Source organism: Dioscorea cayenensis, chromosome 15 (genome assembly GCF_009730915.1).
Source record: "Dioscorea cayenensis subsp. rotundata cultivar TDr96_F1 chromosome 15, TDr96_F1_v2_PseudoChromosome.rev07_lg8_w22 25.fasta, whole genome shotgun sequence".
In the NCBI taxonomy this organism is placed as follows: Eukaryota; Viridiplantae; Streptophyta; class Magnoliopsida; order Dioscoreales; family Dioscoreaceae; genus Dioscorea; species Dioscorea cayenensis.
The window spans coordinates 21,037,663-21,326,020 of record NC_052485.1 but is presented as its reverse complement, the minus strand read 5'-3'; the positions used below and the strand labels follow the sequence as shown (position 1 = coordinate 21,326,020).

General features: G+C 32.9%; 29 protein-coding genes, 1 long non-coding RNA gene, 1 other non-coding gene and 2 pseudogenes across 39 annotated transcripts; 20 read left to right on the top strand and 13 right to left on the bottom strand.

Moving 5' to 3' along the window:
- Positions 1-2,415: 2,415 nt before the first annotated feature.
- Positions 2,416-4,483, bottom strand: LOC120277787 (cytochrome P450 CYP82D47-like). The gene is made up of 2 exons (XM_039284627.1): positions 3,536-4,483; positions 2,416-3,036 (listed from the first exon to the last, which is right to left on the bottom strand). Exons 1-2 carry the CDS (start codon positions 4,481-4,483, stop codon positions 2,416-2,418), a joined length of 1,569 nt encoding a protein of 522 aa, XP_039140561.1.
- Positions 4,484-7,996: 3,513 nt separating this feature from the next.
- On the top strand, positions 7,997-9,310 carry LOC120277786 (annotated as a pseudogene).
- An 18,950-nt stretch (positions 9,311-28,260) lies between these two features.
- On the top strand, positions 28,261-30,923 carry LOC120278143 (probable transcription factor KAN4). The gene is made up of 6 exons (XM_039285064.1): positions 28,261-28,984; positions 29,098-29,174; positions 29,358-29,397; positions 29,523-29,661; positions 30,488-30,596; positions 30,728-30,923. The coding sequence occupies exons 1-6, from the start codon at positions 28,570-28,572 to the stop codon at positions 30,869-30,871; spliced, it is 924 nt and encodes a 307-aa protein (XP_039140998.1). The 5' UTR covers positions 28,261-28,569; the 3' UTR covers positions 30,872-30,923.
- A 1,062-nt stretch (positions 30,924-31,985) lies between these two features.
- Positions 31,986-39,567, bottom strand: LOC120278142 (extra-large guanine nucleotide-binding protein 1). Its single transcript, XM_039285063.1, has 8 exons — positions 38,482-39,567; positions 36,613-36,753; positions 36,435-36,539; positions 36,154-36,339; positions 35,087-35,261; positions 34,441-34,688; positions 33,230-33,387; positions 31,986-32,732 (listed from the first exon to the last, which is right to left on the bottom strand). The coding sequence occupies exons 1-8, from the start codon at positions 39,448-39,450 to the stop codon at positions 32,141-32,143; spliced, it is 2,574 nt and encodes an 857-aa protein (XP_039140997.1). The 5' UTR covers positions 39,451-39,567; the 3' UTR covers positions 31,986-32,140.
- Positions 39,568-48,005: 8,438 nt separating this feature from the next.
- Positions 48,006-49,675, top strand: LOC120276831 (protein JINGUBANG-like). The gene has a single exon (XM_039283547.1). The coding sequence runs from the start codon at positions 48,093-48,095 to the stop codon at positions 49,425-49,427; it is 1,335 nt and encodes a 444-aa protein (XP_039139481.1). The 5' UTR covers positions 48,006-48,092; the 3' UTR covers positions 49,428-49,675.
- A 1,153-nt stretch (positions 49,676-50,828) lies between these two features.
- LOC120277894 (proteasome assembly chaperone 2) lies at positions 50,829-55,672 on the top strand. Of its 2 annotated transcripts, XM_039284750.1 has the most exons (8): positions 50,829-50,949; positions 51,034-51,199; positions 53,267-53,325; positions 53,960-54,078; positions 54,176-54,413; positions 54,487-54,610; positions 54,809-54,917; positions 55,190-55,672. In XM_039284750.1, the coding sequence occupies exons 1-7, from the start codon at positions 50,887-50,889 to the stop codon at positions 54,886-54,888; spliced, it is 849 nt and encodes a 282-aa protein (XP_039140684.1). In that variant the 5' UTR covers positions 50,829-50,886; the 3' UTR covers positions 54,889-54,917; positions 55,190-55,672. The 2 variants fall into 2 exon arrangements, with proteins under 2 accessions (XP_039140684.1, XP_039140683.1); XM_039284749.1 differs by lacking the exon at positions 55,190-55,672 and having other exon boundaries at positions 54,809-55,144.
- Positions 55,673-56,123: 451 nt separating this feature from the next.
- On the bottom strand, positions 56,124-58,167 carry LOC120277918 (allene oxide synthase 1, chloroplastic). Its single transcript, XM_039284787.1, has one exon. The coding sequence runs from the start codon at positions 57,879-57,881 to the stop codon at positions 56,349-56,351; it is 1,533 nt and encodes a 510-aa protein (XP_039140721.1). The 5' UTR covers positions 57,882-58,167; the 3' UTR covers positions 56,124-56,348.
- An 11,132-nt stretch (positions 58,168-69,299) lies between these two features.
- Positions 69,300-71,755, top strand: LOC120276835. The gene is made up of 5 exons (XM_039283550.1): positions 69,300-69,431; positions 69,523-69,595; positions 69,704-70,063; positions 70,986-71,326; positions 71,441-71,755. The coding sequence occupies exons 1-5, from the start codon at positions 69,390-69,392 to the stop codon at positions 71,657-71,659; spliced, it is 1,035 nt and encodes a 344-aa protein (XP_039139484.1). The 5' UTR covers positions 69,300-69,389; the 3' UTR covers positions 71,660-71,755.
- Positions 71,756-72,234: 479 nt separating this feature from the next.
- LOC120277088 (thioredoxin-like protein HCF164, chloroplastic) lies at positions 72,235-74,565 on the bottom strand. Its single transcript, XM_039283833.1, has 4 exons — positions 74,352-74,565; positions 73,368-73,586; positions 72,738-72,841; positions 72,235-72,649 (listed from the first exon to the last, which is right to left on the bottom strand). Exons 1-4 carry the CDS (start codon positions 74,508-74,510, stop codon positions 72,367-72,369), a joined length of 765 nt encoding a protein of 254 aa, XP_039139767.1. The 5' UTR covers positions 74,511-74,565; the 3' UTR covers positions 72,235-72,366.
- Positions 74,566-77,644: 3,079 nt separating this feature from the next.
- Positions 77,645-78,688, bottom strand: LOC120277089. Its single transcript, XR_005541463.1, has 4 exons — positions 78,598-78,688; positions 78,348-78,509; positions 78,121-78,187; positions 77,645-78,019 (listed from the first exon to the last, which is right to left on the bottom strand). It is a non-coding gene; the product is annotated as an uncharacterized LOC120277089 (long non-coding RNA).
- On the top strand, positions 78,354-80,558 carry LOC120277086 (BTB/POZ domain-containing protein At5g66560-like). 2 transcript variants are annotated; one of them, XM_039283831.1, is made up of 3 exons: positions 78,354-78,491; positions 78,565-79,800; positions 79,998-80,558. In XM_039283831.1, the coding sequence occupies exons 1-3, from the start codon at positions 78,384-78,386 to the stop codon at positions 80,505-80,507; spliced, it is 1,854 nt and encodes a 617-aa protein (XP_039139765.1). In that variant the 5' UTR covers positions 78,354-78,383; the 3' UTR covers positions 80,508-80,558. The 2 variants fall into 2 exon arrangements, with proteins under 2 accessions (XP_039139765.1, XP_039139766.1); XM_039283832.1 differs by having other exon boundaries at positions 79,968-80,140.
- An 891-nt stretch (positions 80,559-81,449) lies between these two features.
- Positions 81,450-82,453, bottom strand: LOC120277962 (putative pentatricopeptide repeat-containing protein At3g23330). Its single transcript, XM_039284841.1, has one exon. It carries the CDS (start codon positions 82,364-82,366, stop codon positions 81,596-81,598), a length of 771 nt encoding a protein of 256 aa, XP_039140775.1. The 5' UTR covers positions 82,367-82,453; the 3' UTR covers positions 81,450-81,595.
- Positions 82,454-84,822: 2,369 nt separating this feature from the next.
- Positions 84,823-87,374, bottom strand: LOC120276850 (octanoyltransferase LIP2p, chloroplastic-like). 2 transcript variants are annotated; one of them, XM_039283577.1, is made up of 4 exons: positions 86,907-87,372; positions 85,955-86,219; positions 85,394-85,544; positions 84,823-85,290 (listed from the first exon to the last, which is right to left on the bottom strand). In XM_039283577.1, the coding sequence occupies exons 1-4, from the start codon at positions 87,005-87,007 to the stop codon at positions 84,977-84,979; spliced, it is 831 nt and encodes a 276-aa protein (XP_039139511.1). In that variant the 5' UTR covers positions 87,008-87,372; the 3' UTR covers positions 84,823-84,976. The 2 variants fall into 2 exon arrangements, with proteins under 2 accessions (XP_039139511.1, XP_039139512.1); XM_039283578.1 differs by having other exon boundaries at positions 85,144-85,290; positions 85,398-85,544; positions 86,907-87,374.
- Positions 87,375-101,116: 13,742 nt separating this feature from the next.
- Positions 101,117-108,143, top strand: LOC120277501 (cold-regulated 413 plasma membrane protein 2-like). The gene is made up of 4 exons (XM_039284365.1): positions 101,117-101,348; positions 102,279-102,386; positions 104,611-104,681; positions 107,741-108,143. Exons 1-4 carry the CDS (start codon positions 101,179-101,181, stop codon positions 107,992-107,994), a joined length of 603 nt encoding a protein of 200 aa, XP_039140299.1. The 5' UTR covers positions 101,117-101,178; the 3' UTR covers positions 107,995-108,143.
- Positions 108,144-118,361: 10,218 nt separating this feature from the next.
- Positions 118,362-120,833, top strand: LOC120278199 (RING-H2 finger protein ATL65). 3 transcript variants are annotated; one of them, XM_039285137.1, is made up of 2 exons: positions 118,362-120,019; positions 120,140-120,833. In XM_039285137.1, the coding sequence occupies exon 1, from the start codon at positions 118,777-118,779 to the stop codon at positions 119,902-119,904; it is 1,128 nt and encodes a 375-aa protein (XP_039141071.1). In that variant the 5' UTR covers positions 118,362-118,776; the 3' UTR covers positions 119,905-120,019; positions 120,140-120,833. The 3 variants fall into 3 exon arrangements, with proteins under 3 accessions (XP_039141071.1, XP_039141070.1, XP_039141069.1); XM_039285136.1 differs by having other exon boundaries at positions 118,362-120,030; XM_039285135.1 differs by having other exon boundaries at positions 118,362-120,045.
- A 10,667-nt stretch (positions 120,834-131,500) lies between these two features.
- On the top strand, positions 131,501-134,970 carry LOC120277883. The gene is made up of 6 exons (XM_039284732.1): positions 131,501-131,650; positions 131,878-132,688; positions 133,563-133,642; positions 133,967-134,231; positions 134,325-134,595; positions 134,694-134,970. Exons 2-5 carry the CDS (start codon positions 131,929-131,931, stop codon positions 134,582-134,584), a joined length of 1,365 nt encoding a protein of 454 aa, XP_039140666.1. The 5' UTR covers positions 131,501-131,650; positions 131,878-131,928; the 3' UTR covers positions 134,585-134,595; positions 134,694-134,970.
- Positions 134,971-139,748: 4,778 nt separating this feature from the next.
- LOC120276805 (exocyst complex component SEC3A-like) lies at positions 139,749-151,725 on the top strand. Its single transcript, XM_039283517.1, has 25 exons — positions 139,749-140,026; positions 140,883-140,959; positions 141,383-141,463; positions 141,613-141,680; positions 141,780-141,882; positions 142,490-142,635; positions 142,822-142,939; positions 143,379-143,483; positions 144,898-144,999; positions 145,098-145,235; positions 145,713-145,841; positions 145,926-146,006; positions 146,108-146,182; positions 146,482-146,655; positions 146,740-146,875; positions 146,965-147,029; positions 147,468-147,638; positions 147,729-147,808; positions 149,176-149,257; positions 149,447-149,544; positions 149,699-149,807; positions 149,936-150,004; positions 150,791-150,856; positions 150,932-151,021; positions 151,411-151,725. The coding sequence occupies exons 1-25, from the start codon at positions 139,849-139,851 to the stop codon at positions 151,519-151,521; spliced, it is 2,652 nt and encodes an 883-aa protein (XP_039139451.1). The 5' UTR covers positions 139,749-139,848; the 3' UTR covers positions 151,522-151,725.
- Positions 151,682-153,144, bottom strand: LOC120276806 (pentatricopeptide repeat-containing protein At2g15980). The gene has a single exon (XM_039283518.1). The coding sequence runs from the start codon at positions 153,121-153,123 to the stop codon at positions 151,696-151,698; it is 1,428 nt and encodes a 475-aa protein (XP_039139452.1). The 5' UTR covers positions 153,124-153,144; the 3' UTR covers positions 151,682-151,695.
- On the top strand, positions 153,007-157,033 carry LOC120276807. Of its 2 annotated transcripts, XM_039283520.1 has the most exons (3): positions 153,007-153,145; positions 155,314-155,720; positions 156,507-157,033. In XM_039283520.1, exons 2-3 carry the CDS (start codon positions 155,337-155,339, stop codon positions 156,867-156,869), a joined length of 747 nt encoding a protein of 248 aa, XP_039139454.1. In that variant the 5' UTR covers positions 153,007-153,145; positions 155,314-155,336; the 3' UTR covers positions 156,870-157,033. The 2 variants fall into 2 exon arrangements, with proteins under 2 accessions (XP_039139454.1, XP_039139453.1); XM_039283519.1 differs by lacking the exon at positions 153,007-153,145 and having other exon boundaries at positions 155,235-155,720.
- Positions 157,034-158,049: 1,016 nt separating this feature from the next.
- LOC120276859 (protein TIC 62, chloroplastic) lies at positions 158,050-162,014 on the top strand. Of its 2 annotated transcripts, XM_039283585.1 has the most exons (14): positions 158,051-158,296; positions 158,768-158,885; positions 158,987-159,059; positions 159,143-159,185; positions 159,290-159,466; positions 159,732-159,813; positions 160,108-160,180; positions 160,290-160,400; positions 160,746-160,877; positions 161,034-161,131; positions 161,211-161,333; positions 161,403-161,515; positions 161,681-161,747; positions 161,823-162,014. In XM_039283585.1, the coding sequence occupies exons 1-13, from the start codon at positions 158,122-158,124 to the stop codon at positions 161,692-161,694; spliced, it is 1,332 nt and encodes a 443-aa protein (XP_039139519.1). In that variant the 5' UTR covers positions 158,051-158,121; the 3' UTR covers positions 161,695-161,747; positions 161,823-162,014. The 2 variants fall into 2 exon arrangements, with proteins under 2 accessions (XP_039139520.1, XP_039139519.1); XM_039283586.1 differs by lacking the exon at positions 161,403-161,515 and having other exon boundaries at positions 158,050-158,296.
- On the top strand, positions 162,015-162,088 carry TRNAE-UUC. The gene has a single exon. It is a non-coding gene; the product is annotated as a tRNA-Glu (tRNA).
- Positions 162,089-162,778: 690 nt separating this feature from the next.
- LOC120276938 (probable E3 ubiquitin-protein ligase ARI1) lies at positions 162,779-166,374 on the top strand. Its single transcript, XM_039283680.1, has 6 exons — positions 162,779-162,965; positions 163,981-164,013; positions 164,093-164,384; positions 164,470-164,950; positions 165,487-166,035; positions 166,135-166,374. The coding sequence occupies exons 1-6, from the start codon at positions 162,825-162,827 to the stop codon at positions 166,226-166,228; spliced, it is 1,590 nt and encodes a 529-aa protein (XP_039139614.1). The 5' UTR covers positions 162,779-162,824; the 3' UTR covers positions 166,229-166,374.
- Positions 166,375-179,783: 13,409 nt separating this feature from the next.
- On the top strand, positions 179,784-181,441 carry LOC120277785 (annotated as a pseudogene).
- A 2,991-nt stretch (positions 181,442-184,432) lies between these two features.
- On the top strand, positions 184,433-188,405 carry LOC120276877. The gene is made up of 6 exons (XM_039283611.1): positions 184,433-184,770; positions 185,820-186,031; positions 186,250-186,426; positions 186,517-186,672; positions 187,556-187,832; positions 188,066-188,405. The coding sequence occupies exons 1-6, from the start codon at positions 184,440-184,442 to the stop codon at positions 188,305-188,307; spliced, it is 1,395 nt and encodes a 464-aa protein (XP_039139545.1). The 5' UTR covers positions 184,433-184,439; the 3' UTR covers positions 188,308-188,405.
- A 10,406-nt stretch (positions 188,406-198,811) lies between these two features.
- Positions 198,812-201,920, top strand: LOC120276733. The gene is made up of 12 exons (XM_039283412.1): positions 198,812-198,911; positions 198,995-199,048; positions 199,162-199,231; positions 199,398-199,481; positions 199,573-199,689; positions 199,786-200,121; positions 200,192-200,595; positions 200,731-200,830; positions 200,913-200,972; positions 201,052-201,138; positions 201,246-201,374; positions 201,455-201,920. Exons 2-12 carry the CDS (start codon positions 199,002-199,004, stop codon positions 201,764-201,766), a joined length of 1,746 nt encoding a protein of 581 aa, XP_039139346.1. The 5' UTR covers positions 198,812-198,911; positions 198,995-199,001; the 3' UTR covers positions 201,767-201,920.
- Positions 201,921-202,918: 998 nt separating this feature from the next.
- Positions 202,919-205,435, top strand: LOC120278166 (plastid division protein PDV2-like). The gene is made up of 2 exons (XM_039285089.1): positions 202,919-203,178; positions 204,618-205,435. The coding sequence occupies exons 1-2, from the start codon at positions 202,954-202,956 to the stop codon at positions 205,254-205,256; spliced, it is 864 nt and encodes a 287-aa protein (XP_039141023.1). The 5' UTR covers positions 202,919-202,953; the 3' UTR covers positions 205,257-205,435.
- A 12,975-nt stretch (positions 205,436-218,410) lies between these two features.
- LOC120278156 (protein DA1-related 1-like) lies at positions 218,411-222,505 on the top strand. Of its 2 annotated transcripts, none has more exons than XM_039285075.1 (12): positions 218,411-218,561; positions 219,048-219,174; positions 219,657-219,756; positions 220,019-220,151; positions 220,377-220,497; positions 220,597-220,680; positions 220,999-221,118; positions 221,213-221,425; positions 221,511-221,573; positions 221,668-221,786; positions 221,860-221,918; positions 221,984-222,505. In XM_039285075.1, exons 2-12 carry the CDS (start codon positions 219,064-219,066, stop codon positions 222,313-222,315), a joined length of 1,455 nt encoding a protein of 484 aa, XP_039141009.1. In that variant the 5' UTR covers positions 218,411-218,561; positions 219,048-219,063; the 3' UTR covers positions 222,316-222,505. The 2 variants fall into 2 exon arrangements, with proteins under 2 accessions (XP_039141009.1, XP_039141010.1); XM_039285076.1 differs by lacking the exon at positions 218,411-218,561 and adding an exon at positions 218,667-218,739.
- Positions 222,506-227,120: 4,615 nt separating this feature from the next.
- Positions 227,121-228,010, bottom strand: LOC120277488 (probable calcium-binding protein CML41). Its single transcript, XM_039284352.1, has one exon. The coding sequence runs from the start codon at positions 227,914-227,916 to the stop codon at positions 227,332-227,334; it is 585 nt and encodes a 194-aa protein (XP_039140286.1). The 5' UTR covers positions 227,917-228,010; the 3' UTR covers positions 227,121-227,331.
- A 17,191-nt stretch (positions 228,011-245,201) lies between these two features.
- Positions 245,202-246,927, bottom strand: LOC120276711 (E3 ubiquitin-protein ligase RNF5-like). Its single transcript, XM_039283390.1, has 2 exons — positions 246,775-246,927; positions 245,202-246,150 (listed from the first exon to the last, which is right to left on the bottom strand). Exon 2 carries the CDS (start codon positions 246,121-246,123, stop codon positions 245,443-245,445), a length of 681 nt encoding a protein of 226 aa, XP_039139324.1. The 5' UTR covers positions 246,124-246,150; positions 246,775-246,927; the 3' UTR covers positions 245,202-245,442.
- Positions 246,928-256,199: 9,272 nt separating this feature from the next.
- Positions 256,200-257,191, top strand: LOC120276890 (elongation of fatty acids protein 3-like). The gene has a single exon (XM_039283625.1). It carries the CDS (start codon positions 256,267-256,269, stop codon positions 257,170-257,172), a length of 906 nt encoding a protein of 301 aa, XP_039139559.1. The 5' UTR covers positions 256,200-256,266; the 3' UTR covers positions 257,173-257,191.
- A 1,374-nt stretch (positions 257,192-258,565) lies between these two features.
- On the bottom strand, positions 258,566-263,009 carry LOC120278125 (glycosyltransferase BC10-like). The gene is made up of 2 exons (XM_039285042.1): positions 262,367-263,009; positions 258,566-259,360 (listed from the first exon to the last, which is right to left on the bottom strand). Exons 1-2 carry the CDS (start codon positions 262,874-262,876, stop codon positions 258,695-258,697), a joined length of 1,176 nt encoding a protein of 391 aa, XP_039140976.1. The 5' UTR covers positions 262,877-263,009; the 3' UTR covers positions 258,566-258,694.
- Positions 263,010-276,517: 13,508 nt separating this feature from the next.
- LOC120277950 lies at positions 276,518-277,256 on the bottom strand. Its single transcript, XM_039284830.1, has one exon. It carries the CDS (start codon positions 277,037-277,039, stop codon positions 276,608-276,610), a length of 432 nt encoding a protein of 143 aa, XP_039140764.1. The 5' UTR covers positions 277,040-277,256; the 3' UTR covers positions 276,518-276,607.
- Positions 277,257-286,947: 9,691 nt separating this feature from the next.
- LOC120277784 lies at positions 286,948-287,571 on the bottom strand. The gene has a single exon (XM_039284625.1). The coding sequence runs from the start codon at positions 287,569-287,571 to the stop codon at positions 286,948-286,950; it is 624 nt and encodes a 207-aa protein (XP_039140559.1).
- Between the last annotated feature and the right edge of the window lie 787 nt (positions 287,572-288,358).

The window sequence follows — 288,358 nt, the reverse complement described above, 5'->3', positions numbered from 1 at the left end:
TTATCTTGGTTGAGCACTAACCTTTGGTCATATTTCAATTTGAGCACCAACATTCAAAACATATCAAAGTGAGCATTAACATTTAATTTGGTTAGATTGGTGAGACTATTGGGGTTTTCCAGCAAGAATTCAGTGACATGGACGTTGGACTCCACATCATCTTCACCCTCGGAGGCTGCCACATCAGTAATTTCTCCAAATCTATACTTCTCCTCCATATCAGCTGCCACATCAGCCTCTTCATCCTCTGTTCTGATCATCTTTTTCTCTTTTTTGACCCCACTTGTTGATGTGGCAGTATTCACGAGTGAAGATGAGGTAGAGTCCGGTGTCCACGAAACTGAATTCTCACCAGAAAACTAAAATAAACTCACCGGTGTAACCAAATTAAATATTAGTGCTTATTTTGATACGTTTTGAATGTTAGTGCTCAAATTGAAATATGACCAAAGGTTAGTGCTCAACCAAGAAAATTACCCTAAGGCTAGGTTTGTTACGAACTCGAGTCTTTGGCAGATTACAGCCCCAAACCTGTCCCATTTCATGTTAGGAAATGCTCTGCAGAATAGTAATTAACATGTTAATTTTTTATTGGTTGATGTTTAAATTTTATTGGCTTCTTCTATATTCATTGGAAAATATTTGTGTTGAGGGTAGGCACCAAAAAAAAAAAAAGTGAAAACAATCAATCAGTACTGGGAAGTTGTACCACTCGCTGCAGTGTTTGTGAATTGTGAACTTAGTACCGAACCCACATGCCTTAGCGTGTGACTTATCAATTATTTTGATTTGTCTGCCATAGTGCTTGTCTGCCATCAATTCTAATCATATTTTAGAATTTCCAAAATAAATTTAAGCGACACTGTTTAGGGTTGTCCATGATAGACCTGTCCATGGGCCGGGCCGGGCCGGGTTTGGGCTGGGCTTTATCCATATTATTAAAATTCAAGCTTGTCCAACACGGTTCTGCCTGAAAATTTGGGCCTTAACCCTTGCCAGTACCCGCCCAAATTTAATGACCTCTACCCAAAGCCCGCTCAAGCCGGCCCAAATAGGTTTTTCATTAAATAATATATAAATTATAAAAAAAATTTAACAATAATATTAATATGTGATTATGATCAAATATTATTCTACAAAACACTTAAAATTTAAAATACCAAATGCAAACCTTTATACAATTACAACAACTAAAATTCAAACCATTATAATCAATGACAATCAACAATAAATATATATTATATAAGTATATATAAAAGTAATTAATAAATAATCAATGGAAATTTAAACCATTATATATATAAGTATATACAAAACTAATTAATAAATATATTTTATATTCGGGCCGGGCCGGGCCGAGCTTTTAACAATGAAAACCAAACCCGGCCCATTTTTAAAATAGGCTTCTTTTTTTGTCCAAGGCCTGGACATCAGGCCTTATATATTATACCAAGCCCTCCCATTTTTCGGGTGGGCCTTCGGGCTTGGGCAAGTAGCCCAGCCCTTAATTAGACAGGTCTAGTCCATGGCCCCGGGCCTGAACAGAGAAAATTTTTAAGGGCCTGAGAATACTTTCCCTAGCCCCATCCCCGACTCAAAAATATTAAATTTTTAATTTAGATCATATATATATATATATATTATCAATATTTATGTAAAAATTAAACAAAACTCATATATTTATGTAATTAATAAATTATTAATAATTAAATAAACATCAGTATTGTGCAAATGAACCTTCGACATATATAATAATTATATATATATATATATATATATGATGATTGTATATATTTGTATTTGATGTTGGGTTTTTAACATGTTAACTACTTATATTTGTAAATGTGTTTCTCAATTTTCAGGTAGTTTTATGAGATTTTTAGCAAATATTTTTATAAATTTTATTTTAAATAATAATAATAATATTTTAATTTATAAAAAAAAAATTAGTCGGACTTGAGAATCCTTGCACCTGAATACTCTCTGCGGGGACGAGAACGGAAAAAAAATCCTCATACTGGGGTCCAAGACCGGGATCGAGATTAATAGATTTATAAATTTGGGTCCGGACCTGAAAAATGTATCCCGCCGTAAATCTCCGTGTCAGTTGATTGACATCGTTGAAGACTTGAAGGGGATCTCTTTCAATGATCCACGAGGACCACCACTTCTCACATGAGCAAACTCAATCAACTCAATCTAAAATTAGAAATAAATAAACATAATAGGAGAATGAATCAAGCACCTCCCAATCAATTACTAATAATTCATATGTAATAAAGTTATAATATTATATTAATAATAACATGGAAACATATATCTCCATATACATCTTAATTATCAAATTATGTATCCATAGCAAGTGGTTTTATTTATATTTATGTATATCATAAAAACTCAAGCATTTTGGGTTAATTAATAAAGCTCTGGTGTAAGACGAGGAATGAGCTCAACCATAAAAGGAGCCGAGTCCGAGGCCAAAGAGACCAAACCATCTTCCATCTCCACCGGAAAATCATTTAGTGTTCTAAGCTCAAAACCTTGAATAAGCCGAGCAAGTGTCAAGTACATGATTTGCAAAGCCATGGTAACTCCAGGACAAACTCTTCGCCCTGTCCCAAATGGAATAAGCTCATGATGTTGGCCCTTCACATCGATATCTTTATAACTAGATAAGAACCTCTCCGGCTGAAACTTCTCCGGCTCCGGCCACACTTGAGGATCATTATGCACCTTCCATGCATTTACTAAAACCTGTGTCCCTTTGGGAACATGATACCCTGCCAGAATGCAATCCTCTTGTGTGGCTCGTCTAATCAGAAATGGGTCCGGAGGAGTCATTCTGAATGACTCTTTGATGACCGCTTGTAAATAGACCAAGTTTTTTGTGTCTAACTCGTTCACTACTCGGCCTTTGCCAACCTGCTCATCCAGCTCTAATTGGACCTTTTTTAACACCTCTTTATGGTTTAGTAGATTTATCAACACTTTGGTTAGGGATGTGCTTGTTGTGTCAGTGCCTCCAAGTATCATGGTCTTCAACAATGAAAATTCTCAAGTTCAGTATAAATTCAAAATAAGGTATAATTATAAAGATTAATCAAGCATATATTAGTTCTAAATTTCTAATGCTTATGCATACACATCCTTGTTTTTATTTCCATGTTATTTTAAGTTGTTATATTTGTTTAGTGTTTGTTTACTAAAGTCATATTCATCATCCAAATCTAACTACATGAGAAAAAAAAAAAACCTTATATAAATACTGTTACCACTTCCTTTCTTAATATATATATATATATATAAGAGCTTACTATACTATACAAGAATCATGTTGATTTTGGTTGATATCTATTTTAATTTATTAATGATTTTATTTAAAATTTATTCCACTAATTTCAGAGTAATTCAAATATAATATAATATCATATCATAATCTGTCTTGTGCTCCTAAAGATTAGTTGTTTTAGTTCTCTAATAATAATAATAATAATAATAATTTTAGACTACAATTTTAGACCTTAAAGAAACTTACCAATGAGGTTGTCTTGATAACAGTCTTCCAATCAAACCCTTCAAGCTGTTTGCCTTCCAAGGATGAAATCATCAAGTCCATGAAGTCAGGACTATGGTTATGCTGATCATGATCACAATCATCCCTACAAGCCCTTCTCTTCCTATGCTCCTCCACCAATCTATCCATCTCATCATCCATCTCCTTGGAAGCCTTCTTCATGGCTTTAATATACCCTCCAATATCCATCCACCCAAGAAAAGGAAACATATCAGAAGGCACAAAAGATAGAATTAGATGAAAGAACTGAGTGGCTGCATCCCTAAACCTCCATGCCTCTTCAGACACACTCCCAGACCCAAAGTATCTCTTACTAGCTATCATCTGAACCACTATATTATAATTCAAGTTCCCAAACCACTTCTTCATGTCAACCCTAGCAACAATATGACTGTCACTTGTGCACATTGTGAAAAGTTCTTTCATGCAAGTGTTCACTTCAGCAGCTGGGACATGTTTAAGCATTTCAAGCCTGGCAGGAGAAAGAAGCTCAGTCAAAGTGATCTTCCTCACAGCACGCCAGTAGTTGCCGTATGGCGCAAAGCCAAACATGGCGTAGTTATGGCCGAGGTGTTCGGTGGCGGCATTCACCGGCCGGGCAGCGACAACTTTATCATTTGTGGTGAAGCAATCCTTGACGGCCTCCCAATTGCTTAGTATCAAAGTGCGGCAAGAGCCGAAACGGACAATGAAAGCCGGACCGTATTTGTCGGCCATGTCGCTTAGGACTTGGTAGAGTGGTTTAGGTCCACGGAACAAGTGAAGGTGACCGATCACCGGCAAGGCTCCGGTGGCTTCAGGTGGGTCATTGGTCTTGTTCTTCATGAGCTTTCCTATGCATTGATGGCAAAGGTAAGCAAAAGTTATGAGGGCAACAATGGAGCAGAACTCAAAGAGGGAGTACTCCATTGTTAGGGTTTGTTTGATACTTGATGGGATGATTATTAGGGTTTTTATAGACATGCATTGTGTGTCTAGAATATATATATATATATATATATCTGTGTGTGTGTAGACTTGAAGAGAAGAAATTAAGGTAAACTAGGACAGGTGGATATGTGGGTAGGTGGTGTTTGGTTTATAACAAAGACATGTTTGGCAACACCATATTTTAGAGGAAGGATGTCCTTCTATAACTATTCCCTTGAATGTGATGCATATATATATTTATTTAAGTTTTGAGAATTATAAAATTTAATTTTGATCTAAAACTTATGTGTAATTGCAGGGAAAGAGATTTCTGAATGATTGATTAACTAAATTAAGTTGGTCTTACATTTATTTTCCTTCTTTAGTAGTTAGTCTACATATATTTTTAAACTAATGATTATGACCTTCATGAAGAGAGAACTAGCTTTCAACAAAATCTCAACTAAATATATCTTGGATCAAGGACCCGCATGCAGATCTTGACTATCCTTACACCAGTCCAAGGACACTAATGATTTCTATATAAAAGGACATCTGGGAGAGTTGCCCTTGAAAATAATACATTATTTATTTATTTTTTATTTTTTAAAAAAAAATTTGCATACAAGTTCTCTATCTAATATGTTTTGAGTGGTCATTATTTTAAATACTACCTTATTATAAAAGTAGTCCTTACTCCTTACAAGTTACAATTGTACTAATATTTTTTTTTTATTCCTTTTACAATTCCATCCTTATTTTTATCGGTTCTCATTTATATATATATATATATATATATATATGATATAAATAATACATGATACGTTTCTTTAGCAGTATAATTTCCGTCTACATGTAGGCTATCTCTAAATATATATTATTGAGGTTGGAATTCAAGATAATATATAATACAAACCACTTAACACATTGGTACTAAAATGGAGAGACTTATCTTGGTCTATTAATTAAGAGACCAGGGCATGCTTGTTGTTTCCCTTAAAACTCAGAAGAAGAGTTTCTCAAAGAAGGTGACATCTTCATTTGGGTACATGAAGGAGAGTTGGTGGTAGATAAGGAAGTTTCAAGATGATAGGGGATAATCAACATTTGGGAGGGAAAATTCAAGATGGTTGGTTGATAGAATGACCTTAATTAGGATTAGTACTTTTCAAGATTGTTTTTAACAAAAACAGAAAAATAGAATTCATTGTAGAATTAAATGGAACATATATATATATATATATATATATATATATATATATATATATATATATATATATATACTATGTCAGCTTCGTGATTTTATCTCCAATGTAATGGTATATTTTTGTCTCAATATAATAATATTCTAAAATGGAAAGATTTTTCAAAAGGTTTGTTGGATATAGACTTTTATCTTTTTTTTTTTTGAATAAAAGGAGCTCGAAAGCTATTTTATTAGCAAAAGAAAGACAACAACAAGATACAGGACACTACCCAAATACAAATAAGTTACCGAACAGTTAAAAATCAAAACCATTATGTCTGAAACATTTCATAATCCAATAGGGAAGGTCACGGCCATGAAGAAATAGATTAAGACTATGCAGATTGACTCCATGAATTGCAAGCTTGAATGCAGGAAAGGCCCAGGATCTGGGAATAAGATAGACAGGAGGATTGCCAGCAGAGATAAGAAGAAGATGAACAGCCGACACATTCGCAGAAGGATGCATCTGAAGAAGTACAGCTTTATAGGCATCAACATTAGTAAGGAAAATATGTTTGATCAGAACTCCCCGTTGAATAGCACAGGCTATGGCAGCTTCAAGGGCTTTAAGCTCAACATCAGCAGCAGTCAAAGCAGTGATAGAACAGGAACCTGCAAATGAAATAAAAAAATGAGAGTTGGAGCAGGAAAAAACCGGCACCACTTACCTCATTAGCAGGAATCCAATGGCTAGATACGAAGAGGAAGGCTCCAAGATGATTAGAAAAATTATTAAGAAGAAGAAGCTTCCCCTCCATAGAACACTGAGAACAAGAGAACTCTAAGGGTCCGTTTGATATGTAAAATATTGAGGTACAGGACAACACAACTTCATTTGTTCCTCGTTTGATTTATAAAAAGATTGAGAATACAGCACAAGACAAAGTCTGGGTACAGCACAAGTAGTTAAATTTTTTTGTACCACCAAAACCTCGGTACAAAAAATTTATCGTGGTACAGCACAACTAAAAGACTAAATTGCCCTTAATAAAGATTAATAATTACAATCACGTATTCCACATCCCACGACGTTTAAGTCCCCGACCTCGACCTTGCACCTCCTTCTCTTCCTCCGCCGTCACCTTTCTCATTTTCATAGTCTACTTCTTCCATTTCCTCTCCCTTTTCCTCCTCTTTTCTTCTTATTTTCCTCTCTTCTTGTTTTTTTGCTTCCTCGTTTTTATAAAATTTTAGGATCTCATTGAAATTTTAGGGTTTCCAGGGACTCTCCCACAGAGAAAGATTGGTTAAGGATTCACGCTGAAAAAGGTACGCGGTGTTGAAATTAATAGGTTTTTTTAATCTATTTCATCCGATTTCTTAGTTAATAAATGATAGGATGAGGTTTTTTAAAAAAAAAAAAAATTAGGTTTTGTAAAAAATTAGGTTTTTTTAAAAATAGGATGATGCCTTTTAAATGAATGTTTGATTCATAAACATGAATATTGGATAAATGAAATTGAAAATTATCTTGATCAATATCTTAAAATTAAAATTTTAAATCATAAAAATTAGCATAATTTTTTTTTAATATTTTTATCCAAAAATTGAAATTTTAAATTGTATAAAAAGATAAATATATATCTCTTTATATCTATGTATGAATCATGGATATTATTTTCATAGATATCTCACATATTAGTGTACTCATATAAAAATTTTAAAAAGAATACCATACATCATGCACATACATCATGCACCGTTCATCATTTATATAAGTTTAGAGTTAATAATTTAATTTAAATTATATACCTGCAGGTTGTTTTTATTATTTAACTCTTCTAGAAAAAATGTAGGAATGCTTTTAGACCAATAAATAAATATATAAATAAAAAGTTAGAGAATAAAATGTATAAAAAAGTTGTCTTGCTAGTAATACTAATTATTCTCATATTAACTTATCAAACTCTTGCAGTACAAGGTTGATATGATTATGCAATATTTGTTAGTAGTTTGTATAGTGTGTGTGTGTGTGTGTGTGTGTGTGTGTGTGTGTGTATGCCCTATTATGCCCATGAAGATATGCAATTATTCATGAATCATGATATGTTTTTATGTATTCCCAGGTTTAACCAATCTTAACACAACTCAATTCAGATTACCTAAAGGTAGCCAATTTAGTTATTTATCACATTGTGTATTTATTTTATTTTCATTTGACATCTTAGTTATGTAATTTTTCTTTTCTTTTTAGTGGGTAGTTGGTGATGGACCATCAACACATTTTGTATTTTCTTCTTGCCTGGAGAATTTATGTGAATATGATGACTATATATGGGGTTGGCTTCTTTTATTTTACTTTTATTTTGAGAAGGGATAGTGAGAGAAGGGCTATAAGTGAAAGAACTTTTGCTAGATATGAGTCACGAAGAGATATAATAGATTCCCTTATTAAGTCAGGTGATAATAATTGTATATGGGAATTAAGAATGTGCACAAACACATTTACACATCTTTGTGAGGTCCTAAGGGTACGAGGAGGCTTGGTGCAACTTGGTAGAGTTACAATTGAGGAGCAAGTTATTGTTTTTGTAAATATACTAGCTCACCACACAAAGAACATGAGTATTCAAGTAAGGTTCTCTAGATCAGGTCAAACTATTAGTAGATATTGTTATAGGGTCTTAGCTGCTATTTTAAGGTTACAAGATGAATTATTTGTCAAGCCACAACCAATTCCAGAAAATAGCGGCGAAAAGCAAATGGAAATGGTTCAAGGTATACTTTATTTAAGCAATGTAAAATATAAATTACTTGTTTTTCCATTAGATGTAAATTAATAAAATTATACTTTTCTAATGAACATGTAGGGATGTTTAGGTGCCTTAGATGGTACTTATATAGCAGTAACACCAAATGCAGCCGATAGACCTAGGTATCGAACAAGGAAAGGTGGACTTGCAACAAATGTCTTAGGAGTTTGTACAAAAGATATGCTTTTTATCTACGTACTAGCTGGATGGGAAGGATCGGCTTCAGATTCTAGGGTACTACATGATGCAATAATCAGGCAAAATGGTTTGAAAGTCCCAGTTGGTATGTAAATAATTGATATTTATTATGTATAGTTTGTTATTAAACATTTTGAAAATCCTAATACTAAATCAATTTTAACCTTTTTAGGTTTATATTATCTTGTTGATGGTGGTTACACAAATGGGGAAGGTTTTCTTGCCCCGTATAGAAGTAGGCGGTACCATATTCAAGATTGGGCTACCTGCAGACGCCCGCCTCAAAATCGTGAAGAGTTATTTAATTATAAGCATGCTCAAGCAAGAAATGTCATAGAGAGATGTTTCGGGCTTTTGAAGAAACGATGGGGTATACTTAGGAGTCCTTCATTTTATCCCATAAGAACGCAAAGTCGAATGATTTTAGCATGTTGTTTACTACACAATTTTATTCGTATCAACATGGCAGTAGATCCTGAAGAATTCGCTCCACTTGCAGAGAATGAGATGCTAATAGGCGAAGAACCATTAGTCGGAACTGTTGAGCCAAGTAATGAGTGGACTGAAAAGAGAGATAACCTTGCACAAGAAATGTGGCATGATTTTAGGCGTAGGCGTGAACACTAGTGTTTGAATGAGTCAGTTAATAATTGTAACTTTTGTTGTGTGCTAACCTTCTAATGAATGTTGCTTAATTATTGTAGTCTCTATTTTATGTGTTTGAGCTACACTTTTGTTGGAAGCCATATTTAATTTTAAATTTGAAAGCCATGTTTTCACCTAGGGATTATTGTTTACTCTAAAAAATTTTAATGCATAAATTACAGGAAAAGGCTTGTTTTGGGTTATTCCAATGACTTTGCATTTTTTTGTTATTTTTTGAAACCATTCATCCATTTCCTCTCTGGGTTTTTCTTCCTCTCATACTTCTTAATAATAAGTTTGTTTCAATAGTTATATATATATATATATATATATATATATTATGGTATCACTTTAAATCCATTAAAAAGTTAATTAATTTTTCAGGATAGTTCAAAATGGAAAATGAAGGAACTGGAAACATTGAGATGAATAGCGCGTCAAAAAAATGCAGAAGAAATTGGACAGAGAATGAGGAGAATACCTTACTATCAACTTTGGAAGAATTAGTATTGGCTGGCTACAAGGGAGATAATGGCACATTTAAGACTGGCACACATGAGGAGGCTACAAAAAGAATGACAACTAGCATTCCTGGTATTATTATTACTGTCAAGCAAGTAGTTAACAAAATGAAAAGATGGTCTATAAAACTGAATGAAGTAGTGGACATGATGAACACAAGCGGGTTTGGTTGGGATGATGCAAGAAAGTGTGTCATAGTTGACAGTGAGCAAGTTTTGACTGAATATCTACAGGTACATATGTTGTTGTTAATATTATTCTTAAATTTATTGTGCATTTATTTTGTGATAGCTAATATATGTGTGTGTGTTTTCAACAAATAATCTATTTCACAATTTTTTAAAACTTGTAGAAACATCCAAAGGTGGGAAATCATGCAAATAAGGAGTTTAAAGAATTCGAAAGATTGCAAGGTATTTTTGGTAAAGATCGTGCTAATGGGCGAGGAGCTGAGACACCTGCACATGTTGTTGAAGGGTTGAATGATGACACAAATAATGTCATTGAGACTGATTTAGAGCTTGATGAGGAGCATACTTCGGCGGTACCTACAGAGAATCATATGTCTAATGGACCTAATATCTCTAGACCTCCACTAAAATGTCAAAAAATGTTGGATGTTGCTAACAAGTTTATTGAGAATATGGACAATTATATGTCTGCAGCAAGATCTGACATATTACTTATTGTGAAAAAAATGCCAGATCCTCCTATGGCAAGAAACTTAGGTGAAGAGGTAAAGAAGCTTGGTTTGAGCGAGGATGAGGAGGTTGATTTAATGATTAAGTTCTCTCATAAGCCTGAGTATGAGAAATATTTTTGGGAACTGAATGGTGTCCAAAGGATAAGTTTTGTGAAAAAAATTATGGGATTACCATAATCTTTGCATAGTATGAGAGGTGTGTGGCTTTGGTGAAGTTGATATTTTTATATTTATGGATGTATGTCTTTAAGTTGATGTAGCTACTCAAATCTTTCATTTCATGATGACTATTTATGGTTTTTTGTATAGTAGTTGACAAACTTTATAGGTTTCATTGCATCGTATTTTGTTGTAGTTGTTGACAACTATATATGTTGTAATTATATTTTATTAATGTTAGTTTGTTGCATATTCTATTTGTTGAATTTGGTTCATTCTTGATTTAACCACTGTTTGTGAAAAGCTTCAAAATTTCATGTAATAGAGTTGATATATATATATATATATATATATATATATATATATATACATGGAACTTGGTTTATGAGATCAGGACAAAGCTAGGGTAGGCCCAAGTTGGGGCTTTGGACGTGTATTTCCCCCAATAAGAACATATTTTACAGGTTAATGCACATTAGTCCTGTTATATATATATATATATATATTTGCAAGTTAATACACATTGATGCTCCTTTTATTTAAAAAAAAAAACAATACCCCTACTTTTTAAAACAAAAAAAAATTGATATATATATTAGGTACACATTGGTAAAAATATATGCACATTGCTCCAACTTTTCTTAAATAAAAAATATTATATATATTTTTTTCATGTTGATGCACATAATATATAACAATTATATTTTTAGTAAAAAATATTTATGAAAATTTCTTGTGTGGTTCCTTGATATCTTACAAATAAATTTTTATATATAAAGTCTATTGTTTGCAAATTGAATTTTTTTACAAATTAGTAAATATAATTTTAAAAATTTATAATTTTAGAAGATTATATTTACAAATTTTATTATTTAGCCTCTTGACATTTTGTAAATTTGTTTATATAGTAATAACAATGTGAAAATTAATTGTTTGAAAACTGATTTTTTTTTTTTAAATTAGTGTATATAATATATAGTATATTTAATAAGATTATATGGATTATAGATTATAGTATATTTAATAAGATTATAGAGTAACAAATTTTATTATTTAGTCGATTGACATATTAACCGAATTTATCATGTATTTTAGCAATAAAATATTTTTGCATATATTTTAAAAATTTTAAAAATATAATTATAATTTAATAAGTTAATTAATTATAAAAAAATTAATTAGGTTAGTTTTGAAATTGAGAAAAACCTTGAAATTTACTAATGAATTTGTTTATTGTAAAACAAATATATGACAGTACAAAGGGTATCAGAAGTAATTTTACAATATTTTGTCCAGTACTTATTGAAATCAAACGAAGAACAGCACAAAAAAATTTGTGATGTCCACAAGATATCAAACAAGGTACAGTACAAGCAGTTGTTTTGTACCATAACTACTTGTTCTGTTCTGTACTGCTTGTGTTGTACTTGGCTATGTATCAAACGGACCCTAAGGCATGTGACACAGCTCTGCAAGCAACCACATTGCAATTAGCATAATTGCTTCTGAAAATTTTATCACAACGGTTTTTCCAAATACACCAGGCGGTACTAGCAATAATAGATTTAATGAACAAAGAGTGCCCAGCATTAGTCCAAGAACCGGACCGAAATCCATCCAGAAAGCTAATAGATATATTAACCTTCTGACAAACCAAGGTCCAGACATCAATAGCACGAGGGCAATGAACAAATAAGTGTTCAATTATTTCCAAATCCAGTCCACAAAGAGCACAAGCATTACGGGGACCCAAACCAATGGAGTACAAGTATTCAGAAGTGAAAATTCTGCCTCTGAAGACAAGCCAAATAAAATATTTAACCCGAGGAGCTACATTTAACTCCCAAAGTTTTTTCCACCCCACCCAATCATCAGCCCAATAATGGCTATGATTAAGAAAATGATAAACAGAGGACGCAAGCTTAGAGCTACCAGACTTGGGGGACCAAACCCAATGATTGGAAGTTCAACAATCAATAACACCCAGCTTATTAGAAAAATAGAGGAAATTATCTCCAAAAAGCATGAGCAATTTATTCCGATCCCAACTATCATTGCAAATAAAGTTACACAAATTCATAGACTGCAAATCCAACTCAGAATTAATGAAGGTGGGATTAAATGCTAATGGAATATCAGAGCACCAAGGATGATAAAGTAAAGAAGTATGATTAGGATTCACAGTTTTAATCCAGAAACAGGATCTAAGTTTATGAGCCAACAGAAGCAAACCTCTAAAGAACCAAGAGCAATGGGCAGGAGGCACACCAACCCAAGTATTATTCCCAAAATATTTGACATGCAAGATATCCACCCAAATATAATCATCATAATTAAGATAGTGGAGAATGTTTTTGGTCATAAGGGAATGCTTTGCATGAATTAGATTACGGATAGCCAGACCCCCCTCAGTTTTATATCTAGTAATATCATCCCAAGCAACAACAGGAATACCGTTTCGATTGCTACCTTTATGCCAAAAGAACCTCCTAACAATTCTATTGATCTCATGGAGAGTACTGTCATAAACTGGGTAAACAGAAAGATAGTAAATAGGAATTGAAAGCAAAGAAGAATTGATAAGGACCACCTTAGCAGCAGGAGAAAGAAAGGACTGATTCCATCTAGAACACTATCTAGTGATTTTAACAACCATAGAATTAAAAACCTACTTAGCTAACCTCCTTGGAGAGACCAAAACACCAAGATAAGTAAAAGGGAAAAAAGCTTGTTTAAATTTAAGAATAGAACTTATACTTTTAGTCACCCTAGAGTTAAGCCAAGAGGGAAAAAAGACCGCAGATTTATTGGCATTAGGAAATTGACCAGAGATGTTAGAGTAGATAGAGAAACACGAATTAATATTTCTGGCAATCCTTCTAGAAGCATGAGTGATAAGAATAAGGTCATCTGCAAACATAAGATGGTTAAAGTTATATTTAAGAAGATTGCAGAAACCAGGAATCATACCAAGACTTTGAGCATGATTGAGAATAGACGTAAGGTTCTCAGAGACAATAATAAAAAGGAAGGATGACAAAGGATCACCCTGCCTAATTCCCCTATAAGATTTAAACCAAGGAGAAGGTTGACCATTAATAAGCAAAGAGAAAGAAGTAGATCTAAGACAAGCACTAATCCAAGAGACCCAAATAGAAGGGAAGTTCATTTTAGTCAAGGTAGCAAGAATTGCATTCCAACTGACAGTGTCATAAGCTTTCTCGATATCAATTTTAATTAACATCCTAGGGGGGTACTGGTAATCCTTATCAAGAGAATGCACAACCTCTTGCAAAGCAATGAAATTGTCAAAAGCACACCGACCAGCCACGAAACCAACTTGTTCCCGACCAATGAGTTTAGGAAGAACCAATTTTAATCTATTAGCAAGAATTTTGGAAATAACCTTGTAACAAACATTGCACAAAGATATCGGCCTATAATCAGAGACAGAGGAAGGATTATCCTTCTTAGGAATAAGAGCAATGAAGGTCTTACCCCAAGAAGACGGCATAATCGAATTAGCAAAGAAGTAATGAATCGCATCCGTTAATTGATCCCCAATCTCAGCCCAAAAGAATTTATAAAATTCAGCATTAAAACCATCGGGCCCAGGACTTTTACCTGAAGGAAGGTCTAAAACAGTCATGTAAATTTCCTCCCGAGAGATCTCCCTTGAAAGGAAATCACAATCAACTGAGAATAGACAAGGAAGGTCATCTGGGAGGGCAGCTAACACATCTGGAAAATTATCATTGGAAGACCTAGACCAAAGACAAGAATAAAATTGAAGAAAATATTGCTCAATACCTGACCGATCAGAGAAAGAAGCCCCATTGATATCTCGAATTTGAGAAATGGTGTTGAAATGCCTACGGGTACGATTAATAGTATGAAAAAATTTTGTATTCATGTCCCCATCGTGAATCCATTGCATTCTAGCACGTTGAGACCACTTTCTGGAATTCAAACGCTAGAGTGCAGTGAGCTTCGCATACATCTCCTCAAGCACAGGGAGATCATCTTCATTAAGGGAATCAGTAACTTCCAAAGAAGTAATGAAATTTTCAGTATTAATAATTTCAGCATCTAAGTTACTCAACCCAGAAGCACGCCAAGCGATTATATTACTACGAGAACGAGCCAAAAGGTGAGTAAACGCATGCATAGGATTACCATGAGGATGAAAATCCCAAGCAAAATGAACTGCATTATGGCAACCAATATAATCAAGCCAGTAATTCTCAAATTTAAAGGTACTTTTATGACTAAAGATATGCTTAAAACCGGAGAAAAGAAGTGGGGCATGGTCAGAATGCAGTCTCGGGAGATGCCGGAGAGAATAAGAACCAAACAAGGACGACCAAGCCAAATTAATCAAGCCACGGTCAAGCCTAGCCCATCTCCTAGCAGCTCCCGATTGATTATTACACCAAGTATATTTAGGACCTGAATACTGAAGATCAAGAAGATTATTGGCCTCAATAAAATTAAGAAAATTAAGAGCCTTACGGGAGTAATAAGCATACGGACCACCACGATGATCCTCTCTAGAAGTGATAGCATTAAAATCGCCAATAATAAACCAGGGGATATTAATAGCAGAGAGTTTAGAAAGCTCATACCAGAGATTGCGCTGAGACTGGATATTAGAGGCATTATAAATGACAGAAATAATACAATTAGAGAAAACATTATTAGAAATAACTAAATGCAGGGCTCTCCTAGAGGTAACAACAGGAGAAACAGAACCAATAGTTTTATTCCAAGCAACAATTATACCCTTAGAATAACCATCAGCAAGGATTGCGGCCCAATCCCAAGCTGCAGGGAGCTTTTGACAGAAACGATAAACCCGATTTCATTAGCTTTAGTCTCAACCAAGCAGACAATAAGAGGTTTAAACTTACGGATGAAGTTATAAGCTCTGTTGGAGGTATCCCCCGAAGAGATGCCCCTACAATTCCAGCACACAAGATTAAATCTGTTCATACTCATAAAACAGGAATAAAGAAGGGCAGAACCAAAAAAAACACAACTTTAGACATAACTTCCCTCAACGAGGATTCTTCCCTTTTTGGAAGAGCCTTCATCAACATGAGAGCCCTTCCTGATCAAGGCGTCCCTACGAACTTCGGATTGGTAATGAGATAGTGTCATCATATCGTCCGGGCCATCATCAACACCCATTTCCTCATCATCATCTTCAAATGACCCCTCCTCATCATCTTTTTCATCATCCTCTTCACAATTATCGTCTGAAGAGGGATCCTGAAGAGCTTTATTAACTTTATCAACTAACATGGAATGGTGGAAAGTCGATTCCTCTCCCAAAGCCGAATGAATTAAAGAGATGGAAGATCGAACATCAGGGGGCGGAGATTTCGAACGTTGAACATGGGTTTGCACAGTCTTCGAAGGAGCTTGGGAGAGAACAATATCTCTGAGAGGGGGTTAATCCCTTGAGTGGGTAGCACACCAGGGTGAGGGTCTCGAGAAACGCCAAAGATGGGGTCCGGAGGAGCTCTTAGTGCGTGACACTCTATCAGAGAGACAGAATTACTATTGGGGCCAGAATGTGAGATCACATCAACTTTATCTCGATCAGAACGTTGGGCGTGACTAGCGAGAAAGCCACCTCGGGCCCTTCCTCGCATGCCACCACGAATGCTTCTCGAATTGACCTGTCGAGGAACGGAAACGTCCGTTTGTCCCCCCATAGTGGATTGTTGCCCAGGGACTGCCCCGTTAGTGTCCGTGTGACTAGCGCGAATGCTGTCACGATGACCACCACCGCGGCCTCACCGACGAGCAACAATCAGCCATGGACCAAATTCCTTCTCGGACTGAGGACAATCAATATTCATTTGGAAATCCGACTGATCAGGTACTGAACCAGACCCCGACGTCAGAGCATCCGCTTCTTGGACTAAACAAGGATCGACCGCCTACTCCCGAGAAACCCGAGAGGGTGGAGGAACGCTTGTTCATCCAGTTGCAGCCGCTCGAGGACACGAGTTGGTTCCATGACCTACAAGCCCACAAGAATAGCAGAATGTGGGCAAACGCTCGTATTGAACCAGAACAAACACTCTGTTAAACGCATCACCAATCCAAAACCCACGAGATAAGGGTTTAGATAAATCAATCTCAAGACAAACCCTGGCATACTTGGACCTGGTGAGAGAGAAGGTAAGTTCATCCACTTTAAGAAGATCCCCAATATGAGCTGTAAGTGTTTCAAGAATATCCACCTCCCAGAAATCCACCGGTAAGTTATGTAACTGAACCCATATAGCAGCCGTATTGAGCTTGGCAAACGCAGGCTCAAAGAATGGCTTCCAGGGAGAGAGCTGCAGAATGATACCATTGATAGACCATGGTCCACCAGTGACCAAATTCTGCATAACTTCATGAGAACTACAGCGAATTAAGATAAAGCCATTTGGTAGATCAGAAATAGAAATCTCACCAAGTTTTTCCCATTTAACCAGAAGATACTGCTTAACCTGCTCAAAAGGAGGGGGTTTTCCAAAGAACTTTCCATATAGGGCATGTTGAAATCTCATTCGAGCTCGATTCAAGATATCTTCGTCAAGCATGATGAAATCTGAAGTGGAGTTTTTGATTTTATCAAGGAGCTAAGCATTTTGAAGTGGAGAGTTTTCCAGAGTGCGAGTTGATTGTGAGGCAATTTGAGCCCAAGTTTTTGGAGGCGGAGGATGTGGGGGAGAGGTATTCGCCCCCCACTTGCCATGGCAAGGGGGAAGAGAAACCAAGAAATGATCAGGAAGTGGAGTCAGGGAGAGTTGAACACTAGGAAGTTTTTATCTTTGTTTCAATATCCACAATGAATAATACCACATCACTCTTCATTTCTAACTCCTACCTTTTTTTCTTTTTTTTATCATGAAGAAGAGAAATAATTTCTTATTTTTTGTGTTTTTCTAAATATGACTTTCACATTAAAAGAAAATGGTCACTCTTTCCCTTAACATGTGAGAGATTAAGGGATCAACACCTTTGCACATTGGTTGAGTTGAGTGGCTTGTCCTCCTTAAAAATAAATAAAATAAAATAAGAAATATAAATCTTCAGTGCCTATCTCATCAAGCCAATCGATTGAATATTTATATTTACATTTGAGCAACTGGGTCTAGCCCACCTAAATTAATATGTTGGGCTGAAAAGTAGTTGACTCAACTTGGGCCTAGCCCATCCCAATGCATCATGCATAATAGATTGAATGGTCATTCAGTTGTGTTGATAATTAATACACCACATTAATTGAATTTTTTTGAAGTTGCCCAACTTTTTATGATGTAAATCAATTTGAGATTAATTCAAAAAAAAAAAATTAGTTTGAGTTAAATAGTTCAAAACAAATAAAAATAGAAATTAATACTAATTAATTACCTTGATAAGGATAAACTAGTCACTAAGTAGGACTTCCTAATCACCTGAACCATCAATGAGAAAAAAAAAAAAATTGAAAGGATTATTATGAACAAATAAACATTGACTAATTAAGATGATCAAATAGAAGATGATCAAATAGAAGAAATTGAATTTATGAATATATGTCTTAAATGTTTGTCTTGATTTTTTTTTTCTACTAAGTGGATAAATAAAATAATACGAGTAAAAATATAATCAAAACTCAAACAAAAACAAATTAAGAAGAAATATATATAGTTCATGAATAATATAACTACTATTTTAATTGATATTATATTTCTTCAATCCAAAATCGTCATTCATATTTTGTAAAATTCCATATGACCTTGCACGTGAAAAATAATTAAATAAATATATATATATATATATATGACAAATCATATTAAGTGGTACTTTTTAAAAAAAACATATGCAAATGAGACACAAACTATATATATATATATCAAGATACATAAGAAGAGGGACCAATTCAACATCAAAGTTCAACTCGATCTCTTCAAGAATCCACTGAAAAGAAAACTTAATATAATGAAATAATGAATAACTTAAACAAAAGTTAATCCTTGTTTGGCCTTCTTCTACTTGACTTATAGCCCTAATGGTTATCTTTTGAATGCATTGAAAAGTAAAACACTAAACTAAAGCAAAGGTTTTGGTGGTGTTTGGTATTTGCCCAAAACCCTAAAAACTCTCACAATCTTGGCAAATGGCTTCATTGCATTAAAACACATTCTCTCGTCTCTTAATGGCATGCAATATAAAGCTGCTAGATTCCAAGACTGTCTCTTCTATTCACCTCTTTATCACTTGTTCTAACTAGCATTATCCTAACTATTTATCCTTTTCTCCTTGATATCTTATGGTTTAACGTACCTTTTTAATCCCATTCATATATTAATATATGGTTTCCTTTTTCCACTCTCTTGCATGCCGTCTTGGAATTAAAGTCCACTCTTATTAAACTTTTCAATCAAAATATTTAGTACAACTTCAGTAGTTTATAATATGTTAGTTTAAGATAGATGAATTAATTAAGATGAGTTAATTAGGTCTTTGTATGTGATTGAAAAAGATAAAGAAAATTGTTTTCTTGCGTTTGGTTAATTATATGAATTTATCACTAAAATTTTCTCCTTTTGTTCACTCTCGCCTTTTTTTTGAGAATCAATAATAAATATTATCTTCTTGTCTTTCATTAATTTATAAGTTTTTAAATTAATATATACAAGAAAAAAAACTATTCTTCTCAAGGAATGCATAAGTTGTTGCAAGTTTTCAATTATCCAAAAAATCTTTATATTTTATAATTTTTTTTTTTTGGTTGAAAAGGTGGATAAACCACATTCATTGAAAAAACAAACCTTTTTTCCACTAGATGTAGAGCAACACCAAAGCACAACAAAACTGAAAGAACAACGGGTCTCCTCTTGACTTACAAAGAAATAAAAGCCTCTACCCCACAATATCATCCAGTGCCTCCTCCGTTGTAAGAGTAGTCTCTGCCCCCACAGACTGAGGTCCAATGAACTCTAAACTGTGCCGTATGGAGGAGATAGAATCATCAAGCGTCGATCTCAACCCATTCGGAGCTGCAGAGAACCATAATAAAATAAAGTGATCACTCTTCACAAAAACAGCAAGCGGGTTCACACATTTATCAGAAAAAATAACATCGTTTCTTGCAAGCCAAATAGACCATACAAAAGCTTTGACCACCTTGCCCCCAACCACACGGATGGCAGGACACATTTGAACAGCAAGCGAGTTCACACTCTAAAAGCTTTGACCACACAAGCGGGTTCACACATTTTATAAAATTCTTAAATAGTCTTTAGTTTTTTTTAAAAAAATAATTTTATGACTAAAATAAAATTATTTTTTAAAAAAAATTACTAATTTACGCCAATCATCTTCACTTTTGCTTCCCCTTCTTTTTTTTTCTTTCAAATTGAGTGCATCGGTCATGAGCTCTTCTAGATGTCTCTATACACGAGAAAAAAATAAATACTTAAATAAATAAAATAAAATAAAAAAGTAAATTTGAGATTTTTAACAACCACAGCCATAATTTTTTTAAAAAAGTTAATTTAATAAAAGTCAAAAAAATCATATAAACTACCATGTATATATGGTTAGGACTTAGGAGATAATTAAGTACTACTGGAACTACTTGGGATAACTTGCATCTTGGCACTTGGGTTAACTTGCAAATTTATTTTTATAAAAATTTAATATTCTAAATAAATATTTATAATAATTAATATTTTAAATTTATTATTATTATTTTAAAATTTTAAAATTTTAAAATATTTAATTTTTATTAAGTCAAACTTTTACAAATTAAAATTTTTTTTCCCAACCCAATATTTTAAAAGATTCAATTTTTTTTTTAATGGGCAAGTTACTCACATTAAGTATCGCTAGAGGGAGTTAGATCCCTAGACTTTTCACTGTGGAGGGAAAAGACTTATTTATCTTTTTATTGCAAAGTTGGTTTTGCTTCTAGTTTGAAACCTATTGAGGCTTAATGGCCATTTTTCATTTCTTTTTAATGCAAGGGCCTCATGAAATGATATGTCCCATGTTGATTGTAGGGTAAGCTAATTTGTCTAAAATGATCATCATATTCCATGTACTATTCAAAACTTTATATTTATGGACCTTTTCTTTTGTTTTGGAAACTGTATATATTCTTCTCTCAGTCTCTTCCAACAGTACCTCAACATACATATACTCCTTTTTTAATATTTATATATATATATATATAAATATATGTACGTAATACATCAATAAGAATCCTTCTATCTCAAAATTAATCAATGTTTAAAACTATCATACGTTCATATATATATATATATATATATATTTATATACACACATATATATAATACATCAATAAAAATTAATTTTTGCATCTCAAAATTAATCAATGTTTAAAACTCTCATACGTTCATATATATTTATATACACGCACATATATAATACATCAATAAAAATTAATTTTTGCATCTCAAAATTAATCAATGTTTAATCCAAACTCTCATACGTTCATATATATTTAATTATATACACACATATATAATACATCAATAAAAATTAATTTTTGTATCTCCAAAATTAATCAATGACTCAAACTCCCATCCATACACATGAACAGATAAAATTAGAATTCCATCAATTTCCCTACAAAAGATGAGAAAGGATATGCCTACAGATGGGAACATCCTAATGAGCTTTTTGATTGTCCATATCCTTTTTTTCTATTAAGAAAGGTGCATGACAGCATGTAAGGCCTTAAAAGACAAGGACAAAGGATATAGGAAAAGAGTCAAATGTAGTCATTAGAGTAGGGGCCCGCACATTCAATAACAATGCCATAAACCTGGCCCTAAAGTCCAATATCAAACCCATTTGGCTCCATCTATGTTTTACTAGATTTTTTTTTCCCTCTCTCTCTAAACATTGGAATTAAAATAATATATATGGTTTGATTAACTTTAGAGCAATCAAATGAAGAAGAGTTATGCAGAAGGATTATATATATATATATATTAGGATGATAATTAAGAGAAATTATAGTTTAAACCTTATTCTAAGCTACATAATATCAAAAGGTTGAACCTTGAGAATATTAAAGCTAAGAAAGACACTTGCCTTGCTTGTGAGGGGCCTAATTTTTCAATCACTTAACGTCAAGATCATTGTCATTATATTTAACCATAACAATGTCATAACAAGTAATTAATAAGTCAATATTCCAAGAGCTAAATAGCTTAGGTTCCTAATTATTTAAAGATAATAGCCTTGAAACTTATGCCCTTAGTCACACTTCTCTAGAAGTAATGAAAATTTTGAACATATAAAGTTCAAAACTTTTAGGTAACCTTAATTATATCAAGATGAATACAAGTTGACAATGGAATGCATGCCATTTAATTAATTAGCGATGAAATTTTTTTTATGTCTTATTATTAAATCAAGGTTTATCTAGTGGAAATATGTATATATATATATATATTCCTTAATTATCCGATCCTTACGCTCATGTCTTTAAGTGAAACTAGGGTTTCCACTCTGTTGTTTGAGCATCATATATATATATATATATATATATATATATATATATATAACACTCTTTTTGCATCTCATGGGTTGAATATTTATTAAGTTTTATCTGCTGGGTTATTACTATATATCTCACTAACACCAATAATCATCATACATAAGTGCAAATACTTCCATTTAACATACTAGCTCGAGAGACTATTAAGACTATTATAAGGTTATAATCATCTTCTTCGATATAATAAAGGTTATGTAAGATAAACAACCTTCAATAATTCTATAAACCTTAAAGAAAGTAGTAAAAGTTAGAAGGTCCCAAACAATGGACATATATATATATATATATATATATATATATTATAATGCAAAAGAGAACATGTCTCAAACATAGAGAGAACTTTCCAAGAATTCATGGGAGCTTTCTCTAGGGCATAGAGAACTCTTAAACCATGCAATATTATTCCACTAAAGAATATTGTAGTAAAGGCATGGGTCCTAGAGCCCTTTGTGATAGAGAGAGGGACTGAGAGTGATCAGAGAGTGAGCTTTTGAACTGATTACCCTACAAATGGTTAAAAAGGACTTGAAGGCAAGACGCAACACATTGGGTTAGGCCATATGTTTGTATAGCACACTGTTCATTGATAAGTGAGTCATAGAGAGTAGCATAGGCAGACAGAGAGGTGGCAGGCTTTGGATGGAGAGCTTGGTTTTAGTGCACTGAAGACTGTTCTTATGTTTGTAGTTTAAAAAGAGAGAGCGAGAGAGAGAATGAGATAAGTGGTGGTATCTTTCTTTGTATGAGAAAGAGAAGGAAGAAGAAGCTGTAAAGGAGAGAGGCTTTTTGAGCTCAATAATTGAATGTTGATGTGTTTGTGGGGTTTTGACTGGGAGTGTGTTTCAACTTTCAAGTCTGTGGACACAAGTCTCAGTGGTCCTTTTTTTTATTTATTTATTTATTTTATATATATATGGTGGTAGTAAGTAGAGAAGTGTATTATATTCTTGTGTGATATATATTTGAGGTGATGAAATTCCTAGGTGAGTGAGTTATTGGAGGGAGGGGGACAAGATATTCTCTTCATTTGTTTCCAAGGGAGTAAGGGGATGGAAGTGGTCAGACATGTCTATTTGCCCTGCTACAAGAACTCTTACTAACCCTAACCCTAACCCTAATTAGGTTTTGGTTGGATTGAGTTATACAAGCGAATCTATGGTAAAGTTATAACTTTTTTTTTTTTTTGGTAAGATTTATGGTTTTAAAAACTCAAACAAGAATTATTTCAAGAGAAAAAAAAAAAAATGTTTAGTGTTGATTGGATAGGGATATATTAACTTAACCCTAACCCTAATTAGGGCTTGCTTGTATTGAACTATAAGTGAATTAAACTATGATAAAATTATTTTGTTGATAAAAGTTTATTCTTTCAAGAGTTTTTTTAATTTTATGAATTGAATGAAGAATTATTTTCACGACAAAAAAAATAATTACTGTTGATTGAAGCAAAAGAAATTAAGATTGAGCTAAAACTAACCCTAACCCTAATTAGGTTTTGGTTGAATTTAAGGTGATTTTTATTTATTTATTTATTTATTTTTGCAAGGTTTATTCTTTTAAGAGATCTTATTGTTTTGAAAAACTCAAGCAAGAATTATTTGAAGAGAAAAAATAATACATTTACTGTTGATTGGAGTTGGGAAAGATTAACTTTATGATTTTGTCATTTGTTTATAAGATTCTTTGGTGTCGTCCTTTTTTTTTCTTTCCCCCATAAACACAAAAAAGAGTTACAAAGTCTAAGAAAAATAATAAAAATATTTTCAAATTAAATTAATAAAATTTTCAAATGACCTTTGTTAGTCTGACTAAGTTGACCTCTGTTATTTTTTGATGTACTTCATCTTCTCAGTTTAAGACTGGAGGTTTTCGTCCGTGCTTATTGCTTGTTGCTTGTTTGTTGTGCACTGTCACACCACTGGTGTAGCATTCTTTCTGTTTTTATTTGTGTTTTGTTATTTTGTCTTTTTGTTATTTATTTGTTTGTCGTTCGCGTTCTGATTTTTCCAATAAATTCATGGATTATCCACTTCATTAAAAAAAAAATCCAAGTGTTCTATTTGAGAAAACTTCTTCAATTTTTCTTCAAATAAGATACGTATAATATATATATATATAATGAGAAACAAAAAGAATGACTGTTACCACGATGGTCTTTTTGCACTAAGTTCTATAGTTTTCTATAGTTTTAATTTTCTTAGAGAACATTTTTCACAATTCTTTTAATTTGAATAATAATTAATTAACATTGTAATGCTTAGATTTTTATCCCAAACTCTTTTTATGTTAAGTTTATACAATTTTATTATCAATTGTGTTTTTATCTCATTTTTTATAGTTGAGGTCTTCACAATTCTTTTACTTTGAATAATAATTAATTATTGAATAACAATCATTTAATTTAACTTTGCATAATTCTTATAGCATGGTGAATAATGAATATAACTTAATTTGTACTAATAATCAATTAGCATGGTGAAAAGTAAAAGCAAAAGGGAATGAATAGCATGGCATGGCAATTGGCATGGCATATTGAAAGTGGATTCCCAATGCAAGCAGCGCAAGAAGCGCTGAACAAAAACTTGGGAATCCATTAACAAAACAACATGAGATCACTACTACTTGTCTTCACATCTACCAAAAAGTTCTCCCTTCTCTTTGTTTTCACTTCCCCCACCTCTCCACTTTTCCCCCCTGCCATTCCACCCATCATTATTCACATCTTTTTCTTTTCCTTTTTCTTTTTTCTTAATTACCATTCTCTTCTTCTCTCTTTCTCCTTTATTCATTTACTCTCTTATACTTAATACTTCAAAGCGTTTGAAAATAAGTTACATGCACTTGTAGATTATTTAATGGTGTAAATATGTTACATATATGTACTTTGAATATCTGTATTTGTCAAATTTATATACTTATATATACATTTATATAATTGAGAGAGATGGTAAGTTTAGCTTTCTTTTCTCATGATTTTTATTGTGTTTTTTTTAATTTTCTAATCATTTAATTCTTTGCTTTATTTATTAGATATGATGTAAAGGCTTAAAAGTCATTGAAAATAAGCAAAAGTAATCTTTTGCGAGGTTCTTTAACATGAAAACTAGTTTTGGTTTCAACTTTCTCTATCTTTTTCCTTTATGACCTTTAACTTTATTAGGTAATCAATCTAGAGACAAGCAAAGAGTCGCGTAGCATTTTTCTTTTTTTATAGATTCCAAGACAATTTTGTTGTTGTTTATTAAACTATAATTTATTTATAGGTGATATCCAAAACAAAAGCATCAAAATAAACACAAAACTAGTTTATAAAACTTTGAACTTTTATTATCAAGTAATTGCCTTCATTAAAGTGTGGACAAATTATTTTATGATCAACTCTCAAAAGGGGCTACCCACTACCCACTAAGCTAGTGTAGCTATTTATCGAAAATCACCAAAAAGAAAAAAAACTATAACTAAAATTTAAATTTAAATTTTTTTTAAAAAAAATCCATATATTGAAAATAAATGAAAATAATATAATTAATACCAAAATTAATCCACAAAATCTCATTATAACTCTAGAGTTACACGGGTTCCAACTAATCCTGAACATCCACTCCTGCTCGGCCACCTGTCTTAGAATCGCCAGTTTCTTATAAAGTTCATTTTGTGTCTCTGTATTTTTAAGTCTATTTTCACTCTAATCTTGTGGATCCATTCTCTTGTTTTGTTTTGTTGTTAGTAAATCTTATTTATTTATTTATTTTACAATTTTTTTGTTTTTTTTTCGTATTTTAATAAAATTATGATTTATCTATTTTATTTTTTAAAAAAAACTCTATAATCTAATGCTATGTGCTATATCACATGCATCATGGCATAAAAGGAATGAAATACACACATGCATTACTTAAAATACACAAAATTAAGAAACACATGCATGATGCAAACATGCATAAGTTTAATATTTTAAGAGATGACCGAAAATTAATACAGAAAACTAAAGAAACACAAAATAAGTGAGATGTGAGTAATATTTATAAAAAGTAAACTAAGGAATATATAGATCAAATTAAGTGATGGATATATGAGGGGCCGGAGAATGTAAGCACTTAGAAGAAAGACAAGCACTATGAGCCGAGCAAGCGCTGCAGCGCGCGTGGGGACAGCATGGCGCGTGGCTCGTAGTCCCGTTGTCGCCGGACATCACCACCCCAAGCCCCAACCCACCCTGCATGCTTGCCCACATTCACTGCATGCATGCATGTATGCCCATCATCATCATCATTAATCACTCATATGCATGTTATGCATATATATATATATATATATATATATATAGATACTAATAATAATACTAATAATATGGTGTGTGTATCTATATATGTATTTTATAGTTTGTGTAATCTTTTGTTGTTTTTCTTTGTGTCCATGTTGAATTTTTTGTTGTGTTTTGTTTAGCCTGTTCTAGGTCTAATGAAGTTATATTTGTATTCTTTCTAATGTATAATTGTCTTTTTCTCTAATATATAGTCATGGTTTATTCATTTAAAAAAATTCATAGTTTGAATGAACGACGGTTGATTAGTGTTTATATATACACACATATTATATTATTTATTTTGAATAATAAAAGAATAAAAATTAATATAATTTTATGAAATTTGTTAAGTTAATTTTCAACTGTGATTGTATATGAATAAATATAATTTTGTAAGAATATATTAATAATTATCTAGTTTTATACAATTTTTGTTCATATATATACATGTAGTGGAAATATTTAAATTTTTATTGTTGAGCAATATCAAAAGCATACAGAAATATATATATTTTTAAGTTTTGTATAGCCTAATTTCTAACATTCAAAATATTTTTTTTAATTCTCCTTTTTTTTGGTACATTGATCTAAATATGGCAAAAAAGTTAAGTAGATGCAAAACACCAAATCAATCATGCAAAAAAGGGGAGGAAGCCATGTTTTGTTTCATTCTTGAATGAATCTAATGAATTGAAGATGCAACCAAAGTATGATCATCTCTCTCTTTCAAAATCTTCTATTTGGAGGCTTGCAATTTTTAGGTGAACAAAGAGAGAGCATTTGGAAGGTAAGCAAAATGCATAAGAATTTAATTCATTTAGAATCAAGTTCCAAATTGTTCAATTAGGTGAATGAAATGAATAAATGCATTTGAGCATGTCACCAAGTTTTGAAACATTGGATCATTGTGGTTTTGACTGAAAACCATGTCTTAACAAATCAAATTTCCCACAAACAGAACAAAGATTATATTGACATTATTATTGTTATTGTTCTATTATACACTTTCATGTTTTGTAATAATTTTATGTTAAACATACCTTATATATAAATCATTACAAAATCAATCATTCTTTTTTATTTATAAATAAGTGCCAAAAGAAAATCCTATTTCCATAAATAGTTCATTTAACAAAGAAAAAAAAACTGGTTGTTTTTTTTGGTAAGTTTTCAGTTAAAATTAAAAAAAAAATCATATTTTAAAAAAATAAATATTTATTTTTTAATTTATTCATCTTGGAACAAGTATTGATAGTTTTCTTTCCCCTAAATAGTTTCCTATTCATAAAGCCCTTATTCTCCATGTATATATATATACACATTTAATACCTGCAACACCCTGCTATACTATTTCATGGAAAAGGAAAAATTCCTCACATTCTCTCTCTGGGCACATTATTCCTCAGTTTCCCTCAAATAAACTACTCTTTCTCTCTCTCTCTCTCTCTCTCTCTCTCTCTCTCTCTCTCTCTGTGTGTGTCTGTCTTTCTTCATATAAATATACACATAAACACATGTAAGATGCTTGTTTTTGGTGCACTAGAATATATATATATACTTTATGTCAAATATCACAAGCTTACCCATTTTAATACATTAATTTACCTATGTACAAACACTCTAAAAACTTTCCTATAAAAGAACAAAGCATTCCCTTCTCCCTCTCTCTCTCTCTCTCTCTCTCTCTCTCTCTTTCCCTATCTTTCTCTAGCCTTTACAAGCTCTAAACACAATACCATAGGAATCATAAGCCACTCATGACCTAATCACCATCTTTCTATTTATTCATCCTTCCTTCATCCTTTTTTCTTTCACTTTATTATCTCTCTCTGATCAATCTCTCTCTTTCTTTCCTCTTTTTTTTTTTAATTTATTTTATTTATGTTTGTTTGCATGACTTGATCATCATCATCATCATCATCTTGATCTTGTTCTTGTTCTCTGTTTGTTGCTCTTGTGAGCTTGAATTCATGGCCACTGCCACTTCCACCACCTTCCCTGATCTCTCACTGCAGATAAGCCCTCCTTCTGTCACCACCACCACCACCACCGGCGATGAACAAGCAGGGAGAGCCCTGATCGGAGACTATAATTCCATGACAGACTCCGGCAGCAGTGGAGGAAGTGAAGCAAGCCATGAGCAACCCATGTTTCACAGAGCAACAAGGTTGAGTTTAGGGTTTGATGCCAGTCAAGATAATCAAATACTAGACCAAAGACTTGTTCAACACTGTCATCATCCTCATCCTCAGATCTATGAGTTTAAGAGGAATTCCAAGCAGGGAAATGGTGGCAAGAGAAGCATCAGAGCTCCAAGGATGCGCTGGACCACCACTCTCCATGCTCACTTTGTTCACGCCGTTGAGCTCCTCGGTGGCCATGAAAGTCAGCTTTCTTTCCTTCTTTCTTTTTAATTCTCACTAAACTCATCTTTAAATATAAATATATATATATATATATATATATAATGATTCAATGTTCTTAATCCATGTCTGCAGGAGCAACTCCAAAATCAGTTCTGGAACTCATGAACGTGAAGGATCTAACACTGGCTCATGTGAAAAGCCACCTTCAGGTACCAGTACCACACCACTGCTCATTAGGGTTAGGGTTTCAGTAACAACAATATGCAAGCAAACAAGAAGCAAGGGACAAAATGGCATCAAAGCTAGTAATCTTAACATGTTGGACTAACTTCACCTTCTTTTGAATATATAATATAATATATATATATATATATGTGTGTGTGTATATGCAGATGTATAGAACAGTGAAGAGCACTGACAGAGGAGCAGCAGGTATATATTTGTCCATTATAAGGACTATATATATATATCTCTAGGATTTGTATGGCTTTTTCCTTTCATGCATTATGTGTTTGCAGGCCATTTTGTGTCTTAGTGGCTGGATTGGATGTTTGCAGGCCAACCAGCTCAGGTTGCAGCAGCTGCAGACATGGTGGTGTGTGTGGAGAAATCTGGGTTCATACCTTCCTACACTTCTCTCTGCTCACCAACCCCACCATCACAACCACTACCAAACTCCAACTCTAACTCTCCCAGGTCTGGTCTTCTGCATGCACTATCTCATACATTGCTTGTTAATTAACTGAGATATATATATATATTAATGCTTCTATTTTTAGGGTTGATAGTGTAGTATAGTTTGAGTTTATAATTTCCATTGTTTTTATATGTTTGGTTTTTATAGTTTGGATGGTGATGGACATTTTACCAATGCTTCTACTAGATGAATAGTTTAATTGTTGGGGGTTGTGGTCAGACTGATTTCTTGTCTCATATTATGTGTCTGCTTTAGTACTTGAAAGATGCATTTGTTTCACCATTTGAATTCTTTTTTTAACCTTTGCATTGAATACTGATTTTGTAGTTAATCATATTTTGTTTGTTTTATATATAAATTATACTATAACTTTGCAATGATCATATCATAATTCATAGCTCTTAATTAATTATCTCTTTCTGATTAAGTATATATATGAATGAACTGGTGTAGGAACACCAACTGTGAGAATTAAATTTGATGAAGGACATATATATATAAGCCTCATTTATTATTCAATTAAGACTCTCATATTGTCCTCTTCCCACTTGGATCTACAGCATTATATTATGTCCATGAATGACAAACATTGGGAAAAGAGTAGAATAAGTGAAACAAAACACTCACACCCATATATTAATTTGCCTCAAATTAATGCTGATTCTTTTATTCACTGTTACAAGTCTGAATATGCTTTCAAACTTTGAAGCTAACTTTGGAGGATTGCATTAAATAACTAATTAAGAACTTTGGAGCCATGCTTTCATATATTTTGAGCTCTTTGACAATTAGTATTCACTTAATATCTCTATTGTTGTTATGTAGAGGGTCATACTCATCACTTGAGGACAATAATTGGAATCCTTCAATAGCTCCTAAAGCTCCATCAAACCCTTATCTCACTCATGAAAACTTTCAAAGAGATGAAAACAAGGTAAGTAATATAAAGTAAACATCTTCTCAGTGATTATGTTATATACTTCATCACCTCTGCATGGTTGAACCCTAACCCTTAAGATTGCATATATTTATATGTATGTGTGTGTGTTCATCTACATTGGTTAGAACACGAGAGTCTCGCAATCGGAGAATATCGAGTCCGGCTCACCGAAGAAGCTGCCTAACCTAGACATCACATTAGGAAGACAAAGTTGGCAAATGGAACACACTGAATCCTCAAATGAATTGACACTCCTCAGGTGCTTATGATCAAGTTTCACATAAACTAATATGGCTTTCAGGCAAAAGGGACAAAAAAAAACAAAAAAAAAACAGAAGGCACATATATCTATCACCTCTGATCTCTATATATTTATCTCTCTTCTTCAAGCTGTGTCTACTGTTGTGAGGTTTGCTTTCAACATAAGAATGATGCCAACTTGTACTCTCATCCATTTGCATGCTAATTATTCTGTGAACAAAATTGATATTATCAGAAAGAGTTGACGTTACATTAAACATGGATGTTTTCTTTAGAAAAGTAGATTATTTAATCATAGTACTGTTTATTACATTATAAGTGGATGTACAAGCCAAATCAGCTAAGTAAAGATAGAGAATATAAAATGCAAGTGTACAATCAAAGTGCACTGTTAGAGATAAGATGAAGATGAGGTTAGCATACTCTGCTTTATCATCATCTTGCATAATGAAAAGAGGAAAGGATTTCCACTGTTTGGTATCTGACAAGGATATGGAGTTCAACTTCAAAGGTATCTCATTCATGTCTGGTAAGACCATTATAAGGCAGTAGTGGCCAGGTCAAGTTGCAGCTTTGTTTTCTCTCTGGAAATGACATTAAAATGTAGTAGCTAGTGCATGCCTATGCAAAGCAAAATTCAACAAAGCCCAGAGTCTGACACCTTTTATGTGCTTCAAGTAATGATGAATCTATGTAAAAAATAAAATCCTACCACCATGGTCCCCCTTTGTCAGCTTGCTCCATCACATTCTGCATGGTCAAACACACACCCAATCAAAATCATATTATTCCAATAAATGAGTTCTTCAACTTTCACTCATATTACCAAGGTATATTCAACAACAAAAAGGTTAAAATGAATTTACCTTAAATAGTTTCACATCACAGTTGCTCTGAGTTTATAATCAACACCACCAAAAGACCTGCTGACAAGTATTCAAGACTATATGAATTCACCTTTACCTGATAAATAAGGTAATGCAGTATATGAAATCACAGGAGAGTTATTATGGAAGACCTGCTGACAATTCTACAGTAAGTCCAGGTCAGGTGGTTAATGAGGATGAAGCAGGTAACTTTCAGTTGCTAGTAAATGTGCTTCAAAGTGAAGTGATATCAGTCTGCAGAAACCACAACATGTTTCTTTTCAAATATTTAAATTAACAACATACAGGAACTGTGAACCACACACTATAACTGTGAAAAACAGGGGGGTAAAAAATACGGGGGGAAAAAATACAAGCACGGATATATACAGCTGTGTTTTTCGTACATCATCATGGAGAATAGGAGCTCGGATCAGTGCTATAGACAGAATTAACAGAGTACTCAATTAACTCGGGCTTCTCTTCTTCCCACTTCAGAATCTCTCTTGCATATTTCAATGTGGCGTCAATTGAATCAGAGTCGAGACCATTGGCCGAAACAACGTAAAGCTTCCTCGCTGTAAGGCAAGCAAAAAGCCGCTTGAACATGACGGCTATGTAGTGGAAGGCCATCTGAGCTTTTGTAGCCCCATGGTTCTGGTTGCGGCTATGGTTGGGATGGTGACGACTTAAAACCGGGTTGAAGTCGGCAAACCAATCACATACAGTCAAGGATGTTGTGTCTATCTTCTGCTCAAGCAGATCAAATTTGTTTAGAACCAAGAGAAACTCCATCTGATCAAATGTTGGATGTGTCACAATGCTCTCGAATAGCCTCTTGCTCTCCATCATCTTGTTCAGGATTGCTCCACTTGAATCCTCATAGAATTCATCATAGTCACTCGCTGCAACACAGAAGATGACCAGTCGAACATCCTCAAACATGTCTAACCACTTGCAGTTCTCTCCTAAATTTTTTGTGTGCACTCTGATAAGCTGATACCTGAAATGAACGGAGGCAAAAATTAGGCATTTGAAAATTTTGAGTGGCAACAAAAGATATTGGTTAATCATGTGCAAAACAATATTGTGTTCAAGAGTATCTAAAAATAAATCATGTGGACTCTCTTGTCAATGCTACAGAAAGTGATATTTTCTGTCATTTTGCCTTGTCACAATGAGGTCACTTATCTATTATGACCACTGAGCAAAGAAAGACAATTGCATTTCAACATAAAAAAGTTAATTAACAGTATTCACTAAATATTTCTTCTGTATCATATTTCAGTGTTCTGTAGAAAAAATGATGATAGATAAGTTGATAACACTACAACCATGAGAAACACATTTTCTCTAAGCAATTGAAAAAAGCCTGTGGATTCCACCTTAAATAATAAATAAGGATTGTTTTCATTGCTAACTTTTTATATAAATACAAAGCAGGTCACTTTACAGCAACATATCAGAAAGTGATAAAGGCAAGAAGAAAGCATAGCCTACCTTAGTCGTGCCTCTTCCTGATCAGCACCATCAACATCACAAGCCGATGGAGGGAAAATGAAATCTGTGCTAGCTAATCCATTGGAAGATGTGATACCATCAGCATAGAGAATATCCAAATCAGAAGGTTCATATTCCTGTCTAGATATGTCAACAATCTGAAGATGCAATAGAGAGCTTTAAGTCAAACATGGAGTTTCTTAAAAGAGTAAAATAAATCCACAGATCAACATGGAGAATTCCAACAAATAAAATAACAGTACGATTAGCTTTTCACCGATATGGTTAACAGGATACAACAGGAAGAGTAGCATCACATATTCAAATCTAAATTAATGAACTCTCTATACTGAAATTTCAAGGGTTTTGATTATCTAACAGAACCAAAGGTTACAGCATAAAAAATGACATATACCAAAGGCATGATATAAAAATATGTTTAATATAAAATCTATGATCGATTTCCACTCAGTCAGCAATTAACTTCTCACTAATAATGTATCAATCAGAAAGTTTGCATAAACAGCATTAAGCAAATTCAATTGTTCTCCCCCTGCATTCTCCTTTTGAAAATACTTTATAACAAACATAAAAAAGGAAGTTCATGTAACAAATTTCTAATAGCAATATCTGGGAAAACTATGGCAGGTTTGAATATTTATTCTCCACTTGAAAGTAAAAAAATCAAGAACTAACAGTGAATGCCAATAAAACAGAAGCAAACAAGACTCCTGTCATCATATCTAAGATCTTCAAATGATGCCATGCAATCTCCACAAGTTGACCTAAAATTGATTATAATATGACAGAAATTGGTCAAAGAAAAATCAGTTGGAAACATCTTGAGATCATTCAACAATGTCTAGGACACTAGTTCTATGTTGACTAATAGTAATGTTCAAAGAAAAACCAAGGGAAGCATCAGTTTCTAGAACTCAACCCAATTCAATATGCATTTGAATCTGCCCCTTGTACCAAAAAGAGAATGCATCCAATTTTCTATTAGGATAATTAAATAAAGAAATGGAATGTAAGCTGTCCGCCTACTTTAGTAGACTAATTTTATTTCCCATTAAAATCAACAAGAATGAAAAATTACAAATATCAAATAATCAACTACGAAAAGCAGTAAGAAGTAGGGGCGTCTTAAAGATAGTATGAACCTAATTATCTATTAGGATAATTATAAAAAGAAATGGAAAGCAAGCTACCCGCTCTAAGAAATAGTTTGCCACACTGGGAAACAATTCCAGTTCATTTCTTCTTCTATATGTGGCCTGAATAGCACCATCATTCCACAATTCCTCAACCACAGGTGCATATTCACGGGTGGCAGCTGGAAAAACTGCTTCAAGTTTACCAGATGCCATTTCGTTGAGCAGCCAATCAGAAAATGATGTCAGCCGAACACCTAAGGAGTATTCAGTCACATTATCAAACTTGACTGACTCATGAATGCCTGCAACAAAAAAGATATTTTTATGAGTCCATTATATAAATAATCTGGAAGAAATATTTCATGCATGAAGTAGAAAATACTGCAGCTGTAAAGAAAACAGTTATTTCCATAAATGATTTCTGAAAACAGTATGTGTGTGTGTCTATATATATATATATATATATAAAGAGAGAGAGAGAGAGAGAGAGAGAGAGCAAGAGAGCCCAAGTAAATGACCACTCCAGACAATTGAAGCATGAACTTACAACAGATGTCAATTATCTTTCACACATACCCGGTGTTTCCATGAGTGAATCCATAGTTACCACAATTACATTTCTGAATTGAAATTGTGTAGCCTCATACTCAGCAAATTAAATATAATGAGATATCAACTGAAAAACAAAATGAAAGAATACCTGTACTTGAACAAGTTGACTGCCTTTCCCTTCTCTCTGCCAGACTCTCCTCTTCAAATCGTTTACGACCCTCAAGCAGTATTCCAAGATAACGGTAAATGTTGCTCTGAATCATTATCTTGATACTCTCCCGCTCATCCTCAGAAAAAGGATCAGTTCTATACAAAAACTTGGCCTGAAATATCATTTAAATTTACTCAGAAAAAAACAATGATAGAATACAAACAGTCAACTGCCATGGCAAATTCTTCCATGGCAACAAATGGGAAGTACTGAATGTCTCTCACCAAAGGACCAGTTAATGTTAATAATATGCTATGTGCGTGCAAAATGGTAGTAGATTTAAGTGAGTTAACTTTCACAAGCATAACATTTTATAAATGGAAATAAATACAATTTGATGTATCTTAGGGCTAAATCTCAGGTGAGATCCTATCCAAACAAGTTCAAAATGGTTCCCCACATCTGGCAGATTGAGGAGCATAGTTTATACCAAAAAGGATTCAGATTTTAATCCAGGTTTGTTTTTCCTTGATATATGTAGTCCTGGACAGACTGATTTCATTCAAATATACGCCTAATGTGCTCCTAGCGCACAAAAAGAAAAAGAAGAAAAAAAAATACCTATGATCTAAAACGTAGCAACAGCATAATAAATGCATAGCATCCAAGTTATTGCTTAACTACAATCATTTTTCAATAATATTTTCTTTTTCCTTGTTTTCTACAAATTTTGATAGAAACCCTTGTTTGGTTGAATTCAAAGACGGCCATGGTAAACTAAGGTAACTAATTTTTTCCAAGTCATATTTCCATACATCATAACAGCTAGTGCAATAATTGTGAGAATATTTAAAAAACAAAAAAAAATAGAAAACAAAGATCACCTGCACTGCTGAGCCAACAAACTATAATGATATGGCAACTACATGGTACATAAGCCATTAAACCATGAAGCATACAGATACAATCAAATATTAAAATAATGGAAATTGTACACAAATATGTACACAACCATTAACTTGGCAGAACCCATTATGCAATAAAGTTTACATCAGATGTAATACCTGTTTAAATATAGTACTTGTTCCCGATCCATGGTATCCAACCAAAAGAAGCTTTTGCAGAGCTCTTTGTTCAAGATAGTCTGGTACAGGTCTATCAAACATCTTATTTGCATCTCTACCAGAAGAATCAATTGGTTTACTGGGAATTGGTAATGATAGAAAAGAGCAGATCAGCTTCATTCCAGGCTGCCAATTCAGCAATCATTAGATAATGACTTCAACTCACTGCACAAAGATACACACACACACAAGTATAAAAGAAACAGAAACTATAAGACTACCTTGCCCCAAATTCGCCCTTTAATATTCTTTTGGCCCTCCTCCAGATATGTTCCATCAGCATTCACCCAAAAGTGAGGATTCCCAGCAATTTGAACCCCTGCCCACTGCAAGGCAGATATGTCTGTAGTGATGCACTTTATCAAGCATGAATAGAACAAGATGCAGGCAAACAAGAACCTTAAGCATTTGCCGCTCCACATTTGTTATCTCACGACCATTTATCAAAATATTAGTGTTTCCATTGCTTGCATTTCTCATGAGGGTTCCTCCCCCGACATTCAAATGTGGACTAATGATATTGTGAGGCTTGTGTCCTTCCTGTTAAAGTTCAACAGTCATAATCAGATTACAACTGACAGTAACAAAATAGAAGTGTAAGAGGAAAACAGACAATTTCAATATATTTGACAATTTTTCACCAGCCAACATATCTCCACCAAGAATTGAAAAGCAAAGCATGCTATTAAAGTTTATCCTAATTTACAAAAACTTGTATGCTACACTATTTGGTGACAAAAAACATACTAAAACAATTTTTTGAATCTGTTGAAATATATATTTTATATCAAATGTCATTTTTGTTTTCGTTTCCCACAACCTCCAATAAAAAACCAGCAGGTTCTCCTGCAAACTCCAACCATACACCCCAATGTTATCTCAAAGACTCAAACACCTCAATGTTATCTCACTAATTTTTTTTTTTTTTTTGCAAGACTTAGTTATTAAAATAAATATATTTACTAATTAAAATTTAATTATTATCAATATTAATAAACATTAAGAATAAATTTTTAATATAAAAACCTTTACTTTGAAGTCAACAATTGGTACTCCACATAAAAGTTTTCCCTCCAAAACAATTTAAAAAGATTCCCTTAACCCAACCTTCCATCCCTCAACCAAACACCAACATAAGGATAAATAAAAATTTACTTCCTTAAAATTTAGCCCATAACTTCAAGGGGAACAATATTCCATGCATCAAATCATGGGTCTTCCTTCGATCTATTTTCCAGAGAATTGGAAGATTTTTATTCAATAACATTAATTTAATTTCCATTAAGATTTAAATTTTCTGCACCATAAACTAATCAAATGCAACTTTTAAGTTTCATTTCCTCCAGTTATCATGCTTCAATGATAAACGCAGATTTCCTTGATCAAATTTCGTTTCCTTCTCATTTGAGCCTACTCCCACTACCAAGAGATCACCTAAAATTCTATAGGCAAAAACACTGTGTTTACAAGTTACAAGTCAGCTAAATTCAAAGGTTTTGAAGTGAGCAAAACTGCACTAGCATTAGTCGGTGCAATATCAAAAACTATATGCATTCTATGGAATCACAAGTATAGTAAAACTCTAAAATTTTTCTCTTATTTTTCACAAAAAGAAAAGATAATATCACAACATGCCATAAGCTTAAATTACCAGGGATAATGAATATGCACACAAAGATTAGCATTCATTAATGTATTTACCATGTCTTACATTTTTTATTCTATTAACAAGGTTTTATTGTTCTCATCATTTGAGGCAAAGCATTAAAATTGAGATCTAGCTATTAATTGAGAGTAATACAATTCATAGTAAGTAGGTGAGAGTTAATGAATAGAAGAAAATGCAGTATAATAATATATCATCTAATATTTCACATAGTATAAAAACCTTCCATGTCAAACATTAATTAGCTGGAATATCATCAATTTGGGGAAGCCAGATCATGTCAAGTGATTATAAGACACTATTTACAATTTTGGCAGCAGACTACCTTGTCCCAAGTTACATTAGGTAGAGATACAGCATCAATTTTAGAGATCTAAGGTTAACCCAGCAGTCATACAAGCTTATTTAGAGTTCTACATGCCCATTTTTTTCTTAAAAAGAAATAGGTCAGAGCAAAGTGCTGACAATCTACAATGGTAGTTTTGAAATAGATGATGAACTTATCAGCATTAAACAATTAAAAGAAGCTAGTAATTCAAACTCCAAAGAAATCAATCATTTGGTATGACTGTGATAAAAATTCCGAGGAATTATACGCTCACCTTCCCCCAAAATCCTGAGACCTTATCATACCAATATAATCCTGGTCTCAACTTAGTCGGTGGGCACGGACAGCTCTGCAATGTGACCATCTCGTCCATGGTAAGTCGCCTACCATTTACACAGACATCCTCAGGCTGCAGCTGGTTTGTCTCACAGAATCTCTCAGCTTTCATTATCTGCTCAACTTCTAAAGCACTCAGCAATTTCTTCAGCATCCGAGAGCACTTTCCCAGCCTCTCCCTCTTGGACTCTTCTATTTGAGACCCAATACAAGATATGCACTTCCTCCCTTCGGGCATCGATCCCATCGCTCTAAGCACACAAGCACTGCAATACTTAGCATCACACACCAAGCAAGACTCTTTCTCCAAGAACCGACTTCCTTTCAAGCATCTGTAGCAAGATCCCTTCTTTATCTTCTGTTCAGACTCTTGGCGAGTGCTGTCCTTTGCCGGAGACGCGGATCCACTAGGCTCGAAGGTCACATTCGTCGCACGCTTCTGGTGAGGTAAAGCCTCATCCTCATCTTCATCCGAGAATTCCGATGATTCAAAATCGGAGCTGAGCCCCGACTCATTCAGCGCTGTGTCATTCGAGAACTCCACAGGACCCGAACTATCAACGCCACCAACGGATGGCTCCAGCGTCACATCTGGGATCTCCCCGGAGGTCTCCCCATCGATGGCGGAACGGTTCTCCATGACGGAGGTTGGGGAGACCACGATGGGATCAGGGGCGAGGGTTCCATCAGGTTTCTTCGGTGAGGCGAGAGGCTGGATTACAGGGAGGTGGAGGTTCGGCGGAAGGGAAGAGGGAGCAGCAACCGAGGCAATGGGGATGCGCTCAATCTCTATGGGAATGGCGCAAGGGATCTCAAAGGGGATTGGCGGCCCCTGGTACTCTATAGCAATGGAGTAGTCGGCAGGGAATGCAGCCTCAGCCTCGAGGACGAGCTCCTCCATCTCCATGAAGCGCAGAACTAGGGTTTGGCAGCCATTGAAGGTGGAATTCAACCTCTCTACCAAACCCTAATTTCGCGGCACGCGCAGAGAGATAGAGTGAGAGAGATCGAGGAATGGTCGGTAACGGGTCGGATGCGTTCTCGCGGATCCTACTGACCACCCGCATCCGATAAGGATCCGCATTTAAATATGTCAGAAATTTTATTTTTTATTTATTTCCATTTTTTCCACTAGCTTATTATTTAAATATATTTGTCATGACTCAGTGTCAGTTTTATCAATTAAAATTTAATTTTAAAAATTAAACTTAAAATATTTTTATTTTATTCTTGCGTTAAAGTAATAAAGAGATTTTTTTCTTTTACGAAATGCGACAAGCACATATCTAAAACATCCACAAACATGGAACAAGTTTAACAAGCATCTATGTTCTCAACTAGCGTAATCAGTTCTCAACTTGCGTAGCCTTTAGAGTTAGATCATGGGTCCTCTCTTTAACTAACACCACTCCGAACAAAGGATCTAGTATCAATAGGCAAGATGTCATTGATAGAAAGAGTATTACATAGAGGTTAAGTCTTCTGTGAACGATTTGTAGATTTTAAATCTACAAACATTCTCAGATTGTCGTTGAATTTAATTTCAATGGATTTGATTTGGTTGCACAGTAATTTTTAAACAATGTTAGTGTTATTTGTGTTTATAAATGATAACACAATTAAAAGTGAGATATACAAAAAATAATTAAAAAAAAACAACATCCATAAACTACCCGTCTTTTGTTGTCTCTCTCTTAATTTGACACTGTTACTAACTATAAGAATGTTTGTAGTTTACGTATTCTAATATATATAGATAATTATTTTTTTTTGATAATTTGGTATGAATTTGATGAAAATATATATAAGATTTATATTACAATAAATCTAATAATACAAATTTTAAAAAAAAAAAAACATTAAATTTTCATTAAATAATGAATTAATTTAATATATAGTACGAATGCCAAGAGTAATTTTAAAAATAATTATACTTAGTTTTTTCCAAAAAAAAAAAAATTAACCTTTTTAGATACAGGTACACTATTGCGGATCGGGTTCTTCGAAAGCCCGGATCCGTTTGGGCAGTGGAGATCCGATATGGCGTGGTTTCTACGCGGAAGTGTAGACTTGGATGAGTGTTGACACGTGGGGCCCACGTGAGACTTCGTTGTATTTCACATGGGGCCCACTCCCGCGTTACTGACGTGTACTCCCGAGAAGCATTGATCACGTGAGACACATGACGAAGCTACGACATCATAATCAGGTCCTTGTACAACGTCATAATTACATATTCATCCCTCAAAAACTTATAACATGGGCTTCTGTGGGCCTTATTGGGCCTTGATGGGCTTCCAATGAAAATAGAACCTTTGTATGCAACAACCATGTTGTTATGTACTCCTAACCAAAACATTATCATGTTGTCAACGGCATTTTAAAATTTTATATTAAATATTTAAATTCTGGAAATGAACAAAAAGTCCCTTCAAAATTCAGGTATTCAAAAAAAAACCCCATGACTTTGAGTATTCCCAAAAGGTCTTTCCTTTTTCTGACAGGTTATTTTTCAGACCTTTCTACATAAAGGTAATGGATGTTAACTGGGTTGCCTCTCAGTTTTTAAGCGAAACTACCAAATTTCAAGTTGAAACCCATAATTTTAAGCGGAAAAGTCAAATTTTAAACGCAAATGTGCTATATGTTAAGTGAAAACTTATGTAGTTAAGCGGAAACACTAAATTTTAAGCGGAAAAATCAAATTTTAAATGCAAATATGCTATATGTTAAGTGAAAACTTATGTGGTTAAACAAAAACACGCAATGTTAAATGGAAACTATATATTTTTAAGCGAAAAATACATGTTGTAAAATAGAATAAACTAACGGAGTAAGTTGCATTAATTGAAAAGTACACTGTCAGAATTGAAAAGTAAGCTGTCAAAAAAAAGAGGGGCTGTCTGGCAAATTCAAATATCAGAGGGTCTGTCTGGGATGTTTTGAAACTTTCAGGGACTAAAAAATAATTTTCCCATTTAAATTTTATCTACCAAATATTCTCCTCCAAAATATATTAGAAAAGGTATGGTGATTTCATGTTATAAAAAACATTTTTCATTGTTTGTGTTCGATAGGAAGAGTTCGTTACATTACTTTTCAACGTTTTATTTTTATTCATTGATTTCCCTATATCGACTTGGTTTATTTTTTTCAATTTTAAGTTGTTGTTATTTTTTTTTTGTCTTATGGAATGTTTGGTTTGTAAAGATGGATTATTCTGATCATATTAAAAAAAATTATTATTGAATTTCAAAATACAAAATATAATAGTTATTCATCAACAAAAATCTCACATGGATTGATTCAAATAATGGATTTGGTTTGCTTAAGTGATAGAAAGTGGTTTACGAGAATTTTAATTTGAGAACCTTATATATAGGAAAGAAAAATCCCTTATTAGAAGAGGTTTGCTCTTTTATAAAGCTCTTAATACCTGAAACCAAGTGAGAAGAAATTAATAAAAAAAAAAATTTAAAGTTTTTTTTATAATGACTTATATATATAATATTTCTAGGAGCCGGTGGCTCATACGAAATCAATGGAGGAAAACTTAAAAATAAATTATTATTATTATTATTATTATTATTATTATTATTATTATTATTATAGTTCAAGCTCAAAAAATTAATGAATAAAAAAAAAAAAAAGAGGAAATCATGTTTTTAGTGATAATAACTTATGTGATGACTAGAATATACATATGGCTAGAGTTCCTTTTGTAGTCCGTTTTATATGTCTTCTTAAAAAAATTAAATAAATGTACATATACAAATACACACGCACACACAGTGACAAACACACACACACACACACATATTGATAAGAATGTCCCTTTCATATTTAACACAAGCACTAGGAAAATATGTTTTTTATGTTTCATTTCACACAATTAAATTAATTCTTCTTCTTCTTCTTTTTTTTACCTTAAGCTATTTTTTTTTCAACAATTATACTTTCAATCATTAGATCCAAATACGTCCACATTTAATTCACCAACAAATAACATCCCCACACCATTAAGTCAATACAGTGTCTTCTTTGCCCTAGTGTCAAGGGAATTGAGCAAGCAAGGTGGCTTTTGGCTCCATGATATTTTTCTCCAATTGTGTAGGTGCATGTGACACATAAGATGCCACACATATGGTCACATTCTTATATTATTATTATTATTTTTTTGTTGTGTTTGGGTGTCACACTTAGGTTTATTCATGGCATGCACAGTGTCCTTCAAAACTAGGGAACCATGATTACCTTCATTCACTTATTGTTGTTGCATTTTTAAGGATGGTTTCAAGAAAGCCAAGTGTATGGATGTTCAATGTGGAGAACTTTTTCTAGTATCAACAATAGGGACTTTGATAGCTTCACTCTTAGAAGCATCTAGAGGTGGCTTTTTTTCATTCTTATTAGCATATGTTGTGGTGTTGATGTTTTATTTTATTTGTGTTGATATTTAACAATAATAATGATGGTAATAGTAGTAGTAGGTGGTGTAAAGCGAATTTTATTTATTTTTATGGTTTATATTCATTTATGTTGATAAAATGGATTATTATTCATTTTTATTTATTGTGAGATAAAATTTTCAAAACTCAAGCTTTCTTATTTCATTCAATACAAAAAGATGAAAAAAAAGCCATTATTTTAAGAGTACAATACTTTCTTAATCATTGAATAGTTGTTTGATTAAAGCATTGCAATTAATCTTTGTTCACAAAATTTTTAATTAAGATTAATTAAGAAAGATACGAAAAATGGTGGAGATAAAGACTACAAAATACCAATTAAATCAAATTATATATGTTTTTGTATAATTTTTTTTCTTGTTAACTTTTTTTAATTGTTTATAAATAATCCTTTGCAATGATAATTAAGATAGATCATTCTTGACTTTTATTCTTTACAAGATTCAATTTTTAGACTTATGAATTCATATTCGTATTAAAGGATAATATATATATACACACAAGATTGATAGATATATGCAAAAAATATTTAGAGAGAGAGAGCTAGACATTGTTTTAAACTAGGAAGCATGCATAAAAGAAAATTAAGAAAAACTACAATTAGTCATTAAATGCTCATCGAGCTTTTAATCAAAATTGGTTTACAATGGTATGAAAAATACTTGAGATGAAGTCCGTACATAAACTTCAATTAAATGAAATTATTTTGCATGTTTTTTTTTTTTGGAAATTAGTTATAGAATGAAGTTGATTGAACATTTGGCACTAAAAAAGCTGAAATATAAAACCTCATAGATTGCTTCTAGCAATTTCTTGACACTTTCTCAAGTGCATCTTCTTTAAACAAAGCTAATTGGAGTAGTGGTCCTTGGTTTTACTTTTATTTTGGAAAATAAGTAAGCCATTAATGATCCCTATCTATAAGTTCATTGATTTTTTTTTCTTAGATAATCACTTACATGTGTTAAAATAAATCAAAGATTAATTTAAAAATAAATAATAATACAACAACAAAAGTTTGCATCTTTAGTCAAAATAGGATATGTTTGAACGATCATTTTTGAAGTGTCATATCTTTGTTGTAAAAATTCAAATTTTTACATCTAACTTTGACAATTTTTATCTACACATTTCAATTATCATTTAATGATGCACGAATAAAATTAGATTTGCAAATATATTTAAAATTTTCTTTCCATATATATATATGTAACAAAAGTGGAAATGTAATGTTCAGAGACAGTTGACTTCAACTCAAAAGCATACATGCAAAACTCTTACATTTGTGAGAATATGTACATATATTAACATTGACTTTACAAAGATACATATTAATCAAACATACTTGATATAAAATAAACCCTTATTTTAAACATGACAATTATGAGAAGAGTTGCAAAACATGAATCTCTAATGAATGAAGAATCAATGTCCATAAAAAGACCAAAGAAAAAAGGACAAGAAAGAAGGATTAATGGCAAACAGAAAGCCACACAAGACACCCTTATCCATTTGTGGTTTGATTGATGTTACATTCAAACAATGAAGATATGTCCATCCATTTGTAGATTTTTCCATAAATCTTGGTTTTAGACTTTTTTTCATGTCATTTTCTTTGTTTCACAATGTCAAGTGTAGTTGTTAAGCTCCTCATAAACTAAGCTAATTTGTTTTATAAATTATATATATATATATAGAAAAAGTGTACTTTTGATGATGTGTTGGAGATGCGAGTTATGAAGAAATTTTAAGAAACAAGAAATCTATTTATTTTAAAACTAAAAATTAATTAAAATTAAAGTCAATAAATATCAGTATATAATACAGATGTAATGGAAATATAACTAAAAAAACTCTGTTGATAATGATATTGAAATTTTTAGAGTAACTAGTATGGAGCAGATAGTAAAGTTGAATTTTATTGATTATAATTTTATTTATAATATTATTTTTTTAAAAGAGAAGTGTTTTTATAAATGTGAAAAATATTTAGTTCCCAAGTTTCTTTTCATTAAAGATTATATAGTCTTTGATATGCCGAAAACTCTAGATTCCTTAATGAAAGTGATTTAAAAGTTTTCATTTAACTATTTTCTTATAATATGCAAAGTTGAATTTATGGATTGTATATATATATATATATAAGTAGTGCAAAAGAATATGATTTTAGAGAGGATTTCTTTAATATACTAAGAAATTTGTCAAAGATGATTCTCACATGCTCAAACAATTTTTTTTTTTAAAAAAAACAATAATTTTCTAAGTGATAATATTTGCACCTTTCAATATAATTATTTTTATTTTTTTAAGAGTAATGACTTTGTGAATGGTAAGAAGATTATAAACTTAGATTTCCTTTACTTAGAATTAAGGGACTCTAGCTAGGGAAAAGAATAATGTGAGCTTGATGTCACAGTGAGACAAGTGGCTGATGAAGAATAGTCATCTATCTACCACCATGATAGGTGGCACTTAATAAGGGGCACCCTTTGAGTTTGAGCATGTTAATGGTGGGGGCTATTCATTGGAAAACTACATCATCTTTATTTCAATACATCATTGTTTTATTTGTTTGTTTATATTTAACATTTATTTATTTATTTATTTATTGCCTCCATGATAAACTTCCAAATTGCTTTCAATCAGCAGATGTTATTGGTGCAAATATTGACATGATATGCCAAATGGTGTGGGGCATGCATTGGTATCTCTAAATTCCAAAACTTAACTTTCATTATTTTTTTTTTCAGATTAATGAAAATTATTGTCCAATTATTCATGAAGAATGATTAGTAAATATTGTTATATAATAATCATAATGTCAATGACGTATTGTCGTTTTCTCATATAAATACTATTATTTTTTAACACAAATTAAAAGATAAGTAACATAATTAATTGACTAGTAAATATAAAATCTTAATCGAAACCTCAAAAATATTATTTGAGTTTATGATATGAATTCTATTTGATTCCATTGGAATAGTTATTAATGCAACTTATGTAATTTTTAAATTATGAAAAACTTTTAAAAATCTTTTATGTGAGGGGGATAAAGTAGAGGTTTCGCTCGAGAAGTATAGACATATTCCAAAATTTTAAATGATTACACCGCATTTGAAAAGAAATAAAATTAACCCAATTTTTAAACTAACACCTAGTTTGGAATATCGGTTCAATATCAACAAAACAACATTCTCCGATATGCTGAGTTCCAAAAATTCTTGTGCATTCCATTATAAAAAAAAAATTAGGTTTACTCAACTTGTAATTAAACTATGACATTTTTAAACATATCTTAGGTTTTTATTACAATAAAATAATTTTGACAAATATAACTACTACATTATATTCATTTTTTATATAATGAAATTATTTTTTACCCCTGTCCCTAGTATTTTTCTAATTTTGTGGTTTTCACATAAATTTGTGTGCTCTTATTTTATATTTCTTTTATTTATTATAATTTATTATTTCTTACAGGTATCATTCATAGAAACTAACAAATACCATTTATAATATACAAAACAACAAATTTTATTTTATATGACTAGTAAGATCTTGTTTTCTGTTTGCCATTTTATTATATAACACAATATGATTAAGAAAGAAACTCTTAATTATAAATCAAGATTTGCGGTGGAAAGCTAATAGATATGCAATCTTAATATTAAATAATATCATTGGACACATCATGAAAAATGATCACCTTAATTCAACTTAGCCTTAAAGTATTTTTCGATAAAACACACGTATTAACCTAAAACTTTTGTTTAATCGCCTACTTAATTATCTCATGACTAATCTTTGTAACATGATTAAGCAACATGTTAAACTTGTGCCGAACAAGTTTATGTCTAAGGAGACATAGGTATCTAAAACATTAACAAATAAATAAAAATTAATTGTTTTTTTAGGGTGATATCAGCCTACACTCTTTGTTTACCAAAAATAATATTAAAGGTTCATGCTTTTGATTATTTAAGGGATTAAAGTGGCAGGCCAAGAGATTTTTGTAACTTTTTTTTTAATTTAACCTACAGCGTCAAAGATCTTCATTGATATTTTGTATTAAAAATTTTTATTCTTATCATGATTTTCCTTATATAACTATACTTGAAGATATGGTGTACATACTTTAATTATTTTTTATTTATAAAATAATTTTCTTTAATAACATAGGACCATTTTACTTATTGGTATCAGATCCCTTATATAGAATATTCATCCAACTGAAGTAGATTTAAATTTGAGTTCATACAACTGGAGGACATAAATATTATAGAGTTTAGTTTTTCATATGCATCCATCCCTTGACACATCTCCGGACTCTCCGCAAGCGTGGGGGGTTTCATATTTATTAAAATTCCCCTCATCTTGTTTGTAGATCTTAACCCTAACCCTAATTTATATTACAATTCTAATAAGTACTTATGTACTCCCTGATGTGTCCATGCTTGTTTGTTGAAGGATAACGTAAGCAAAACGTCATAAAAACTCCCACGTGGCAATAAAAAGCAGTCGTGGGCCCCACAAAAGCGGGACCTTTTCATCATTAACTAAGATAACCAAAACACGAGCTAACCACCGTTACGTGGCGGCTTATAACCGTGTACGTATTCCTAACATTCACCTAACGGTTCACCCGTTCACGTATACGAACCCAAACCCGACCCGTTAACAAAGTGTGAACCCGATCCGTTAAAAAACCTTTCTCGGGTTTGACCTTCTACAAACTCAAACCCGAAATGTAAACCCAATCAATAGGTTGAAGTTTTTGACTTTTTGACTTCCTCCGCGTATCGGATCCTCAGCAATGATAACGTGGCCAAACTCCATTGGCCAACAAAGGATCCGATAACAATTACTTCGCGTGGACGTCAACAAGCTGACACGTGGCCCTTCTAGAAAAGAGTCGGACGGAGTCATCGTCCAACCCACCTCGTGCTTTATATATACGACCACCTTCTTCTTCTCTCTGAGCTTTAGAACAACAACTTTCGGCTTTCTTCTTCTCTGGTTTATCTCAATATTCTTTGATTCTTAGCTTTGATCTTCGTTCTTGAATCCATAAACAGCCATGAAAGACGGCGAAGGAGGAGGAGGAAGAGGCAGGGCTATGCTTTCCAAGCTCTTTCAAACGGAAAGATCATCGTTTGGCAGCGAGGAAGACGAGGTCTCACCGCGTGGTTCCGGCAGCCCTTGTTACCACTCCGACAAGAATCTAACAAGCGCCGACAGCTCTCCGACACCGTACGACATGTCTCCGTCTCCATTTCTCAAGTCGCCGTGGATTCTAGCTTCTCCGGCGTACCCTTTCCCGGAAGACCCAACGGCCGGGTTACTCGGCTCTCTTGTACGTGAAGAAGGACATGTGTACTCCCTTGCTGCCTCCGGCGAGCTTCTTTACACTGGGTCTGACTCTAAAAACATCAGGGTTTGGAAAGGGAGGAAAGAGTTCTCAGGGTTTAAATCAAATAGTGGATTGGTTAAAGCCATAGTGGTCGCCGGAGATCGGATATTCACCGGCCATCAAGATGGGAAGATACGTGTATGGAGAGTTTCAAGCAAAGACCCCACCGTACACAAGCGTGTGGGGACATTACCGAGTTTGAAAGACTGGTTGAAGAGTTCCATCAATCCGAACAGCTACGTGAGAGTTCGCCGGCACCGGAACACGCTCTGGTTGCGCCACTATGATGCCGTGTCTTGCTTGAGCTTGGATAAAGAAAACGGACTTCTTTACTCTGGTTCATGGGATAAGACATTCAAAGTTTGGAGATTGTCGGATTGTAAGTGTTTGGAGTCGGTGACGGCGCATGAGGATGCGATAAACGCGGTGGCGGTGGGTGGCGGTGGAGTGGTGTTTACGGGGTCGGCGGATGGGACGGTGAAGATGTGGAAGAGAGAGGAAGGGAGGCATAAGTTGGTGAGGGTGTTGATGAGGACGGAGTGGGCTGTGACGGCGTTGGTCGTCGGAGATGGGGTGGTGTACGCCGGGACGTCGGATGGGTTGGTGAACTTCTGGGAATGGAGGAGGAGAGGGTTGGAACATGGTGGAGTTCTTAGAGGGCATGCAATGGCAGTGCTTTGCATGGCCATGGCGGGGAGGTTGGTGATCAGTGGATCAGCGGATAAGACGGTGTGTGTTTGGCGGCGGGGAGATGACGGTGAGCATGTGAAGCTTGCGGTTTTGACGGCGCATGAAGGTCCGGTGAAGTGTTTGGCGGTGGAGAAGGAGGAGGAGGATGAGGAGGGTGGTGGTGGCGCCGGCGAGGTAGAGAAGAGATGGGTGGTTTATAGCGGCAGTTTGGATCGGTCGGTGAAGGTGTGGAGAGTGACGGAGAAGGTGGCGGAGAATGGTGGGGTCCACCGGACACCGTTGCACGTGCCGAGGAGCACGTACGTGTACTGAGATATGTGTGGGTTGACGTGTCGTGTTTTGGTTGGTTGGTTTATGAGAAAAAAAAGATCATGTTGGTCGGTGACTCCAAGATGTAAATAATAAATACCCAACTTAAGTTTTTTATTTTTTATTTTGTTTAAATGAGTTGTGGAGTGTGTGACTTGATATTTTATATATTTAGAGTAATTATGTAAAGTTATGTATATGATGAGGTGTTTTTATGTGAATATAAAAGAGAGAAATATTTATGTAGTTAATATTTATGTGTGGTGTTATTGCCTATTGGTGGCACACTAAGTCTAGACGTGCCAAAAATAAATCCTCTTTGATAGATGTACTAGAGTGTAATGATAGAGTAATTATGTAAAGTTATGTATATGATAGATGTATTGATTTCTTTCTTGAACTAGACCCTCCAATAATCTTGGTTTTTGTGCTGCTTGAGTAAATTATTTACTTGTTGTTAGAGGTTGTTATCACTAACTATGCTCATTGATTCAAAGAATGAGCAAGACTATAAAGTTTTAAACTAATATAAAATTTTAAATTTGTAAATTTTTAGTTTTACTTTTGGTCTTTTTGGACAAGAAAGGTCATTATTGCTAATATTTAATAATACAAAAATAATTCTTTTGATATTCTGATTTATTTTTGTCATCATATCATGACTTCTTAATATTTTAATAAAATGTTAAAAAATACTATTATCAGTAGCAGCAACACTTTAGTAACTCAAGCACACCGGTAAGGTGAAGAAGATATTGGCAAAATTTATAATTTTAATTTAAAAATAAAAAATTAAAATCAGTGATGTTTTGGAATTAATCTAATAAATCTCAGAAGTTTTAAAGAGAATTAAAAGAGTTGGCATATACATAAATAACGAATTTTTTTTTAAATATACACAAACCATGTTTAGTAAAAAGTAAAAAAGTATGAAAACAATTATAAATATGTAAGATTTTTATCTCAGAGGGTCCCAGATTAAGTATTAATGAGCTTACGAGTATGCTTAACATCGGCATTCGTCTTTAATTTAAATTTATTTGTGTTTGTCACTTGATATTAAAAAAAAATATTATATTAATAATAAATAAAAAAAATAAAACAAAACAAAACAGAACAAATTGTCCCAGGAAAGTACCTTATGAAATGATGAATCAGGAGCATGTACCGGCAGCGCGAGCTGAAAATATTTACTTTATAAAAATAAAATGTAATTTTAAAATTATAAAATGGTTTAAAAATATATAACAGCCAAAAAATGTAAGGAGAATTTTTTTAAAAAAAAATATTATAAAAAATAATAATTAAGTCAAAACTATTTGGTTTAAGTGGTTAGTGGCAATAATCGTTGTTTTTTTTAAATAATAATAATTATTATTTATTAAAAAAAGAAAAGGAGAAAAAGCGATGGCTGTGTGTCTTGGGCCGCAAGGAACACTGAGAGACTCGGTCTCGGTCGGCAATGGAATTCGCCGCCGTCGATGAAGGCGAACCCTTCTCTCCCGAATGCCCCACTCTTCTCCTGGTTCGCATCTCCTTCTCCTTTCCTCCATTTGGGTTTTGCTTTCCATGCTGATGCTTCAATGGATTGTGTTCTTTTGGATCGCAGCCGGCGCTTTCGATCGGGAACGTCGGGCAGCTTGCCATCGATCTATTGATCTCTTCCACTGGAGCTAGAAGAGTTGGGTATTTGGATGAGCCTTCAGTGCTTCCTTGCGCCGGGAACGATGCTTATGGGCCGGTCCCCGTTGGTGATCTTGCGTTGCCCCTTGAAGGTTTATGCTCCGTTTGTTCTTCTTCTTTGTTTTTTTTTTTTTCTGAATTATAAAAGTCATGCTTTCTATTTGATTGATTTGTTGTCTTTGTGAATTGCATTTCTGTGGAGTGATTGTTCGAGTTCTGTTCCATTCTGGAGGAAAAATGCTGTAAAAATCAAGTTTTTTTTTATTAATCAATGTATATGATTCTAGTTTATATATTTCTCTGTCTATCTGGCTTAAAAATCAGGGTGTAGTATTGTAAGGCTTGTAACTGTTATGATGGATTTCTCACACAATCTTTGGCTGACCCTAGAAGTTATTATTTTGGTTTTGGTTTTGGTAATTTTATCTTTAAGGTTTTGCACTAGTGGGAACATAAATCTGTGGGGGGACATACAATGGTGATCTTGGCTTTTGACATTTATTTCCACGGTTCTACCTAATGCTGCTAATTTCATTTCACATTATTTGAACCTTTAATTTATTAAACCTACACATTGTCAACCTTTGGTTGAGTGATAGAAGGTTGGCAGATATGGTTTAGTTGACCACCCGCTTGCACATGGAGGTCATATCATGCAAACTCAATGCGTGGGTAAATGGGTATTTTGGAAGTTTGTGTTTTTCTTCCCCTTTGTTTTGTTTGTGTTATATCTCGTTCATGCAATTTCATTTATTTAGTTCAGTTTTAAACCTTGAAAATTAACTAAGGAACTGCACTGACAGTCTTTCCTTTAGTTGGGCAGAATGTGACATTGTTTTGTGTTTTATAAATTGAAGTTTTAATTTGAACTTACTGAAAATTTTGAGGCTGGATGGGATTGCCAGCCAGTATTCTGGAATCCTAAAAACACATATTTCCCATAAGTTATCAAGTTCATACAACCACTAATTGTGAGGAGAAAACTGCAAATCTAGTATGACAAAGTAATTTGTTCACATAAGCGATCTCTGTGAATACATGTACACAGCATTGTTTATAGCTTTGGAAATGAGCTTTTTTGGCATCAATCCTGCTGTAAACTTCAATGTTTGACAATTCTTTAAAATGAGCTTTGCGTAATATGTTATATGCTGCATGACATTGGGTGTACCTGCAAACCAAACCGAAGCATTTGGTTTCTCAGAAACTGGAACAGAAACTGAACCACTTAGCCATTCTTATAAGTTTAGTTAATTGGTTTTTCAGTTTTTTTGTGACCTCATCAGCAAAGGTAACAAGAGAGATGTGGATTGAGTTTCTCGAGAAGGGACGGAGGGAAAGAAAGGGTCCATGGCGATAGAATGGTTTGCATGGAGGATTGGACAGTAGTGGATGAACCAAGTGGTGTTGGTGGTGGGTGTCAGGTCAAAGAGGAATGACGATTAGGGTTAGAAAAAATAAATCTGGCTGGAAATTGAGTCCTAGTGGATTCAAGTCATGCCCCAATCCAAGTACCTAATGATTTATTGGCCCACTGGACCCAATTCTAACTCAAACCCAAAGCCCATATATACCCAATATTTCAATGGCCCATATTTGTGTTGTGACATGGATTGGTTCCCAAACTAGAAAATAATAAAAAAATTGAATCTAAAAAAGAAAAACCAAATCAGTTTGTTGTTCGGTTTACCAATTGGTTTTCACCCCTAATGCCGTATGGTTTCGTAAGGAATTTTTATGGTTCTTTCATTCTTTGTTTTGTTGGTTTACTGTTGTTGTTGTTTTTAATTTAATTTTATTTTTTTTGTGCCTCTGTTTGGAGCATATCATTTCACCACCAGGAGCTATTCTGCAAAAATGTGAGACAAATATGATGTTTAAAATTGCAAATGATCTTCAGTAACCTATTAGAGATGATGGTATCTCTATTGCATTGCAGTGTGAATGTTATTGCTTTTATTATGCAGCTGCTAAAGGGTTGAATTTTTTTATAGGATAATCAGTAATGATAATTATTTGAGGAGATTAGTGTCATTTTTTTTAATAGGTTATCATCTTGTCTTTGTCCTCTAAAGTATGATATTTAAAAAAGTCATGTGTAATTCTTGTGGGAAATTATCTAACGTGTTAAATGCTGTTTGTATTGCTCACTTTCACAGCTTATGCTTCCTCCTCTCATGCTATTTCTCTCATCCAACAGAGGTCTCCTGTTGTGAAGGTAATGACATCAACCTCCACATTCCAATTTTTCTTTTCTGCATCACCTTCCATGGATCCTTTAGTAGTGTTTAGACTACAGATGAGTATATCATCAAGGAGTCATTTGCTCTGATCACGAGTTAATCGCCTGAATGTCAATACGTATACTTCTTTGATCTATCAGTCATAAGTTCATAACAAATGACTGCATTTTAGAGGATGCTTTGGTGCTTCTAGAAGTTGATGCACTTCCCATCCCGTGGACTTTTTGTTTCTGAGGCTCTGGATCACAGTAAAGTTCTGTGTTTTCATGAGTTGAACTTCTGCCATCATAATAGATAAAAGAGAAGCTGTATGTTGCTAACAACAACTTTATTCTCAGTTGTAGAAGCATGTTAAATCCTTCCATAGGTTTCCGATTTTCTTTAAAATTACGTGTAATATATTCCACCAATTAAAGAAGAAAGTCTGTCTTTTTCATTGTTTGCAGCTGCTTTTATCAGCACAAATAGCAGGACACCTTACTTGTGTTCTTTTGAGTCTGTGCTCTCTTGGTGAATATATGAGAAGAGTAATGCTGAGTTGATCTCGACTTTCATGATACTGTAGAAAGGATCTTAGTTAAATACAATACCTGGTATGGTCTTTTACAGGGAATGATGGTTGAGTTTGCGAAGAATCTAACAAATTTCATATCCATTTCTGGCAAGAAGCATGTTATTGTTCTTTCAAGTCTATCTTCCGGTAGAAAGAAACAAATCGATCCTCCAGGGTATCATTCTACACTTGGCGTGCGATTACATACTAGCATTTGGTTCTGATTACATGCATGTGATCGTTTGTTATTTAACAAATTGCTACTTTTTCAGTGATCTGCAGATCTATTATATATCGAGTTCCAATGCTGATGGAACTGATGCTGATTGTCAAAGGCTAGGCTTGAAAAAACTCGAGGAGTATGATCCCTGTCAAAGACGGTGGGTGCATCTAAAGCATCTAGCTGAAGGAAATCCAGTGAATGAAGAAATGCTCAGTTATGAAGATGAATTGTTCGATGACGATTATTACCCTGGTCTGCCTTTTGCTGCAATATTTTCTTGTTGCAAGGTAACACTTCAGTCGAATTGGTTACTATAATTTTTCACATGAGACTTGCTTGAATTGACCAATGCTTTTGCAGGCCAAAGGTTTGAAGGTCACATGTTTATTATGCTACTGTTCTGAAGGAGACAACATATCTGACTCTATCCAGCTTGCTGATGCTGCCTGCAAACTTCTGGGTGTAAACTCAAACAACTTTCATGGTGAGCCTTGAGTTAATAACTCATAAAACTTTCCTTTGATTTCTCATTTTACTATTGAATTCATAATATCTTTTTGCCTGGATTTCTGGATTAAATTTCAACTCATGTTGCACAAGAGCAGTCTCTAATGGCTGTGATGATGTTGTGGTATTATTCTTCATGTTTTTTTTCCTTGTTTTTGTGTTGGACCACCATTAGGAAATCAACAAGGTGGATGGGTGATGCCGCTTTCATGGAAAACAGTATACGGGCCACCAGCTGATATGACCCTTTTTTAACCTTTATTCATCAAAATAAAAGCCTTCAGGTACATGTTCTTCTCTGGTTTGTTTTCTCCAGTGATTGATAGCTTCTAAATAGTCTTAGAAGATTCCAGACACACATTGTGACATCTACCAGTGGCAGATCAAAATTAATTTATGTGTGTACTTTATTGTAGCACTCATGATATTTCTATCCCACAATGTTTGATTTCGCTGAAAAGAAATTCTCCATGACATTTGTGGCACAAATTATCTTAAACATCTTTTTTAATTGCATTTCAGTATGCCAATGTTGTTGTTGTTGTTGTTGTTGAAGCTGTTAGGGAAAATTATTAGAGATGGACAAATGGCCCTTGGAATAGTTCTTGAACCAATGACTAAACAATTCCTGGGCCCTGAAGGTTTTTGAGTAGTTTGTGAAAAAAGTTAGGGTTTGATGGTAATGGGGCTACTTGACAAAGGTGGAGTTATTATATTCATGGACTCAATAATTCATCCACTACCATTTTCAAAAGCTGGTGATGGAAACAGAATATAAAAAGTCCTGGTCAGGTATTCCACTTTGATCACATGCTAATTACTCTGCTATATTGGTATGCAAAACTATTTGCCTCTCTTTCTTTATTGTGCTTGTGCCCCACTTTGTATTTTGAGTGTGGTACCTGTGCCAATATATATATAGATATATATATTTTTGACAATTTATAGCATTTCTTTAATTTTGGATGGAGTCCAGAGAACATGTGTAGATTCCCCCAGATATTTTATATTATTATTTATAATTAATCTCATTTTAACAGTCTTCCATCCTCTAATCCAAATGCCTCTTTAGTGTTTTTCTTATTTGCTTCCCCTTTTAAATCATTTTTGTTTCTCATATTCGTACAAGTTAATTTTATTATTTTATATATAATTTTATATATATACACCCTCTTGACTAAAATAAATTAATTAAAAAAATTCATCAATTTTTTTTCTCGGGGAATATATTTAAATGTTAAACATAAATAATATTAAATTAATTTTCAATCATTAGATATTAGTGTTTTGGAAACAATGTATCCAAATTAAATCGCATCATAGCAAGCAATCTGCTACCCACCATATAAGGCTAAAAAAAAAAAAAAATCTCCTTTTAAAAATAATAACTATAATAAAACAAAAAATTTAAAGAGGAAAAAAAAGGCTTCACTGCCGACAAGGTAGAAAAAACACCTTGCCAAAAAAAGGAACAAAAAACACACACGAAATAGGAGAAAACAAGTTGTATTATTAAATCCACGATAAATGTATAAAAACCAATACTTCCCCTCTCTACAAACAAATTAAATACTCCAAAAATAAAGATTCAACCAACAACATCCCTTCGGACCCTTCACATGTTCCAATAATTACCTTGCCAACCTTTATTGACCATCATTTCCCCAATCTACCCTTCTCCATTTTATTTAAATAAATAAAAACAACAATTATATTTAAATAATTAAAAACCTCTTCAAAAAGCTGGCCTTTTTCAAAGACGTAATCTTGACCGACGAACCCAACGGCGAAGTCCCAACCTCAATATCAAACGAATCATACCTCAAAAACAACTCAACAACAAACAACCTCGCAACCAACACCACAAAATCCTTCCCAGCACACTGCTTATTCCCTACTGTCGGTGTTTCCGTCTCCGGTCCATTCGACCAAACCACATACTTTAACAACCCTTCACCTTTCTCCCCTACAAACCTCTCCGCCACAAACTCCTCCGGTCTCTCAAACACTCTCGGATCTTTCGTCGCAAATGGTTGATACCCAAATAACATCTCCCCTGCCTTAACTTCATAGGCCGCTTCATGGCTTTCCACTACCATGTCTCTCTTCGCTTTACCATACTGCACCGGCACCGGTGGATCCAATCTCAACGTTTCATACACAACTGATTTCACTAACTCCATCTCTTCAATCCCTTTCATCGTCACTTCCCCACCTCCTTTTCCGATCACTCTTCTCACCTCTTCTGCCAACTTCCCATGCACTTTCCCACCTGCTCTTCCGAGCAACTTCATCAACCCTGGGAACAAGATCTTCATCCCTCCGAACGCATTGAAGCAGATCGCGAATAACAAGTTATGCACTGCTTCATCTCTCGTTATCCCCATCTCCACCGCTTCGTCCAGCACTGTCCCTGCTGATTCCTTGAAGAACGCTGCTAATCTCTCGTAGTCCTTCTTAACCAACGCCGCCGGCAGACGGAACGAGTGGAGCAGTAGATCCTCGAGCACGCTCGGCAACCCGAGAGTTAACAACGGACCGAGTTGAACCAAAACCCACTTCATTATCAGCTTCGGACCGTCACTCCCCAAAGGCGTCTGCTTTGGATCCCGGTCGAACAACGCGCGGCCGAGGAAATCGAAGCAGGCGTTGTCGTTGACGTCGCCGAAGTCCGCCTTGCCGTCGGCGGCGAGGGTGGTTTCGAGGGTTTGAAAAAGGGAGGTGAAAGTTCGCCGGAACTCGGGGATGACGGCGTGGCGACGAGATGAGAGGAGGTTAAAAAGGAGTTTTTTAAGTGGTGCGTGGAGAGGTTCGGATGGGTCGAGGTAGGAGAGGATACGGTGGCCGCCGGTGAGGGTCGTCGACGGCATGAAAGTGCCGGTGAAGAGGTCGCGTTTCTCGACGAGAGAGGTGTCGAAGAGGGTGGGGAAGGAGGCGGCGTCGAGGAGGGTGATGACGCGGGGGTCGGAGGCGATGAACGGACCCGGTGGGACGTTGACTCTGAACACCGTTGACTTGTAAAGGTTGACTCTTGAACGGAAGAAGTCGTCCCGGCCTTGGGTGTAGAAGTAGGCGAAGCGGTCGCTGATTGGGCCGATGAACGGGAGGCCGTAGTCGCCGGGGATCTTTCTCATCGGAAGATGAGATGGAGAGGAGAAGGTGGGTGACGTGGCTGATCGTTCGGAGATGGAGGATTTGATCGGACGGTTAGGATGATGAGGAGAGAGAGATGAGACTGCCAGGGACATTTTGGGAAGGAAATTTTTGGCAGGGGAAAAAGGTTTGGGAAGTGAGAGTTGTTGCCTTGTTGGTGGGGGTTGGAAGTGGAGGAAGTGGTGATTTATAGAGGGAAGTGGGGGTTTTCAGGGATCACGTGAGGATTTGGGATTTTGGGATGGACACGTGTAGGGTTTTGGATGGAGGTTGAGAGAGTTTGGTGTTTGGTGGAGTATAGGGGGATTGGATGACCATGTCCAGGAGTATTTTGTGAATTAAGGAAAACAATATAATAATAATAATAATAGTGAGGTAATGTGTTGGATATTTCGTTTTTGTTTGTTTTTAACAAGACTTATATTTATCAAAATTGTGATTTTCATGAATTATTAGAAAAAAAAAGAGAGATAAGGAAATTAGTTAGCGCCAAAAAACTTTTGTCTCATGGACACTAATCTCACCTCTCACTCACTTGTTGTGAAATATTTGATTTATGCAAAATTAAATATCTAAATTTGAAATAATACTTAGACCTGACCGCGGTTAGATTCGAACTGTAGAACCAAACCGGAATCGCCACTATTGGAACTGAATTAGAACCGTAAAAAAGTTTCGGTTCCGGAACCTTTAAGTTCCAGTTAAGATTCTTATGAGTTGAAAAGCAGAACCTGAATCGAACCCGAACCGCCGGTTTCGATTCTATTTTTATTTTTTAAAATAAAAAATATATAATATAATTTTTTATATTTTTTAATTAATTGGAATTAAATTATTTAAAACCATTGGAACCGAACCGAGAACCGGAATCTTATGACTACGGTTCGTGGTCAGGTCTAATAATACTAAAGGTCTCTAACCATGAGAGTTGATTTGTAATGTGTGATCACAACCAGGAGTATTTTGGGCATAACAGAAAAAAATAATAAAAAAAATAATAGTGAGATAAGGTGTTCAATATTGTGTGGTCTTCTTTAGTTGGGTTAATGGATCATGTGGGAATATTATTTGTCTTTATTTTTCCTTAAACATTTATCCTTATGAAAACCGTGATTTTCATGAATAATTAAGAAAAGGAGAGATAGAGAAATTAGTTAGCAACGAAAAGCTTTTGGTTATAGAATATTAATCTCACTCCCTCATTGTGAAATGTTTGATTTATCAAAAATTAAATATCTAAATTTGAAATATGTTGGATGAAAGAAAATCAAATATCACGCAATGCTTTTGGGTCAATTGAGTATTGGGGCCTCTGACATGGGTGTTCATTTTCGGGGAAAGCCCGGATCAAACTTCATGCCCTCACGTGAGTGAGGACAGTGGGTCGGCGTTGAAACTTTGCTTCCCCACACGTATACGTCCTGGGGCTCAGTGCTATCGTCTTTCTCAAAAATCAAAGATCTCCGATTGTAAGAGTTGCTTTGCAACTTAATTATTATGTTGCCCATATAACACCGCACAAATGAAACCATAAAGTTATTTGTGTGGTCACAACCAAGAGTATTTTGATGTATTAAAGAAAAAAAAAATTATAGTAATAAAAATAATAGTGAGATAATGTGGTCAATATTTCATTGACTTCTTTCATTGGGCTAATGAACCATATGAGAATATTATTTGTCTTCTTTTTTTTTTACAATATTTATTCATATGAAAATCGTGATTTTTATGAATTGTTAGGAAAATGAGAGATTGAGAAATTAGTTTGCGGCAAAAAGGTTTTGTCCCAAGGTGCTAGTCTCATTCACACATTATGCAATGTTTGACATATGAAAAATTTAATTTCCAAGTTTGAAATACACTAAACATAATAATATCAAGGATCTCTAGGAGTTAATCTGTAACTTAATTCTTATACTGTCTGGCACTCCTCAAAAACAGAAAAATAAAAAATAAAAAATTAGCAGAGTAAAAAGAGGAGAAAAGAGGAGTTGGACGGCGGAGTTAGAAATGGAAGTGTGGAACTGAACTTACAAATGGTCGGAAAATGAGTTGCAGGTGGGAATTCACCGCATGGCTGTGACAAATTCATAAAAGAGAGAAATATTGATGGATGTGGACATACATTTTGGATGTCATATGAGACTTCCAATGGCAGCTTCATGGAAATTGTTCTTATTTGAAACAAAGATTCCCACATTTTTAATAGATCAGGATTTGATCTATAATACAAAACAAATCCATTTTTTAATGTATAAATAAATAATATTTTTTTATTTTAAAAAATAGTTTGTTATTATTTTTATATCCATCCAACATCACTCCATCCTAAGATAGACCTGACCACAGTTCAGTTTGGCTTCGGTTTCAATTCGAAATCGCCGGTTTTGATTTTATAAACTATAGAACTCGAACCGAACCACAATCTTAAGGTTCTAGTTGTAAATAATTTAGTTTTGATTAGTTCAAAAATCTAAAAAATTATATTATATATATTATTTAAAAAATAAAAATAGAACAACGGTTCGGTTTGGGTTCTGGTTTTCAGCTCATAAGAACCTTGACTGAAACCTTAAAGGATCGATTCCGGTTTGATTTTATGGTTCGAGCCGAATCGGGGTCAGGTCTAACCCTAGAGCAATGTACTGGAATGCATAATCTAATTGTGGGTTCATGACTTCCATTAGGATTGACCGGATAAAAAGCATGGATCACAAATCAAATTTTAATATTTTGAAAACTTCAATGGATTGTGGGTTCATGACTTCCATTAGGGGCAAGCCCCTAATGTTAATTACCCTGGATATTGTCATAGGAACTTCCGATTAAGAAAATAAGTGTGAAGAAAGAAACAGATTCTGACAAATAAATTTTATTCATGAATTCATAGACTTCATTGACTTTAGGAAGTTAGGAATTTAATCATCTTGACGCAACAATAATTATAGCCGTTTATCTTCTTCCGATTATTTCGCCGAAAATCGCGCTTTGACTTTTGCTGACTTTTGGTCTTCGTCAACGGTCGAAATATGCATCTTGAACATGACTTAAAAACTGGTGAAGTTGTGTCTTGGATATTTGATTTGGAACTTGATTTGAATTTTCATAAGCTTCGGCTTTCAGGCTTGTGAAACTTCTTTGCAACTTGTGAACTCTTCAACGCTTTATCCTTGAGTTTGTTGAGCTTATTTGTTGATTTGTTTGAAACTTGTAACTTGGACTTTTGAACTTGCATTCTTTCATTTGATTTGGGACTTATTTGACTTTTCATAAACTTCGGCTTTCAAGCTTGTGAAATTTTTTACAACTTGTGAACTCTTCAATGCTTTATACTTGAGGTTGTTGAGCTTATTTGTTGATTCATTTGAAACTTAGACATTTGATTTTTGCATCTTAGATTTGATTTGGATTTGAAGCTGTGGATTCTCTATGTTGATGAATCACAAACTTGGTTTGACTTTTCATGAGCTTCGGCTATCATGCTTGTGGAGCTTTTTTTGCAACTTGTGAACTCTTCAACGCCTTGGCTTTGAGGTTGTTGAGCTCATTTGTTGACTTGTTTGAAACTTGGAACTTGGAATTTTCAGTTTGCATCTTGAATTTGATTTAGAACCTGATTTGATTTTTTTATAAGGTTCGACCTTCAAGCTTGTGAGTCATTTTGCAACTTGTGAACTCTTCAATACTTTAACTCTGAGGTTGTTGAGCTCATTTGTTGATTTGTTTGAAACTTGGGACTTGGACTTTGAACTTGCATCTTGGATTTGATTTGAAACTTGATTTGATTTCTTTATAAGCTTTGGCCTTCAGGCTTGTGAGGGTTTTTGCAACTTGTGAACTCTTCAACACTTTAACTTTAAGGTTGTTGATCTCGTTTATCTTGGATATTTTGAGTTTTTCTTGAATTTGATCTGGACTTTAAGTTATAGATTCTCTGTATTGAGGAATCGCAAACATGGTTTGGATTTTCATGAACTTCGGCTTTTATGCCTGTGAAGCTTTTTACAACTTGTGAACTCTTCAACTCTTCATCCTTGAGGTTGTTGGGTTCATTTGTTGGATTTGCATTCTTTGATTTCATTTAGAACTTGTTTTGACTTTTCATAAGCTTCGGCCTTCAGGCTTGTGAAACTTTTTGCAATTTATGAACTCTTCGACACTGTAATCTTGAGATTGTTGATCTCATCTATTGATTCATTATTTTTTTGCCTTGATTTTGATTTGATTTTTTTTTTCCTCTCTATCTTTTTTGTTTTAGAATGCTTGGGTTTTGAAGATCTTGAAATTTTTCATCACTCTTAAGAGAGTCGATGGCTTCAAACAGGGTCCATGAGCTCAAAAAGAGTTTTATAGGTTTTGGAATTTTTTTGTCACTCGAAAGAGAGTCAATGGCCTCAAATAGGGTTCATGAGCTCAAAGAGAGTTTTAAGGGGTTTAAGAGAGTCAATGGCCTCAAACAGGGTCCATCAGCTCAAAGAGAGTTTTAAGGGGTTTTGGAATTTTTTATCACTCCTAAGAGAGTCAATGGCCTCAAACAGGGTCCATCAGCTCAAAGAGAGTTTTAAGGGTTTTAAAATTTTTCATCATTTCTAAGAGAGTCAATGGCCTCAAATAGGGTCCATGAGTTCAAAGAGAGTTTAAGGGGTTTTGAAATTTTTTATCACTCCTAAGAGAGTCAATGGCCTCAAATATGGTCCATGAGCTCAAAGAGAGTTTTATGGTTTTTTTTTTTTAGAGTTTTTCATCACTCGTAAGAGAGGCAATGAACTCAAATAGGGTCCATGAGCTCAAAAAGAGTTTTATAGGTTTTGGAATTTTTTTTCACTCGAACGAGAGTCAATGACCTCAAATAGGGTCCATGAGCTCAAAGAGAGTTTTATGGGTTTTGGAATTTTCGTCACTCGAAAGAGAGTTAATGGCCTCAAATAGGGTCCATGAGCTCAAAGAGAGTTTTAAGGGGTTTTGGAATTTTTTATCACTCCTAAGAGAGTCAATGGCCTCAAACAAGGTCCATGAGCTCAAAGAGAGTTTTAAGGGGTTTTGTAATTTTTTATCACTCCTAATAGAGTCAATGGTCTCAAACAGGGTCCATGAGCTCAAAGAGAGTTTTAAGGGTTTTAGAATTTTTCATAACTCTTAAGAGAGTCAATGATCTCAAATAGGGTTCATGAGCTCAAAGAGAGTTTTAAGAGGTTTTGGAATTTTTTATCACTCCTAAGAGAGTCAATGGCCTCAAATATGGTCCATGAGCTCAAAGAGAGTTTTATGGTTTTTTTTTTAGAATTTTTCATCACTCCTAACAGAGGCAATGAGCTCAAATAGGGTCCATGAGCTCAAAAAGAGTTTTATAGGTTTTGGAATTTTTCGTCACTCGAAAGAGAATCAATGACCTCAAATAGGGTCCATGAGCTCAAAGAGAGTTTTATGGGTTTTGGAATTTTTTGTCACTCGAAAGAGAGTTAATGGCCTCAAATAGGATCCATGAGCTCAAAGAGAGTTTTAAGGGGTTTTGGAATTTTTTATCACTCCTAAGAGAGTCAATGGCCTCAAACAAGGTCCATGAGCTCAAAGAGAGTTTTATAGGTTTTGGAATTTTTCGTCACTCGAAAGAGAGTCAATGAGCTCAAATAGGGTCCATGAGCTCAAAGAGAGTTTTAAGGGGTTTTGGAATTTTTTATCACTCCTAAGAGAGTCAATGGTCTCAAACAGGGTCTATCAGCTCAAAGAGAGTTTTAAGGGTTTTAGAATTTTTCATCACTCCAAAGAGAGTTAATGGCCTCAAACAGGGTCCATGAGCTGAAAGAGATTTGCCATCACTCCAAAGAGAGTCAATGACCTCAAACCGGGTCCATGAGCTCAAAGAGAGTTTTAAAAGAAACTTCAATAGCCCATCTGCTTCTGTGACTGTTAAGAGGCAATGAAGAGGTCCTCCAAAAGAGAGCAGTCGACATGCATTAGACATCACGGTAAGGTTAAGGGGGTCTTGTGAAATTACCAAAATACCCTCATCTTCACTAAAAATCCTTTTTTTCTTCTTTTCTTTTTTTTTCTCTTTTTTTTATTTAGATCCTCTAACTTTTCATTTTTTCACATTTTATCAAAATTTGCAAATAAACCCCCAAACTTTCACATTTTCATTTTTTCCATGGCTTTCGCCGTTAAACCCTCGAGCTTTCATATTTTAACACATTTTCACATTTTTGCATATATGTCCACAATTGTTTCATCATTTTTTTTTTCTCCATGGATTTTGCATAAAAGCCCAACTTTCTACAAATGTATTTTTTTTTTTACCATGGCAAAGCCCTTTTTTTTTCTTCTCTCTTTTTTTCAAATAACGAACAATTACATTTCTAAGCATGTTTGAACTCAGCATGTTAAAAGTTCAAAAAAAAACTAACTAGAGGAAAATCTACAAGCCAAGGCATGAGATGGAGATTTTGATTGAGAAAACATGCCACCATGGATACATAAAAGCATGTTGCCACATATACAATTCATTACTCACTTAATCAAGGAGTGCATGGTTAGTGAAAGCAATCCAAGTTATGGATCCTACCATGGCATGGATTGACATGGGAGTGAATGAAGATTTTTTGTTTTGTAAAATAAAATCCAGACATTTTTTCTTTATAGCATAGATGCAACCAGAACATGTATAAGTATATATATTTTGGATGGAACTCTATAAGAGCATCTACCTCTTTCAAGCTATAAGCACTTGACGAGCTTCTCAAGCATGCCTCGAGATTTGTGCTAGGGTTATGAACATCATCTTGCTTGCCGTGGTGGAGTAATTGATCATTTATTTCTTTATTTCTTTATTTTTTTAGGGAAACATCAAAATGCCAACAAGTCAATTTGATGAAGAACTTCATCGATTATCTTTTTTTTATGATTGAATGTTGTCTCTCGCCATTGATCTTCTCATTACCTCGGGATGGAGATTGAGATATGAGATTGGAGAAGAAAACAAGCAACGAGGCTTCTTAGGTTCTGCCAGGGTGGTGACGGCGGCAGAAGCCATATACATCGTCACCACCACCACTAAGCTGTCCTCTGTCTTCGTGGTAGTGTTTGGAGAAAGAAAGAGAGAGTGGGAGAGGAACTTATAGAGCCGAAGGACCATTGTCAGACTCCGACGATGTTTGGATTCTCAAGTTTCTCTTCACAAGAATCGGTCATTATTGATCTCCTCAATGCCTTAGAATGAAGATCGGAACCTGGAATCGGAGAAAAGAGATAAAGACGAGGAGGAGCAAGGTCTCCGATGACGCCACGACCATCACCACGCCAATTCTCTTCATCTTCTTCTCTTTCTTTCTCTTCTTCTTCCTTCCTTCTCCGTCTCTCCTTGTTCTCTTCTTTTTTCCTCCCTGTTCTCTCCGTTTTCCTTTTTTTCTTCTTTTTCCACAAATCCTCAACTTCCCCTAAAAATCCTCAACCCCCGAGAGATTTTTTTCTTTTTCTTTTTTTTTTTAATTTCAAATTTTTAGTTCAAAAATCCCTTCTAATCCATTTCTTTTTTTATTTCTTTTTTTTTATATATTCTCACTCAATTTTGATTTTAATTTATTTTATTATTTTATTATTTTTTCACATGACAATTTGTGGCACACGTTTTTTTTTAATTTTTTTTTCATTTTAGCCCTCATATATCTTTTTTTATTTGATTTTTTTCTATTTTTTTCTTCTATTTCTTTTTTTTTAAAGTCTATATAAACACTAATGTATATATTTATTTTATTTATGTGATATTAATCTATTAATAAATTTATATATTAAGGATCTTGATAATTGGCATATCAACTGCACCAAAAATAGAAGTGTACAAGAATTAATGTGACAGTTTTATAAAATTTGGTTCCTAAATAATTAATACAAATGAGTTGTTGAAAAATACACCTAAACAATTTCGTACTAATAATTTTCAAATCAAATCTTCATTTCAGCCGTCGAATTAGACTAAAAAGTCAAACAAGTGGGTCCTCCGTTCAAAACTTTGTAAAGACCTTCTAAAAAAAGCATTTTAAGGATAGATTAAAAGCCTTGTTTAAAAATCCCCATTATTAAATATGTATCCTTCAAAATTATTCACATCCTTAGGAAAAAAAGTATACATGCATTGATGCATATATATACACATGCTCAAAAATTCATCTAATTACTTGTATATTTCTTAAAATATATTATTACCTGTTAAATGAAAATGAAAAACATATATTATATGAGTAATGCTATACTTACATAACATCACATGACATATTTAATGAAGTCACCACTCTTATCTTTTTCTAGGTGGATGTCACATCACTCATGTAACGATCCGCTAGGCATGAACACCTTGCCATCCCAGCTTTAGTGTCAACCTCAATCTCTTTGTTGAGCGATCATAATACATCGACTAATCTCAATCTCAATTTCTATCAAATTGTCCCAATCATGTTTGTTGATTATTGTAATTGATCTCCTCACCGCCTCTTGGAAACATGACCCTATTACCACCCTCAAGCAGGTGTGCAATCTTTGTAGCATCTGCACAATTAGAAAGTCCGACATAGAGGGGTTCTACACTATGCTACTTTTGGCTCAACCATAAACATTCTAATATCAACTATCAACAATTGGATTGCTCAATGATATGATATCAAAATATAAAAGAGGAGATCCTGAATTTAAATTTTTTTCCTCTGCAGTATTATTTTTATACTGTTCATACACTATTTATCCGAGATTTTTATATTATTTTTATACTGTATATATACTGTACATCATGGTTCTAGTACTGTTCGATACTGTTTACATTCATAAAAAAGGTGTGTCGCTTATTATTAAAAAAAATATTGAAATTCTCCGCTATTCATCGATAAACCTAATATTCGAATTATTTTTGCGAGATTTTTGAAAAAAAGTGGATAAACCACCAATCAATTAAGAGATAAAAAAGAAACGAGCACAGACTGTCAACAGCAAACCCAAACAAACCACAAGAAGTGATCACAAAACAACAAGAGCAGACTCAAAACATAAACAGAAAACGAAAAATAGAGGAGACGCAGCCACCTCAAAAACAGACAAAGGCCACTACTCCTCGAACCGATCGTGCACCTCCTCCAAGATCGGAGCCTCGGGAGTCTCCCCGGCTCGGGGACCCAAAAACTCCAAACTGCGACGAATGCAAGACATGGAATCCTCCAGCTTCACCTGTCCACTATCCGAAACTGCAGAGAACCAGTGCAAAAGCATACGGTCAATCTTCAAAATCACAGTAAAACAGGGCAACACATTGGCATTAAAAATACAATCGTTTCTAATAAGCCAAATGGTCCACACAATAGCTTTCACCACCAAATCACACATCTCCCGTAGCTGGGAACATACAGTGAGACGCCATGAATCCCAAATTCTGGATATCTCCTCCGGGGGATCCAGAAACTGTAACAAGTTAGTAAAATATGCCCAAATAAGTTTGACAAAAAGGCATTAAAGGAATAAATGATCCGCAATCCCGATTCCAGCTTGACAGAGCATTTTTGCAGAGATTGACATCGAAAGCTCAAGGCAATAATGACTTTAGAAGTGGAACAAGCTTGCAATCCGTTATGTGGAGTGGCAGCTAGAGAGGATGATGTGGCATCCACTAGAAGAGAGATAGAGTGGGTGACATAGAGATTTATTGAGTTAGAATTTCTCATACTAAATTAAAATTTTTACATGTATACCATGGATTGGTTTCTAGCAATTAATATAGTATAGCTAGAGGCTGCCACTGAGGTGTACTCTTTTTTAATTGTTTCAGAAAGGGAAACATTTGTGTTTGCCATATAGATTTTAAGTAATATATATATATTGCATTTGGTTTTATTGAAAAGTATACACATAATTAGATGAATTTTCATAGAGTGTATCGACAAAATATATATTTTATAATATAAATTTCTTTTAAGGTAATTATAACAAAGAAGGGGAAATGTATATATCTATATAAAAATTTTAATATTTAAGGATGTATACATAACAGGCATATAGATTTTTCATCAATAATGGATGGTTATTAGGTAGTGTTTAGATGACATAATGATTCTCCCCTTCCCAAAGGAGGAATCATTACTTACACATTCCCATGCTTTTGTTTGGAATTTTTTTTGTGGGGGTTATCATTACCTAGGGGGTCACCATTACCCCCATAGGGTAAAAACATTAAATAATAATAAAATAAATATTTATGTTTTAATTATTTTATAATTAATAAATATATGAATAAATTTTACCATTACCCCCCATAGGGTAATGAAGTATCCCCTACAAAATAACTATTTTGCCCTTAAAAAATATTAAATAATAATAAAATAAATATTTATGTTTTAATTATTTTATAATTAATAAATATTTGAATAAATATCATCTGAAATTTAATTAAAATATACAAGGTACGGAATGAAATAATATTTTTTAAAATTAATTTCTAGTTAAACATCAATTATTAATAATAATAAAATAAAAATTTATGTAATAATTATTATATATATAATAATTATTTCAAATGAATTTAAAATTAATTAATAAATTTTAATTACAGAATTAAATTAATACTTATTTGAAATTAAAAATTTTGTATTAACATTAATTAATAATAATAAAATAAATATTTATGTCATACTTATTTATAAATAATAATTATTATAAATAACTATCATTTTTTATATAAGGGGTAAAAATGTAATTTTATCACAACTCCATTTTTTACTTTTCCAATTCCCAATGAATTACTCATCCAACCAAACACATTTTTCATTACTATCCCCTACCTATTTTTTCCCCCCTCCATCATTATTTCATTCTTCCTTATTTCATTAACACAACATATTCACATTATTCATCTATTTACAAGATTGACCATATATTTATTGCGTGGATAAATATAATGCTCAATTCTTCAAAAGCCAAATTGAAAGAAGTTTTTTTTGATAATTAAGAGAATTCTCAATTTTTTATGTTTCCGAACTATTAACTATTGATACCGAAGGAGCTAACATTTTCCAAAATGAATCAAGTAATGTTGCTGGCTGACAGTGTTGTGAGCTCTCTCCCGTCTTTTATATTATTTTTACTATCTTATCACTTGTCTCCATTTTTAGTGGATTTGTAATTTTTTCCTTGATAAAGTTATTGTATGTAGCTCTTCACTTGTTGTTTATTGTTGTTATCGTGTCATGTATTTTTTGTTTCTAATAAATCATAGTTCATAAATTTTAAAATAAAAATAAAAAAAAAAAAAATTCTTAACAGATTTTTTTTAATCCATTAAACTTCCAAGAATTTTCTCCTTCTCTTTTTACAAAAGAAAAAAAAAAAACTAATATTACTTAAAAAAACAATTTGAAAATCATACTTGACCTTTAACCTTTTCACCATAAATTCACAAATTAGTGAGGATCATTGTGAAAATTAATACAAATGCAATTAATTTTAAATTTTTTCCAGGAGTTAAACGCAAAAACCCATCTCAGGGATAACCCTCCTCTCCTCGGTGTCCAATCCCCACTCCGGAGGGTTTAGGGTTTTAGGGTTTTGAGCTTTCTCTCTGGGATTTCGTTGAATTGATGAAGCTTCAATCCGTTTCCACCTGCCATTCATGTCCTCCAGTGAGTTCTTCTCCCATTTATTTCCGATTTTTCTTGCTATTAATCCAGAAAATGGATTCAATTTCCACAATCATTCGTTCCTTGATGCCAGGTATCTCTCAGAAGTTTTGATCCGAGGAGGAATGGCGCTGTTCTGATTCTCAAATCCAGCAACTCCTCCATTCGTATCCACTTCTCTTCACGCTCTCAAAATCCAATTTTTCCTTCCATTTTTCTGGTTTTTCCCCACAAATTATTGGCTTTTTTTTTTTCTTCTTCTCAATTTCTCTTAGGTTTCTCCATCAAAGGAAGATTCAGAAAGGGGAGGGCTATGGCTTACCTTCCCAATTCCGATGCCTCAACGCCCATTCCCGACTTGAAGACCAGCAATGGCGTCCCCAGTCCTGAAGCATCCCCAAGGCCTGGAATGGTGGGTATAGAGCCACTTAGAGGGAAACCAGGGTATGTTTCATTCTCTGGATTGAGTTACCAGATGCTGGAAGAGAGTGAACTGGTTTCTTCTCCTTTTAAAGAGGATGCTCGATCTTTCGTTTGGGTTGTTGGTCCTGTTGCTTTGATTTCATCCTTGCTGCTACCACAGCTCTTTCTCGGCAATGCCATCGATGCTTTCTTGCAGGATCCGATCCTTGCAGGTACTAACTATACTTCATAGTATCGGTTTCTCTTCTTACTAGCATTAAACAATGAGTTAAAAAAGAGAACTTTTCCCTTGATGAGCTGTGTATGGTTTATGAATCTCGTGGTGAATTTATTAGTTGAACTGGTTTGCATCATTGGTTTGCTGAAGCTTGTCAGTAGACTTTGTTTGAGTAGCTGTTTTGATTTGGTAATGGAAATGATAGGAGTGAGGTATTGAGATGAATGAAATTTCAATCATGCAGTTGTTAGATGAACATTGACTTGCATTCTCACAATAATTCGAGCACAAGTTATTCTCAAGAAGTTTTAATTTGATTTTCACATTTCAGGAGTATGATGTAGATGCTGTTGTTTGGAAATAACTGTGAAGTATTTTAGTAAAGGGATTTGGACTGTATATTCTGATTGAGATCAAAGTTATAGTCTGAGGAAAAGATTTAAACTTTGTGATAATTTAGTTTTCAATATGTTTTGGTCAAAGAAAGTTTGTCGAGGAATATGATCTGATATCTTCTGTTAATATTATCTTTGTGTGTGTATTGTAGTGTATTGGCCTTACTAGTCAATGACGCATAATTTCTACCACTAATAAGTGACTGGTTTCTTTTTTCGTTTCTAATGTATCATGTCGTCTTTCATAAGATATCATTTCAATGTGACTTGCCAGGAAATGCATTATATTTGGATGTCATATTGGTCAAAATTTATATAAATCATGTAAAAAATTTTGAAAGTTTATACTTTTATTGAACGTGTCATGTTTAAAGCTGAAAATGGAGCTGGCTATATAAGATATTCATGAATTAATTTAACTAGACTATTATATATCAATTCCTCATCATCGAGAAAGGTTTTTTGATCTATAGGTTGAAGTTTTCTAATTCTGTAAGTTCTCTAATGACTTCAAATTTGCAGAAATTGTCACATTATTGTCCTCGGAAATCATATTCTATTTCGGGCTAGCCACATTTCTCTCGGTAACAAATCATGTCCAACAGCCATACCTAGAGTTTAGCTCAAAGCGATGGAGTCTTATTACAGGGCTAAGGGGATACTTAACATCAGCCTTCTTCACCATGGGTCTCAAGGTCTTGGCTCCTCTTTTCGCCGTCCTTTGTTTCTGGCCACCTCTCGGCCTGGCATCTGTGATCGCAGTGGCGCCATTTCTTCTTGGATGTGCCGTGCAGTGTGCATTTGAGATGTACCTCGAACAACACAGATCATCCTGTTGGCCACTTTTACCGATAATATTCGAGGTGCTATCAAAATGCCTACATTTTTCCATAAAAACTCTAATATCTGATTGCATACATAGACTTAAATGATCGGGGAATTTTTTTTTGTTTTTGTTTTTTTTTTCGGATTTGCAGGTGTATAGATTGTATCAATTAAACAGGGGAGCACATTTCCTCGAAAAGTTGTTGTTTTCAATGAGGAATGCTGCTGTGACTCCTGCAATGGTGGAGAGAAGTGGAGCTTTGCTTTCCATGGTGATGGTTTTCCAGCTTCTTGGTATTGTTTGTCTGTGGTCATTGACTACTTTTCTTTTAAGGCTTTTCCCTTCTAGACCTGTAGCTGAAAACTATTAATTGCAAACTTTATTCTCTTTACTCTTGTTCTTGCCTCCTTTTAAATACAATTTGTTACTAATATTTGGATGAGAATTAAGGGTGGATTTTTATTCAGATTGAAATTCCTGGGGCCTTCTATTTGGAGAAAGATTAATGGTATTTGTACAAATCAGTCTTTCCTCAAGTTCTTGTGGCACCAAATGAGACTGTCATAAGATCATATATGTAAAATTTCAATTTTCTAAAGTTTATGTATAGATAAATGAAATGAGAAATTTTTTGAAGATGCATTAGTAATTTCAGGTTCTTATAAGGTATGTATGTAAGGAATCTATATTAGAAAATTCTTGTCACCTTTATTAAGCCAGGTGTTTCCCATTGTGCCTGAGTGTAGATGCCTGACTGTAGATAGTTTACAAGTATAATCATAATCATAATAATAATTCAAAAAAATCCAAGAAAGCATATATATAATCAGTTGGTACTTGCTAAATGATTAAATTGGCATCTTTCATTAGTACAATAAATAAATAAGCAATAATAAAAAATAAAAAAAAACAAAGAAGAAAATTTGGCAGATTCAGACAGTGAAATTGTAGAACTGCAGAAAAATCATTTGCATCCAGAGTGTGGTACAATAAACATAAATGAAAAATTTGAGAAAAGATCAAGAACTTATATATGGAATCATGCTTGATGATAGAGCTTTAGAAACTGAACAGCACCTAACCATGACTTCTAGGATCAGCAACTTGATGCACCTTTCTGGCTTCGGTGCTCGAATACTGGCCTACAACACGGGCATGAGGAACTGACGGTGCTCCATTGGCGAGGGCTGCAACGTTTTCAAGTAAATATTGCCTTGGAAGCCGACCGACAACATTTCCTTCTTCATTACCATCTTTATCAAGGAAGGCAAAATGAGGGATGCCTTCCACACCGAACTCGTCGAGCTCCTGCTCCCACTTGGTGTTATCAACATTCAACATAACGAAATTCACTTTATTTCTGTTAACGAGATGAAACGACCAAAAAATAAACGATAAATGATGTGCACTAAATAGAATCTCAAAATACTAATGTCTTGAATATTTACTTGTATTGTTGTTCAATTTTATACACATCTGGAGCTAATTCTCGACAAACTTCACACCAATCTGCATAAAATTCAACTACAGTAGGCATTCCATTTGAAAGAGCCTGCAAACATATATAAGCATTTTATATAGACCATTTGAAATAAGGCACACTATACAAACTAACATTGATGCATTACAGCTTATTATAAATAACCTAAACAGTTCATCGAGAACAAGAGATGATGGTCAATGAATAGTAACATTAACAAGAGAAGGAAAGTTGTAGCTTGAGATAAAGCACATGTTTATGAGTAATACAACCAAAGACAGAAACAATATGGAATATAGCACCCCATTAACAAGTGGTTCTTGTTAAATGTTGCTTAGTTACCGCAAATTGATCATTGATTTCACCAGTATCTCTATGGCAGTTCCAAATTAATTATGGGCTAAATTGGTTACGAATCTCTGTGGCCATTGAGAAACTACTCACTCATGTGCAAAACAAATTTTCATTTCACCCTTAATCAAGTCTGTGTAATATCTTTGCATATGACATGTCTGGAATGTTATAATACACAGATTATTTACTTGGATTCAGTAATTGAAAAAACGACCAAGAGACAAAGAATTTATGTAGGACTAACCTGTTCATAAGGTATAGCATAAGCAGTAAGATCCTTCAATGAAACACCAAATTCTAGTCTTGTTGTCACAAATAATCCTACTGCTAAAACAGTTGATGCCAAAGCAATTCGTCGGTTAATATCTTTATTTGGAAATTCAGCAAAACCAGTACTTTGGGATACAGTCGCAGGTTCGCTTTTCTCTTCAGTGACAACATTGGGTTCTCCAACAGTTTCATCCTGATGCATTTCACAATATGTTTAAGCAGAACATCAAACAGTATAACAAACTAACAAAAATGGTGCATAATTGAAGCAATACACACATGTAATAAACTTTCTTGCAAAGCATAGTTGTACTACAAGTTCAGCACAAATAAATAAATTAACAAGTATAATAACTGAAAGATAGATATTATCCTCATATAACAACACAAGCTGAATTAGCAAGTGGAAATATTGTGAATAAAATAAGGCATAGCCAACAGCGGTTTTGCAGAGGAAGCAGGACCAGCAACTCCTTCAACTGATGATATATGCCTCTTGAGATTGTTTTTCAGCTTTGAACCAAAATTCAAGTTAATCTAACATCTAAACCAAAAATATTGAGCTAAATCATAGTTCTCAAACAAAATCAAGCTAAGAGAATAACAAATTTCTTGAAACAAATATTTTCTAATGGAAAAATTTGTAAAGGAAGGTTGTAGCAGCCAGCTAAAGGATCAAAATGGTTCAATGATATTGCAAAAAATCATCAGAAATCAAGGAAATTTAAAGGAAAAATAACATATCAACTACTAATAAAAATCAAGGAAGCAGTGAGTATAACAAGCCAAAGATTTAGTACACTTGAAACGAAACAAACAGTAATCGAACTCGCTTATCCAACTTCCACAAAAAGAAAAACACAAAGAATAGTTTCAATAGAGAAAAATGAGAGCATTCACAGTTGAAACATAGATATGATAGCAAGTAGAGAAGATGATGAAAGGTATAGAGAATGACCGAGGGATCGGCGCGGGTGATCAACCCACGGAGGCGGTGAGACGCCGGATGAAGTCGGAGAGGAGTGGAAAGGCGCCGGTGGGGAAGGACGGAGGAGGAGCAGAGCGCTACGGTGTGGGAGTGGGGAAGGCGAAGGGTGTTGGAGAAGACCCCCGCCATTGGAAAGCAATGAATCGAGAGGTTGGGGTTCGCTGAATGATACTAGACTTTCAGACGATTATTTTCAGTTAAACACCCATAAATCCTTAAAATTATTGTGTGCAGTAAAAAAATAAAGTGGATAAACCACAAAAGAAGAGGGATAAACACTTGAAAGAAAAAATAAAACACTGAAAAAAAACATACAAACTAAAATCTCTCACCAGAGATGAAGCACACACAGTAACAATAACCGAAGAAAAAAACAACTAGATCGACGAAAACTATCATTTGATAACACAAGCCCGCCTGCAAGAGAGAGTAGACTTCTCTTGTTAGTACTGTTACAAAAAATTATATATAATATAAGATAATATTGAAAATTTTATTAATTAATTACTATTAAAATATTTAGAAAACTAACTGGATATGTGTAGGAGGCTTACCTTTCCGGGATGGGCAGGAGGGTAGCGGTCCATGGTATGGCACTTGGGTTGGGCCATATGGCTGTTTTCAAACTTCAATAATAAAAGGTTTTTATAGTTTAAAAAAAAACCATTTTTTTTTTCTGCTATTTTACGAGAAATAAATGGTTAGCTTTTTATTGAATAAAAATAATTTATCAACAATTATGATTTATGCTAAAGGACCTTTAGTTCAGTAGCACTAGCCCCATTGTGTAAGGTCCCCGATTGCGAATACAGCTCAATCTCTATATCGACTAAGTAATATCGTATAAGTAGACTTTCATTGTCTCTTGTATGCATGGCCCTAACTATATATATATATATATATATATAAACCTTTGTTGCATTTATTAAAAACAATTATAATTTTTGTTTTACATATTTCAACAACTAAAAATAACTAGTTTTTATGGATATTAAGGGTATTAAAAATATATGAAAAATCTATAAATAAACCTTTACCTTTATCCGGTAAAAAAAAACACAAATTAAATAATTTACTTAATTTCTCAATTAAAATGTAATTGATATAATTTATAATTTTCTTTCTAAAATATTGTAGTGCACTATAACTACGTCCAAATAATTAGCTTTCAACGAGTCTTTATTAGCCCTAACTTGGCTTGTAATCATGGATTACAAGTTAATAACAATGTTTTATTTTTCTATTAATATGAATATTTAAATAATCGTATAAAAGCTAATAAACCAAACTAAATCACAAGTTTTTGAAGAACTCACAATTAAGTAAACAAAATCCAAAAGTGCTGAATGATGCAAAGAAAACAGACTGAAGGATATGAATGTGTACATTTGAAGAATAGTTCTATAATGGATAACTAACCAGAACTGTAACAATGAAGATGAATTAGCAATGGTTTCTAAGTAACCAATTATCCTAAAATTTTTCCCATTTGGACTAATCTAGTACTCAGTTTTGATGTGCTCCCAAAACGTCTTTCACAAAGATTAATCTCCCTTAAATTATTTTAAATAGAATATAGGATTATCCACCTTTAAAAGTTTAACTCAAACTTCATGATGGTATTTAAAGGTGATTTGAAAAAAAGCTATGTCTCCTATGGAGAAAATCTAGCAAAGAAAAGCATAAAAGCATATCCTTTTTGAAAGGATGAACTCATTACATCTGAATTATTGTAAAGCTATCACAGTAATTAACCAAGTATTGCCCAATGATTGATTAGATATTACTGTACCAAACTTTCTTATCCTAACAATCAAACAGACTAATGTTTCACAACATAAAAAGAATAACCAATGATAGTAATGCCAGACTAAACAGGACAATTATGGGGAGTTATTGATGTTTACTAACCAGCCTTTTGATTGTGTGACACCACACCAAGCAACCTACAATTAGTCACCTTTTACTTTAAAAAACACACACACACACTTACATTATTATTGCCCTTTATCTATTTTAATCAAGGAGAATTCATGTGATAAACAAATACAAAGGAGTTATAATTCATATGAAATGTTGAAGGACTCTAAGAGACGAAATATTTATAGGCTTAAAAATACCCCCACATAAGAGCAAACAAGACAACTTCACTTTGCATTGGAATTGATGCTATTCTTATAACCCAAACAACAGACTAATTTAAGTGACCTGATTTCAAAGCGAATGCCCAAAATGGACTTCAATAAATGGTTACAAAGCTTAAAGAATATCATAGAGAAAAGAGCTTTATTAAGGTTAAAATAAACACTGTCAGAGGGACAAAAGGAGAGGCCAAGAGGCCATGCTCCTTGTGCTGCATGCCTTGGTTCCATTGGAAAACAACAATTTGAAAAGCAAGTGATGAAAATTAAATTACTTGTACCCAATCTACCAATTGATTTATGTGGAAGCAAAATGGAGAAAAAGGAGATAAAAATAATAAGAAAAGAACAAAAATGTGAGAGCATTTGGAAGCTCTTGGTAGTCCAAAAGGAGAGAGAAGGGACCAAATTTAATCTGGTCCCCATGGCTTGATTCCACTGGTTGTTGGATGTGGACCAAGCCAGCATATGTTCATTAATCTGAAAAAACACCTTGTTGTTTCCTATCTGTAACTATCTTTCCAGTTCATTATTAACGTCCAGTGTCGTCTATAGAAACTATACAAATTCTAAGTCTAGAAGGGCTTATACCAAAATAAATAATAAAAAAAAAGAGCAACAACAAAAAAATATCCAACATCCTTACAAATAAGCTTAAGAATTTATCAAACAAATAGAAGTTTCAATGACTGCCAAAACCACAGATGGACATTGAATGAACTATAAATTGCATCAATACAGTACAAGGTAGTAACCTGGTAGAAATTAACACATTAATAAACTGAACAACAAGTTTGTGTTTTTCTATAATCAGGTAAGCAAGGCTGCCATATCAGTTTGCTTATGTTGTAAATTGATAACTTTTTTTTTTTTGAAAGGTGAATAAACCATATTTATTAGTGTAAAGGACAGTATAATAAAAAACAACATGGAAGCCCACTAACTGTGGATCACCAAAAACAAAATACAAAATGGAAACAAACCATCTCCACAAGACCACTAAAAATTAAGTATTTGAACAGAGACTTGGCTAAAACCAAGTAATAGAATTGACAATGGAGAGAAAAATGCTAAAAACACCGTCCAGTGACAACACAAGTTTTTTTATACAACTATAAAAACAAAATAAATTTTTTTTATATACAATAACTGTACTTAGAAACTGATTGTAAAAAGAAGATTGCAATCATTATCTATTATATACAAAATTACAAATCATCACTATACCTTCTATAATTATCAATAATAACACTCTAGCACAAATAAACCACAAAAGTATAAGCTACCACTATATATATAGGCCAGTAGCATCTCATATCCCTAGATATGAAAAAACAGCAAACATGCATCATTTAAGCCCTAAAGAAATGGACAGTGTAGCAGTCGATGAAGAAAGATACCACTGACCTTTTTCAAAGGTCCTGTTTGAACACTCCTTTCCTCCACTTTCAATGCACTTCATCATGGTAGATGGAAAATTTATGAGCTCTGAATGTCCTACAAAACCACCCCCATAACATGAAATACATCAATGTGTGAGAAATAGCAGAGAGATGCAAAATGATTGAAAAATAAATAAATGTTAAAAAAAAAACAACCTTTGTCTATCCACTCTTCCCGCAATGTCTGTGAGAGATGCTCTGGTAATTAAGTAAAGCTGAGAGCCTGCAACAACGAAGTAAACAATCAGTAATACATACAATATTAGTAGCAACAGTACCATTACTGCTTTTTAGGCTGGAACTTTTTTTAAACACTCTTATGTGCTCTTTTGGTTCTCCCCGGGCAAAGCATGAACTGCAGAGCTATAAACTTATTCACTCACATGAACTAGGGTTAGGGTTGAGAAGGAGAAGGGGCAATGGCGGACGAGAAGCTTGGTTCCAGAGGACAGGCTTGGTTTTGCACCACTGGGTTGCCAAGCGACGTCGTGATAGAGGTCGAACGCATGAGCTATCATCTCCACAAGGTCCAAAACAATCCCAATCTTTTGTTCATTTTGGGGAAAAAAGGAGTCAGTTTTGATGAATTCTTGTTTGCAGTTTCCATTGATGTCGAAGAGTAGAAAGCTTCACCTTCTGATAACCGAGCACGAGAAAGAAGAGGACGATGATGGAGAGATCGAAGAAGAGGAACTACACCACATCAAGCTCTCTGACTTCCCCGGAGGCGCTGAGACCTTCGAGGCCGCCGCGAAATTCAGCTACGGTGTCAAGATCGAGCTCACCGCCTGGACCGCCGCCCCGCTCCGCTGCGCCGCAGAGTACCTCGAGATGACGGAAGACTTCTCGGAGGACAACCTGATCTCCCGCACAGACCGATTCATCGCTCAATCAGTCCTCCGGAACATCAGGGACTCGATCAAAACCCTAAAATCCTGCGAAAATCTCATGCCACTAGCGGAGGACCTCGGCATTCCCCAGCACTGCGTGGATGCCATCGCAGCAAAAGCCTCCGCCTCCCCAGATCTCAACTCCCTCTTCGGCTGGCCAATCAGAGAACGCACAGATCCCAAGGCCATTCTCTGGAACGGGATCGAAGTCGGTGGCCGCCGGAAAAGCGAGATCCGGCAACCGGAACCATGGTTCGAGGACCTCACGATGCTAAGCCTCCCTATCTACAAACGCGTGATCGCCGCCATGAAAGCTCGGGATCTCAACCCCGAGGCGATCGAAGGATCACTGATCTCCTACGCAAAGAGCTCGATCCCAGGCCTCTCACGCTCCAGCCGTAAGCGCGCGGGTGCGGCGGCGACGCCGCCATTGTCGTCGGAGACGGAGCAACGAGAGCTCCTGGAAATCATAATTACGAATCTAACCTCCGAGAAGAGTTCGAGTCTGATCACCACCCAGTTCCTCTTCGGCCTTCTGAGAACCGCCAACATCCTCCGTTCACCGGCTGCCTCGAGATCCGCACTCGAGAAAAAGATCGGCGCGCAATTGGAAAACGCCACGCTGGACGATCTTTTGATGCCGAGTTACTCGTACCTCGTCGATATGTTGTATGACGTGGAGTGCGTGGATAGGATCGTGGGGTACTTCGTAGAGCGGCAAGAGGGGACATCGGCGATTATTCACGCCGAGGAGGTGGTCGGGTCACCGCACAGTGAGAATACCGCGATGATCGCGGTGGGGAAGTTGATGGACGGGTATCTGGCGGAGATCGCATCGGACGCGAATCTCAAAGCGGATAAGTTTTGTGATCTGGCGCTGTCGTTGCCAGACCACGCCCGTGTCTACGACGATGGGCTATATCGCGCCACTGATCTCTATCTCAAGGTACATCCAACGGCTCACATCACTCTGATAAGATTCTTTTGCGTTACTGCCCTCATAAGGTTATATATATATATATATTATATTACGAAGGTTTATTTAACAATTGATGAATTTTTAAGGGACTAGAAAGCAATTTGAATTTGATACTATGGTTTTATGCACGCGAGATGACTGATGAAATGCCGCAATGAGAGCAGGCGCATCCGGGGCTGAGAGAGGACGAGAGAGAGAAGGTGTGCGGCGTGGTGGACTGCCAAAAGCTAACACTAGAGGCATGCACACACGCGGCGCAGAACAATCGCCTCCCTCTTCGTGCAGTAGTGCAAGTGCTTTTCTTCGAGCAGCTTCAGCTCCGACGAGCCGTCGCCGGAACAATAATCGCTGCAGACGTGGCCAGCAGCGAGCCACAAGCGGCGAGGTCGGAGGATAGTGTTAGTGTAGTAGCGGAGGGGGAGACGTGGAGATCAGCAGTGAGAGAAAACCAGGTTTTGAAGCTGGATATGGACAGCATGCGAAGCCGAGTGCATGAGCTCGAGAGGGAGTGCACGAGAATGAGGCGCGCGCTGGAGAGGATGGGCTCTGGTGCGGGCGCTGCGCGCGCTGGAGCGCTCGGTGGGATTGCGCGCAGGCTCGGGTGTCGGTTTGCCACGCAAGTGTGTGACTCTCGTGAGCGTACGGTTGTTCAACCAAGAAAGACCAAGCAGTGAATGGTCAAGAAAATGTTTGGTTGTCCTTGGAATGGCATCATTGCTCTTGTATGACTCAGCTGTCCCCATTTTTAAATTATTGTCATTCGGTAATAATAGAGTAATTTACATCCTGGTCTATTAACAACGAATCTGTTAAAAAAAAATGTCTTGTTTTGGAGAGAATAGATTCGAATTTCAATCTACATAAATTAAGATATTGATATATTAAAATAATAACTCTGTGGTAGCACACTACTAATACATAACTCGTTCATATTATTAATAAAAAAAATTATCGAGTGATTTCAAGTTTAATAACTTGTTTGATTAAAAGTAAGGAAAGATGTAATGTGTATTTTATCAATTTATCCTTTTAAATAAGATTGATTATAATTTTTTTTTTATATATATTGAAGATTATTTTGTACAAACTTGGTTAATATTAATATTAGTAATAATATTATTTATATATTATTATTATTATACAAATGATGATAATATTATTAAACTAATATTATAATTACTCAAATTTTTTAATTTTTTTTATATTATTATTATAATTTTTACAAAAATATATATTATTATTAATCTTCAATTAATACATTAAAAAAATAAGAGAAAAAATAATATGAAAGTTGAAATTAAATTTTAAAAAAATATTATAGTAAATTCTCAAATTAATGAAGGATAATTTAAATTTTTCATTAAAGTCTAACGATTAAAATTTTTGAAAATTTTTCCTATGAGATGTAATAAGAGTTTCAGATTGGTGAAACACCCCTCCAAAATGTTTCACCCCTCTAAACTATATCTCTTTTACTTACTCCCCCAATCAAACAAATTTAATTCCTCCTACCTCATTTTCATCCCTCCAAAAAATACCCCAACAAAACAAAAGGTAAATCTTTGTATATGAGAAAAAACATGAATTGAGATTTATTCTTATACAAAGCTCTCATCACCTCATCCCAATCTGATACAAAACCTATAACTCTGAAAAACCAGGGGTTAAAAACAAAAAAAAATAAAAAAAATAAACTGATTTTAAAATTAAATATTAAAAAACACAAAAACATAGAACTAAACAAATTTTCAAAGTTCTTGTTTCACCAATAATCCCCACAAGAACAAACACCATGGTTGAAGTGATGAAACCTCTTGTTATCCCTCACAATGATCTCCCTGCCCACAATTTCGGAAATGATCTTAATGGCATTGTGACAATCTCCACATATCCTCAAGTTCTTCATCACCCTCAATGTAGTTCCCGGAGGAGTGTTCATCAACCCATAAACAATTGCTAGCCTCTCACTGTGATACATCAAAGCTCTCCGCTTTGCTTCTTCATCAATGTCATGCAACACGTACCGTGTGTCCGGCACATAACCAACTGCTCTCATTTGCTCATGTAACTCTCTAACCTTTGCAAAAACTTGTTTTTTATTCACTTTTTGTTTTGCAGGCATTTCATCAAGCACCTTCCGTGCATCCTCAATGCTACCAAGTTTACAGTAAACTTCTGCCAATTTATGAACCAAAGTTTTACTACATTTGCTTCTTGAGGATCTCACAATGCATTGATGAGCCTTTTTCACTGAGAGTAATGAGCGGGTTTCGGCACAAGCTTGGAGTAGTAGAACAAGGGTTGATGGTTTGGCTGCATGGCCTTGGATTTCCATTTGGTGAATGGTTTGGAAGGCTTCATTCAGCTTGCCTTGTTTGCAGAGGGATTCGAGAGTGGAACTCTGGTGGCCATGGTTGGATGAAGCGAAGGAGATGGCTGAAGAAGGCTTGGATGATCTCAAAGACAATGGAGATGAAAAGGAAATCTTATTTGAGAATGAAGATGTTGCTGAAGGACTTTGAATCATTTTCATTGCTATTTTTTAGGCAATGCAAGGATTTCATGGAGTTTTTATAATACACTTATAATATCTGATTTGGTTCCTCTGTTTTTCTCTCTCTTCTTTTGATCTCAGGACTCAGAAATACGCCCCACTAATTCCTCTATTCTTAAAAATTATTCTATTAATTTAGTCTCTTCTACTCTAAAATGGGACTAAATGGGAAGAGATTACAGATAAAGTGACTCAAGTTGGGTCATTTTCAATAGCAGAGGGATTAGTGGGACGCATTTTTAAATCGAAGGACAAAAAAAAAGAGAAAAAAAATAGAGAGACCAATTCGGGTATTATACTTTATAATATATTTTTTTCTTCCGCTTCTTTTTTACTTTTTCTTAATTTGATTATTTTTTATTTTTTATTTTTTTACTTGATTATTTAAAAAATTTATAAATCCTGTAAAAATAATCAGAAATAATACTAAGTAAAATTTTTTGTCCTGGGTTTTACAAGTCTAAAAGTTTTAAGAAAATATAATATATATATATATGAAAATAATAATAATAAATATAATTAAATAATTCTCACCAAAGAAAACTGTTCACTTATATTTTATGAATATTTATTATATAAATAAAATAAGTACACGAACTCTTTTATATATTTTTAAAAATATATACGTAGTGAAAGATTGCACTTGCACCAACTCTTTTAATTCTCTAAAACATCCTTCAATTTTATTAAATCCTCAAAACATCCTTGATTTTTAAAACTTTTACTTTTTAGACTTAGTTAACTTATACCCCTGAGCACAAAGGAATGAGCTTGCAGGTATTTTTATGGCCAGTGCAGCAGTGTCAGTGTTGAGGTATTTTGGTTTTCTATTAAAATATTGAGAGCATGGAGACTAAATAGAAAAAATAAAAATAAAAAATAAAAACTAAAAAGATAAATGAAAAAAATCTCAAAAAAGCTATATAATCAAAATGAATATATATGTAATATACTGTTCTGATTAAAGGGCCGTTAAGTCAGTTACATGGAGGGCACGTGAGTAGGGGAATGGAGGCTGCTGACTTGGACGAACCTTGTTCGTCAAGACAGAAAAATAAAAGAAAAAGGTGGAGGAGTTGTAGACTCGCGGGTTATATTACACCCAGTGAGGTGGCAAAGGAGAGGGCTGTGAATGGCCAGGCAAAGAAAGGGGTAGTTATGTTATCTGGCTCCTGATTGGGTTGAGAAGGGAGTTGGTTAAAGGAGCAAGTGAGTAGTATAAAAGGGGGAAAAGAAGGATGAGAAAGGTATCGAAGAAGACAGTGAAAACCTTGGGCCTTGGAGAGCTTTCCGGTGATCTTCTCCGGCGATCTCTACTAGGAGGGAAGTATTTCCCATTATCTACTATATTTCCTATATAGTTCTCTAGATCTATCATTCTATATAGCTAGTTATGACTGTAATGGATGCTATGTTGATGGTTTGTACTTGATTGGTTGTTGTGATGATCTGGATCTCTGAGGGAAATTACAGCTTACTGCTTGATTGATCTTTTAAATCAGTATAATATGATGATTAATTGATCCCTTGATCAGTATAGCATGATGATTGTTGTGGTGGTTGCCTGTTATTTTGGTGCTCTGTGAATCAAATTCAGTGATAATCCTTTGATTTGAAGTTCTTGTGAATTCATTCACAACATATACATAGAGTTTTCAATAATTTTATTGTACATACATTTTTAAAATATAAATTATTTTCTAAATGATTATGATCTAATTTTATATTTTTTAGTTGTTATTCAATGATAAATACAAATGTACCCAAAGGGAAGAATCTCAATTTACCATGAATATATATATATATATATATATATATATATATATATATATATATATATATATATATATATATATAGGGTAAAGATTGACAAAAGAGGGAAGGGAGATGAGAGAGACAGAGGACTTGAGAGAAAGTGCAATATCTATCACAATAATAATTGAAAAGGTTATATGGGGTGAGAATGGGTAAGAGGTGGTTAATATTAAAGTATTAAAGTATTTTACTTTTGACTATCTTATTAAAAATCGAGTTGGACGGTTTAAATAAATTAAATTACTGTTATGATCTAACAGTTCAAATTAAAATATTATGTATTTTATTTTTCACTATTTATAAATACAGTAATATTATTTATATAAATAATATGTTTGGACCTTTTTCTGTCTGTAGATGACTGTTGAATTGAAATCTAACACTTCAGCATGAAACATCTATAGATGACGTAACCCCATATATATATATATATATATATAGAAATTCATGAGGGTATAATTAAATTTCTTGATTTTAGAAGAGGTTTATGTAAAAAAAAATGAATAACTAAATAAAAACAACTTTGCAGTTTTTCACACTACCCAAACACTCTACCAAATATGACATGCAATAACAAACTTTGCAAAGAGCGAAGAAGAAATTGTGGTTTTGTGTAGGTATACATGCAAACTCCCAAAAGAATATATATATATATATCCCAAAAACCAAACATAAATTGGGCTAAAATCTGACATCATTGTTTCAATGGACAAGCTTTGAACTATATAAATATGAAAAATGGACAATTTTCTATTTTTGTTGTTGAGATTGAATTCATACAACCAAACTCAGAGACGACGCAGAAAAATCGAACTTGGAGATTGAAGCTTGTTGGAGAGAAAGCTGGAAAACTTCAGAGAATTCCTTCAACAGAGAACTGTAAGTAATGTCTAGCAAGATTGCATCTTCTGTAGCCGAAGCCGAATTTTCTTCCAACAATCCTCTGAGACTTCCGACTTGACGGTCCCGAATGCCGCAAGGGACTATGTGCTGGAAAGGTGTTAAGTTTGTAGTAACATTAAGCGCTAGCCCGTGATAAGTTATCCATCGAGAAGCTCGAATTCCTATTGCAGCAATCTTCTGATTTCCTGAAAAATTTCTTCAGAAATGAATTTAAACAATTACGAGAATAAAGAACATATGTTATATTTCATCACAGAAATGAATGTTTGGTCAGATAGAAGCATGTACCAACCCAAACTCCAGTTAAACCTTCAATCCTTGATGCCTTGATGGAGAAAGTCGATGAAAGGACTCGTATGATTACTTCTTCAAGTGACCGAAGGTACCAATTTAGATCCATTTTATGATACCTTAGATTGACAATGGGATACATAACAAGCTAACAAGATAATGGAATAACAAAAGAATGTTAGATACAGTCACAAGAAAAACTTTCGTATATGCCATTATAAAACAAAGAAAAACCATAATTCCTTTTTCAAGATGATAAGTAACTGATCATCAATAGAAATATGAACTAAAGTTATATATATATCTATATATATAATTTCATATTCATAACTATTTAGGAAACAAATCAAGATGTTCAAATCTGCAATTCTGAGATTTGTGACTATATGATTTTGAACTTGGTTAAACTTGGTTGCCATTCAACAAAAATCTTATTGTCCTAAGTTTGGCACCAAAAGTTGAAATTGTTCAAGTATTAAAATCAAATGAACAAATGCACCCACATCGATTAGCATGGCTAAAACTAATATGCAAGTGATCCATACATGAAAAACCTACTTGTCCAGGACCATGATAAGTAACTTCACCGCCACGTTCAGTCCGGTGAATTGCGTATGGAGGATTTTTCACATCAAAATTTAAATACTCCTCTGAACTACCCGTACCCAATGTAAAAACAGGTGGGTGTTGGAGAACAACCACCACATCAGAGTGATCTTCATCTTGACCCAATAAACTGTGTCTTGTTCTCACAATAGACTTTTGCCATGACCAAGCTTCTTGATAGGGAATAAGTTGCTTGTGGAGGTCATAGCATACACATCTGTTTATTAAATCATAATACTTTTAAAATATAAACAGGTATGGCATAATGGTTAGGCAATGATCAATCCATGGCACTACTACAATCCCTTTCTAAAAAGAAGAACAGTTTCAGCATAAAGTTCAGCAAATATGTTCAAAGGAACATAAGACATCGAAGATGCAATGGAACTTAACAAACTGAACTTGATCTACAGTTCAATTAGAGACAATTAGAGTATAAAAGCACAAGAGAAAGCAGTAACAAATAACACATAGTTTAAGAAGTAACAGATAATGCAGACTCAAAGAACTAAGTTGATAGAATGAAAGGAGCTCCATTGATACCATGAAATTGAAGTTAATAAAAGTAGTTTCACAAAAAACAGTATAAAAACACAAGAGAAAACAGATAGAAGTTCACTAATAACAAGAAATACAGATTCAAACGACTTTGATAGAATAAAAGAGCCTTTTTTGATGGAATGGGATTGCAATACGTGTTGAGTAAACACAATAACAAATAAGAACGAAAGAATATAAAAGCACAAGAGAAAACAGAAAACAAGTTTACAAGTAACAACAAATGCAGACTCAAACAATATAATATGATGAATTGAAGTAATATAAATGGAACAACAAACAGTGAACAAGAAAGAACAATACTGAAACTGATATCAAGCAATGATATAGAATACAAGTTACTGACCTCCTGAGAGCTTGATGGCTTGCTGAGATAGCTTTGGTTGGATTTGCTTTACGTGTATGCAATGGAGTTGGAAGCGTGAACAAAGTATTCAACAATATCATTCTTTAAGGATTAGAAACTAAAACAAGAGTGGAATCAAATCAAGATTTGATTTTTCATGGAATTCCGAACGAAAAACACAAATTGAACTAGATTTCAAATTAGAATTGGGACTTTATACTGATGATTGAAAAGAATGAACTTTGGTTTCTCCGCCAAATAGAACCAAATGCTGAAAAAGGGGGGCTGGGCGGAGAGAGGGGAGATCAAGAGATGGAGATAGATGGAGGTTTGGATTGAGAGTGAGAATGGAAAAGAGAGATGATTAACGGAGGAAGAGGCGGCCGGAGATGAGCAAGGCGCCGGGGACGGCGGCGGCCGGCGGTGTGGAAGAGCGATGGAAAGTGCGGGTTAAAAAACAAAGGTGAGAATGGCTTTTTTTCATACTTAACCCTGCAAAATGAGGATTTGTTTTTACACCACTTGAAGTATATGATATTTGCTTTTATACCCTATAAATTATTTTTATTTGGTTACTATCCCTTTAATTAAAATTAATTAAGAATTAGCATTTTATTTGTTGTCAAAGGTCCACAGCCAAATCTAACACCATTTTGATCTTTGGGCTAATAAGGGGTTAAATAATCCCTAATCAGATCCCTTGTTTTTAGATGTATACCCAAATATATTTATAAATAGTATCGGAGCAAAGAACCGTTAAAGGACCACTATAAATTAGTGGTAGATGAAAAAAACTTTATAAATATGTAAATTTATTTAAAAAAATAGATTCCACCAAATTAAAAGTTCCATCCATTTGTAAAATAAAAAAAAATGAATTAAATTGAAAAATTGTCATATAGAGTGATTTCAAAATGCCAAGCTTTAAAGAGCATTTGACTAATAAAATAAGCCATACTAAGCAAAAAAGAAAAATAATAAAAAAAAGAAAATATATGGGCCTTTCTCTATCTTTGATAAACCCTACTGAAAGAAAAAGATTCATTTATCCATTGGAGAATTCAAACATTTTGGGCCAAACCAAATATACAAAAGAAAGTACAAGCCTATGTATCTTCCAAACCATTCCATTCTAATCGACCAGACTTTATTGGATTGAAAATTTAATATCAAATTTATTCAAAAGAAATAAATCATGACCATGGTCAACAATTTTTTCTCCTATAATAACCAGAAAAATGTTTGGATACATCCAACCAATTTTATTTAGTTTGTTGTATTTCAAAGAATTTATCAAAAATAAGGTTAAAAAGTTTTTTCAACATAATTTTTTTTATATCTTAATAAAATTTAAAAAAACAACAATAAATAATTTTGTATTTTGTATCCAACAAGGTATCAGAGCTTGATTTGTTACATTCGTTTAGTTCATTCATAAAGTGAATAGTTAAAATAGATTAACATGTATTAAGGTGGCTTGTTAAAGTAATTCGTAGTCCTAGATCATATATTACCAATTCTAGATGAGAACCTAGTTCCTTAAGTTACAATTGATCAATTTCTCTCAAAATTAGTTGGATTTTAGCAATGTAGTGTTTAGAAAGTTATAGGCCAATACCAAGAGTTGATAATCAAAGAACTCTAGTTCGAAAATATTTGTGTTTATTGATTTATTTGGTTAAATCGAACCCACATAATATGCTTGGTTTACCATTTAACATAGTATCAGAGCTTCATTTGTTTGTAATGTAGTTAGTCAAAATCAATTTACATGTCGGCGCGTGTTAAAGTAACTAATAGCCCCATATTAATTAATTTGAAAAATACAGATTTAAATATATGAGCCTCTATTTCTCATCATATCAGTCTAAACTTTTGCTTGGGTTGCCCCTACAGTGACCTAGCCAACCCTTTTTTTAAAATTTTCTAAATTTTTTATTATAAAAACTAAATAAGGTATCGAACTCAATTTCCAAAGCGCAAACCAACTCAACTGCAAGTGGATGTTGCTTTCTTACTAGCAAATATTATTAAAAATAATCTCATCTTATTTTATACTTATTATTCAACTTGATGTTAATTTAAATGAATAATACTTAAACTAAATTATTTATAAAAAAAAATATTATTATACAAAACAATATAATTTCAATGTGCATATTAATTTAAAACCATAACCCTTTCTACAATTTTTTTTGTGTGTTTTTTAAGTGGAAATTCTAAAATCTTATGTATTTTTAACATATTACTAATTTAAAATTATAATATTCTCTGAAATTTTTATTAATAAATAATTAGCTTAAAATTTTATAAAATTGATAAGAAAGTTTTTACTCCAATATAATTTACAAAAAATTCTTTTAATTATAAATTTTTATTTATCTTCATTTAACAATTAAAAAAAAAATTAAACTAGGATAAAGATATTAATTAGGGGATAATTACAACAATTGTCTCATTATAAGGCCATCTCCAACTAAACTGCATTTTTGATGCAGATTGGTTGATTTGGCCCAGAATGGCCTCCATTGGATCGCCAAATTATGCGCCAAATCAGAAATTGGCTACAGTGGCGCGCTGGATATTGCGCGCCACTGTAGCAACGTTATTTTAATCCTGTTTTGATTTTTTTGATTTTTGTTTTTAAAAATTATTTTTTAGTTTTTTAGTTTTTTATTTTTATAAAATTTATATTTATAATTTTATATGTTAAATATATTAATAACATATGATTTAAGTTTATATTTTTTTATTTCTATTTTTTTTTGTTTCTTTTTTTTGTAATTATGTTTTTTATATTTTTTATAAAATTTATATTTATAATTTATATGTTAATTAAATTAATAACTTATAATATAAGTTTATATTTTTTCAATTAATAAGAAATAAAAATTGAAAGAAAACAATACACTAAATATAAATTCATTAAAATTACATGAACAATAAAATAAAAATATAGAAAACAATCCTACCATAAATTATCGATGAAGTAGATGGGTTAATAGTCAGATTTTATTTTATATTTAATAAATATTTATAATAAATATAAAAAATAAAACTATATTTTGAATAGTATGATATTTAAATTTAATGGTTAAAAGTGAAAAAATTTAAAGATGATTAAATTTGCTGATAGTATGAATATATAAATTGTGAAGTGAGAATATTCTTAGAATATTCTATTTTAGAGTTCAAAATAGAGTTGGTGGTTGGAGAAACTTTTACTGTAGAAGCTGTATTTTTGAGTACTGAAGCACAAAATATAGAGTGTTGGGTTGGAGATGGCCTAAAAAACTATTAATATTTTAAACTTGGACCTGTAAGCTTACTAATTTGCAGTTTTGGTCAGGCTATTTCAAGGCTGGACTAAAAGTCAGGCAGACGACCTTCGGGTCTATTAGTACACGGGTCACCGATAGAGCCTCTCACCGAGTGGTGAGAGTTTGATTCTCGTACAGAGGCATTTCAGGGAGTTCGAATAGTGATTGATGTACGAGGTGGTTTCAGCGCTACGTGGCTGGCCCTGTCACCCACTTGTTCCACGAGGGCTTGCTGCGCGTTCCCAGGGTCTCCGGGTGGGTTCGCCCTGCTCAAAAATCGGGCCGAGCTCCCCTCTAATCAACATCACAAGAAGCTCACATAATGAATATTATGTGGGCTTCTTGTGAGCTTACCTTGCCTCACCCCTCTCACGAGGACCAAGCCATGCTCTTCCCACTTCACCCCATTCTCCAAAGATAGGACAGGGCTCGCCTCTACCACCATTGGTAGGGCAAGCTCAGTTAGACCCAACGACCTCTCCAAAAATAGGAGATAGCTTAGCTAGTTCGTGGAGGATTGGCAAGAAAATGAATAAAAAAGAAAAAAATAAAATAAAGAATACAAGAATAATTTGAATTGATAAGGATATACTCCCTCCGTTCCTTTTTATCTGTCACAAACCCATGTTCATTTTTATCTATCATTTTCTAACATTTAAAAGGATTTATTATTATTATTATTATTTAAATTACCATTAATAGTCTATTCAGGGATTGTTTGGATGACATGCTTGGAGTGGGAGAGGAGTAAATCCAAACCTTTGTTTGGATGACCATGAGTGGGATTGAGAGAGAAGTATATGTGGATTGAGTTTTTGGGGGAATCATCCCCACTATTTATGGAGATATGACCAATTTAATCTTTTTTTTTTTAATAACTAAAAATAGTAATTTGATTTAAATAATAAATAAATAAAAATTTTAAAAATAATAATTTTAATTTAATTTAATTTCATAATTACATAGATAATTTTAATAATAATTAATAATTAAAATGAAATAATAGTAACTAATAATTAGAGTTAAATATTTATTTATAATAATTAATTAATTAATTATTTTAGTTAATTAATTAATAATTAATGATATTAAGAAAATATCATTAATTATTTATTTAAAATATCTTTAAACATGTAATTAGTTATTTATTTTAGTTAATTAATTACTAATTAATGATATTAAAAAAATTTTGAGATTTGGTGAGCTATTAAAGTTAAATATTTATTTATAACAATTAATTTATTTTTTTCAATTTATATAATATTCATTTGCATAAAGGGCATATGAGTTATTTTATCATATTTACTTTCTTTATTTTTTTTTCTTCGTAATAAATTACACTCTTCAATCCTATGCTTATTTACCAAGCACATTCTTCATCCTCACTCTTATTCCACTCCTACCCCAATCTCCTCTAGACAACCAAACACTCCCCAATTCTTTTTTTATAATTAAATATGAGAGAGAAATTTGAATATATTAATTATGGGTAATTTTAGAAAGATAACTAATTTTTTATAAAATTTTGTGAAATAATTAAATTTCTTAGTATGTGTGATTCGATTAACCACGACAGATAAAAAGAAATGGAGAAAGTATTAAATACTACTTCCAATCCAAATTATATGTGGTTGTAAGAATTTTATCTTTTGTCTCAAATTAGTTGTGGCTTTTAAGAATTTTACAAACATTAATTATGATATTTTTTTCAATTTTACATATCTTAATAAATGAAATTTATTTAAAAATAACTTGTATCAATGAGAGTAAACAATCTCAATATAAGGGTAAAAATGTCCTATCATAGTAGGTTTTTTTTTTCTCTCTTAATTTTAGTAGTTTTAAAATTTTCTTAATTTTTGTGTCAAATATGTGACAATGTGCCAGATAATTTAGACTAGAGTGAGCATATATTTAAAAAATGTACTTTGTCAAAAAAATAAAAAATAAAAATTATTGGGTGGTTTTAGAAGGGACATAGATTGAGGGTCTTTTCCAACTCTACAGAATCTAGTCATTTCCCGGAGAAAATTATGAAAGATGCCAATGAATGTTTGTTCTTCAATAATAACATCTGACATGAAATTCAGAGTAATTTAATTAATTAAATAAATCAAAAGAACAAAATCAACCCCACATGATTTTCTCCCTTGTTGCACAATATACAAATCATATATATCACTTGTATAGGACTAAATACCGTTATAAAATACATATTAAGGGTCATATGTTTAGATTTTAATTACTATTAAATATGAAACTAAATTTATTTTCACAAATATCATTTTATCATGAGATAAATACTTCCACCATCTCCATCCTATTATAAATATACATTTTAATCATTTTCACAAAATAATGAAAATAAATAAAATTAAAAATTTTATAAATATTAAATTTATTTTCTCGATTTTATTAATTTTTTTTGTCACTAAAAGTTGTGCATTTAAGATGATACCAGCGGAGAATAATATGTATTTAAAAATATTGATAAAATTAAATTTAAAAATTAATATTTAAATAAATATTTGAAATATGTTTTTTTATAAAATGAACTTCTATGATGAGAGAGAGAATAAATTAGCTAGCTTTTCCAAACAAACAACCATGAACCATGTAACGCCAAGCATACATCTCATATACAACTAATCACAAAGCTTATATTTCCTAAAAGCTATTTGAACATTGGCTCCACATCCACCTCATCTGATTCTCATTTGATGTTGATGCTTTACCGATCCAAAAATATATCATACTTGCATTTGTTTCTATGTGCTCTTGTTTTATTTATTCATTTATTTATTTATTTTTATTCTTTCAATTTTCTTTAAATAACTAAATATGGACATGAAGATGGTTTATGTGGTTCAGTGAGCTTCCAACATGAACGGCCAGTGTCTCTCCGCGTCACTATTTTTAATGTAACCACACCACATTGATTCTAGTTTGAAGCTTGATTTGAAACTCATTTTTGTCCGTATACCTTTGTCATTCTATTTTAAAAAAAAATGAGTTGAATTAAGATTGTGTTGTAAATACTATTAATAATTCATTTTACGTATAAACATATACTTCTTTCAGTTTTTTTTTATTTATTTATTTTAACTAAATCATATAAATTAAAAAAATTGGTTAAAATTAGTTGGTAATCTATAATTTATAAAAAATATACTAACCTTCCAAACTTATCATTATTTAAAAAATGCTTTAAAATATATGTAGTTGAATATAATTTACGGGAAGTACCAAAAAATCCCTCAATAGTTTCAATTACTCCTTTTAATCCCCCAAAAGATTGTGTTTCCACAGGGGTTACTCCTTTTTCTGTAATTTACTTTTTAGCCCAAAATCAGTTGACGAAGAAGACATGGCTGTGAAATGACGTCGCTGCCCCTGAGAGAAGTTGTGTGAGATGAATTAATTGGGTTTTAATTCAACCAGCTGAAATGACATTTTTAACCCCGCTTTTTCTTTGGGAACTGATGGCGAGGATGGTTGGGACTGTGAATCGTTGGGATTCGGGAACGAAACCCTATCTTCCACCAAAGGGCGCATCCTTTCGCCTTCTTCTTATCTCGGTGAAGGCCGTTGAAAACCTTTTGTTCCGCTCGTTTTCTTTCTTGCTAAACCTCGTTTTTGAGATCTCCGGTGACTTTCATTCCCGGTTTCCAGTTGTTCGGGAATTTCTTCGGCAAAGATCTCCGGTGACTTTTTGTGAAAGATTGGCGAGTTACCTCAAAGGAAAAAGGCAGCATAAAGGTGAGAAAACATATGTAATTGCCATGGAAAGAGGGTTATTTGAGTGGCTTTCCCTATTTTTTGTGTAATGTTGTGTGATTCCTTTATTAATATGGACATTCTTATGTAAATCTCATCGTTTTTCCTGTGTATACTTTGCGATTTGTTGTGTATAATATTATATTTATCTCTTAGTGATTGAGTTTGTGCTTGCATTTTTTATATGGATCAGAAGATGGCAACAATACTTGTCAAAGCTCGGTGTTATCTGGGCCCAGTTGTGGAAACCATTGCAGAGTTGAAAAAACAAATGAACATGCACCATTGGGAGATACTCTGCGGTACGCCGTTTGCCCATTTTATGGATGTCTCTCCCATGTTGCAAGAGAGAGGGGTTCTCGATGCGGAATTGCAGGTGTACGACGAGAACATCCAAATGTGTAAGGACAAAGCATGCTCTCGTTCAGATTAGAAGACGTCACTCTCAACCTATGCCTCAGTTGCCATGGAGATATTGTCTCTTACAAGCACGAGAGGGTCTAGTCAGAATTTAAGAAGAACTTTCTACATAAAATGCACAACTGTCACCGAGATGCAATCAAAAATAGCCTACTGAGAATTGTATGCAGCAAACATGGCGACGAGGAGACCTTTGTGAAGCTCCTGATAGTGAACTTCATGACGGTGATTCTGTTCCCCAACACTTGTCTAAATACGCCGGCATTCGTAGCAAGGTACGTCGACGATTTGGGGTTACTCGGGCGTTACGCATGGGCGCATGCTACTCACAAGAACATGATGGAAGACATCTCTTTGAGCCAGTGTCAAACTTTGTTGTAAAGGAAAGTGCCCTAGTGTAGGGTATTTGAGAGGTTACTCCATTGCACTGATTATTTGGTTTTATGTGGTGGCGGGCAGTGTCAAAAAACAAAGAATAAGCCAGGCACCATGTATAATGTACTATAGGGATTCCAGTTTCATCAAGTCGGCGTCTATCAAGCGTTACTGAACTCACTCAAAGGGAGAAAAGTAAGTTAATCCTATTGTTATCTAAAATGATTAGTAATTTGGACGAATGTGTTATCTCTCGTGTTTTACAATGTTGTACTGTGTATATTACTCGATTCATGTGTATAATATTGTGTTCCTGTGTATAATATCACATTTTTTGTGTATATTTTATTGTTTTTTGTGTATATTCTAGAATTACTGTGTATATTGTGCTAACGTTGCGGTGTTTCGTGTTTACTTAGCAGTTCTCTGAGATTCTGCCAGCTAACGACGAGGAGAATATGTTAGTTGGTAATATTAAACATGACAAGAAGTAGACTCCTGTCAGAACATCGGAATCGGGCTACTATACAAGGCAGTCCCGACAACAAACAAGTCCCCCGACCACTGGGAAAAGGCCAAGCGTTGAGCCAACAAAGAAGCGACGCCCGAATCAATCCTCTTCAACCACTCTGAAGAAATTAACTGTCGACAATCATCGGTAGAGAGGCTGGAGGAGGTTCCGCTAGGTGACGATGAAATGCGGCGGTTATTACAATAAGTCTTAACAGAGTTCTGTGACTTGCGAGCTTGTACAGACGAGCGTAATCGTGAAGATGCAAAGAGAAAAAGGGCTGAGTCACGGTCTCCCATGTGAAGGCAATAGATATCAGTCTCCCCTCTTCGTCAGGATCGTCCCCTACTCCTAGCATTAGGTTCAAAAGAGTAGCACGATCTTGGAAAAGCCGTTCTAGTCAGTACAGTACGAAGTATACATGTAATGCGGAAATCCCTGCATAGCATGACGAAGCTGCTTCCGAGGATGTTCACGCTCCACCAACAGCTACTGAAGAAGAAGAGCCAGAAGTTGCAGCATAGGTCCCCGCATCTAATCGCTCCGTCCGAAGTGATGAAATTCCAGTTCCTGAAGCTGGCATAGATGACATTTCATCTCTTGCTCCGCCTCCTCAGGTGGCCACGGATGAAATTTTGTCTCATGTCCGCCTCCTGAGGCCCCAATAGCCACCCAGATCCCGGTAAAGGATGAAGATGCTCCCCCAAACGTGTTACATAGCGCATGGTTGCGCAAGACACACATCAAAGCAGTCCATCTCCAAAAAGAGTTCCACCAAAATTTTGTTGTAAATACATTTTTGTTAATGACTCTAAATATCATATAATTGAGAGAAAATCATAACCAACATATATACCAAGCCTGCATTGTGGGCTCATTTTTGTACAATTTGGTAGTGGTACTGGCACATATACTGCACAATCAAATATTTTTATATGTGAAATATCAAACACTTTTTCCCATTACAAGTTGTTGTCGTGAATATGAATTACATGCAATGGAACGGATCCGAATTATATCTGTAATATGCAAAATAGCATGACCACACACATTTGTAAGAAATTTTATCCTTAAAAACATTGGATGAGTAATAACCTGGAGTCTTTTAATTAATGATTCCGCACCCATTTTTCGTATGTACATGAGCTACTAGATGCTCAACTTATCATAAAATGTGATGCATCCAAATATGTATTTTAGGTTATATTCATATCATTAGTAGGATTATCCTCAATGGAGTTAATTGTAGGGTTGCTGGTAAAATTTGTCTCAGGATATTTACCTTTCTTATCTTTCACTGATATTTGGCAAAGGCAAACAAAATGCTTAGAGTTTCTGCAAATTATGGACAATGGCCTTGCATTCCACGATGATAACAGGTATTCCTTTTTATTTCTACCTTCATGTTGTGGCTTTGTTGTTTTTGTTGATGTACTTCAATTTTTTTCACCGTGAGGCCCAAAATAATTCTGGCCTCCATCACGACTACACTGTCCTCAACCACTATGATATGCTTATCCACCATAGTTTTTATAACTGTTATTGTAACCACGCCATTTTCTTTGCTCATAATTAGTTTTAGGCAATGGTGCTGATCTAAATGGTCGAGATGGATGATTTTGCATCAACAACTCATTATTTTGCTCTGCCACAAGGAGACAAGAAATTAATTTAGAAAACTTTATAAAATTCTTTTTTATGTATTGTTGTTGTAATATAACATCTCAAGCAAGTAAATGTTTTCTCTAGCATCATGGTTTTTGTCATTGGTTCTCCACAGCCATGTACTTTTTCAAATAGCTCATAATTATATTGTTGCACACTTGCACACACTTCAAATCTTCAAACCTTGAGATTTGACAATCATTCCATGTTTTAGATAAATAGACCACTTTGATATATTCAAATCTCTTTTTCATGGAAACCCACAATTTTTGTGGATCCTCAATAGTCAAATACACATTTTTCAAGCCAAAATCAAGATGATGCCTTATATTAAGGTTTATGCTTTATTATCAATGAGCTCTTTATTATAAGCCTAAATAGTTTTGCTTAGATTCTTGACATTAGAATGGAGCTTGACATCGAAGTTTCATGATATATAATTAATCCTAGAGATATGAAGGACATCAAGTTTTGTTTTTACAATATTTGTCGTTAAATTTAAACACTAAAAAAATATAATACCTAATTAAAAGAAATTATTAAGTTAAAATATGAATGGTCAATATAAAGGTAAATTAAAGACAAATATAAGTGCAAAATAAAATTATGAGGATATTCGTGCCGATAACATGTTATAAATACTACTAATAATTCATTTATGATATAAACATATATCTAGATTTCCAAGAAAATAAAGACATATACCAAATACCCTTGTTAGTATTCCACCTTTTCTTTTTTCTTCTTCTTCTAAATCTCATTTACAAAAATGGGAAAGTATATTAAGGAATTGATGATTAAGAATACTTTGATCTAACAATAAAAAATAAAAGATAAAAAGTTTAATTACCTTATAGGTCCCTATAATTGTGTACTTATGCTCCTTTTAGTCCTTCTAATATTTTTAGGTATAATTAAATCCTCATATTTAGTCGAATTGGGTCATTCTAGTCCACAACAATATTTTTAAGTATAATTAAGTCCTTACAATTTATATTTGTCTATCTACACAGTGGACTAAAATGATCTAATTCAACTAAATATAAGGATTTAATTGTACCTAAAAATATTGCAAGGATTAAAAGAGCATAAAGTACACAATTACAGGGACATGTACAGTAATTAAACTAAGATAAAAATGTGGCCGGCTACTAGAGTATACATCCACAATTTCAGTACTAGAGTATACATCCACAATTTCAGTAGCATTCACAACATATTGAGACTTGTCAACGATTTGCACTAAAATACAAATATTAACAAATTATTTTGAGAGAGAGATTCAAATCTTCCTCATTTTATAATTTAGCATTATGATTTACTAATTTAGAATAAAATACAATATATCTTTGTGATGACATGTAAAATTGAATTTACTTGTATAACTTTAATTAATAATCTAAATTAAAAAGAAAAACAAACTTTTAAGTATAATAAAGATAAGTATGGACCTCGTGTAATCATTTCAAATAATGCAAAATAAAGAAAAAAGAAAAAAATAAGACAAATGCAACTAAAGGTGGCATGTCCCTAGTTTTTTTTTTAACAATTATTTATCATTTTTAAATTAATTAAAAAAAAACAAATAATGATGCATGCCAATAAGTAGACACAATTAAACAGTAAAGGACCAAAATATCCTTCACAAATTTCAAACAACACCTCTTAAATTCATGGATTTTTATCAATGCCCACTAATCCTTGGAATTCAAAAGGTATAATTACTATACAGGTTTCTGTAATTATATATTTTTTGCCTTTTTAATTTTTATAATACTTTTAGGTACATTTAAGTTATCATATTTGATCAAGTTAGGACTTTCTAGTCCTAGGCGTAGATGGCGTTATCTTCATCTTTTCTTTTGAGTTGGCATGGCTTTAAATATTCGTTGTTAGGTACAATTAAGTCCTCATATTTGGTCGAGTTGAGATTTTTTAGTCCCCCTATTTCGTAATAAAAAAAATCATATTCACCGTTAGGTACAATTAAGTCTTCATATTTGATCGATTTGGGACTTTTTAGGCCCCCAATTTTGTAATAAAAAAAAGTCACGTCGGCGCAAAAGAAACGGAAAATTAACGCCATCTATAGTGCTGACAAGAAAGTCCCAACTCAATCAAATATGAGGACTTAAATGTACCTAAAAGTATTACAAAGATTAAAAAGGTAGAAAGTACACAATTACAGTGTCCTGTACGGTAATTAAACCAATTAAAAATGACTCCCATTTAATTTTTTAGTCTCCGTTTCTTTTTATCTGTCATAAACTCATGTTCCTTTTTATCTGTCATTTTCTCACATCAAGAAGCATTTTTTTTTTTCAAAATTACCCTAACATTCTATTTAGTTCTCTTCTTGGAATTAAATATAAGAGAGAAATGTGAAGATATAAGTTAAGGGTAATTTGGAAAGATAACAAATTTTTTATAAAAGTTTGTGAAATAACTAAATTTATTGGTGTGTGAGATTCGGTTAACCATGACAGATAAAAAGAAACGGAGGAAGTAGTTTCTATTTTCACAGCATGTACAATAAAGGATTGATAATTTATTTTTCTCCCAAATGAGAAGTTGAGAATTTCTTTCACTACAATGAGTGAGGGCTATGATTTGTCCATATTTATTAATATACATATATTTATATTTTTACCATCACTAATGGAGCTTGCCTAAGCTAATGTCAAGGCCGAAGCTAGAGATAGTCTTTCGGCCTAAGTGATGACCTCATCCTAAGTGTCGATGAGCTCTCAAAATTAAGCCAAGATCAAAGCGTGTCCCTGGGATATAGACCTTGGAGCAACCTCAATTAACATGGTGAGCAAGAGCAAACTATGTTAAGACGGTGAGTTCACTGAAAAAATAATGACAAAAATGCACATCAAAGTAATTTTTTTAAAATAAAAATACTTAACATTTTATTTTTATTTAAAAAAACTTTGCCAAATACTAGTGAGCGCAATGCTAAGACATGTAAACTTGAGTGGGAAGGCAGAGCTTCTATCCTCCGCCTATAATAGCACTGTCAGTATTCTATAAATACTATAATAGTGGCGGCTCAAGATAACTAGAGGCCTAAAACAAAATTTTAGAATAAAATCTTTTATTTTATTTAATAAAAATTAATTTTAAATAAAATTTAATTTTAATAAATACCTATTTGAGATGTTTATTTATCTTTTTACATGTTACTAAACTTGTAATGAAGGGATATATTTAAAATTTATAAGCAAAAAACTCAACAGAGTGAAAATATAACCAAAAAAAAAAATTGCAACAATATAAAAATTACAAAAGCTCTTATTTATAATTAAAATAAATAAATATTATATTAATTTTGGAGGAAAAAAATGTATGAAAAAAATCAGAGGACCATAATAAAATTTTGAAAAATTAGTTACGAAAGATATGAGACTGATTAAGCATTAAAATAAAAATATTTAATATTTTATGATATTATTTAAAATTTTAAAAGTTAGCTAGGATTATAAAACATTAATTAAATATTAAATTAAAATATTTTTATATTACAATAATTATTTAGAGTCTTTCAAAAGTTTTAGTTGTTAAAATTATTGTTAAAAAAAAAAATCAAAATTAAAGATGAGATTTTAAAAAAAATTATTATGCAAGATCTATACTATAAAAATATTGTATAGTGCTATTATGTAAATCATCTTTAAAAAAAAGTTGTACTCTTTATTTTTTTATAATTGTAAGTTATAAATAATACTGATATATCATCTTGGACGTAGCTTATTAACTTATCTCATATATTTTATCAAAAAAAAAAAAAAACTTCTCTCATATAATAAATTTATTGAGAATTATTAAGGAATCATAAACAATATTCACTGTATCCACAAATTTATATGATAACCCCTTTGTAGCCTTGTAGGGCGGGGTTTATCATAAACACTTTTAAAATAATAAAAAAGTCTTACGACTGCAGTGAACTACAACCTAATCAGACCCCTCCAAGAAACTTTCACTAAAATTCCAAAAAACAGAGCCATTAAAACGGGTGGATCTTATCAAGAGCCAGCGTGGGATAAGTTTTTGGGTCCCACTCTTGATCATCCACCTGTCAGTCCATATGAGTCCAAATTCCAAGAAAGAAACGTCTCTTTAAATAGGGTTGGGTTGTTTAGCCTTCTTAGCTGCCCACTGAAGCTCCAAAACCAAGCTCATCATCCATTTGAGAACGATGGGGAAGTTCGCATACCTCGCCGTGGAGCCTAACGCCGATCTCATTGATTCCGATCTCAGGGAGGTCGCCGGCGCCACCAAGAAGCTCTTCAACCATGCCTTCATTCTCGCCGGTGGTATCAGCTTTGGAACCACATTTCTCAAATCTATCGCTTCCTTTGCTGCCATGTGAGCTTCCATATATCTTGCTTCTTGTCTGTGAAATCATTCTTTGTTTTTCCTCTTGATTTCATTCATAGATGCTTTTGAATTCACTATACTAACTTTTTTTTTTTTAATTTTTTTTTAACCTTATTTGTCCACATTGACATGTAATTTCCGGTCCATAACTGTGCCTATTTGCCCACATCCACATATATATATATATATATAAGAGGACTTATCGTTTATGTGTACAATATTTATATAAATAATAACGGTTGGATAATGATCCTGTAAACAAATACTCATAATTTATGTGTATAATATTTATATAAATAATAACCGTTGGATAATAATTAAACGGCGATAAATAAATATTCCTAATAAATAGTAATATATGTACTTACGTGTAGATGACTTAAATCTTATATATAACGATTAAGTCTGATGAGAGACGGGTTAAACATATTTTTATACCTCTTATTATTATTTTGATATTTTTTATCCATTAGTTTGATTTTTAAATTCTAATAACTTGATGATTAATTTTACTTTATTTTTATTTCAGGAATTTTTTAACATTGTTTATTTGCACCGCTTTTAAAAAATTAATAAAAAAATTAATAAATAAAAAAAGAGTGTTCTCATATTTTATCCAAAAGTTAAAAATTACATGGTTCATAGTTTGTTCTGTTAATAACTTGATGGTCAACTTTACTTTATTTTTATTTAAATAATTTATTAAAATTTGTTTTGTTAGGTTTAACAATTAATTATTAGATCCTTTGGAAACATAAGTTCATAGTTTTCAATTTAAACACAGCTAAGGAATATAACAAAATCTTACTTGGTAAAATTATTGACATTAATTTATTTTTCTTTATGTTTCTTATTTAATTTTCTTATCTAAGATATGATTAATTTGACTATATATATAAATTTTTTGTCTAATTGCAGATATTTGTTGATTTTAGATCGAACAAATTGGAGAACAAATATATCAACATTTCTATTAGTGCCTTATATTTTCTTCAGTCTTCCAACTTTACTCTTCTCTTTCCTGAGGTTAGCACCTTTATTTTTTTTCCTTTCAATTCCTTCATAATTTATTTTCATTAGTTACTTAAATTGTATTAGAAAATTTGCATGAAGTCTCAAGAAATTAAAGTGTTGAAAAATTGTAAAATTACTTGCCATAATTTTAGTTTACTAGTTGCATCTACTATTTCACCTTTTGATATATTAAATTAAGTTGATTATATATATATATATATATATATATTTAATTATATTATATCTCTTTTAGAACATATATCATTAGACAACATCTTTAGTATCAAAACTATATTTATCTCAAATTAAAATACTAAACATTATAAAGGTATGATAAGAAAAATAAAATTAAAAATTGTTTAGGTTTTTGGCTCCAAAATCTATTAAGACTTTAAGACTACATATGGCCCCCATTTTTTTTGTCCTGTCTTCTTGACCCTTCACTAATAATAAACATCTTTTTTCTTTCCTTTAATCAAACAAAACCAGCATTCACACATGCCTCATTTTTTGTCATTTAGATTTTAAGCTTTGGCAAGGTTCATCATCTTTTGTAATTAATATACCAACACTAGCATCCACTTGACTTTGATAGGGCCCCCCACCTTAAATTATTTGAGAATATTGCAAAGGCAATGGATTGTGGGACATGTTATTTGTTTACATAATTGCTTCAGTGATACCCATAAAAAATATAGTACTACACTCCTCAAAATTAGAGAAAAAAATAATAAAGGACAGGACATTCATTTCACATTGATTTTGATTGTTTCTGGGTTGATTTAAATCATGTTTTCTAAAACCTTCTCCAATTCAAAACTCTAAATTTGGCTTTTTCATACTTAAAATACAGCTTCTACAATTAAAATTTCTCCAACTCCATTTCTATTTTTAACTCTAAAATAAAATATTCTAAAAATATTCTTCTTATTTCATAATTTATATATATTCATACTATTAACAAATTTAATATCTTTAAATTTTTTTTCCACTTTTGACCATTGAATTTAAATATTATACTATTTAAAATATGATTTTTATTTTTATAATTATTATAAATATATATTAAATATAAAATAAAATCCAATTGGTAAAAAAAAAGTAATGATATTTTTACCGAATAGATTTCCCGAATAGGTTTCCTGCATGACGTGGATGTTAAGTTGGCATCCATGTCAGCATCCACGTCATTCTTTGCTTATTTTTTTTCTAAAAAAACATTTTAATTTCTCTTTATTATCTAAATCTTAAATTTAAATATTTAATCGTAAAAGATAAACATGTAAATGATAAACCGAAAACCCCTCCCTAAAATAGGACATAGGATTTAGAGTTTAGGGTGCATGGGGTTTAGGACATAGGATTTAGAGTCTAGGGTTTAGGGCTTAGGATTTAGGGTTTAGGGTTTAGTATTTATTATTTAGGGTTTAAAATTTTAGATTTTTAGTGTATAGATTTTGTAGTATTTGAGTTTATAATTTTAGATATAGTTTTATAATTTTTTTTAATTTTAAGTATTTAAGAATTTTTAAAGTTCAAATTTGAAATTTATATAAAACAAATAATGACGTAGATGAGGATGTGGATGACAAATTGGACATTCATGTCATTCGAAAACCTATTCGGTAAAAATAACATCGCTAAAAAAAAGTACAAATACAAAAACAACTGTTCCCTTCTGGATCTAATATGTTTAATGACATATTCGGCAATATTGGTGGAAGTGACGATAACATGCCAGACTATTAGCCCCATCTACTTAAAACTTTATTTTAAGTGTTGTGGTTTTTTTTTTCTTTTTGATATCGATGATAGTGTATGTTTTAAGATTATTTTCTATGTTTTTTATTTTATCGTTCATGTAATTTTTGTTAATTTAATGAATTTATACTTCGCAAATTATTTTCCTCAATTTAATATTTCTTATTAATTAAAAATATTAATTTAATTAAAATACAAAGTTATAAATATAAATTTTAAAAAATTAAAATTAAAATTAAAAAAGAGAATTAAAAAAAAAATTAAAAAACTAAAAATCAAAACTAATGCTGCTACAGGGGCGCGCAATATCCTGCGCGCCACTGTAGCAGAAGTTTGATTTGGCACAGAGAATTGCACCCGATTAAAGCATCATGCGTCAAATCAAAATGATTTGCGCCAAATTAAAGGTGCATTGGAGATGCCCTAATAACCTTATGATTAGAATTTGTGACAATACTTATTTAATGATATACAGAGGTGAGCTTGGGAAATGGCTTGCATTGGTAGCTGTTTTAGTGAGACTCTTCTTTCCAAAGCACTTCCCAGGTTTGCACTCTTGTTTCATATGAATTCATAGAGTCATATTTCTAGTCTCTTTGCATTATTTCTTATGAAGTTACTACCTTAGCTACCCTACAAATGTCCACCTTAACTGAAGAGTAAAAAAAAGTAGTTCAAATAAAAAAAAAATTATTAACATTTAATTTATCTTTTCCATTTTACTCATTTGTCTTTCTAATCATTAAAATTGTACATTTCAAGAGAAAAGTGAATTTAAATAGATTAATAAAATTAAATTTAAAATTTAGCACTTAAATTAGCTGTGCGAACTTATATTTTTTTTATTAAGATAAGAGCGTGATCTTATTTTATACTGTAAAAGCTTAGAATATAAAAATAAACAGGGAAAAATAATTAAAATTTAAGGCATGTATTAAATTTTAATATGCAAAACTTCAACACATGCTTAAGACAAAATAAGTCATCAAAAGTTTGACTCTTTATCACTGTATGATTCAGATTTAATAATAAAAATGTATTCGTTGGAAATGATTCATGTATATAGTCAAAAATAAAAAATAAAAATTTTTAAAAAAAGGACAAAATGGGAAAGTGGAAGTGGAGCCGAAGAGGGGCAATTGCTTATAAACATGTTATAAATAAGGATATAATCTTAAGGTTTGTGCTGCAACTGATGTCACCCTCAATAATAAATAATGTACTTTGTAGTCTGGTGCCAACTGCCAAGCCTATTGTTAACAATGTACTTGTGCCAAACTTGCCATGTCTGTTTTTTACTAAAAATTCACGTGAGATGAGGTGAAGAAAGATTTTGTAAAATAAAGTAGAGTCAGATAAAGCAAGTAATATAAAAAAAAAAAAATTAATTAAGTTATATCTTATTTAAATTAAAGGTAAAATAAATAAAAATTATTAACCTTTGTAGTGTTTGGATTGAGAGTATATAAGGTAAAGTTTTAGATAAAAATTACTACAATGTCCTTGAAGCTATAAATTGTATTTTATGCTAAGTTTATATATACAATATTATTTTTATTAATTAAATATTTTTATTTGAAAATTACTATTTATTTTATTTTTCACAAACATCAAATCTAATTTGTTATATGGGCCATGTATGTAATTATTTAATTTCAAGAGGAGTATTTTTGTCATGGAAAAAGTTCCAACCTTCCAAAATCCCTCAATTTAGAGGGTTGAAAAAAGGGGTTAAATAAAATTTTTTCAACCCTTTTAACCCCCAATTACCCTACTTTGCATACAATTTTGGATCCAAATAAGGGTTGGTCAACAACCTTCCCTTACAAAACCTTCATTTACCCCCCTCCCAAACAAGCCCTAATTAGTTGGCAAAACCCCTAAGGGTCATTCAAAGCAATAATATTAACAGATAAATATTATTAACTTACAAATATATATTTTAATCAATATTAATTAAAATAAAATTGCTCTAAACTTTCAAACCTCAAAGTGATTATTCTGGCCCCAGTCAAATGTATAGATTTTTTTTTTTATTAATATTATTTATTAATTAATATTAATATATTTGTTAAATTCTGGTTATCTATTTTAATAATTAAATTTTCCAAAAAAAATTTGAAGTTTCAATTGGAAAAGAGTTGCAGCAGTGGATGAAAATACTAAAAGCCTTGATTCCTAAATCTAAAATTTTTTTAATAGATAAACCATTCACCTCAACTAATTTTATTGTAAAAATTAACTCAATCTCCAGATTAGTAAAGACAAAATTATCATCCTTCTTTTAATATGAAAGTGGTAGCAAACAATTATATTGGGATAATGCTCATTGATTGATTAATCTAAAATATATATCCCATGAGATGGATTAGATTAAGTCACCAAAAACCTTTAATTCCTCGCCATGTTCCATTTATTATGATGCTTAGACCAAGAGAAGTAATATATTAATAGTGCTCCAGAGAAAGGAATGGGGTTGATTAAATTATGTTATTCTCACATGAACATATACATATATAGGGAAAAAAAGATTTTTATGATCATGAAATATCATTAACATTTTATTATTAAAAAATATAATTGATTATTACCATCAATGTTATTTTTATTATTAGTACTGTTATTATTACTATTTTAAGTATTAAGGTTGGTGGTGTTAAAATCATTATTGTCACACACACACAGGCATGCATGTATACACATAAATACATACACGTGCATATAAATACACAAATATATACCTAACATATTTAACTTAATATTAATATATGTACATTAGTACATTAGTAAATCATGTAAATTAAATTATGATAAATTGATAATTACTTGTTTAAACTTAATTAATTACTAATAAATGACAAACAATTAAAAAAAATATCAAGAAAATAACGTCAAAGGCTAACATAAGATTGGATTGTGATGCCCCTTAAAAACTAGGTAAGCTTTATCTAAACTTAAGTGCTTGGATAAAGCAAAGAATGAAGGTCAAAATATCAAAATAGTCCATCTATTTTGCGTTTTCCACCATTTTAATCCCTCTAATATAAAATCCGTCTTTTTGGTCCTCGTATTTTTCACATTTTTGTCTTTTTGGTCTCTCTAATTGACGGATTTGCCCTTTTGGTCCTTCCAATTGATGAATTAGAGGGACTAAAAAAATGAAAATGTGTAAATACGAGGACCAAAAGGACGGATTTTACAACTAAAGGACAAAAATATGCAAATACAAAGACCAAAATGGCGGATTTTATATTAAAGGGACTAAAATGACAAAAAACAAAAAATAGAGAGACCATTTTGATATTTATACCAAGAATGAAAGGTGCCTAGGAGAGTGATAAATGGAAAATTAGATAAAAGATATTTGTTATTTATGTTCGGCATTTTTAACATACTATTGGATTCAAGTCATGTATAGAAGGAAAAAAAATATATTATAAATTTATAATCATAAAGTATCATTAACATTTTATTACCATTGATGTTATTTTCATTATTAGCATTCCTATAGTTAAAGAATTATGACTGGTGGTAATTCTTAATAAAACCATCATAATGTACTATGCTTTTCGAGAGAGGATTGTTTACTTTAAGGTTTGGTGCAGACTGGCTGGAGTTGCCTGCATCATTGATCCTTCTTCTGGCCATTGCCCCAGACTTATTGGCTCATAGCATCAGGGACAGCATTCTCGGACCTTGCACATGCTTCTTTGTAAGCTGTTTCCTGGTACAAGAACACATACGAGCATCAGGTGGTTTCAAGAACTCATTTACAAAGAGTCGTGGACTTTCCAACTGCATCGGTCTTGTTCTTATTTTGATATATCCTACCTGGTCCATGATCTTGTATTTTATCTAGACTTCAAAGAATTCATCTCCTGCATATAGTTTTGCATTCCTTGTAGAAGCATCAATTTACTCCTTGTGCATTCATTTATTTGTAAGACTTTGAATTCGTTCTCTTCCTTGGTTACTTTGGAAATGCAGTTGAATGCCTGTTTATTCCCACATCATGTTTGAGCAATATCTTCATTCAAAGTCCTGTCAACACAGATTTAGGGATAACTATGCATAGCAAATTTAAGGTGTTTGTGGGAATTAACAAATGCATAGCAATAATAACTGCTTGTGAAAAATTTGGATTCCATTTTCAATCACTAGAAATGGCCACCTTGCAGGGAAAGCATGATATTGGTAATCATTAAACAAAATTTTTCATTAATTTAATGTAAGGAACTCACGGCTTGCTCCTTATCAGACATACCTTTCTATAGCAATAATAATCTTCATGCAGACATCCTGTTAGGAAATAATTTTCTACAATTATTTTGTGCCCTTGCACCGCTTCTTCAACATCCTCCATGTTAATAGCAAACTCCCAAACCTGTGACACAGCATATATGAAGATAAATAAAATAAATTTAAAAAAAAATCATAAAAGAGAATGCAACTAGTAGCAAAGTGTGGAAATAAACTTCTCTAACATAACAACAAGCAAAAAATTAAGCAATAATAAAATGTAGGATGAGTAATCGTCTAGACCTTGACTACAATTTCAAAGAATCTTTGGGCAATGTTATCAAAACAAATCAAATATTAATCAAGTTTATCAAGTCTATATATGTATATATGCCATTCGTCATCTGCGGACACGCGTAGAGCGTCCGCGGATCACCAATTTGCATAAGAAGGGATGTAAATAAAGGTGGACGAATGAAATTTATTTATTACTATTATAATGGAAGATCGGATGGATGAGATGAAAATATTGTTCATCATTTGTATGGGCTATACAATGTTCATCCCACTTAACATTGTTTGAAAAACACTATTCAAACAATGAATGATATTAATCGTAGATAAATTATCTACGGACGTTCTTAAACAACCTGCCCTCATATATACATATATATATATATATAATACACATAAACATAAAAAACAGTCTTAAAGGGGAAATTATAGCATTTGAATTAGATATTGGACAGTCACAAATAGATTTATGTATTAGTTAGGAGAGTTGCACCAACTACAAGTTCAAATGTGTCTACAGGACTTCCATTAAATAGCAAAGAATCATACTATGAACTTTACTTATAAAAATATTTATTTGTACATTACTAAAGAAAATTTATCCAATTAAATAAGGAAAGTGCAAGTGATGGACGAAAGCTCAACAACAAAACCTAATAAGAAAAAAATATGGTCATGTTATAAGAAATCTTAAAGAAAGATGACTGACCTGAGAGATCAATGTCAGAAAAATGGAATATCTCTTTTGAAGACGAAAGGACAAACTTAACTTCTTAAAAAAATTATCATTTATCCTACCTATACAAAGGATATTGGGGAATAAAGGAAGTCAGAAGATAGAGTTATATACCAAACGAATCACAAGAGATAGTTAAACTCTCTAAATAACAATTGTGTTTATTAAAATAAGGGATTGGGAATACAAAGTAAGTCAAAGTTCATAAAACCATAATTCTGTTTATATGCAAATTTAAGCTTCAAGATCTCAACAAACACGGTTCAAAGTAAACTCTCATGGCCCAAATGAATACAATAAAGCAAAAAAGTAACCCTAGAAAGAAAGACTCAATAGAATCAAAACAACCACCAGGGAATGCAATCAAGAGAGCTAGTCAAAAGAATCAAGGAAGGAATCAATGTATACCAGCATTGAATCAGGATCAATAGCTTGAAATTACTAGTATTAGCTTTGAATTCAAGCTCGAAGATCAGGTTGATATAAGCTAAAAAATTCTCATATCAAAAAGTTTAACGATAGAAACTAGTGATCCTAAAATTACAGTCTTAATTGTATCAAAACAGAGGATTCAAGAAAACACCTTAGGAGAACAAAGGAAGGGATCTCCAGATAGCAACAGTGGATCAGATACAACAACTTGAAATTCCAAAGTATTTGTCCAAGGTTCAAGATGGAAACCTTTCATAAACTGAAGAAAATCAGAACAAAGAAATTATATGAAAACACAGCCACCATTGAATCAAGATCAGTAGCTCGAAACTCCTAGTCCTTTGCTCTAGATTCAATCTCCAAGATCACAATAAATCAGTACAAAATAAGCTTGAAACCTCACATGACCTAAAATTTCAGTATCAATTGAATCAAAAGAAACCAAGCAACGAAAGCATTCAAAATAGCTCATCAAGAAAATCAAGCAGGGGATTTATGAGTACCAACATTGAATCAAGATCAATAGCTTAAAATTCCTAATCATTTGCTCAATGTTCAATTATCAAATCACAACAAATTAGCACAATATAAGCATAAAACCGATCATAACCTGAAGGAATTCAATCAAAAAGATAATAAAACCTATTGAATTCATTCAAGAAAGACCATAAGAAGAATCAAAGAGAAGATATATGAATAACAACATTGAAACAGGACCAGTAGATTTTCAAACTCAAGATCACAATAAAAGAGTACATCATAAGATAAAAATATCTGATAATCCAAAGGAATTCAATCAAGAAAATAACAAAAATAAAATCACAGTCTCAACTGCACCAACACAAAGAAATCAAAGAAATCATTAACAAAACAGGATCAATAGCTTCAAATTCTTAAGCGAGCAGCATCTCATACCCTAAAGAAATCCAAATCAACACAACAGCAAACCTAAAATTACAATCTAACTGAATCAAAATAAAGCAAACATCAAAAACATCCAAGAAAACTCATCCGTAGAATGAAGAAGGGGATTTATGAAAACCAGAATTAAATCAGGGCCAATCGCTTGAAATTCCTAATCATTTGCTCTAAAATCTCGCAATAGTTACAGAGAACGGGGGAGAAGACGAAGATTCAACCTTTTTGGAGCTTGAGCTCCAACTCTAGAATGGCAGAGATCCAGGCGGCCATGATCGCAAGGTGGTTCTGGGTCTTCTTCGACGCCTTCTCTTTGCTCGGCCAACGGAAGCGCTCTCAAGAGCTTAAAGCTTTCTTTCTCCCTCTCCTGCAAACTAGTACGGATCTCGGCCTTTTATAGACAATTGCGTTTTTACATTGAACCCCTCAGAATAATTTTAATTATGTTTACATTCTTGATTTTTACGTTTTAAAAAAATGGATGGGTTTGTCTATATGTATATATCCCCCTAAATATATTTTTATTTATTTTTTTAAATATAATATAAAGTTATTTCACAATTACATTTTTGGGAAAATTACTGTTCACCTCTCGTAATTTTCAAAACTTTCCAAGAACCCTCTCCAACTTTTACACACCCCGGACAGCCCTCCGTTATATTTTGCATTCCCTTTAACCCCCCGCCGGTAAGTTGAAGTAGGTTTATGATATGAAATTCTATTTTTGCCCTTACAAAAGGAGGGACAAATGACGCCCAATCATATCATGTCCAAAATTTATTCATAGTTTTGCAATTGTTTTTGCCTCCTGCTTGCTTTTTCTCAAACAAAGTTTAGAATGCTCATATCTTGTTGTTCTTGTCCTTGTTCTTGTTCTTGTTCTTCTTTTTCTTCTTCTCATTTGGTGTTTAAGCGTGCATTCTTTTCTTTCAGTGCGTGTATTGTGGGGTTCAAGAGGGCTTGCAATGCCGCTGTCGTTTGCGACCGCTTGTGACGACGGACAAAAATCGCAGACGAGAAGGCAACCTGGGCGTCCTAGACGAAAGAGGATCGAGTCGTAAACGTCCGAGGTCAGCGAGGTGCCTTGTAGCCATTGCCACGCTTCTAGTCACAATCACAGATCGTGCAATGAATCTGTTGCCGAGAAGTCATTGTGTATTGTGTATATACTTCTTATTATTGTTTAAATATTGAACTTTATATTTAAATATATCTATTACAGTTTAAATATTTTCTTCTCTGTTTAAAGTTTTAATTTATCGTGTAAAATACATTTGAATCTGCTTAAAATATACAACGCGACCGTGCCTTTGGTCCCCCAAGCGTAATTAATACACGCTCGGTTCCCCAAGCGTTTCCACTCCCGGCCTTCATTAAAATCGGAAGCCGGAGCGGCAGCAGGCTATTGGATTTCGCAATATAAATGGGAAGGAAGAACCATTTCGTTGAACATACAACCACTCTCCTTCCTCTTCTTCTTGTGTGATGGTCATCCTGTCGAGTCAAAAACTTGGTGTTCACAACATTCGCTCCATTCAAACCACATTTTTTAGATCAGAGACTTTTTACAGGATGTGTCATGATTGTTTTCCTCTACTACGTCATCCATAAACAACCTGTAGGTGAAAACTTGCTTTTTTTTGGCCAAGTCGAAATGCTCTACGGGTAAGCAATGACAGAAGTGCGTTTCAACTTTGTCAAGAAAAGAAGATTTCACTTACAAGTTGATTGTGGATGATTACCAGAAGAAGGCTCATCACATATCCTTTAAAAAGGACTTGATCTAGAAGAAAATGTGGTCTGACTGGAGCGAGTGTTCTGGACACCTTATTCGAAGGTGTACTTTGACGATTCCGAGGTCCGTGATGGTTACGTCGTGCGTTCAACGGAGAGTTTGAAGCTTAAACAGAGAATTTTTGTATTGCCTAACGTGAACATTCTATTTTTTTCAGAGATTTGTATATGCCATTGTAATTACGTTAATATTTACTAAGAAAATGAATGTTATATTATATCGTCTTATGTGAACATTTTATTTCTATCAGAGATTTGTATTTTAAGTATATTTCATTCTAATTACACTGATATTCAATAAGACAATTTTAAACAGAGAAAATGAAATTTAAACAGAGAGAAAGAAAGTTAAAGGGAGAAAGTGATAATTATACACTACAACTGAATGTTTAACATTAGCCGATAATGAAAATGAAAACGAAACAGAACCCTAGCCGATAATGAACTCTGCGGACTTCAATATCATCCAACAAGAACAGAACCTCAAAATGAAACATGATATTTACAATAAAACTGTCGCCGACTAGCCATTGTAAAACAGCTGATTTTTACAAAGAAACAAAGTTATTTGTGTGCCAACTTTTCATTTTTAAACAGAGAAAACATTATTGTTACAGTTAACACTTAAGTAGAGACGTTGTTAGTTTAAACGGTCAATGGTTATTTTCGCAAGTGACTAGTTCATCTTAAACTGTAACATAGATATTTAAACAATGACGTTGATAATTAAACAATGAAACTTATAATTAAACAATGAAAGTGCAAGTTAAACAATGAAACTGGATTGTTAAAGAAAGAGTCAAGTATATAAATATAGATACATGTAAATTTACATTGACAAAATTTATCATGTTCTTCGGAAAAAATGAATTGAATTTAAACTGGTTTACATTTGAAACTAAAGAACGTATACAATGACTATGAACCCGCTTGCGAACACTCCCCTTTGGCAGTGATGCCGGCTGCCCTCCCCTCCTTAAATATGCGGGAAACATACTTTAATCACAGATAAGGGACGTCCGTCTGCGGTAGCCGTAGCTTCTCATCGGCGAGTAACTGCTCGATAAACCGCATGACATAGACGCTGCAGTCGACACTTCCTTTCTTTTGTCGTGGGGGTTCAGTGTCGTGAACAAGCGGGAACTTTGCGGTCGCCGACTCGCCCAACTCCATGTCAATACAAAGGTCGAATAGGTTTCACTGTCGAGGTATACAAGTTGATATTAGAATGCCGATTATTTACCGAACACTATTACTCAAACACAAATTATTAAAGCACTTACCATTTCTGGCGCGTTTTTATCGTATTCCTCGCTTTGGCATGAAGAATAATGCCTGTATTCTTGTTTGTTATTGTCAAGGACGACGACATGGAAGTGGTCACTCATAATTATCGGGAGGATGACAATGTCAACTTCATGCACGTTGCGCGCGGCATCTCTGATCATAGCCATAGTGGATTCATATGCGTCGTCGCCCTGCTTTGACATGAATAGCGCCAGTGGTCGTGTGATGGAGGCGCGTTTCTTATAACGATATGGCACTACGCTCATCGACTTTTGCAATATACATACGAAAGCGTCCATCACATCGTCTGCAACCATCTCCTTCCCCTCAAGCAGGTCGAATAGACTGGACCGTGTGGTGCTGACAGAGTCATTCTTCCACACGACAGTGCTATGGTTGAACGGAACATAGATACGTAAACAATATTGTAAATATTTAACTGATATAACAAGATTTAAAATTCTATGTAAAATATTTAAATGTTAATGATATAAATTAAATGGTAACGTATAATAGTTAAAGGTTAACATCTATATATTTAAATGCTATATTAAATGTTTGAATGTTAACTGTAATACTTAAAGGTAACATGTAATAGTTTAAATGCTATTTGTGATGGTTAGATGTTAACGCTCTTACTTAAATGGTAACATATAATAGTTTAAACAATACCATAAAAACTTCAAACTTACTTGTCCATAGGACAGTTGAGGAAGATCTTTATCAACTCCTGCTGGTACTTGTTGAGGCGCGATTGGCCAACGTATTTTTTCTTCTTCGGAATGAAGAATTTCCGAACTTCTTCTAATTTTTTATTGGCATTGTTCTTCTCTCTCGTCTCCATTTCGGCGGCATTCCCTTCCTTCGATGGGGGCACGACGGCAGCATCAACGGGAGACACTTCCTTACATGCTTCTTGTTATTGTGGGATTGTGTCTGCCTTCGATGCGGCACGGTCAGCCGTTGGTTCCACCATGACTTCGAGTTCATTGAGGATAGAGTCAACGACCTTCTCAGCTGCAGTCACGGCAACAGCATCAATGGCAGACACAACGTTGGCTGGTTGTTGTTCTTCATGGATTGTGTCCATCTTTGATGCCGCACTGTCAGATGCCGGTTCCACCGGGTTCATGTTGTCGTTAACAACAGAGTCAACGATCTTATCCACCGTGGCAATCTCAGCGTCATCTGCGATCTCCTCCACTGTGACGGGCATGTCATCAACAGTAACACCATCAGCCGCCGATGGTGCTGCTATTGTTTCATCATCAGCCGGCGGTGGAGACGGAGGCATTATTGTTTTCCTCTTTTTTGCAAACCTCTTCAAATGAGGCCGCCTTCGAATGGCCACCCCGATGATGTCCTCGTTGTCGAATTCCGACGGCGCGTCCGTCCTGGGTGCTTCATTTGTTTGGAGGGAAAGCGCAGTCGATTGTGAGTATGATCGGCCTTCCAATGCCTTAACCCGAGCGACAAGCCGAGGGAACTCAGTCATCAAAATCTGGCAAGCCTGCAGTAGAGTTGCAGTGACATCCTCGCCTAGTGCCGGCGGGGGCTCTGCCACGGCCGGGGGGATGCCACGGTCGGGCGTGGTAGGCGAGGACTTCTCCGGCCTCAAGGAATGCGTGCGCGTTTTGGGCTGGAAGTAGGAGAACGGCATCGAGCGTGCACAGAAGAGGTTGTCATCTCATCTTGCCTTCGAGCAAGCGGTTCCGGAGCAATAGCATCCAACCGACGGTTGGCCCAAACAAATATTTCTTCATCAGCATTCATCGGAACTAGCTCAGGAAACTAGTATGCGTAAACCAAGCAATCTTAGCGAAATCATTCAGTTTAAACAATAAAAACTATATTTAAACATATAACTTATATATTTAAACGTTTTAGCGTATTAGGTTAAACAGAGAACAAAATATTTAAACATTAAAGAAACGGTTTAAACGGTAGATGAACAAAGTTAAACGGTAAATAATATTTTTAAACATTAACGCCTACGGTTAGACATATTGTTTTTGAATTATTACCTCTTTTCCTTCGAGAGATGACAAACTCGTTTCTATTGTCGCTTGCTTCCGGTAAGTATTTTCACCGTATCACAACATCCTTGGGATCTTGCAGAAACGAACTTTCTTTCCGGTTCCGGTCAGCTAGTAAAACCAGATGTTAAGCGCGACCGTGTAACCCTTAACATACCCGGTGTTGGTCTTCTTCCCCGTGCATCTAGATTGCACTCGAGCGGCAGCTTGTGGAATGTCCTCCATAAGCCACTTGTGTGTCGCCTGCGCCCATGCGTATCGCCCCGTGGCAGGTAGATCATCGACATAATCAACGATCCAGTTAGGAACCGAGCAGGACGTATTTGGGAAGAGGATTGTACCCAGGAGGTACACCATCAATAGTTTGACAAAATTTTCTTCTTCTCCCCTCTGACAAACAAGTTGCTGAAGAGTGCTCCTGATGGAGTCTCTGTGTCTCTCGTACGGTTTCGATAAATACCTCTCTTCGAAAGCTGAGCGTGTGTTCTTCTTCTGAAACATGACTGCGTCTCCATCGCAATGCAGACCAAGAACGAGGGCCACATCTTCAGGCCTGAAAGTCAGCATGCTTTCCCCGATTCTGAATTTATTGGTGCGGCTATTGTACCTTTGCAACAGAGAATCAAGAAGGGCCCGTTCTTGGATCATGTGAACTTTCAATTCAGCCACGATCTCCACTACCGGTGTCATGTAGCATCGTCCATTAACTAGATTGACCGCCATAATCACAAGCCTGCGACAATAACAGCACATTCAGACATCAGTATTCACAAATTGATAAGAGGAATTATAAGTTGTTAAACGGTAAACTCTCAATTCTTAAACATTGATATCATTTGTTAAACAGAGAACTATATTATTAAACAGAGATACAAATAGTTAAACGGAGACTACAAAACTTAAACGGTAAAAGCTCATTATTTAAACGTAGACCTCATTTTTACAACTTCAACCATATCAACTGAAAGGGTAAACGTAGATTATAAACATTACACAAATCACAACAATCGAAAAACCATTTCGATCGTGTACACAGACGAAAATGTAAAACAAAACAAAAACCCTAGCCGAGAGATCTCCCTACAGACTAACAAAACCCCAGCCGATTAATCCCCACGCAGGCTTCAATGTCTTCCAAGAAAAACAAAACCGAAAAATGTCTCTTCGTAACAGAATAATTAACAAAAAACTATAATCAATACTTTAGACTGCAAAGTGATGAAATGCCGAATACTTGCGTGGGACTTCTCCTTCGAGACGCCGGTGGAAAGGGAAGAGCTTGAGACGCGACTTAAGAGAAGATAAATGGCTGGAGACGCGAGTTGAGAGAAGACAAGCAGCTGTAGCCCTAAGAAAAACCCACCTACTTCCTCTCACACCGCCGAAATGGGTGCAGCCATGACTTCCCGTGCAAGGGCATTTTCGTCCATAAAATTTAAAAAACACTCCGTTTAATGCCGTTACGTACTTTGGGGGTTTGAAAATCATGGAGTATAAAAGGAAGGGGTTTTTGGGTATTGCAAAACTATGGGTTTTTTTTTGGCAATATGGCAAAGTTTGGGGATTTTTTTGGCAATTCTACCTACATTTTATTATTCATCATGGGAGGATATGTTTGTCATATAAGTTCTTTAATTACCTCGAAAAACTAAAGTAATTTTGATTTATTTTTAAATACATGTTGAGATTTTTTTTCATAATTTAATTTTTATTGAACCAACCAACTTATTTGATGAGGAGAGATGTATAAGCCAAAGTTTTAGAGGTTTTATATAAAAAATATAATATTTTAAAGATCAATAAATAATAAATAATTAAAATATTTTAGAAATGTCCAAAAAAATCTTATAAACATAATATTCAAATTTAGAAATGTCCCAAAAACTCAATATTTGTGTACATACCTACCAGGCAAAATTGACTGCTTTATTATTATTATTATTATTATCTTGAAAGTATAGTTTTACCAAAAAAATTTTATACCCATAAAATAATATAGTTTTAATATTATATTATAATAAAATTAAAATAAAAAAAATAAATTATAAGTTCTTCAAAATTTCAAACCATCCAAACATATACATGACATTTAAATTTGTCATATAGTTTTTTTTTTAACTAATAGTTTATTTTTCATTTTGTCAGTTTATTTTATCTTACATAATGTATTTCTCGTTTAAAATGTATAATCTTTCGTTTAATCATGTTTTTATATAATCATATAAGTTTTACATTATCGTTTAATATCGGATTTTTTTGTTTATAAAGTTGAAAGGTACTTTTGTCAATGTCAGCTATATTTTTGAGAAAGATAATTACATTGTAAGAAAAAAATAATTTCATAAGAATTCTGAAATTTGAAGGGACAAATTGTGAATAAGTGAAGCTGGGATGTATTTATAAAGCATTTCTAGTAAAATAAATAAACAAATATATTTATATGAAATAATAATTTTTTTTTTTAAAAAAATTAAATAAGCATTGGTTTCACAAAACAGAGCAACCATGGCAAGAGTGTGGAGTCAATACCAACTATAATTCCCGGCATTGAATGATCCTCATAAAGTGAGCCGGTGGATCCTCCATCTCTCGGATCTTATCTACAGAGCCCTTACCTCGAGATCACCAACGACAATCCATCATCATCAACCAACCCACATCAACGGTTCAAATCCCCTTAAGATTCACGTCACCATCAATGCTCCCTCGTGCCCCGCACGTGCCCTGCCCCAGTCCACGAAACCGCCTACGTATCCCGTCTTTATTATCCGGAACCGTTTAACTTCCACTCCTCCGCGAGACCATCATAAGCCCAAAACCTCGTCAGTTAATAACAAAACAAAACCCCCGACACCGAAGCCAGAGAGATCAAGAGCCCGACCTCCTCCTTTTCTCTTCGTCGTCGATGGAGGCGCCGGCGATGGCCCCCGGCTTCGCCTTCGGGTGGGGCCCAACGGCGATGATATCCGGCCACCATTCACCGGAGACTCGTGTGCCGCCGGAATTCAGCCCTCCGTTGATCGCGATGGTGGCCGTCGTCGGTGCGGCCCTTCTCATCGTCATCTACGCCCGTTTACTCTCCCGCCTCCTCCGCCCTCTCCTCCGCCGGTGGCGTCGCCGTCGCCGCCGCCTCCTCATCGCCAGCTCCTCACCGCCACCCCCGGCCTCGTCCTCCGACGACTACTACCTTCCTCTTTCCCCATTCGGCCTCGACGACGCCGCCATCAAATCCCTCCCTCTGTCCGTCTTCTCCAAATCGAAATCTAAATCCCTTCCGATCCGAGACTGCGCCGTGTGCTTGTTCGAATTCGAGGACGGCGACTCGCTCCGCACCCTCCCGGCCTGCTCCCACGCCTTCCACGTCGATTGCATCGACGTCTGGCTCCGATCCCACGCCAGCTGCCCTCTCTGCCGCGCCGGCATCTTCCGCCCTGACTCTCCCTTCATCCCCATGCGTGCAGCCCGGATCCGCCCCAGTCTCGATGATCTCATCTTCGATCAACCTCCCGATCTCGTCTCTCCAATCCCGGAATCCGACAACCCCGAGATCGCCCTAGCCACCGCCTCCCCAATCGCCACCGTCGCCGCCGCTCCCGCTCACGACTTCTTGCTGAAACGATCCTACTCGTTTGGGTTCGAGCGGAGCCTAGCGGCGGATCGGATGGTTCTCGAAGCTTCAACGGCATCGCCATGGCGGTACCGGCACCGGAGCTTTTGGAGCAAGCGATGGCCATCGCCATTCGGAGGTGGATCATCATCGGCATCTCGTGCTTCTAGAGTTTTCTCATTCCGATCATACCGCGGGGTATCATCGGTGAAGTCACCGTTCCTCCGGCGACGAGGGTTCTTCCCGCTGTCTTTGGAGTCCAGCGTGAGGTTCGCCGGCGCCGGTCCGTCGTCACGGCGGAGCCGATCGATGGCCAGCCCTTCGTCGATGTTGGCGAGGGCGCAAGGGTGGGGGTTCTCGTCCAGTCGGATGCGGTGTGGTGATCCCGAGGCATTGCTTTCGCCGGAACGGCTGAACCGGCGGTAGCCGGTCACTGCTCGGTAACTTTACCACCCCGGTAATCGGGAACTGGTGACCGGAAACAAGTCTTAATGGCGGTTCGCGTGCGGGAATTGAATGATTTGCCGGCCGATTTTAAATGGTAGCGATAGTGTGCGTGAAAAAAAGGTTTTTTTTTTATTTTTAACTAAAAATAATATTAATAAATATAGTTATTTATATATATTTTTTTAATAGTTATTATTTATTATTTTCATGATAGGTTGGTGGGAAGGTTTGATTGAGCCGGAGAAACGCGCTCTGGAATTCGTTGGATTGGATTATATATTGTGTGAGTGTATATTTTGTTTTTGTTTTTGTTTTTTTTTTTAATTTGAATAATAATTATTAGAGAATAATAAGATAGTGAAGAAGCTTTTTGTAGAAATTATTTTTCGGATATGAGAAACTTGAATTATTTGGGGGGAAAAAATTGGGTTCGCACCATTTGGTCTATTGGCATCTGGTTTTTGTAGAGGATGTTCACCCTCGAGTTTTGAACGTAGCTCCCCGAGTTCGATTCTTATCTTGCGCAAAATGTGGACACAGTTCGGTGGTGAGTGCTGCTTTCTCATGTGTTTGTCTTTGGGTTCTGGCGTTTATCAGGACACACAAATATGACACACTTACATGATAGAATTCACAACTTACACTGGCCTACAAAAGCAAAAGGTGATGGTTCTTAATTAGATGTCATGGATGAGGAAATGAAACTTAAGTGAATTGCATGTGCTAATGGACCACATACCTTCATGCTTTGTCCGGCCACACCAGATGATTCATGTCACTCATGTTCTATATTTGTTGCTTGGATTTCCCAACATTATTTTCCCCATTTTACAGTACTGATTATACGGAAAGTTATGCAATCTAAATTATATATGTGTTTGTTTGCGGTGACAAAGACAAATCATGAGTTGGATGTTTTTTTAAAATAAATTAATATCAAAATTTATCTTATGTTGCTTTTTGATTGTGGAAATGGCGTGTCATTGGTAAATTAAATTAATATCATCTTGTTGGAAAGAAAATTGGTTTTTTTTATTTTATTTTTCACTTATGTAGGATTTTTGACTGTTCAAGTTATAGGGTACTAGATTTGAATTGTATTACTTAATGGTATATATAGTGTAGACCAAGAAAATATAAATGTAAATAAGATATATTTTAAGATTGTTTAGTGGTCTACAGGTCACTTGAAATATGATATGGATAGGTTTTTAGTTTGTTATTTATTTGATTGTATCCTAATACAAGGAATACATCTGTAAATTTTCAGTTTTGACCTCTATAACATTGTTGAGTTCTTTTATTAATGATTATTAAAATCAAATCATATGATTCTTTTATATGAAAACCGTACAAGCACATCATTTGTGTTGTAAATGACGTGATATTCTTTCTAAAAAAAAGTCTTTTTTGTTGTATGTATTATTATGGAGTAAAACTTTAATATGTCTTACTTGAATCAGTGGGTGAATTTGATAACCAATAATTAAACCATCATGCTTTCTTAAATTGATTGTTTGGCAAACAAAATATTTACATGTAAAAAGAATGGTTGGTTACACAACTCTATGAAAATAAAAGAGAGACCAAAAGACTTAGATTTTTAATGTAACATTTATTGTTATATTAACATTTAAGAAAGTTTGATTATATTAACAATTATGGTTATGTTAAAATTTCATGTGTTGTTTACATTTTATGGTACTAAAAAATCTCTCTCTCTCTCTCTCTCTCTCTCTCTCTCTCTCTCTCTACACATGTGTAGATGTAAGCCATGTTAATTTTTTATTAAAAAAAAAATGAATTTTAAGATACTTAAAGCTATAAAAAGACCAATTGAAAAAAAAAATTGAATTTATTTTATAGAGAAATTGATATAAAATATTGGGCAATAGTATAACAATTTACATAAATCAAAATTATTGCTCTTTTAAATCAATAAAAATATCATGACAATTACATGTTTTTTTTTAATGATTTTTGGCTACTTGATTCTTATAATTTTTTACTTAACATAAGTTAAATTAAGAAATTGGTTGTTAAAATTGATTTATTTTAGTTTATAGTTAGTTATTTATACAAATTCTTAGTCAGAATTGATGTTATGCAACATTAGATGTTGAGAAAACCTAATTTTTTACTTTAATTTATGAATAGTTCATAAAACCACAAAATTATTATCACTACTAGATATTGTAATGGTAAAAGTGGGTTTTTAAGACAATACTTGTTTTATTGTCTTATTAAAAAATCAACAAAAAGACATCTAATTAAATAAAATATAAAAAAATTATACAATTAATTAAAATGTCTATCAATTAATGCAGGATATCTAAATTGTACCCCTAGAATTCTGATTTGCAATCCATCCTAAGCCATTGGTTCTGAACTTATGATTAGGATCAAACTGTACTTTTAAGATTTCAATTTTATTTCTCACTCCAAATTTATTTTGATTTTGGTTCGGATGTCCTTTATGCTATGTTTGGATTGAGGGCCCGCGAGGGAAAGTAAAGTAAAATGAGGGTTTTAGAGGGTCAGAGTCGGTCCTTCCCTTGTTTGGATTGGTATTTTTAATTTAACGAAGGGAAAGGAAGAGTTAACTCTGACCCTTCGAAACCCTCCGAAACCCCCCTTTTCCTGGCCCCCCGATTTGGGGTGCCGGGGGAGGGAGAACCTCGTAAAGATTTTAAAAAATTTTAAAAAACCTTATTACCCTTAATTTTTTTAAATTAATTACATAACACCATTTCATAAGTTTTTTCACTTTTTTCAATCTAATAAATGGTTGTATTTGAGAAGAGACAAAATTAAAGTATAAAAATAAAAAAAATAATAATAATTTTAATATTTATTAAAAAAATATACTTAAAGTGTGAATTTATTCGAGATATTCATAATGCAGTGTTTAAATAGAAATTAGTAATTTTTATTTAATAAGAAGGGTATAATTGTTAAATCATATTATTATATATCCTTTCCTTTCTTTTCTCTTCCGTAACCAAACAAAGTTTATTAAAGAACTCTCCTTTCCTTTCCCCCATAAAATTTGTCTATCCAAACGAGGGTTGAACACGTCCTTTCCTTTCCCTCACTTTCCCTCCCCTTCCCTCCCCTTACTTTCCCTTCGACTTTTGAATCCAAACACTATGTTAAGAAAAAAGTCAAGAAAAATAGACATTTTGTTATATGTATTATTATGGAGAAATTTTTTAAACATGTCTTACTAGTATTAGTGAGTGAATGAAAAAAAATAACCAATAATTAAACCATTATATTTTTTAATATTGATTGTTTGGCAAAATTATTTACTTGTAAAATGAATGGTTGGTTATAAAACGTTATTGCATTATCTCATCTTAATAGGGAAATAAAGAGAACTGAAAGGAATAATTTAAAAAAAATAAAGAGAAAATAATTTAAAAAAAAAAAACATTTCTTGAGTTGTTTACTCGTTTTCTAGTGCTAAAAAATAAAACTCCCACCCACTCTATATATACATATGTAGTTTTATAAGGCATGTTGTGTTTTTTTTTATATTAAAAAAAAAGAGTAACAAGAAATTCTAAAATATTTAAAGCTATAAAAAACTAAATTGGGATTAAAAAAAGACAAATTGAATTTAATTAATACGGAAATTGATATAAATCAGTATACTTAGATCATTGCATAGGGTAATATTGCATTAATTTATGTAAATCAAAATTAATGCTCTTTAAGTACAATAAAAATCTCATGACAATTACACATTTTGGGCATGATTTTTGGTCACTTGGTTCTTATAATTTTTTATTTAACATAAGTTGAATTAAGGAATTGATTTTTAAAATTGATTTATATTGAGTTATATTTTGTTATTTATACGAAGTCATTGTCAAAATTAATGTTATGTTTTTTTAGATGTTGGAGAAAAACACCTCCCTATGTTCCATTGAGCTCTCCCTTTCATAGGTGGAAGGAGAGGGCCATCAAGGGGTGCTATATATATATAATATCAGTAATTATAATTCATATACATATAGTTCTTTTTTATTTATTTATTTTTTTTAAATTCCACCCATGGTATTTAAAATAAATTAAATAAAAATATTATTATTATATTTGATAATTCTGTTATAATAATAATAATAATAATAATAATAATAATAATAAAACCTGTATCAATTTTAAATTTTAAATTTCAAATTTTTTCATTAAATTTAATAATTTATAATTATCAATTTGTTATTAATATTAATGTAAAAAACAATAGTGTAATAAATAAAATAAAAATTTAAAAAAATGCAACTACCACAGTGAAATTTAACTCTAGATTACTTGTTGGTTGGATTGATTGGTAAGTTTCTTCTCTTCACTTAATCTCTTCTAAATTTATGTTATATTTATGACTTATCTTGCTTTTTTTTTTATATATATATCTAAATTAATTTGTTTTATTGATTGTTTGATTATTATTTTTTTATGAAATTTTTTTTATATTTGTTATATATTTGTTTTGTTATTTGTACTGGAGAATTTTTATGCAAATTATTGTAAAAAATTATTAAATATTTGCTTGATTAATTGTTATGAAAATTTTGATTATTCATTATATTACTAATTGAATTAGATTATGAATTTGTACTAAATTAATTTTTAGGATCCTATTTTTTAATTACATTATTTGTTTGTCAGTTAAGTTAATTGTTAATTTTGTAAATATGATAGATTATTTACACTTAATCCAAAACTTTTAGATGTATGTATATTTTATACAATTTATGTTTATAATCTCAAATTTGAATTAATATAATTGTTTAAAAATCATTTTTTTTTAATTTAAATTCAACACCTTTTTGTTTTTAGTTCTGTCACTGCTTCCATTAATAAACTTCTATTGGTTGGGTTGCCAACTATCACCATCGCTATCATATTCTCTTGTCTGCCCATAGATTTGGCAGTTCGAAAGATTGATCTATTCAGGAATCTCTGAATCTATACTTATTTTCAACTCTTCGAAGCATTTGGTCGCTTGATACGGCCTTCCTTATCTTTGTTGTACGAAAATAAAGACCCATTCGTTGAGATCATCTCATGAAAATATATTCTCGTGGCCTCTTGGTGGCTCTCGCTAGACCTACGAGCGATATACTTTGAAAATGCATAACATAAATTTTGATTTATAGTTTGTTATTTATATGAAGTTATTGTCAAAATTAATATTATGCATTTTCAGATGTCGGAGAAAACCTTGAAATTTCATATGATGAATAGAAAATAAAATCACAAAATTATACAAATAAAATTATTATCAATATTAAATATTTTATGAATTAAATAGTGGACTTGGTGCAGAACTCACATCTACCTCCTAATAATAATAATTTTTAAGACACATCTAATTAAATAAAAATATAAATGTTAGAAATTAATTAGCTACGAGATCTAAGTATCTAAATATGTTGTATTATAAAACTAAAATAAGATAATTATTATGTCAAATTAATTAAACAATCAATAGATAGAGGAAGGAAGTAGGCCGGACAAAGAGATTAAGATATGCATTTGAAGAAATCAAAGGTTCTTCCAATATATCCCGTTCTCTCCCATCGATGAATTGGGTATTTTCAAGAACATTAGATAGAGATTTTTGGAAGAAGAGCGGGCGAACCCACTGTAGACCCCTACCCTGACACGCACAGCTCGGTGGAACAAGTGGGGACGGGGCCGGGCTCACATGGGCGCAAGAACCACCCAAGTGGGGACGAGGCCACGCTCACATGGGCGCAGGAACCACCCGTACACAATCATTATTCACAACTTCCAGAAATGTGCCCTCAGCCGAGAATTGAACTCTCACCACTCGGTGAGAGCTCTATCGGCGACACGTGTACCAATAGACCCGAAGGTCATTGGCTAGATCAGAGATTTGGTGTTCTATTATATATAATACTTACTATCAAAGGATTAACTCCACCTAAAAATTAAATTTAGATTATTATCCAAAGTGCCAAACTTAGGATTCTATTAGAAAAAGTCAATGTTCACTTTATTCAGTTTGAATTCAAATTGTATCTTTATGATTCTGATTTTATTTCTCACTAAAAAATGATTCGTCTTTTGATTTTGGTTCAAGACGTGATATCCTTCAAGAAAAAAAAGTCATTTTGTTGTATGTATTATTATGATGAAATTTTTTAACATATGTCCTACTAGAATTAGTGAGTGAATAAAATAACCAATAATTAAACCATCATACTTTCTTATATTGATTGTTTGGTAAAAAAAATTTACTTGTAAAGTGAATGGTTGCTTATACAACTCTATTGCATTATCATGTGAACTTAACTGGAAAACAAAAACAACAATAAATATATATATATATATATATATATATATTAAATATACCATTTATTGTTATATTAACATCTCTCGAGCTGTTTACTTGTTTTCTAGTGTTAGAAAATATGGTAAATTATTTAAATAGTCATTTAACTATTCACTCACTCCTATTTGAGTCATTGAACTATAAAAAAAATTTAATTAGTATTGTAACTTTAGATTCACGTTCAATTGGGTCAGGGCTAACTCCGTTAACAATATGTTAACGTGGCATGCCACATTATACCCTCTTGCCATATCAGTATGCCACATGGGCAAAATCAAAGTTGATAAGAGACATTGATTCAATCTATAAACTAAAAAAATTCGAAAATTCAAAAATCAATTTACTTTTTATTTATTTGACATGAAGGATTAGTTATATGAGTTGACAACTTTCAAAGTAAAGAGAGGTTTTATCCGCGTGGCATGCTGACGTGGCAAGCATGCATAATATGGCATACCACGTCAGCACACTTTTAACAGAGTTAGTTCAGGTAACCTAATTAAATAAAAATATAAAATTAGGGTACTCAATTGAAATTTGTTATAATTTGGTGACTCAAATAGAAATAACGGAATAGCCTTGTGACAATTTAAATAATTTGCCCTAAAAAATAAAACTCCCACCCACCCTATATATATATACATATGCAGACATAAGGCATGTTAAATTTTTTTTTATTTTTAAAAAAGTAACAAGAAATTCTAAAATGTTTAAAGCTATAAAAAAGCAAATTGGGGAAAAAAAAGGAACAAAATTAAATTTAGTCATGGGGAAATTGATATAAATCAGTATACTTAGAGCATCGTTAACGAGTATTTAATGGTTAAATGCCCCATAAAAAGCGTAGGGTGGTCGCCAAGCGTTTGGTGGCCACCACAAAATATTTTTATTAAGTAAAATTTTAATATATTAACTAATTATTTTTTTTTAAATAACAAAATATTTTTGAAATAAATATATTTATAACAATTATTTATTGTGAATAATTCAAATGACAAATAATATATAATTGTGGTCCCATGTTATATAATATAATTATTATGAAAAATAATCTGATTGATAAGAGTTTTTAATAGGTTGATTAGGTGGTATAAATATCAAACAATTAGATGATATAACCACTAAAGATGTTATAACGTAATTTTACACCAATATATGTAAATTAAAATTGATGTTGTTTTAAATCAATAAAAATCTCATGATGATTACATGTTTTCTGTATGATTTTTGGCTACTTGGTTCTTATAAATTTTTATTTAACATAAGTTGAATTAAGAAATTGGTTGTTAAAATTGATTTATATTAATTTATAGTTTGTTATTTATATGAAATCATTGTCAAAATTAATGCTATACATTTTCAGATGTTGGAGAAAACCTTAAAATTTCCTATAGTAATTGATGAATAGGTAATAAAATCAAAAAATTATACCAATAAAATTATTATCAATATTAAATATTTTATGAATTAAAGAGTGGACTTGGTGAAGAATCCACATGAACCTCCAATTAATAATAATTTTTAAGACAACACTCCATAAACTTTATTGGTTTATTAAAAAAATCAACAAAAGACATTTAATTAAATAAAATATAAACATTTATACATTATAATTTATATAACTAATTAAATGTATAAAAAATATAAATAGTTGGAATCTTCAATAATGCATGAAATCTAAACTTCAAGCTGCCCTACTTTTGGTTTGGTGTTTATCATGAATCAATTGTTAGAATTGGAACTAGATTGTACCTCTTTGAAGGTTACAATTCTAATTATGGTTTTGTGTTTGGTTTGTATTTTTTAAAATTAATTTTAGTTTTTTAGTTGAAAATTATATTTTAAAATTAAATTGAAGAAATTTAAACTAATGTTTGTATTAAAAAAAAATTATGTATATAATTTTTTATAATTATTTATCTACTTATTTTGTTTCATAATATAAAAATATTACAAAGATGATGGATTGTGATTTATATTCTATAAATAAAAAAATAAACATTACCTCTCCGTATAAAATCAAAACAAACAAATAAAGCTTCAAAATTAATTAAGTATTTACACTATTATTACAAAGTCATAATTGTAAAAAATTATCAAAAACAATTTCTATTAGATTGTATATTATATGATTTTTTATTTTAAAAATTAAAAATGGAATCGAAATTGGCAATTCATTTTCCACCTGTCATTTCTTCTTACTTGCAAGAATTTTAATCAAGACATCAAAGGTTTTTTTAATACGCAAGATTTCAAATGAAAGCACATGAACTTCTATTGTTATGTGTTTGATTTACGAATAGAGTCGGAGTACAGCATAATACATCACAACTTTTTTTTTTACGGTCAAAATTATGATATAAAAATTCTATTGAAGTACATTACAACTTAAAGATAAAATCATATTATTAAAAATTAAAAATTACATTATTATATCACAAAAGTGATTAGGGTGTTGTGATAGAATGATTTATTTATTTTATTTATATATTCATTTATCTATTTGTTTGTACATTTTTTAGGATTAAGATTTTAATGAAAATTTCTTAGTTGTGGATTGAAAGTTTTTAAAATTGTGTTTGAATCTAAAGCTCTTTAGTTGAATTTCTAACTTGTTGCTATGATTGGTGACCCTCATTTTTTATAGAATTTAATTAGATTTTCATAAAATATTATTGTAATTTTTTATTGCAAAACAAATATTGTTTAGTAAAAATGTATTATAGTAATTTTACTATTTCTGTTCAGGACTTGTGCAAATCCAACAACTAAATCATACATAATTTTGTACTGTATAATAAACATCAACATTAAACAATATAAGTACTTGTTTTGTACTTTAATAGTTTGTATTGCTTGTATTTTATTTATAAACTAATCAAACTGTTCAAAATAATAATTGTTTTTGTTTGACTTAGACAATTCATGGTGAGGTCTAATGAATTGCTAGTTCTTCAAACAAATATAACAACTCCATAAATATTATAAGAAAGTATTTTTTTTGTTATCTTAGAATTATTCAATTGATTTATAAAATAGAAATATCATAATAATTATATAAAATATATGTTTTAAAAAAAAATCCAATATTATTATTATTATTATTTTTAACTAAATAAACAAATTAATTGAGAAACCATGAAACATATCATGAAAGTTTACATACACTTGCGTACCAGTTTGCACTCAAAACTTTTTAGCAGTTTTTGCAATTATGTTAATAACAAAACAAATTATTATTAACTAGCCATTTTTCCAGGTTTCACATCGAAGATTTTATAATTTTGTGAGAAATTTTGAGGCAATATCATATATAAAATAATATAATTAAACAACTCCTACCACATAAACTATTTTATACCTTGTATTTCAAATGTCTTATGGACATTTATTAGATAAATAATTAGGTGTAATTAATGTTTTTCAATTATTAATTTTATAAGTAATATAAATGAAAATAAAACACTCTCAGAGTAGATTATACATCTACTTTAATAATATGTATAGATGAGGTCTTTTAATATTAGATTTATTTAATATTTTATGATACTTTATTTACAAATAGACAATAACCATCCTTCACTTAAAAAATATCAAACAACAGGCAGATATGAAAAGCTTAAATGACCTCTAAAGAGTTAATCCCATGCAATACAATTATGGAGAGAAAAATCACTGTTTTTTCCACGTAGACCCACCATGTATTGTATGAATTGAGAAACTCAAATTCAAATCTCTTTCAAACGTAAATTACTTGAAAACTAATCGGCTAAAAATTTAAATTTCATTTATTTTTTTACTGTAAAAATCAAAAATTTTATTTATCCTTTCTAAATTTTTTTTTATTAAAATTGAACATAAAATGGTCAATTTACCCTTTTTAAATATATTTTAAATACTTGTAAATGTAAAAATTACAAAAATTCAAGATAAAGTTCTTTCTATTCCTTTTTGTCACTACATAACTACCATATTTGGATATCTTATTTAGAGTTACCGTACTATGAATAAAATTACCACTATGGCCTCAACTTTTATTTTTAACATTTAACCCTGCAAAATCCCCCAATTTAAATTCAGTTATCCCTAAATTAAGATTCACTTGATACAGGATTTGACTACATTCACTACTATCTACAAATCCATTATCTTGAAATTTCTTTTTTTATTTCTTATTTATTATAATCAAATTAAACTGATTTATAAAATATATATATATATATATATATTTATTTAAAAAGATGGATAAACCACATTTATTAAACAACTAGGTATAAAAGCTTTTAAAAATCTCAGTGGAAAAAAACAAAAAAAAAGTACATCAAACCACTAGCAGCGGTATATCAAACTAATAAGAGTGGTACAACAAAAAATCAGAAAAATAAAAAACAAAATCAAAACGGAGAAAATTATGGAATTATATATCTTTTCCATAAAATTATGAAATTATACATTTATCCTCATAAAATTTATTTTTTTATATATAACTGTAAAAGAATTGATATTTTTATGTAAATACCCCCATAATTAACCATAATTATTACACAATAATATTTTACCCTCCATTCAATATACGAAAAACAGTCATATTAAATAGATGAATGCAAAATTTATACATAAGAGTTATTACATTATATTAAAAAATCACCGACTTTTGTAATTTATTAAAATTGTAAGTAATAATTTAATTTAGGATACATTAAATAAATAAAACTCTCATGACAATTACATGTTTTCTGTTTGATTTTTGGTTATTTGGTTTTTATAAATTTTTATTAAAAATAAGTTGAATTAACAAATTGGTTGTTATAATTGATTTATATTGGTTTATAATTTATTTTTTTAGAGGTAGAATACTCTATTTAATCTTTGTATTTTACACAATTTGCCCCTTTAGCCCTTATCTTTTAATTTGTCTTCAATAGGTCTCTATACTGTCAAAATAGAGTAAATTAGGTCTAGTCCCTTACGACCATTCTCCTATTTAGTCCTTTTAGTTTTGTCAATTTGGACTTAATTGGTCCAATTTTGACAATTTTGAGATCTATTGAGGACAAATAAAAAGATAACGACTACAAAGACAGATTAAGTAAAATACATGGACTAAATAGGGTATTTTATTTTTTTATAAAAATTTCTAGTCAAAAATCAAAATCAATGTTCCGCAATTTCAGATGTTGGGGAAAACCTTAGAAAATTTATGTTTAGTCCTTAAAAGTTTCCTCTCTCCATCCCCTGTTTTCGCCCACACGTTCTTGAATTCAAAGCGCAATTCCCTCTCTTCCTCTTTCTCTCAATCTCTCTCAATCTTCCAATTCTTTCAATCTCGCTCTTGAAGATTGTCATTGTTCTGAAAAGGTGCTTGATTTTCATAACTTTTATCATTTTTTTCAGTTTCAATTCATTGTGTTTAACTTTTTATTATTCTAGTTTTAGAATGATTGTTGTGGAAAACTGAAATCTTTTGAATTCTTGTTTTGCTCTAAATTTTTGATTTGAGATGTTTTAATCAATTGGAATGTAGCAATTTTGCTTGAGAGATTCACAAAACAGTGTCTTTTTTCTTGAATTTTTTGGGGTTGCAGATTCAAAATTTGGTTTTGGGATGTGGAAAGTTGCAAGCTTTTTCTGTTGAGATGGAGCTTGTTCCCATGGAGAGCAGAGCTGAAGGAGGAAAGTTCATGGATGGAGAACCCTCAGATGAAGCCCCATCTACAGCAAACCATCATCTTGATAGAAATCAATTCCCTAGTTCAGTGAGGCAGAAAGCATATAGATTTGATGCATTAGGGAATTACTTCACAAAAGCATGGGATCTTTCAGAGGGACATGGTTCAGAATTTTGTTGGTATCATGTAGAGGTTCCTAGAGGAAACCACAAGCTCTCATTGTCTGCTCAATATCTCATTGATGCACTTTGCCCTCCCCTCAAACTCCAAGACATTCTCTCCCTTGTTAGCAATGGACCTTTTTGTGGCTATGTCTCAGGTGCTTTGGTCTTTAGGGTCAATTCACCTGGCCCGGCTTCTAGCAGTTTCACTCTCAGGCTTGCTGCTAGGATAACTGAGAGCTTGGTTATTACTGTTTCTTTAGGACGGGTTCCGAGGTTGGGCTTCTCACCCACAGGGCAATCTTTGCTATTTGAGATTCCGACAGTGGAGAACCGGAATTTGGTTAAGGATGAGGAGTGTGGAGGAACAAGTGGCATTCTGATTAAGGAGCATGTTCTTGAGTTTTTGTTGACCATGAATCATTCTGAGGAGGCTGATAATCCTGTTCCTTGTACTGTTGCAAATCTCCTTGTGCATATTGTTGACACTCATGTAGATCAAGTTCAGGATATAGTGACCAAGCTTGAGATAGAGTTGGATTCAGTTGAGCTTGAGCTAGATAGAGGTAATTGTTACAATGAAGTGAACTGAGCTTGTATTGTTGTCTACTATTAAAAATTTTAATGTTTTGCTTGTTTATGCTCTATAGAAAAATCAATTAAATTGCATGATCCAAACTAACTATTTTTCTGGGGTGTATTGACTTGCTTTATAAAAATTCTAATGTTTTCCTAGCCTATAGTTGTTCTTGTGATATATATATATATATATATATAAGCAACATCACGTTTTTTATGTTAGAAAATTGTTGTGTAAAAGGCAGAGGTCAGAAAATGTAATTAGCAGCATAAATTAGGATCACAAGATTAGAAGCAATTTGCCAGACTTGTTTAAATTGAACAACAAGGAATGAATCCCCAGGGATACATTTTTCTTGAGTTTTTTTGTATGTCAGATTTATTTTGTGTCATTTAGGCCTTTAGCTTAATGATGACATGAAATTCCATGAGTAACATTTGAGTGATGAGATTTTGATAATAAATTGTGAAGTGCGATTGGAAAGTATGATATCAATTGCATATTATTTTTCAAAGTCTTGAAATTAATCCTACCATATTATGTTTATGGACAACTACCTAATGTCAATTTTTTATTTATGTATCGCAGAAACATGAATTAAGTTCATACATGTTAATTTTTATTTTGATTTTTCATGTCTCATTAGTCTGGTTTAACTTCATCAAGAGTGACCACGTATCCTTTAAGCTAATGATGCTTCTAATATCCAACTCCTCCAATTCTTAACATAAATCTCAAACATGCAAACCATATGGTATTAGACACTTGTAATTGATGTGACATTTGGTATCTGCATCATTTCTCTTGTAGCTCATATACTGAATAATTAACATAAAATTTATTGGCACCTTCAATTGCAGGTGGCTCAACAGTAAAGAAACAGATGTTGGATGATAGAAGATTTCCCAAAATGCATTTGAACTTGCAACGACTACTACAAGTAACTTATTTATGTTCTTGTTTTAAAGAAAATATAAAGTTTAAGACAAATAGAACAATTCTTAACTCCAAATATTTTAGCCTTTCCACAAACATGAGCTCTTCAGCTTACTAGTTTATTGATGTTAATGATGAATAGTAGCTACAAATGGAAACTTTCACGAGTTCAATTAAAACAATTGAAGAAGTCCACAAAATTCGAAAACTGAGGACTTCAAACTTGTCATAAATCTTGTTTTATTTGTTGTATGTGCCTTTTCTCAGCACAATGATCACCTTTTGTCGGAAAATGAATGTTATCATTTAAAATTTCCTTTTATTTCAGGTAGTTTCACATGGGGAACAAGTATACCCACGCGTCAAAGAGAAATGTGCAGCTAAAAATTGGTTTGCAACTGAAGACATAGTTGCTCTTGAAGAGCTTATAGGTCGTCTTAGGAGGCTTAAGGAGAACTTGGGATTTATAGTAAATCGAATTACAGCTGTTCAAGCCGGTCTTGATAGTTGGCAAGCAGAACAGATAAATCGAAAGCTTTACTACCTTTCTGTTCTCTCAATTGTTTTTCTGCCATTGTCCATTGTCACTGGAAGTGAGTTTCCTCCAGACAACTCATGGCATTTTCCATTGAGATTTCATATGTAGTTTGTGTAGCTAATTTCATGTGTCTTTATAAATGTCACAGTATTTGGAATGAACGTCGGTGGTGTACCATGGACAGGGCAAAAGGACCCTTCTCTACAAGATGGTTTTGTCAATGTCTTACTGCTCTGTGGTGCTGTATTAGTTTTGCTCATGATCTGCTTCACTTTTCCAGCTCTGTACACCCGCTTACATTCTTGTAAACAAACATTGCATCGAAACTGGTCTCTTAATAGAAAATCCTTTTTGAGAACTCTTTCTCGACGTGGATTCCAGGAAGGCGGAGGCTATACTCGCCTTTGAGAATTCTTCAGGTATTTATTTTTCTACAAGTAGTATCTTTGCTCCCTCACGCAAAGTTTGTTTTGGACTAAATCAATCATCTTATATGTGTTTTTTTATTTGTCTGCAGCCCTTCTGAAAGAGTTCTTACAAGTGATAATGCCGAAAAGTTTTTTCTTTGTTTGAATGCCTGATTGCAGGGCTAAAGTTTGTATATCAAGCTGAGTTGATTTACAGTGTCAAAAGAATGAAAATATCATTGTAGCATAAAGCATAGGCATGTCACACTTCCCTTTTTGTTTGTTTGTTTGTCACTTCCACTCTAGTTTTGTATCCTGAGCACCTTGAAGCTAATAATATTTAGCTCAAGTTGATACAAACCATTACATTTGTATGTATCTGTTGCAAATAATAATATATCATGGGCTAATCTTCAAGGAAAGTAAACTGATCTCATCTGATTTCACTTTGCCTTGAATTTTTTCTTACATTGAGAACACAATGGAGAGCATGTTTTGTTTTACTCACATGCAGAGATTTGTGTGCTTCATGGTCATGAAAGTGAAAGAAAAATACATTGCTGTGTACATATATTGATTTGTGTGATTTCAATTTAATGGTATGTTGCATCTTCTGTAAAAGTTTATGAGTTCTAAGTCAAAATTGGTCCTACTTGTTTCATGGTCATGAAAGTGAAAGAAAAATACATTGCTGTCAAATGGACAAAATGATACAATACTCACTTATGTGATTAAAGATAGCAATTTTCACCCCGATCCGTGGTTTTCGACCCGATATGTCCTGAATAGGGTAATTTTTTTTCTTTTTTGAAAATCAGGGCACAGGGCGGGGCAAGGTTTTTTTACCTTAATTTAACTTATTAATAAATATTATATAGTATAGTTGTAAATGAAAATTTTCTTTAAAATTTCAATAGATTCAGATTATTTCTATAAGTATATGTTTTATAAAAAATTCTATTTTATAAATATTTTTATGAATTGTACTTACTTATTTATAATTAGGGGCGGGGCGGGGTTGTTTTATGAATAAGAAAAAAGAAAAACGGGGCCGGGGCGGGGCGAGGGTGAGGTGGGGCATGAAGAAAAAAAAAGAGGGCAGGGCTAGCATTAAAATAATAATTTTGTTATGCATATATAATCAAAGCCTGGAATTTCTGCAACCTTATTAGTTATTATATATATATAAGTAATCTTCAAATATCTCTATTAACACAAATAATTTTCCATACTTCCTTGCTAGCCACACATTAAAACTGCTGAAAATTTTCTACTTTATTTGCAGAATCAGTTTGCAACCTCAATTGATGATCCCTAACAAACTTAGATTGTTAAAAGTAAGAAAGTTGCAGAAATTACTCTCATCCTCAATATTTAAACAACTTGATTACAAATATAGCAACAGTGATTGTCTAATCCAAGCACCATGTAATGCTCATTGAATCTATATTTTTTCACTAACAACAAACATTTTCTAAGGATTTCTTCATCACCATCATCAGTAGCCATGCCCAACAAGAATGTTTTACTCATTGTAACTTTTCTTTGCGCATTAACAATTCATGCAAATTACTGTTTTGCTGCAAGATATCTATCAGAGCCTCCGGCACAGATGAACATGACGGAATTTGCAACGTCTCTTCCTGCCGGAATTCCCGACATCTCGACATTACCGAAGTTGGATAATATGAAACTACCTGACTTCACATTTCCTCCAATGCCTTCACCAAAATTACCAAACTTCTACAACATTACAATCTTGGGTGTTCAGCTTCATATACCTTTCAAACTCTTATTTGGTAATAATACCTCTTGAGAGCATTGCACTTGGTAATTTATGCATATAATATCAAAACTCTACTTTTGTAAGGACTGATTGTTTATGAATCATTGAATTTTTTTTTAATTTATTCATGATAATAAAATGATCTTAAATGTTGCAACATGGCCCAATAAAATGCTTCTAAAACCCATTCCAATCCAAATATCCATAAAAAAGCTAGTTCACTATGTATGTTCGACGCAACTTCAATAATAAAACATCAAAAACACCAACTGCCAAGTGGTCTATTGATAGTTTGATCCTTATTAGAATCCTTTACAAATGGTGAGAGTTCAAATTATGGGTGATAGCATATTTCTGGGAGTATGAGTAGTAGTCGTGTGTGGGTGGTTCCAGCGTCTATATGTGCACAGGTCTGTCCCCACTTGCTTTGCCGAAATTTGTGCACGCTCTTGTCTTTCTTAGTGACCTAGCCGCTCATGTTAGGAAAAAAAAAAATCAACAACTAAAAACTTCATGACACAGAAAAATGACATCAACAACATGCTTGCTTCAAAGTGCACAGTTGATAATTATTGATTGATGCTGAAAAAATAAAATTTTTATTAGAGGTTTTAAAAAAAAAATTACCTAACATACATTAAGGGGCCGTTTGGTTCGCAGTAATGTAGAAATATTACCACGTGTTACGTGGTAATTTAAAAATATTACCACGTTTGACATTACACCGGTGGTAATTTGGATGGTAATATCACATTACTAATTTATAAATATTACTAAAAAAATTGGTAATCCTATTATCACCAAATTTGGTGTTTATCTTGGAGTACCGTGATAATTTTATAATTTTTTATATTTTAGTAAATTGATTACTATAACAACCAAACATGGCAATGAATTATTCCCGATAATAAGAGTTCTCAACCAAACATGATTATATCAAATTACCGTAATATTCCCAACCATATAACATTCTCACTTATATTACAATGGTAATCTTGTTATGATAATATGTTATTACCACAAACCATATGGCTCCTAAAGAACTTTATTGATAATAGTTGTTTTTTTGTTATTAATCAGTGATTAACATAATAGCAAAGACCACTAAAAAGTTTCTAAAGTGCAAACTGGTATAAAGTGCATGGAAGCTCTAGTGACATTGTTCCTGGTTTCTCAATTAAATTGTTAATTTCTTGATTTGAAAACAAGTAATATTATTGGATTTTTTAATATATATTTTATATAATTATCACACTGTTTCTATTTTATAAATCAATTGACTAATTGAATGATAACAAAAAGAAATATCTTGTAATATTTATGGAGTTGTTAATTCAGTTCATAAAATCACAATTTTATACAAGAATAAAATTATTATTAATTCTATGGATACAAAAACATTAACTTGGTGAAGAACTCACTTCACCTTAATTCTAAGGCATTATCAGATCTTATCTGATAATTTTATTTTTCTAATTGCTAGTGGCCTCCCTCATTGAAGGGCCTGTAAAGTGCAAAATTTAAAAATGAGGATAATTTTGCATTAATTATCCCTACAAAATCCTCTAATTTAATTATCTTGTAAAATTAAGGATCACTTGCACAAAATTTATAAATTAATTAACCTGATATTTTTTTTTACTCTTTATTCTTTTTTACTTGTTACATTTTAAATTTTTTTTTTCTGTTTTTTTTTACTACAAGTAATAAAAAATGAAGGGAGTATTTTTTATTAAGTGTTAAATAATTAAATAAATTTATAAAAATTTATTTATATATATATATCCCATAAAATTACAAAGTTACACATTTATTATTGTAAAGTTTAGTTTTTTTGGTATAAGAGTAAAAAAAAAATTGAGATTTTCGCATAAGCACTCACCATAATTAACTAGAGTTATCCAGTTATCGCACAACATAATTAATATTTTACCCATTCAAAAGACATAAAAAATAATCATATAAAATAGATGAATGCATAACTTATACTTGAGTTGTTACACTTTAGAGAGAGACATATATTATATACAAACATATATAGAAAATGCATAAAAAAAAAAAAAAATCAATTTTCATGATTTATTGAATAATAATAAGTAATTAACTAAATTTAATATATATTAAATAACCATGCATAACTTTTGTGTGTCATCCAAAACACATTTTCCATGTCAGTCCATCATATGGTATGTTATTAGCTTGAATTCTCGTTAAATATATAATTTATGTGAGGGTATATATGTAATTCAATTTTTTATAAAGGTGACAAGCGCCACCAAACATGAAAGTCAAATATGAAAGTGCACTATTTATTTTAGCTTGATGCCTTCTTCGAATAAATCATTTACTATATAATCTTGGAAGGAAGAATATACTATTCTTTGCATAGAGGACCCATATGAGGACTAATAACAAATAATATCGACAAACCACTAATTATGTGTAAGGCGGGATTTGAACATATGACTTCCCATATAAGTTATAAGATTCTCAAACCTTCATTGCTATGTTGAAGTAATACAAAAATTATAAAATACATTTTTTTTAAATCCTTTTAAGTAAATTTTAGTACATGTAAGTGTTTGGTTTGGAAGTAATCCAAAGAAGTTGTGGAAATCTTAAAGTGAAACTTCAACCACTCGGTGGAAGTGAAAGTTTCAATTGAAAGTCTTCAGTTTAGTGCGTATGATTGAAAGGAAAAGTGTCAAATTATCAACAACTTTTTAGTTTGATTAGTAAAAATAAAAATTTAAAAATAATGGAAGTGAAGTTCCACTCACCACTTTATAATGGGGTAAAATTATTTGTTTATTTAATATATTATTTTTTTAAAAATATTGTTTAATAATAAAAAAGATAAAAAAGGAAAATAAATAAATAAATGATGAAAAAATAAACTATAAAACATAATAAAACCATAAAAAATAATAAAGATAAAAAATGGAAAAAAAAAAATAAAGAAGAAAAGATTAAAAAAAATAAAAATAGGTAATTTTAATTTTTTTTAATTTTTATTTATTTATTTATTATTTTGAAAATATAGATAAACTACATTTATTAAAATAATATAACGGCACAAGTGATTTTAATGACCCACATGGCCGAAGTGTAATATCAAAATTTTACTTTAATTAAATTTTTTTTGAAGTTGGGGAATAAAAAATCTTCGTGCTTGATAGTGATAATTTACCTATTTCAACTTCTATTTTAATAAATCAAGCAAATAAAAATGTCGTATTCGCTCTCACTCGGCCTTTATTTCCGCAAACCAAACACATCTATAAAAGAGCTTAAACCGAGAAAATTTGGTTATATAAGGGTAAAAAGGTAACTTCACTCAAGCTATAAAATAACTAGATTTCTTCTCTACTTCGGACAGGAGTTCTCAAGGACCAATTTTCACTGTTGACGTTTCCCCGAGATCTCGCACCGCGTTTCTTTCCCGCGGAGCCCTAGATCGCCGGAGAACGCCGGCGGCCATGGCGAACCAGGGGACGGAGAACACCGGGATTATCAGGGCTTGTGAGGTGGCCATCGATGGCGGAGTGACCAAGGAGCGGGCCATGCTCTGCATCAAGGTCTCCAAGAGCCGAGGCATCTGGAACAAGGCTGGGCTCGGTTCTCGAATGGCCAAACCCCGGGTCCTCGCCCTCACAGGTTTGATCTTGATCTTTATCTTCTGATGAACTTAGTGTTGGGGCTTAGTGATCTTCATTATTGGTAGGAATTCTTTGTTTAGATTGAGTTGATTTGGCGTTATTGCTTGATCTTGAAGATCTGTGAGGTTTGTGCTTCCGCAGACAAGGAAGCACTGAGTTTGATTTTGTTGGTTTAGATGAGACATTAGCTAGCTCCTTTTGACGTCTTTGACACTGGAGATTGAGGTAGGGATCGCTGTATCCTGGTGTGAAAACACTACCTCGGCTCAAGGAGCATGATGCACTATTTCAGGTAGTTACTTGGGTTTGTTAGTCCAATGGTTGGAGTGTTTTCTCTTGAAAAGTGGGATCTTGGAGTCTTGGGTTTTAAATGGTCTGCTTCTAGTTTCTTGTGTATCACTGGAAGAAGTATATACAAAGGGAAATTAATGATTAATTTTGAATAATAGAATTCGTTTCACATGGAATGATAAATTTTTCTAACTTGGATTTAAATGCTGCTCCTATAAATTGCACTTTTATGCTGAAAAACATATCCATAGAAATATTGGGAAGAAACAGAGTGTTTTAATGTTATGTAGGAGACAGGGAGGTGGGATTTTTTTTTTTTTCATTACCTCAGCCTAAATCATTCAAGTCTACCCTTGTGAATCATCATGTAATTTGAAATCCTTCTGAGATTTTATCAGAAAATTAGTTCACTCACAAGTATCTTTATTTTCACATGTTGAGGTTCTGTACAAGTTGTCTACATAGTGCTGAGTTCTTGTATTTTGCTTTATGATATCTGTGAGTGTAATTACTTCCCTTATGGTTGAAATGTGGCACATGCTTAATTCCTGCAATTTTTGCAGTGAAACGTTCATCACAAGGTCCAAAGCCTAAAGCTTTTCTGCGTATTTTGAAGTATTCTGCTGGTGGTGTTCTTGAGGTGATTTTATTTCCTGCAAAGAGTCATATCTATAGATAAATTCTGCTGTCGTTAGATCTTTCAGCTTTGTTGTGTTACCTTATATTTAGTACCATGTTTTGGTGGCTGTTTTGGAATCCACATGCTTCCAAATAATTTGGTGATAATTTTAAGATCTACAGTTTTTCCCCCCTAAGTAATCATGAAAATGGCCTTCTTTGTCATATTTACAATTAAAGCTCACTGACATCATGTTTGATAATAAACAAAACTAAAAGAAAAGGGAAGGAGGATCTTCATCGCAAGTTGTTGGCTGCACCTAGAAATTTTAAATTTAACTTTCTTATTATTATCATTACAGCATAACTAATCATTCTACTTTAGTCTTATAGTATGAACTTAATTTAGTGCTGAATATTGTTCATAAATTTCTTGCATACATAGCCTGCAAAACTTTACAAGCTGAAGCATCTTTCAAAAGTGGAGGTGATTGCAAATGATCCTACTGGCTGCACCTTTATGCTGGTAAGCGTCTCTTGTTCTGCACCTCTACTTCATTTGATGAGGTTTCACGCTCTAAATACTCTATTGATTTAATAACATACTAAACTTTCCTTTGTATTTAGACCCTCCAACTATGAAGAAATTCATTGTGTAGTGTGTTTCTGGTCCAGGGATTTGACAACCTCAGAAGCCAAAGTGTTGCACCTCCACAATGGACAATGCATAATACAGATGACAGGTGAGTATCAGCAAGAGTATCAGCGATATTTAGGATGATAAAGAGATCACTTATATTACAATGAATATAAATTCTGGTTGTCTTGCTTTTCTTGAGTAGGAACCGGCTTCTTCATGGCATTCTAAACATGTGTAAAGAGATGTTAGGCCGCCTTCCCAAAGTTGTTGGTATAGACATTGTTGAGATGGCTCTGTGGGCTAAGGTACATACTTTCTTCTTCTTCTTATTCTTTTTTCTTGTATCTCATTGTCATAAACAATTTTGGTTTGACCATTATTTCTGGCTAAGTGGCAGTTGTTTATAGATCTATTGTTCGAATGAATGTAGGGATTAAGGAAATCAAAACACTTTTTACTGGATGGAGTGTGAGATTTGGTTAAGTAGAATTCTTCTATCAGGATTTTGTAGTTAATGTCAATGTTTGAAGTATGGTTAGAGTAATACACTTTATGTCAAGGGCACAAAGCAAACTGTGTAAGGCTTATTTTTTAATCATTATTAAACAGTGTACATCTAAAATTAAAATTATGGATATACCTTCTAATATTTTTATGACTTAGGCTGGAACACATGTAGAAGTCTTATGATATAGAAGGAAACATCATGTAAGAAGGTTACTTGTGAGAGTGTGCTCTTCAGTAGGTAGAGGTGATGTGAATTTTATTTCCATGGTTGCAAGTGCAGTCATAAAAGGCTTTAAGTTGGACATTCTTGTAGTCTACTTTTGTGGCATAGAATAAATTTTACATCATCAGTCATCACCATAATCATACTATTTATTCACCATCATGTATATCAAACTGGTTCAGGAGAACAAACCTGCAATTACTGATCAAGTAACCACAAGAGATGGCCCAGTTGCATCTGTTTTGACACCAACTGATTCCAAAGTTACCGTTGAGAATGATCTTGTTTCACAAGCTGAAGAGGAGGACATGGAGGCTCTACTTGGCACGTAAGTCTTATCTTTTGCTTCTTCTTGTATATTATTCTTTTGTTATGATATCACTTATTTCTGCAGATAGTAATCCAAATGAGACCATCTATTATGTGATTTTTGCTTCTTTTTTTCTTGACTTGCCTATGTCATCATCAGATGTTCTTAATTTTGGACAGACATCTAAGAGTTCATTCCATGCAGGTATGTTATGGGGATTGGAGAAGCGGAGGCATTTTCAGAGAGGTTGAAGAGGGAGCTTCTTGCGTTGGAAGCTGCAAATGTCCATGCCCTTTTGGAAAGTGAACCCCTAATAGAAGAGGTATCCCTCCCTTAGGACTTTTATGGCTAGTTCCTGATGTCTATTTTATCTATTATATTGAGGTAAAATGGAGTAACCATGTATTACTGAATAGATGTCAGAATGTGTAGTATGTCATACAGATAGTGATTCAAGCCTTCATGCATGACTGAACTTACATGAAAACAAGCCACTACTAATGCCTTCCAGAGTAGTTTGACTATGACAGTATAAGACCTTATCAGATGCCAATTTGTATTAATCTACTGTACCTGAGGCTATATCACCAGTTTGCCTGCTTACAGTCTCTTCTGAATCCCAATAAGATGAAACTTGATAGGAACAAGAGCTTCATTTTCTTCTTGTCATCCTTTTTATAATGATATGCCTTTTGAAAAGTGTTCATTTATATTGCAACTTATAAATGTTTCTGAATCATTTCATTTATTTAATTGTGCAGGTATTACAGGGGCTAGAATCTGCCACTGCATGTGTTGATGATATGGATGAGTGGCTCCGGATTTTCAATGTAAAGCTCAGGCATATGAGAGAGGATATTGAATCGGTATAATTCAAGAAACTGCGCTGTCATTTTCAGCTAGAATAAAGAAGTTTCATGAGAATTCAATTATATGGTTCTTATTATTTTTTGGAAGTTTTCTCATAGTGCATACATATTCTTATAGTGTTTTAGCCTGTGATACTTATAAATGTTGTCACAGTGTCCTTCATTCTGGAGACTATTGGTATCAATTTGTGACTAAGAAGGCATGATGTGCCTTCTTATTGATTTTTATGAGCAACTAACCTTATTGTCATCAGAATCAACATGCTTAAATTTTATTAACTGAATCTTCTATGAATGAGTTCTATGATTTGTTCTTCAGACCCAACTCAAGTTAAGCTCTTATTTATGAATTCTAGACAACTATATCTGCTCTCATTTTAGTATCTCTATTAGTAAGTGGCTTGGCAAATTCGCAAGGTTATGTAAGTGTGAGAGTATTAATTCAGATTTTTCACTCAATTCTAAAATTATTTTTATCACAAGTTTGATTGGATATATGCACATCTAGGTGGAATTGCCTGCAACCCTAGGTTCAGTTATCCTGCATAAACCTTGAAACTGCCATATGTTGAATCATTCTACTAAACTTCTTTTATGATATTCTTGTAGAATAAACTATTACTTATCCTGCCTGTTCTAAACAAGTTTTCGAGCCACTTACCTCTTGTGCTTATTGAAACCTAGCTAAAACTGTGTTATGTACGCCAGGCTGCAATTGTTCAAACCTTATATGCCTGATGTGATATGAATTACATGAATCATGCTTCTCTGTGATGCTGTTGCATCATATTACCCAACTTTCATACAATGTTGAGTTTCTTTTTTGGTCTCCCTTAAAGTTGTTTGTCGAACTCATTAAATGGTTTATCAAGAATATGTTTTATGTCGTGTTACTCCCGATCTGGATACGGATAAAGTTTGATAAGTTCTAAAATTGTCATCATTCTATTTTAGGTTTACTTGGGATTCTGTGTAGATTGTAATTAATGTATGCCCTGGATGACAAACATATGAGATTTCTCTGGGGCTTCGCTTCTCTGTCTCTTCTTTTCCATTCTTTACATTGATTTGGGCTAGAAGGTGTTCAAGGTGATTTGAGGACCCAAAGTACACTCTCATTTTTTGCATATGGACTCTTAGTCTTTCTTCTTTCTGTTATCCATGATTTCCTTATTTCCTTACTGTATGACATTATGTCTCTTTGTAACTCTTTGTCCAATGGTTTGCTTTTATCAAATGACTTTTCTTTTTAACTCATTTGCTCTAGACTAGAATCTCTCTTGAAAGTGGGAGTTCGTTAATAATGAAGGATTTCCAATGTTTGATGTCACTGAAATGTTCACTGCTGACAGTTCCTTCAGATTTATCATTGTGGTAAAGTTATCTAATATTGCTTCGTTATGTACTGCAGATAGAATCTCGTAATAACAATTTAGAAATGCAGTCTGTAAATAACAAAGCACTCATTGAGGAGCTCGATAAATTGCTTGAGTGCCTGCGTATTCCTTCTGAGGTACTTTTATTATCTGTATAGTATTGGAGGAAATGATTCTAAGTTTCTCATTTTTAAATATTGATGTTGGCTGGTTTACCTTGTGACACTTATGGCAGTATGCAGCATCTTTGACTAGTGGTTCCTTCGATGAAGCGCGGATGCTTAAGAATGTGGAAGCATGTGAATGGTTAACGGGTGCAATTCGTAACCTTGAAGTGCCAAATCTGAATCCATGCTATGCTAACATGCGAGCTGTATGTGTGCTATCTCTTGTTTGAAATGCCAATTATTCCTGGTCAGGGATGCATCACTTTTCTTTTGGCTGCACAGAATGAAGAAGTAATCCATTTTTGCATGAAAGATATCACTTACTTTCTTTATGTCATACCAAATAGCTCTTTGATGCATAGCCACACTACATATTCTGCTGGCAAACGAATATATTATATGCTGGAAATAAACTGCTATTGGAGATAAGTATTTGGAGCCTTTTTTTTTACAATAATTACTGACAAGTAGTTGAAGAGTATTCTCCTATTCTTTTATCTTCCTTCAAATCCTAATATAAGACTCAAAACAATGAAATAGACATGGGCAATAATTGAAATTGAGCTTAGGTCAATAGATTCAATTTCCCTGAAATGCTACTCCAATTTATTTAGTGCTACTCATTGTTCCTTTAACAAGTCAATCATTGATATTGACACATTATGTTTAAAATGATTGCACAGGTTAAGGAAAAACGTGCTGAATTAGAAAAGTTAAAGAGCACTTTTGTTCGTCGGGCATCAGAGTTCTTAAGGAACTATTTTGCCAGTTTAGTAGATTTTATGATAAGCGACAAGAGTTATTTTTCACAGGTAAATTTACAGCTAAATTTTTTTAGCAGTTTACACCAATAAATTTTGACATTTAAATCTGAGGGTTTTTTTCAAACCATGCAGAGAGGACAGTTGAAGAGGCCTGATCATGCGGATCTGAGGTACAAATGTCGGACCTATGCACGGCTTCTGCAGCACTTGAAGGTTCTAAATTGTTGAAAACAACAAATTAAATGGAAATTGTCAGGTGCTTGCTATAGTTTTTTTTTTTAATCTGATTGTGTTATATTGTATACAATTTTCAGAGTCTTGACAAGGACTGCTTGGGCCCTTTGAGAAAGGCTTACTGTCATTCCCTCAACCTGCTACTTCGTCGTGAGGTTAGAAATGGAAACATTTTTTATGTATTTATGTTGAGCTGTCATGTTTAGATGCGTAATGTAATTTGCCTGATAATAGAGCCTTTTCTGTCAGCGACACCTGGAAAGTGTGTGGATCTAAATTGTAAGAAAATCTACTGTAATAATGAACCTCTTCTGGTCATTTGTGGTTTCTGCTCCATAGCTTCCATATGGTGTCTTATTGTGTGTAGTTCTACTGATTATGATTATAAAAACAATTCTCCAAGTGCCCTACATTTTTTTAACATTGATTTTGTTGAGCTTTTTCTTATTTCCAGGCACGGGAATTTGCAAATGAACTGCGCGCCAGTACAAAGGCATCAAGAAACCCAACAGGTTGGCTTGAGGCTTCTACCGGCTCCAACCAGACTGCAAATAGTTCTGATACTGCTACAGTTTCTGAAGCATATTCAAAGATGCTAACAATTTTCATTCCCCTTCTTGTGGATGAGGTTTTCTTCCTATTTGTTCAAGAATTGTATTGTATAACGAATTCCTCTGTTGGTTGTAAAGTATGAGTTATTTTCTTGTTGCAGAGCTCTTTCTTTGCACATTTTATGTGCTTTGAAGTTCCTGCACTCATCCCGCCTGTCAAAATTGGCTCAGATGGCAATCAAACAAATGATGATGATATGAGCCTCATGGCTGCATATGGCAGTGATGTCAGCCCGAGTAATTGTCTTTCCTTTCTCTCCAATTTACCCTATATATATATTTCATGTCTGATGTTTTCCACGAGAGTCTTACATTTCTTTCTCTAGGTAATAGTTCCTCTGAGTTGGGAACATTAAATGAAGCTCTTCAAGAGTTACTTGATGGAATTCAGGTGAGTTTGGTTTCTGTATATTTCACGTAAGTTATATACATGTCTTTAGTTTGGCCTGTCTTTGTGAATCCTTTGAATTTATAAAGCACATTACAGCTTTATATTGTTGAGTTGAAGTTTTATATGGTGTAGATTATACATGATGCAAGCAAACTGAATGTTTTCCCATGTACTGTTATAGAACAGTTTAAGAAGATAGGTTAGTTCTTGGATGATTTTCATAGGTTTTTACCAGTTTGCCAATTTACACTTCTATGCATTCCATTAATCTTTTATTGGTTCATTTAGGTTACCAAAACTTTGCTTTCAGAAAGTTATATAAAGACATTTCTGGCGAAATTCATAGTTCAAGCCTTTTGTTGTCATCTCTTTAGCTATGTTATGCCCTTGTTAACTAGGATTCTGAGTTACAATACTCATCATAATCCGGTTTTCTAGGAGGACTTTTATGCCGTGGTGGACTGGGCGTACAAGATTGATCCATTGCGTTGTATTTCAATGCATGGTATCACGGAGCGTTATCTTTCTGGACAGAAGGCTGATGCAGCAGGATTTGTGCGTCAGCTACTTGATGATTTGGAGTCCAGAATTTCAATGCAGTTTGGCAGGGTAAGCTTTGTTTGATGTTTACACTTTCATGGATCAACTGCTTGGAACATTTGGTAATGCTCTCATTATGGTAACTTCTTGTGTTCTTAGTTTGTTGAAGAAGCTTGCCATCAGATAGAGAGAAATGAGCGTAATGTCCGACAAATGGGACAGCTATCTTATATCCAAAGGTAAACTTGAGGAAATTTTAATCTTTAAATTGTAATCTGGTTTTTCTTTATCTCTAGGCTAAGGCTTGAAGAATGAGTTTGATCTCACAAGTCTTTTCCTCAGTTAGAATATGTCAGCCTATTGCTGCTACTAGGTGCTAACTTCAAAGACTTAAAATATAATTGAATAAAGACATTAGAAGTCTAAAACGTTACTTAAAAAATAGGCTATGTTTGATACCAGCAAATATGTCCATCCTAATCCATAATTTCTATAGCTGCCAAATTTTAATGCCCTTGAACCTTCTCTGTTTTTCTGTTCACTTTCTATATTGTGTGCTTTTATGCTTGTACATTAATTGTCATTATCCCAACTATTTGATGTCTACGTATTAATACTACCACAAACATCACTGTCGTCGTGTATCCTTTTAGCCTGCTTTTGAGTTGCATCATATTCTAGACATCTTAAGCAGTGACTAGGATCCCACAAGGGTGCCTCAGAAGTGGTCTTTACTTTCACTGATGTGTTCTGTTTGTTTCCTCCTATTAGTAGTCTTGTGTGCTATTTGGTTCAAGCCATATTAATCAACCAAAATTAGTCAATTTAGTGTATTTGGTTTGATTTGATATTTACATCAGTTTGTTCAGTTTAGTATTTTGATATTTCGGTGCATGCAGTTGTTCAATTTTGGGTTTTATAAATTCAACCTGAGGTGCTGAACCCACTGAACCCACTGAACAAGTTAAACCTTAAAAGGTTTAACTTGGGAACTACTTATAAACTGAATAAAAAAATTTTGGCCTATCCTCTCAAAGGCTTGGAGACCCAAGCCTTCGTCTCTTGAAAACCAAACAGAATAAACTGAAATAACCAAACCGGCCCAAAATTTTGTAGAAATCAATATTGTGAAAAACTGCAACTGTAATAACTGAGCTGACTGAACTTCAAATGGTCAGTTTGGTTTTCTGTTTATTCAAAATATTGGTCAGTTCGGTATTAAAAAGTATGAAAACCGAAAATTTTCATTTATTTATTTATTTTTTTTAAACTTGAACTGAATGAATGCATGCCCCTACCTATCAGTGGGTTGTAACATGGGGTTCAGGGAATTGGGTTGTGCTTGTGCAGTCACATTATTCCATATTTTAGTAGTCTATATAATCCGGTTTTTACGGATCACTTGAGTAGTTTGTTCTACTTAATACAAAATACACCATCATTCATTATCATATAATTGATTTCTGATATTGGATTCTGTGTAGGCCCTATAATGTTCTTGTCTTAATTTGCTTTATGGTTAAACATGTTGTTGAGATTAAGATTAAACTGAGCATTATTGATCTTATATGAATATTCCATTTTTTTTTTCTCCTTTTGTTTGTAGGTTTGCTACGCTTGCGACAAGGATGGAGCAATACATCCAGGGGCAATCGAGGGATTTGGTTGATCAATCATATGGGAAAATTGTGAGAATGTGAAACACTGACCTCACTTTAGCTTAGAGTTTTATCAGCTTGCTGACCTCACTTTAACAATGCCATCCTGACTGATTTCTGAACTCCTAACTTTTCAATGACAGCTGAAGAGTTCCTCTAGGTTTTTTCTATTATTTTTTTTATAAGTTGATGAAATGGATGCTAATGATATTGGAACAGGTAAGCACGATGTTTGCAACATTGGAAAAGATTGCTCAAGCAGACTCAAAATATGCTGACATTTTACTTCTAGAGAATTATGCAGCTTTTCAGAACAGGTTATGTGCAGTTTCCATCATTGTCTACTATAGTCAGTATATAAAAATTCTCTTTCATTTTACTTTTCTTAATCTGTCATGTCATGATTAACCTCCTTTAATATCTGTAGCACAATTAGATGTTCTAATAGACTGCACTTCCTTTGACTTCCAGCCTTTATGATTTGGCCAATGTAGTACCAACACTTGCAAAGTTCTATCACCAGGCTAGTGAATCATACGAGCAAGCTTGTACACGCCATATCAGCATGATCATTTACGTTGTAAGTTCTATCACCCTGAAGAATTTTGTGATATTAAATTTTATCTATACCCTCCCCTTCTCTGGATCTTTAAGTCTTTATTTATATTTGAGAGATATTGATTCATTTACAATATCATACTTTTTCAGCAATTTGAAAAATTATTCCAGTTTGCTCGGAAAATAGAAGATTTGATGTACACAATCACACCCGAGGAGGTAATTAACTGTGAAACATCTTCTTTATGTTGTTTACCAAAAATTCTTGTTAGTTCTCAGAAACGTGGTGCTTTTCATTAGTTCACAACTCCAAATTTGGAACTACACTACTGAAAAAGTATACAAAGTTTACAGCATAATAAATCAGAGTTTATGCTTAGAGCTCAGAGTCAGATAACCACTTAGTGACCAAAGTAAGCTAGTTGTCTGTCATTTATTTGACTTAACTTTCAGTATTAACAGAAGTTCTCACTTGTTTCAAAATTCTCAATTTGGCGTTTGATTACTGTACCTTAACCTAGCCAACTTGGTTGCCAATTTTGAATTGCAGTGCACTCTAATGCTATAATCTATCTCCAGCCCATGTCTTGCATATTTGCTATCATAATCATAACCTAAAGGAGTCACTTCCATTGCCAACAACATTAGCCATATGGAAAGGGGAAAAACTAGCTGTACAGACGACCTTGTATGTTGAGAAAGCGTCTACTCTAGTGATAATTATACCTTGTAACATTGAACTGAACCTTCTCTTTTATAGAACTGCAATAAGAAATCAGCAGGCTTTTTAAAACTAAGGCGAAATACTACGTGGCTGTGTTTTCTTGGTGCATGCATACATTTATATACAAGCATGTGTGCACGTGTGTGTATGTCCATACTATTGGTGCACCATATGCTCTTTTGTTCAGACATTTATTTCACTGCTCTATGTGGAATGTGATTTAACAACTTTTGGTGAATATTCTTTTACTTCAGTAATAACTGATGGGATTATGCTTACAGATTCCTTTCCAACTGGGATTGTCGAGAATGGATCTTAGGAAAACACTGAAAGCCAGCTTATCTTCTGTAAGAGAGATATACTTTATGATGCATGGCTTCCTCGCAACGGGATTGTTAATATTTCTCTTTTCATTCTGATAGGTTGACAAGTCAATCAATGCCATGTATAGGAAGTTGCAAAAGAATTTAACATCAGAGGAGTTGCTGCCTTCTTTGTGGGATAAATGCAAGGTATTTTCAAAAAAAAATTATTTTGAATTTTCTTATTTTGATGCCATGTATAGGAAGTTTCTTGTTTGTTTGGCAATGCTCACTTAAGGCTTTCAAGCATAATAGCTGATATGTGTCATGAGGTGTTTACTTTTGCTAGACATAAAGAAAAAGATGGACTATAGAAATGAACAAATTAAAACTTATACACGATGCATTCAAGTAACTATTCTTAAGTTCATATATAGTTCAGAGTTAAAAAGTGTAACTTCGTCGCGCTGATGTGAGGTAAGTTCATGTAATTTGTTACTCATGCTGCCTTAACATAAATGGCAATGAAGATCGCATGAATCAATCGAAATAACATAGTATTAGAGCATCAAATGACTTTTTTCATCTTGGCATTGCAGAAAGAGTTTCTAGATAAATACGAAAGTTTTGTTCAACTTGTCACAAGAATATACCCGAATGAGACCGTCCCTTCAGTGGCAGAGATGAGAGATCTTCTTGCATCTATGTAAATATGTAACCAAGATTCCTCAACAAAATGGTCATATATTGTTTTATCTTTTCCTATTTCTTTCTATTTGCTCTTCTCATTTGTATAATTTCTTGCTTCTTATCATTCATTTTGCTCCATCAGTTGGATTGTAGAACAACAAAATTTCATCTCATACATGAACCAGAACTATGATTCAATGTATTTCAGTCACTGATTCTTTGAATGTGATCATGTGATTCATCTCATCACACAACCTCATCACTTTCTCTTCATCGCCAATCCTTCTATACCCTTCCACAAAAGCATCATAAACCTTCTTATCGGCTTCAAACCCTCGCCCGGCCATCTCCGCCTGAAGCTTCGCTGCTATCTCCATCATCCCTCTCTCACAAAAACCTCTGATCAGTATCTCGTAACTTCTCCGGCTCGGACTAAAGCCCTCTCTCTTCATCTCCTTCCTCAAAATCACTAACCCTTCATCAACCCTATCTCTTTTACACATTTCATCAAGCACCTCATCTACAACCTCAACCCCAGCCCCAAACCCTTTCCTCTTCATATCCTTGTACAACACCATACCTGTCTCGAGATCACCAACCTCACAATGCCCCCTGATCAAATGCTCATAAGTCGTACACGTGGCATCAATCCCATTCAAAACCATATCCCGATGCAACTCTTCGGCCATTTCCATCTCACCCGCTTTACAGTAACCGTTGATCATGGCATTGAAGGCCATGATATCAGGTTTGATTCCTTTTCCCGCCATCTCGTCCCATAACTCCTTCGCTTCTCGGATCCTCTTACCATCCTCACACAGACCCGCTAACAAAATGCTATACGTGAACACGTTCGGATCCACCCGAAGCTTCTCCATCTCGACCCGGATTTCATGCACCCGATCCGATTGCCGGTCTTGGTACAAAGCTAGTAAGAGAGTGTTGAAGATTTGAACGTTGGGTGATACTCTTGGATTATCGGATCCGAATAGTTCTTGGTAGAGTCCGAGACCCGCATCCGACCCGTTAAGCTTGGCGACGGATCGGATCAAGGAGTTGGAGGTAGACAGCAAGGGATGGATGCCTCGGGATAGGAGAAGCCGGGTGATGTAGACCGCACGATCGAGTTTCTTTGCATCGAGATAGGCTAAGATGAGGAGATCGAAGACGAAGGGGGCAGAGTCGAAGGAGCGGTAGGTCCTGGTTAGGGTTTCGAAGATCGCCGGGGAATCGTAGAGGCGGACGGCGGAGCTGAGAAGGCGGAGGGCGGCGGGGCGGAGACGTGAGCGGGCGGCGATGTGGGCGGCGGCGGAGAAGGAGAGGAGGTCGTTGCAACGGGAGAAGGTGAAGAAGGCGAGGGCGAGGTGGGGGCGGTTGCGGAGGGCGGAGAGGATGCGGACGATGGCGGAAGGGGGGATGCCGGTGGAGGGAAGGATGGCTTTGAGCTGGGACCAGCGGGAGCGTGATCGGTGTTCTTTGAGGATGGAGATGGCGGTGGAGATTAGGGTTTCGTTGCGGTCTGCTTCGGGATCGTAAGAGTGTGGTGATGATGAGGAGATGGACGAACAGGATGACAGGATGGAGAGGAGGCGTTTGGGTTTTGACCGTGAGATCGCCGCCATTTAGAAGCATAGAACTTCACTGGTGCGTATGAACGTCTTTTTTTTTTTTAAGCAAAAAGCCCCCTTTGTTTATTGAAATTGATTTTTTTTTTAAATATAAAAAACTGCTTATTTCTTGCATAATGATAAAATTATTCTTATAATGGGCTGGAATAAAAAAAAATACGGGCAAATAAGAAAATAAAAATGGAAAATAGAAAAAAAATGATATTTTCTTTTTGTGTATAAATAACTAAATATCCAGGAATTAAATGACAAAATAATGGTAGATTTGAATAAGATGGACATTGACAGGCAAAACTCATGGTCAAGGGTTCACAACAATGGTTGACGAGTTGAACAGGATCAAAGATAAAATATAAAAAATATTATAATAATTAATAATGATAAAATGTGATATATTTATAATTATTATAGTATAGTTGTTCAGAAACTGCATGCATGAGTGTCTGACGGTGTTCATGGTGTGGCTGTGTGAACATAGGTACCAATACGGATACGATAAGCTTCAGGAGTGTCCATGCTTTCTAGTTAATAATTCAAATAAATTCTTTCTAATCAAATAAAATAGTCAAAAATGCATAGTTAATAAAATAGTTCATTTAATGGTTTTGAAGGGCCATGACCAGACTGACCTCATGATCGGTTTTTAGTTTTTCTAGTCGAACTGGCGGGGTTATTTCGGATCTTTTTATGTTGATAAACAGTTTATTAATGGGTTAACAATGAAATCCAACTATTCATCTGGAAATCAATTTAAGTTTTCAAGGAAAATGTATTCATGCTTAGATTACTGATGACTGACTCATGTTAAAACAATTTTGAATAATACTTTGTTGCTTTAAAACTTTAAATTTACAAAAAATTCTAACAATTAAGTTCAAAATAATTCAGCAGGACACACAAACACACACATTTAAGTTACAATAAACTAATTCTCAACTAGTTACAGAAATGAGTGTTGTTTTAATTGGTTAGTTCTCAACTAATTGATAAGACTTTCATTGGCATTGGTACAAGGCTTTGATAGGTGGAATCCAAGCAAAAGGATAATAGCAAGGTTTGGTGTTAATTTTATTATTCCCTTGTGCTTTTGTATCACAATTATTTCTAGTGACTTTCCTTTTTCTAAAGCATTTGCTGACCCAACCAGACAAAGGAACCAATTCTTGTTTTAGAGAGAGGAAAAGGGAGAAAAAGAGAGGAATATTAAGAACATTAGGATTTGGTGTTATTTCTAGTCACTATTAATTTGCTGAATTATTCTTGCTTGGCTCTTAATCAGGGAATAATTTTTGCCAAAATTCAACCTATAGGCTTTTGTTTTTGGACTAAAAACAAATAAATACATTGCTTTTTAAAAAATAAAGTAGTAATACTCTGATTAAAGTTTTCGCAAAACTTAGGCCCAGATTTAGATATATAGAGTCCTTTAGGATTGATATTTTTTTTAAAATTTTTTTCTTCTTATTATCTTGACAAACATTATCATATGACACAGTTGATAATATTCTTATCATACTGGCAGAACAATGCTCATCTATCTCTATCCTAGATTTTTTTCCTTAAAGAATATGATAAGATTGTATTTTTTTAACAGTAAGTTCTTTGAGAATTAGCCATTGATTTAGTGATTATTCTTTCCAGTATTCTTTCCAGTAATAACAAGGAATATTTCATTAGAAAGAGATCAAACCAAATTATATCAATTTCTTTATAAAAGAAAAGATGATAAGCTTGCCAAAAAACACAAGAACAAATGTGGATCCTCATGTTGAACTTAATTAATTCTTATCTTACATATAATCTTGGAATTATGAGACAGCACCTAAGAATCATCTACTAATACTAGGAAACCCCATTTTTTTTTTTTCTTTTAGCAAAGTAAGCACTCATTTATTCTGTATCTTAACAGCAGTGTTTCTTAGCTAGCATTAACATGAGAATGGTATCAAAACTCCATCAAACACAAGAATATTTTGATTCTCTATGCCTATCATCTTTGTTCACTAACCATCCTCTAATCAGGGACTCATCACCATCTTCAAGAATATATGCCAACAACCTTGTTACTCAAGCCTCAACCTCAAACCATATATATATATATATATATCTGAAACAACCTCTAAGGATGAATCACCAAACACTACAACGAGTAATATATAACTGTTTAATTTTTACAATTGATAGATTGTTCTTCCTCATTGAGAAGCATGAAGTACGGAGAGATCATGCACTTTAGCCATCCTCACAAGCTTCGGTGTGAGTACGTAGAGGTGCCGTTCAAGTGTGATGGATGCAAAGAGGTAGGCATAGGTTCTCGGTTCAAATGCAGTGTCTGTGACTATGATCTTCACAAACATTGTGCCTTACCGACGGCAGCCACTGTTGTTCACCACCCTTTCTACAGAAAGTGTGAGTTCCAGTTCATGGCCCGGCCACCGGGGCACTTGCCGAGGTATTGCAATGCTTGTGAGAAGGATGTAAATGGGTTTGTCTACCATTGCCGTTCTTGTGGGTTTGATCTTCATCCCTGCTGTGCTAACCTGCCTTATGTGCTTGATGCTGGAGATTTGAAGCTTTACCTCTACCGCAAGGTATGTCTATATGAACTTTTCAACAGTGACTCAGTATTCTGCACAATTTCCAAATTTTCATGTCATTCAAGCTTTTAGTTTATCTCTTGTTCTAGTGTTTGGATGCAATTTTGAGTATGGTTTTTATATATGTGAATAGTGTTTTTCAGTCATTTTATTCAATTACTGGTTTTAGAAAGGAAAAGAGCAAACTACACTTCACTCTGTAGCAAAAAGAAGATAAAGAGTAGTTGGATAAGCGAATATTAGTGGTTTATGAGAGTATGTCTGTAAAGATAACTTTAAATTTTGATTAGGAGATATTAGCAATTATCCACTTGTACCAGGGTATATAAGCAATTTTCTCTTTCAGGAAGATGTATGCAGGATAAATGCTTTGCATACTGGTTAAATTCTTGTTTTTAGAAGATACGCAAGTAATTACAAGTTTTACAAGTGACAAATTGAATCCTAGATTGAGAAAAGTGAAAAAGAAATGCTTCAACAAAGCACTAGCAAAAGCAAAAGTGTAAAAGAGAGTCTATTCATGAATGTCCCCATGAACTTCAAGCTCAAGACATATACATCATATCAGAACCAATACATTGTGACTAACAAAAATGACTACCTAATATACAATAACTACAAGCTGTAGTACATGTTATTATGATATGATGAGAAACCCCGGTTTATATATTTAAATCCATATTTTCCAAATTAACTGATGTGGAACTATTAGTTATTTTAACATAACACATGCGGAGAGCATTGTATTTATATCGGTATCTTTTGAAACTTGTTTTGAAGGTCGGAGGTGCATGTCATAAATGTGGGAGGAAAGGAAACAGCTGGACATACAGGAGCAGTTGCAAGAAATACAACCTGCATGTATCTTGTGTGATGGAGATGTTACTTGATAGTTGGCATGATATATACTTTGGAGGTGGTGGCCATGGAAGTAATGGAACAATGACCAAGGGTTTCATGGGGAACAACACTAAGATTCCATGCATTAGAGGGGCCAAAATTAACCACCATAGGAGCAAAGGGAAAGTGAAGAGATGCTGTGAATTGGCTGGGCTTGCTTTGCAGTTCATCATCTCTGCTGTTCTTGGTGATCCAACGGCTGTTATTGCTGGTGTTATTGGTTCTTTTATTCCTAGGGTTTGATCTTTAGTGTTTTCTATGTATTGTGTATATATACTTAATGATACTTGTTTGTAGCTAATCAAAATGGTTTTTATTGTAGGTTATATCCTAAGTGGTTTTGTTTATATGGTTTGGAATGTTATGGTTTTTAATTGGAATGCAAATTGTGGTGGTTGTTATGTGAATGTTGTTTAGCATTGAATTTTATGAATAATTGAAATCAGGAACTTTGGTGGTGTTGTAATTACTATAAGATATGTTAGTGATTAAATCACCCAAAAGATAAGTGAAATTATAAATTTTACTACTAAAATGTGTAACTAATATACTCCTGTAATAATAATATTAATAATATTTTTTTACCTCCTTTTAACGAGAAATTCGTTGAAAAAACTATCATTTCACATTCATGGATAAGTGTCGATAATTAATTAATTTAATTTTATATTAATTTTTAATATTATAAATATCAAGGAAGTGTTTTTAGCTATATAAGTAAATATGATATTTAGAAAAGGCCCCGTTTTATGGTTACTCATTTTTAGAAGAGTGTATAAAAATTATATTATGTTTTTTTTAATAAAATGGGTAAATCATATGTTTAAGATTAAAATACAAATGCAAACTGAGATCAAAATTACAGAAAAACAAGAGAGGACATAATAGAGGAGCCCACTAGGAGTGGATGACTGACAAATAGACTGTAAGAACAAACAACAACAGGCAAAAAAAAAAAAAAAATAAAAATAAAATAAAATCCTAAAACATTTTAAAGGAAGGGGTGATGGAGTACATGAGGATGATTGTTTCACTAACTATTGTTGTCTCTTTAGGGTCGCCTATGCTAATGGGATGATCTAGAAACTCTAGTTGGGAGATTTTTTTTTTCAAACAAATGTATGAGAAACAATTTTTTATGAAATATTAATTGGAGAAGGACTAAAAAAAAATATCAGACACCAAGGGACTCAAATGAAAATATCATAAATCTAGTAAATCCAGTCCAAATTGGAAATTTAATTCATTGAAATGGCCCGGCCCGGGCCCGGACCCGGACCCGGACCCATCACGGCCTTGAAGATGAAGAGTGGGACCACGAGAATCCCCAAACAAGGACCTGGCGCTGCCACGTCAGAAAATAAAGAAAATAAATTAAAAAAATTCTTAAAAATATCAATATCCCTCCATTTTTTTCAGGATCTACAACCATTGTTTCTTGATTGAGAATTAAATTCAAAAAATATAAAAAAAAAAGTTAGGAAAATAAATAAAGATGAAGCTCTTAGCTTTGCATTCATCTCCAATTCCAATCCATGGGATTTCAGGAAGGAATTCAATTGAGAAATCAATCTTCTTTTCTGGCTGTTCTCTTGGAATTCCAGCAAACAAGAGATGCACAGATGCCAGGAAATCATCAGCTTCACTTGATTTTAGGGTTCGAGCTGTTGGTATGATTTTTGAAATTCATCACAAATTTCCTTAATTTAATCTTTTTCTGCTTTATTTTCCTTGAGATTGTTCTGTTTCTTTTGCTTTGAATGAAATTTGTCACAAATGCCTTCTTTTGATGTATTCCTGGCTATTTCCCTTTAATTTTTTTTTTAAATTTTGTTATTTGAATAAAATTGAGTGGTGATTTGATGATTTTGTGTATAAAATGAGGTTCTCTTAGTACATTGAATTCCAGGATTCAAGAAGGTTTTCTCAGTATACAACATCTATCTTTCTCTATCAATGCATTAAAATTCCAAAATTTCCATTTTTACAAACTACTTTCAATTATAATCATGCCATTTTTATGCTTTTCAATGTTCTTGAATGATTTATTTGGAGTAGATGAATACATAATGCATGAATTTTTATCTTCTTGAGACCAATCAGTTATATTCCTTTCTCTTTCTGATGTGATTTTTCTGCAGGATCAGTTGGGTCGAGTCAAAAGACGGCAAATGTGAATGAACCAGATAAAATTAAAACTGATAAAGACGTTGTATTTGTTGCAGGTGCTACTGGTAGAGTAGGTTCAAGGACTGTGAGGTTAAAACCTTATGCTTTTCCCTCAGAATTATCGTTGTTAAACTTATCAAATTGATTTCAGTCTTTCAAAGAAGTATATCTGTTCTATTTTTTTTCATTAGAGAGCTCTTGAAGCTTGGTTTCCAAGTACGTGCAGGCGTGCGGAGTGCTCAGAGAGCACAAACACTCGTTGAAGTAAGGATGAAGTCAATGTGATCTTATTTCTCACAAATTTTTCTGTTGTTGAGTTCTCTCGCAATTTTTTTTTTCTCTTGTAGAGTGTTCGACAAATGAAACTTGATGATAGTTCTGGAAGTAAACGTAAGAAAATTACTTTGCATTGTATCACTGTTATTTCCATTTTTATTTTGTGCAATGCTTAGCTTCTTGTTTCAATAACTTACATCTTTTGGTGTTTAGACCAGCTGTAGAAAAGCTTGAAATCATTGAATGTGATTTGGAGAATCAAGGTGGAATAGGCGCAGCGATTGGGAATGCCTCCATAGTCATCTGCTGCATAGGAGCCAGTGAAAAGGAGGTTTTCGATATAACAGGACCATATCGTATTGACTATAAAGCTACTGAAAATCTTATTAATGCAGGTACTGAACATTCAATCTCATGTCTAATCAATGAGGGGATTATTCTATTGTGTCATCACCTACATTTAAGATTTCTATCTAAAATTTGGTAGGAACTAGGAACTAGAGGTTTCTTATTGATTGAAATAACCAGCCTTTTGATTTACAGAATAAGATGGCAAGTTATCTTTATTGTCATGATAATTGAAGCTATAGTTGTTGTCTAAAAAGAGTTCTCTTCATGGAAACTAAATTCTGGTGCTAAGGATCTTCCTTCATTGTGCAGCAACTGTTGCAAAAGTTGATCACTTCATTTTGGTCTCTTCTCTGGGAACGAATAAGATTGGTTTTCCTGCAGCAATTTTGAAGTAAGTTATAGTCTCTATTAATATTCAATCGGTTGTAGTTTGAGTACTTTCAATGCTATATGCTACCAACTTTTGTATATCATCTCTCTCTTCTGCCAAACATTGAATAAGTATCAAGATTTAAACTTGTAGAAAAGAATTGCTAGTTCATGGTGGTTAAGGAAGTGAAATCAAGGACAAGATATCCTTGTGTTTCTCTAAAGTGTTTGATATTTATTCAAAAATTAGTTCATCTGAATAAACATTCATTGACTGATTGCTGCTCAACTGAACTGAACTTTATCGTGATTAAAGCTTATTTTGGGGGGTTCTCATCTGGAAAAGAAAAGCCGAAGAAGCATTAATGGCCAGCGGCCTGCCTTACACGGTCTGTGCAGATACTAGTATTTTACTTTCTTATTCATAGTTTTTGTCTGAAGTTTACTAACTACGAGGTAACATCTCAAACAATTTTACACATTTATATGAATTCTCAGATTGTTAGGCCAGGAGGGATGGAGCGGCCTACAGATGCTTTCAAGGAAACACATAATCTCACTCTCTCACCTGACGACACATTGTTTGGTGGCCTAGTCTCAAATCTTCAGGTATCTTAGTATTCCAGAGTTTTAAGACTGTATAGCTATGCATTCACATTCAGTAACTTGAATATGACAAAGAGTTGGCCATGGTTATGATATGGTAAAAATTAAGGTATAAGCAATGAATTTGGTTTAAAAATTAATCACTGAAAATTTTCACAATAAATAAAAACAGAGGTGTTCTTGGAACGTAATAATACTGAATATCTGTTTTCTATGGATGGTGTGATTTCTCTTCTGTTGTTGTACTTGTACTGATCTCAAGTGCATGTTTTTGAGCAATGATATTCAAGATCAGAAAACATATTAAATATCAGACTCGTTTGAGAATTATTCAATTCTGTTATGCAGGTTGCCGAACTCATGGCATGCATGGCAAAAAATACAAGGCTATCTTACTGCAAAGTTGTGGAAGCAATCGCTGAAACAACTGCACCTTTAACTCCCATGGAAGAGCTTCTTGCCAAGATACCTTCAAAAAGGGTTGGTTCTTCAGTGATTCATTGTTCCTATCATATATTCATCTTGCTAATTTTTCATTGTTTTCATATTTTCTCCTGTGTTCTTAATTACTATTAAATTTTTTATCATTCCATAACTCTTTAAAACTTTCATTCCATGTTTCCTTTTCCTTGTCAGGAGCTACCTCCTGAACCTCCCATTCCTGCTCCTAAACCTGAGGATGTTGTTGTTCAATCAGAAGCTTCAAAGCCAAGACCACTTTCCCCTTACTCTATGTAAGCCATCATGAATGATAACATCTTTTGAAAATCACTTCTTCTAAAACCAAACAAAATAAAAATATTATGTTTGCAGGTATGATGATTTGAAGCCACCAACATCCCCCACTCCAACACCAAGCAGTTCTCTTGATCTTCAAGAGAAGGAACAAGCAAAATTCACACCTCAAAAACACCAACCTCTTTCTCCTTACACTGTGTAAGCAAACAATGCTCTTTTAGTTCTTCCCTTGTTTGCTTGAATGCAATGCGCCATCACTCACCGCAGATACGAAGATTTGAAACCGCCGACATCTCCTACACCAACTCCTAGCATTGCTTCAAGTCTGAAGGACATTAACGTAGATGGTGTCGTGTCATTAGGATCGAACTCGGGCAAAGGTAAGCTGAAAGTACTACTACCATTGTGAATGAAACAGTACAAAACCAGCAACAGAAACCAAAGCCTCTATCACCTTTCACATTGCAAATTCTTTGTTTATCATTCTATTAAAATTCTTTTATTTACTTAATAATTTTCTTCAAAAATTATGTTTATATTAACAGGTATGCAGATATGAAGCCTCCCACATCTCCAATGCCATCTCTTCCAAAGTACTAGCTTTACTCAAAGGTAAAAACTACAAACTATTGTTTGTTCCTCTAGGCAAGTTGATACTGACTAAAACTTAAAACTGTTGTTTGTCAGATGTTTCAGGAGGGATTACTGCAGCAATCAAATAAAAAAATTTGCTTAATTTCTGATCATATATTGATTATTGAATGCCAAATCATGGCTGTTCCTTAATCCTTGTAATCTTTTCTTACTATTTTGATGTGCACTGTATCAATGGTTTTTTATATGTGTTGTATAATATTCAACGCAAAGACGCTTCACCAATCCATTGTCGTCTAGTCCGGTTAGGATACCTGGCTTTCACCCAGGCGACCCGGGTTCAAATCCCGGCAATGGAAATTTTAATTCAATTTATTTTATTTTATTTTTAAAGCTATATATATATATATATATTTTTTAATATTAGAAAAATTATTTTTTAGTCTCTGAAACTTTGGAATATTTCAAAAAGTTCCTCTGACATTTTGTAATTTTAATAAATTCAACTTTTTTGAGTTTTGTACCATTACACCCCTCCGGTTATTCTCCCCCATTATCAATCAATAAAAGAAGGCTCAGGCACCAAAGACACTCACAATAGTTTTCTCTCCTCGTGTGGATAAGACAGTGATGTGGAGAAAAAGATGAATCTTAAATTTTTTTTTTGCTTCTTTAGGATGCGAGCCAATTTGATTAATAAAATGGTTTAAAGCTTTAAAAATTAGATAATATTTAAAGGGTAGGAAAGTAATTTGGTAGCCATTATTGCACTGCTATTACGATTGGACTGGAAAGTTATGACCATAATAAAAAAAGTATGTCTTTTGAGGATATGTTAAAATCAGGGTTATTTTATAGATAGGGTAATGTATATTTAAATAATTTCTCAAAATTTTATTTCATCAAAATTTTGTTTTTTATTCGGATAAGAATTCGAATTTGACTCCAATTAAAACAAAATTATCAGGGTCCAATTAATAAATAAATAAACACAATACTATATATATATAAACCCTTTAAGCCTCAACCTGACACTTTCAATGCTTTTTCTTCTTTCTTTCTCATTTGTGTGGTGATCTCACAAAACCCTTCTCCATGGATGATGATGACTACTACTATTCCCAATCGAGCGACGACGAGGACGCTGGGGACGATGACGATGATGACTGCTACGATGATCTCTTTGATGACCCCCTTTGCGATGAGGATTCCAGTACAAACTCCTACGAATACACGGTATATATGGTTTTCTGTTTATGGATTTTTCAGCATTGTTAATCTGTGATTCTGATCAATCTTTGGTTTTTTTTTGTTTTTCTTCCATTAATATTTATACTAATATAAAATTCAAATTAGAATAATAAGAATCTCTGTATTATCGAATTTGTTAAAAATAGTGAATTATGTAAACGTCTCAACTATTTATTTTTGTTATGGTTTTGTGAGGAAGTACAGTGAATCAAGAAAGAAGATTTGGAATTTTTTGAATTTTAAGATTACTGGCTTGTGGTTGTTGAGTTGGAGTTTTGTCATGATAGTTTTGTGCTCAAGTTTCGGTTTTTATTTAAGATTATGTTTTTTGTGTTTATAGATGTGTGCTTCTATATATAGATTTTTTTTTTTTTTTCATTGAAACAAGAAGTAGATTTTTGAACTTTTGAACTTTAAAGTATATTGACATGTGATTGTTGAGTTGGAGTTTTGTCCATGATAGTTTTGTACTCAAGTTTCGATTTTTATTCAAGATCATCTGTTTCTCGTTGTAGTTTTATTCCATTGTTTAAAGATGAGTTCTATTCTATATTCATAATTTATTTTTTTCATTGAATCAGGAAGTAGGTTTTGAACTTTTGAATTTTAAATATACTGACATGTGATTGTTGAGTTGGAGTTTTATCCATGATAGTTTTGTGCTCAAGTTTTGATTTTTATTCAAGATCATGTGTTTATTGTTTTAATTAGTTTCTATTCCACTGTATAAAGGTGTGTGCTTTTTTAAATACATATTTTATTATTGCTGAAGGATTAGCATTTAGTTTATCTTCTTCTTGTTTATTTTTCATTAATGTCTAAAAAAAAGAGATTTAATCATTTTCTTTCATTTTCATTATTACTTCATATGTTTGATTTTATAAGTTTTAGCACTGTAATATGTTTAGAAGATTTCTTTTTCTGTTTGTGTTGTGTATATATTGTTCTTAAACATTTTCTGAACTGACTATTCCTTGTAATCTTGGATTTAATCTTGCAGGTAATAGAAGAGAAGTCCCTTTTGACACTGCAGGTAACTTTTGTAATTAATTGATTTCATGTAAATTTTACATGTGATTTACTAAGTTAGATGCAATGGCAATGTTTATTAGATGGAAGCTTTGCAAAAAGTCATAGAATTCCTATCTTTATCCGAGAGTTCTGCACGTATATTGCTCATCCACAACCGCTGGGATGTCACAAAGATCTTAGAATTATTTGACAGGAAAGGGAAAGAACAATTATTTTTAGAGGCAGGGTTGGTCCTTGACGATAATAATTATAACAATAATAATGACTCCTCTTTCTCTGCTTTATCCCAAATCACTTGCAATGTCTGTTTTGATGACTTCTCAAAGGATGAATTCAGTGTTATGAGTTGTGGACACTATTACTGCAATAACTGTAAGTTTTTCAATCTTTTTTGCAGTACCATCCTTTTCTTTTGTTGTTTTAAAGTTATATTGACATTATATTTGATTTTGTTAAGGTTGGACTGAACATTTTATTGTCAAGATAAATAATGGAGCAAGTAGAAGGATCAGTTGCATAACCCCAAAGTGCAATGCTATTTGTGATGAGGCCATTGTGAGGAAACTAGTTGCTAAAAAAAGCCCTGATGTTGTTTGTCGGTTTGACCGTTTTCTTCTTGAATCTTATGTTGAGGACAATAATAAGGTTAAGTGGTGTCCAAGTACACCACATTGTGGAAATGCCATATGTGTCGAGGATGACCCGTGTTGTGAAGTGGAGTGTTCTTGTGGACTTACGTTTTGTTTTAACTGCTTATTGGAAGCTCACTCTCCATGTTCATGCAAGATGTGGGAGCTTTGGAGCCAGAAATGCAAGGATGAATCAGAAAACATCAATTGGATCATGGTTAACACAAAACCCTGTCCTAAATGTAGGAAGAATGTCGTTAAGAATGGTGGCTGCAACCATGTAAGGTGCATCTGTGGCCAATGTTTCTGGTATGACTTCTATACACCATGAATCTTTTCAGATTTTTTAAGTACAGTAACTTCATCATCTGTTGGAAATTGCAGAGACTTTCTTAAAGCTCATCTTTTTCTTTAATTAACTTAGTGATGCTTCTTTACGTGCTTTGGTGGAATGTCGCCTTCTTTTGTTTTAAATTCTTGATTGTTTATTTTGTAACATTATGTTCCATGGAGGCTCTGTTACCACTCATCTCTTTCTTCAGTAAGACTTAGTGACACTTCTCACTCCTTCTAATTTTCTAAATTAATATTGGTAACAACCCAATGTTTTTTATATTGCATGAAATAGAATATCTCAATTCTTTGTTTTAAATTCTTGATTGTTCATATTGTAACCTCATGTCTTCGGAGTCCCTATTATAGCTCATCTCTTTTTTTCCTAGTAAGATTTAGTGATGCTTACATGTTTCGGTGTAATTTTTATGTTTCATGTTATAAAATATATCACCTCTTCTTGGTTATAAATTCTTGATGGTTTATATTGTGACTTTATGTTCTTCTTATAGTTGGTTATGCGGCAATGCTACCGGGACAGCACATACATATGACACAATTGATAGCCATAGCTGTGGACGCTATGATGACGCTAAATCAAAGCATATTGAACGTGCAAAGCGCGACCTTTATCGATATACTCATTATCATAATAGATACGAAAGTCATGCCAAATCTCTCAAAGAAGAAATCAACCTCTATGAAACCATTGAGGGATTGATAAATGATTCAAAAAGTGAGGATACTCATTTCAAAAGTTTCCGATGGGCACTTGATGGTTTGAACCAGCTCAAGAGAGCAAGGGAAGTTCTTTCGTATTCGTATCCGTTTGCCTTTTACATGTTCGGACGCGAACTTTTCATCGATGATATGAGGCCGGAAGAAAGTGCAATGAAGAAAAATTTATTCGAAGATCAGCAACAACAATTAGAATGTCAAGTGGAGAATTTGTCTATGCATTTGGGAAAATCATTTGATCTTCTTTCAGACAAGGAATTATTTGAGACTAGTCAACATGTCACCAACTTGTCTAGCATTGTCAATAGACTATGCAAAGAAATGTGAGTTTGATCATCTTGTTTCTTTATTTTTTTAATTTTTAATTTTATTTTATTTTTATGGTTGATTAGTATGTTTCTAATATTGAAAATTTGTGGCAGGTACAAATGTATTGAGAATGATCTATTACTTCCCTTTAGAAAAAATCACCCTATTGCTACTTATATGTCAAATGCACTTAGGAAGAAAAGGTAATTTTTTTAAGTTCATGTGTTAATAATATTGCCATCAATTTGCTCTGTTTGTTGGAGTGGAAGATTAGAAAATTTTGTTATTCTTAAACATTGTAAGTAAGTTTCATAGTCAATAAATTCAAATTTGTAAAAATTTTCTTGAGAACAAACAAGTCAGCAAAAGGTTAAATTCTCTGTTTTGATTTAAAATATTTGTTATAGATTTATTTTTCATTAAATTTTTTTTTTTAACAATATGGATAAGACACTCTAGACGGCGTATATTTCAATCATGTATTGAGAGGGAATCTAATTCTTGATTTTTTGTACATGAGTTAAGTGTCTTATCACTCAACTATTATAAATCTAATACCGGTTGTTACAGGAGTAACATATTAAAATTTAAAATTTGTCATTGTGCATGTTTTTTTAGTCTTATAATTAATAAATAAATATATTTTTTTGAGGGTATGACAGTACTTACCCAATTTTCTTATTTTAGGAAATATATATATATATATATATAAGTCTCAAACTCCTTATATATTAAAAAATAAATTTTGGGATTTTATTTTTATTTTGTTTGTTTCACAACACTGTTAGTAAAATCTTTTCATATTTCATTGGATAACTTTTTTTAACAAACCAATGATACAAAGGGTTTTTATCAATTTAGTAAACCGATATATATATATACATCTGTTTTTAAAAATTATAATAATGGTATTAATATCAATATCATCAAAAGAATTAAAAAAAAAAAACGTAAGAAATAAAACAGAAATTTGAAATTATTTTTGTTACTATTATTAAATATTTCCATTTTGTATTTCTTTTTACTATTATTAAATATTAGTTATAATGAAATCACATTTTAAGGTAATTAAGCAATTATCTTTTTATAATATCAAAGTTTTATTTATATTTGGATTTTATTCTTACATATATATATACCTTACAAAAACCCAAAGTTGCACATCAACTTTCATAAAACATTTGATTTCACGTATTACATTGGAGAAATCGAGATTCTTGTGTGTAATATATATATATATATATATATATATATATATATATATATATATATATATATATATATATATATATATCTCACAATGAATTCAGTTTACTCGGTATAATCATTTAAAAATAAATATATAATAGGTGAAGTATCTTTTATATCATTTAAAATATATCACATGGTATTTGACAGACTAGCATATATATTTATAGGCATATCTTTTTACAATATATATTTTTTTTTATATTTTGAATTATAAGTTTATAACTATTATAAAATAAATTTATATTATTATTATTATTATTATTATTATTATTATTATTATTATTATTATTATTATTATACATCTAACTAAAACATCTCAAGAAATAAAAATCTCAAACTATTTAAGTGAGAAAACAATAATCTCAATTTTCCATATATATATATATAATTCTTTAAATAGTCCATCTATTTTTTTTTTAAATTTATCTTTTTAGTCTCTCATTTAAATTATAATCTTTTAGTCCTTCTACTTAAAAAATGAGTCATATCAGTCCCCTTCTTGAGGGTTTGGGGATATTGGCATGGTTAATTGTAAAGTGACTAAAAAGGTAAATTTAAAAAAAGGAGTAGTTTAGAGAATTAAAGTATATATATGATGGTTTTATTGTTCTTTCAACAAGTGTTCCTACTAAGGACCATATTAAGCTAAGAAATCTCTCGCCATCCGTGGCAGTGGCGGAACCAGAATAAAGGTTGAGAGGGCGTTGACTCAAAAAACTAAAAAATAGGTTTTGAAGATTCATTATAAATAAATTCAATATATATATATAGTCAGATTAGTCGAACAACACATTTAATATCTTTTGGCCAATCTAATTAAAAACAAAAGAGGCAATTAGATACAATCAATAAATTTTTTTTATGTAAGACTTAGTAAAAAATTAAGGGCCAAACAATAGAATTTTATAAATATTTTTCTCTCTCTCTCTATATATATATATGTTATATAGCTTATAAAAATCACTTGATCAAACAATACATTTTTACCATTTTTTTAAATTATAATTTTTATTCTATATAAACTGATTTGTAATAAATGGAGGGGCCAAAACAATAATTTAAAAAAAAAATTCAAAAAAATATTTTATACTATATGTAAAATATCAAAATAATTAATTTTTGTTGTTGTTCCAAACATTTTTTTTTAAACTATCAGTATTTATTTGTAAAAACTTGTTATTATTAGAAAAATAAAATAAAATTATATATATAGAGAGATAGAGATAGAGAGAGTGTGTGTGTAATGCCCCTCCTTCTGCCTAGGGATCGGCATGGGGCGGGGAGTCCCCCCGCCCTTCCCCCCTTCCCCAGGGATCCGCCCCCACCACGTTTGGGCCGGAGAATCTCCGGTTTCCTACCCCGCGGGACGGGGGCGGAGGAATAAAATTTCTAGGTCACTTTAGGGGAGCGGGGGCGGGGGAGTGAATCCTCGGCCCGAAATGTTATATATATATATAATAATAATATATTTGTTGAAATAAAAAATAAAAAATATATAATATAATACAATATTTGTTATTAGTAATGATTAGTCTCAATTAATATCTAATTTTATGGATTTTTTCCATAGATTATTGAATTTTTGTAAGAAATGTGTTAAAATAAAAATTAAAAAATATATAATATAATATCATGTTTGTTATTGTTTATATGGAATTTTTAATTCCTAATTCTATTAGGAATTTATTATTAAAGTAAATAATAATAATAATAATAATAATAATAATAATAAGCTATATTTAAAAAAAATTAAAAAAGAAAAAGAACAAGAGGGGGTTTGAAGTTAAAAAAATTTAAATTCAAAAAAAGAAAAAAGAATTGAAAAAAATTTGAATTTTTTTTTAAAAAGAAATCTCCCTTTTGACGAGGAGTTGAGGATTTTTGGGAACGGAAAAAAATTGAAAAAAGAAAGGGTGAAGAAGAACAAAAAAAATGAGAGACTGACAAAACAGAAAGACAGAGAAAGAACAAAGAGCAAGAAGGAGACTGAAGGAAAATAGAGAGAAGGAGAAGAAAAGAAGAAGAGGGAGAGGACAATGAGGTCGAAGAATGTTGATCTGCAAGAGAAAAGTTACCACACTTTTTTTTTAAAATAAAAAATAAAAAAATAGTTATAATAATAATAAACCTTACTTTTTTTGCATGATTAACATGATGCATCCATGCCTCTACATGCACCGGGCCCCACCTTTTAATGATGCTGGTTTTTCTTTGAAATTAAATGTATGTCATGCACATTCCATGCCCATGATGCTTCTTGTGGGCTTTTTTTTTCTCACCCGGCCTTTAATTATGATTGACCAGTTAAAAAGCATAGATCACAAATCAAATTTAATTTTATTTATAACTTCAAGGATTATGACTTCCATTAGGGGCAATCCCTTAATGTTAATTACCATGGACATTGTCGTAGGAACCTCCAATTAAGAAATAAGTGTGAATAAGGAAACAAATTATGACAATCAATTTCCATTCATTTCAATAAATATGAATTCATAAACTTTATTGAAAATACAAGAAATTTGAAATCATCTTCACAATCATCTTAACTTATGGACTTCTATCCAAACTTGTGTCCTGGACGTTTTGCATTATGGATTTGATTTGCATCTTGAGTTTGATTTGAATTTCAAGTTATGACTTCTCCATGTTTATGAACCATAGACTTGATTTTGACTTTTCATAAGCTTTGGCTCTTATGTTTGTGAAGCTCCCATCTCGGCTTGTGAAACTCTTTGGATCTTTGACTTCTAATATCTTGGGACTGCTGAGTTCGATTGTCGATTTAATAGATTTTTAAAATATTGACTTGTGAAACTCTTTGGGTCTTCGACTTTTAATGTCTTGAGACCGCTGAGTCCAATTGTCGATTTTTTTATAGATTTTTAAATATTGACTTGTGAAACTCTTTGGGTCTTCGACTTTTGATGTCTTGAGACCGCTGAGCTCAATTGTCGATTTTTTTTTATAGATTTTCATATATTGACTTGTGAAACTCTTTGGGTCTTCGACTTTTGATGTCTTGAGACCAATAGACCATTGAGTTCAATTGTCGATTTATATGATTTTTTTCTTTTTTTAATAAAAAAAATATTGACTCTTTTCATATCTTCAATCTTGACTTTGTTGCTTTGTATATCATGATATGTCGTTGCATGTGCGTGTCGTGTTGTCGCTTTAAAATATATATCTCATTGCTGCCTTGAGATAATTTTAGCCACTATCTCGAGATAAGCACCCTTGTCGTTGCTTTGAGATTAGCAGTGCATATTTCTCTACTATCCGTTTGCTAGCATATCAATTCAGATTTTTTTATTTATTTTAATCCACACTTAGCATAGTGGGTTCTATTTATTTATTTATTTTTTTTTAGAGGGCATGTAAGTATATAACATGCACACTTCTCATTTTTTCATTTCATTTTTTTATTATTTACTTATTATTTTATCATGCGCGTATGCATGCTTTCTCAACTTTTATCTCATGCACGTGTGCATGCATATAATGAATTTTTTTTCTTCCTTTTTATTTTATTTTATATCATGCCCATATGCATGCATGACATGCTCCTCAGACACATTTAATGCTTCTCATTCTTTTTCTCCCATCATTGTAATGTATTATTTCTCATATATTTTTTTATTTGTTTATTTGCATGTTGTTACTTTCAACAATTCCATAAGATGCATTTAGTCATTTTAATGCGCTAAAAATTTTATTTCTATGCCCATGTACAATAGTATTTTGTTAAGCTTGTTTTGAAAACATCCAGTTTACTAGCACCTCTTGATCCTATCATAAAGCTTGGGCCATTTTATTCCTCTCCCTTCTGTCTCTTCACTTTCACCCAGCTTCTCATTTTTTTTTTTTTAATTTTAATTATTTTTGCAAGTATGCATGCATGCTTCTCATTTTGGAAATTCCACGTGCATTTTATTTTATTTTATTTATTTATTTATTTTGCAAATGTCTCTTTCATGGTGGGCCCAGCTTTTTATATTATTATTATTATTAATAAGTGGTACACATGAGTAGATACGTATATGCATGCTTTTTTTTATTATTTGCATGCTTTTTTTTATTATTTGCATGCTTTTTTTTTCTCTTTTTTTCTTTTCTTTATTTTTGGCATGCATTGAGATAATTCCATGTTTATGCATGCTTCTCATTTTTTTATTTTATTTATTTTATTTATTATTATTATTATTTTATATTTTTTTATGTCATGCATGCTTCTCATTTTATGAAGGTTATCTTTCTTCAGCTGTTCACATCTGGAGGAGATCCAGACATTGTTCCTCATGGTGCATATCCTCCAGAACCAAATGATGATGCTAGATCCTATACTTATTCTTCAGACTGGATGGGAAGTCATCATAATTCATCAAGCTTGCTACCAACAAAAGGATATCCTTGTGAACAGCATGCATGCTCTATCGGCCACCACGGTGCTCACATTGTTCAATCTTGGGTTGGCCAGTGCATTGGAAATGTGAGCTTGTTTTTTTACTTTATTTCCAAGGTTTGACGGATGCAATAATGAAACTAGCTAGCTCCCATGCCATGGTAAAGCTAATGATAAAATGCTGCACAATGGCATTCATCTTCAATTACCTGATGATCGGGTGATTCCAATCTCCAATATTTGACTGCAACTTCTCTTTATGCAAAGAAATTATCTTCTTCTTTATGTTTGTGTCATCTACGACTATGCTATGTTTGTTCGTCTTCAGTTTTTGCTGGGTTGACGAGTGTAACATGTGGAAGGCTGTCATGAGATCTCCTGTTCTTGGCACACTATTTATCTACACATTCATAGCAGCTTGGTTTTTTGGAGGGTTGACCATTTTTCCACATGTACTTGATTTGTACCAATCAAGATATTTCACCATCTTTAATTGTCGATTTTTCCACACAATGTGTTTCTGGTTCTTACAAGCCTGATCATGCAGACTACATACAAAGAAAACCAACCCTTATAATCATGGATGCGCAAGAAATATAGTGAAAATCTTCTTCTCAAGTATTCCAAAGTCCAAGAATAATTTCCGTTCTATTATTAAACAAAATTCAATTGTCTTCTTCTTTGTTTTCTCTTGGATAAGTATCAACCCCAACTAAAACAAGTGTTGATTTAGAGATAGGCAGGAAACAACAGGGCGTAGTTGAGGAGGAATTGGAAGACATTTTGAGCGAGATTGGCAGCGTCCAAAATTTGGAGAGGTGTGGCACACAGCCAATGCACTCGAGCTTCGGGAATAATTGTAACAAGTGCAGGAGTTCAACCTCACAATCACTGAAACCTCGAGAAACCGTGCACGTCCAAAGTTTTCTAATGCCACATTGTAACCTGCTGTTCATGCACAATCGGCATGAGCACTATTGAAGTAGGGGCATGAGTCATGTTGAGGGGGATCATGTCATCGCTTTGATCAAGCTCTGTAAAGCTGTGGCTAATTGAAGTAGGGGCATGCGCATATTCTTCTACACGGTCAGTCTCAGAACAGTTACTTGGCGGCAAAGCTTGTCTGAAGTTTCACAGAGTTAGGCTGACTGCAACGTGCTCGACCAATTGCGGATGAGATGACCAATCCCAAAGCATTTGTCTGGACGACGCTTATCAGAGGTTACTCACAACATGATGAAGAAGTCTTCTCATTATACAGAAGAAGACGGCGATGCTCTCCATCAATAGAACCACTGACGTTCACAGTGTCATTGGTGTTGAAAGCCGTTTAGACTGTACTCATTGGTTTCTATGGGAAGTGTCAGAGAATGACAGATACACAGCAGATGTTTGATAAAATGCAAGCTGCCAGAGTTAGAAACATACAATCGCCTTTACCTGCGCGCAGCTAGGATCTCAGAACATAGCAAGAACATTGCGGCACTATGTTGACCATCATGGCTCTAAGCTAACGAATAGACACACAGTAGTAACTCTCGTCGATCTTCACGCAAAATGTGGGGATCTCCAGAAAGCCCGTGAGGTGTTCGACCATTGGCCACACAGAGACTTGATATGTTATAGCTCAATGATTGCCGGGTTTGGGATTCACGGCTAATGCGAAGAAGCAATAAGATTGTTCGATGATCTCATCTCGGCTGGATTGAAACCGGATAACATCATCTTTATTTCAGTGCTTCACAGCTTGTAATTATGTTGGCATTGTGGAGGAGAGCCAGAGATACTTCGAGGCGATGAAGAAGGAGCACAGGATTGTTCCAAGCATGGAGCATTATATGTGCATGATGGATAGGCTTGGACGAGCAGGGTTGGTGGAGAAGGCAAGGATGGTTGATCTCACAGGAGGAAGCTGCGCTGGAGAAGAGAACAACGGAGGACAGGAACAAGAAGGAACAGATATCATTGCCAAGACGGAGGTTTGGGGCGGCACCGGTGGTGGCGGCGGCAAGGCAACAGCGGCAACAACCTTCTTTTCTCTTCTTCTTCTTCATCTTCATACTCTTCTTCTCTTTTTTTTCTTCTTATTTCTCTTGTTTTTTACCCCTCTCCATTCTCCTCTCTTTTTTTCTTCAGAACTCCCTCCCTCCCTCCCTCACTCCATCTCTCTCTCTCTCTCTCTCTTTCTCTCTCTCTCTCTCTTTTTCTTTGGCCCGGTCCTCCCTTTGGCTTCCTCTTTCTTCTTTGGGTTCGGCGAGATTTTTTTTTTCTTCATTTTCTTCCTCGAGGCTTTCATTATCTGAAGAGCCGGAGATTGTGGAAGGGAGCACCGCCGTTTTCTATCTTCAGCCATGGGTGGGATTTTCTTCGCCTAATCCCAGCCTCTCTTTCATCTTGCAGAGATGCAACGGCAGCGGCAGTAGCGTCTTGTCTTGAAAGAGATCTATGAGCCCAGTAATGTGATGGCCCTCCTGGTGCAGCTCCTTCATCTTCTTTACACCAATCCTTGGCCATATCACCATCGACAAACACATATGGCGGCGAAGCGATGGTGATGACAACATGCAGCGGTTACGACAACGACATCACAACAATCTTCATTCTTTTCCTCTAAATTTTTTTTCTTCTTCTTCATTCTTTTTTCTTTTTCTTCTTCAAATATTCTCTCTTTTTTTTTTCCTCTGGCCGGTCCTCCCCCCTCCCTCTTTTCTTGCCTTCATCCTCCTTTTTAAAAGAATTTTTCAATTCTTATCCTCAATCCCAACTCCTCCTGCAGAATCATAGCGGATCAAATCAAAATAGGATAGAATCAATTTTGAAAATTTAATGATTTTTTATTTGTTTTTTCTTTTTTAAAAAAAAAATTTCAAATTAAATTTTTTTTCAAAATTCAATTAACATAATTTGCCTCAGGATATGAGTTTGGGTGCCTTGGGATTTGCATTTCTCAAGTTACCTCGAGATATGTTCTCAGACTATATGAAATTTAGGATCGCCTCGGGATATGTATTTTTAGGCTATCTTGCCTCGAGATATGTGTTCTCAAGGGCAATCTTGTAATTTGCATTTATGCCTCGTGAAAAATTATCATGGGCAATTTTGTAATTTGTATTTTATTATTTTTATTTTTATTTGTATTATTTTTTTATTTGCCTCGGAATTTGTATTCTAGTCCAAGACAATCAGATAATTTATTTTAAAGGGAAAATCCAAAATCAATTAAGATTAGGACATTTAAATTTTAATTCTAAATATATCCATGATTAAGATATATTTAAATTTAATTAGGGTTTGGGTCCTATTAGGATATTGGGTTATACTATGACGTATGTTATATTATTTATGTATAAACACTTCTGATCATGCATTAAAAAGAAAAAAATGCAATGGGTCCTACCAAGATGTGATTCTCTCATGCATTTTTTTTCTTTTTAAAAAAAACCCATGCACGTGCATGCACTCTTGCTTAGCATGCATTTCTTTTCCTTTCTCTCTCTCTCTCTCTTGTTTGCTATCTCGAGCTCTATTAAACCTCTCTCTCTGGCTTCTTCTTGGCGCTGATATGCAAGCCCTCTGCACAGCTCCGTCTGATGGTCTCCGCTTATCCCCGGTGCCGGCGCCTGTGGCTAGACGATCTATGCGCCACCGCCTCCCGAATTCCTTCTCTAGCGATCCGCGCATCGGCTGCTGTCACATTGGTGCTAAAGTGGGAAACAGATCCGAAGAAGTGGGTTGTGATCACGGGCTGGGACTCGTCTCAGTCTTTGCCAATGACATAGATCTCTACTACAGTCGGCTATTGGCGGGGGAGAGCAGAATCAGACTAATTGACCGATTTAATGCATCTAAGTTTCTGTAGCGGTCTCACTGGGAAAATTAGCGTTAGGGTTTAGAAGAGGAGTTAAGAGTAAAAAGGAAGAGAGAGAATAGAAAGCAGAGAAAAGAGAATGTGAGAGAAATTCTGAGGATATATTCCCCTTTCTCTCTCCTCATTGGTTGTATTTAAAGAGGCTATCTAACCGTTTCAGGCAACAATGACTTGCCCTCCATGCAACCCTTAACCATTGGTTAAGGTTCCATCATCTAATTAATTACATTCTTAATTGTGATACCAAGGACCATTACATGATATAATCACGAAACTGCGTAACACGTGTCTCAACCCGATTGCTTCGAGTCGCCCTGCCATCAATCTTCATGGTATTTGCCCCTCATTTTACTTCAGCCTCCCTATTACTTGCCACATCACCGACCATGTATCTGCTGACCCCTACATTAGCTTCCCCTGCAAGACTCACCTTGTCCTCAAGGTGAAAGGTGGGAAAAATCCTCTTGAGATTCTCCTCGGGCACCCAAGTGGCATTGGTTGCCGAATGATGTTCCAACGGACTAAATTTTGTTTGAGACGGCGATTCCCATGTAGAATAATCTGAGAGTTGAGGATCTCCATTGGTGTGAACAAAGGCTTGTGGTCCTTGAAGGAAGCTGGAAAGGGCAATTTCTAGACTGTAGGATCACTAATACACCGCTTGAGCTTCGAGATGTGGAATACGTTATGTAATTGAGCGGTGGGTGGTAAATCCAAACGGCAGGCCACCTTGCCAATTTTTTCCAGAATTACAAACGGTCTAAAGAACCATTTGAAAGTTTGTGGGAAGGATGAACACTAAGTGAAATTTGTCTGTAAGGCTGAAGTTTCAGAAACACCCAATCGCCAACATCAAAGAAGACATCGGACCGTTTGGAGTCTGCTTGATTCTTCATTCTTGCTTGAGCCCTTTGTAGGTTGATTTTAAGGTCCTGGAGTGCTTGAGTTCGATCAGATAGCAGTGTGTCCTCATCCGAAACAGAGGAGGTATCCTTCATGTAATCTAATAGATTTGGAGGAGGACATCCATACACAGCTTCATATGGGGTCATACGGATGGAGGAATCCCAAGTCGTATTATAGTGCCATTCAACCTATGGCACTAAACAAAACCTAGAGTGAGGGTTGTTACCAACGAAGCAACGCAAATAGTCCTCCAAGGTATCGATTAAGAATTTTTGTCTGGCCATCCGTTTGGGGGTGGTACGCACTGCTTATCAATAGTTGGGTTCCCTGTAAACGGAACAATTCTTGCCAGAAATGACTCACAAAGATGGGATCTCGGTTGGAGACCACAGAAGTCAGCACACCGTGAAGACGGATGGCATCCCGAGTGAAAACATCAACGACCTGAACTACTGTAAATTTAGTGCAAAGGGCTGAAAAATGGGCCTGCTTTGACAGGTGATCGACCACCACTAAAATCACCGTCTTCCCACTGGAAGGAGGTAAATGAGTAATGAAGTCCATTGATACGGAGTCCCAAACTTGGCCAGGTATAGGTAAAGGCTGAAGAGGTCCTTGAGGAGCTCGGTTGAAGGGTTTGACAAATTGACAATTGTTGCAGCTGTTCACAAAATCCTGAACATGTTTCTTTAGACTAGGCCAAGTGAATGTACTACTGATCCTGTGCAATGTATGCTGGATCCCTGCATGGCCTTCCACGGGAGTGTTGTGGTATTCAGATATCAGCAGTTGTCGCAGAGCTGAGTTGTCATGAACCAAGACCTGCCCATGATATAATATAATGTTGCTACGGATTGAATATCCAGGATGAGCATCGGGATTGCTTGGAATAGCTTCCAATAAGGATTGGATGGAAGGATCATCCTTGTAAGCTTGCAATAAGGCCCCCCATAATGCTGAAATAGGTTTAGATACAACCAAAGTGGAAAGTTGTGTCTGAGGATCCTCATGAATACGAGAGAGTGCATTTGCTAGCCGGTTGCGATTCCCCAATTTATAAAGAATCTCAAATTCAAACCCGAGAAGCTTAGTAAGCCATTTGTGTTGCTCTGGGGTTTGGATTGTCTGATGCAGCAAAGAGCGTAGGTTTTGGTGATCAGTGTAAATAATGAAGCGACGGCCAAGGAGATATTGTCGCCACCTACGCATTACTTCAGTAATCGCCAATATCTCACGAGCATAAGTTGAAGAAGCCTATTGGCGAGGGTCGAGAGCTTTACTGAAGTATGTAATGGGATGCTGATCTTGAAGAAGCATTGCGCCAATTCCCGTAGCGGACGCATCAATCCGAATTTCAAAGGGAATGTCAAAGTTTGGTAGGTATAGTATAGGGGTCGTAGTTAATGCTAACTTCATGGCATTGAAAGTACGAGTGGCCGAAGTCGTCCAGATGAAACATTTTTATGAAGGAGCTCAGTTAATGGTGCTGCAAGACCGGTATAGTTAGTAACAAATCTACGGTAGTACCCCATCAATCTGAGAAATCCTCGTAGACTACGCACTGTTGTCTGCAAAGGCAATTACTGAACAGCTTGGACTTTATCTGGGTCAACTTCCACCCCATTACCAGATATCCTATGGCCGAGACATGCAATGCTGGTGCAAGTAAATGCACACTTACTCTGCTTGGCAAAAAGCTGATGTTGACGAAAGGTTACAAAAACAGTGCGGAGATGCATCAAATGCTCACTCAAAGAGGAGTTATATACGAGGACATCATCGAAGAACACCAAGACGTATTTCCGCATAGCCAGCCAGAAAACATCGTTCATTAACGCTTGGAATGTGGAGGGGTCGTTGGAGAGGCCAAAGGGCTCGTAATGCCCTTCATGAGTCCAGAATGTCATCTTCTCCATGTCGGCCGGATGAATCCTCACTTGATGATACCCAGAATGCAGGTCTAGCTTAGAAAAAATGTGCACACCTGCGAGCTCGACGAGAAGTTCCTCCACTGTTGGGATGGGAAAGCGATCGCAAATCTTCACAGCATTTAAAGCACGATAATCCACACAAAATCGCCATGTTTCATCGTTCTTCTTGACGAGAATCACCGACGATGAGAAAATGCTTGTACTTAGACGTATAATGCCCTCCGTAAGCATATCTCCCACCAGACATTCGATCTCAGCCTTCTGAAAGTACGGGTACCTATATGGACAAACGTTCACAAGAGAAGCCATCGGTTGTAATGGAATTCTATGGTCGAACGGTCGGCTGGGTGGTAACCTTGAGTGCATAGAAAAATATCAGTATACTCAGTCAACAAGGAATGTAACTGGTCAACAAAATCAGAAGGAGCTGAAGCGTCTGCATGAATGCATGAGGGAAAAAGCTTGGTCTCCTGGCAGACGTCCACAAAAACCGATAAATGAAAATATTGGCTCTCTATTTGACCCAGGACGTGAAGCTTCAAAGCGACCGTTGACATTGCAGTTGCGCTGGGAGTCTTCATACCATGGAGACGTACCCTAGCTCCCTGATAATCAAACTCCATCCAGAGCTACTGATAGTCAAAGACTGTTGGCCCCAGCTTGGCAAACCAATGTATGCCCAAAACGACGTCCGCACCAAAGATAGGTAACAATAGGAGGTCGACTGTATAGAGGGTCGTGCCCAGCTAGAAGGGAACTTGAAGACATGCGCCTCTACACTATAGTTCATCACTATTGCTGACTCAGACCTTCATGTACAAGGAGGGTTATATAGTGAACCCTAGATTAGTCGCCTAACGAGCATGAATGAAGTTGTTGGTGGAGCCTCCGTCAATCAAGATGATGACCTCCTTGCCCAGTATCGTTCTAGCAATTTTCAAGGTGGATGGAACCATTATGTCGATGAGGGCATGAAAGGACATACAAGGGTTGTCCTCACAGGGCATCTCCTCTAACGGTGGATCTGGATCATCAGGGAGCGGTGGAAGATTGGGTTCATGGTCTGGCGCGGAAGCGCCTTCCTCCTCATCCACTAAGAGACATAAGAACTGCTATTGAGTACAACGATGCCCCTTAGTGAACGGCGAATCACAGTTATAGCAAAGACCGCGCTCTCGCTGTGCCGCCATCTCGTCAAGTATAAGCCTTTTGATAGGAAGAGGATCGGCTGGAGTTGGCCGTGGAGGAATAGTAGGCCGTGGAGCTGGCAAGGCTGGTTGAGGAGGGAGCCGAGGAAACCATGACGTGAACCTTGATGCATTGCATTTATCCTCCACTAATTTGGCCATGCCCATGGCATCCTAAAGCGTCTGCTGCTTCCACATGTAAAGCTCGCATTGTATGTCATTGCGGAGACCCGATAAGAAGCAGTTGAGAAGGCTACTGGAGCTCACTGGCGGAATCCGAGTTGATAGACTTTCGAATTCCGACATGTAAGCCTCAAAGGTGGTTCGTTGTCTGAGTTTGAATAAGCGAGCCTCATGATTGACGAAGGATGAGGGTCCAAACCGCAACTCCGCTTGGCGAGCTAATACCTCCCACGTAATAAGTTGATTTGTGGAGGCGGGCCAGTGGTACCATTGAAGAGCGGTGCCGGTCATGTAAAAAACAGCAATGTGTATTTTTTGGTCCTCCGGAATCATATGGAACATGAAAAAATGCTCAATTTGAAAGATCTACGAGAGAGTACTTGATCTCCGGTGAAAAGAGGTATCTCGAGCTTTGGCAGTCGAGTGTGCTGTGATGTGGAGGAAGTCAGGTGATTTGATGAAGAGCTAAAACAGGGAGGTGATGGTGGAGCTGGAGGATATTGGCCTCGTTCAACTCTGGAGAGCTTGACCATCATCTCAGACATCACTGCTTGTTGCGCTGCCATTGATTTCTGGAGGGTGTTAAAGAGATCGGTGTGTTGTTGAACTGAAACAGAAAGGCCTTCCATCTAGGTAAGCATGGTGTCCTGTCGCTCGTTAATGAGGGCAAGCTGTTCCTCTAGAGCGCGAGATCGCGTCATAACTCCATCAATCATAGTACGATGGATCAATGAAAGCACAAATGTAGCGGTCTCACTGAGAAAATTAGGGTTAGGGTTTAGAAAAGGAGTTAAGAGAGAAAAAGGAAGAGAGAGAGAGAAGAGAAAATAGAGCAAACTCCATTCTTCATTCCCTATGCACTAACAAATATGAGTTCTGCGTTACTTGCCATGGATATTGGTTTTATGGGTGCAAGTTATTCGAATTCAGCTGCTTGTGCAACCTCCAAACTACTGTTTCTATGTCGCTGTCGACCACATCCGTAGAGGCAAGGCTAATATAATGATTGTTGGTGGTATCGAAGCTGCTATTATTCCAATTGGGATTTGAGGTTTTGTTGCTTGTAGGGCTTTGTCTTAGAGAAATGATGGTCCTAAAACCGCATTGAGGCCATGGGACAAAGGCCGTGATGGCTTTGCTATGGGTGAAGGTGCTGGTGTCCTGGTTATGAAAAGCTTGGAACATGCAATGAAACGGGATGCACCAATTATAGCCGAGTACCTGGGTGGTGCTGTGAACTGTGATGCATATCATATGACTGATCTGAGAGCCGATGGACTTGGTGTTTTGAGTTGCATTCAAAGCAGCCTTGAGGATGCTGGAGTGGCACTGGAAGAGGTTAATAATATAAACACTTATGCGACCTCCATACTTGTTGGTGACCTAGCTGAGGTGAATGCCATAAGACAGGTGTTCAAAAACCCATCCAAAATTAAAATTAATACAACCAAGTCTATGATAGGACATTGCCTTGGTGCATCAGGTAGTTTGGAAGCCATTGCAAGTGTGAAAGCCACAACAATTGGGTGGCTGCATCTTTCCATAAACCAATTTGGTCCAGAGACTGCATTTGAATTCGATGCAGTTACGAATGTGAAGCAACAACATGAAGTCAATGTTGTAATTTTAAACTCATTTGGATTCAGAGGATACAACTCAGCTGACGTTTTCACCCCTTTCAAGCCATGATTGATAAATAATTAGAGTTATCATTGTTGTAGACAAGGGTGCTGGGACGAAGATCATTGTATGAGGAAAAAAAAAGTTATGATCCAAATGAATTTAGAAGACATCAAGATGTTTGGTTGGGGTCTTGTTACCATCGCTTTCATGTTAAGTATATTATATTCTGAATCTCTGATGCATGTTCTTGAGCATTTGGAAAATGAAATAGTTCATACTTACTGTGAGCTCTTGTAATGTGCAATAGAACATGCAACATTGTGTTGTCACTGGCTCAGTTTTGTGAGGCTATATCTGCGATTGAGTGTTTGGTGAGTGGAAAAATGTTAAATTGCTTTTCAAAATAAAAAAAGAAGAAAATGATGGAAAAAATGATGGGTAATAAAAAGAGAGAAAAAAAATGAAGGGTGAAAAAGAGAAAATGAAAAAAAAAAATGAAGGAAGAGTAAAATAGAGAAGAGGGAAAAAATGAAGGGTGAGTTAAATAAAAAAGGAGAAAAATAAATGAAGGATGAGTAAGAAAAAAGAAGAGATAAAGAGAAAAGGAAAAAATGAAGAAAGGTAAAAAGGAAGATATGAAGGATGGGTAAAAAAAATGATGAATGAAGTTATTAGAGTGAGGGTATTTTAGTAATTTTTTACAGGATCTCCTTTTGAAAAAAATCCTATGAGAAATTCTCTAATTCCACCTTGAAGTCTTGACACTCTTGGGGTAAAGAGAAGTTTTCATAAAATTCTCTAATTCCACCTTGAAGTCTTGAAATTCTTGGGGTAAAGAGAAATTTTCATAAAATTCTCTAACTCCACCTTGAGGTTTAGATACTCTTGGGGTAAAGAGAAATTTTCATAAAATTCTCTAATTCCACCTTGGAGTTTTGACACTCTTGGGGTAAAGAGAAATTTTCATAAAATTCTCTAATTCTACCTTGAGGTTTAGACACTCTTGGGGTAAAGAGAAATTTTCATAAAATTCTCTAACTCCACCTTGAGGTTTAGACACTCTTGGGGTAAAGAGAAATTTTCATAAAATTCTCTAATTCCACCTTGAAGTTTTGATATTCTTAGGGTAAAGAGAAATTTTCATAAAATTCTCTAATTCCACCTTGAGGTTTAGATACTCTTGGGGTAAAGAGAAATTTTTCATAAAAATTCTCTAATTCCACCTGAAGTTTTTGATATTCTTAGGGTAAAAGAAATTTTCATAAAATTCTCTAATTCCACCTTGAGGTTTAGATACTCTTGGGGTAAAGAGAAATTTTCATAAAATTCTCTAACTCTACCTTGAGGTTTAGACACTCTTGGGGTAAAGAGAAATTTTCATAAAATTCTCTAATTCTACCTTGAAGTTTTGACACTCTTGAGGGTAAAAAGAAATTTTTTTTTTTTTTTTAAAAAAAAGAGACTTCTCTAAAATCCTCTTTGAATTCGCATTGAGGTCTCTGACACTCACTGGGGTGAAAATTAAATTTTTAAGAAAATCTTTCTTCAAGCTTACTTTGAGGTCTTTTGATGTTCATTGGAGTGAAAGAAAAAGATGAAATAAAAAGTAGAGTAAAAAATTGAATGAATGAAAAATTCCACAAAAAAAAAATCTCTTGTCAACACTCATTAAAAAATCAGCAAAGATTTCTTTTTTATTAAAAAAGCTCATTGTGAGATCTCTTTCACAAAAAAATGAATTGGAGAACTCAATTGATGACTTAGTTGATGTAAAACAAGATCATAATTACAGCTTGAGATCCATTTTAAAAGCAAGTCAATATTGTCAAGTTAATAACCTAAATCATGTTGAAGGCCATGACTTGAAGATTTAATGGTCAAGGCTCAAAAGCATCAAAGAGTCAAGACCAATATCATATAAATGACATATACAACTTTGAAGTCTTAAGACACAAAAAATTCAAAGACATAAGGAGTTTCACAAGTCAAAAAGTTAAAGATTTCACAAGCACAAAAGGCCAAAGTCTTCAACAATAAAAGAAGCAAAAATTACCAAGCAGGCAATTCATAAATGTAGAGTGGCCGCAACTCAAGCACACATAAAAAAAAATCGAAGAAGACCATAGTCATAGAGCTAAAAGGGTTTTCCGACATACTAAAGGAGTCAAGAGCGTCAACCAAGTCAAAAAAAAAAAAAGAAGTTTGAAGAGCATGATAAAAAATAGCTCTCTTAATACTTTTGCGTTCTCGCCCATGATCATGTGTTCATATGCATCTTTGAAATTAATAAAAAAAATTATAATTAATTTTATGTTTGTTCAATCGTTTCCCATTCACACTTATTTTCTTAATCGGAGGTTCCCATGACATTGTGAAATCATCTGAAATATAAAAATAATTAAAATTTGATTTGTGATCCATATTTTTAACTGGTCGATCCTAATTAAAGGCCGGATAAAAAAAAAGGAGCCCACAATTATTAATAAATATAAAGATGGGTATTAATTGGTATCTAAGATTCTAAGATCATGAATTTAAATATTATATTAGTAGATTTTTTTTAAAAAAAAAATTGTGTTGGGAGGGACGGGGATCCCCGCCCCCGTGGGGATCCCTGTGGGGCGAGGAGTGAGGGCTTCCTCCTCAATTCTCGCTCGAGATAGGGGAGTGAGTGGGGAAATACTCCCCGTCCCACCTCGCCCCGTGCTTATCCTTACTTGCACCCCTACTTGCTATGCAATCTTTGAGAAAAAAAAAAGATATAACTCCCCAAAGAAATTTCACAAAGAACCTATTTAATGTACGGAGTATTTGAGCCGAAAACATTGCATGAACAGTATTGTGAAAAATACCATAGTGCAAGGTTTCGAACAAGCTCCTGCTCATGCACACCCAAGTGCTTTTCACCACCGGAATAAACAAGGGTTAGAAGGTTTTTAAATTTTAGGCTTTTGCATGTATATATTTAATAAAAATAATGCATTTTTATATATTTTTAATATATATATATATATATGAGATATATATTTTAAATTCTTGGATCCATCCGATGGCGTCATCCGGCATGCTTAACACTGTATCAATTTCGGTATCGGATTCGGATCCTGAGGACCCGCCGGGACGGATGCGGGTGCGGATCCGAAGGAAGCGCCGGAACCCGCATCTCCCATTCAAGGATGGCCTCCTCCGGCGAGCTCTCAGGAGAGCAGTGAGGTGGTGGCCGCTGTTGCTCTTCATCCCGGCGATCTCTCTGCTCATCTTCGAGGCTTCCAGGCTCTTTGGGAAGCCCGCCGTGGAGCTGAGATCGACCCCTACGTCCACCATGGAGGAAGAGCCAGTGGGAAACCTAAATCGGCTCGATCCTGTCACAAGGGTCATCCATGGCGTGAGAGAGCGTAAGAGTGTTGAATTTCTTGATTTCTTGTGATTTTGTTGTGAAGAAGTGAACGAATTTCGTATTTGGTGAATAGTTCGGTTTGAAACCCTAGGAATGGAAATGAAGACGTTGATTTGAAGCTTTTTTGGGACTTTATTATGCTTGAAATCCTGTTGGTTTTGCTTGGCATTCTGGCTTTTTTTTTCTCCTTGTGATAAAAATGCTAGTTTTAGGGTTCTTGGTTTTCTACTTAGCTGAGTATCATTCAGAGTAAGGGATGGATGGGAATGCTGTAGGGAATGCAATGTATTTCTATCAATTTATTGGATAAACTCTGATAACTCTTTAGTGTAATTTTAGATTTTATTGGACTGATTGTTTCAACAATGTTCATGAATCTGTCTGTCCTAGCATTCAAGAAAAGTCTGGATTAGGTTTGTGATGAAATTAACACATTAATGTCATAATGTGTATGAAGTCAAAAAGATCTTTCTATTTGGTATAGGAATCTGAACCTTTAATTGGTTGAGGCAATGGATTTTATTAATTTGAAACTATTTTAGTATTTGATTATGCTTGAGATGCTGTTGATTTTGCTAAGCAATCTGGCTTTTTTCTTCCTTGTGACAAAGATGCTATATTTAGGGTTCTTGGCTTGATGCGAGTCTCTGTATCTTTTAGAATAAGGAATGAATAGAAGCATTATGGGGAATGCCATACAATTTTATCAATTTATTGGATAAAATTTGAGAACTCTTTGCATTCTGAATTTCATTTTAGATGTAGATTCTGTTATTGTTGATGATATTGTCGACTGAGGAGGGTTGCATGTTGATGAAACAAGGTTACCTTGTTGGTTCAAATCTCCCTTCAATAACTGGTCAAAACATGCACACTGTGTGGTTAATTTATGGAATATTTGAGGATTTAAATTATCTATAAGGTATAACAACTCTGTTATTAAGCCTAGCATCTAGACCGATAAAAGTATGGAAATAGTTGTACTTGGTTCTGTTTTTAGTTCACCATTCTAGTTTTGGTCATTTGATATTTTTAATATTTGACCAGCTTGCTTGATGATCCTTCATCCTGAGGAAATTCAGCATTTGGAGTTCCCAAAAACTGCAGAACCTGACTTTCATGTTAAGGAAGTGGTGTATAAATCTGATTTGAGCACTTACCCAAGCAATGGCACAATACTAGCACAGTATTCTGAAGCCACAAGATTTAATTTATTCACTGGAGAACAAACACTTCAGGAGAGAGAAGAGAGTTTCAAGGTATCTTATTATGGATTGAATTTTCACATTGAAGATGAGTGGAACTTTTCGGTTACATGCCCTCTGATATTTTATTCTGATGGGTTCCCCTTTCTGATCACATTTGCAAACAAATTTGCAATTTTCTGAGTTTCCTTCTGACTAAGCTCTCAGGTCCAATCATTGTGCTTTCTTTCCGTGATACAATTAGAATGCTTATACATATGAATCTTTTTCAGGCAAATGAAATTGCTGTAGTACATTGTGGTTTCTATAGTGAAAAGGGTGGATTCAAGTTATCAGATGATGACAAAAACTACATGCAAACCTGCCAAGCAGTTGTATCTACATGTTCATTTGGTGGTGGAGATGATCTCTATCAACCTATTGGAATGACACAAGCATCACTTGAAAAGGTCAATTTGCAAGATTCACAATTTTCCTTTATTGTCTAATGATGAGTTCTCTGCTATTTAGTTCACGTATATATATATCTTCTGCTTCAGGTTTGTTACGTGGCTTTCTGGGATGAAATCACTCGTGTAGCTCAGGAAGCAGAAGGAAGAAAGATTGGTGACGACCATATGGTTGGAAAATGGCGAATTGTGCTTGTGCATGATCTTCCTTTCTCAGATCAACGGTTGAACGGGAAAATCCCCAAGGTATTAAAAAATTGCAATAAGGAAAAAAGAAAAAGAAAAAACATGCCTCTCCTTTTGAGTGCATTGTATATAGTCTAACCTTGCAATGCTTTCCACATGATGACTTTTCTTTCCATTTATTCTGGATTGTCGTCCAATAATGTTTTGAGTCAAATTATATATCTTTTTAGCTAATACTGTTCTGACATTGATGCAAAGAATTTAATTATGATAAACATTCCATTGCATTTAAGTCTTGAATTAAGCTCTATGCTTCATAAGCAGCTTGAAGTGAGATCTGATGCTAATATTAATTATCATGGGAAATTTATTGGCCTTTGGTGTTGCTATCTCATAACATTTTGGCTAATACTGTTGTGTCATTGATGCAGAGAATTTAACTAGAATTTAATTTTTTTATTCCATTTTAAGTTTTTGGATTAAACTCTGTGCTTCGTACACAGCTTGAAGTAAGATCTGATGCTGATACATAACTATCCCAGGACATTTATTGCCCTTTAGTGTCACTATCTGTGTTTCTGACTACAGAAACACTTGATCATAAAAAGTTCAAAGAAATTTTCACTATTCCAGTTTCTGTAAATTCCCAGTTGTTTTTTCTTTCAGGTACATATAAACCCCGGAAAAAATTTTTGTTAACGATAGGCTAGTGATGAGAGGTTATGTTTACCAGGCAATGTTCATTTGCAGGAACTGGTTCTGAATTTGTTCACCATGCAAAAACTAATATCATCTTTTTCCTTGGAATTTTAGCTAGAAATACATTGAATGACGTGTGGGTTGTTTGTTGCCGAATAAATAGTTACAATGCTGAAAACTGCTGTATCATTTTTGTGTATGATAATTTGTACTTTGATCCTCATGAATGTTCTTTATGTTTCAGATGTTGAGCCATCGCCTTTTCCCTCAAGCAAGATATTCCATTTGGGTAGATTCAAAGTCTCAGTTTCGAAGAGATCCATTAGGAGTTCTGGAGGCCCTTCTCTGGCGTACTAATTCAGTCCTCGCGATCTCTGAACATGGAGCACGTAGTAGTTTGTATGACGAGGCCAAGGCTGTAGTAAAGAAAAACAAAGCAACTCCACAAGAGGTGGAAGTCCAGATTAGGCAATATCGGCTAGATGGCATGCCTGATCAGAAACGGTTCAACGGCAAAAAAGGTATATCATACTGAACATATTATTTAAGTTTGATTCAACCATTGAGAAACATAGACTTATATATACAAATCTATATTTTTCAAATTAATCGATGTTGAACTATAAGTTAATTGTAACATATACATGCATAATTTATATATAGTCCTCAACAATGTTCGGGAAAATTTAGGATTATTATCTATTAAGTTCTTGTATGAATGACCGACACATTGTATATCTTCTCTTTGACACAGCTCTAGCTGAAGCATCCATCATCGTTAGAGAACACACTCCGTCGATGAATCTCTTCATGTGTCTTTGGTTCAACGAAGTGGTTCGATTCACATCACGAGATCAACTCAGCTTCCCCTACGTTTTCAGACGATTAAACACGTCGGCGATCAATATGTTTCCTGTATGTACACGTAAAGATCTTGTAAATAGCATGGGTCACAAACGCAAAGTGAAACCTCTTGTTAGATCAACTGCAAATTAAGTATTACACTCAACCAATTTCAAGATAAATTTGATTTCTTTGATTCATGAACTATTATCAAGGGCTTCATTAATGGGAATGGTTGCTTGCTTTGCAAATTGTTAATATTGAATTGGTATTTTTAGGGTTAAGCAAAGTTCATTATCAAGTAACAGACATTGCATTGCATTTGATTGTGTGTATGAATCTCATTGGGAAAGTTCCCTTGTTTTTTTGCTAAGTGTGAAGTCCATTTCCACACTTACTTCTTTGTACTTTTTTATATTATTCTATGAACTTTTGGTTAAAGTTGTTGAGCATGGACCCCTTTTTTTCCCGGGCTATTTCTTATATATATAACATTATGTCTATAAATTTTGTAATTTTTTTTTCTCAATATATTCATTGAAATAATCTGTTATTTTATTATGAAAACCATTGTTCTTATAGGGATTTTTTTTTATTTTTTTATTTTACATATGATCAATCAATTATTTAGACTTTTCATTGAGACCACAAGTCATACCTTGCATTTAATGTGACTTGACTTTGGAACTAGTGACCATGCTTGACTTTTTCATTGGTTCTGCCAATCTAATGATTTAAAGTGAAATACATAAATAAAGTGCAAACACAGTGATTAGTGTTCCAATGTGTTAAATTATTCAAAGAATCCAAAGTGCTGCAAAATAATAAATCGAAGGTTGGTCCATTTGTTTGACATAATAATAATAATAATAATAATAATAATAATAATAATATTTTTTATGTTTATTTTAACGAAATATAAACAAATCATTTGAGAATCATCCATAAATACAGAATTAGTATTTTAATATATCTGTACTATCACTCCTATATAAATTAAAATTTAAATTCATTTTTTATGTAAAAATATAAATTTTTCTTGTATATATAAAAAACCCATACCCATAGATTAAGAGATAGGTTGCAATAATATTTTGATATGAATTAAAAGTATTAGAAAGCACATGCATACAGAGCAGCTAAAGTCCAATGTTGAGAAGGAAAAACACACCACCTCTTCCAACATTGTTTGTTAGCCACAAACCCAATGCCAAAGAGTCAACATACACAAGTCATTGATTCTCTCCTCTCTATGTATAAATAATTCAACTATTCATTAATGGCTGAATGTTGGAAAGATCTACAATTTCTTAAACATTTCCCAATCTCATATTTAATGAAAAGGTTTTTGCTTTTCTATATATTTTTAAAATTCATTTAGTTAACAACTGACGCTTTATGTAGTGAAATATTATGAAAATGATAAATGGGCAGATCCAAAATTAAATCTCTAAATTGACAATATTACTACAGTACTGTACATATACTATAAAATATTATATAAATACTGTAACAATACTGTCATTCATTATTCATGGGTCACATATAAGAAGATGTCATTTCCCTTCCCTCCAGAGTTGCATGGCAAAAAATTTATTAACTCGGTTTGGTTTTTAAAATATCTTCTAGATTTACACATGGTACAGCTTTAATCGCCCCATTTGACATCTAACTGAATTAATAAATTTTTAAAGGATCATTAAGTCACCGTTATTGGTACTCTATTGTATATATTTGTCCTTGACATTGCTTGTGAGACGGTGCTAGTCGCCTTTGTTAAAAAAAAAAAAAATCATTTCGTTTTATATACACACACTCAATATACCATATACTCTTTAAAATTTGATTTATTTGCAATATATTCCTCAAAACAACACACTATTAATATATATATTATTATTGTGATTTTTTATATAGATTAGGTGCATATATATTTAAACAAATTGAATTTTAAGTGATATAAATGCCATTTGGCCTTCTTACCAGGAGGTGCAGATGTGATTAGATGATTTTTCAAAAGAGTAATGCTATATAAGGCGAAGAAAACACACGAACCAGCCACACAACTTATGTGGCTGGTTACGTGGATTTTCTTTTTTTTTTTTATTTTAAAAAAAAGTAAAAAGGGGAGAAACAAACACATGGACCAACTTTGAATACGAATTAACATTGATGACTGCCCAACAACCAATTTAAAAAAATAAAAATTTTAAAAAAATCATGTTGTTCTTGATCTCCATGAATTTAACCAGAGGCCTACTAAAAGAATACATAAATTTTTCTATTTGACAAAAAAATTCATAAAAATCGGAAGAACTTCAGGTGATGCGAGTACAGACCCATGTTTGAAGAACTTCCTTCTTCACATGGAACAACATTAGCGTAAAATCAAATTTGCGAGTTCGAGGTTGCTTTTGAAGCAAGAGTCGCTGCCACAAACATTGCGAGTTTGCTCCTACAAAAATAGTTCTATTAGAGATACCCATGAAATAACGACGAATGTACTGAGTTAAAGATGGCACTCACCCTACGGATGAAAGGTCGCCCAAGCCTTCTCAATATTCTTGAATGAATCCTTATTTCTCAAAATTATGAAAAAATAAACTATTGAAAGGATACATATGGCAAAAAATTGCGATGCCTCTAAACTATAGAAGATAATATGAAAATAAGAAATACAAATCAACTTGAGTAATTTATCCACCAATCGTTAAGTATGACACATAAACTAATGAACACCTGTTCTTGTATACTTGGACATGATTCAACGCAATAATCAATATAAAGAACTTCATAAATGTACCAAATTTTTACATGGCATGGACCTTGACAGCAGACCACTTTCTTTGAAGAAATAGCACACTACCAATCAATGCTTAATAATTGTTAGTTAGTTTTACTGAACGTGAATGCCCAGGTCGGAATGTCTATTTAAGTATAACAATGAGTACCTATCTTTCTTCAAGTCTGTTGGTAAATTAATTCAACTATCAGACCATGAGACCCTCTTTAACTTTGTTGCCATTACTCAGACTAATATTCAGAAAAACAAGTTAGGGTGTGTTTGTTTGGGTGTGTTTCCAATTACATGTAATTGGAAATACGGCACTTTTAAAAAACTGATGTTTGTTTAGATGTAGTTGCAAATCCAAATGTAATTGCAAATAACCCCAAACCCATTATCAGCTGTGTTTTGAATTACGGTTAAATCCACCGTAATACCAAATCCAATGTAATTCAAAAAGCTTTTTCATGCTTTTTATGCGCTTACCCCTTTTGAGAAACCAACCTTTCTTCATCATCAGCTGGTCATCCTCTTGTCGCCTCGCCGGAACCACTGCAGCCAAAATTCGGAGGAGATCGGTCGCGAAGGACACCTCAGCCCGTCGTGTTTTTCTCCTGTTCGTCGCCGGAACCACAGTAGCAACAACAACAAAACTTTGGAGTAGATCTGCCATCAACGACACCCTATCCTGAGCTACTCTTCCCCCGTCAGCGTTGCTGGAACCCAGCAGAGCAACAACAACAAAAAAATAAGGAGGAGAGCAGTCGTGAAGAACTCCCTAGCTCGTAGTGATTTTTCTCTCTTCTTCTCTAGAACCGCAGCAGCAGAGATCGTGCTCTTCTCTTGTACTATCTGGTTTGTCCCCGAGATTCTGGACGTGCCAAGAGAGTTGCTGAATTGGTTGGGAAGTCGTCACATTTTTGGCACAAAGAATCGATGATGGTGCTTGCTCCCCTTGTCGAGCCCTCGAACTTTGATAAAAGTACAATAGTAAGATGAATTTCATCCAATGCTATTTTCTATAAGGAGTTGCTTAATCTAGTGATGAAGTATATTTTTGTGAATTTTTTTGAGTTGCATGTGTGGATTGGCTTCTGTGATTCTCTGTGGTTTTGAGGTTCTGAGATTTTTCATGTCTAGTGAATTTATCTAGTCTCTCTATGCTTGCAGACACCATTATTCAAATCTTGAGCATTTGTAACTATGGAATGGGCCAAAAGTTTATCTTGGCCCTTCAAACATTTTCTAGGGAATATTATGTCATTTAGTCTGATATTTCCTTCTTTGAATGTTAGTATTTCATATAGTTGTGATTTTCCAAGTGATGGGTACGTTTGGTATGCCTCTTGCAGTATTAGTTCTAATCATTTTAAGGTTAATTTGGATCTCAGATAGCAACACCATTTTGCATTAACTGAATATTGAGATCGCAAAATTGTTCTTTTAATAACATAAATTATTGAAAGGTATAGGACTTAATCTAAAACTTCAGGAATTCTAAAACAAACCGTCCAATAGATGATTATCAAATTTCATCACGCCCAAATTAGTCAAATAACTCCACAAATCCTTAAAAATATTACTAAACATCAAATTATTAAGCTCGTCAACAAATCAGCCTAGGTGTGGGACCTGTTATGTTGTTCTCTATTCAAACACAACATAACACTACATTCATCTTAATTTCCAAGTCAAACAAAAAAGAAAGCTCTTGTGTACTTATCATTCAGTAAGGAATTCGTGCTGCAAGGAATATTGAATGAGTCATTAATGCGTATTATGTTCTAATTAGTGATGAATATATGTAGTCTGTACAACAAGGACAACCATTTAAATATGAAGAAAAGCAAAGTAGAAGCAATAAATTGTAGAGGACGAATAATAATTTATATTCCTCATTTTTCCTGATATGCCAATAAATGCACTATAGAACAGCAACATTGTTGATCTTTACTTATAGATCTTGTTTAACTGACACCCATTTAACTACAAAATCTAAGGATTTAGAATTATAGACAAACAAAATATTGATCTCAGCATCATCTTACATGCATATGCTCTTTGTTCCCATTTAACATCAGAATTCAATAAAGATATTACCAAACATGTTGTCACACCCAAGTGCCTCCAAATATCATGTTTCTACTGATATTATTTGAATAGAAATGAACATATATGGACACACACACACACACACACACACACACACACACACACACATATATATATATATATATATATATATATATATATGTGATCGAGTGGTTAATTTGAACATTAACTAACGACTACTAACTATTATTTTAGATGGATGATCACAATGGAAATGATGAATTATACCTATTACAAATAACGGTTTTGGCCGTGGCCTATGCCGTGATGTTACATGTGCACAACAAAAGACGTCGAATATGTAGAGAACCGTCCCGTGAGAGACTACAAATAAGAGAAACATATTTGTCTAGGTTGGTAAACGAGAATGAGTTGCAAATGCATCACTCATTATTTTGATCAAATTATACCAATAACAATTGGAAATAGATCAAATATCCATGCAAATGTTTAGAAAGCATATATGAAAAATTTATACTTACTTTTTTAAGGTTAATAATAATTGGTTCTTAGGTTTGTGATAATAGTTAAAAATTAATTGAAATAATTCCAATAGTAATAATTAAAAATTCAATATTATTATAAACTATAATAATATCTTCACAAATTAATTTAATAATAAAAATTATGATTTTTGTTAATGTTACGATTTTTTTGATTTTTATTTATATATTAAAAAAATTAATATGTTAAACATGTGAGGGGTAATCTCACCATGGTGATCATATACCCTCAAATACATCAAACCAAACACAGCTTTTTACAAATCCAGATTTACAAATCCTTCAAACCAAAACACAAAAATTCTAAAAATCCTACCTTCCGGATACATCTAAACAAACACTCGGATTTGTTAATTCACTGCATTTTTCAATTACTGAGATTTACAATTACACTGTAATATGAAATCCACTGTCTTTTCAATTACAGCTAACCAAACGCACCCTTAGTGAACTTGATAACTTACTAGCAATTTAAATATTTAGTTCTTTTGCAAAAAGACGAATAATATAACGTAAAACCATACCGAACATATCCGATGAACCCGGAAAAAAATACCATCCAATGACAATGATTCACAATCTATCACCCCACTTCATTAATTTTCTTTTTTCCCCTTTCACAATGAATACATAAATTCCCTTATCAATTGCAATGGATTCATGCCAAATCCTCCAAATCACATTCCCAAATCCCTAAATTCACCAAAACCTGCCCTCAATTTTGATACTCCGCAACACTGAAAAATCATCCATTCACTCCATCAACAGAATTGAGAAATGTCTAAACCCAAATCACCACAAACAAATTTAAACACATTAAACAACATGTCAAAAAAAAAAGCAAGTGAAAATAATCTATGATAAAGCAAACAACTTGCCAAAAGTCAAAAACAAATATTATAGAATTAAACCGGAAACAATCATGCAAATCTTCAATAACAAGTTAGTGAACTTGATAACTTACTAGCAATTTAAATATTTAGTTGCTGCAAAAGACGAATGAAAATCTTCAATAACAAGTTAGTGAACTTGATAACGTACTAGCAATTTAACTTACAGCTTCTCTGGTTTCCATCTGCAGGTTACATCAAGCTTGATAGATATCAAAAAATAGCAAACAAACAAACAGTTTCAGAAGAATAAAAAGGCTCATATCTTGCCCCACTGTTCTATTGCATGGATAAACATGAATCAAGGGCTGCAACTAAAGTTGCCACGCCACCCAATTTCTATACTCTTTTATAGGGCAAATCATCATGGGCAAGACAATCATTACTAAAGAGTAAGAGTAATGCTATATGAGGCGAAGCAAACACACGAACTAGCCACGTCGACAGAAAGAAATACATGATGCAACAAAATATATCAACCAACGATTTAAAACGAGGCTCGATTCAACAATAATGATGTTCTCCCATCCTTCCCCTCCCTCTACAACAATAACGAGTGGCGGTTGCCTACTAGGCCATCCAGCTCACTATGCCATCGTTAGAGAGACGAAAGCGAGGATAGAAATTTTTTTAGGGCATCATTGCCTTTGTACCGATTTCAAAGGCGAGCGGGCTTTTGTGCCAAGAAATTCGAGAGAACCCGACCACACGAAAGAGAGAAACGAGTTCCACACGAGAGAGAAAGAAACTAGGCCGATCTGTGCCCTAGTTTCTCTTCAAAGCCAAACGAGAGGAGGGCGTGCCGGAACGGGCACCGGGAGCGGGAAGGGAAGCGGCCGGGAGCACGAGCCACCCGAGAGAGAGAGAGAGAGAGAGAGAGAGAGAGAGAGAGAGAGAGAGAAGGCGAGAGAGTCCCACATGAGAGAGCACGAGAGAGACAGAAACTAGGGCCGATCTGTGCCCTAGTTTCTCTCAAAGCCAAACGAGAGAGGGCGGCGACCGGAACGGATACCGGGAGCGGGGAGGGAAGAGATCGGTCGAATGGGTACCCGGAACCGGGGACAAAGAAGAGAGCATCATAACGGGTACCAGGGAGTGGGCCAGGGAAGAGAGCGGTCGAACGCAGTACTAGGCACGGGGGAGTGAAGCGGGCAGGGAGCGGAGGAGTGAAGTGGCGGGAGCGAGGAAGGAGGAGGCGGCTTGAACGCGTCCCGAGAGAGGGGAAGGAAGCGGGAGCGGGCGCCCGGGAGTGGGAGAGGGGCTTGAGCAAGCCCTAGAAATATAGAGAACCCCGAGAGATAGAGATGCGCTTTCTTTGTTTCTCCCTTTTTACTTTTTTTAAATAAAAAGAAAATCCACGTAACCGACCACATAAGTCGTGTGGCTGGTTCGTGTGTTTTCTTCGCCTCATATAGCATTACTCTTAAAATATAAAAAACATTTTAAAAATAATTATTTATATAAAAATAAAATTTTCATAGGAGATGGATTTTAGCTAAATCAAAATTTTAGCCATGGAAAAAAAAAGGTAAAATTTTAAGTCTAAACAAACTAAAGACTTCTATTTTAATACTATCACTAAATTATAAAGTTTATTAAAATAACTAATAACCTCTTAATCTATTGATATTTAGTTTGTTGTTTAAGTTGTTTGTATTTTTGTGAAAGAGACATGCTCGAACCAAAGCTCATACAAAATGAGAGCATAAGTATTTTTGAACTTGCAAATGTGCTCAATGCATATGGATGTCTTTATTTGTCAGTATTTATCAAAAAAAAAAAATCAAAATAACCAATTCACATAGATTATAGAAAATAGGTATATTATATAGAGATAATTAAAGCTTTCATATACAAATTTTATTTTATTTATAAATTCTATCATAAAATAAAATGAATTAGATATAATTTAGATCCAAATCCTAGAAGCCCGCATCAATTAATTTGATAAATATCAACCTTAATATATAAGTAAATATATAAGTGTGGATTTATTATTTTTACTTAAAATCTAAATAAAACAAATATTTTGTATCTAATAAAAATATATAAGATTTAACCCCTAATTGCATAAAAAATTTTTTAAAAAAAAAGTAATTTATGAATTGTATCAGTTATACTTTAATATGATATTAGAATAAATGTGGCACTAACAATCTCTTAGTTTATTGGTACCATTCCTACTGGGTCTTTCACATAGAATGTTTGTGTTTTTATTACAGAGGACGAGGGGCACATATGTATTAAAATATTAACTTTACATTTGTGGACATGAATGATGATAGGTTGGCCGCATCCTGTATTAAAAAAAAAAAAAAAATCAATGTGATATATTGACCTTGCTATCAAATTAAATTTTACTTGGCTAATAATAAATAACATAATAAGACAAAGATAACTCATATGGATTGTGCCTTGTCATTAAATTAAAACAGTATGGCAGTTTAAGTGGGGTTGATCCCTTGAATACCAAGCCAACAAAAAGCCAAAGCACAACAACTCATTCTTTGAAAACTTGATTCTAAAACAAACAGTAATCCCACACAAACCAAAGGACAACAACTGGCATCTTTTTTACAGCATCTTTTTCAGATTATTAACACCCAAAACACAAATTAAAAGCACACAATTATTTACTTAATTCATTTTTATGTTCTTCTTTTTAAAATCTCTAACATTCTCTTTACACAAATCTTTCTGTCCTTAACTCTGAATCAGTTAAAAAATTTGCAGCATAAAAGGACACTGTACATTGTTCTCCATGTGTTTTTACTGACATTTATTTCCACATCCAAATTCTATTAAAACAAACTCCATTGCTAAAATTCCATTGATCCATGTGTATGCATCTTTTGGCTCAGTCCTGCTTCTTTTGGCCGTACATGACCATTCCATGTGCCCTGTTTATATATTCCAGTGTTCTTTTTCTCTGAATTAATTGTGATTAATTGTTATCTTACTTGGTATTTTAATAAGAGAACATTATTATTGCTTTATATAATAATTGTATTTCCACATATTCAAGCTCTTGCCATGTAATATAATTAACTTTATTAGCTACCATTGCATCACTCAGGTATAGTAATTTTATCCATGGTTGTAAAACCAGTTAGAGTTGGTTGAAACGGTAAGAGTTTGAGTTACTTAAATAAATAATTTTAATTTTAATTTTTTTTTTATATATAAAAAGTACATAGTAAAAGAGATCAGTGTTTTATATAACTTCCAATATTTCATTCTACTGTGTAGGTTGCAATGATTAAAACATTGTACATATATCTAACTCTTTTATCAAGGACTGTTTTACAACTCATCTTAATTTTATCAAATATCAATGCACATAGTCTATTTTGTTTTTTTATTACATTATCACTTTATATGAGTGTTTAGTTATATTTATAATTATTTTTTTATTTACTTTTAATTGATATTAAGCTATATATATTATTTTAAAAAAAATTCTCATTATGTAAAATATATTTCAAGTTATTCATTATTGGTAAATTTTGTGGGGTTTTTTTGTACTTGATCTTTTTTGTTTATTTTTTTTTCTTGGTTTGTTTCTATTCATTATCTCCTCTCACTCTTATCCAATGTAAATGATAGTATGGAATTGCTTTTACAGTTCTCAACAATACTATGATTTTTCTATTTTTATTAAATAATAATAATAATAATAATACACTTCAAGTTAGGGCATCTAATATATCTTTATTATATTACTATTTTTTTTTACTGATATTTATTAATGGGCGTTTTACAGGTGTACCCCTAAATAATTTTAAAATTACATATTTACCCCCGAACAAAAGATAATTGCATACATACTCCTTAATAATACATATAATTGCATATTTATCTTAGGGTTCAAATTAGTTGAAAAACCATCCGTTAACAAAACAGTAGATATACAAAATAACTATCATACCTTTTACATATATACTCTTAAAAAGCTTTTTTTATTATAAAATGTAGTTATATCTGGGTTAATTTGGATTTTTTTGTATACTTTAATCCAAGTTATAACCATAGTTAATAAATTTTAATTAATTTTTGTTAACAGAATCTTATGTATTTCTATAATTATTTATAATTTTTAAAGGTATATATATATGATTATGTGTTTCTTCTTGAGGTAAATATGTAATTTTAGAACGTTTTGAGAGGTTTATAACCAATTTTTCCCTTAATTTACCAGCAGCAGTAAAGCAATTTAGTTATCTTTGAAAGCAGAAATAAGAAAAAGTTGGTTTACCAAGAAGGAAGAAAGTGAGAGAAGAGAAAAAGACATGGTAGTGGATGTCATGGTCTCATGCTATATAAGTACTCCAAAGATTGGAGTTGAAAATCTCTCTCCACTTCTGTGCCTTTCCAAAGGATTGTTCACCAATCTGGACACCATTAATGGTGCCTTTTTCACTAGTTGAGCAGTCTTAGTCTTCTTCTTCTTTCATAAATCCAAGTTTGGTGAGTGTTTCTTCAGTGCTTTGCTGAGTCTTTTCCCACTATTTAACTAACTTGGTTAGCTCTGATGTTTTCTTAATTTGCAGAGCAGTCATGGATTCTCAAAAAGTTTTAGCTTTCAATGATTTGTATTCCAAAAGGTAGCTAGCTAATCTTTTTTCTTTAGTTGCTTTTTTTTTCTGTTTTCTGGAAAGGTTTCTGGTTGATTTCTCATTGTTTTCATTCTTTTTTGTTTTTGTGTTTGTTCTTGAAGTGATGTTGATTATAGAGTGAAGAAATTTAAGCTGGAACCCTCACCTGAACTATCCCTTCATTTTAAGCAGGTAATTTCTTGTAGCCATTACTTTTAATTTTTCTGATTTCTTGCTTGTTAGATCTGAGGACAAGTAGATGGATTCAGACATTATAAATGTGTGTTTTTAATGGTTCATCTTTGAATCCTTCTCTTTGGACAGTGTTTACTTTTCATTCATATTCTTAAATTGCTAGGATTTGGAGAAAGTTAAGAGTCATACTGAAATCAATGGGAAACCATCAATTGATTTTGATGTTCAGAGCTCTTTGAAACAAGAGGTAATTAGTTCTGGAATTCATGGTGCTCTGATTCAAGTATATACTACAAAAATTTTGAATGCTTTTATTTATTTATTTATTTTTTTTGCAGATTCGACAACTCGAGAAACGACTAAAAGATCAGGTAATGGAGAGACAAGCTTTAGAAAATGCAGTGGGATATCAGTCTTCTTCTTTGAATTCTTTAAACAATGGCTCTGCAACTAAGGTACCTCCTTTCTCCTTTTTGTTTAATATCTCTGCTAACTTGTGATTTTGTTCGACTTATTTCAGAGAGTTAATTACAATAATTGTATGGTGACAGCCGGCCAAAGAACTTATAAAGGAGATCGCGACATTAGAGGTACAAGTCATGCATTTGGAGCAATATCTGCTTTCGCTCTACCGGAAGGCATTTGATCAGCAGTCTATCAGAGAGAAACCAAAGCGGCAATTGAGACCGCTTGAATCTATCTCGTGTCGGATGGAGTTGCCTCAGAGATTACTGAATGAAACTTCTACTTCAATGTGCCGTGAGAAGTTAGACAGTTCAAGTGTTTATCGTTCTCATTCGGCACTCTCATATCGTTCAGCTAAGAAGCCGGCAACTCTTGCTAGAGCCCTTGACTCATTTCATTCTCAATCATTGTGTTTTCTTGAGGTACCTGATTTGTTTACCAAACTTTACTAATTTATGCTTCATCTTATGGTTCTTGTTAATCTTTGAACAGGATGATCAAAGTGCCACTCAAAGGGAAACGAGTTTAGCTGAATATCTCGGTTCCGCTATTGTTGATCATGTTCCTGAAACACCGAACATAATTTCTGAAAACATGGTTCGGTGCATGAGTGTGATATATTGCAAACTTTCAGACCCTCCTCTAGTTTGTCACGGTTATCAGTCACCTACTTCATCGTTTTCATCAGCTAGTGCTCTTTCTCCCCAACATTCAGGAGATGTATGGAGTCCTCGTTATCGGAAAGAGTCTATACTTGATTTTCGGTTAATAAATCCTTTCCGAGTTGAAGGCCTCAAAGAGTTCAGTGGACCTTACAATTCAATGGTTGAAATTCCTTACATTTGTAGGGACAATTGTCGGCTCAGAGACGTCCAAGATTTGCTTCAAAATTATCAGTGAGCTTCATGATCTCGTATTTTTTTACTTTCTAACAGATAGTACGCAATTTTCATTTGCTTTGACTTTTATGTGCATTTGTTCTTTACCTTTCAGTAAGAATTATACTGAGAATTGCAATGTTTTTGTTGCAGATCTCTTGTTGATCGATTGGAATCAGTCAATCTAAGACGGATGAAAACCGAAGAAAAGCTTGCATTTTGGATAAATGTACACAATGCCATGATGATGCATGTAAATTTTTTCCCCTTCCAACTAAATTTTGTTCGAATTGCTTATTATCCTCATTGAGTATTTGTTTTTGCTGCCACCACAGGCTTACCTAGTCCATGGATTTCCACATAAAAACATAAAAAAACAAACTTTACTAGCCAAGGTATGAAGCCTTAATTAATTCATCGATGAAACAATTGAGACATGTTGGTTGATGTCAGACTCAATCTTATTTACTTCAGATCACGTATCTCATTGGTGGTCATTCTGTAAGTGCCGACAGAATTCGAGGACCTATTCTGAGATGTAATTCAAAATGTCCAAGAGAGGTCCATTCTTCCTTTGATTAAGAAATAAGAAGGCTTGACAAAAGATCGTTAAATTTCGATCTGCATTACATTTTTGAATCTAGAACAATTTCTCATTTACTTTTCAGTGGCTGAAATTACTACTTTCTCCGAGAATGAAATTCAAAGTTAGAGACGAATATCAAGGATACGCGCTCGAACACACGGAGCCTCTCTTATATTTTGCATTGAGTTCTGGAACTCATTCTGATCCCGCGGTAAACTTCTTTATCTCTTCACATACTTTTCTTTGTAACAACTCCAATTCATGAACTTATTGCATTTTATTATACTTCAGGTTCGAATTTACACACCGAAAAAACTAGTAGCGCAACTACAAGTTGCAAAATCAGAGTACATTCGCGCAACGGTAGGCATAAAGGACAAACACACGATCACTCTGCCGAAGATGCTCGACACATACGCAAAGGAAAGTGGTTTAAATTCACAAGCATTGATAGACATGATTCGACAATATCTGCCGGAGACTCTAAGAAGAGCAATGCGGCAATGTCGAACAGGGAGAGCTCATAAAATCATCGAGTGGGTGCCTCATAACTTTGCGTTTCGGTATCTGCTGTCAAGAGAACTAACACAACCTGCAGTGTAAATTTGAAAAGAAAGATTTGTACAGAGAATCGAGATGAAACTAGACTTGTTTCTGCATTTGATTTAACTGCAAGTCAATTAATTTTCTCAGTTACTGTGATTATATTTAAAGAAAACTTTGAATTATGATGAAGAATTTGGTACTATTCAATGTATTGATTGAGTGATTGAATTGTTAGGAATTCAGACTGAATTATTATTTGGGATCAAATCCGTAACCAAGATTTAAAGGAATACATGCATTTCAGCTGCTGCTTAGCATGTTAAATAACTTTCAAGCTGGGAATTATAGATAGGATTTTGATGGGCCGGGTCTTAAACCCAGATCCGGCCCATTAATGGTTCTAAACGGGTCGGGTTTGTTGAACTTTTAAGAGAGATTTGCGTATCTACCCAACAAAAATGCAAAATTAAGTGTTATCTTATCTCTTGCAATATATACATCATTCAGTTAAAACTCAATTAAAATATTTTTTAAAAACACCATTTTATTCTCATCTTTTTAGTTTAATCTTACTGCCAAAATGTAATATAACAGAGAATAATGATAATTTAGTTTTTTTTCTCAATTTTTTTTTGAATTTTTCCTAAATCATACATAAAAAAAATATAAATTTATATTTAAAGTTATTTTATATCACTGTACTTACCATCATACTGTAATTCTTTTTAGTTTTAACTTAGACATGTAGTTATATTTCATTCCCCTTCTTACCTCAAGTATTTAGATACTAATAGCAAATTGATTGTCCACAATTTTTTAAAAAAAAAAAATTAAAAAAATATTTTTTTAAATTATGATTTTATTTTTAAAGCGAATCATAATCTAATACCAAATAATATGTATTATGAAGGGATCATATATATATATATATATATATTAAAAAAAAGTCATTTACATATATTATAAATGAGGTGAAAATTACTTCATCAGCGTGGAGTGATTTGAAAAAGAGAGCAGCGAGGTATTTCTGAAAAATGAGGGGCTTATGAGTAATGTCGGTATTCTTTAGGGGTTGGCCAATAATTTCGCTATATTCTCATATCGGATCGGGTCAGAAGTTTCCGCGTTTACACCCGAACCCGCAAACCCGCATCCGGGCCCATTGAAGCCCCACTCCCGAGATATATATCAGTGAGCGAGAGAGCGAGAGAGAGAGAGAGAGAGAGAGAGAGAGAGGGTGAGGAATGGAGGGAGAAGCGATGTCGATGGTGCTTGCGCGGGCGTCGGAGCTCCGGTTCAAGATCATCCATTGCATCGATCGATGCTGCAAGGACGCACAAGGCGCCGGCGAGAGTGGTGGAGGTGAAAGAGGGATGGACGATGACTACGAGGATGAGGAGCAGGCGGAGAGTCTTGCTGGTATCCGTGATGCACTTGGGTCACTAGAACATCAGCTCTCTGCTTTTCAGGTCTCTCTCTTCTCTTCTTTGTTTCCAACTCTTGTGCTGTTTGATGTATTGCTTCTATGATTCGATGGTGTTTGGATTTCTAGGGTTTCATGCATTTCGATTGTTTGGATTGTATATTGAATGGCATGGGTGATTTTTCAAATTGTAGATTTCTTGTGTGATCTTTGAAGAAAGAAAGGTTTTGTTAGCTATTTGGAAATTCTGTGCCTATTTCAGGGCAGTCTTGGTGAAATGGTAGTTCTTGTGGTAGGAGAACGTTTGGAGCTATGGTTATGGAGACATAGAAACATATCTTGCAACTGAATGGTTTCATGCATTTTGATTATTTTTGTTACACATAGAATGACATAGATGATTCTTCAAATTATAGAATTCTTGTGCATCTTTGAATAAAGAAAGGTTCTGTCAGCTATTCGGAAGTCGACATCCTTTTCAATGTAGACTTGGTGAAATGGAAGTTCTTGAACTAGGAGAATGTTTGATCCCATTTGAAAATGTTTGACTTTCTAGGGTTTTATGCATTTTGGTTGTTCCTATTATATAAGGATTGACATAGATGATTATTCAAATCATAGAATTCTTGGACAATATTTGAAGGAAGAAAGGTTATGTTAGCTATTCAGAAATTCTGCAGCCCTTTCTATGGTTTTTCATGCAGTTTGATTGTTCAGAATATATATAGAGTAGCAGTGATAATTCTTCATATTATTGAATCCTTCTGCAGTCTTTAAATAAAGTAAGGTTTTACTAGCTATTTGGAAGCTCTGTACATTTTTCAATGCAGACTTGGTGAAATGGAATTTCTTGTACTGAGGAATGTTTGAAGCTATGGTTATGGAGACATAGAAAAGTATCTTGGGTCTGAATATGGTTGTGCTTAAATGAACATGGTCTTTTGGTTTGTTTTAGGGTCGTATTTGGTGTAGTTATGTTTTTGGCAATGGTGTGTTAGATGTTGTTTTTTAGCCATTGAATGTAGTTGTATGCATAAGTTGGTAGAGAAAAGACTCAAAAGAGAGAAATGAGCAAAAGAGAAACTTGCCATGGAATAGTTTCAATAGTTCTTATATATATATGTGTGTGTGTATGACTAATAGACTAAGTGGATAGATAGTTGAGAATTTTCTTCCTTTCTGTCAAAGGTTTTTGTGTAATATTCCTTTGCCCCTGGCATCTGGAATTGTTGTGGGTTCATTATGAAGCAAAAGCATACTCAATATTGTCCAAAATAATATGGTATTGGGTAGATTGCAATTCTGTAATTGTTGATTGGCTCAAATCCTTTCCATGTCATGTGTCTTCCTGGTTTCCCTAATCAATACTCACCTGATGAATTTCGTTGCCATTAACCTCTTCCCAGTTGTGGAGTTAAAGAATTTCCTGACCATCCATGTTAGGTCTCTAGTTATAATCTGATCCATTTTCTGCCCTTTTTTCAGTCTTTGCAGCAGCAACAAAGTTATGAGCGGGAATCAACTCTATCCCAGATTAATCGTAGCCGCATGATATTGCTAAAAAAACTCAAGGAGTACAAAGGGGAGGACTTGGAAATCATTCAGGAGGCCCTGACCTTTGCTGGTGAATCAATAGAGTACGACGAGGACCTCATCCTCCCTCCATATCCAAGCCACCTTCCCGATTTGTTCGTCTTGGATGATCTCTACCAGTCATCACACAGTAACTCCAAGAACATTCTCTCTGAGAATGCACTCACAGGCAAGCTAAAGAAGTTGGATGAATCAGATGACAGCAGAGAAAGAAAACATGGATTTGGGTTCCGACATTTTGTCGGATTGGTTGCAAGATCTGCCGTCACACTTGTTGGTATCATCTCCGTCCTGACTTTGGCTGGTGTTAAGCCAACCCTTGGCAAAAGGTGCACTCAATTTAAAGTTCAGGAGCTCTTTGAACAGCCTTCTGTCGCAGAAGAGCCCGCGAGTGAAGTTTCCTTCCAGTGTCCACCTGGTAAATTCCTGGTGATAGAAGACGGCAAACCGCGCTGCCTCGTCAAAGAGAGGTTCGAAATCCCTTTCGTTTCTAATGTTTCTTCCCCAAACATCAGCTATGGTTTTGGATGAAAACCCACTTGTTATTTGTAAATCCATCTGTTTCTGTAGTTCTATAATCACCTCCTGGATATCTCTTATATGAGAACAAACCTTCTATTTTTGCATTCAATCTAGTTTTGTGCCTATTAGCTTGTACTATACTGAGGAGAAAATTTCTTATTAAGTCCCTATATAAATGTTGTTCTTCAGTGAATGATTTTCAAATTTGTGGGAAGGAACTGACAGGTTTATACTTCTATACTTTGTAAAATAAACTGCAGTATTTCATTTTTTTTTTAAAATTTAATATAATTATGATTCAAAATTTTAACACAACAAGTGCTTATTATGTTGGTTAATATGTGGTGATATTATTTTAAAAAAAATTATTATATTTTGTTGAGAGGAGATGTATTAAAAGTGATTGGATTATTTTTTTATTTTAAATAAGGATTATTTATTGTAATTTCGTAAAATTTTTGTACCATAATATTTGGTACACAAAAAAATTTATAAAATTATATTGTACTTAATTAAATGTTGTATTTCTATCTCACTTGCAAAAAAAAAAAGGTGAATTACAACAGGGACATGCAATGAGTTTAAAATTTGTGAATTAACTTATTTGGAAATACCAGTAAACTTTATTTACTAAAAAGTCATAAAAATAGAAAAATAATTGAATTTATTAAAAATAATTACTACAGTATAATAATGGTGTATATATAAATTAGGAATTAATTATTCAGTCTGTGTTTCTTCTCTCCAACACAAAATTTAGCTAATAAATTCACACCAATAATTGAATTTAATTATTACCACTGTATATAATTAAATTGAACTCGGAGTTTTTAAATTTTTAAACCAACACTAATTGAGTGGGACAAATGAAGATACATATCAAGATGTGATAGGAGAAGATCAGATAATACCTAGAGGTGACAAAAATCTGGGTCCAGACAAAACCGAGTCCGAGTAATTACTACTATAAATAAAAAAACTTGTTGCCCGATTTTAAATCCGGACAAACCTAACTTGTCAGGACCCGTTTTTTTTTTTTTAAAACAAGATTATCCTGATGTCCGAATTTTGTCCAAATCCTATAAATTTCATTTAACTTCACTCGAATATTAAATTATAAAAAATAATTTAATTCACATTAAATACAAATTCAACAATCCAAAACTCAAATAAAATCATACAAAATTTCAAATCTCAATAAAAAAAAAACCATATATAAGTTTGAAGTTTTTAGAAAATTGGATTTAAAATAATTGGGCTCATAATTTAGGCTTTTAAAATTTTAGAGGTACAAAAGCTTGGTTGTCCGACCCGGATTTAAATTTGGACAATCAAGCATCGCCCAAATCTGGCCCAAATTAATACAACTTTTGTCCAAAGCCTTTTTATTTTAGATAAAATCTAGCCGACGGGCCCGGACAAAATATTGCCACCACTAGTAATACCGTGGAACACGGAAACACTGTATTTTTTTTTATTAATTAAAAAGAAAAAATCCAAAGGAAAAAGAAACAACTCTTTTTAAACATTGTTGGTTTCCTCAATCCTCAGCAACAAACACACCATCGCCGTCCTCGGCCGGCAACTTCTCTATTTCCCGGTCATCCCCGCCGGTCACACCTCCATTCCTTCATTCTCATCGGAAGCCGCTGGCGTTGCATGGCGGCGTGAGCCGTCACGGCCAGCCAGCAAAGCTCATGCAACGTCAGCCGCTGCCGCGCCGCCGAGCTCAGCAAGACGAAGTACAGCTGCCCCCGCCGCAGCTCCTCGCCGTCCGGCAACCTCACCGGAAAATCTCCGACCCTCATATCCTCTCCACTGACCAAACAGCAGCCTGAGCTCCCTTCCAAGACCTTCTCCACCTTCACTGACTCCCCCTTGCAGGGACGGAACCAGGAGTTTTTGGTAGGGGGGGCTGAGAGCAAAATATATATATATAAAAAAAAAATCATTCAACACAATAAATTTTTTCAATACAAAATAGTGGACAATGTAATAATTGATTAAAACAACTATAAAAAAATATAAAACGTTTATTTGTGCATACTCAAACTAGAATCGCCATCTAAAATCTACAAATAAATAAGTAAAAAAATCTTTAATTATAGACTATAAAAAAATAATAAACAAAATACTAAATACTAGTTACTAACACCATTAAGATATCATTACACAACCATGATCATTAGAAATTTAGAAGAACCAAGTATATGAGTAACACAAATATTGTTTTGCTTGAACATGGTAGTGCTAAAGAAATTATCAATGATTATGTCTTATTGAAACCAATTTTGTTATGTCATTGTTATCATTTAGTACACCCCAATTTTGTTATGTATTAATGAATATAAATCCTTTGGTATTATCCATTTTATTATGTAAAATTAACAATAAAATTTATTTAATTATACATATATACATTATATAATACATACTAATGTTTAATATTTGATATTCTCATCATTTCAACTCATTAAGCCATTTTATCAAACACATTGTAGGCATATCACAATTTAACCATTCATATTCTATTTTTTCAACAATAAAAATTTATACATTCATTCTTATTTAAATTAAGAAACAATACATGATAAAAGAAAAAAAAAACAAAATACTACCTATTATCTCCCATCAATATACAAAATTCCATAATAATAATATAATGAATATCCCTCCAAATATTCCACCAGGTCTCAATTTACTATTAAATAAATTTCACATACACTCTTTAGCAAATTATTAAAAAAAACAAGAATATATAGACACAATCAGTCAATCACACAGAGAGAAAGAGAGATAAATGTACAAATTAAGCTACCAAATAAAATAAAATAAAATAGAATGAAAAAAAGTAAGAGAAAAAGCTTTGATATTTTCTCTTCTTAAAATCTCCAAATTTATTATTTCAAAAAAAAAATCTTCAATTTTTTTTTGGGTTTTTGTTTTTTAAATACATACTAGTTCAATCAAAACCAAAAAAGGGCCTAGAGAGACCTCTTCTTCACTCCTCTGCCTCACTTTCTGAAGCTTCCTTCTTATTGTTGTGCTTCCTGCCGTACCTTTGGTTCCTCAAGAACTTCGGATCCATCCCCTTCGTCGAGATGTGCCTGTGCCTGCGGGGCTTCTTGATCCCATTCTTGTGGGCCTTGTAGGACTGGTTATGCACCGTGTGATTCTTCGATTTCGCCATTGGTTACCACGAGATCCAATCAACGCACCAGCGAGAAGAGGCAGCGATGAAGGCCGGCGCTAGGGTTAGTTTTTTTAAATACATACATCACAATCACATAGGAAAACATAAAAGAGAACAATCATGGAAGGATTCCATATAAAAAAAACAAACTAACTAACTAAAAATCTTTTGACTTGGGAAATTTAAAAATTTATTCCCACAATGCCCTTAGTTTTGAAAAAAAGACAAACATGAAAACCTAACGCAATGGCAGCCATCGGATGGGGAATCAAACGGTTGGGAATACGCAATCGAGCACCGAACAAGGTCATTCTTGTTGCAGGCGGCGCAGCTCCGGAAGCCACCTTTCTCTGAGTACCGCTTGTGAGACCAGCTACACACCAAGGGAGGGGCTGGTCCTTTGGCTGGTTCCTGCTTCGGGCCTGGGGGGGCTGCCGGGCCTACGGCCATCGTGTGAGGAGGGGCTGGTTCTGCAGCTTTCGCCGGCTGGATAAAGAGATCGCTGGAGCCGAGGGGGGGCTGAAGCCCCCGCTAGCCCCCCCTTGGTTCCGTCCCTGCCCCCTTGTACTCCTCCATCCTCCCCTCCGGGTATATAACCCTCACTGTAGTCTCCGCCGCCGGAGAAACCGCGTCTAACGCCGCCGGTGCCGGTAGCCGCCGAGGTCTGTGCTTGTTCTGGAGCTCCGATGAGATGTGGTTGCCCATGAAGATGGAAGGGAAAATTGTTAGAGTGCGACGCGTTTTGGAGTTGTTTTTTTTTTATGCCCATTTTTGGGTTTATTTGCATATTACTCCCCCGGTACTCACCAGACACTAGTTAAGAATTAAATTATTAATAAATTATTTATAAATTGTTATTGGGTTTTTCATTTATACCATTTGTTAAAACCTGAAATTGTGTGTCTATATTATATTATAGAAAATTTTTATGTGCCACTATTCGGTATTCATTAGTGCAGTAATACTATTTATCAAACAGTGTTGAACCTTTGGATCAAAATCCAACAGTTATAGCAATATTTGTATATATATATAGAAGGTCAGTCTTCTACAAAAATCTTTAGATAAAGAACTTATATAGACATGAGTATATCAATTATTGGATTTAAATTTAATAGTTACATATTAATCAGTAAAATAAACAATATTTATCAATAGTATCACCAATAATGTTGGGTGTGATAAATAGTGCAAAATCATCGACACTTTTTTTATTTTTTTTTTAACCAAACAATCAATAATTTTTTTAATCCGGTATAATTCTCAGCAACGATTCTATGTTATTGTATTAAATTGTTATATCCTTTTTTTTATTACATTTAATTTTATTATATATATTATATAACACCCGATATGTTTATATAGGTTGTATAATTTAGTGACGGTATAGTTTAATTTTGAGGTTTTATGGAGTATATGTAAGAACTCCCTACACATAAATATGAGAACATAAAATCGAGCAGATGAAAAAAAAACATAATTAAATAAATATGGTGTCAATAACAATATAAGACTCCACGTCACCCCTCACTAGTGTTTTATTTAATGGTATAATGATCGATAAATAAACACATAAAATTGTTTTAAAAAGCATTATCAAGTACCAATTATTGTGCTGACCTAGTGGCCTTATGTAGCAGCTGATTTTCATAATAATAATAATAATAATAATAATTTTTTAGGTTTAGAGATTTTTAAATGTTTTTCTGTCGTACTCTTATACAATGGGATTCAAATAATGCATTAAAAAATAGATAAATTTTACTAATCTCAACCTCATTTTCACATTATCTCTGTCACAATATTCAATATTTGTCATTTTGATTATCATTAACCTTTATTTGTTAGCTACAAAGTTGATTTTTTAAATATGATTTTAATTCTTTATTTTGCAACATTTAGAAATATATCATTAACTAATTGACCTTTAAATTCATATGTTTTCAATAAATAGCACAAGAGAGTGAAATTGGTAATTTTACTCAAACAATTCTAGTAAATAACACTAGGTAAGAGCAAAAATAAAAGGTATATATGTAAATTTTTTCATAGAATATATATGTGTGTATATATATATATTAATTTTTTTAGTAAATCACTGAACTTTGGTTAAATATCATTTTGATCACTAAATTTTGATTTGTTTCAAAATGCTCATTAAAGTTACTAATCATTTCATCAGTAGGTCACTTGATGGATTAGCATCTTCATTAGCTGACGTGGAGATTGAGAAAAACCCAGTCAATGCACCGGTGGAGGCCTCTACATCAGCTAATGAAGATGCTAATCTATCGGGTGACCTGCCGATGAAATGATTAGTAATTTTAATGAGCATTTTGAAATAAATCAAAATTTAATGATTAAAATGATATTTGACCAAAGTTCAGTGATTTACCAAAAAAAATTAACCTGTAGTTCAGTAAATTCAAATAATTTTTCTCTAAGCTTAAGCTTACTTTACCAGGTGATCTTCCAACCTTTGTTCCCAATAATAAGGAGTTCCTGAATAGGGAGGTGACTATAGAAAAGGTTTTTAATACCCTTATGTCTCTCCCAAGTAAGAGTCCTAGGTTAAATGAGTTCAATGTAGAATTTTATAATTTTTTTTAGAAGGTTATAGGCGATAATTTCTTTGAGGCAATTAGATATATTTTTTTCTTCACTTCTTTTATGCCTAAATCATGAGCTTAAACTTATCTACCTCTAATCTCCAAAATTGACAAGCCTAAAAGGGTTTTAATTATCTTCCTTGTGGTGTTTTGGTCTTTTTGTGTGCGTGTATTCGAACTGTGGTTCGAGCTTGTTTATTTTTGCCTCACCAAGATAGTTGAGTTCATTTGGTGTGTTCAAGTCATTTTAGGCTTAAGCGGTTGAGTGAACGGGTGCGTGCTTGCCTTCTCAGCTTGAATTATAGGCCGGGCCACGTGCCCATGCCCTTTGGCGGTCATCAGGTCACATGCACCTGCGAGGCGGGCGTGGGGCGCGCCAAGTGAGCCCCTGTGGGTTGCGCGTGGGTGTAGTGCGGCCTTGTGGGTGGCGTTCGCCCACAGGCCTCTAGTAGACGTGCACTACCCCGTTTTTAAGGCCTTTTTGAGCCTTTCTTTGGTTGTTTTGGCTGCTTTGTTTCCTTCCTCCTCTCTTTTTCTCTCTTCCTCTCATCCTTGAGCTTTCTTTGGAACAAGAGGAGAGACTTGCTGACCGTGTTCTTCCAACTTTGGAGCCCCAAGATTCATCCATCTTGTTCTTGAACCCTAGTAAGTTTGTTGGGTTAGTATTGATGGTTTTGATCCTTGTTCTTCTTCTTATTCATTGCTTTGAGAACTTGTTTGACTGGTGGCATTGTGATTCTTATTGGATTGATCGTATCCATGAACCAATTCTTGCTAGGGTTCTTAGACACTATAGCACTAATGTGACACCAGTAGAACTTGGTTGTTTCTTTGAATTCTTTGATTTAGAGTGGAGCTCAAACTCTTAGGAATTCATTGGGAACCCTGAAACCCAGTTGTGAGCCAACCCTAGCCCTCATTAGGGTTGCATTGCTTGGTTGAACCTAGGGTTCATTCTTGTGTTTATTTGCTTATTCTTGTTTGTAGTTTATGATCGTGTTTGGTTGGTTAGGTGGTGTGTGCTTGTCACTCGACAAGGAGCCGCTCGAGGAGTAGCTTGCTTGCGGTCTTTTCTCGCCTAAGTTGTGAGTGGATTAAGTTGATGCACACTCCTAATAGAGTATGATTCAAGTGTTTTCATTATTCGATTTGAGATTGACTTATAGTTTTATCGTATTTAAATGGATATGTTGATTGATTCATAAAGTATTTTCCTTACTATTGATTTATAATGGGAAATTATTGCTGTTTGATGAAAATACTCATGATTATGGATCGGTTTGGAAATGAACTCCTATACTATTGAATTATGAGCTTAAACCCTTATTATTTGATGAAAATATTTATGACTATGTTGGTATAGTGGGTTTGAAACAAATTATGAAGCTTTATGCACTTATTGTACTTTTGGCTTTAGTTTATTGGAATTGAGAAGATCTATGAGATTGTATATTGATATGTTTTTATCAACGATACCTGTGGAATTGGTTTTTATTCCCGATATAGGGATTGTGGCCTAGATTTGGACTCTATGGGTATTATGCATGTATTGTATTATTGAGCTTCTACAGGTTTTGATAGTGACTAGGCATAGCCCTTCCTTACTGTAGTGGTTAGTCTTCACAGCCAGCCTGATGAGGTGGCATGAAAACCTGTGTTTATAGTCCAATTCAGGTGGCGTGTAGATCCCTGATTGGATACACATCCGGAATCCGGAGTCACTACATGGATTCTCGGTGAGCCAACTTTAAGGTTATGAAGACTTTAACGGTTCTCAACCTAGTTGCGACAACGGCTAAGTTGAAGAGTGTTTTTAGGTCATTCCTCATTTCTTTGAGATGAAATCTACGTATTTGATAAAAATTATGTTTTTCATACAAATGATATCTTCAAGATGTGATCCCTTATATATTCTTTGGAAAAATTTAACGGATGATGAGTTTTATGTCTTGATGCTTTAAAACTCGTATTATGTCAAATTTGGTATTTGTGAAAGTTAGAAACTTTATTTGATCAATCGGTGTTTTATGTTCATTATGAGTTTTATGTAGATGTATTTGCTATATATTTAATGAAAAGTTTTGAGGCTTTGAATAAATTTGAATAAACATATGTTTTGGGATTTTGAACACCGAGGTTTAATATCTCGCATTTATATGGTCTTATAAATGTTAAAAGGTATCGAGATTATTTGGTTATTGTAAATGATTGGCTATTGGAAAATTATTGATTTGCTTTTATATTCTTTTAGAATTTTGCTAACCTATTCACTGAGTGATTTAGATTACTCACCCTCACCCTTCCTTCCAGCTCTTGTGGCTAGTAGCGTTGCGGCGATATGGAGTTCTGGGCATTTGCTTATTTATTCTATTTATTTCTAGTTTTGTGTATGTCTTTTTGAACATGTTATATTGTATTAGAACATGGATTCACTAGTGTGTTTGAAACTCGTTATGCATGATTTGTTTGTTGTCTGTTCTTCATGGAAAACCTTGTACTCTTGTGACCAGTGCATTTCTTGAACTCTCTATTATCAGGTTTTTATTTGTTGCTTCGTCTATGCTGATGTTGTATTCCACCCCTCCCTCGTTGTGTATTCTTGTTATTTGTGTTCAGAAATGTGAAATCCCAAGGTTTTGGTTAGCCTTGTGGTGACTCGAGGGTTGAGTGGAGTGGGTGTCCCTCCTCGGATTGTCATGACGGTTGTCGTGTGTCTAGCTTGCGGGTCGGGGTGTGACATTCATATCTCCCTCTATAGTATGTGTAACAAGATTGTTACCAAATTAAATACTTTCTAATAGATTGAAAATTATTTTGCCTAAATTAATTAGCAAGGAGCAATATGGTTTTGTTCATGGGCAATATCTTGGTTGTCCAAGAAATAGTCACTCTATAAATGAGGTTATGAATAACCCCTTTATGATGGTAGTTGATGTAGAAAAAAGTTTATGACAATGTTAGTTGGAATGTTATTCTTTTCACCCTTGCTAGAATAAGAATTCCTACCCCTTATATTTCTTGGGTCAAGGGTTGTATTACATCTAGAAGCTTTTTTCTCTTATTAATGGGTGACCCTCTAAAAAGTTTATTCCTCATAGGGGAATCAAACAAGGGCATCCTTTATCCCCCTAACCCTTATATCGGTTTCAGAAAACCTTTCTTCTATTCTTAACCATGCCATGAATTAAGATATGATTCCGGGTTATGATTCTAGACTTAGATACAATTTTAATCATTTTATGTGTGCAAATGATGTTATTTTTGTGTCTAAGACTTCTTGAAGGGTAGCCAGGAATATCAAAACTTGTCTTTCTATTTATTTAGATTTGGCTAGTCAAAATCCCAATCCCAATATATTTGAGATTTTTTTTTCTCCTTCTTGGTTAAATAGACATGTAACTCAAAAAATATGCTCTATCCTCAGTTTTAAAATCAGCTCTTTTCAAACATCCCCATATCCCTAAGGAGGTTCCTTGTTTCTTATTTTCAACCTTTATTGACTAGGGTTGCTAATAGGGTTCATTCATCGAGAACACATTTCTCCCGTTAGCAAGGTTACTCTCATTAATAGCAGCTTAATGCCTCTCCTTACTTATTATTTAGCTACTTATCCTATTTCTTGGTCAATCCTTAAGAATATATCCAAACTAACTAAGAAATTCCTCCGATCTAAGGGGGTGATGGTAGTGGTATTCCTCTGATTGCTTGGAATAGAGCTACACTTGGAAAGTCCGAGAGGCGCCTGGGAATTAAAAACTTGGAGACAATTAAGGTTACTTTAACGCCTAAGAAAGTTTTCAAAATATCTTAATAATGCTAGTGCCATTTGAGTGGATTTGCTTAATCTCAAATATGGCAGGATTAATCCTTGGGAACTTAAAATTCCTTCCACCTGCTCTTGGTTTTTCTAATTTTTTTTTCCATAACTATTGATTTGGTTAAACCAGATATTTGGATCAACTTAATTAACCGTAATACAGTTTCTTTTCTTAATTAAAGTGTTTTGACATTCCTTTTAATCTCAAACCTTCTTGTGTTAATATGAATCTTGATATTGGCAACATTCTGATTTGTGATGTTATTGATAACTCTTCCTGGAATTCTGAAGCCTTAAAAATTAATTTTGGCAATTCTCTTATTTCTCCTATTTTGAAAATGAGGTTGATGGATCCAAATATGGAAACTAATTGGGTTCCGCTCTCTTCTTCAAATAGTTATAAAATTGTTTCCTCGGTCTACTCCTTTCATAATCTTAAGTATATGTTATCTTTTTCTTGGAATGGCTGGAGAAATATATGGTACCTTAATGTTGCTCCCAAGGTTAAATTCTTCATTGGTTAGTGATGCATGGTAGAATCCAAACTTCTCATTACCTCCACTCTGTCAGTTTGGGTCCGAATGATCCTTGTGTTCTCTATGGCTTAAGAAGTAGAACATTTTACATTTTTTTCAGCTATTGTTTCAAGGTTCAATGGATTTGGAGTAATGTTGAAGGGATCTGTGGACCCCATTCCTTGATTAGATCCTAGCCGCTAGTTTTAAACTTAGAATTTTTTTTCTTTTATTGTAACTTTTTAGTTACTTTTTATTCAAAACCCTACCCATGTCTTCTTCGACAGCCCCAAACTCTTGGCCTCCTCATGTTTTGGTAGTGTCGTTTAAGAAAAAGTGAGATCTAGCATCTCTCCTTGGTTCAACATGATTCTGGCGACGAAGGCGAGGAACTCACCTCTATTGGTGCTTGATTGCGAGTGGTTGAGGTAAGGTTCTTATTTTTTTATTTTTTTTTTTATTTTTGTCTTTCCTTCTTGTGCTAAGGATTGGATTTATTTGAGGATAAAATTAAGAAATTCATGTTAGCATAGCGGAAACCCCTCTTCAATTTTAGAGGTCTTAGAGGCCGAATTTGGAGGATAGTTGAATAAGAAACTTGTAGAGATCAACGTTGGCTAAGGACCTGCAAAATTTCAGAATTTTTACATAAGTATCCTGTAAATTATAAGTTTTAGATGCAGGTGACGCAGATAGGATTTTTTTGTGCTGCCCTTGAACAAGTTTTTATTAATTTCATGGTTGTAAGTTCTGATTTAGATTTATATAAGAAAGTTATGGAGGATGATTTTATCTTTGACTCTGCAAAATTTCAGAATTCTTAGCCATGTAAATTGTGAGATATTATCAGATTTCTATAGGTGTGCTCAATAATATTTCTGCAGAAAACATAAAGATTGCTTAGACAATTTGATGGTCTTGTACATGGAATTTGGAATGTAGTTGTGCCCAATGATATTACTGTGCAGAATCTGAAGTTTGTTTGGTGTTACTCATGGTCTTAGAAGTTGTATCTAGTATAGCATAAAATAAGAAAGTGATGCATTACTGAGTTATTTGACTGCACGTAAAATATAATTGCTTTTGAAGTTTTATATTGAGAGATATTCATATTTGAAAGATATACGTCTGAATTACAAGCCTGCAGAAATAGTTGGAGATTCAATTGAATGTTATAAATTGTGTAGTACTCTAAGTTGTGTGAATTTCAGATATGTCAAAGTGTTAGGTGTCTATTTTTCCCAGAATTTTGAAATTTGTGATTTGGAAAAGTGTATTTGAAATTATGAGGGTTTTAGTACTCATTGATCATGTTGGAATTATTGATATGGCTTTTAAAGTGGGTAATTGCTATTGTACCCTCGCAATAATCAATATTTGGGAGTGTAGAATAATAGTTTGAACTTTTTGCATTTGTACTCTTCTAAAAATCTTTTTTTAATACTATTGCTTGTTAGCCTCGATTTTGTTATTGAAAGCTAATAGGATCTCTTCCCAAATATAGAACATGACAAAGGTGTAAAGTTTGGGAGTATTTTTGGGCGTTAATCAGGTAATTATCCCATATATAAATCCCATTATATGTATATACTTGAAAGTTCTAGTTTTGTGAACTTTTGGAATTTTTGAGAAAAAAATACTGATTATTTTGATTTATATTTTGAATTATTTATTTATTATTATTTTCAAAATTATTTTAAATTATTTGAGATTTCGAGTTAGTGATATTTTATTTTGGATTAGAATTATCTGAAAGGTTTGAATATCTATTTAAATTCAGATTATTTAAGTTCTAAAGTTTAGACAGCTTATCTAAATATGTATTACTTTAATTCTAAATTTCAGATATCTTTTAGTTAATTTTTGATTAATTATGATTAATATTTTTTAAATTATTTATGTTTGGATTAAAATAACTGGTTTATTTCGATATGATAAAAATGGGATCACGCAACTGCAAATAACTTGCATTTTGCCCAATATGAATTTTGATAATTTATTGTTTTGTGAACATGAAATATTTTGACACAGTACTTGTAGTCCCCAAACTGTCTTTGCAATAACTCTGTCACTGGAGGTTAAACACTAACCATGTTGACATGTACTCTGATATAGAAACTATAGTTTCCCACCGCTTTCCGTCGGTGAAGAATAACGGCCTCTAATAATTCTGGCTCGTGTCACCGAGGGTAAAAATATGAATTCTGATACTTCTGACTCCGATCACCGAGGGTAAATATATGAATTCTATTATTTTGTTTTGGCAATAGTTGTTTGGGGGACCTATATGCTTGGTTTTGACATCTATGTATATTTGAAATAAATTTGATTTCTGATTTTGATTTTGATAATTTATGATTTTTTGTAAATGATCCCTATATTTTTTTAGTGGGTGCTTACTGGGTTGTCAAGCTTATCTGTTGTTTAAGTTTTTTTCAGATTAGGAGTTTAATAGCTCACCGCTTTGAGAATCGAGTTTTGAGGCCTTAAACGCCTACTGGGCCTCGGCCTTGTAGGTGTTTAGTCATTTGTCGACGCACCGGACAAGCCGGGTTCGGGGCGTGACAGGATCAAGGAATTAAGCTTCGCAAAAATCAAAGCCTCAACAACGGATCATCTAGGTAAGTTGTTCGTGTTTCGCTGAGGAGATTTTAATAATTAATAAATTTAATTATTGTACAGGTCCATGTCTTCATATTTAATCAAATTGGATCATTCTAGTCCGCGATGTTGATGGCCAAAAGTGTAAATTGAAATGACTTAATTGTACCTAAAAATATTGTCTTGAACTAAATCGATCCAATTCGACCAAATATAAAGATTTAATTGTATCTCAAAATATTAAAATAATTAAAAGCCAGAAAATACACAATTACCTAGACCTATAAAGCAATTAAACCTAATTAATATGAGATTATCACCATAAATTATACAAGCATGACAAAGGAATGGTTATTGTGGAACCAAGAAAAGTGGACGTTCATTTAACGCCAACTTCTGAACTTTACCATATATATCTTTTCATTCCCTTTCAAAGTCTCCAGAACTCTCTGATTCTTGACTTTTGTGTGCCCACTATGAACACATATTCATTACTGAGCTCATTCACTCACTCACTTTACTCTATATATATATTTGTTACCTTTGCTTTTTGTATTCTTGATTGGAAGAACAATCTCTGTAAGTTCTAATTCCTTGATTCTTTCTTTATTCCCCCTTTTAATTTGTGCAAAATTATAAAGTTTTTGTTTTGTAATGTTTTTCCTTGATTACTGACTGAATATAAAGAAAGCTTGTGGAGTTGGTATTGGGGTTTTTGCTAGATTCATGGAGTATTTAAGGAGTTGCTGTGAATTTTGTAATTTTGTGTCTTATTGTGTTGAAAAAATGTTTTTTTTTCTATTGGAATTGGCTCATTCTTTAAGGTTTGATAGGATTTGTTGTTCTTTGATGCTTGTCTGGTTGATTGAGTTGCTCAATTGATTTGATTTGATTGGTGTAAAGATGCACCTTTCATTAGTAAAGCTTTGAATTGATTGTTTTTCATATTGATGTGGAATTGATTGTGCTTTTTTTCTGAAATTTGAACTTTGTTTGTATTTCATATATTGTTTCTTTTAAGTGTTTGTGAGGATTTAGTTGGTAAACGTTTCTCTGGTTATGCAGGTGAAACTTTTCGGTGATGGGTTGGCTTAAAAAGATTTTCAAAGGATCCACACATGGAACCTGTGAAGGACAATACCGGGGGAAGTATGACGTTAATGTTGTTTGGAATGAACCCTCCAAAACATCGGTAATCACTATGCCGATGGTTGCTTATTTTTCTCATTTTCTCTAAGGAACTGAAAAAAGCCAGTCAAAGCTGAGAAATTTCCGGCTAACTGCTGATGAAGAATTCATTATATTAAAAGAAATTGATTAACTTCTTTAACATTACTGTGAAATCTTGAAATACAATGGGTTTATTGGCAGTTCACTATTATCTGATTAGAAGTCCACTCTTCTGTAATGGTTATTGAATTCTGTTCCTAAGTGATGAAATTATTTGAGCTATCAATCCGAGTTTCTCTTTGATTTTATGATATATATTATTTTGGATGCTCAAAAGCACATAGACCTCAGTGATTCCACTTTGGTAAAGCATACATACCTTGTTATACCAATTCTTTTCCCCTGCAAATTTCATTCATTGTTGAAATGACGAATGTTCAGGCTAGCATAGTGCTTAATATTTGTCTGCCACATGCTGCTTAATATGTTCCACTGGATATGCAGGAAGGGCCATCACAATATAAAGATGAAGATGAAGATGAAGATCTAGATCATGCAATTGCAGTTTCTCTATCTGAAGAAGAATGTAAGGGAAAAGCAATCGGTTAGTATTTTCGCTGCCATCTACCATTTTGGTCCAGGCTTTTCGCTTATGCGTTACTGCTTGGTTGCCTTCTTTTATTTGAAATTAAAAGAAGCAGGACTCATTTAACAAACTATTGGAATTTCCATCATCATAATCTCTGCTTTCTTTGTTGATGTTTAGTCACTTTGGTTATGGTGGTTCACCTTTTTGTTAGGAAGACTTACTTGGAAGATGGTCCTTTAAGTTTGATTTGATTTAATTCATGTGTTACTTATTTCAGATAAGAAACCACAGATAGAGGAAGATGAGCAGCTAGCAAGAGCTTTACATGATAGTTTGAATGCTAGCTATCCATTCAATAATATTGGTCAAATTTATCGACCATCACCATTTTCCTTTTTATCAACATTCAGGTACTTTCTCTTTAATTTGTTGTTCAGAACATTTCAGACTTGTGTTGCACTTTCTCAATCAAATACAAAGTTTAGCCTGAACTGTATTTAATATGCAAAATTAATGAAGCTAAAAAGCAAGCAATGTAACATATTACCCTGGACTTCAAATATGCATCTGAATATATGGAAAAGGGAAACAAAATAGACTTACCCATGTTTTCTTGTTTTATTTGTCTGGTGCAGAAGATGTGCAGGATGCCATAGAGAGATCACTGATGGACGCTTTCTGAGCTGTATGGGTGCTATTTGGCACCCGGAGTGTCTTCGCTGCTATGGTTGTAACAATCCAATATCTGATAATGAGGTGGGCAATTTCAATACATTAGTTTTCTTTCTTTTTCTTTCCCTTTTGTTGTCAACAAACTGATTGAAATTATACATCTGAGTAATTTGTTCACCACAGTTCTCTGTTCACGGGAATCGACCGTACCACGCTTCTTGTTACAGGGAATTGCGCCAACCCAAATGTGATGTTTGCAAGTCGTTTGTAAGTATTGAACTCATGTTGCATTTAATCTTTGCCAAATAGAGCAGTTATTGGTTATTTGGTTTCCTCTCATGCCTGGTAGTTTCAGTTGAGTTCATCGGTGCATACCATAGAGAACCAAAACTGAAGTTCTTGATCATTGAAATTGAAGTGAAACCAAATGAAAGTTCATTTATTCATTCAAACCATTGATTTATTTTCATAGATTATTCATGTTCTGATGCACATACTGAAAAATGAATAGCATGTTAATTAGAGCTCACATTCATTCAAAGTTATCTGCCTCGTTTGATATGCTATTAATTTGCTTTCATGCAGATTCCGTCAAATGTCTTTGGTCTTATTGAATATAAAGCTCACCCTTTTTGGCAACAAAAGTATTGTCCATCACATGATTATGATCATACTCCAAGGTGCTGTAGTTGTGAAAGAATGGAGGTTGGTTTTCGTTTTTGAATCATTGGTAACTCTTATCTCTTCGCAAATCAGATGACAATGATTATCATTAGTTTCTTGTTTTGTTGAACTTCAGCCAAGAGACATGAAATACATTACACTCGATGACGGGCGGAAACTCTGCCTTGAGTGCCTAGATTCAGTAATAATGGACACAAATGAGTGCCAACCTCTTTTCCAATTTATAAAAGAGTTCTACGAAGGTCTGAATATGAAAATCGAACAACAAATTCCTTTATTGCTTGTCGAGAGACAAGCACTTAATGAAGCCATGGAAAGTGAGAGAAATGTACAAGAACTCCTAACACTTTTAATTATTTATCGCAATTGAAGATTTCTTAGTTACTTATTTCTTATTATTTTGTTGCAATCAGGGAACTCATCACCTTCCTGAGACAAGAGGTCTCTGTCTGGCAGAGGAACAAATTGTCAGCGTTGTAAGATTCATCGACATTATTGGTCATTAACATTGACTCTGATTATATGGAAATAGACATGATATCCTGAACTGAACCATTGTTCATTTATCAGATTTCAAGGAGGCCAACAATAGGTCCTGGGAACATGATCACCGATATCTTGACCCGTCCATACAGACTTGTCCGGCAGTGTGAAGTAACAGCCATACTAATTCTATATGGACTCCCTCGGTATTAAGCAATTCTTCGCCGTTCTTTGTTTATCATCGTTATAAGCATAGTGGTTTGATTTGTTTGCTTGCAGCTTGCTTACAGGGACAATTCTAGCCCATGAGATGATGCATGGTTGGATGCGGCTTCAAGGTATTCGGTACCGATGAAATTCAATTATCTATGGATGCTAAGCTTTGGTTATATTCATGTTACAGGGTTTCGAGGTATCAATCATGCAGTTGAGGAAGGTATCTGCCAGGTATTAGCACATATGTGGCTTGAGGCAGAGATTGCAGCAGGATCAAGTAGCAATTCAGCATCGAGTTCATCATCATCGTCATCGTCATCGTCCTCATCCTCGAGGCCGACAAGGAAAGGCATAAGATCTCAGTTTGAGAAGAAATTTGCTTTGTTTATCAAGTATCAAATGGAGTCTGATACTTCACAGGCGTACGGTGATGGATTCAGAGCTGGTCTTCGAGCCGTTCAAACATACGGCCTTAGGCAAACACTCAATCATATTCGTCGGACTGGAATATTTCCATGATATTTGTGATCAAGAGAGCCTTTTTCTTGATCTACGCTGCACTGCTTTAATCTGAAATCATTACAAATTGTTTGTGTGGTTATTTGTCGAAAATGAAGTCTTCTTGTCTGGACAGTCTATTAATAGCATATGTATATATCTAATTATGCAGGATATTATTTATATGTGTATTTTATTATTTGCTTATAGATGTTTATGGGTATGTTTTAAGGAATATCGGGATATTAAACTAATCATTGATTTCATTTTCTTATTAGATCGTACATATTAAGCTAATCAGGATGTAAATTAGGAGAATAGATTTTAATATTTGGCTATATTAAGTCATCCTTGTACAATATATGAATGAGAATTATCACCATCTTCAAAATTTCTTTGTATGTTGTATGTTTATGATTTGCTTGATTCTTAGTTTAGTTAAGTAAACAAATGTGATATACGAGGGCAAAGACGGGAATAGCACTAACAGTGTTTTTTTAAGGGTGCATTTAATATATAATTAAGGACAGTACAAGCAGTATAAAATGGAACAAGTAGTTGTCTTATAACGCAACTATTTGTGGTGTACCATGTTTGATAATTTATAGACAACGCAAAATTTTATGTTATTCTTCGTTTGATTTCTCGAGTATTGGACAAAATAGAAAAAAAAAAATTGTGGTTGAGCTCGGATGAAGGTTTTTTTTTTTTTACAAAATAGACAAGTTATTATATACATTATTTATCATCTGTAAAAAGATATTATTATATTTTTATTCATAAATATAGATAAATCACGTGATTTTCAAATTTTATTCGTAAATATGGACAAATCACATGATTTTCATATTTTTATTTATAAATGTAGACAAATCACGTGATAGGGATGAATACAAATAATGAGTTGAATTTTATAACTTATGCTTTCTACTTAGAAAAGTTATAATTTAAACATATTTTCTTAGCGAAATGAGCACTCTATATAGTTCATTAGATGTTAATAAACCAAACAATAGTCATAAGTTTGCTCATAAAAAAACCTCTAACAAAAATATTAGAAATTTAAAAAAAAAACTGAGAGAGATAAACGTAGAAAATATTTTTAAAACGCTAAAAAAACAGAAAAATTAAAAAGTATACGTCAAACGTAAAAAAAATTGTGGCATGAAACAGTTGGCAGTTGCAATAGACAACGGTTTGGATTCTTTTATTTTAAAAAAAATGTTTAATTTACACTAATCTTCACTAGTGCTTAATTTATGTCAAACATATATTTTATTTATAAGAATATTTTTTTCCCAAAAAAAGACCAATTTACAGTAAAGAAAAGAAGCTAGGGATATTTTTTTCCGCTTTTTTTGTACTTTTTATGAATGTTCACTTTAACCGTTGCACTAAAATTAAAAAAAAATTAAAATTAAAATGTTCAAGAACATTTAGTTTATTTATTCTATTTTACCCATTTCTCCCTCCATCCATTAAAATTATGTATTTACATATTAATAGAAAATAATTTGTTAAAATAAACTAATAAAAATAAGGGAAAGTTACTTTTTAGTCACTGGGAAGTTTCATTCTTCCTGTTCAGTCCTTCTGACTTTTCAATATTCCATATAGTCCCATTTTTATTGTTTTCATTCTTTTTTAATCCTTGCTGTCAAAACCGTCAGTTAAGTTGGTGTGAATGGTCAAGAATGTCCTTCTCTCAAAAATAAAGATTGGAGAGATTTTTCCCCTCCATGTCACATCTACTTTTGAAAAAAAAGTAAAACCAAATTCCAAGAAAGCTTCAAATGTTAGAATTTTTTTTTTTCATTTTTTTATATAATTCTTCTTCTTCTTCTTGTTGCTTAAGCTTTCTAGTTTTTTGTTCTCCTTTGATTCTTCATTACCCTCCCTATTATTCTGCACCTTCTAAAGGCCGTGAAAAGAGCTTTCTTAGGTTCGTCATCATCTCATCTTTTCTCCATCTTCTAGAGAATGTGAAAAAAGTTTTTTTTGAGATTCTTCATCTTCTTATATTTTATAGTAAGTAATAGCTGATAATCTTTGTAGCTTTTTCAAATTTCATGCAAGTGTTTATAATCAATGGGAACCTTTTGTGTCGTGGGTAAAGTTTGTGACACCTGACTCGTACAAAACGCTTTGCCGAATCAAACGATTTTATGTGTATTAAATTAGTTTCATGTGTTTCCTGTAATAACAGTACTTGCTATGTAATATCAGTACTTTTTGTGTAATATTATGCATTCTTGGGTAATATTATTCGTTTCTGTGTAATTTTTAAGTTTGGTGTGTAATAAATGTTGTTATTGATATTGTCTGTGTTATGCATTGTAATGCAAGGACTCCTTCTCAGCAAGTATGAACGTCAATGTCAAGACTTTTCTATCCTAACATCCTTCCACGGGGACGCTTAGTAACACCATCATTGAGAATGACGGTGAGAGGTTTAAACGCGCTTTCTTCTCATTTCGGGCTTGTTTGTTGGGGTTCAAGTAGGGGGTACATGCCATTACTTTTTGTTGATGGAATGCATTTGCTTGGTAAATACAGTGATATTCTATTAGGTGTAATCACAAAGATGACAATGAGGGTATCTTCCATGTAGCATTAACTGTGGTTGACAACGATACAGATGAGAATTGGACTTGGTTTATTGGTACTCTCGAGGAGGCATTATACGATCAAGACAACTGCGCAGAAGTTATTACATTTATCTCAGATAGATCTAAAGGTCTTGCATGTGAACGTAGTTGCGAGAGTCTTCCTCTCATCACTGCATGGTTATTATCTGCGTCATTTGGAGGTGAATGTAGTGAAGAGAGTCTTCCTCTCATCGCCGCATGGTTATTATCTGCGTCATTTGGAGGCCAACTTCATGAAGTTGAATGGAAGACTCGAGAAAGCATGAAAGAACAATGTTGGGCAGTAATTGTCAAAATTGCGTACATATACACATCTAAGGAGTTCGGCGATGGAGTTAGTGAACTTGCATCTACTTCGGCCGATGCACACCCTTGGTTGTTACACAAATCCGACGTTGGTCATTGTTCTAGCCATTTGTTCAAGGGTATACGGTGGTGCGAGATGTACTTGAATGTAGCGGAGTCTTTCAATGATAAAAAAGACAAGATATCTACGAATAACGAACATGGTCAATTCTATAAGGTTAGATTAAATCTATAGTTTAATGTTTTCTATGTATTAGTAAACATTAGTGTGTGAAATTTTTCGCTAGTGTGTAAACCCATTTGTTCATGTGTAATACTAGATGGTCATGTGTAAATAAAATTGTTAATGTGTAATACTTTTCATACCTGTGTACTACCTAATGTTAATGTGTAAAATAATATATTCTTATGTATTATTTTAGGTTTGTGTGACAATATTATGTTCGTATGTAATATTATCACTACCTGTGTAGTAAATATAGTTAATGTGTAAAATCGTACATTGCTATATTTTATTATAGGTTCGTGTGTAATATTAATTGTTTATATAAATTACCAACTTTTAATTGGATTCTCGCATATTAACTTGCAGGTTTAAACTTATGAATATGCTAGCTGAGCGGCACGAAGTGTCGGCCATGTGGGACACATACCTTTGCCCTAAGATACACAAGAAGCTTAAACAAATTGTCGAAGACAGTCGGTTTTTGCGGGTGGGTCGATCAATAGATGACACTTACGAAGTGGTTGACGATCACAATAGTGTTGTTAGCCAACGAGTCTGAAAGTGCTCCTGCAGGAGATGAGACATAATCGTTGACCTTGTAATGCAGTGATTGTGGACTAACAATCAAAAATCCTTTATACAGTTATTTTACCCATTTTAAAGTTCTATACTGTCTACGTGTATATTTATATGTAGGTGTATGTATACTTTATGTGTTTCCTGTATAATAACATGTGTTTCTGTGTAATGTTAGATGTTTTTCTGTTGTATATAGTGTTCCTGTGTAAATATGTTTGTTTCTGTGTAATTATAATTGTACTTGCATCCTATACAATTTTCTAGTTTATCGTTTTGTTTTTCTATGTATATGTGTTTTTAATGTTATAGATTTGTATTTGTGGAAATGTTTACATGTTGAAATAAAGATTTTGCTCACGGAAGGATAAATAATAAATTAACAATAATAATATTAATAATAAATAAATAAATAAATAAGAATATCATTAATAAATAATAAATAAAGAAGAAGAAGAGAAAGAAGAATAAATAATAAATGATAAATAAGAAGAAGAAAAATAATTAATAATAAATAATAAGAAGAAAAAGAAGATGGAGAGTAATTTCGTCATTTCGCGCGGCTGAAGAAGTTTCTCCACTTAGGGGACATTCTGGTAATTTCTATTGCCACTTAACTTCATATTTCATATCGTTTGTAGAATCTGGACTGAAAGACAAAGTTCAATAAAAGAGGTATCTTCAAAAAAATAAAAAACTAGCAAGGACTAATAGGAAAAGTGCAAACTTCTTAGGAATTATTAAATACTTTCCACGAAAAATAATTAAAAATTAACATTTAAAATATGTACATTGAGAGATAATTTAGAACATATAAAATTTATAAAAATAAACACTTGTAATGAAACGGAAAGAATAATTTTTTAAATAAATGTGAACAAACTATTGTAACTCTCAAAACAAATAATCGTCTACTTTTTAACTTAACAGAGAAAGATGGCTTAGCACTCTCCTGCTTTAGAAGTGATTTTTATTATTTATTTATTTATTTTTAATTTTTGATCTTTTGGATTTTTCCACAAGCTAATTTAAACATTAATATTTGAATCTAAAAATTCCAAACTTGCAAATGAGATAAATACTTTCCTTCATATATAACTATATAACTATATACATATTTCAAATACAAGTACATGTATAAGCTTCTCTCTCTCTCTCTCTCTCTCTCTCTCTCTCTCTCTATATATATATATATTATATTATAGACACACACAACACACACATAAATTAAAAGCATGCAAGTACAACTTGTAATTTCAATAATCACAAGCAGTGAAAAGTTCAAAGTAAAGTCATCATGCAATGAAACTCATGAAAGTCAATCTCACCATTACCATCAAGATCATAAGCTGTTATCATGGCCTTACACTCCCTCAAAGACTTCTCCTCCCCGACCCTTCTTAGCACCTTCTGCAACCCCTCAGCAGTAATCCTCCCTCTGATCCCTTCTCCCCTTCCTTCAAACACCTCAAAAGCCATCTTCAACACCTCATCATCATCGCCATCACCATCACCATCACTACTTCCATTCCTCTTCATCTCCATTAAAGCAACAAAGTCCTCAAACTCTAGCTTCCCATCACCTCCTGAATCAAGTCCATCAATGGCAGCCTTTGCAACCTTCACTGGAACTTCTTCACCAACTCCTGCAAAAAACCTTTGAATCTCTTCAGCTGAGATCTTCCCATCTTTATCATTGTCCAAATACTGAAACACTTGTTGAAGTTGTTCTACTTTGTTTCTTTTGTGTTCTTTCCATTTGTTTGGTTGTATGCTTTTGCATGCTTGTCCTCTTGTGAGCTTCATGCTCTTCTTGTACAACCATTTGGATGGTTTCATTAACACTATGTTTGCCAATGCTAACATCTTAAGAACATCACATCTATATATCTATATATAATATATAAAGGAGAAAGGATAGGGATGGTGATGAGAGGTGGAGAATATGATGTTAATGGTGTGTGTGTATATATATATATATATTTATAAAGGAAGAGTTGCGTAGAAGTTGAGGCATTAATGGGGAGTGGGTGGTGGGAATTGTATGGAGATAAGAAAGAGTAGGAAGGGTTGGAAAGTGAAGGAAGTTTCTTGGGAGTTTCCGAGGAACATAATCCATGGATCATGACACAAAGACTTGAGACTTTTTGAATGTGATATGTTTCTAAATATATATACGTTACTTAAATATCTTACTGTTTTTTATTTTTCTTTTTCTTTGTTTTGTCCTTATATTCGACTGTTGAAATGCGGAAGATTATTATTTGTTTAGCCAATATTGGTATTGTCCAACTGTAGAGCGTTGAGAGTTAGATGCTGAAATTTGAGAGAAAAATCAAATCCCTTTGCACACATGATGAACAATGTGAATAATATGAGCGCATTTTTAATCGTTAGAATATTATAGAGTTTGATGTCCATGCTAGCCCATCGACTTATTACACATTATACTATCTCATAATAGTTATATTATAGAATAAAACTCACAATCAATCCATTAAATTACTACCAATTAAATTTCTAATCTCTTCCTTTCGACTTTATATTCATTTGTCTTGGCCATCCAGTGACACCGGTGACGTTCAACCTGATGGGTCTTATGGGCACAAATGTTATCACTGAAAAATAACGAGGTGTCGAGAGCCAAAAGATGAATCCCAAAATTTAATATTTTTATTTGGCTTAAATTATAATATTTTAAAAAAATAAAAATAAAAATATAATATTGTGATGACGTGGTGCAAACAGTGAATTAAATCTTAAAAAAAGTAATGTGACAAAAACTAATTAGATGGGGTATAAGATGACTTAGTATCCTGGTTTCATAGCATCTTTTTTCTATACACTCTTTTATGGAGCATTTGAGCATTAAACGTTCATTGAGCTTTTCCCCAATGACAGTTAAACATGCTCTAATGGTTTATCCACTTTATAAATATATATATTTTTTTATTTATTTGTATTAATGTGTATTATTTATTTATACTTCTCGTTGGTTTAATGGAAGATTTAGTTAGGGGATAAAAGTATGGATGGGAAGAAAAAAATTTATTTAAATTGAGTAAAATTTGGATTAATAAATATTAATAAAAATTCAATACTTTATAATTAAAATTTTTATTTTTTATTAAATAACAATAATCAATTTTATTAATCTTAATAAATTTTTAATATCTCAAATTGTTTAGCTGGTGGAATAATTTTTTTCTCAAGCCAAGCATTGTATTATATTATTTTTATAATTTTTAATTAATTCACCGGTCAGTCAACATATAGTAATTTATCTTTATTTGGATATAAAAAAAAAATTCATTTTCTTTCAAAAATTTGAAAAAAAATTGATTATTAAAGCACTGACAGCGTTGGAAGAGTAAATATAAGAACAATATATATATAAAAAAATTCCATCTTAAAAAACACAAAATGAACGAAAGTGAAATGATAGCAAGTTAGAAATTTTTACAATAGAGAATGCAGGATGTATGTGATAATTAATCATTTAGAGCATATCAAGAAAATTTTGAAAATCTTTTGTATGACAAAAAACAGTATTCTCCATCTTTTTAAGCTGTAGGACTAAGAAATTACCATTATGAGCTTATAATCTACAATATATTATCTTGGAAACGTGTCGCAAGGTTTCATTGTTCTAAGTATTAATTCGTCTTACATGATAAATTTATTGGGGATCATAAAAAAAAAGTAATTAATGCACCTCAGTATTTGTTTATCTTTTTATCCCCTTCATCAAAAATAAAAATTATATTTGATATAAATAGATGTTAACCATGTATGTAGAACCCTTCTGAAAATTAAATTGAAAATATTAATGTTATAATTGTTACTCATTGACTCAGATGTAAAAAGTTTAATTGAAATAAATAAGTTTAATTAGAATGGAAAATTTAACAACACTATTTGTTAATTTCATGACGACATCAAAATCTCATTAATAATGTAAAAATAAAAATCTAATAATCATTAAAAATATTGTTGAAAAAAAGCTTATATCCTTTAATTTTTATATTTATACGTTAAAAGAACCTATTTTGTAGTTTAAGTTCCCAATTTCTCTCAAGCCAAATTTAGTTTATTGACTTATAAAATAATTAACTATAATATAGCAACTTCGCATAAATAATTACAAAACCAAAAATGAATTGTTTGTTGAAGCAATTCAAAGGAGAACTTTGGTACATATAAACCATGGTGGCTTATTATTATTATTATTATTATTATTATTATTATTATTATTATTATTATTATCTTTGAGAATGGGGTCATCACAACAAGATGAGGCCATTTTACAACCCAAAAACTGTGATATGAAACATAAAAAATAGCTGAAAGGGTTATTATTATTATTATTATTATGGGAGCATATATCATATATGATTTCATAATATTTATTATGTATATATTATGAAACAAATTAACATAATAATAACATTTGCTCATTGTCCTTTTTTTTTAATTTTTTAATTTTTTTTTACAAAAACAACAAATACCATTAAAAATATATATATGGTATAGAAGTGTATCAAATATGATGGCTTAACGACCACCTAATTAAGAATTTATCATGTGGGCAAAGTAACATGATACAGGGCAATTAAAGGTTGTTATGTACGCCAAAAATGATATATCAAAAACTATAACTTCACAATAATAAATCTCTTTACCATACAACTTTAACAGATAGAATATGACTTATCTTACAAGATATATATATATATATATATATATATATATATATATATATATATATGGGACCCAATATATGTCTAATTAATAGTACTTTATAATATTTGAATCAGTAAACAATAAATGAATAATACTATACAATACCTATGAGTGTAGAGTTTCAACCATGTGCTTGTTCCCTCACTGTTGAGTGAGAATCCACTCGGACAATAGTTCTCTCATTATTTTTTTTTAATATAAATTGTTACTGAAGAAACTCAAACTTGTATTTTGGAATATTTATAAATAAAAAATTTCAAGACTATTTATATAACTCTTTTGTATCTAAGAATTAAAGTGAAAGTATTCATGAATAAAAATATACAATCACAAATCTTAACATATACAAAGAATATTTATGTTATGGAATATCAATAGAAGGGGATATGACAGAATATCTAAAAATATGGGAAGTAGATTTGTGTTATCAGTTACCATGTGAGCCCAAATCAAAATTTTATAACTAAAAAACCCTTTAGTAACTATAATTATGCCTATTGGGTCAAATTATAGTTGAGTTAAAATTTTATTTGGTAATATCTTTAATATGGAAAATGTCTTTATTCAAGTATGTCTTTGAGAGATTGCAATATTTATAGCTTTTAAATTGAAATTCTTATGAAATAAAATATATAATATAAAAATGATAATCATTAAAAACATGATCAGTGTAATTTATATTCAGTAAATAATAAGGAAAAGTACAAAAAAAACCCATGTGGTTTCCGAGTTTTGCAAAATAAGGAATGAGGAATTTTTTTTTCGATTCTATGATATGTGGTTTCCTAGATTTGCAAAAAAAGGAAAATTCGTTATCTAGCAATTAACGGTGTTAACTCACAAGGGCAAAATCGTCATTTTATTTAAAAATCAACTTATATGACATAAAATAATATATTTTTTAAATTTATTTCTCTTCCAAAATTTCACTAAACAAGAAAAAAAAACTTAAATTCCAAAAATCAAACAAAATCATGTTGAAAAATCTTGTTTTTTAAGCCACATAGTGATTTTTTTACATAAATAGACAATTTTGCCCCTGCCAAAACTGGAAAAGTTAACGCCGTTAACGGTTTTTCCCTTTTTTGCAAATCTGGGAAACCACATATCATAGAATCGGAAAAAAAATTTCTTATTCCTTATTTTGCAAAACTCGGAAACCACATGGGTTTTTTTTGTACTTTTCCCTAAATAATATTAATGGTTGAATGTAGGACATTTTGATAATAGAAAACTAATAGGTGGCAGTTGCAAGAGTTTCAACGACTTTAAATTCTTGAAAATAAAAGCACAATCTGGCAATTTGCATAAAGTCATATTAGTAATTACAAAGGAAGAAAGGTCAGGAAATTAATACAAAATTCTCTAATTAATAACAGTGAGAAGAATACGTCAAACATGATCCAAGTTACACACACACACATATATATATATATTAAAAGATGAGAAATTACTTTTCAACACAAACTTCTATAATTAGATTTTTTTTTTTTTAACAAATACGACAAACGTAATATAGTTAAAGACATACATATAGACCAGAAACTGATTATACAATACATGTCCTCACCCGATAACACAACATTCCGATTACAAGTTTACACCCATAATTAAGGACTTTCACCAATATTGCATCTAACTGGACTTAAACCTAAGACTCTTAAATCTCCAAACTACCTCCTATCGATTTAATACAATTTAATTAGATGCCATAAATCATATTTTCCAATCCTTTAATTTACACACAAAATCTTAAACTAAATATTTACAATTATTCAAATCAACATAAAAAAAATTTCATCCGAAAAATCTTCAAATTCTTGAAACTATAATTACATATATCTAAAAATAACCAGCAAATTTGCTATTTTTCTCAAATCACACACACTTTTTTTATAGTAAAAAGGTTGGTTTAAAATGACAATGCAAAAAATTTGATAGTTCATATTCTCACTAATTTACAAATCAAATATGAATTGGTTTTATCATGATGTAAATGATTGATTCACAATGTGAGTTTACAACATTCATGACTAAAAAAGACAATGGTCTTGGTCATGGAAATCTGGGAGGTGCAAGATTTGGCTCCTTCCATTGTAGAAATAAAATATATCCCCAACATTCTAAAAGATCAAAATGAAAAATTAGGGCAACAAACTGAACACAGATTAAACTAAACTACTCAGATCAGAACGAAACTTGTTGATTATCTTTCTTTCGCCTATCGGCCGGCCGGCTTTAAGCAACCTTCGCATTTCCTGCTAAGATCCCAAGTCCCCAAGTGGGCCCTCTTGGCCACCCACGACCAAAAAAAATTTTCAAGGTTTTTATAACACAGGAGGAAAGTTTAATTAGTACAATTCTCAAAGTATCAATAATATTATGTTTGATATAATACCCTATTTAGTCTCTCTATTATATCGAAATGACCCTTTAATCCCCCTATTATTTTTTGCCCTTGTGGGAACCCTCTATCATTCAGTTTGGGTCAATGTAGTCCCTAATCCTAACGCCCGTGAGTTTTTCCGCTGGCGAGGCTGGTGTGGCATTCCGAACAAGTAAAATAATAATAAAACTATACATGAAATACCATCTCAGCAACTTACTCTTCTTAACTAATTGTTAATAACTCGGACCCGAGTTCAAATCCTAATTAAACTGGTTCAAATCCTAACTAAACTAAACATACAATTGGATCCAAAACAAAAGCGGATCCGAGATGAGAAGTAACACCCTAAGCTGAAAATCCCGAATCCATCACCATCATCGCTATCATAGCCTTCGAAGAAGGGCTTCGCCACTAAGAACAACCACGATTTCCAGGCCAGGCATTGTTCTCGCACAACATCAATATCCTGACATTCGTTGGATTCTCCTCGCCCTGGGGAACAACCCCAATTTCTAGAGCTTCACCATCATCAGCTTGACATCTTCTTGCAGGAAACAAGGCAAGCATTGTTTGTTTGTGTGTGGTAGGGTTTATTCCTATTTGAGTTTATCAGCCTGCCAATCATTTTCATCATATCACGTGTGGAATGGGATGTTGATTTTCTGGAATGCTTAGATTCTTTAAAGCTTTTGTATATTCGCTAAGCTTGTGGTCCTCTCACTTGTGAATACAGATTATTATAAACTCACATGAAGGTTGTTAGGCTTTATTTATCTTCATTATTAAACAATTCATCAATACATGTGATTGTGGTCCCCAAATATGTTTTAACTACTTCATAGCTGATAAAATAAATCAAATTCTAATAGCATGTAGTCAGCATTGATATGGCAATGGTACAATAGTAAATTATGATAATAATTGTTGAGAAAAAAATGCAGTGATCCTTGTTTTGTACTATGAGATAGTGTACTTGTTTTTTCTATGAGAGCATGTACTTAGAGGGACTAAATAGTTGTTGATGATAACAAATTAATTGTTGAGATAACAAACGAAGTGATAAGTTAAAATAGTATTCATCAAGTAGTTTTCAACCACACAATTAACTAAAGTGTCTTTAGTCAAAAGCCAGTTAAAAGCAAGTGTCAATGATCTGGGATAGTTACTTTGGTTTAAAGTAGAACCACAAAGCAAAAGCTGCCAAAAGGCTATATGACAAAGCTAAAGCAGGGAAAGCAAAATGAAATTAAGATGCCAAAGCAATAGGTAAGTGCATGTTTGGTAAGGCTAAAGAAATTTGATTCTAAATACAAAACCCACAACAGAGATATGCAAAACATAACTACTTGTTCTCATTACTATGTGAAAAATGCTGAAACTATGTTACTTTATTTTTAGGGTAGGAAGTGATGTCTGTTAATGAAGAATACATGGTTAGATATCATGGTGGGAAGCTAATAAGAGAAGGGGTCCAAGATATGAAAATGGGCATGTGGATGTCTTTGGTGTGGATCCTGACAAGTTTTGCATATAGGATTTGTTAGGGGATGTGAAGCTATTGGGTTATGACATTGATGAGCGATCCGCAAGTGCACGGAGTCGTCAAGTAATACCCCTCGTGCGAGCACGAGAGGGTCGTATTCCCTGGGCCCAAGGAGCTACTATTACTTCCCTTTCGTCTATTTCCTAGCCTAACACTCTGAAAAGATGAATAGTAATTATAAAAAGAGAAAGAATTAACTACAATGAAATCCGGGGTACTACTACACACAATACGAACTCAAGGGAGAATCAAACAGTGAAGGGAGTGATTTGGACAACGAATCCCCCTAGGGTTGTCATTAGGTCCTGAATTTAGGATGAAATGCGAGATGGTAGTAGGGCCAAGAGAATCCTAAATTAGCTCAACCCGATGGTCACGGCAATTGAACCCCTAATCCCATACAAGTATTGGGTCAGAATCGCTCCGCCCAAATCCTCGTATGATTGCATTACACTCGTGGAAATCTCTAATCGTGGTCGATACTCAAACTAGGTCCAACCCTAATTCGTTTGGAGGGTACAAAAATACCCGATGGTCACGGTGTATTTGTACATGGATCCCTTCCAAGCCAAGTGTGTCTAGTACAAGGGCGATGGTCACGCAACCAAGTACAACCTAGAAGTTGAAATACAGAGTTCTCATGCAAATCAACACATCAAAGTACACAAGACTTGAACCACAAACTACAAGATTCCATAAAAGAAATACAACATCCAACAATACATCAATAAAGATGATCATCCAAATTACAAACAATCAACCCTAGAGTTCATCATATCCAAATCACAAGTAAGTTAGTGCCTCATGAAAGAGGACCACTCATACAAATCCAAGGAACAAATAAAGAAGAAAAAGAAGTAAGAACTACTCCCTCTAACTTTAGATCCCCTTAGATGGTGAAGATCATGAAGATTTGAAGAGATCTCTCCTCAAATGATGCCTTGGATGCCTAGGATCTTCACCCAATCTTCTCCTCCAAAGCTTGCCTCCCTCTTGGTGATGTCTTGCGTAGTAGATCGCCCGGCGGGAAGAGTGGTGCGGCGCCTAAGAGGCCCAAGAGAAAAACTCGCACACCAAAAAGCTCTCCAAAAACCTCCTCTCTTGCCCTAGAAAAATCGGTTTTATTTATATCCCGTCAGTCCATGCGGGCATCCATGCGGGCGCATGGAGCCCGTGAAGCTCACAGCCAAATGCCCAGAAAACATGCCGGTGCTACAGTAACCGAGGTTTGTGAAATTCCAGCAAACCTCACGGGCACCCATGCGGGCGCATGGAGTCCGTGAAGCTCACAGCCAAATGCCCGCAGCATAAATAGTGATCACTACTGAATGTCTACAGTCTTTGGGACCCCCAAAAATGCCGCTTTTCGATGTCGAATTCATCCAATTTGCATTTTTGAGCTACATTCGGCACATTTATGATCTGCAACACCAAAAGAACAAATTTATACTCAAACGGGCATCAATTCATCAAGATATACACAAATAATACAAGATCAATAGGTATAAAATACGTACATTTAGGCGTTTATCAGACATTAACACTACTGTGAAGATGTTGTTTGTAGATGGGGATGGGAGGTTGCAGGAAATTATTGATGACACTGACAACATGGGTCTAGTTGAGAAACTAAGAAGCTGTGTTTCTGTGGACATATATGTTCAAACATGTGATGTAGGCAGAAGAGGGAGTTACCAGAAATTCTCATACCTGGTGTGCAAGAGAAGTTGTTCTCAAAATTGCTATCAACAGGGGGTTCAAGTAGTGCATATTTGAAGAGAGGCCCAAATGTGCAGTTGACTGACTCAGTCAGTGAAGATGAAAGCCAGGGCTAGGTTGAACTTCCATTTAATAAACAACCCAATAAGACAGACCCAGATTTAGTGACAAGAATAGAGAGTAGAACCCAATCAAATGTTTAAGATATAGGCATAATCGCAGTTCAGCCACATACTATTGAAAATCCTAATGCAAGCAATGCAAAATTTGTAGCTGATTGAAGCAATAAAAATGAAGATCCAATGCAGGAACATGCCAATGATAGTGATGATGCTGAGAGAGATGAAGCCAGAGACAATGCTCGAAAATATGTTGAGCTGAAGAAAAGCTTGCAACAAGAAGATCACATTGATGCTCATGCTTATACAACAGATAATGTGGGTGATGGTGACCAGGATGGAGGCAATGTCATCCCTGTTTTACAAAGAGACAAGGTCAAGGGTTATGAGAGTGACTACATCTCATCATCAGATCCAGGGAGTTATGAGGACACAAGTGAAGCCTCAAATGTAGAAGATGCACAAAGGCACAAGTCCTCGAGGAAGTTGTATGACCCCAGTGTTCCTCTTGAAGATTTTTGTCTTGACCTCAGGTTTAAAGGTCTGAAGCATTTCAAGAAGGAATTGGTTGGTTTTTCCATGAGGAAAGGTTTTGAATTCAGGTATGTTAAGAATGATTCTGTGAGGGTCAGGGCAGTGTGCTCAGGGAAAAATTGTAAGTGGTTAATTTTATGTTCTTGGTGTAGTGGAAGGAAGTCTTTCACAATTAAGAACTATGTCCCTGATCATTCTTGCCTTCTTGTTGCCACTAGAAATAGGAGTAACAACGTTGCCAATAGATTTGGAGAAATGATTGTTGTCATGCCTTTCATTAGACCAAGACATTTGAGAGCAATGGTGAGAAAGGAAATGGGAGTATTCATCACAAGCAAGGGTTGCAGAAATGCAAAGATTTTGGTTATTAAGAAGATTGAGAAGCAATTCTGGGAGGATTTCAGGGTTCTAAATAGCTATGCTCAAGAGTTGAAAGATACCAATCCAGGAAGCAATGTTTGTGTGTTGTCACAAAGACTTAAACCAGATGAGTTGCCTACATTCCAAAGAATGTACATTTGTTTGACAGCTGCTAGAGATGGTTTTCTTGTTGGTTGTAGAAGGATTATAGGTGTTAATGGGTGCTTTTTGAAAGGATTGATGAAAAGTCAGTTGCTTGTGGCTGTTGGCAGAGATGGGAACAATCAAATGTTTCCAATATCTTGGGCAGTAGTGCAACAAGAGATAATTGCGTCATGGGCATGTTTTATGAGAATTTGCAAGCTGACCTCTCCATTGGTGATGGGCTTGGATGATCTTTGATCAGTGATATGCAAAAGGTTTGTATATTACAATTATTATTATTATGCCAATTGGAAAGAAATCCTATGCAGCTAATGATCTTTTCCCCACATTGAAAAATAGGATGTGTGCTAGGCACATCTATGCAAGATGGGGGAAAAAGCATCAAGGCAAAGAACTTCAGATGGTATTTTGGAATATTGCGAGGTCAACTAACCAACCACATATGCAGAAACACTTAGATCAGATATCCAGCATGTATGGGGGACAGAATGCTGTAAAGGAATTGTTGGAGAATTGGTCGATTTCAGGTTAGTGCCAAGCTTTTTTTTTCTGATATAGTAAAGTGTGATGTTATAGATAATAACATGTGTGAGATATTCAATGGGGTGATTCTGGATGTTAGGAGTAAACCAATTATATCTATGTTAGAAGACATAAGGCAATATGTCATGACTAGGATAGCAGTTAAAAGAGAATCTGTTGGAAAATGGAGGTGTGATTTTGGACCAAATGTAATTTCAAAGATTAATTAAGCAAGAACGGGGAAAGAGTGCTAAATGGCAATTTGAGTGGAATGGTGGGGCAAGACATGAAGTGTAATGGGATAATTTGGTTTTGCATGTGAGGGAGGCATATGTAGTTGTGCGAGGAGAGCATACATGTACTTGTGGAAAATGGGGGGAAACTGGGATTCCACGCCATCATACAATGGCCTCCATTGCATTCAATGGAGCAGATCCATTGGAATATATATTTGAATGGTACAGAAAAGAGACCTACTTAAAGGCATAAAAGTCACTTGTGAATCCAGTCAAAGGTAGGTAATTTTGGCCATCAAGTGTGGAGGGTTCATTACTGCCACCAATGGTAAGGAGAATGCCAGGGAGACCTGCTAAGAAAAGAAGGAGGAAGCTAATGGAATGTCAGAACAAAAGAAAAACAAAGCTTACAAGGGCAGGGAGGGGTTTTAAGTGCAGGTTGTGTCTTGGTGAAGGTTACAACAGGCTCACATGTCCAAAAAGAAAGGAAGCAAGTGTAAGTTATATTACTGCATTGTCTAATTCATGCTAGACCATTTTAATTTTTTTAAACATAACCATCTGCTTTGTAACCACTTTGTAGGAGAACATTCAAATTCTAGGAAGTGATGAGGTGATTCCATACAAGTCCTATACTGGGAATTCTTCAGCAGGCCAGATAAAACCTGTAAATAAAGCTACTCCAAGAAAGAGACAACCAAAGAATGCAGAGAGTATTGGCCAACTTGAAAATACCACAGTTATCCAAACAACTGATACCGATGAAACTGCCTCAAAGGACAAACAACCCAGGATTGCAGCTGCAATAAAAAGGCAAAAGTCATTACCACCTTCCATAGAAGCTCATTTGAAAATTTTCAAGGTAACAAATAATTGGCCATAGTACAATCAAATAAATTTTCAATGAGTAACTAATTGTCTAGCACTAATGTGATATTTGTAATTGTCCAAGGAAGACATACTGGAGGTTTTATAATTGGAAAGGACGTGCCGCAATTCCTCATCATTCATTACTGCAGAAAAATTGTTGGTAAGGTTATTTATCTCCCATACTTTCATAACCATGCAGAGCCTTACACTTGTAGAAAATGGCATGTAATCTTGCCTGATTCAATGTTCAGGCATTCAGGAACAACAAGGCTAATGCAAGAAGGCAACATCAAAACCAAGATAACATGGCAACCAACTCTGTAGAATTTGAAGCTCAATACTTCTCCACACAGCAGAGCATGACAGATGCTGCATTTAAGGAAAGCCCAGGAGTGTGAAGGATTCCCAGTAGAGCAGACTTTGAAGTTTATTATTATTATTATTATTATTATTATTATTATTATTATTATTATTATTATTATTATTTTTCTTTTTTTGGGTTGGCATGTGAAATCACAAACAATATGAACAAGGAATCGCAAACAACTTTACACCTGCTAAAATTGTGCAACAATTTCGAGGGTTCCATGTTGCACTTTTTGTGTAATTATTACAATGAAACTGCAGATAGTAGATTGCAGAATTTCAATGATCAGTTAATGTACGGCTTTCTATGATTAGTTAATCAACATGTTATCAACATGATTTTGTTGATTGTATGGCTGAGTTTTGCTTGCTTTTGTGATTAATTTTATTGTTTCTGCTACTTAATTCATTCATATTGGGATTTTTAAAGTTATGTTTCATTTAATTATTTAGAGCAAATTTGGATCAGGCTAGTATAGTTTAAATTAGGTTGTGCAAATGTAAAGCTGAATCAATTGTTAACATAAAGGAGTTTTTACATAATCACAATTTCATGACCTAAAGAGCAAAGAAGATAAAGAACAAGCAAGAAGATATTTTTCTTATAGTGAAACTATAAAATGTCATGATGAATTTGACAGAGTTTTCCCATTTCTACATGAATGCACATGTGTTGAAGGTGTTGGTGGATGGTGGAACCTACGATTGTGGGAAGGTCCTTATCATTGCAGGGGAGAGGGGGTTTGCAATCGGCTATGATGGAACCAGTGATGGTCGAACTAGTGCTCGCATCGACTACGCCATCATTGATGTCACTATTTGGCCGCTTCCTCCACGGCCAAGGGCTCAATAGAGAAGATTCCCGATAACATGGATGTTTAAATCTTCTTATCGGATCAGGATCCGATTTGAACCCAGGTCCACGTTATAAACAATTAGTTAAGAAGAGTAAGTTGCTAAAATGGCATTTCATGTATATTATTATTATTTTACTCGTTTGGAATGCCACGCCAGCCTCACAAACGAAAAAACTCACAGGAGTTAGGTTCAGGAACTACATTGATCCAAACTGAATAATAGAGGGATCCCACAAGGGCAAAAAATAATAAGGGGATTATAAGACCATTTTGATATAATAGAGAGACTAAATAGGATATTATCCCTTACTTTAATATGATTTAGTATAATAATATTTTAAAAGAATTATTAAATCTACAAATCAACGTTGTATGAAATTTTATATTTGATTAGAATAGATGCAAAATATCGTACAACACATGAGAAAATTAAATTAAAAACATTTATTCTATAAGTATTTTCTTTTGTTAACTTAGAGTGAAAAGTTTCATTGAATTGAAAAAATTTAACTATAATAGAAATCTTAACAACCTTTTTTCTTTAGCTTTATAATAAAGTCTTGAATAATTAACTAAGAAAACCTATTTGTAGTTTATATTCCCAATTTCTCTCAAGCCAAAATCAGTTTATTAGCTTATAAAACAATTAACTAAAATATAGGAGCTTAGAATAATTAATAACAAAAACAAAATAAAGTTCTTTTTTAAAAAATTTAAAAAGACATTGTTGCATATAAACCAGCTTCTTATTAGCCTCTTTTCTTTGAGAATGAGTACATCACAAGAAAATGAGACCATTTTACTACCCAAAAAACTTTGTAATGTGAAACATAAAAAATGAATGAAAGGGTCATCAGAGACACTTATTATTATTATTATTATTATTATTATTATTATTATTATTATTATTATTATTATTATTAGGTAATTTGTCATTTGGGACATTGCTGCAGTTTTTTTCCTCCTAGATTTTCCCCTTAGCTCAAATTTCCATAATGGTCAGACATAACTCCATCAGCAAATAAATATTCAAAAATATATCAAAATTATATCCTTCAATTCAAGAAAGAAATTGGGAAAAATGAGCAAAAAATTAAATCTTTAATATGCTAATAAATCCCAACCTCTTCATCAAATTAAACACCAAATAACAAATTAAATTTTTAATTTGTATATTTTATACTTGTAGTTTATGTTCCCAATTTCTCCCAAGGCAAAATTAGTTTATTTGCTTATAAAATAATTAACTAAAATATAGGAACTTCACATAAATAATTACAAAACCAAAAAAAAGAAAAAAAGAAAAAAAAAATTGTTGTTGAAGCAATGCAAAGGAGAATATTGATACATATAAACCCAGTGGTTTATTATTATTATTATTATTATTATTATTATTATTATTAATCTCTTTCTTTGATAATTAGTAATTAGTCACAATAAGATGAGTCCATTTTACAACCCAAAAACTTTGTGATATGAAACATAAAAAATGGCTGAGAGGGTTATTATTATTATTAGTATTATTATTAATGGGAACATGTATAATTTCATAGTTTAAAATAATAAAAAGTGATTTCGCCATGCATAATCAAATAATAATATTAAGCTGCCAGATACAAATTAATATTATAATATCATTTGCTAATTAGTTTTTATATTAATTGTTAAAATGTCATTTCAAAAATAAAATAAAATAACCCAAAAAAAAACCTCCTTGCTGACCATAATTATGTTTATTGGGCTGATTATTGTTGAGCTAAAAGTTTAATTGATAATATCTTCAATATGAAAAATGTCTTATATTTAAGTATGGCTTAAGAGATTGCAATATTTATAGTTTTTAAATTGAAGTTTTTACTAAATAAAACATATAAAATATAAATGATAATCATGAGTAACATGATCAGTGTAATTTATATTTAGTGAATAATATTAATACTTGAACGGCAAGAACTTTTTGACATTAAGAAATTGATAGGTGGGAGTTTCAACTTTCAATAATTTCTTAAAATTAAATTTCACTGGCAATTTGCATAAAATCATATTAACAATTACATTGGAAGAAGTTTTGAAAATTAATAGATAATTCTCTAATTAATACTTTCTGCATTGTGTCCATCCTGAAATATAAATCAGTTTTAAAAAAAATTAAAAAAAAATTATCATTTTATAACACTAAAACAACATTTTATTTATTTATTTTAATTTTATCTTTCTACAATTTTCTAAGTTACATAGATGAATGAGAATCATAATCACTGTCTAAAAAACAAAAGTATGCTCCTAGAGAAGAACATTTTAATTATTTCATTTGTTTTTATTTTAAATTTTTTTAAAAATTAATGTTATCTTTAATTTATCTACAAGTCCCTTAAACAAGTTCAATTTCATAACAAAGGGAGTAACAATCCCAAGAGTACATCAAACATGATCCAAGAATGATAAGTGATGGAACATATTAGAAAGAACAAAATACATACTTTTATAATTAGATTTTTTTTTTTTTTTACAAATATGACAAGCGCAATAGCATTGTGAACGTTGATCAGAAATTAATTATCCACCCCATACACCCTCACCTGATGACACAAAATTTAAACTACAAACTCACACCATAATCAAAGATCTATTATTACCACTGCGTTTAGCTAGACTTGAATTTGATACTCTTAAATCCTCACATCAACGTTTTTTCATAGTAATAAAACTAATGATGATGGACTATGAAACCTTTAGCATAATTATATATAATACTCAATCCATATTTTCAAATAAATCTAAAAATTTAAAATTATCCAACTTAACCTAAAAAAATTTTCATCAGAAGAATCTTAAAATTCTTGAAACTCTAATTACATATACCTCAAAATGACCAGTATTTTTTTTTTTAAACAATAACCAGCAAATTTACTATTACCTCAAAATCACACACACTGTTATAACTTTTAATAAAAACGCTGGTTTAAAATGACACTGCAAAAATTTTGATAGTTCAAATTCTCAATAATTCACAAATAAGATATCAAAAGGTTTTATTATGATGTAAATGACAACACATTGATTAAAAATGTGAGTTCACAACATTCAGGGATAAAAAAGACAATGTTTGCAGTAGGGTAAAAGGTTACCCGTAACCCTAACCCAAAATAAACCAAAATGAAAAATTAGGGCAACAAAAATGACACAGATTAGACCAAACCAAGGAAATTTTCAAAAGTTTTTGTAATTCAGGACGTAAGTTTAATTACAATTCACTAAATATTGAAAGTATTTTATTTTATTATTTTTTAACAAAAATAAAGAACAATAAACCGTTAAAAATTTGCCAAAGAATTAAATAAAGTACAATGACACATTTATACATTTATTACAATAATCTATCGATCATTTAAAAATTTATTAAATCTCTTATCATGGCTTGTCAGACCCATTTAAGCATTATCATCAACATTACCTCAACTCGGAAACTATCATAACATTATAATTGTTAAATTATAATTCTTAAAAAAAAAAAACCAAGTAAAATATAGATGATAATGAGAGAAGGCATCAAGGACTATAATTTATTGAAATTAACTTTTGCACGTAATAAGGCCTGTCAATTTTACATCAGTGGCATTCAAGCAAATTTCATATTGGAAGAAATTTCTAATTAATACCAATCAAAAGAGCACATCAAACATGATCCAAGAATAATCAGTGATAAAACGTACCAAAAGATTTATATATATATATATATATATATATATATATATATATATATATATATATTAAAGGGTTGAGAAAATGATTATCATCTCAACAAAACTTTCTATAATTAGATTTAATAATCTCAATTTTGTGTCATAATCCATATTGTTCATATGCTTTCATTTAAACATAAAATCTAAAACAATAAATTTAAATTTTTAAAATTTTCAAACCAAACACAAAATTTTCATCCTATAATCTTCAAATTTTTAAACTCTAATTACATATACCAAAAAACTAACAGAAAATTTACTATTACCTCCAACCACACAAATCAGAAGGCTAGTTTTAAAAGAAACTAAAAAAAATTGATGGTTCTAATTCTCAACACCTCACTAATCAAATATCAATTGGTTTTATTTACATCATTATAAAAGAGAGTTCAGATGAAAAACATGGTTCAAGAGCCAAAAGTGAACTAGGCCCTAAATAAACACATGGCAGTTCATAGTTGCAGGAAGGAAAAAGTACCCACAACATTCTAAAAAACACAAAAAAATGAAAAATTAGCACAACAAAGCTTAAAACAGATTAGACTTGCAGGATAATATACATAAAAATTAAAAATAATAAATGATACCAAAAGACTATAACAATGTTCATGATGTCGAAAATCATGAAAGACAACTGTAAGTTTCTTTCATCCATTGCTGAAGCCCTTCCTGTTGTTCAGGATTCTAAATAATAATAAACTTACCATGCCTACCTTCTAAGAATGCCTTAAGAGCTTCATTCCTTTCAAATGATACACAAAAAAAACCATCATAAAGTGATAAGTAAATCATAGATTCTTCCTAAATTCTTGAAGCGTGCAGTTACTAATCACCTATCACTCATGAGCCATGAATCACCACAAACCGATGGGTTGTAAAACCACAAGTACATCGGAAGCAGAAACAGAGAAGCAGACTAATACATCTTCAATACATAGCAATTATGTATAGTTTCTCAAAAGCAAAGTTTTAACAAAGATCAGCCTTAAAACTAAAACATTGCATTATGCCATTTGTCATTCCGCAAACAATTACCATAACCAACGGCAAAAAGAAACCATAAACGATGACGGTATCCAGAAACATGTCCTTTAAAAGGCTTTAAACCATTACAAGGCGGAATGCACATAATATGAGAAAGACAGTATGAACATATATCAATACAGATATGGCAGATAATACTCGCTTGATCATTATTCCATAATGAAATAGAAACTATCACCTGTCTAGAAGTAAACAAGGGTAGCAACGACAAGAGCACCAACCAAAAGCAGCAGTGCCTTCAGATAGTAGTCTGCCTGCTGCCCTTGAGATGCACGCGGTGGGAATCCATAAGTATGCCCACCATGAAAAGAATTATACCCATAATGAAACCCGGCACCAGGTCCATACGCAGTTGCATCAGGGAACCCATGCACTTGGAAGCTCAGCATAGGGAACAGACCACTAATGGCAGCAGAGAATGTGTAGTTACCAAACCTACCATGACCAAACGGTGCACCGCCCATGAACCACGGATTCGAATGAGCAAATTGGTTAGGATCAGGAGGGGCAGCAGTAGCTGGCCTCTGCCCAGCTGGCCGGTGGGGAATGTCAACACCAGGGACTGATTTTGATCGGGGATCAGTGGGCGTCTTGCCCCGTCCATACAGAGGTACCAATTTGTCCTCCTCAACAATGGCCTTACAAACCGGACATTCTTGGGATCTTGCATGAACATGGAGCCATCGGTAAAGACAAGGCCAGCAGAAAAGATGGCCACAGAGAGTCACAATGGGATCTTGAGCAAGTTCAAAGCAAATGTTGCATTCAAAGCTCCCTGAATCATTGTTGTTATTGTTCCCAGAGGAGGAATAGGTAGAGCTCTGAGGCTCTCTGCTTGTTGATTCCCCAAATCCACTAGCCATTTATTAAACTACTATGAAATCAATAACCTGCAATCAAAGAAACTCTAAATCAAGAATTAAAACCTAACAACTTCCTATCAAGAAAAAGAAAAAAAGAAATCAATTTCTAATACAGAAATGGATACGAGAAAAGATTAAATTTTTATTTAATTTACTTGTCCATCTTAAATTCCTCATCTAATCAAATAAACTACAAAGGAATTCGCAAAAAAAAAAAAAGGGGGAAAATACAATAATCTCAACAAAGAAAAGGTCTTTATATACAAATTATAAAAGAATCGCTCGTTTTCAAAAGATTACAATTAAAGGGCAAAACTAAACCAAACTAGAAACCAAATAGGAAGAATAGCGAGATATTAGACTTCTAACTCATAAATCAAGGAAAAAATTAGAATCAAAAAAGAAAATAAAAACCCTAATGACAACGAAACCAAAACCAAAGAACAGCACATCAAATTATAAATTCCCAATACCAAAAATCAACCGATAAGCAAAAAAACATAGATAAATTCAAATCAAAAACCAAAAATATATTTACAAAACAGAGAAAACATTCAAACAAGATCTAGGGTTTTTAATCAACAGAACAACAAATCAACCAAATAAATAGAAGAAAAAATAGCAATGAAATCAAATCAGAGCAATCCAAACCTGGATCCAAAGCCGAAACCCAATGAAAATCAACGAACTGACAAGGATCGGAGATTTCCGAGATCGAAATCGAAGGCGATTGAAAGTATGAAAGAAAAGGGGGAAAAAATGCAACGCTCCGAAGCTTCCAGATCTTTTCCAGCGGTTATTCCCTTAATTTCTTCCTTTGTTTTTACTAAACACCCCCTGAGCAATAGCATAATTACTTGATACCGGATTTTTAATTTTATTTTATTTGTAGCTTTAAAACAATTTTAAATAAATATATATTTTTTACCTAACCTCATATAACCAAGCTCGAATTTAGTAACTTGATATTTTCTAAATTTATGGAAATAATTTTATATATATATATATTTGCTTGTTGCATACACGACCACAAAATTGATATTTATTATTAGCTAATTTATCTTTTTCTATTTTATAAGATTATTATCACATGCGATAATGTATAACTTATTTTTATATATTAAATTAAAATTTAAGTTAAAATTTTAAAAGAGGAGTTTTTTGGAGTTTATATAATAAATGAAATTTATGAGATTTAATTGTCTATTCTTCAAAGTACAATAGAATATCAGTTCATTAAAATTACAGTTGTAAGAAGTTAAAAGCTAAAAGGTTCCGGTTATTAACTCGATCTACTTATTTATTAAGATAAATAAGTGATTTTTTAGCTCAATTTTTAAGCTTGTAAAATAAATGAGCTACGTCTAAAAATTATCACGCTCAGTTTTTTTGAGACTTGTGAACAACTCATTTATAATATCATTAAAGACTTGTTTATATTATCATTATGAAAATCATTTATATAAAATATTTATAAAATTTGTTTATGATATTATTAACATCTTTGTCTATGAGATCATTAATAATAACATGTTACAGAAATATTACCAACCATTTTATTATAAATTATAGCTTGGCTTAAATTATAATTTTTTTTTTACTTGAATGATCTAGTAAACAAGTTTAATTGATTTTTTACTTTGAATGATCAACAAGTTTGAATCGATCTAAGCTTAGTCTTCTAATAATTCATTAAACAAGCTTCAAACAATGCTTTATTGAATTAACAAAATAACAATAACAATAGTAATTACAATAACTGACCTTTATTGAGTTAACAAATTGAACCTAAGCCTTAGAATTTCCTAATGAGCCAAGTTTGTATTTGTCAAACGAAGCTTTAAGTAAGCTTAAGCCCGACTCAAGTGCAGTTAAAATAGAGACATGCCAAGGTTAAGCTTAATAAATGAAGCTCAAAATAAGCTTGAGCTCAACTCGGGCTAGATTAAAATGGTGGCATGCCATGGGCAAGCTTGGGTCAGCTCTTTCATTTACAATGCTAATTAAAATAGCCCAAAAAAAAAAAACAAAAAAGGCACCGACAAAACTTATAGTTTCATGGCTATATATATGCATGGATGCAATTGCAACTTTCTAGGAGTTGAATCAATCAATGGATTGAAGATACTTTGAAAGGCCTACATGACAAAAATATATATATATATATATATATATGAATACATTATTTTATATAAAATAAGTTGTTACTGAAATAACTTCGTTAACTTTCGGATTTTTCACTAATGATAAAATCCTTCAAAACGGAATGAAAACTACTATTCATCCAGAACTAGACTAAGACATTGGTTTGAGAAAAAAAAAAATGGGTATGTTATCAAACAAAGGTTTTATCTAAATTCATAATATTAATTACTCAATACCAATGAAAATTCTCATAGTTTTCTCTTAGGATTACTCAACATTAGAAAGACATGTCAATAAAGAAATGGATGAAGGAAATCAAGCAAAAAAGGAAAGCAAATGACCAATTAAAAAGAGCAGAAGTTCATGCAGCCATATATCTGTTGCGAGATTATTAGCTTCTTTTGCAGCAATTGCAGCAAAAATACAGTTTCTAACACAATTAACAAGTCACAAAGAAAATGCAGTTGCTGTAACCAACAGTTGAAGAAACAATTGGTGCACCTCATGATCAATTAGCTTCAGAAATAAACAATGCAATCATCGCTATAAATCTCGCAACATTTGATCAAAAGAGCCAAGCAAACCTTTTTCATCACTAAAAAGCATCAGCAGGCCCACATAGTGCCAAAAGAAGTCATAAACTTATTTATTGACAAAGAGGAATCAAAGGGACACTCAAACACACAAAATGGGTACCACAAGCAAGCCCATTTGATACCAGTTTATGAAAAGGTCCTCAAACTCATTTATCGCCAAGGCACACAAGCCCATTACATTTACTATTTTTTTTTTTTTTTGTTCATCTTTCTTTTCAATCTCTCCAAACTTTCTTTCTGGTAAAATTCAGCAAATGGTAATAGCTAATAAGGATCAAAGGTGCAAGCATGAAAACTTATAAGTCTCTCACTTTTTTCATTCATATTTTTTCTTTATTTTGCAAATCCCTTCTATCATAAAAGATCTTACTTCAACCATTAGAAAGAAATAACAATCAAGTGCACAACTACAGCCTTGGGAGTTCTATTTTCGCAAGGCTTGTCACTGTCTCCAAATTTTTTTTATTTTTTTTTGTAAACATGATTTTTTTTTAATAAAGTAGATAAACCGTAGGTTTATTAAATGTGGAAGAGAGCAAGCACAACAAAACCACAAGGAAACAACAAATGGCGAAGAGAAATAGTCACCATGGGTGAATCGCATTTTCAAAAACATACTGGAAAAACTAAAAAAACAAAAAGTAGAAGAAATAAGCAACTACAGAAGCAAAATTCACCCTCTGATATCCGAGGCCTCCAACCAGTGGCGGACCCAGGAATTGAGTTCAGCTTGGATTTAAATAAAAGTCAATATTCTCATATTTGTCACCCTTTAATTTTTCAGTGTTTTTAGCCCAACTATGGCCTCTCCTCAATCCAATCACGACCAGTGGCAGAACCAGAACTCATCTATAAGGGGGTTAAAGTCAACTACTACCATTGTGAAGGATGTTTTGAATAATTTCTCAAATTTTATTAAAACTTAAATTTTAGTAGTTTTTAAATAAAAAAATTCATCACTGGTATAAACAAATATTTTTAATGGATGCCTACTGTAGCAATTTCACTGTAGCAGCCGGCATTACTATAGTAATTTCTAGATATCACTGTAGCAGCCGCAACACTGTAACAGCCGCCCATATGGTACTGTAGCGGCCGCCGGTACTGTTACTATTCCACCAACCAGGGTATTTTGGACCGTCGGATCGAATCGATCCTGGCCGTTCATTCAACTCTTGTAACCCTATAAATACCCCCTCATTTTGTATACTTTGATATAAAAAGAAAAGAGAAGAGAAAGAAAAGAGAGAAATAAAAGAAGAAAGAAGAAGAAGTTAATTCTTCAAGGTTTTTTGGGTTTTGGTAAATACTCTGGTTCTCTATTCTTATTACTATCTTTACATTTATAACATATATATTCTTAATAATTACTAAAATTTTTATATTTGTCATGCCACATTATCAATTTAATTTTTTTCTTAATTATTAAAAAAATTATAAAATTTAGAACATTGTTTTTTTTATAATTTTTAAAATTTCCACAATTTTTTGAAAAAAAAAACTTGTTTTTAATTACTAAAACTATTAAAAATTTAACATTGCAAACTCTTGGATTTGAACCATGGTGGGCTCCTATCATCTAACTTCCATAAATCACTCATGCACATGCCCATTACATATTGGTTAAATACCAACAAAATATTATTAAACATTAATAAGAAATCTTAGGCTTATAAGGTATTCCAGCCAACTAGCCTAGGCTTAAGCCCGGGTTGCCACCCATGTCGGTCCGCCCCTGCCTCCAACAGTTGAATGACGAAGTCGATCACTCCAATAGCTGAACTTGTCCAACAAGGATTTTATATTTGGTTAAGCAACATTTTTTTTATAATCTATTTTATTATTTATTTACTTTTGTGTTATACTTTGTTTCCTACGTAAAGCAAATAAAAATTAATTTGAAAATTTTAAGTTTTTTTAATTTTCATACAAATAACGTAAAAAAATATTTTAAGAAACATACATAAATTTAACATAATATAAATAATAAGTTAAATGAACAATATTAATATTTTAGAAAGATTTATAACCCTTCCATCAATAGTAGGGATAATCTTATACCCTTAATCCGAGGTGGTGATCACTTTGGTATTACCGAACACTAGGAACTACCAAAGTCATATTTTTTTAAAATTTTATTTCTACCATCCAAAATGCAAAAAGTTGTGTAAAAAATTATTACTGATATGACTTTTTGTTTTTTTAACCAAACACATAAAAATGGACATTTTCAATTGAATTTTCCACTTCGGTTGAAAATGTTATTTTTAGACTTCCACCGTCCAAATTCTAATTAAACATGTTGCATGTCTATATATGCATGGATGCAATTGAAATTTTCTAGGAGTTGAATCAATTAATGGATCCAAGATACATTGAAAGGCCTATTTGATAAAATAAATCAATACATCTATACATGCTATTAAAGTAGATGTATAAAGTGATCTAAGAATGATTCAATGAATAATTTTAATATTTTTATTATATTAAATATGTTATTAATAAATAAAAAATTAATTATATAATAGGCATTGATTTCATCATGGACATTTAATAGGATGATCTAATGTAATGGAAATGGATGGTAATATGATTGGAGAGGGTTTTAAAAAAGATTTTTACATTTTTTTTTTGCATATATTTAAAGTGGCATAGATTTCATGGCCAATAAATCGGTTTTATATTAAATATTTCATATATTTTTTAAAGGTTTTTAGTTTAAAAAATATTTAAAAATATTTATTTGGTATTATATTAAATATTAAAAATGCAATATATATATATATATAAGAGACTAATAGATAATATTATTATTATATTAAATAAGATCTCTTAATGAAAACGGATGATAATCTGATTGGAGAGGGTTTCAACGAAGATTTTTAAACTTTTTTTTAAAAAATTTTCCCCATTGCATTATGAACATATAAAATTTAATGAAATTGATTTACCATCGGCATTAAGTAAATTTTATATTAAACATTCAATAAGACGTACTCATGGAAATATATGGCCTTTGGAAATTGAAAATCTTTGCTAAATTTATTTAGACTTATTGGTTTAGAAAAGAATAATCAATATTTATTTGGTATAACATAAAATATGACAAATAAAAAAAATAGTGTTATTAATAAAAAAAATTATAATTAAATGAATAAAAATTTAACGACATTTATTTGGTATTATATTAAATTACAACATAAGCTTTATTTTTTTTTAAATTATCAATAGTTTCATATTTATTAAATAATACTGATTAGGGTTTATGGGAAGATGAATAGACAATTGTAGAGGAAGATGAAAAATCTAAAATAAATTTAAATTTTTTGGTTATATTTAAGTTTTTTATATATATTATTTATGATATTAATAATTGAAAACCTTTAATTACACTTTTTTATTTATATAATAATTGTCTATAAGACCTTTGAAATTGAAAATATACAACAGTTTTCATTGTATGAATTATTTAATTATATTATTTTAATCTGCTCCCAGAGTGTTGCTCCCAGAGTGTTTGAAGGAATAAGTGTTAATTTTTTTATTGTATTTAAAGTTTTATTTATATTACTTATGATATTAATAATAGAAAAAATTTAATTGCACTTTTTTATTTATGCAATAAATGTCCATAAAACCTTTCAAATCCAAAGGACTCTAACAGTTTACATTGGTTGTTTAATTATATTATTTTTATAATTTGCTTTGAAAGTGTTTCAAAAAACAAATTTAAATTTTTTTATTATATTTAAGTTTTTATTTATATTACTTATGATATTAATAATTAAAAATATTTTATTGCATTTATTTATTTATGCAAAACTCCGATGTGAAACCGGGGAGAATCCTAGTTTTAAATAAAATAAGCTGTTAATGAAATTACTTTCTTAACTTTCATTTTTTTTCACTAATAATAAATTTCTTCGAAATGGAATGAAAACTAATATTTACACATTTTTCTTATCTAAAATTATATAATAGGATTTACCATAAGAGAGGTTTATCTTTTACCATTAAACTTGCATATTTTACCTAGTCAAAAATCAATAGGTTTACAACATAACATGTATATCTATAAATATAACAATAATATGCTTTTGTTCCCCAAAAAAACAAAATCGTCCAAATATTACCTTTTATAAATACAATATCTTCATTCAAAAGTATGAATGAGAAATAAAGAATTAATGACTTATGATTAAAACACACCAATAGAAACTAACTTTCAATAACTTTTTTTTCCTAACAACTATGCACTAAGAACCACACTTCTATCTTAACTTCTTTCTTTTATTGATGAGTTTTGACGCATAATAAATGTATTTTCAAATAAAATGAAACGGTATCAATATATATATATATATATATATATATATATATATTGCATACACATGTGAACCAATTACATGATAATTGATAAGAATAATGTCTCTAACTTGACCTAGTGTGTATGTGTTCTTAAGAAGAAAGAAAAACAAAGGACGTATGAGCATAGTTCTTAGAAGACCTTCTAGAGTGAAGACCTTGAATGATATTTATAAAGACCAAGAACTATGAAAAATCAAAATGAGAATCAAAACGTGTAACTAAGTGGGTTGAATGCATTAGTGCCTATCAATGTCTTAAGACTTCTTTTGAATGGACTTAAATGTTGATAATGCAAGTTAGATAAATGCAAGTAATTTGAAAATAAAAAATAAAAATCATAAGTTCAATACCATAAAGTTTTATATGTGCTTAATAAACTAAAATACTTGATAATTTGATTATGAAAATAATTAAATCTTATTATCTAAAAAATTAAGAGTTGAATTGATTGTTTATTGCATTGTATGACAATTGGGAAACAATAGAAATCCACATCATAAAACTTAATTTGAAAATCACAGGAAATTTATAATATCTTGCTGTTGTTTGGAATGATATCTCATCTTTATTAATGAAGGTTTTTCTAAAAAAAATTAAAATAAAAATTAATTTTCAAATACTCGAGAATTTAATTTTTGATGATTTTTTATTTTAGTATTTTCTTCTGTTGTTTCAAGAAAACAATTTTATTAAGATTATGGAAAAATAGGTGACCAAATTGATTTCAGTGAAAGGATAAGCACAATCTCTTCCAAAGTCTAATCTAATAAACCAAAAATAAATAAATAAATAAATTCATAACATACGCATCCCAAACCAATAAAATAAAAGATAATTAAAAAACAAGTGACAAAACCAACTTCAATTGTCAAAGTCTAAACACAAGCTCCTCAAAACTCTAATCAAAATAAGCTACAATTAAACATACTAATATATATATATATATATATATATATATATATATATATATATTTCTTAACATATTCGCCTATAATTAACAACAACTAAGATAATGTTTTATATTTTTTTTTTTTAAGTTCTTAACACACTAGTTTAGTAAGAACCATGAGTTCTAAATATGTTAAAAGCGCATCTTTTAACAATGTTTTTTTTCCATACATAAACATTTAAATTCGAAACCACTCGCTTAAAACTACAAATTCTAAGTTAGTTTTATAAATCTCTTACAGTAAGTGTTTTTTTTATAAAAAAAAAAATTTTAAACTCAAAACTACTTAAATTAACATGTTGATTATATAAATTTTTTTCAACTGAAAATATTATACTCATCCCAAATTAAAACTATCTCATCAAGCATACGTGGAGCCCTAATTTTCTAAAAGCTCATCATGCTATATCTATATTTGTGTCCCAATAATCCAATAAATCAAAACCATAAGAAATCAATAATTTGAAAATGAACATTAGAGCAAGATCATGTCCAAATGTGAATAATTTAGAACCCAACACTCCACACATAATTCAACCCAAATGTAGAAAATTTTTACTCCAACTTGGAAGTTGGAAGCAAGAAGGTTCAATTGTGTGTAGTCTTATCATATTTTTTGCTATTCTAAATTTTATAAGTGGGAGTAGTTGTATGCAAAGAAACAAAAGAAAAAGCTCTTGGGATTCCTATTTATTATTGGTTTTTATTTTTCCTTTTTCCTAATAATTATTTGTTTTATTTACTAAATTATTCTTGTAATCATAATAAAGGGTTTCCAATTAGGGTTTTTCTTTCCCGGTTAGTCAAGTCAAGTAGATTATTTAGATTGGTCATAAAAGGCGCAATAAAAATCAAATTTATGCCATTAAATAAATTTGCTAATTATAACAAATATCTAGAGTTGTTTCTGTGATTAATTTTGTGACAAAAAAATCTAAAAAAAATATTTAAACCCCCCAAAAATAACCATTCTTTTTTTGTGTTTCTCTTTTCTTTAATCTTCCCAAAAGTGATTTTATTCTCCCACTATTTTAGTATTCTTATTTATTGATTTTCAAAACTCTAAACATATATCCAAATTTATCAAACTATCTTTAAAAAATAAAATAAAATAAAGAAATTAATAGACACCGCCAAAACCAACTACTGCTAACCAACACTGCAATTATTTTATTAAATACAAAAAAGCTCACAAAAAAAAAATAAAGGAAAATTAAAACCAGCCAAAATACACATACTTTTTCTTTCGCATAATTTTTGGAAAATGCAAACAAAATTCTATAATTTTCATTCATTGCGGAACCATATCTATCACATCCCCATTAATCACAACTTACAATGTCTAATTTATAAACTTTTTTTTTTAATTTCATAATTTCTTTAAAATTTTCTAATTTATAATTTTTTATTTAAAAATAATTAAAAACAAAACCATAATAATAATAATTATTATTATTGTTATCCTTTTGGAAATAGAAGGAAATACGAACTTTTTTTTTTTTGGTAAGAGTGAAATTAGGAAATTTCTAATTTATTAATATTTAGTTATTTATTTGTTTTGGTATAATAATTTAAACCAAACGTGCTTATTCTTTGTCCTCTCATATAATCTCATTTAATCCACCAACTCATATGATTAGACACCAAACCATAAAGATTATCCACAAACACCACCATCTAATTAATAATAATTCAATAAAATATCTTCATTCATGTCTAACCTTTCCATCTAATATTAACCCAATTATTATTATTATTATATATATATATTATTATTCACAAGTTGAAAAAAAAAAATTATAAATACACAAATTCTCTACCACCCATTCCAGATCCTCAAAACCCATTCATCCACCACCGTCCATTCTCCTCAAGATCCCCTCAAATCCATATCCCAATACACTCATCTTTACATCTATATATATATACATCTCCCTCTCTATTCCCAACCCACAAACCCCCAAAAACAAAATCAAAAAACAAATAAAAGATCAAAACAAATTCAAAAAAATCAAGAAAAAAATCCAAAAAAAGAAAAGAAAACTAACCAGGCATTTCATCGAGCGAGCGAGCGAGCGAGCGAGCATGTCATCGGCACTCCGGTACTGGTTCGCCGAGCATCCGGCGATCGTCTCCTTCCGGTGGAGCCACGCCGCTTCCTTCGGCTCAACCTGGTCATTCCTCTTCTCCTCCATCGCCATCTACCTCATCACCTCCCTCTTCCTTCATCTCACCCTCTCCCTCTTCGGCCGGCGACGTCCGATCCCTCTCGGCCCACTCCCAGCCATCCACTCTCTCGCCATGGTCTTCGTCTCCGCCACCATCTTCCTCGGTCTCCTCCTCTCCTCCTTGGCCGAGATCCGCGACACGCGCTGGTTCTGGCGCCGATCCAAAACCCCTCTTCAATGGCTCCTCTGTTTCCCTCTCGGCACTCGCCCAACCGGCCGGGTCTTCTTCTGGTCCTACGCCTTCTATCTCTCTCGATTCCTCCATCTCCTCCGCACCTTCATCTCCATCCTCCGCCGTCGCCGCCTCACCTTCTCTCGTCTCCTCAACCACTCAATCCATCTCTGCATGTCCTTTCTCTGGCTCGAATTCTCCCAATCTTTCCAAGTCCTCGCTATCCTCTCCTCCACCCTCGCCTACATCGTCGTCTTCGGCTATCGATTCTGGGTCGGCACCGGATCTTGTTGTTTCCCCGTCGTGCTCGCTTCACAGATCGCGTTGCTGGGTTGCAATCTCGCTTGTCATCTCGGCGTTCTTCTCCTTCATTTCTGGAAAGGAGGTTGCAATGGGATCGGTGCTTGGGTCTTCAACTCTGTCCTCAATGCTGCCCTTCTTCTCGTCTTCTTGAATTGCTATGTCCGAAGGATCATGGCGAAGGGGAAACGCTTCTCTTTGGATGAGGATTGCCCTAGTCTCCATTGCCGACCTTCATCGGAGTCGGAGCTCCTCCAACCGTCTCCTTCTCCGCTCAAAAAGGACCAATGAAAAAGTAATAGTAATTTTAATTTTTGAGAAAATTAAATGTTATATATAGAGGGAAAATAAATATATTTGTATTATATTTAGAGGGGGAGGTGTTGGAGGTTTATAATAGTGTTTTGTATAGGTATAACTAATTTTTATGTACATTTTTATTTAATAATAATAATAATAACAATATTAATAATATGAAATCCCAGTTGAGAAGCAATATTTTATATATATATTTTAAAAAATAAGACTTATTTGGATTGGCTTCTAAAAAAAAAATTAATCAGTTGAGAGAGCACCAACAACAGGTTTTCAGTCTAATCCTCATGCCATCTTGACCAGGGCGCTTGGTTCTCACTATGATTCAGAATTATTCGAGTATATCTTCAGCACCTGAGCAGGCCATAATGGACTAGTTCTTGTGAAAGTAACACCAACTACACGCCAAAATAGCTTATCAATTTCTAATTATTTAAGTGAAAGTAACACCAACTACACGCCAAAATAGTTTACCAATTTTTAATTATTTAATAGGTATATGTAATCACTTTACGCAAAGAATTTTTAATTAAAAGTAAATGGTTCTTTTATATATATATATATATAGTGATCAAACATTTATTATGTAATAATTTTTTATTTTATTAATAAATAAAATATGTCATAATTTCTGTAATGATTACTTGCACTTTTTATATAATAAAATTATGCTATATTATTTTATTTTATAACCCAGTATTATAATCTTTTATAAAATAAACTCTATATTACAAAATATTATTTATGTAGTAAATATGTGGTTATATTCAAATATAGAGATTTGACTAAAATTTGTTTTGAAAGTAATCTAATGATTTAGGCAATAATTATTCATTTTTAACAACCAAAGAGAATTTGTGTAATTCTAAACAAGGGACTTGACAAACTAATTAATATTTTATTATGGCTCATAAAACACGTTATGAATAATTAAGTAATTTGGTGGATGAGGGACAAATGAGCATCTAGAATACCAAGCACTCAATGTTTGACAAAAATCAATGAAAGACTTTTCAAAAGGATCTGAACTTTGAATCCAGTGGAAAAGAATTAAAAATATATATATATATATTCTAGAGATAAACCATTTACTTAGACTTTGAGCAACCACCCAAAGTCCCAAAGTTCATTATTTTAATAGCAACAGTGATGGAAACAACCAAACCTACAATGTTCACATTCGGTCAGTCAACCTTCAATTAACACTGCATTTGTATGCTTCATCTACAAGAAACTAGAGGTCCTGAGCATGCATGGCCAAATTCAACCTTCAAATGTCCATATCAATAACTTAATAAATAAAATTAAATAATCATATGCACCGATGAATTATCGGACTTAAACCCTGTGAATATGATATATATAAATATAGAGAATTAACAAGTTACTGGCTGTTTTTAACTGTACAATACAATACAACAGGAAGAAGTTCAGAAATTAGGATGCCGGTATTTTGTCAGTGACGAAACATGGTGTTTTGTATATATATAATCTTTGATCATGTCCCCGGATCTTCTCTTCGATCACCGAAGCCAAGATGACCGGGTGCTAATTGTAGCAGAGGCTCCAGTGCGCTCGGAGAAAACTTTCGGGCGAAGAGATGGCAGATATCGGTGGGCTGGTCATTGTATAAACAAGTGTTCCCCTCGCGAATTCTCTTCAGAAATCCTTCTGTGATGTCAACCCTCCCAAATGTGGCCGGGTGAGCGCCACCTCTCGACCAGTCTACCCAGGTTACAGTTCTATTTGCTAGCAAGTGAGGTGCTTCGATGGTGAGCATTGTCGGGAAGTAGTGCTCGTCCACATAGCAATGAGGTTTGCAGAATGCTTCGAATTTTGGGTAGAATATGGTATCTCTTACCATGGTGACCGCAAGTTCTCTGTTCACTTCAAACCATTGGGAGCCCTTGCGCCACTGTGAGATGTTAACCTCGGGTGCCATGAGAATGTTGTAGCGGCCTCTTCCAAAAGGGCCCTGATCATCAAAAGCCCCAACATAACTGTAATTCGACCTCATGAAGTATTGGTATATTGTGCTGAAATTGTAGACTGGTATGCATGATTCTGACAGCAGGATGAACCATTCGTTCGAGATGTCTAGCAGTGCATTTGCAAGGAGTCGCCTCTCTGCGTCACACATGCTCATCTTCCCCCACTCAGACACCTGCAGTGTGAGGAAATGAAGTATGGTCACGTGAAATGGATCGTCGAATGGATGCACTGTATATAAAGTATCAAAACAACATTCATCAAATTGGCAAATGTTGCTGACGACAAGAATATGATAGTAGTTATCTCCAAAGTCTTACAACTTTACAGCTAGGATAAAAACTGCTAGAGCCATTCCTACTAGAACCTCACAGCAAAGCCAGAGAAGCAAAGGTCGCGAATGATGACATCATGATAATACAGCCAAGAGTATTGTATTTTAATGTTATTATTATTATTGTTTTTTTTTTTTTGGAAACAAATAATTAAGACAAGTGAATTATTGAGATGGCACAACGTGTACAAGAGACCTACTTCAAATGGTCAATCTACTCATTCTCTTGGGCCAATATTTACTCATCTTTTGGCTTCTTCTGACATGAAGTAGCAAGATAACGGACAAAATAATGAACACAGCTGTGACTGGCACAAGGGAAGACGAGCTTATCGATAGAAAATAGAATTTAGTTTGAAACATATAGGCAAGAGTAGTGCATTGATTGATTCAGTATGACACATGTTCCCTGAACACCGTCAAGATCAGGACAAAAGAAATGAGATGATTAATAAATAGCATATACTTTAGGGCCAAGTCCTCAAAATCCATGCATTCATTCTTTTTGGCCGGAATTTACTCTATCTCTTGGACTCCTTCCAACATAAAGCAACATAATAACTGAGGAAATCATGTACATTGGATTATTTTATCCACAGTATTAGAAATACATAAACATAATACCAGCACCCATGCATGGAAAGCCTTCTCAAGTACTCTATATACATTTGATGCATGTTTGATTTATAAACCCAGATAAGTCCCTGAATATATTCATCTACCTACGAATCATGAATGCATTTTGTTGTTAAAATAATGATCCTGCTCATTAACCAGAATTATTAGAAGAAACTTAAATAAAATACAAATAAGTAAAATACAAAAGTTCGTGTGAAAATCAAATTATCCAGTTCAGTTAAGAAAACTTTAGAAACCAGAAATAGATGACTGATTCCAGTTTCACTCCCTCATCACGGCAAAAACAAAACAAAACAAAACAAAAACAAAAAAATTTATAACAAAACCTTGGCATAATACAAGAAGTCACCAAAATAGACTTTCAATTCTTGTCACAGGCATTTTTCACTTGCTTTGTGATCCAATTTATATGGTTTTGACTAGAACAGAGATGTAAAATGTCTTACAAAGCATTGGCCCTAATACCAACACCTCTGCACAGAAAAGGAAAATACAAAATATGAAATTGTTGACAACTATTTTCCAGAGTATCTCTTCTCTTTAACAAATGGATTCAAAAATAGGAGCATCTATATCATATTTCTCTGTACCTATAAAGTATGATGTCAAAACAAACTTTTCCTGATTTCAAATGTCAGCCTTCTAGAACCAGTTTGCACATGCATTTATCCAAACAAACCAATTCCCCAATATACAGAAGTTGCCAACAGCTTCTTTGGAACACTACAGATAAGCGCCTCTAAATTATATGTGACAAACTTCCTATAGTTCCAAAGAAACTCATAGCACATTCAAGTGAGCAAAAAAATATAGCTAGCACCTAGGAATCAAATGCTTTGCAAGGCTTTCTGCTTCCATGTACTCCTTAAATACATATAACAGAAAGAAGCTGTGAAAAGAACAAATAGCCTTTGACCCATACCACCGGTATCATCAACAGCAGCAGCATCAATTCTGTTATTTTTCCACACTTCCATAGACCTTGTCTGTGTCAAATTACATGTACATGTTTCCAATTGATCACAAGATTTTCTATTTAGAAATTGGATTGCTGATATTATGACACAACAAGTTTCTCATCTTCCAAATACCATGTGTTCTGATCCAAAAACAATATCCAATTCAAGAGCCTAAAGAACAAGCTAAGCCGAGTTTCTACAACGAAGATCAGTCACTGAACTCTCCAGGTGGATTAGGGACGAGGATTATTTCCTAACCACCTACTCATTACTTTTAAAGTTGACAACATTGAGATGAAAGGAACCACTTCATCTGCAAATGGAACTTACATATTTTCTCTGGAATTTACATGTTTTTGAAGATGTCATACATTCTTTAATCAATTTCTTTTGAGAAGAAAAGCTTCGAAGAGACAAACTAAATAAATAGTAGCCAATCATAAAAAATAGTCATGTTTACTACCTTTACCAAACTAAATGTCACAACCTCCTTGATTTCCAAACAAATCCACATCGGGACTGCCCATTTACCCGCATATAGAAGGTGATTGTAAATGATCTACCAAGCTTGGCTTTAAATCTTATGACAATTACATAATTACTAAACTTGGGAAATTTTCATAAATTACAACTTAAAGGCAGATTTTCTTTACATGCCTTAGGCATCAATCTAGCTCTAATTAGAGCTTCAAATATCAAAATACACCACTTGATAATATTCCCATCACAATATTCACTTCTCATCAGGTCATGCCTGATTGATCATCATATCATGATAGCCAAAAAATGTATGATCGCAGAATCAAACTATCAACATATTAAACTCAACAAGCATCTTCCTCGAGGCAATTACTTGAGTAGAAGAAGGGTTAATTACTTCTTGGTTTCTCAACCAATCAAATATAGCAAATCACAAAATCTCATTAATTCAGCTCAAATGTGATAAACATGAAGTCTCGACTCAATAGAAAATATATCCTTCCAACAAACAATCTTAAAAACTCAAAACTCTAGTCAGCATGCTACCGTAGTTAAAAATCTTGTCCATGAAATTTTCACAATCAATTCCAATGAATTATCAAATGCTAAAAACTAGAAATCCTAAAGTTGCAAACCGCATGGTATCCATCAGACAAAACAATTATGTCTAAACTCTGTACACAAATTTCCAAATTTATATACAAAACTTAAGTAAAAAAATCACTCGAATCAAAGAAAAAAGGGGACTTTCTTACATTCAGAACAGTACCTGGCTGGGGATTTGCCGATGATAAAACGCTGAAGATGATGGAAACTCAGCTCGGTAACTCGGCAAAGAATGAATGTAAACCGAGTAAAGCCCTTCGTTCCCCTTGAGGAAGGTCTCCCACAGCGGCGCCAAAGGCAGAGGCCCAATAGTGAGGAACAAAAAGGCAACCTTCGGAACCCGCTGGAATGGATACTTCTTCACCCTCGGAACAAACGAAGCACGCCATAAGAGCTCCTCATCACTCATCGTGTGCATCAAGCTGGACGGCGGCTTGATCCACCGAGTCAGAGCATCCATGGCTTCAATGCAAGGCTGGAGACCCACCAGAGGCTTTGAAACAACGCTGTAAACACCATAGTAGCGAGTTAAATACACACTGATGGCCGAGAACACGATGCCGAGACATAGGAAAAAGGCGAGAACTTTGACGATTCTCATCGGTAGTGCTTTGGCCTGCGGCCTCTGCAATGGTTCCTTCCCATCCTCCAGCGTCAAAACCCTAGATTGCATCTCGATTGAATCTCGATAGAATCAAAGAGAACCGAGAATTTCGCCAGAGAAATTCTAGGGTTTTTGAATTTCAGTAACGAATGAAGAAGAAGACCATGAGCATTCTTAGCAGCAACCAAAGCGAGAGATTGAAGTTGATGATGCTGAGATTTGGGATCTTTTCACAAAAAAGTCCTTAATAATTCTATAATTTTATATCACTGTTTTTTTAACCCAAATTACATTTTAAACCCTTGAAAAGTTTTATTGTCAATGGTTTGAAAAGCTTTAACAATTGAATCATAAATTCATAATATTTTTTGCAGAAAATTAAAAAAAAATTGTAGTTTCACATATTTACGAAATAGAGATGGAGAATTTTTTTTTTCTATTAAAAATACATGTTTCTTTAGTTTAAAAAAACCAAACCATTACCATTGTTAACTTTTTCTTATTAAAAATACACGGCATTTTATTAAAAAATTTTCATTTTATTAAAAATTTTGTCTTTTTGGAATTTCAGTATTTTTTTTTAAAAAAATTTTGGAGGAAACGTTTTTTAAGTAAATTGATGATTTTACCTTACTAAATAAAAAAAATTAACATCATTAACAGCTTTTCGTTTTTTTTTAATGGGCCAAACCATGCATCTTAAAAAAAAACTTGTCTCCATTTGCGTACAAATGCAAGTTTTTGAAATTTTATCAATATTTTTTTGTACTTTTCAGAAAAAAATTATTATTAATTTAAAATAAACCCATATTTACAAGCATATGTTTGATATTGTATGTTCTACACAAATACCTTTTTTGCTAGTGTTATCTAAATTAGTCTCTCATGCTTAATTAATTAAAATTTTATACCATTCAATCTAGATCACATAAGATAATAAACTGATATTATCTTTATCTTTGTTAAAAATATAAGAGATTTTAAGGTAATTTTAGATAATAATCATAATAAAAAAAAAATTGAATATGTAAATATATAAAATTATAAGGATGTATATGGAAAAGAAAAAATAATAATACATGAAGGAGGTGTGTTAGTTGGCGTACGCGCGCGTGCCACTTAAGTTTGTTGTTGTGCTAACTTATTAAAGACAGCTTGTTTTAAGTGTACACTGAACTACATTCATACAAAATTTTACAATTAAAATAATCTATTTTTAATATTAAAAAACCAACCAACATTGACCTTACAATGAATCCATTTTCAATGCATATGTTTCCTAATATTTAAAATAATTTTCTTGCCTAACCTTTCTTACTTAAGATGCAAATTAATTGCCAATTATTCTACTGTATGACTAAAAGCTTTCTCTCAATATTCATATTTTACTAAAGGGGATTAGCACAAATAGATTTGTAGAGATTTAAATTATTTAATTTTTATATATATAGAAAAAAATAATAATATACCGAGAAAGATCTATTTTTATAGAACACTCGCAAAATAATTTAAATCACGTGACTTATAAGAATTAAGTAGGTAGTATGTTCTCAAGAGCATGTGCCATTAATACACTCATATAATTCATAGGGAAAATAAATTATATGTTCCTGAAAGTTTTAAAACATCTGACTCTCTAACATTTGAATTTCCTATACGGACCCTCTTTTTTCAATACATTTTTTTTTCCATCACTATAGCTCACTCCGTCAGTTTTTGGTGTTTGTTTGACTGGATTTGAAAATCCTTGGATTTGTGAAATTCTTATCTTACAACATATACTTATCACTTAATAATTATAAGTTTTCGTTTAACATTGTTTATTTCCATGTAACATATTAAGTTATCACTTAATCTGTTTTCTTTTCTCATTTAATATTATGTGTTTCTTATTTAATATTCGATATTTCCATTTAATATTTAATATTCTATTTAATATTATATATTTTCGGTTAAAAAATTGAGAGTTAATCATATCAATGTCAATTACCTTTATGCCAACATCATCCATCTTTATGTTAGAAGAATTGAAAAATAAGTAGTCAAAAACAAAAAAAAATTTTGGGAATACTCAAAGTCATAAAGTTTTGCTGTGAATACTTTACTCTCACAGGGTGATTATTTATTCATCATCAGTTAATTTATAAATTTAAAAGGTTTTTTGGTATAATACCCGAATTGGTCCCTCAACTTTTCTCTTTCTTCCCTTTTGGTGCATCTACTCAGAAATGTGCCACACTAATCCCTCTACTCTTAAAAATGACCCAATTTAGTCCCTCTACCCTTAATCTCTTATCATCTTCTAGCTTGAAAAATACAGTCAATAATTAGCTTATTTTAGAGTAGAAAAGACTAAGTAGAATTATTTTCAAGAGTAGAAGGACTATTTGGTAGCATTTCTGAGTAGAGTAGAGGAACAAAAAAACAAAAAAAAAAGAGAAAAACAGATAAATCAATTAGGGTATTATATATATATATATATATATATATATATATATATATATAAGAAAACAAACAATGTGGTGGGTGCCGTGAGATTGGCCAATATTGCGATTTCAACGGTAAAGCAACATCAATTACCGTGCTACTGACAATCGACATGCCAATCCAACGGTTTGTATAATAAGTTCACGATAGCTAACTATAAAAAGGACGGGTCCAATCTAAATCCACCATAAGAACACATCGTGATTTTCCACGTGGCAATCCAACGGTATGCATAAGTTCACGATCTCTAACTAACAAGTGGACATGCCCACACTAGATCCTCCGTAATAACACCTCGTGATCTTGCACGTGCCAATCCAACGGTTCGTATAGTTCATGATATCTACCTCTTAATCCTCCTTCGTACGCCTCGTGATCTTCCACATGCCAACCCAACCAACGGTCAATAGACTTTAAGGAATGGGAGTTGAAAGAAAACGTGAACAAGCCACGTTCAAATATGAAGCAATACCAACTACCACGTTGTAGCTAGACTAGCCCAAGGGTCATGCTATATGCCCAAACTTAAAGGATATCCAAAATTTGAAAGCATTTGGACAAATATACGAGATTCCATGGTAGAATCTTTGACAAAATATAGAGCTCATTTTTAAAATGGCAAGAGTTTGATTTTTATTGTTAAAAACCTGAGCCTCGCCGGCCCCAACTCAAGTTATATAATATATTTATTAATTAGTTTTACATATACTTATATATATATATTTCAAATATTAATAAATTCAAATATTCATATATTGTGTGTTTGTATATTTAAGGCATGTACTATTATTTTTGATTAATTAATTATGAATAGATGGTGTGTCTAGCCTCATTGTTGATTATTGTTGATTATTATTGATTATTATTGGGTATAATGGTTTAAATTTAAAATGTTGTGACTGAACAAAGATGTGCATTTGATATTTTAATTTTAATATGTTTTGTAGACTAATATTTGGTAATATTTATAAATTAATATTATTATTAATTTTTTTATAATTTATTTATTATTTGATGAAAAATTTTATTTGGGCCGGCCTTGGTTAAAGGTCATAAACTTCAGACGGGTTCTAGAAAAATTTGAGGCCTATATTATTGGGTCAGCCGGGCTTGATCAAGCTTGAATTTTATTAATTATGGACTCGGACCGGCCCATAGACATGTCTAATTCTAACAGTGGTTTTATATGTATTTTGATATTATAAAAAATTGGTTATTTCTCATAAATAAAAATTATATGTTTTAACTTTAATTGTGTATATAATGTTTGTTTTAATTTTTATATAAATATTTATATTATATGATTATTTAATTAATTTTCATTAAATCTGTAAAGCAAAAGGATCCATGCAATAATCAAAAATTTGTTTGGATCTTTCAAAACATTGATTCATCCATGAAAATTATATTTTCTAAGCAATTTCATTGGGTGCAATTGTATGAAATATGAGATTATAAACCACAAAGCTAAATTTTATGTTAGAAACTAATGTTATAGATATTGTAGAAAAAATTTTACCAAGACAAAGTTTTATATTCAAATCATTTACTAATATTTTGGTCGTAGATGAATTTGATGAAAATGAATTATTTGGATATGACAGTTCATTAGAAAATACATACAGTATATGGCTCTCCAATTAAGTAAAAAAATAAAATAAAATAAAATAAAATAATAAAAATTTAATTTGTAATAAACAATTTTATCCGGATGGTTTTTTAATAATTTGTAAAGAATGACTCTATTTATGTTTTTTTTTTTGTCACTTTAACTCCATTAGACTCAAAATTATATTTTAATTTTGCTAAAGACAGTATTATTTGATTACATCATTTGTTATGAATATTAATATCAAATCCATGGCTATTTACCTTGATTGAAAAATAAAAAAATAGTGGTCATTTAATTTACGGAATGTTATATTACCATCAATAATAGGATTACTAAGAATATAATTTCCAAATCATGTTGACAGGAATATATGCAATTTTTGTTTGGTCAGCAAAGACAATAATCTGTGTGGAATGTAACATTGCCATGTTTTATTAGCTGGGAGTCTTTCATTACAATTTCATCATATTTTGAAGTAAATATTTAAACTATTAAATAATAAATATTTTGTTATTATTAAAAAATAAAACTTTGATTTTAATATAATTATTTTTTATTAATATCAATTACCTCAAACTTACTTTAAATAAATATAAAATTTTCCTTCAACTTTTTATTGAAAAATAATTAATCTTAAATGATTTTATCGTTGATCGCCATCTAAACATTTGGATGACAATATTTTTCATATAAAAAATATGTTTATATTCAAAATAAACTGTAAAAATAATTAAAGACATTCTACAACTACTTAAAAGATTTACATTCGGCATAGAATGTGAGATTATCTTCAATTGGTAATTACATTTCCAATAATATTGGCTAAATTCTCACGTTCCATGAAAATGATATATCCACACTTATTTAACTAAATAAGGTAATCAAAGATTACCTTGTTCACATTCTGGAAGTAATATAAATTACTCTCAACCAAATGGGTTTCTCAAATGAATAGCGATGAACTATTTATATGTGTTATCTAATTATATCATTTAAATGAGTCCATAAATTATAAATTTTTATTTCATTTTTCAAACTCCTTATGCGGTTTTTAAAAAAAGTTTTTTTTTTTTTTTTAAGTTGGAAAACCTTTCAGAATCAACCAAAAATTTTTCAAAAATTAGTTTATGTTGTTTTTGAAATTTTGAGTAACAATTTCTAAAAGAATATTATCTATTTGGCGCTTTAATATTTTTTTATTCAATTATACTAAGTTAACTTATGGCATAACTCTAGTTAATTATTATAATAAAATATTTATATTAAATAATTTACTTTAACTATTACCCTTATATATTTAACTCAAATAATTCACTACAACTATTTTCAGCTTCAATCATTTCAATTAATTAATTAATTAAATTAAATAATCCACTCTAACTATTATAATTAATTATTTAATTATATAATAAATAATTAATTAGTTTTGATTTAAAAAACATCATTTTTCAAAGAATGTGCATTCCTCTCATTTTGGGGGATAGGATATTCCGTCGTTGAGGGAAATTCTATTGCTTTTTAAAAATATTGATTAATAATTGTTTGTCCCTTTGTATGTACCAAACAGTGGTATACAATACAAGCCATATATATATATATATATATATATACTAGTTATGGTCCTATATATATAGAAATCCTTTTTATAAGACCCTCTCCAAATTATCTAATATATTAATTACTTTTACACTAAAAAACCTATAATTATTAACTATTCAAACATTTTTTTGTCAATAAAAATTAAATGCACAATAATTATTCCCTTGGGAAAAATGCAAGGCTCTTCCTTTTAGTTTGGAAAATCATTTAGAATGCCTGATATTCTCCCCCAAAAAAAAAAAAAAAAATTGACGCCAAATGCCGGGAAACCAAATTTGAAATTTAAAATTGTGATTTTAAAGAGTAAATCATCAAAAGTCATTATATTTAAGTGGAGCAAGTAATTAATGGGGAAAAGATTAAAATGATGAGTCCCAATATTTTGAGTGGTAAAAATGAAAAACATCTGTACATTATTGGCAAATTAAATGCTTCTCTTATGTTAGATAGGAGGTAGTATATAGTATATACCAACAATTTATTAATTGGGAAATATTAATTAAAGGAGAGTTATATATACTTATATGGATAGGTTTGACAATATTTTGATTCAAAATTTTGATATATATCTTTTTTACACTATGAGTTGTTTATATTTACAAATCTCTTACTATTATTATTTTTATTTGTTATACTCTTCAAATGTTTTGTAATATTTCAAAAAAGTATGAATAAATCTTTTAAATATTTTACTTGTGATTTAAAATTTCCATTTATTTAAATATAACTTCCCTTCATCTTTCCTTGATCTTCAAATTTCTACACCACATTTCACGCAAGCAAATAGATAAATGCACCCATCAAAATAGTCAAACCTCTTGACTTTTACAATCAGACTAGATAATTGAACCATAGATATGAGTCTACATAAAGCCACCCAAAAAAATAAAATAAAATAAAATAAAAAAATAAAAAATAATCAAAAGCAACAACTTGTCTGTCATCATTTCACTTTGAGTTTTTAAACTAAATCATTGGTAAATAACATGTTTGATTTAGCTCAGCACTTTTAATGGAATTAGAAATGACACATTTTCAACAAACTAATATTGATGAGATAAAGAATATTCTTTTTGTCAACAACCATTTGATCTATTGGCATCGGGTCTCTTGTATAAGGTGTTTGTCTCGAGTGTTCAGTGGCTCTCCGAGTTCGATCATCATCTCGCGCAAGGTGAGGGCACGGTTACTCCCCCACGTGTTTGTCCCTGCGGCGCTTGTTGTCTTTCTCAACAAAAAAAAAAATATATTCTTTTCTATCCAAATTAACTGTCACATTTAAACTCTACATAAAAATTAAAAATATTATTAAAACTCATAAACTTTAAAAAAATCAGTGTAATAAAACAATTTTATCTTTGTATTTAATTATTTACTCTCATCAATACACACTCTCTATTTAAATAAATTTAATAAAATAAAATGGATAAAAAAAATAAATATAATTGATTTTTATAAAATTCTTAAAAGTCACAAACAAAATCTCTGAAGTGATGGATAATTATGTTAAATATAAAACTTTTTTTATATGCACATATCTTCTTAAAAAAATTGTAACATATTAAAAAAATAGATACAATTTTTAAATATTTTACATAAAATTAAAAATTTTCATTTATTAAAATATCAGTAAAGTCTCTTGACTTTTAAAATGATCGTGGTTGAACAATAAAAAGCGCTAATTATGCCTCCAATCAAAATTATAATTCAAAACTAATAATCCAAACAAAAGGGAACTCTAAAAATATTATTTATTTTTTATTTTTAAAAATATCAATTTAAATATCTATGCATATTATTACAGTAGATGTATAAAGTGTTCTAGGAGTGATTCAAAGAATAATTTAAATATTTTTATTATATTAAATATGAAATTAATAATTAAAAATTTTAATTACATAATGAGCATTGATTTCATCATGACATTAAATTGGTTTTATATTAGATATTTAATAGGATATTCTAATATAATGGAGAGGATTTAAAAAAGATTTATATATATATATATATATATATATATATATATATATATATATATATATATATATATATATATATATATATATTGCATATATTTAAAGTGGCATAGATTTCATCATGCCATTAAATCGGTTTTATATTAAATCCTTCATATTTTGTTTAAAGTGTTTGGTTTAAAAAATATTTAAAAATATTTATTTGGTATTATATTAAATATTAAAAATAAAAAAATATAGGAGACTAATAGATAATATTATAATATTAAATAAGATCTCTTAATGAAACAGATGGTAATCTGATCGGAGAAGGTTTTGAGGAAGATTTTTAAACTCTTTTTTAAAGAATTTTCCCAATTGCATTATGAACATATAAGATTTAATGGAATTGATTTATCAGGGACACTAAGTTAGTTTTATATTAAACATACTCATGGAAACATATGGCCTTTGAAAATTGAAAATTTTTGCTAAATTTATTTGGAATTATTGGTGTAGAAAAGAATAAACAACATTTATTTGGTATAACATTAAATATAAAAAATATAAAAATACAAAAATATTGTATTATTAATAAAAATTATAATTAAATGAATAAAAAATTAACGACATTTATTTGGTATTACATTAAATTACAACATAAGCTCTATTTTTTAAAAAAAATTACCAATAGTTTTATATTTATTAAATGATATAGATTAGGTTTATGAGAAGATGAATAGACAATTGCAGAAAAAGATAAAAAATCTAAAATAAATTTAAATTTTTTTATATATGTAAGTTATATATATATTTTTAGTTCCACCGGTGTGGTTTGTGGGTTTTAGGGAATATTCAAACACTTATACAAGCATACACAAACCAAACAAGAAAAAGACACATGACATTGGTAACCCAGTTCGGCGTCCACTCACCTACGTCTGGGGGGGGCCAAGCCCGGAGATAAACAATCCACTAAAAGAGGTGAAAGTACATGAGTACAAACACTTGTCACTCAACGCTCACAAACAAAGATCACTATCCTCTCTAGATTGTCTTGTGCACCCACACTCTTTAGCTCCAGTCACACTTACAATTTACGAGCAAGGTAGTTTATATAAACGCCTCAATGTCCCAAAAATAGCACATACTTCTTTTAGAATCTCCGCGGCTACTAATTTAAAAACCTTCCAAAATTAATTGTTGCAACTCCTGTTGTAACATAAGGTGCAACATGACCCTGACTGCTGACTTGACTGAGTTTTGATTACGTTGCGGACGACCTCAAGACCCATCAACCTCCCGGTCATGCTTAGTCCGAGTCGATGCAGCCAAATCTCCCGATCCTGACTGCCGGCAACTAGCCTACCTCCTCAATTCCTCATCTCGCAGTCCCCTAGCAAGGGGCACACGTCCTTGTGCGTCTTCATGGAACTTGACAAACTTGATCTTCAACTTTCCAAGTTTGGTCTTCAAAGATTCTCCAAACTTGATCTTCAATTCACCCAAGTTTGGTCTTCAAATCTTGTCGATAATGATTTTTAATCAATCAACTCAATCATCAAGGATTCTTCAAATCATATCTTCAATTAGCCTTCATTCATACCATGAATAGATATTTCTTCAATTAAGCTCCACCATATTTAGTCTTCAATCAAATCACCTAAATATGGTCTTGATATGATCTTGTCTTCATGTTTCCAAGAATAATTCCACCAAGATCTTTCAAGATAATATCCTCCATGGTATAGACTTACTAAAAATAGTTCCACCAAGATCTTCAAGATGTTTTGCCTTGCAAGCTAAGTCTCCATGCTATGTCACCATGATGTCCATGTCATCAATTATGCCTTGTCACCATGGTTGCTGTCACGGCCTTCCCGATCGCACCAACGATCACCGCGCGGCGCTCGTCACACCACCAAGGCGCCGAGCCAGCCTCCAAGACCTGAAACCAAAAACAGTCCAAGAACTAGCAAGCAACCATGCCCTATCAATCAAACAAGGCTAGTAAACATGTAAGCACAAGCATAGACATCATGAGAGGTCCAGGATAGATCATCCCCACATCACACCAAGGTTACCCGAAGAAAACCACACAAGACAAGGAGCTTGAGAGAAAAACATAAACTCTCAATATAAGGGATCCGAGATACACCACAAGCCAACAACACACAGCCAAGACCTTCTCTCCACCAAGAGAGAAAGGTGAACAAAGCCCCAAAGAACAAGCTTCTCTCCCAAGGAAGCTCAGCCCTTACTTGGTCTCTAGCTGCCCATATGAGAGGGAGGAGGCGGGCTATTTATAGCCAAATACCCTCCAAGGAGAAGGGGACCGACCCTTCAAACTTGTGGCCAAGAATCGTTCAGCCGTCTCATCACAACTAACACACTGCTACAGTGTCCCAGACTCAGCCAGCCACCATCAGGATCACGCTACAGTGCCGCCCATCGCCACTGTTCACCTAATCGATAACGATCTCGGATCACCCGGCCGACGCGCCCCATGCTCCCGGCAGCGCGCGCCTATCGGACCGTGGATGCCGATACACTTCGGTAGTCTGTTAATTCTCGGCCATTCCTCTCGGTAAAGACCCTCGGTAACGCGCCCATGCGCCTTGTGTCATGCTGGCTCATGGCTGGCTAAGAGCTCCCGCTCCGCCTGCCCTATCTGCTGATCTACCGTACAAGTCGATATCGACCGTACTGCCGATGCTAACGCGGATCTGGCTCCTTTTGGCCCATACTTAGCCAAATATTACCCATCCCGGTTCCTCGGTCATGATCCCATCACCACGCGCATCGCGCCCCGCACGTTGCCTAGCGAGCTTTCGGTATTGCGCGGCACCGCGCCCACGCACCCCTCGCTCGGCACTCCCGGTTGGGATCCCCGATCATGTGCGGCCGCTGCCCACACATAGGCCACCGGACGACTAGTGCCTCATTTGGACTCGGATTTTGACCTATCTTGGCTTCATCGGTCATCCTCCTCGGCATGGAACCGTCCACCGCCGAGCGCATAAGGTGAAACCCTTACAGTTGCCATGTCATCTTGCCTTGGTGTCAAATCATGCCAATTTAAATAGTGCGGTTGCACTAATATATATATATATATTACTTATGATATTAATAATTGAAAAACTTTAAGTACACATTTAAATTTTTATTATATTTAAGTTTTTATTTATATTACTTATAATATTAATAATAAAAAAAATTTAATTGCATTTATTTATTTATATAATAAATGTGCATAAGATAAGACCTTTGAAATCCAGAGTACTCAACAGTTTCCATTGAGTTGTTTAATTATATTATTTTTATAATTAGCTTTGAGGGTGTTTCAAAAAATAAATTTAAATTTTGTTATTATATTTAAGTTTTTATTTATATTACTTATGATATTAATAATTTAAAAAAAAAATTAATTGCACTTATTTATTTGTGCAAAACTCCGATGCGAAGCTGAGGGAATGCCTAGTATAAGTTTAAGCTTTCAGAAAGAGTATTTGGTTAACAAAATAAAAATTATTACATAAATTATTAAACTGGTCAGACTACCAGTGGAACGATAGTCAGTGACGATGCGTCAACGTAGGGCGGTAGTGTCACTGGTGGACCGGTGGCCGGTCATCGGAGGCCACTCGGAGCACTGATGAATTTGTGGCTAGTCGCTCGAGGCCAGTTGGACGGTGGGCGGACCGCCACGTACTTTACAATGAGAAAATATTTCACTATAAGTGTAATATTTTTTTATGTCATAACATCCATATTATGCCATAATTTTATAGTATAAATTGAGTACCCAAACAACCCATATGACATAATTCTCATAAAATGTTAAATTATAGCATATTGTACGGATTATGTCATAATTTTGGGCTACTCAAATAGGCTCTTTTAATAATTGTTTGTCTCTTTGGTATATACTAAACAGTCATATACATTACAAGCCATATACACATATATATGTATATATATAAATTATATATATATATATATACTAATTAGAAATTGTGATTTTAAAAATTAAAATGTCAAAAGACATTATATTTAAAAATTTACGTGGATTAATTACTTAATGTGGAAAAGATTAAAATGATGAGTCATGAGTCCCAATATTTTGAGGGGTTAAAAATGAAAAACATCTAGACATTATTAACAGATTAAATGCTTCTCCTATATTAGATGGGAGGTAGTATTTACCAATGTTCTTAAACCAGACCTGGGAATATGATCCCGAAAAATTTCTAGGGCATGGGTCAATGGTCGGAACTGGGTTAAATCGGTCATAAATATAATATATATTTTTATAAATTTAATTATATAAATATATAAATAATATATTATAAATTACTAAAAATTTTAAAAAAATACTTATACAAAAGTTCAACAAACAAATAGTTTTTTCTTATAAATTATAAATATTAATTTAATATCTTAAATAAAATCTAACTTATAATAATCTAATATAATTTGAAATACAAATTTAAAAAAAAATAAAATACAACATAATAATAATAAGTAAAAAAAAATAACACAATACAAACTTTTAAGTTTCACAATACAATCTAATAAATAAAACTTACGAATTAAACATTGATTTTGATTTTGAAGCAAATTTTAAACATAACCCCATACTTACATGTTTATTATTTAAAGTTTTAAATTTAAATATTTAATAATATAACTGGGTTAACCCGATTCGACCGGGGTGAGTGTACACTGGGTACTCGGCTGGGTCAATCAGATCAACACTTTACCCCAGATTTTTATATGACCTGACCCGGTTGCCTAGTCGGGTCTGATTGAACCGGGTTAAACTGGTTGGGTCAACCTAGGTTTCAAAATATTGGTATATACCAAAAATCTATTAATTGAGAAATATTGAAGGAGAGTTTTATGTACTTTTATGGATAGGTTTGACAATATGTTGATTCAAAAATTTGATATATATTTTTTTTACACTACGAGTTGTTTATATTTACAAATATCTTTTTATTATTTTTTTATTTGCTATATTCTTCAAAATTTTTGTAATATTTCAAATAAAATATGAATAAACATTTTAAAAAATTGACTTATGATTTAAAATTTCCATTTATTTAAATATAACTTCCCTTCATCCTTCCTTAGATCTTCAAATTTCTACACTACATTTGACGCAAGCAAACAGATAAACGCACCCCATCAAAATAGTCAAACCTCTTGACTTTTATAATCTTGATGGTTGAACAAAAAGAGTCTACTTAAACCCACACACACACACACACACACACACACACACACACACACACACACACAAAATCAAAAGCAACTATAAAATATGCCTACTTAAAAAAAAAAAAAACTATAAAATTTGTCTCTATCAAAATATAAGTATAAATATATAAATTTGAGTTTGTCATCCTTTTATTTTGAGTTTTAAACTAAATCATTATTTAATAATATGTTTGATTTAGCTCAACTGTTGTAATGGAATACAATTTTTAAATATTTTGTATAAATTTAAATTTTTTATTTATTTAAACATGATTTCATCCTTCTTCATCCTTCATCTTCAAATTACTCACTTTAATCGATACAAGCAAACTTATAAATGCACCCATCAAATAAGTCAGACCTCTTGACTTTTAGAATGAATGTAGTTGAACAATAAAAGCGCTAATTATGCCTCCAATCAAAATGAAAATTCAAAACCAATAACCCAAACAAAAGAAAACTCTAAAAATATTATTTATTTTTCATCTTTAAAAATATGAATTTAAATATGTAAATTTAAGCTTTCATGTTTTTTAACTTAAGTTTTTGGATTGATTCGAAATAAAAAAATTAACATGCGTTTGATTTACATTTAACACATTAATCTAACCATAAAAAATAGCATAATAAAAGTTTAAAACAAAAGCCAAAAAAGCCAACCCTATTTACACCTTCAAGAAATCAACATGTGAAAGCAAAGCAAAGAAATTCAAGAAATCAACACGTGAAAGCAAAGCAAAGAAATTCATTGCACACTAACAAACATGTACACCATTGTCAAACAAAACCAAACCATTCAACAAATATCTTGAGAATTCTCATAACTTGATAAGATTTTTACATAAAAACCCAAAATAAAACATAAAATTACAACCATGCATAAAATCAAGCTAAAAATCTAAGATTACTTCTTCTCTTCTCTCTAACAGCAAGACTCACACTCCTTGGAAAAATAAGATTAGAACCAACCTTAACTTCATCTTGAAACTCACAAGGAGAGTCTTCGTCGATCCGGCCGACGGCCACACTCTGGCTACGTCTCACCGGATTTTGCAAAGCCGTCGCAGAGGTGGCACGGAGATGAATAGAAGAGGCAAGAATAAGGTCTCTAAGATCTTCATCACTAGCACCACTAATACGGCTTTCACTATAAGAAGAGCTTCTTGAAGGGAATGCTGCAGGGTACCCTACAGCTCCTGTGCCGTAGGGCATTTTTCTTGCACAACCAGTCATGCTATTCACGTAGAAATCTCTTGCTTTACTTAGTACCCTTATTGGTGCTTTCATGATCTTGCTTATCTTGCTTCCTTTACTCATGATCTCAATATATATTTTCAAATATATTTATGTGTGTGTGTGAGAGAGCTTATAACTAAAGGTGGTGTATATATATATATATATATATAGTGAGAAGAGAAGGGTAGGCAAAGACAGGAAGGAGAGAGGAAGAGATGAAGAAGAAGAGTTGTTGTTGGGTACTGAGTTATTATGGAGATTTGGAGTTGTTTTTTTGGGGGGCTATATTTGAAGAGAATGAGTTGGAAGGATAAGGACGAGAAGAAGAGATGAGAATTTTGGGAAGTTTGAGGGACCCAGATGCTAAAAAATAAAAAACTATGGGTTGAAGGTGGACGGCCGCCTTTGCTTCTTTTTTATTTTTATTTTAATTATAAGTTTTGCATGGTGTGTAAGTGTAAAAATTTTAAAATAAAATAAAATAAATAAATGATGAATAAATAGCAAAAAGATTATATTAGAAAAGGATAGGATAAATAAAGATCTTAATTAACTTAAAATGTAATCTTTATATGGTGATCAAATCTAAATATAAATTAATCTTTTAAGAGTATGATAAAGTAAACAGTGATAGAGCAGTCAGGAAGTGGTGTGTATCAGTGTATCACTTTTTTTTAAAATAAAAAATAAATGAATTTCTTTTCCTCAAAAGATTATATAATTGACTTATTTAATAAGTTTTTTTTTTTGTACTTAATTAGGTTTGATGGTTGTGTATAATTAATTTTAGAGGTTGTGTGTCACATTATTATTGTACATTTACTTTAGTCAATTTATAATTGTAATGTTCCAACAGACTAGATATACATTTGAAAATTCAAAATCAAGAAAATCATTGCGGAGGAGAAGACGATTTCATTATGTTTAAAATTAAAAATTAAGTACGTAGCATATATTTTACTAAATTATTTTTTACTATAATAAAATTTTAAAATATATTTAAATAATCCTAAATTTTGATAATTAAAAAAAAATCATATAAGTTACTGGGAGATTTCCGGGTTGGACCAAAGAGAATTCAATCCATGCATTCACTAGTCACTTATAGGAATCAAAGTTTTAGGCATGTTTATCATAAATCTAATACTATATATAAATTAAAACGCATGTGATCCAAATCAAAAGTGTTGAAAATTCAATAAAATGTAGCAAAGTTGACAAAAAAAAAAAAAAATTGTGTCTCAAGGTCCCGGTCAATTGAAACCATTTGTTATTAAACTCTTTTGATGAATAACCAAACATGGTTGTTGAAAATGATTAGTTAAGAAAGCAGAAAATTAACATGAGTATATTTTTTATAAATAAGAGGTATATATATATTGTTGCCAAATAGTATTTCTTAATGTTTTTAAATTACTACTTATCTATTTTCCCGAAAATAAACAATTGAGAAAGATAATTATATATTTCAGTTTAATTTTGAATTAATTTTAATTACTTGAATAATTAATTAATTTAATTATATTAAACAAAAGCCAACATGTACAATAAGTTTAACTTCATATCATATATAATTTTTTTTCCCATCTTCTTATCCTAAAAAGAGATGATCGAACATATTTAGAAAAAGTGTTTGAATGAAAAAATTATTAAAATATGTTGAGTCATATTTGTTTATATGACTCAACATCATGTGCCATTGAAAAATTATATTAAAGTTTTGCTGGTTTTAATTTTATGATGCCGCCATGCCATTGGGATGTTGTATCATGTGAATGATGAGGACTAATGAGTCTATCTGTGTACAATGATTTTTCTCATATAATAAAATCATTAAAAACTCCCTATATATTTTCATTATCATCATATAGTGCCTTTGACTTTTCTAATGAGTTTTTTAGCCTTTGTTTTTTAAGATAGTTTTCTTTTATCTTGTCCTATGCTCTAAGGGGGTGTTTGGTTCGCGGTAATCTTTTCAGATTACCGGGAATCAAGTAATGTCTGGATGAGATTACCATGTAATGTGACTGAATATGAGATTACGATGAGTGAAATATTACCAAAATAAGATGGTAATGTGATTACTGACCAAAATAGGTGTCCATCCAGGATTACCAAGTTGGTGGTAATGTGTAATGTTTTTGTTTTTCCAATTATGCCCTCACTCATTTAATTCAATTCCTTCTTACACTCTCTAATTTTTTTATTTTTCCCTTATTATTTTTTGATATTATAATTTAATTATTTATTTATCTAAATACTCTAAATTAAGTTTTGTGAATTTTTATATGTAGAGGTATTTTGGTAAATAAAAAGATATTTTAAAAATTTGTACAAAAAATAATTTTTGATATTATAATTTAATTAATTAATTATTTAAATACTTTAAATTAAGTTTTTCATATTTTTATACGTAGGGGTATTTTGGTAAATACACAAGTATTCAAAAAATTGTAAAACATAATTTTTAATATCATAATTTAATTATTTATTTATCTAAATACTTTAAATTATGTTTTTAAAATTTTATATGTAGGTGTATTTTGGTAAATACAAAGGTACTTTAAAAATTTATGGAAAAAATAATTTTTGATATTATAATTTAATTATTTATTTATTTATCCAAATACTTTAAATTATGTTTTTCAAAATTTTATACATAGGGGTATTTTGGTAAATACAAAGGTATTTTAAAAATTGTTAAAAAATAAATTTTGATATTATAATTTAATTATTTATTTATCTAAATACTTTAAATTAAGTTTTTCAAATTTTTATATGTAGGCGTATTTTGGTAAATACAAAGGTATTTTTAAAAATTGTAAAAAAATAAATTTTGATATTATTAATTAATTATTTATTTATCTAAATACTTTAAATTATGTTTTTCAAAATTTTATACGTAGAGGTATTTTAGTAAATACAAAGTTATTTTAAAAAATTGTGAAAAAAATAATTTTTAATATTATAATTTAATTATTTATTTATCTAAATAATTTAAATTATATTTTTCAAAATTTTATATGTAAGGGTATTTTGGTAAATTTGATATATTACTGAGGTGATTAGCATGACTAACCAAACATGGTATTGAAAGATTACCAGTAATAAATATTTTCAACCAAACATAATAATTTCACATTACCACAACATTCTCGGACATATAACATTCCCGATCACATTACCACGGTAATCTCATTACCATGGTAATATATCATTACTGTGAACCAAACGTCCACTAAATATTTTAGTAGTTATTTTTGACATCTAGGCAAGTAAGCTTACATCGGTGGCAATGCAATGCTGGGGTAAAGTAGGGTATTGTTTACGTTATAATTTTAATTTAATGGCTTTAAAAGTAAAAATGTTAAAAATCAAAGATGTTTTGGACATTTGATGAATTTGAAGGATTGAAATTGAAAGAGTTATAAAAGGTTGTTATTTTCTTCCAAAAACCAAATATTTTTAAAAACATTAATGTGGAATTTTCTTGTAAATTCTTATGATTAATGTATTCAATGATAATTTCAACTTTGAAAATTAAAAAGCCATGAGGAAAAATATTTTCTAAGCAATTGAAAATTTGGAAAAATTAATGATAGGTTCTTAGAATTTTTTAAATTTTTTAAACAAACCATCTGACATATGAATTCCGGGATATTTCTTAAAAATCTAACATTAATGTGGAATTTTTTAAATTTTTTAAAAACCTAACTCACTCACATACCTTTTTTGAATTTTGTACTATAAGCCATAGAGAGTGAATTGTTTGGAGAAAAAAAAAAACTTGAGGTGCCACAAAACAATGCCATCACACCATCGAGGATCGGTAATTACCCAAATTGCTAAATTGGTCTGATGGTGACAAAGTAGTTGGATGCGGGCAAACTCACCATTTCTTACGGGTAAATGGTTTTCATTTCCCAAGTAAGGGCACTTTATCAAACCATATAAAATATCATACCGTTAGTTGATAGAAAAATTAAAAATAACCGAATTAAAGAAAAACCTTTTTGGGAATATTCAAAGTTGGGTGGCTATTGATTTACTTAGTGTTAAAATACATTACAAGTGCTTGTGTTGTTTTATATTTTATGTTTATTGGATAATATTTAGTGTTTGATTTACATAAGTACCGAATAAAAAAAAAATTACAATAATATTTCTTTTACTATTCTATATTTATTTTGTAATACAAAAATTATAATAATATTTTATAAAAATTTAATCAAATTTCAAAATGAGGGCCAACAACTTTAGCAACAAATAGAAAATCAACTAAGTAGGTAGGTATGGATCCGAACATGACACAATTTTAAAAACCTTCAATCCATATTTTAAAATTTTGCAATCCTCAACCAAATAAACTTTCATTAAAAACTTATTCCTAAAAAAAACCGATAAATAAATAAATAAATAAATCATACTATAACAACACCCTAATCACCTTTGTCATGTAGTAATGTAATTTTAATTTTAAATAAAAATAATTTTGTATTTAAATTGTCTTTTATTTTAATAAAATTTTTATAATGTGGTTTTAGCAGTACAAAAAAATTTGAAAATTGTGCTCTACTTCCACTCCATTTATAAATCAAACATATATATATATATATATATAACGGTTGTCTTATTCCATTTATAAATTAGTTGTCTGTATTGACTCTAAAAATCTTACATTATTATTCAATCTTACATTAATTGAGAACCTAAACCCTCGAGATTTTTTTTTTCAATTATCAGTGAAAATTTTGGTGTTTGCTTTTCTTCTTTAAATATAGAAGTACTATGACAAGTTGAGACATATAATTTTCTTTTGGAAAAATTGGTTCTAAACCCCTCAAAAATTCTATAATTGCATATTTACCTTCAGAAAAAAATATAATTGTATATATACTCTTGAAAAATATAGATAATTACGGATATGCCCCTACTATTAGATTCCGTTAATCAAACTTGATTAACTATGGTTATAATTTGGATTAAGATATACAAAAGGTTCAAAATAACCTTTGTACAATTTTAAAAAAAAATTCAAGGGTATATATGCAAAAGGGTATAATGGTCATTTTATATATCTGTTGTTTGTTAACGGATGGTTTTTCAACTCATTTGAACTCCAGGGGTATATACGCAATTGTATATATTATTTAAGGGTGTGTATGCAATTAACTTTTATTCAAGGTCAAATATGTAATTTCAAAAATATTCAGGGTACACCTGCAATTTTTTTATGAGAATTTACTTTCTAATTTATTTTTAATCTTTATTTTTCTAAAATCTCTTGGGTAAATTCAACTCTCTTACTCCAATATCAAGGGTTTACTTTTCTCAAACAAGAGGTTTTAATTAATAAAAAAAAAATCTCAAAAAATTTATTAATAAACAAATCATGATTTTTATCTCCCTTTGATAATTCATTAAATTTTTTTATGTAAGATCAAATACTAAATAAAAAATACCAATGCAATACGTACCAAAATTAATTAAAATCCCTCTAGTTTTTTTCTTTTTCTTTTTTCATAATGCATTGCTTTTAAATTTCCAAAGAAAGATTTAAATACAAATTTGACAATCAAAATGAGATCAAAGGGCAAACAACCTTTTCCTAATCTTTCCTTTATATATATATATATATATATATATATATATATATATATATAACTTAATAATAGTTAACGCTCTGTTATTGACCAAAGCTCATTTTCACCCAAACAAGATGTTTTAATTCAAAGAAAAATCTAATTTCTCTATTTTGTATTCTATTTTTCTAATATTAATTCAAAATAAGATCAAATATATATCTAACAACCCATTCATCATCTCTTTCTCTCTCCCTCTTTATATATATATATATATATATAGATATATATAACTTAATAATAGTTAAAGTTTTTATAGCAATTTTTTTTTAATAAAGTCTGGAGGGAGAACGAGAGGTAATTCTCACACAGAACTCAGGCCTATAGAAAACCCAAAATATGAATTGTACTCTGAATTGATGAAAGCTTATTTTCCCCCAAACAAAAGTTTTTAATTCATAGATTAAAAAAAAAATCTCTCCTTTTTATTCCATTTTTTTAATAATATTCAAATAAGAACAAAAATCAAGCAACCGTCTCCTCATCTCTCTTTATAGTCATAACTTAATAATAGAAGTTCTATTCTTGATGAAAAAAAAAAAAAGAAAAATAATAATTTCTCCAATTTTTTTATTCCATTTTCTTAATAATATTCAAAACAAGATCAGAGATCAATCAACCCTTCCTTCATCCTTCATTGAAAAACCAAAGGAACAACAAGAGGAAATAGCAATAATAATATATAAACGAATATACATTTTGGAAGATGAGATATATTGAAAACAAAATAAATAAGAACTAAGAAATGGGAACTCTTGTCCATCTTTGCATAACATGTTTTCTTCTTCCTCTTCTTCATCTTCTTCACCTTCTTAACTTTGTCTTTTATGGCTTCCACAATGTTCTCCAAGTGCTCACTCCCCAACAAACCCATCTTTCTTTTTTTCTTATTTTGACCTTTCTTTTCTTTCTTCTCTTCTTCTTTGTTTTGATGTTCATTTTGTGTTTGTTTGAATAAATATAACAAGTGGAAGAGTGGCATTTATTTCAAACTATAAATGAGATATTTATATTTTTGTTATTATTAGTTCCGCATAGCTTTTAATGCTTTGTTTTGGTTGGGGGATGTGGGTTTGGTTATTTCTTGTTTTGACTCCCATGCACGTCATTGACTTTTTTTATTGAGTTCTCAAATTAAAAATGCTTTTTCCTCAAGTTTTTATTTTTTTATTTTTTTATTTTTTTATTTTTTGTAGTTATTCATAAGATTTGCTTTTAAAAATGATTATATGCTTGAACAGAAATGTTGATCTTGTCTATCAGCTTTAATTATGAAAAAGCACCAATTTGTTTTTAAAGACAAGTATTATGAAAATATATAAATATATAAAAATAAGTAGAGTAATCAAATAGATGATCAGAAGTTGACAATTTTTCTTGGATTTCAATTTTATGTATATATATATATATATATATATATATATATATATATATATATATATATATATCTTTTTCAATACTAATGTTATTCACATGTTTTGCTAATGTGAGCTAGTTTTATATAACGATGATGAGTATTTCTTAGAATACTAATGTCATGCACGTGCTTGGCACATGTAACATATTTTTATATGAAGTGTGGGTTTTTTACTTGGTCTTGTATCTTGTCAAGGTTGACTGATAAAAAATAATGCAACAAAAATTAATGATCAGATTACAAACTCATTATTATTGTTTTTTTTTTTTTTAGCAAACCTCAATGTTTATTACTCAGAGTTTCAAACTTTGTCAAGGGGGAGTTGAATAAGTATATATTATTGATTAGAGTAGGAATCCAATTTCTTTTCTGAATTTCTTCATAATTGAACCTCTTGGACTTAGATCAGTGTTGTTGAATTTATCTCCTTTCATTAACTTTTAATGTTCTTTTAGCTCTTAGATTTCCATTTTGAAATATTTTTTAAATTTCAAGTAAATATGATATCTCTATATTTATGAATTGCAAATTTCATATACTTTGATTTTGATGTTTGAAAACTTTTATTATTCGTATTTACTAGGTTTTTAAAATTTTAATTTGTAAAACGCTATAGGTTTTTAATTATTTTATGTCTTAGAACTTCAAAGTTACATTTTTCATATTTGAGATCTTCTTTTTAAGTTTTTGATTTTCTTTTCTCATTTTTATTTTTATATATTTTAAGCCTTCGAACTGTCCTCTCTTTACTAACTTAAAATTTTACATTCCGTTAACTTATAAGATACATTTGCTTTCATATAAGAACTCACTTTATTAATGAATATATAAATTTATAAATCATCACAAAATTTTGTTTTTTCATCATTACATGAGGAGCCTTTCTTTTTATAATTCCCTAAGCGACATCCTTTTCTTTGATTACATAAAGAATTCTTTTTCGTAATCATTTAAAAAGCTCTCTCTTTTTTATGATTTAAGAAGATTCTCTTCTTTATTCTTCAAAGATACAACTCTCCTTCATCTTATGATATAGGTTTTTATTTATATGTTAAGAGCCTTTTCTTTATTTTTATTTAAAAGAATTTTTTGTCTTCATCATTTTGAGGGTGTTTCCCTTCTTTACTGTTTTGAGAGAATTCTTCTTCTTTATCATTTGGAGGTCTTAGCATCATTTGAGACTCCTTCAAAGAAAAAAGTCAAACATTGCTTTGACTTAAGCGTAGGTTTTATAACTTCACATGTTGTGTTCATTAACTATTTTTGATGAATTTTCAAAATAATATATATAATTATATTATTGTTAATAGTAACAAATATATCTTTTCAATTTCACTTCTTTTCATTTTCACTCCATGAGGAGTATAGTTTATTGAAAGACTTATTTTTAAAAAAGTTTATTGGGTTAACATTATTTAAAAAATATGGTTAACTTATATATATATATATATATATATACATACAATACAGCCTTTCTATATATGTAGATTCGCTCAAGCAAAAGGTTATGATGTGATATTTTTAAAGAGAAAAACAGTTTTAACTTAACAAGTTCTGTGAAATAGACCTTGCAAATTAAAAAAAACTCCTTAATCTATGCAAAAAAAAAAGAAAATTACATTTGAATCCCTCTAATACTATTTTTTCACTCTTAAACACCAACTTCTTCATTTTCTTCACATTTTCATAATTTATGCAAATAAATCTCCGTACTTCTTGTCTTTAAACACTTATTTATATTTATTTTTTCAAAATTGTGTAATGTAGCACAATTATCATCAAAATTGTTGGTCTTAGTAAATTAATTTATGTGAAATTTTAAAATTTTCATACAGAAATCCCGTGAATACAAATTAATAACTAATATAATTTTTTAGTTTTTTTAAATAATTGATTCAGAATAGCTTTTTTTTTTTTTAAGAATGAAATGGGTAAGGCCATATTGGCAGGCCCATAAAACAACCCTAATTTGACCAACCTTTATATAATGTTTTAATTGCTTTTTTTTTCCTCGAAAGAAGTGTTTTTTAACATATTGTAACATAATTAAAAAAAAAACACTTAGAAGGTACAATGACAAGATATAAGTAAACAGTGGTGATAGATAGGGATGGTAACGGGTCAGGTCGGGTGCTGGTATTACCATACCCGTACCCGTACCCGATACCCCACTAGTATACCCGAACCCGAACCCGAACCCGAACCCGACGGGTTTTATAAACCCAAACCCACACCCGCACCCGACGGGTAATCGGGTACCCGCGGATATACCCGCCCCGCCCCAATATTAAAAAAATTAATAAAAAATATATTATTTTTATAAAAAAAATAACTTAAAAGTAATTATAATTTTTTATAAAATAAAATAAAATAAAATAATTATAAAATTACAAGACCAAACAAAGAGAAAAATAAAAAAATTCTAAATTGTTAAGTTGTAGAACATATTAGTATATATATGTAGACATGGCCACGGTTCAGGAACCTCCGGTTACGGTTCCTGAACTGCCGGTTCCGGTTTCAAAAAACTTTGAACCGGAACCGAACCGCCTAGGCAAGGTTCATGGTGGTTCGGTTCCGGTTCGGTTCCGGTTCCGGTTTTGGCGGTTCGGTTCAACGGTTCCGGTTCGACGGCTCAAACGGTTCATTTTTTTTTTGTTAAACTAAATAATTCAATATTTCAAATTAAATGAACAAAAAAATACTAAAATTAATTTAATACAATATTTTATTAAAAAATAAAAGTATTAATAATTCAAAATGATATTTTGCAATAAAAGTACAATATGTGAAGAAATAAAAAAAAATAAAGGGCTTGAACTTAATTATATCAAGTTGCCTACGTATCCTCTAGAGGAATCAAAGCCCACGTAGTTCTTCTTTTATTTTTATTATACATATTTTCCATATTTTCCATATTTTCATAATGTCTAATTGCTTGCATCATCATCGGAGGAGTTGGAACTAGAAGCCGCCGTTGTTGTACCTGAGCCATCATTTACCCACTCGTCTGATGATGATGAGTGTATAAGGTCTTCTTGACTTCGTAGCCTAGCTCTTTCCCAATCATCAAGGCAAGTTTGTGCTTCCAATGATTCTGGACCTAACCTTGATCGTCTTTCATGTAAAATGTTGCCTCCATTACTAAATGTTTGTTCAACTGCGACGGTTGAGGCGGGAACTGCAAGGAGTTGTTTAGCAATCTTGGCTAAAGTAGGAAAAGTCTCTGTGTGCCTACTCCACCATTCCAAAATTGAAAAATTTGGACCTGTATCATCACCAAACTCAAAAACTGTTGTTAAATAAACTTCAAGCTCCGAATATGTGCCGGATGTTCTAGGCCTCTTCCTCCTTTCTAAAATTTTGTTACCCCATTTTGTGAATTTGGAGGATGATGGAGGTAGTGGAGGCTCCGCTTCTTCATCATGAGTAGAAGTTGAAGAAAATGTCTCACATAACTCATTACACAAAGTTCTAATTCTACTAACTATTAACATTACATCAATGTCTTCATCATTAAACCCCAACAAATCAAAATAATAAGTATTCAACATCTCTACTAAACATTCAAATTTACATCTAGGATAAAAAATCATAGTAGTAAGATAAATATCGGGAATAGTTTTATAATAACTCAACCATTTTTCTCTCATGCCATAAATTGCATCATAAATAGGAGGATGTTTGAGTCCTTCCATTAAAGCACCACTAATATTTATGGCTTCAATTAAAAATTGATGAGAAGTTGGTTTGTATACACTACTAAATGTATGAGTAGCATCATTAAAAACACGAAAAATATCTAAAATAGTAGAACATATTTCCCATTGGGTTGGCAAAAGTGTATGATGTTTAATATAAATAGATGCAAAAGAACACAACAAATTTCTATACTCATAAGATTGATCAAGTAATTTAAACGTGGAATTCCAACAAGTAGAAACATCTTTAGAAAAACGTTTTGGTGTCATTCCATTTTAGTTTACAATACTTTTGCCCATTCTTTCATAACTTGTGGATGCACCCAAATATATGAAATTACTTTTTCTTATTGGAGATATATGTTGATTGAGCTCATGAGCCAAAAGCATCTTGTACACATAAATTTAAAAATATGGCATGCACAACGTACATGAAAAAAATTTTTCCACCAAAAATTCGGTTGACAAGTTCTTTTTTTAACTCAAAAAAATGGAGGCGGTATTAGCCGATGCATTATCAAAAGAAATTGAAAAAACTCTATTAACCAATCGATATTCTTGCAAAATATCTAAAATCATTTTACAAATATTTTCGGCGGTATGTCTATCATCAAAACATCTATATGCAAGTAATCGTTTT

Excerpts from the sequence above, each read along its gene's own strand:
- LOC120277787 (XM_039284627.1), bottom strand. The coding sequence starts at position 4,483 with ATGGAGTACTCCCTCTTTGAGTTCTGCTCCATTGTTGCCCTCATAACT. Across the intron at positions 3,037-3,535 it reads TTATCAAGACAACCTCATTG|ACCATGATACTTGGAGGCAC; the intron begins GTAAGTTTCTTT and ends TCATTGTTGAAG.
- LOC120278143 (XM_039285064.1), top strand. The coding sequence starts at position 28,570 with ATGGCCACTGCCACTTCCACCACCTTCCCTGATCTCTCACTGCAGATA. Across the intron at positions 29,175-29,357 it reads ATGTGAAAAGCCACCTTCAG|ATGTATAGAACAGTGAAGAG; the intron begins GTACCAGTACCA and ends GTGTATATGCAG. Across the intron at positions 29,662-30,487 it reads TCCAACTCTAACTCTCCCAG|AGGGTCATACTCATCACTTG; the intron begins GTCTGGTCTTCT and ends GTTGTTATGTAG.
- LOC120278142 (XM_039285063.1), bottom strand. The coding sequence starts at position 39,450 with ATGGAGATGGAGGAGCTCGTCCTCGAGGCTGAGGCTGCATTCCCTGCC. Across the intron at positions 36,540-36,612 it reads TGGAGCGGCAAATGCTTAAG|TGGGCAGGGGTTCAAATTGC; the intron begins GTTCTTGTTTGC and ends TCTGCCTTGCAG. Across the intron at positions 35,262-36,153 it reads CAAGTACTATATTTAAACAG|GCCAAGTTTTTGTATAGAAC; the intron begins GTATTACATCTG and ends ATGATATTTCAG.
- LOC120276831 (XM_039283547.1), top strand. The coding sequence starts at position 48,093 with ATGAAAGACGGCGAAGGAGGAGGAGGAAGAGGCAGGGCTATGCTTTCC.
- LOC120277894 (XM_039284750.1), top strand. The coding sequence starts at position 50,887 with ATGGAATTCGCCGCCGTCGATGAAGGCGAACCCTTCTCTCCCGAATGC. Across the intron at positions 50,950-51,033 it reads AATGCCCCACTCTTCTCCTG|CCGGCGCTTTCGATCGGGAA; the intron begins GTTCGCATCTCC and ends TTTGGATCGCAG. Across the intron at positions 54,079-54,175 it reads AAACAAATCGATCCTCCAGG|TGATCTGCAGATCTATTATA; the intron begins GTATCATTCTAC and ends CTACTTTTTCAG.
- LOC120277918 (XM_039284787.1), bottom strand. The coding sequence starts at position 57,881 with ATGTCCCTGGCAGTCTCATCTCTCTCTCCTCATCATCCTAACCGTCCG.
- LOC120276835 (XM_039283550.1), top strand. The coding sequence starts at position 69,390 with ATGAAGCTTCAATCCGTTTCCACCTGCCATTCATGTCCTCCA. Across the intron at positions 69,432-69,522 it reads CCTGCCATTCATGTCCTCCA|GTATCTCTCAGAAGTTTTGA; the intron begins GTGAGTTCTTCT and ends CCTTGATGCCAG. Across the intron at positions 69,596-69,703 it reads ATCCAGCAACTCCTCCATTC|GTTTCTCCATCAAAGGAAGA; the intron begins GTATCCACTTCT and ends AATTTCTCTTAG.
- LOC120277088 (XM_039283833.1), bottom strand. The coding sequence starts at position 74,510 with ATGGCGGGGGTCTTCTCCAACACCCTTCGCCTTCCCCACTCCCACACC. Across the intron at positions 72,842-73,367 it reads ATGCTATACCTTATGAACAG|GCTCTTTCAAATGGAATGCC; the intron begins GTTAGTCCTACA and ends ATATGTTTGCAG. Across the intron at positions 72,650-72,737 it reads AAAATTGAACAACAATACAA|AAATAAAGTGAATTTCGTTA; the intron begins GTAAATATTCAA and ends TCTCGTTAACAG.
- LOC120277086 (XM_039283831.1), top strand. The coding sequence starts at position 78,384 with ATGGCGGACGAGAAGCTTGGTTCCAGAGGACAGGCTTGGTTTTGCACC. Across the intron at positions 78,492-78,564 it reads TGAGCTATCATCTCCACAAG|TTTCCATTGATGTCGAAGAG; the intron begins GTCCAAAACAAT and ends TCTTGTTTGCAG. Across the intron at positions 79,801-79,997 it reads CCACTGATCTCTATCTCAAG|GCGCATCCGGGGCTGAGAGA; the intron begins GTACATCCAACG and ends CAATGAGAGCAG.
- LOC120277962 (XM_039284841.1), bottom strand. The coding sequence starts at position 82,366 with ATGAAAATGATTCAAAGTCCTTCAGCAACATCTTCATTCTCAAATAAG.
- LOC120276850 (XM_039283577.1), bottom strand. The coding sequence starts at position 87,007 with ATGATATTGTTGAATACTTTGTTCACGCTTCCAACTCCATTGCATACA. Across the intron at positions 85,545-85,954 it reads CTTATCATGGTCCTGGACAA|CTTGTTATGTATCCCATTGT; the intron begins GTAGGTTTTTCA and ends TTATCTTGTTAG. Across the intron at positions 85,291-85,393 it reads TTTAACTGGAGTTTGGGTTG|GAAATCAGAAGATTGCTGCA; the intron begins GTACATGCTTCT and ends GAAATTTTTCAG.
- LOC120277501 (XM_039284365.1), top strand. The coding sequence starts at position 101,179 with ATGGGGAAGTTCGCATACCTCGCCGTGGAGCCTAACGCCGATCTCATT. Across the intron at positions 101,349-102,278 it reads ATCGCTTCCTTTGCTGCCAT|ATATTTGTTGATTTTAGATC; the intron begins GTGAGCTTCCAT and ends GTCTAATTGCAG. Across the intron at positions 104,682-107,740 it reads CTTTCCAAAGCACTTCCCAG|ACTGGCTGGAGTTGCCTGCA; the intron begins GTTTGCACTCTT and ends GGTTTGGTGCAG.
- LOC120278199 (XM_039285137.1), top strand. The coding sequence starts at position 118,777 with ATGGAGGCGCCGGCGATGGCCCCCGGCTTCGCCTTCGGGTGGGGCCCA.
- LOC120277883 (XM_039284732.1), top strand. The coding sequence starts at position 131,929 with ATGGAGCTTGTTCCCATGGAGAGCAGAGCTGAAGGAGGAAAGTTCATG. Across the intron at positions 133,643-133,966 it reads ACTTGCAACGACTACTACAA|GTAGTTTCACATGGGGAACA; the intron begins GTAACTTATTTA and ends CTTTTATTTCAG. Across the intron at positions 134,232-134,324 it reads ATTGTCCATTGTCACTGGAA|TATTTGGAATGAACGTCGGT; the intron begins GTGAGTTTCCTC and ends TAAATGTCACAG.
- LOC120276805 (XM_039283517.1), top strand. The coding sequence starts at position 139,849 with ATGGCGAACCAGGGGACGGAGAACACCGGGATTATCAGGGCTTGTGAG. Across the intron at positions 147,809-149,175 it reads CAGCTATCTTATATCCAAAG|GTTTGCTACGCTTGCGACAA; the intron begins GTAAACTTGAGG and ends TTTTGTTTGTAG. Across the intron at positions 149,808-149,935 it reads TCAGCATGATCATTTACGTT|CAATTTGAAAAATTATTCCA; the intron begins GTAAGTTCTATC and ends ATACTTTTTCAG.
- LOC120276806 (XM_039283518.1), bottom strand. The coding sequence starts at position 153,123 with ATGGCGGCGATCTCACGGTCAAAACCCAAACGCCTCCTCTCCATCCTG.
- LOC120276807 (XM_039283520.1), top strand. The coding sequence starts at position 155,337 with ATGAAGTACGGAGAGATCATGCACTTTAGCCATCCTCACAAGCTTCGG. Across the intron at positions 155,721-156,506 it reads AGCTTTACCTCTACCGCAAG|GTCGGAGGTGCATGTCATAA; the intron begins GTATGTCTATAT and ends CTTGTTTTGAAG.
- LOC120276859 (XM_039283585.1), top strand. The coding sequence starts at position 158,122 with ATGAAGCTCTTAGCTTTGCATTCATCTCCAATTCCAATCCATGGGATT. Across the intron at positions 158,886-158,986 it reads GTAGGTTCAAGGACTGTGAG|AGAGCTCTTGAAGCTTGGTT; the intron begins GTTAAAACCTTA and ends TTTTTTCATTAG. Across the intron at positions 160,401-160,745 it reads GCCTAGTCTCAAATCTTCAG|GTTGCCGAACTCATGGCATG; the intron begins GTATCTTAGTAT and ends TCTGTTATGCAG.
- LOC120276938 (XM_039283680.1), top strand. The coding sequence starts at position 162,825 with ATGGATGATGATGACTACTACTATTCCCAATCGAGCGACGACGAGGAC. Across the intron at positions 164,014-164,092 it reads AGTCCCTTTTGACACTGCAG|ATGGAAGCTTTGCAAAAAGT; the intron begins GTAACTTTTGTA and ends AATGTTTATTAG. Across the intron at positions 164,385-164,469 it reads ACACTATTACTGCAATAACT|GTTGGACTGAACATTTTATT; the intron begins GTAAGTTTTTCA and ends GATTTTGTTAAG.
- LOC120276877 (XM_039283611.1), top strand. The coding sequence starts at position 184,440 with ATGCTTAACACTGTATCAATTTCGGTATCGGATTCGGATCCTGAGGAC. Across the intron at positions 184,771-185,819 it reads CATCCATGGCGTGAGAGAGC|CTTGCTTGATGATCCTTCAT; the intron begins GTAAGAGTGTTG and ends ATATTTGACCAG. Across the intron at positions 186,673-187,555 it reads TGAACGGGAAAATCCCCAAG|ATGTTGAGCCATCGCCTTTT; the intron begins GTATTAAAAAAT and ends TTTATGTTTCAG.
- LOC120276733 (XM_039283412.1), top strand. The coding sequence starts at position 199,002 with ATGGATTCTCAAAAAGTTTTAGCTTTCAATGATTTGTATTCCAAAAG. Across the intron at positions 200,596-200,730 it reads GATTTGCTTCAAAATTATCA|ATCTCTTGTTGATCGATTGG; the intron begins GTGAGCTTCATG and ends TTTTTGTTGCAG. Across the intron at positions 201,375-201,454 it reads GAACTCATTCTGATCCCGCG|GTTCGAATTTACACACCGAA; the intron begins GTAAACTTCTTT and ends ATTATACTTCAG.
- LOC120278166 (XM_039285089.1), top strand. The coding sequence starts at position 202,954 with ATGGAGGGAGAAGCGATGTCGATGGTGCTTGCGCGGGCGTCGGAGCTC. Across the intron at positions 203,179-204,617 it reads ATCAGCTCTCTGCTTTTCAG|TCTTTGCAGCAGCAACAAAG; the intron begins GTCTCTCTCTTC and ends CCCTTTTTTCAG.
- LOC120278156 (XM_039285075.1), top strand. The coding sequence starts at position 219,064 with ATGGGTTGGCTTAAAAAGATTTTCAAAGGATCCACACATGGAACCTGT. Across the intron at positions 220,152-220,376 it reads TCCTTTTTATCAACATTCAG|AAGATGTGCAGGATGCCATA; the intron begins GTACTTTCTCTT and ends TGTCTGGTGCAG. Across the intron at positions 220,681-220,998 it reads GTGATGTTTGCAAGTCGTTT|ATTCCGTCAAATGTCTTTGG; the intron begins GTAAGTATTGAA and ends GCTTTCATGCAG.
- LOC120277488 (XM_039284352.1), bottom strand. The coding sequence starts at position 227,916 with ATGTTAGCATTGGCAAACATAGTGTTAATGAAACCATCCAAATGGTTG.
- LOC120276711 (XM_039283390.1), bottom strand. The coding sequence starts at position 246,123 with ATGGCTAGTGGATTTGGGGAATCAACAAGCAGAGAGCCTCAGAGCTCT.
- LOC120276890 (XM_039283625.1), top strand. The coding sequence starts at position 256,267 with ATGTCATCGGCACTCCGGTACTGGTTCGCCGAGCATCCGGCGATCGTC.
- LOC120278125 (XM_039285042.1), bottom strand. The coding sequence starts at position 262,876 with ATGCAATCTAGGGTTTTGACGCTGGAGGATGGGAAGGAACCATTGCAG. Across the intron at positions 259,361-262,366 it reads ATCGGCAAATCCCCAGCCAG|GTGTCTGAGTGGGGGAAGAT; the intron begins GTACTGTTCTGA and ends CTCACACTGCAG.
- LOC120277950 (XM_039284830.1), bottom strand. The coding sequence starts at position 277,039 with ATGAGTAAAGGAAGCAAGATAAGCAAGATCATGAAAGCACCAATAAGG.
- LOC120277784 (XM_039284625.1), bottom strand. The coding sequence starts at position 287,571 with ATGTTGAATACTTATTATTTTGATTTGTTGGGGTTTAATGATGAAGAC.